The 205,889-nt window shown below is 42.4% G+C and overlaps 6 protein-coding genes and 1 long non-coding RNA gene across 18 annotated transcripts; 4 read left to right on the top strand and 3 right to left on the bottom strand.

The window, feature by feature from the left end:
* The first annotated feature begins 3,794 nt into the window (after nt 1–3,794).
* Nucleotides 3,795–34,596, top strand: LOC110487041 (ethanolamine-phosphate cytidylyltransferase). Its single transcript, XM_090197365.1, has 13 exons — nt 3,795–4,418; nt 13,413–13,501; nt 19,378–19,539; nt 21,252–21,318; nt 22,585–22,669; nt 22,888–22,929; nt 23,907–24,045; nt 26,096–26,178; nt 27,622–27,699; nt 27,901–27,966; nt 30,277–30,342; nt 31,170–31,258; nt 32,923–34,596. Exons 1-13 carry the CDS (start codon nt 4,297–4,299, stop codon nt 33,035–33,037), a joined length of 1,203 nt encoding a protein of 400 aa, XP_090053491.1. The 5' UTR covers nt 3,795–4,296; the 3' UTR covers nt 33,038–34,596.
* Nucleotides 34,597–38,327: 3,731 nt separating this feature from the next.
* LOC110487033 (guanine nucleotide-binding protein G(o) subunit alpha) lies at nt 38,328–71,734 on the top strand. Its single transcript, XM_090197367.1, has 10 exons — nt 38,328–38,428; nt 38,568–38,712; nt 41,930–42,021; nt 42,853–42,945; nt 45,290–45,450; nt 55,539–55,667; nt 60,102–60,231; nt 60,541–60,612; nt 64,601–64,688; nt 71,347–71,734. Exons 3-10 carry the CDS (start codon nt 41,956–41,958, stop codon nt 71,535–71,537), a joined length of 930 nt encoding a protein of 309 aa, XP_090053493.1. The 5' UTR covers nt 38,328–38,428; nt 38,568–38,712; nt 41,930–41,955; the 3' UTR covers nt 71,538–71,734.
* Nucleotides 71,735–71,899: 165 nt separating this feature from the next.
* On the bottom strand, nt 71,900–74,085 carry LOC110487048 (neuropeptide B-like). The gene is made up of 2 exons (XM_090197368.1): nt 72,695–74,085; nt 71,900–72,269 (listed from the first exon to the last, which is right to left on the bottom strand). The coding sequence occupies exons 1-2, from the start codon at nt 72,956–72,958 to the stop codon at nt 72,141–72,143; spliced, it is 393 nt and encodes a 130-aa protein (XP_090053494.1). The 5' UTR covers nt 72,959–74,085; the 3' UTR covers nt 71,900–72,140.
* A 2,730-nt stretch (nt 74,086–76,815) lies between these two features.
* Nucleotides 76,816–83,252, top strand: LOC110487040 (B-cell receptor CD22). 6 transcript variants are annotated; one of them, XM_021558941.3, is made up of 11 exons: nt 76,816–77,122; nt 78,922–79,284; nt 79,486–79,635; nt 79,720–79,986; nt 80,282–80,393; nt 80,493–80,538; nt 81,117–81,250; nt 81,346–81,390; nt 81,491–81,532; nt 81,783–81,842; nt 82,165–83,252. In XM_021558941.3, the coding sequence occupies exons 1-11, from the start codon at nt 77,059–77,061 to the stop codon at nt 82,169–82,171; spliced, it is 1,290 nt and encodes a 429-aa protein (XP_021414616.3). In that variant the 5' UTR covers nt 76,816–77,058; the 3' UTR covers nt 82,172–83,252. The 6 variants fall into 6 exon arrangements, with proteins under 6 accessions (XP_021414616.3, XP_036797703.2, XP_090053489.1 ...); XM_036941808.2 differs by having other exon boundaries at nt 79,390–79,635; XM_090197363.1 differs by lacking the exon at nt 82,165–83,252 and adding an exon at nt 81,952–82,016.
* Nucleotides 83,253–83,465: 213 nt separating this feature from the next.
* LOC149978990 (uncharacterized) lies at nt 83,466–88,726 on the bottom strand. 3 transcript variants are annotated; one of them, XR_016486071.1, is made up of 4 exons: nt 88,092–88,223; nt 87,238–87,322; nt 86,638–86,772; nt 83,466–83,833 (listed from the first exon to the last, which is right to left on the bottom strand). It is a non-coding gene; the product is annotated as an uncharacterized LOC149978990 (long non-coding RNA). The 3 variants fall into 3 exon arrangements; XR_016486070.1 differs by having other exon boundaries at nt 83,625–83,833; nt 86,638–86,775; nt 88,092–88,726; XR_016486069.1 differs by lacking the exon at nt 88,092–88,223 and having other exon boundaries at nt 86,638–86,775; nt 87,238–87,897.
* Nucleotides 87,880–150,914, top strand: LOC110485301 (E3 ubiquitin-protein ligase rnf213-alpha). 5 transcript variants are annotated; one of them, XM_090197357.1, is made up of 67 exons: nt 87,880–88,051; nt 89,218–89,339; nt 92,471–92,631; nt 92,926–93,978; nt 94,863–95,056; nt 96,752–96,922; nt 97,116–97,318; nt 97,538–97,827; nt 98,423–98,682; nt 99,067–99,276; nt 100,832–101,024; nt 102,195–102,250; nt 102,346–102,523; nt 103,198–103,365; nt 103,478–103,576; nt 103,666–103,788; nt 104,337–104,520; nt 108,430–108,603; nt 108,875–109,027; nt 109,204–109,823; nt 110,313–110,472; nt 110,704–110,921; nt 111,040–111,177; nt 111,420–111,584; nt 111,756–113,040; nt 113,165–113,346; nt 113,483–113,638; nt 113,740–117,357; nt 117,593–117,717; nt 117,820–117,933; nt 118,025–118,149; nt 118,293–118,415; nt 118,543–118,607; nt 119,278–119,431; nt 119,769–119,910; nt 120,120–120,311; nt 120,610–120,740; nt 121,320–121,477; nt 121,691–121,903; nt 122,496–122,683; nt 122,962–123,082; nt 125,536–125,636; nt 125,966–126,148; nt 126,906–127,075; nt 127,161–127,263; nt 127,374–127,488; nt 129,757–129,964; nt 130,513–130,709; nt 131,013–131,135; nt 131,914–132,024; nt 132,549–132,791; nt 133,329–133,404; nt 133,514–133,548; nt 133,667–133,767; nt 134,053–134,209; nt 135,541–135,715; nt 135,970–136,064; nt 136,421–136,672; nt 137,115–137,247; nt 137,568–137,651; nt 137,818–137,998; nt 138,625–138,826; nt 139,988–140,065; nt 140,239–140,436; nt 143,476–143,565; nt 143,864–144,042; nt 149,365–150,914. In XM_090197357.1, the coding sequence occupies exons 2-67, from the start codon at nt 89,237–89,239 to the stop codon at nt 149,516–149,518; spliced, it is 16,110 nt and encodes a 5,369-aa protein (XP_090053483.1). In that variant the 5' UTR covers nt 87,880–88,051; nt 89,218–89,236; the 3' UTR covers nt 149,519–150,914. The 5 variants fall into 5 exon arrangements, with proteins under 5 accessions (XP_090053483.1, XP_090053487.1, XP_090053486.1 ...); XM_090197359.1 differs by having other exon boundaries at nt 87,955–88,051; nt 89,199–89,339; XM_090197358.1 differs by lacking the exon at nt 87,880–88,051 and adding an exon at nt 88,260–88,855.
* Nucleotides 150,915–151,931: 1,017 nt separating this feature from the next.
* On the bottom strand, nt 151,932–163,044 carry LOC118938098 (uncharacterized). Its single transcript, XM_090194370.1, has 3 exons — nt 162,763–163,044; nt 156,019–156,178; nt 151,932–153,421 (listed from the first exon to the last, which is right to left on the bottom strand). Exons 1-3 carry the CDS (start codon nt 163,042–163,044, stop codon nt 152,370–152,372), a joined length of 1,494 nt encoding a protein of 497 aa, XP_090050496.1. The 3' UTR covers nt 151,932–152,369.
* Between the last annotated feature and the right edge of the window lie 42,845 nt (nt 163,045–205,889).

Raw genomic sequence — 205,889 nt, 5'->3', positions numbered from 1 at the left:
ATTCTGTATGTTCTATTCTATATGTGTATATTCTATTTTATATGTGTATATTCTATTTTATTCTATACGTGTATATTCTATTCTATATGTGTATATTCTATTTTATATGTGTATATTCTATTTTATTCTATACGTGTATATTCTATTCTAAATGTGTATATTCTATTTTATTCTATACGTGTATATTCTTTCTATATGTGCATATTATATTTTATTCTATATGTGTAAATTCTATTCTATACGTGTACAGTTGAAGTTGGAAGTTTGCATACACCTTTGCCAAATACATTTAAACTCAGTTTTTCACCATTCCTGACATTTAATCCAAGTAAAAATTCCATGATTTAGGTCAGTTAGGATCACCACTTTAAGAATGTGAAATGTCAGAATAATAGTAGAGAGTGATTTATTTCAGCTTTATTTCTTTCATCACATTCCCAGTGGGTCAGAAGTTTACATACACTCAATTCGTATTTGGTAGCATTGCCTTTAAAATGTTTAACTTGGGTCAAACGTTTCTGCTAGCCTTCCACAAGCTTCCCACAATAAATTGGGTGGATTTTGGCCCTTCCTCCTGACAGAACTGGTGTAACTGAGTCACGTTTGTAGGCCTCCTTGCTCGTACACACTTTTTCAATTCTACCCACAAATGTTCTATAGAATTGAGTTCAGGGCTTTGTGATGGCCGCTCCAATACCTTGACATTGTTGTCCTTAAGCCATTTTGCTTCAACTTTGGAAGTATGCTTGGGGTCATTGTCCATTTGCGGCCAAGCTTTAACTTCCTGACTGATGCCATCTATTTTGTGAAGTGCACCAGTCCCTCCTGCAGCAAATCAACCCCACAACATGACAAACAGTTCTATTTTTGTTTCATCAGACCAGAGGACATTTCTCCAAAAAGTACGATTTGTCCCCATGTGCAGTTGCAAACCGTAGTCTGGCTTTTTTATGGAGGTTTTGGAGCATTGGCTTCTTCCTTGCTGAGCGGCCTTTCAGGTTATGTCGATATAGGACTCGTTTTACTGTGGACATACATTCACCCGTTTCCTCCAGCATCTTCACAAGGTCCTTTGCTGTTGTTATGGGATTGATTTGCACTTTTGGCACCAAAGTACGTTCATCTCTAGGAGACAGAACACGTCTTCTTCCTGAGCGGTATGATGGCTGCGTGATCCCATGGTGTTTATACTTGCGTACTATTGTTTGTACAAATGAACGTGGTACCCTCAGGTGTTTTTGAGGTCTTGGCTGAATTCTTTTGATTTTCCCATGATGTCAAGCAAAGAGGCACTGAGTTTGAAGGTAGGCCTTGAAATACATCCACAGGTACACCTCTAATTGACTCAAATTATGTCAATTAGCCTATCAGAAGCTTCTAAAGCCATGACATAATTTTCTGAAATTTTCCAAGCTGTTTAAAGGCACAGTCAACTTAGTGTATGTAAACTTCTGACCCACTGGAATTGTTATACAGTGAACTACAGCTGTATATGTATATTCTATTTTATACTAGATGTGTATATTTGATTCTAAACGTGCATATTTTATTCTGAATGTGTATATTCTATTCTATATGTGTATATTCTATTCTATACGTGTATATTCTATTCTATATGTGTATATTCTATTCTATATGTGTATATTCTATTCTATATGTGTATATTCTATTCTATATGTGTATATTCTATTCTATACGTGTATATTCTATTCTATATGTGTATATTCTATTCTATATGTGTATATTCTATTCTATACGTGTATATTCTATTCTATATGTGTATATTCTATTCTATATGTGTATATTCTATTCTATATGTGTATATTCTATTCTATATGTGTATATTCTATTCTATATGTGTATATTCTATTCTATATGTGTATATTCTATTCTATACATGTATATTCTATTCTATATGTGTATATTCTATTCTATACGTGTATATTCTATTCTATATGTGTATATTCTATTCTATACGTGTATATTCTATTCTATATGTGTATATTCTATTCTATATGTGTATATTCTATTCTATACATGTATATTCTATTCTATATGTGTATATTCTATTCTATACATGTATATTCTATTCTATACGTGTATATTCTATTCTATACATGTATATTCTATTCTATATGTGTATATTCTATTCTATATGTGTATATTCTATTCTATATGTGTATATTCTATTCTATATGTGTATATTCTATTCTATATGTGTATATTCTATTCTATACGTGTATATTCTATTCTATACGTGTATATTCTATTCTATATGTGTATATTCTATTCTATATGTGTATATTCTATTCTATATGTGTATATTCTATTCTATATGTGTATATTCTATTCTATACGTGTATATTCTATTCTATACATGTATATTCTATTCTATATGTGTATATTCTATTCTATATGTGTATATTCTATTCTATATGTGTATATTCTATTCTATATGTGTATATTCTATTCTATACGTGTATATTCTATTCTATATGTGTATATTCTATTCTATATGTGTATATTCTATTCTATATGTGTATATTCTATTCTATATGTGTATATTCTATTCTATATGTGTATATTCTATTCTATATGTGTATATTCTATTCTATATGTGTATATTCTATTCTATACATGTATATTCTATTCTATATGTGTATATTCTATTCTATATGTGTATATTCTATTCTATACATGTATATTCTATTCTATATGTGTATATTCTATTCTATACATGTATATTCTATTCTATACGTGTATATTCTATTCTATACGTGTATATTCTATTCTATATGTGTATATTCTATTCTATATGTGTATATTCTATTCTATACATGTATATTCTATTCTATATGTGTATATTCTATTCTATATGTGTATATTCTATTCTATATGTGTATATTCTATTCTATACGTGTATATTCTATTCTATATGTGTATATTCTATTCTATACGTGTATCTTCTATTTTATTCTACATATGTATATTCTATTCTATATGTTTATTCTATTCTATACGTGAATATTCTATTTTATTCTACATGTGTATATTTTATTCTAAACGTGTATATTCTATTCTATATGTGTATATTCTATTCTGTATGTGTATATTCTATTTTATTCTATACATGTATATTCTATTCTATATGTGTATATTCTATTCTATATGTGTATATTCTATTCTATACATGTATATTCTATTCTATATGTATATATTCTATTCTATATGTGTATATTCTATTCTGAACGTGTATATTCTATTTTATTATTTACATATATATTTCCTTCTATTCTACAGGTATATGTGTAGATTCTAGTCTATTCTATATGTGTATATTCTATTCAATATATGTATATTCTATAGGTGTATATTATATTATATTCTACAGGTATATGTGTATGTTCTATTCTGTACTTATATATTCTATACGTATATATTAAATTGTATTCTATAAGTGTCTATTCTTTTCTATTCTATATGTATATATTCTATTCTATGTGTGTATTTTCAATTTTATTCCATATGTTTATATATTATTATACAGGTTTATATTCTATACTATATTCTACGGGTATATGTGTATTTTCTATTCTATATGTGTATATTCGATTCTATACTATACATGTATATTCTATTCTATTCTACAGGCATATGTGTACATTGTATTCTATTCTATAGGTGTATATTGTATTCTATTCTATACGTGTTTATTCTATTCTACAGGAATATGTGTATATTCTATTCTATAGGTGTATATTGTATTCTATTCTATACATGTATATTCTATTCTAAGGGACTTGCAGGCTCTGGGACCTGCTATTTGATGGATTATGGATGTAGCCTATTGTAGCCTATATGTTAAACAATGAATGTGAAGAACAGGGACCAGATGTCCTCTTCTATTTCATTTTAATTTCACACTGTAACTATATTCTTAATGTGGTTAGCCTTACATGTAAATCCAGATCTAATCACATGACAGTGGAGCATGCCTCTATTATGTAACAATATGTCCGCTATCCACTAGTAGTCATCGTACGATCCAATGCCATGTGACGCCACTTCCCCGGGATAGGAGGCGTTGTCCCACGGTTCTGCTGCTCAGGCGTCACTTCTATGCAGAAACCGGCTATCTTGCAAAGGGACATACACTAGACAAAGCCTATACATAAAATCGAACGGTGCAGGTATATTTGTGTCTTCGTTCGTGCTATTACTAGGGGTTGCTTGTCCAGGATATAGGCTACGTTGAAATATCATATATAATATCATCGTAGTCTTTTCGTGCAAAAAATGATCAAGAACGGACATCACCCAATGAACACAACAGGGAAAGATGCAGGGACGAACGTCGGCGCTACAGCTTGCAGTCCGGAGAAGAGAAGACGAACCATCCGGGTGTGGTGTGACGGGTGGTGAGTGATACAGAATAACAGTACAGTGACAGCTAGATATAAGGCCTGTGTGGCTACATTGTTGCCCTGGGCATGCATACAATTAAATGAGGCATGCCCACCTCTATGATACTTACACAAATATAGTATATTTCAAAGATTGTATATTTTAATGTGGGGAAAACGTAGCATTATTTCACCATGTATCTGATGTTCAGTGAACTGTCCATAGCCAATGCACTTCTTAGAAATACTGCCATAAACATGCTTGTTCCATTCCGTCGGCATCCCGCCTGTCAAAACAGAAAGGTGTTTCAATAGGCTGCCGCATCACATGCCAGGTATGTTTACCTACCAGTCTTACTCTCAGTAATGGCGACATGCCACCAGGGTATTCACTTTGCATCTTATTCGAGCGATCGGGTAGGCTAAGCACGGCGACCGTAGCCTAGGCAAACTGCATTCACGCATAGTGTGCATACAAGTGGAGAAGGGTGCAATTGTGCCCGGCAATTCGGGGTGTTCCTGCATGTGGACGTTCCTGCATCTGCAGGAACCCCTCTTTATACTTATATTGGTAAATGTTTAAGTTTGGGAGAAGCAGGAGGTAGGGAGCTCCAGTACAGTTGGTGGCGATAATGCACAATAACGTTGGATGCCAGCCACCGATAAACGCCACATAAGAAGGGGTGAGGTGACAACGGTAGCTAGTGTACTTCATCCCTTGCCTGACAGGCACTGTTTTCCCGCAGTTCAGGTAACGACGGCGAGGGCAGGTGTTCAGCAGGTGGGAGAGAAGTACACCGTGTGCTAGCTTAGCCAGCTAGTCCTAAGGAGGACTCCCTTACACAGCAGGAGGACTCTGTTACACAATCAGAATGATGAAACTGAGTACTGAGTACTCCTCAGTTTCATCAGCTGTCTGGGTGGCTGGTCTCAGATGATCCCGCAGGTGAAGAAGCCGGATGTGGAGGTCCTGGGCTGGCATGGTTACACGTGGTCTGTGGTGGTGAGGCCGGTTGGACATACTTCCAAATTCTCTAAAACCCCATTGGAGGCGGCTTATGGTAGAGAAATTGACATTAATTTCTCTGGCAACAACTCTGGTGGACATTCCTGCAGTCAGCATGCCAATTGCACGCTCCCTCAAACTTGATACATCTGTGGCATTGTGTTGTGTGACAAAGCTGCACATTTTAGAGTGGCCTTTTATTGTCCCCAGCATAAGGGGACTGTGTAATGATAGGGAACCAATAGGGTGCTCGAAGGGGGCCGTTCATGCAGGAATGAATGGGATGTTCGATGGGGGGATGTTCATGAAGGAACCAATGGGATGCTGTAGATTCATGTACACAGTGCAGGTAATACCACCTAAATACCACCAAAAGTCAGGTAATTCAAGACAGGAAGAGGGACCTCTGAGATAATACCCAGTGTCAACAGTCCACATTCCTTCCAACACACTTCAGAGTACAGTGTCAGCACTCTGAAGTCTTCTACATCTGTCCCTCTTTCCAGGAACAAGGGCGTTTGTTGCATGCTATATTTCTTTGCATGTTTGTATTTTGTTTCACGGAATTCATAGTTTTCACAAAATACAGCAGGTTACAAACAGCACCCCATAGACCTGCACTATAACTCACTCCACCTCCCTGACACCCACTGTGTTGTGCTGTAGGCGTGGAAACCACAGCACCCTCTTCCTCAGTGTTGTAACCTGCTTATGAAGCAGCCGAGCGCACGGGCAGCAGAAACACTAACAAGCCTGCCATTGTTCCGTGGTCAGAGTTTGTTTCAAAACGGAGTGGTAGTGTGTGGAAACTAAACACTGACAATGTCGAGTGTTTCTGCCATGAGAAACACCGCCACACACAATCTCCCCCTGGGGCAGAGTCTGCAGCTACAGGACATGAACCTGACCCACGTCAGGAAAGTAGGAAAGAAAACACGCGTTGAATTCCTGCGTGTGAAGTTCAGCATTACGGTGGCTTTCTCTGGGAGAATTCCCGTCATTTGGGTGCAGCCACCTAGCCGTGGTTAGATGGAATGTTGCAGAATGTTTTGGATGCCAGAATATTAATCGGTGGGGTGAGTTCCCAAAGCGTGCCTGTGTCAACAGAGCTCATTTCACTAACCCTTCTAACCCCTCGGCCCACACCTGCCATGTCCATGAAAGTTCATGCCCTGCGGACTCACTCGTCTGTCCTCACTAAATACAGCACATTGTTTGGCCATACATTGCAGCAGCATCACCATGTTCTTGTTGACATCTAGCACCATCAGCTGTAGCAGGCCCTAGGAGCGGCACTGGGCAGATTGACTCAGGAAAGGAAATATATATTTGTTTGTCAGTGAGACTTTAGGCTAGATTCTGTCAGATCTGCGCTAGCCAAGACCCACATGGCAGTTGTTTTGGCAGTGTTGGAAGTGAGAGCTGTCAAATCCACAAGCGGACATTGCCATTGGCTGCATGGATTCGCATTAAGATAAATCCTAACTGGTTTAGAAGTTTGAGCACTGGAATGTGAGCTGTCATCTGCCCCTCTATTAGGCTGATAGAAATCCTCTATTTTGTTTTGTGATTTTCAATTTGAGTGTAATTTTTTTCAGAAATTGCCTACATTTACTCATTCTGAACTTGTAACGCGAGTGGGAGGGGTGTGGCTGTGTTTACAATGACCACACGAGAAGACATTCTGCTTTGACGGCTCTAATGCAGTTACACCTCCGACACCACCAAAACATCAGCTGTGCCGTTAACTAGTTAACGCTTGATCTGATTGAATCCTGCCTTAAATCTGATAAACTATCAATTGTTGGAGTGTCACTTGTCAGTGTAAGTGAGACCTTGTCTGTTTGACTATCTATCCGGACTAGATATTGTAGGGTTGCAAAATTCTGTGAACTTTCAATAAATTCTCTGGTTTTCCCAGAATCCCTGTTGGAGGATTCATGGAATCAGGAGGGAATAAACAGGAAATCCAGAATTCAAACAGGGTTTCTGGAAAACCAGGGAGTTTATTTTGCAACCCTAATCTAGACACTGTCCTGCCTTTAGGGTTGAAGTTTGAGACATTCTGTTCTTAATTGGTTTCCAGTGACAGAAGGTAGCCAGGGTCCAAGTTAGCAACATCATCAACTGAGCTCTAAAGTCCACTGACACTCCTCACTCAGGCTTTCACATAGCTGCTGCCAGGCTGTGTTGTGTTCATTAGGCAACAATCAGAAGGAAAAAAACACATACTGAAACAGGAAGGGACTACCTGGATGCTCATTTTCATTTACCGTTGCAAAATGTTTGAAAACGTGTGTGCCCTAATGAAGACGACCCAGAACACAGCCTATAAACATTCAGTTTACAATCTCAGTCAGGTGAGGAGTCATTCTGAGGTGATGTCTGTCAGCATATCCCCAGTAGTAATAATCTCAGTCAGGGGAGGAGTCATTCTGAGGTGATGTCTGTCAGTAAATCCCCAGTAGTAATAATCTCAGTCAGAGGAGGAGTCATTCTGAGATGATGTCTGTCAGTATATCCCCAGTAGTAATAATCTCAGTCAGGGAAGAGTCATTCTGAGGTGATTTCTGTCAGTAGTAATAATCTCAGTCAGGGGAAGAGTCATTCTGAGATGATGTCTGTCAGTATATCCCCAATAGTAATCATCCTAACAGATGTAATGGCACCATAGATTATCTTTATGAGAGAGATAGCACAAGAAGCCTTTATTGGCCTGTGTCATGTATCTATGGTACATGGTATATATCATGTATAGATAGTATATCCAAGCACATTTTAATAACAGCATAGATTATCTTTCTGAGAGCGATATCATATGAAGTATTTGTGATAAATACAAGAAACCATTAGACACAGGCATCAAACAAAGATTTGAACAACAAGAAAAGTGAGAACAAATGTTTGGGCCGTCTTGCTGGAGGGTTGCTAGCCTGGCAGACGTGTAGACCCACGAGGAGGTGGGACTGGTATCAGCCAGACTCTGAAGTCAGGAGGACTGGTATCAGCCAGACTAGGGGTCTCAGCCAGTAATGGAAATTAGATGGTCTTGGGACTTTTTCGGGGGGGGGGCTTGTGCTCTTCTGTTGTCTGTCTACTTCCTCTGATAGTGCTCTCTGTTGTCTGTCTACTTCCTCTGATAGTGCTCTCTGTTGTCTGTCTACTTCCTCTGATAGTGCTCTCTGTTGTCTGTCTACTTCCTCTGATAGTGCTCTCTGTTGTCTGTCTTCTTCCTCTGATAGTGCTCTCTGTTGTCTGTCTACTTCCTCTGATAGTGCTCTCTGTTGTCTGTCTACTTCCTCTGATAGTGCTCTCTGTTGTCTGTCTACTTCCTCTGATAGTGCTCTTCTGTTGTCTGTCTACTTCCTCTGATAGTGCTCTCTGTTGTCTGTCTACTTCCTCTGATAGTGCTCTCTGTTGTCTGTCTACTTCCTCCGATAGCGCTCTCTGTTGTCTGTCTACTTCCTCTGATAGTGCTCTCTGTTGTCTGTCTACTTCCTCTGATAGTGCTCTCTGTTGTCTGTCTACTTCCTCCGATAGCGCTCTCTGTTGTCTGTCTACTTCCTCTGATAGTGCTCTCTGTTGTCTGTCTACTTCCTCTGATAGTGCTCTCTGTTGTCTGTCTACTTCCTCTGATAGTGCTCTCTGTTGTCTGTCTACTTCCTCTGATAGTGCTCTCTGTTGTCTGTCTACTTCCTCTGATAGTGCTCTCTGTTGTCTGTCTACTTCCTCTGATAGTGCTCTCTGTTGTCTGTCTACTTCCTCTGATAGTGCTCTCTGTTGTCTGTCTACTTCCTCTGATAGTGCTCTTTGTCAAAAAAACAGTTAAAGGATCCACATAACGACATGATTGCCCCAAAATGGAGTACATGATTGATTTTAGACATTGATGCTCAATCTATCAATTTAAATGTACAGTAAGTGCACAAACACTTAGAGATTGTATATTTGAAAATATGTCAGTTAAAAAAACACACAGTATGGTTACTTTGTAAACACATGTGACATGGTGTAGACTTAAAGATATCTTTACATTATTATAGTTATTCTATTTGACTGTTTTTACCACAGATTTGTTCCGTTTTATCCTGTTTACCTTATTATAGTGATTCTGTATATCTATCGTTTATCTCTTTAGTTGTGCACTCCTTGCTGTGCTATCTCAATACCACTGTGTCATTCTCTACTAGAACCTAGCTGGTGTTATTGTACCACTCTACCATTCTCTACTAGGACCTAGCTGGTGTTATTGTACCACTCTACCATTCTCTACTAGGACCTAGCTGGTGTTATTGTACCACTCTACCATTCTCTACTAGAACCTAGCTGGTGTTATTGTACCACTCTACCATTCTCTACTATAACCTAGCTGGTGTTATTGTACCACTCTACCATTCTCTACTAAGACCTAGCTGGCGTTATTGTCAAACAGCTCTGGTGCTATTTGGGTGTCTGTCTGCTAGCTGACCTTGCCACACTACTTAATATTTCATCACGTCCTGTGATCCTCTGGTGATTCCTACCCTGCTAAAAAAAACAACAGGAGCAGCATCACCCCAGGCCAGGCCACCTTTCAAGCCACCTAGCGTTCCTGGGTTACACTGTCCAAGGGCAGATATACAGGCAGGCAGAGAGACTTGGACACCAAGCCTAGGACTGCAGGGCCTCTCTCACAAGCATAGTCTCTTATGTAACCCTTAGTCCTTTGTCTCAGTCTCCTTACACACACACACACACACACACACAACACACACACACACACACAACACACACACACACACACACACACACACGCACACACACACACACACACACACACACACACACACACACACACACACACTCACACTTCACTTCACTTCACTTCTGGCCTGACCAGCCACACTCAGTAGTCACATTAAGCCCCCTATTTAGAACAAGCATGTGGATTCCATTCCTCTAACAGACAGTGTGACCGAAACATCTGAACGGTCAGGGACTGCTTATACTGTTCAGTCATCACACACAAAACAATGTCCTTTTGGTCGCGCCATGCAACGTGTTCAGTTAACATTCAATACCGTTGATAACTGACTTGCCTAGTTAAATAAAGGTTAAATAAATAAACAATAAAAAAATCCCTTTAAGAACAGCCACGTGGGAAAGAAAGCTGATAAAAAAGTGATAACATTAAGTGTTCCATCTTGAAAGTTCACTTAAGGGCAGTAGGAAGTAGGAACAAGAGCAGTCTGCAGTATATACGATCACATCACACCATGGTTCAGGGGTTCACTGTGTCATCACTACCCTACCCCTTAGACAGGCAGGCTACTTAGCAACGTGAGATTCTCTTACTGCTCTGGGCTGGACATCTCTAAATCGTGACAGCTCTATTCCGATGACATTTTATAGCAGCGATAGCAATCAGGTCATGTACAGTAGTTGTAAATGGTTCATGACTGATTTGATCCATTTTTACGATCAGTCAAATTACTACAGTTGATGTACCATTAACACACGTTGTATTGACACAATACACTGGTGATAAGAAATCTCCAGGTTTCAACTTTCTCTCTAATACTTTACTGTAGGCAATGTGCCTTTATGTCAAGTGCCTCTATAACACAGGTTACATGACTACCAATGTGCTATTCCAGTTTCGCTATAACATGCTACTGAAGAGACTATGATGTCATTTGCCACATAATGGAAGTTATAGCCCTGAAATTCAACTCAACTTGGAAGCCAGTTCCACTGCTTTTTTCCATTTCCCCCCTCTAGCCAGGGACTGATTTAGACCTGGGACACCAGGTGGGTGGAATAAGGATCAGGTAGAACAGAACCAGCAGGCTCCGGACCTCGTAGGGTCAGATGTAACCCTGGTGGGCCTGGGGAATGGAATGGGGAAAGTGATAAATCCAAAAGAGGTCACAGGACTAGAGGTCGACCGATTAGTCGGCATGTGCGATTAATTAGGGCCGATTTCAAGTTTTCATAACAATCGGTAATCAGCCTTTTTGGACGCCGATTATGGCCGATTACATTACACTCCACGAGGAAACGGCTTGGCAGGCTGACCACCTGTTACGCGAGTGCAGCGTCAAAATGACCTTGTGGCTGCAATGAGCCAAGGTAAGTTGCTGGCTAGCATTAAACTTATCTTGTAAAAAAACAATCAATCTTCACATAATCACTAGTTAACTACACATGGTTGATGATATTACTAGGTTAACTAGCTTGTCCTGCGTTGCATATAATCAATGTGGTGCCTGTTAATTTATCATCAAATCACAGCCTACCTTAACCTCGCCAAACGGCTGATGATTTAACAAAAGTGCATTGCCTAAAAAAGCACAATCTTTGCACAAATGTACCTAAACATAAACATCAACGCCTTTCTTAAAATCAATACACAGAAGTATATATTTTTAAACCTGCATATTTACTTAAAAGACATTCATGTTAGCAGGCAATATTATCTAGGGAAATTATGTTACTTCTCTTGCGTTCATTGCACGCAGAGTCAGGGTATATGCAACAGTTTGGGCCGCCCGGCTCGTTGCGAACTAATTTGCCAGAATTTTACATAATTATGAGATAACATTGAAGGTTGTACAATGTAACAAGAATATTTAGACTGATGGATGCCACCCGTTAGATAAAATACGGAACGGTTCCGTATTTCACTGAAAGAATAAATGTTTTGTTTTCGAGATGATAGTTTCCAGATTTGACCATATTAATGACCAAAGGCTCGTATTTCTGTGTTTATTATATTATAATTATGTCTATGATTTGATATTTGATAGAGCAGTCTGAGCGATGGTAGGCAGCAGCAGGCTTGTAAGCATTCATTCAAACAGCACTTTACTGCGTTTGCCAGCAGCTCTTAGTAATGCTTGAAACACAGCGCTGTTTATAACTTCATGCCTATCTACTCCCGAGATTAGGCTGGCAATACTAAAGTGCCTATAAGAACATCCAATAGTCAAAGGTATATGAAATACAAATGGCATAGAGAGAAATAATCAATGCTTCATAATTCCTAAAATAACTACAACCTAAAACTACTGGGAATATTGAACCACCAGCTTTCATATGTTCTGAGCAAGGAACTGAAACGTTAGCTTTTTTACATGGCACATATTGCACTTTTACTTTCTTCTCCAACACTTTGTTTTTGCATTATTTAAACCAAATTGAACGTGTCATTTTTTATTTGAGACTAAATAGATTTTATTTATGTATTATTTTAAGTTAAAAAATAAGTGTTCAGTGTTAATTGTCATTATTACAAATATATATATATATATATAAAAAATTGGACGAATAATCGGTATCAGCTTTTTTTGGTCCTCCAACAATCGGTATTGGTATCGGCGTTAAAAAATCATAATTGGTCGACCTCTACACGGGACAACAGCGTCCTGTCATCTATAGTACCCATTATGACAAGCTTCATTGTATATAATACCATGGTTCATCATGTTTATGACTGACTATGACAGATGGTATGTCTTATGTAGCTGTTATAAAGGCTTTATGAATCCATACATCAGGGGGCCTACAATATAACATTACCACTTGCTGTGCTAATTCTCACTGTACCTGTACCTCAACCACCACTGAGTGAGGAGCTGGAACAGACACCAAAACACTGCAGGGCCTGTCATGTCAGCAGTTTGAGTGATAGCAGGCTAATGCTAATGTCCACCTGTTAGTCATCACCGTGCTAGATTACTCTGTACCAACCTGAGTCCCAATCTGGGCTATAATCTAATCAGCTACAGATGGAGTGCTCAGTGCTCGTCTCCATGGCTACTCTGGATGTAGTGACTCTGTTTCTCTGACTGTTAGTTTGGTGGTACTAGATGTACATTATAGACAGGTTTCCCAGAACCAGATTAAGCCTACTCCTATTTTACAAAACATTCTCAGTCCAGGAATAGGCTTAATCTGTGTCTGTGTATGAATGCTCCCTAGTATTAACTGTATTATTAACTGCTTTGTTATCCTTCCTCTAGCTATGACATGGTCCATTATGGTCACTCCAACCAGCTGCGGCAGGCCAAGGCCATGGGAGATTACCTCATCGTTGGAGTACACACAGACGGTAAGAGCTTCAGGGTTGGGGTTCCAGTCCCAGCATGCAACAGGGGAGCCTCCATCACACCAGGGCTGGGGTTCAAGTCCCAGCATGCAACAGAGGAGCCTCCATCACACCAGGGCTGGGGTTCAAGTCCCAGCATGCAACAGGAGAGCCTCCATCACACCAGGGTTGGGGTTCAAGTCCCAGCATGCAACAGGAGAGCCTCCATCACACCAGGGTTGGGGTTCAAGTCCCAGCATGCAACAGGAGAGCCTCCATCACACCAGGGCTGGGTTCCAGTCCCAACGTGCAACAGGAGAGTCTCCATCATACCAGGGGTTGTATTCATTAAGAACAACGTAAGAAAATGGATGGAAACAGGGAGGAGTTACCTGGACCAATACCAGGCGTTACCTTGTCCAATAAGAATTGTTAATTTCCGTTGTGGGCCCTAATGAATGTGGCCCTGACCTCCATGGAATAACCACCACCTCCCAATCCCCTCAGATGCCCAGACCCAGCATAGTGACCTCATCTTTCAGTCCTCAACTGCCAATACTAGTCCCCCATTACATCTCCTACCCCAACCAAGACCCCAACCAGACCTGACCTGCATCACCTCAACGCAGAGCCAACACCCCCTAAACACACACACACACCAAAGCATCTCCCACCAGACCCCATCTCTCTCCTCCTTCTCTCCCAAACCCTTCAGCCTGACATGGGGAGGTGTCGTGCGGCCAGCCTCCCACTGCTTTAATAACTCATCACCATCAGACACCAGAGTTGTGTTCATTAGGCACTAAATTAAATAAAAACAGACTGAAACAAGGATGGACTACCTGGATGGACTACCTGTTTTTCATTGCGTTTCCTAATGAACACGAGCCACTTGTGTGCTGTAAGATCTTGTGACAGTAGTAACACAGGGGCCCAAACAGTGGCTGGGACACAACAACACATCACAGCCTCCCATGGCACACTAGGGCACTCTGACACTGGGACCGACAGACACACTGTGCGACGGGCGCCATGTCAGTGTTTACCATAACCCAGAACTACATGGCTTAACACAAACAATAGAGCCTCACACACTGTGGTCTGTCAGGGACAAAGGAGCACATATATAGTAGGCTATAACCTCTCTATCACAGAGAGAGAGGGGGGGGGGGGTGAGAGAGAGAGGCGAGAGGCGAGAGGCGTGATAATGGATTATCTCTGCTACAGTGTGGATAATGTACTGTACAGTCAGTGTAAAACTATTATACAGCTGGTCATGTATTTCTCTCTACCCCCTTAGGTTTATAACAGACAAGGTCATTGTCACATCCAGTTTTGATGACTTTGCTAAAATATATACACAGACTCTAAAGCCCTTGTCTTACCCACATTTATCATTTCTAGCCTGGGCCTAGATCTATTTGTGCTGTCTTGCCAACTTCTATGGCAAGGCATGCCGATGAACATGGGGGTTAATTTGGCAGACAACACAAACAGTTCTGGGACCTGGCTGGATTATTTCACTTTATTGAAATAAGTTCACAGTCAACCAAGTGTTGGCGGTCATTCAGTATATCCACCCCTATGTTGTTGTACACACTTTGTTATTGTTTGAGTCCATCACACTACCTACTGTAGCAGCCTGGTGGTCCATTCTTTTCATGCTCTAGCCTACTATTTTCTTTCTTCGTTGTCATGCCAATGGTTGACAACAACATGACAGTTGGCTACAGCGCATGCAGTATAGCAGGGTTTCCTAAACTCGGTCCTGGGTCCCCCCTGGGTGCACTTTTTTGCCCTAGCACTACACAGCTGATTCAGATAATAATGTGTGGGGGGGGGGGGGGGGTTGAGTACCTTATCCTGTCAAGACGTTCAGGACACTATCTGTTTATATTTCACCTTTATTTAACCAGGTAGGACAGTTGAGAACAAGTTCTCATTTACAACTGCGACCTGGCCAAGATAAAGCAAAGCAGTTCGACACAACCAACAACACAGAGTTACATATGGAATAAAACAAACATGCAGTCAATAATACAGTAGAAAAATAAGTATATATACAATGTGAGCAAATGAGGTGAGATAAGGGAGGTAAAGGCAATAAATAGGCCATGGTGGCGAAGTAAATACAATATAGCAATTAAAACACTAGAAGGGTATATTTCACAGTAGATGAGTGTGCAAAGTAGAAATACTGAGGTGCAAAGGAGCACAATAAAATAAAAAATACAGTAGGGGGAAGAAGTAGTTGTTTGGGCTATTTATAGATAGTCTATAGTAAACATGGTCATTATGACTTGTCTATAGTAAACATGGTCATTATGACTCGTCTATAGTAAACATGGTCATCATGACTCGTCTATAGTAAACATGGTCATCATGACTCGTCTATAGTAAACATGGTCATCATGACTCGTCTATAGTAAACATGGTCATTATGACTCGTCTATAGTAAACATGGTCATCATGACTCGTCTATAGTAAACATGGTCATCATGACTCGTCTATAGTAAACATGGTCATCATGACTCGTCTATAGTAAACATGGTCATCATGACTCGTCTATAGTAAACATGGTCATTATGACTCGTCTATAGTAAACATGGTCATCATGACTCGTCTATAGTAAACATGGTCATTATGACTCGTCTATAGTAAACATGGTCATTATGACTTGTCTATAGTAAACATGGTCATTATGACTCGTCTATAGTAAACATGGTCATCATGACTCGTCTATAGTAAACATGGTCATCATGACTCGTCTATAGTAAACATGGTCATCATGACTCGTCTATAGTAAACATGGTCATTATGACTCGTCTATAGTAAACATGGTCATCATGACTCGTCTATAGTAAACATGGTCATTATGACTCGTCTATAGTAAACATGGTCATTATGACTCGTCTATAGTAAACATGGTCATCATGACTCGTCTATAGTAAACATGGTCATCATGACTCGTCTATAGTAAACATGGTCATTATGACTCGTCTATAGTAAACATGGTCATTATGACTCGTCTATAGTAAACATGGTCATCATGACTCGTCTATAGTAAACATGGTCATCATGACTCGTCTATAGTAAACATGGTCATCATGACTCGTCTATAGTAAACATGGTCATTATGACTCGTCTATAGTAAACATGGTCATTATGACTCGTCTATAGTAAACATGGTCATCATGACTCGTCTATAGTAAACATGGTCATTATGACTCGTCTATAGTAAACATGGTCATCATGACTCGTCTATAGTAAACATGGTCATCATGACTCGTCTATAGTAAACATGGTCATCATGACTCGTCTATAGTAAACATGGTCATTATGACTCGTCTATAGTAAACATGGTCATCATGACTCGTCTATAGTAAACATGGTCATTATGACTCGTCTATAGTAAACATGGTCATTATGACTCGTCTATAGTAAACATGGTCATCATGACTCGTCTATAGTAAACATGGTCATCATGACTCGTCTATAGTAAACATGGTCATTATGACTCGTCTATAGTAAACATGGTCATTATGACTCGTCTATAGTAAACATGGTCATTATGACTCGTCTATAGTAAACATGGTCATCATGACTCGTCTATAGTAAACATGGTCATCATGACTCGTCTATAGTAAACATGGTCATCATGACTCGTCTATAGTAAACATGGTCATCATGACTCGTCTATAGTAAACATGGTCATCATGACTCGTCTATAGTAAACATGGTCATTATGACTCGTCTATAGTAAACATGGTCATTATGACTCGTCTATAGTAAACATGGTCATTATGACTCGTCTATAGTAAACATGGTCATCATGACTCGTCTATAGTAAACATGGTCATTATGACTCGTCTATAGTAAACATGGTCATCATGACTCGTCTATAGTAAACATGGTCATCATGACTCGTCTATAGTAAACATGGTCATCATGACTCGTCTATAGTAAACATGGTCATCATGACTCGTCTACAGTAAACATGGTCATCATGACTCGTCTATAGTAAACATGGTCATTATGACTCGTCTATAGTAAACATGGTCATTATGACTCGTCTATAGTAAACATGGTCATTATGACTCGTCTATAGTAAACATGGTCATCATGACTCGTCTATAGTAAACATGGTCATTATGACTCGTCTATAGTAAACATGGTCATCATGACTCGTCTATAGTAAACATGGTCATCATGACTCGTCTATAGTAAACATGGTCATCATGACTCGTCTATAGTAAACATGGTCATTATGACTCGTCTATAGTAAACATGGTCATTATGACTCGTCTATAGTAAACATGGTCATCATGACTCGTCTATAGTAAACATGGTCATTATGACTCGTCTATAGTAAACATGGTCATCATGACTCGTCTATAGTAAACATGGTCATTATGACTCGTCTATAGTAAATAAACATGGTCATCATGACTCGTCTATAGTAAACATGGTCATCATGACTCGTCTATAGTAAACATGGTCATTATGACTCGTCTATAGTAAACATGGTCATTATGACTCGTCTATAGTAAACATGGTCATCATGACTCGTCTATAGTAAACATGGTCATCATGACTCGTCTATAGTAAACATGGTCATTATGACTTGTCTATAGTAAACATGGTCATCATGACTCGTCTATAGTAAACATGGTCAACATGACTCGTCTATAGTAAACATGGTCATTATGACTCGTCTATAGTAAACATGGTCATCATGACTCGTCTATAGTAAACATGGTCATCATGACTCGTCTATAGTAAAAATGGTCATTATGACTCGTCTATAGTAAACATGGTCATCATGACTCGTCTATAGTAAACATGGTCATTATGACTCGTCTATAGTAAACATGGTCATCATGACTCGTCTATAGTAAACATGGTCATTATGACTCGTCTATAGTAAACATGGTCATCATGACTCGTCTATAGTAAACATGGTCATCATGACTCGTCTATAGTAAACATGGTCATCATGACTCGTCTATAGTAAACATGGTCATTATGACTCGTCTATAGTAAACATGGTCATCATGACTCGTCTATAGTAAACATGGTCATCATGACTCGTCTATAGTAAACATGGTCATCATGACTCGTCTATAGTAAACATGGTCATCATGACTCGTCTATAGTAAACATGGTCATCATGACTCGTCTATAGTAAACATGGTCATCATGACTCGTCTATAGTAAACATGGTCATCATGACTCGTCTATAGTAAACATGGTCATCATGACTCGTCTATAGTAAACATGGTCATTATGACTCATCTATAGTAAACATGGTCATTATGACTTGTCTATAGTAAACATGGTCATCATGACTCGTCTATAGTAAATAAACATGGTCATCATGACTCGTCTATAGTAAACATGGTCATTATGACTCGTCTATAGTAAATAAACATGGTCATCATGACTCGTCTATAGTAAACATGGTCATTATGACTCGTCTATAGTAAACATGGTCATCATGACTCGTCTATAGTAAACATGGTCATTATGACTCGTCTATAGTAAACATGGCCATAAAATGTGTCTCTTACCGTCAGCTGTGAATGTGCAGACATGGATCTAAATGTGGACCGGAACTGATCACAGGACACTTGTTATAAAGGGATAGTTCACTCAACTCATTTCATCATCATCACAACTTTTTCTCTGTACTGAAAGTGCTCTATCTTGAAAACTTAACTGCTGATATGGACACTTTTTGAGGGATCATGTTAACAGTGTTCTAATGAACAAAATACTAAAAGATGAAGTCTCCCTTTAATGCCAGGTGAAAACACTCTCTACAGCTATTAGCTTCTGGTGGTCGGTGTGTTTTGATGGATATCAGTGACCATTAGTAATAATACCTCCTCACCCTGTAGGTGAGATCTCACAGCACAAGGGTCCCCCGGTCTTCACCCAGGATGAACGATACAAGATGGTGAGAGCCATCAAGTGGGTGGATGAGATAGTGGAGGGAGCGCCCTACGTCACCACGCTGGAGACCCTGGACAAGTACACCAGTGACTTCTGTGTGCACGGAGGTGAGTTTGCTGAGATACTTGAATTTGTGGGCCGGTTCTGAATATTCAGTTCATCTTTATTTAACCAGGATAGGCCACTCAGCAACTGTTTGTGTAGAGAGAGAGAGGAACATCCCCCCCATGTCTTTGATAGGTTTGCTGAAAATCTGAAACAGAACATTTTAATTGACTGTAACACCACGTAGTGTAGACTCAAAAATAGTAGAGTAGAACTTATTTTCATTGTATTGTTTTAATGTGAACATAGTAACACAAAAACATAGTAACAGTAGTAACACAGTAACATAGTAACACAGTAACATAGTAACACAGTAACATAGTAACAGTAGTAACAGTAGTAACACAGTAACATAGTAACACAGTAACATAGTAACACAGTAACATAGTAACACAGTAACATAGTAACAGTAGTAACAGTAGTAACATAGTAACAGTAGTAACATAGTAACACAGTAACACATTAACATATTAGCACAGTGACACAGTAACATACTAACACAGTAACATAGTAACACAGTAACATAGTAACACAGTAACATAGTAACACAGTAACATAGTAACATATTAGCACAGTGACACAGTAACATACTAACACAGTAGCATAGTAACACAGTAACATAGTAACACAGTAACATAGTAACACAGTAACATATTAACACAGTGACACAGTAACATATTAACACAGTAACATAGTAACATACTAACACAGTAACATATTAGCACAGTAACATAGTAACATATTAGCACAGTGACATAGTAACATATTAACACAGTAACACAGTGACATAGTAACATATTAACACAGTAACATAGTAACACAGTAACATATTAACACAGTAACATAGTAACACAGTAACATAGTAACACAGTAACATATTAGCACAGTAACATAGTAACATATTAGCACAGTGACATAGTAACATATTAACACAGTAACACAGTGACATAGTAACATATTAACACAGTAACGCAGTGACATAGTAACATATTAACACAGTAACACAGTGACATAGTAACATATTAACACAGTAACACAGTGACATAGTAACATATTAACACAGTAACATAATAACACAGTAACATATTAACACAGTAACATAGTAACACAGTAACATGGTAACAGTAGTAACACAGTAACATACTAACACAGTGACATATTAACATAGTAACCCAATAACATACTAACACAGTAACATGGTAACAGTAGTAACACAGTAACATACTAACACAGTGACATATTAACATAGTAACCCAATAACATACTAACACAGTAACATAGTAACACAGTAACATATTAGCACGGTGACATAGTAACATACTAACACAGTAACACAGTAACATAGTAACACAGTAACAGAGTAACACAGTAACATATTAGCACAGTGACATAGTAACATAGTAACTTATTAACCCATTAACATATTATATTAACATAGTGGCATTATTAAACCATTAACATATTATATTAACATAGTAACACTGTGAGGAACTAGTAACACAAGCATTTCACTGCATCCGCTATAACATCTGCTAAACTGTTTACGTGACCAATACCCTTATTTGATTTAGTTTTTATATTTTTGGGGATAATATCCTGTTTTGTGTTTTCCCAGTATCTAATTGTTCTATCTTTCCCCTTGACCTCCTGTAAAGTATCTCATGTCTGTCAACTTGATCAGAATATAGCAGACATGTTGAATGTGTCATTTCAGATGACATCACACTAACAGTGGATGGGAAGGACACATACGAAGAGGTGAAGAGGTCAGGGAGGTACAGGTGAGAGTTACTCAAGCTGGAATGAACCTTGAACTAAAGCTGTCGTTAATAATATACACTGAACAAAAATATAAAGGCAACATGTAAAGTGTTGGTCCCATGTTTCATGAGCTGAAATAAAAGATCTCAGAAATGTTCCATATGCATAAAAAGCTTATTTCTCTCAAATCTTGAGCTCCAATTTGTTTATATCCTGTTAGTGAGCATTTCTCCTTTGCCAAGATAATCCATCCACCTGACAGGTATGGCATATGAAGAAGCTGATTACACAGCATGATCATTACACAGGTGCATTTGTGCTAGGGACAATAAAAGTCCACTCTAAAATGTGCAGTTTTGTCACACAACACAATGCCACAGATGCCTCAAGTTTAGAGGGAGTGTGCAATTGGCATGCTGACGGCAGGAATGTCCACCAGAGCTGTTGCCAGAGAATGGAATGTTCATTTCTATACCATAAGCCACGTCGTTTTAGAGAATTTGGCAGTGCGTCTGTGAACGGAGTGCCCCATGGTGGGGTTATGGTATGGGCAGGCATAAGCTGCAGACAATGAACACAATTGCATTTTATCGATGGCAATTTGAATGAACAGAGATACCGTGATGAGATCCTGAGGCCCATTGTCGTGCCATTCATCCGCCGCCATCACCTCATGTTTCAGCATGATAATGCACAGCGCCATGTTGCAAGGATCGGTTACACAATTCCTGGATGCTGAAAATGTCCCATTTCTTCCATGGCCTGCATACTCACCAGACATGTCACCCATTGAGCATGTTTGGGATGCTCTGGATCGACATATACGACGTGTTCTAGTTCCAGACAATCTCCAGCAACTTCACACAGCCATTGAAGAGGAGTGGGACAACATTCCACAGGCCACAATCAACAACCTAATTAACTCTATGTGAAGGAGATGTGTCGTGCTGCATGAGGCAAATGGTAGATACTGACTGACACACCAGATACTGACTGGTTTTCTGATTCACTACCCTACTTTTTTTTAAAGGTATCTGTGACCAACAGATGCATATCTGTATTCCCAGTCATGTCATATGCATAGATTAGGGCCTAATGAATGTATTTCAATTGACTGATTTCCTTATAGGAATTGTAACTGCAAAATCTTAGAAATTGTTGCATTTTGCGTTTATATTTTCTATAGTATATTTTATATTATTTTATATATTATCATATTATTATTGCTGTTGTTATGCTCTGTTTACAATTGTACAATTTTATATCATGGCCTGGTGTGGTTCCAGGGAGTGCAAGCGAACCCAGGGAGTTTCTACCACAGACCTGGTCGGTCGCATGCTACTGATGACCAAAGCCCACCACAGCAACATAGTGAGTATAGAAACCCCTCATAGGTTACCATGGTGAGTATAGAAACCCCTCATAGGTTAGGAGTTCTTCCACTTCAGTTGAATTTCCACTTAGTCTCCTGTTGACATCAAAAATGTAGAAGTCATGATATGCTCCTATCTGTCATGTCTCCGAGCTCCTATTGTTACAGTTGAATAATAGATCAACTGAAGCCTGTTTCCTCTCCTATGTCCCCTCAGGGCCATTCAGACTATCAACAGCACACAGACAACTTTGGCAAGGTAGGTCCCATGTCTACTCTCATACAAGTACAACTTTAAGAAAAGTTATTTTTTTAAATCCCACAAAGGCTCACTCTGTGAAATGCACAGCTGTCTGTTTTTGATCATTTAAATAAAGAAGTGCCCTTTAAAAGAGAGTACACTTGACCATAGCAACTGCTTTGTCATGGTCTACTATTTGTGTCCAAATCCTGGGTAGACTTTCTCTGCTACAGCTTTAGTACCCCCCCCAACTCTCGCCAACTCTCTCTCTGAAACAAAGAGTGTTATTGTGGTGCCCAGTTGATAATCAAAACTGTGGGCCTGGCCAGGTGGTAATGAATACCACCTCTGTTCCCTCTGAATGCAGAAACTGACCAGAGGATCTACATTTGAACAACGTTTAGATTCCAAATGGGGAAAGAGAACGGAATGATCACCGTTACGTAACAAATGTTCTCTTTTTCAAACGTTGAAAGAGAGAGAAAACATATATTTGGCCAGTGTTGAATAAATGTGTTGGGGGCTCTGACGGACATTGAGATATACCTCACAGTGCTGACGGACTGGCTACTGGATGTTCAAGAAGAGGGATCTCAGATGGTGTTTTACTCATTTGGCCACTGGGTGGCGCAGTGTGATCATTTTCTCCTATGAGAAAAGACCATAGTGAATATTGAATACCAACTTTGAACACCAAATGTTATAGGATTTTAATAAGTCAAGCTGCCACATACTGGCATGGTGTGTTGTTCCCCTTTCTGCCCAATGAACACATTTATGGACAATACTTCATTCCATTTAGGGGACTTTAAATCTTTTGGCACAATAACTCCCTCAGAGGTTCTACCTGTATAGCCTCTGTAAGGAATATCATACAGCATCATCTATTACTCAGTGTAATGATATCATTCCTTTGCTGGCTTGGAATGAACATTTAATCGTGGTTTGTCAAGTGCTACACTGTATTTATACTTTGTGCATTATGGGTGTTGCAGGGTCCTAAGGGCCACAGTCCGTGGACGGGGGTGTCCCAGTTCCTCCAGACGTCCCAGAAGATTATCCAGTTTGCCTCAGGACAGGAGCCTCAGCCTGGGGACACCATCATCTATGTGGCTGGAGCCTTCGACCTCTTCCGTATCCTCTGTCTGGTGGCTCCATGAACGCACTACTTTCAATTGCATGTGTTTGATACCATTCCATTCGTTGCATTCCAGCCAATACAATGGCTGGAATCCTGCATGGTGATGTCTCCCTCCACCAGCCTCCTCATATTTACCATGTCTGGTGCCAGGACATTTTCCTGACCATGTCTATAATATGAAGTGTGTTGATACAGGTAACTGACAAAATAAAGGAAACACTAACATAAAGTGTTTTAATAGGGTGTTGGGCCACCACGAGCCAGAACAGCTTAATTCCCCCTTGGCATGCATTCTACAAGTGTCTGGAACTCTATTTGAGGGATTAGACACCATTTTTCCACCAAAAATCCATCATTTGGTGTTTTGTTGATAGTGGTGGAAAACGCTGTCTCAGACGTCGCTCCAGAATATCCCATAAGTGTTCAATTGTGTTGAGATCTGGTGACTGAGACAGCCATGGCATATGGTTTACATCGTTTCCCTGCTCATTCAGCGACCACTTGTGCCCTGTAGATGGGGACATTGTCATCCTATGGTGGCATTGCCATGGTAGCCAAAAATAATGGCTTACCCAGCATTTTTTTCATCACCCTAGGCATGATGGGATGTTAATTGCTGAATGAACTCAGGAACCAAACCTTTGTGGAAGTACCTGCTTTCAATATACTTTGTATCCCTCATTTAGTCAAGTGTTTCCTTTATTTTGGCAGTTACATGTACATAAGAACGGTTTGACTTGTTACTAAGGCCTTCTCTGACAGCTTTGAAGGCCCTGATGGTAGGATACTTCAATGGCAGGTGACTCTATACAATCATACCTACCATGTTAGAGCAAAGAGTTGTTATTTTCTGACCATGTGACCTGACCAAGAAAAACTGGGCCATAGAAAGACAAACACCCCTCATGCTAGTGTAACTGATGTGAAATGGCTAGCTAGAACTGGGCCATAGAAAGAAAAACACCCCTCATGCTAGTGTAACTGATGTGAAATGGCTAGCTAGAACTGGGCCATAGAAAGACAAACACCCCTCATGCTAGTGTAACTGATGTGAAATGGCTAGCTAGAACTGGGCCATAGAAAGACAAACACCCCTCATGCTAGTGTAACTGATGTGAAATGGCTAGCTAGAACTGGGCCATAGAAAGACAAACACCCCTCATGCTAGTGTAACTGGTGTGAAATGGCTAGCTAGAACTGGGCCATAGAAAGACAAACACCCCTCATGCTAGTGTAAATGATGTGAAATGGCTAGCTAGAACTGGGCCATAGAAAGACAAACACCCCTCATGCTAGTGTAACTGATGTGAAATGGCTAGCTAGAACTGGGCCATAGAAAGACAAACACCCCTCATGCTAGTGTAACCGATGTGAAATGGCTAGCTAGAACTGGGCCATAGAAAGACAAACACCCCTCATGCTAGTGTAACCGATGTGAAATGGCTAGCTAGAACTGGGCCATAGAAAGACAAACACCCCTCATGCTAGTGTAACCGATGTGAAATGGCTAGCTAGAACTGGGACATAGAAAGACAAACACCCCTCATGCTAGTGTAACCGATGTGAAATGGCTAGCTAGAACTGGGCCATAGAAAGACAAACACCCCTCATGCTAGTGTAACCGATGTGAAATGGCTAGCTAGTTCGCGGGGTGCGCTCTAATAGCGTTTCAATCGGTGACGTCACTCGCTCTGAGACCTTGAAGTAGTTGTTCCCCTTGCTCTGCAAGGGCCGCGGCTTTTGTGGAGCGATGGGTAACGATGCTTTGTGAGAGGCAGTTGTTGATGTGTGCAGAGGGTCCCTGCTTCAAGCCCAGGTAGGGGTGAGGGACGGAAGCTATACTGTTACACTACCTAGCTGCACTACACTTATGTGACGTAGATGTTCTATATTTCTATAACTGGCTAGTCCTGTGGTCAGCCAAAACACCTGGGCCCAGTCATCTACAGTGTGTGGAGAGGTTTGAGATTATAGACTGGACTCAGAGGCCAAGTTTGTAGATACTATAGTTGTTTTTGTCGGCCTTGACCAATGTCTTCTCAGATATTGGCCATGTGGACTTCCTGGAGGCGGTTTCCAGGCTTTCAGACAAGCCATATGTTATAGTGGGGTTACACTTTGACCAGGTGAGTCTGACAAGCCATATGTTATAGTGGGGTTACACTTTGACCAGGTGAGTCTGACAAGCCATATGTTATAGTGGGGTTACACTTTGACCAGGTGAGTCTGACAAGTCATATGTAATAGTGGGGTTACTCTTTGACCAGGTGAGTCTGACAAGTCATATGTAATAGTGGGGTTACTCTTTGACCAGGTGAGACTGACAAGTCATATGTAATAGTGGGGTTACTCTTTGACCAGGTGAGTCTGACAAGTCATATGTAATAGTGGGGCTACACTTTGACCAGGTGAGTCTGACAAGCCATATGTTATAGTGGGGTTACACTTTGACCAGGTGAGTCTGACAAGTCATATGTTATAGTGGGGTTACACTTTGACCAGGTGAGTCTGACAAGCCATATGTTATAGTGGGGTTACACTTTGACCAGGTGAGTCTGACAAGCCATATGTTATAGTGGGGTTACACTTTGACCAGGTGAGTCTGACAAGTCATATGTAATAGTGGGGTTACTCTTTGACCAGGTGAGTCTGACAAGTCATATGTAATAGTGGGGTTACTCTTTGACCAGGTGAGTCTGACAAGTCATATGTAATAGTGGGGTTACTCTTTGACCAGGTGAGTCTGACAAGTCATATGTAATAGTGGGGTTACTTTTTGACCAGGTGAGTCTGACAAGTCATATGTAATAGTGGGGTTACACTTTGACCAGGTGAGTCTGACAAGCCATATGTTATAGTGGGGTTACACTTTGACCAGGTGAGTCTGACAAGTCATATGTTATAGTGGGGTTACACTTTGACCAGGTGAGTCTGACAAGCCATATGTTATAGTGGGGTTACACTTTGACCAGGTGAGTCTGACAAGCCATATGTTATAGTGGGGTTACACTTTGACCAGGTGAGTCTGACAAGCCATATGTTATAGTGGGGTTACACTTTGACACAATCTGGTCTATTGTCTCCTCAGTTGAGCTGTAAAACAGATAATTTAGACTGGGATTTGTAGGTCTAATACAGCCATTTATATATCAATAAGTATAAATTCTGGGTAACAATTACTGTAATAATTGTGCATTAAAATGGACAAAAATGGCTTTTTAGCAAAAAACTATTTCTCAAGCAAGAAGTTTGCAAGGACTGTCTAGGAGTGGTCTCAGTGGGGAGAGGATCATGTAAACGTAGCTGTTATTGACAGAGAGGTTTGGAACTCTTTGTTATTGGTCTATTGACCAATTTACCGCCTGGTGATGGCTTTCAGAGGCAATGTTCCCTCAAGGTTCTCGGTGATCCCATTCACGGTAAACGCTGCATATTTCAACTCAATCAGAAATGGCCTTTTAAAACCCACAATGCCTATAACCAACCCACTGTCAAATTACATCCTGACACTGATAGTGGACATTTGCATCATCTTATTCTTACTTTTGGGTTTTGTGTGAATTTTTCAGGAGGTGAACCGCTACAAAGGGAAGAATTACCCCATTATGAACGTCCATGAGAGAACACTCAGTGTGCTGGCCTGTCGGGTAAGTTCTCTCTCCTTCTCTTCCATAAAAGATACTGTACATCTCTTTTGTAAGAGTTATTTTGTAAATTGTGTGTATGCAGGGCTCCCTTGTGAAAGAGACCTTGGTCTCAATGGAACTGTTAAAATAAAGGTCAAGTAAAATAATGAGAAGTGATGAGTATATTAATCTAATGTGCTTCTGTTCTGTTTCTGTCTGCAGTATGTCTCTGAGGTGGTGATTGGTGCGCCTTATGCAGTCACGAGAGAGTTACTAGACCACTTCAAGGTAAGGGCTCAAGACACTACACTTGTTCTGCAGAGCCATTTGAACCAGGCTGAACATGCTAACATTTGTGGAAACTCCCAAGGTTAGTTTTGGGTCTCATCCTGCATGGTATCTACAGTTGGGTCTCATCCTGCATGGTATCTACAGTGGGTTAGTGTTGGGTCTCACCCTGCATGGTATCTACAGTGGGTTAGTGTTGGGTCTCACCCTGCATGGTATCTACAGTGGTTTAGTTTTGGGTCTCACCCTGCATGGTATCTACAGTGGGTTAGTTTTGGGTCTCATCCTGCATGGTATCTACTATCTACAGTGGGTTAGTTTTGGGTCTCACCCTGCAAGGTATCTACTATCTACAGTGGGTTAGTTTTGGGTCTCACCCTGCATGGTATCTACAGTGGGTTAGTGTTGGGTCTCAACCTGCATGGTATCTACTATCTACAGTGGGTTAGTTTTGGGTCTCACCCTGCATGGTATCTACAATGGGTTAGTGTTGGGTCTCACCCTGCATGGTATCTACAGTGGGATAGTGTTGGGTCTCATCCTGCATGGTATCTACAGTGGGTTAGTTTTGGGTCTCAACCTGCATGGTATCTACTATCTACAGTGGATTAGTTTTGGGTCTCATCCTGCATGGTATTTATTTATTTATCCCATATTTTACCAGGTAAGTTGACTGAGAACACATTCTCATTTGCAGCAACGACCTGGGGAATAGTTACAGGGGAGAGGAGGGGGATGAATGAGCCAATTGTAAACTGGGGTTTATTAGGTGACCGTGATGGTTTGAGGGCCAGGTTGGGAATTTAGCCAGGACACCAGGGTTAACACCCCTACTCTTACGATAAGTGCCATGGGATCTTTAATGACATCAGAGAGTCAGGACACCCGTTTAACGTCCCATCCGAAAGACGGCACCCTACACAGGGCAATGTCCCCAATCACTGCGCTGGGGCATTGAGATATTTTTTTTTAGACCAGAGGAAAGAGTGCCTCCTACTGGCCCTCCAACACCACTTCCAGCAGCATCTGGTCTCCCATCCAGGAACTGACCAGGACCAACCCTGCTTAGCTTCAGAAGCAAGCCAGCAGTGGTATGCAGGGTGGTATGCTGCTGGCTACAGTGGGTTAGTGTTGGGTCTCACCCTGCATGGTATCTACAGTGGGTTAGTGTTGGGTCTCACCCTGCATGGTATCTACAGTGGGTTAGCATTGGGTCTCACCCTCATGGTATCTACAATGGGTTAGCATTGGGTCTCACCCTCATGGTATCTACAGTGGGTTAGTGTTGGTTCTCACCCTGCATGGTATCTACAGTGGGTTCGTTTTTTGGTCTCACCCTGCATGGCATCTATAGTGGGTTAGTGTTGGGTCACCCTGCATGGTATCTACAGTGGGTTAGTGTTGGGTCTCACCCTGCATGCTATCTACAGTGGGTTAGTGTTGGGTCTCATCATGCATGGTATCTACAGTGGGTTAGTGTTGGGTCTCACCCTGCATGGTATCTACAATGGGTAAGTGTTGGGTCTCATCATGCATGGTATCTACTATCTACAGTGGATTAGTTTTGGGTCTCATCCTGCATGGTATTTACAGTGGGTTAGTGTTGAGGTCTCATCATGCATGGTATTTACAGTGGGTTAGTGTTGGGTCTCAACCTGCATGGTATTTACAGTGGGTTAGTGTTGGTTCCCATCATGCATGGTATCTACTGTGGGTTAGTGTTGGGTCTCATCATGCATGGTATCTACAGTGGGTTAGTGTTGGGTCTCATCATGCATGGCATCTACCGTGGGTTAGTGTTGAGGTCTCATCATGCATGGTATTTACAGTGGGTTAGTGTTGGGTCTCATCATGCATGGTATCTACAGTGGGTTAGTGTTGGGTCTCACCCTGCATGGTATCTACAGTGGGTTAGTTAGTGTTGGGTCTCATCATGCATGGTATCTACAGTGGGTTAGTGTTGGGTCTCATCATGCATGGTATCTACAGTGGGTTAGTTTTGGGTCTCATCATGCATGGTATCTACAGTGGGTTAGTGTTGGGTCTCATCATGCATGGCATCTACCGTGGGTTAGTGTTGAGGTCTCATCATGCATGGTATCTACAGTGGGTTAGTGTTGGGTCTCACCCTGCATGGTATCTACAGTGGGTTAGTTAGTGTTGGGTCTCATCATGCATGGTATCTACAGTGGGTTAGTGTTGGGTCTCATCCTGCATGGTATCTACAGTGGGTTAGTGTTGGGTCTCATCATGCATGGTATCTACAGTGGGTTAGTGTTGGGTCTCATCATGCATGGTCTACTTCTGCAGGTGGACCTTGTGTGCCATGGGAAGACAGAGGTGCATCCTGACAAAGACGGGTCGGACCCCTATGCTGTGAGTACCCTGTGCCTTTTTCTGACACAACTCTGTTACTAAAGAACAATGTGCTTGTGCACTCCAATTGATACAAACTACAAGGCCATGGGGACTTGGTATAAGGTGCTCTTTGAAAGGGTAGTCTATGACTGGCAGAAAACTACAAGGCCATGGGGACTTGGTATGTTTTACATTCACGTACAGTGGGGGGGAAAAGTATTTAGTCAGCCACCAATTGTGCAAGTTCTCCCACTTAAAAAGATGAGAGAGGCCTGTAATTTTCATCATAGGTACACTTCAACTATGACAGACAAAATTAGAAAAAAAATCCAGAAAATCACATTGTAGGATTTCTGATGAATTAATTAGCAAATTATCCAGAGCAATTAGGGTAAAGTGACTTGCTCAAAGGCACATCAACAGATTTTTCACCTAGTCAGCTCAGAGATTCGAACCAGCAACCTTTCGATTACTGGCCCATGCACTTCACCGCTAGACTACCTGCCACCGTATAAGATGCTTTTTGAAAGAGTAGTGTATGACTTTCAGAAAACCAAAGGGGATAATAGCCACCACTTTACTAAACGAGAACTGTTGAACAATTTATCATGGGGTTTACAGTACTTTTCCCATCAAGGCAATCTCACAGAAAAATGTAGGGATGAACTTCTCCATTTAAAAAGCCTTTGTTACTTGGTTACTAAGTGGTTACAATGTATTTGGAAGACTGATATAATATACAGTATTGTATATTATAACATATGCCGTTTTTTTGCAAACTTTTATCCTAAGCGTGCAATGTCTAAGTGCATGTTTAAGTGTGGACTGTGTTTCTCTAAATGCAGGAGCCCAGGAAGAAAGGAATACTGCACACTGTGGACAGTATGAACAGCCTCACCACTGATAGTATTGTTCAGAGGATCATCAAAAACAGGTGAGGGCAGGAAGGAGTGAGATAACCTGGTATGTCACATCATCATGATAATATCTCTGTAGTTTTAATGATGCTAAGGTCACGTCATTATGATAATATCTCTGTAGTTGTAAGGTCACGTCATCATGATAATATCTCTGTAGTTTAAATGATGCTAAGGTCACATCATCATGATAATATCTCTGCAGTTTTAATGACGCTAAGGTCACGTCATCATGATAATATCTCTGTAGTTGTAAGGTCACGTCATCATGATAATATCTCTGTAGTTTAAATGATGCTAAGGTCACATCATCATGATAATATCTCTGTAGTTGTAAGGTCACGTCATCATGATAATATCTCTGTAGTTTAAATGATGCTAAGGTCACATCATCATGATAATATCTCTGTAGTTTTAATGATGCTAAGGTCACATCATCATGATAATATCTCTGTAGTTTAAATGATGCTAAGGTCACATCATCATGATAATATCTCTGTAGTTTCAATGATGCTACGGTCACATCATCATGATAATATCTCTGTAGTTTTAATGATGCTAAGGTCACATCATCATGATAATATCTCTGTAGTTTAAATGATGCTAAGGTCACATCATCATGATAATATCTCTGTAGTTTCAATGATGCTACGGTCACATCATCATGATAATATCTCTGTAGTTTTAATGATGCTAAGGTCACATCATTATGATAATATCTCTGTAGTTTTAATGATGCTAAGGTCACATCATCATGATAATATCTCTGTAGTTTTAATGATGCTAAGGTCACATCATCATGATAATATCTCTGTAGTTTTAATGATGCTAAGGTCACGTCATTATGATAATATCTCTGTAGTTTTAATGATGCTAAGGTCACGTCATCATGATAATATCTCTGTAGTTGTAAGGTCACGTCATTATGATAATATCTCTGTAGTTTCAATGATGCTAAGGTCACGTCATCATGATAATATCTCTGTAGTTTTAATGATGCTAAGGTCACATCATCATGACAATATCTCTGTAGTTGTAAGGTCACGTCATTATGATAATATCTCTGTAGTTTCAATGATGCTAAGGTCACGTCATCATGATAATATCTCTGTAGTTTAAATGATGCTAAGGTCACATCATTATGATAATATCTCTGTAGTTTCAATGATGCTAAGGTCACGTCATCATGATAATATCTCTGTAGTTTCAATGATGCTAAGGTCACGTCATCATGATAATATCTCTGTAGTTTCAATGATGCCAAGGTCACATCATCATGATAATATTGGGGAAAAGTAAAGAAAGTCACCCACTATATTACTCCCAGTAACCTTTCTCTACTTTGTAAGTGTATGAACCATTTGTCTGAACCTGCACAGCATTTTGGGTATGCGTTTTCAGCTCCCACTATAAAATGATATAATAACACTATCTGCCATTTAGCAGATTGTTTTATCCAAAGCGAATTACAGTCATGCACGCATACATTTTACGTACAGGTAGTCCCGGGAATCGAACCCACTATCCTAGCGTTGCAAACATCATGCCCTACCAAGACATTCCAATGATACTATACTCTAAATCACAGAAGGGTAAATATTCCATGCGTTACCATGATGGTTTTAACCAATAGCCCTCTGCACACTATTGAAACCTCCCCTCTGTGTCCCCTGCGATGTAGGCTGCTGTTCGAGGCCAGGAACCAGAAGAAAGAGGCCAAAGAGATGGCTGTGATCCAGGCCATGAAGAGAAGAGAGGAGGAGAAGGGCAAGGAGAGAGCCCAGGCTGTGCTCTAGGACGACAGGCCCGAAGGAGCACTCCCACCACGAGGAACCATTGACCACCCTTAGGGTCAATCTGAGACGGACTAAACCCAATACATCTAACCCCCACCACCAATGCAGCGCAGTCAATCCACCTCATCTGGGTTCCAATTCCCAACCAACACCCTCCAGGTCACACAGTCTCCTTACCGACAGCCAGACAGCGAGCCTTTGTTTTCAACATGCAGTATTCTTACAGTGGGAGTTCTGTTGTAGGTTCGACATGGTAACATGTTAGGTGAGGCTGTTTTCTTTGTCTTAATATCTTAATACAGGCTGTATGCATTTACATGTTCTTTATTTCTTATGGTTTGACAAACCACCTTAACAGTATAGACCTCTCACTGTCTCCCTTCCTCACTGAGTTAGAACCAGACAAGGAACCAGAAGGCCCAACGTAGTTACTGAGTTATAACCAGACAGGGAACCAGAAGGCCCAACATAGTCACTGAGTAATAACCAATCAGGGAACCAGAAGGCCCAACATAGTTACTGAGTTATAACCAGACAGGGAACCAGAAGGCCCAACATAGTCGCTGAGTAATAACCAATCAGGGAACCAGAAGGCCCAACATAGTTACTGAGTTATAACCAGACAGGGAACCAGAAGGCCCAACATAGTTACTGAGTTATAACCAGACACGGAACCAGAAGGCCCAACATAGTCACTGAGTTATAACCAGACAGGGAACCAGAAGGGCCAACATAGTCGCTGAGTTATAACCAGACAAGGAACCAGAAGGCCCAACATAGTTACTGAGTTATAACCAGACAGGGAACCAGAAGGCCCAACATAGTCACTGAGTTATAACCAGACAGGGAACCAGAAGGCCCAACATAGTCACTGAGTTATAACCAGACAGGGAACCAGAAGGCCCAACATAGTCACTGAGTTATAACCAGACAAGGAACCAGAAGGCCCAACATAGTCACTGAGTTATAACCAGACAGGGAACCAGAAGTCACTGGGTTATAGCCAGCCAGACAGGGAACCAGAAGTCCCAGCCTAGTCTTGTGGAACCAGACAGGTGTGTCTCTAAATAAATCTGGCTGTGCAAGTTAACGCCAGGCTACTATTTTTTTTCTAAATAATTATCATAACGCAAGTTATTTTTCTTGGGGTTGATTGAGCTTTATTTAAACAGGAGAATTATGAATGATTCATTTCTGGGAGAAATAGTGTGGTTAGGTTGAAGTCTGTCAGGCGAGGCTTGGGCTTGTTGCTTTGGAGACCCATCAAACCACTGCTGCTCCTAGCACAGCGATTATTGAACAACCAACACATTGGATGCATCCAACATGGCACTGTTTTTCCTATATAGTGCACTATGTTTAACACGGACCTGATGGTCAACAGTAATGCATTAAATAGGGAATAGGGCTTCATTTCAGATGCAGCCGTTGTCATTCTCCAAGGGACTGTTGCTGCTGTCATCATGGCAATAGGCTGATCCCCTCACAACTTACAGTCCTATCTTATCTATCTCTGTATATATGTACTGTATGTATGTATTATAAATTAATATTAACCAGGAGAACTCTCTGGAAGATGTTGAAACCACTAGAGGTGTTCAGGGTGGGTTTGAAAATGTACCATCTCTGTGAGAGCCTATTGGTCGATTTTACCTTGGGAAAAGCTGAGGTCATTAATGATTCAAGCTTTCTATCAGAGACTACCCTCAACTTTCGGACAGTTTTAATCAGTTTCTAGAAGAGAAACGTAATTGAATATTACACTCTTAGAAAAAAAGGGTTCCAAAAGGCTTATTTGGCTGTGCCCATAGGAGAACCCTTTTGGGTTCCAGGTAGAACCCTTTTTGGTTCCATTTTGAATCCAGGTAGAACCGTTTTGGCAACCCAAAAAGTTTCTACCTGGAACCAAAAAGGGTACTTCAAAGGGTTATCCTATGGGGACAGCTGAAGAACCCTTTTCGGTTCTATATAGCACCTTTTGTGTAGATGGGCCAACCTATGGGACCTCATGTAGATAATACTACCAGAACATACTGACTGGAACTGTTCTATGTTATAGAATGAATCTATAATATAGATAGAACGGTTCTCCACTACAACAAATGCAAACTATTATTCCAGGACCCATTGTCCAACCTTTGAGCGCAGTTCTAGTTTTAACCACAGCAGGTCACTCTTCCTCTGTAAAAGACACGACTTATCCTTGTACATTCTGGTAGAGCACTGAACTGAGTTTTAACCACAGCAGGTCACTCTTCCTCTGTAAAAGACACAACTTATCCTTGTACATTCTGGTAGAGCACTGAACTGAGTTTTAACCAGATGCTTTTAATGGCAAGTTATTTTAAACGATAGGAGATTATGAAATATGTACGGTGCTGTTAACTTAGATAAACTAATGACCTTTTACTGTCATACGATCAAAAGTCTTAATCAAACCTCTGGAGAAGAAATCACCATTTCAAAACGTTAATCCGATTAAATACTATATTTTTCATAAATGTATATTTTTCAGTCAGACCACCTCGACATAAACTCTGGTTGGTTTCATATGTTTTAAAAGCATATAAAATATTGTCTGTCTATAAAGTTGGAATGTATTCAATGTACTGTATAGGCTACAGTGATCTCCTATGTATGTTATTGACAACTCTGATCTCCTAAATGACAAACGCTGTGGAATTTGGTACAGTATATTATCATTGTCAATAATAACAACTCCATCTAAAAAACTGTGTTGGTCATCTTGACCTTGTCTCCTTATTTTAAAAACGATTTTACTAATAGAATTTTCGCTGCCTAGTTGTTCTTAAAGGATCAATTTACCACAAAAAAATATATATTTTTTGTATTTTGTTAATTAGACCATGCATGTTAGCAGTTAACGTCTCTATTCAATCAGTATCACTGAAATTCAGTGTTACAGCGTGGTTGAAATTTAAAGGCAAAGTTCACCCGTTAGCAGAGACTGCATTCACGGTAAAAGCTGCATATGTTGGCTCAATCGGAAATTACCTGTGAATTTCGATCAGGCAATCTGTAACGCTTCTGCAATACAGATTGAATAGAGCCATACGTTTTCAAGATAGAGAACTTTAGATAAAAATAAAAGTGTGATGATGGTGTGATTTACATCATCACACTTTTAGCATTTTACTAAAGGTGCTCTATCTTGACAACTTAGGGTCTTGCACCATATCTAAAGTGGACTAATGAGCAAAATACTTGAAGATAGTTTGAGTAAAGCTATCTTTATAGGCAAAGGAATTATAAAGGTAATCATCATCATTCATTAAAGAGTATGAGGTCATGTGTTGGACAGATAAGTGAACCTTTGATCCGCCTAAATTAGGGTCAAATTGCATCTGTCAATCACTTCACACTACAAAGTCAGGAAATGTCAGTTCATTACTGTGACCATTTTTTATTAGCCAGAGCCTAATTAGTGTGCAGTATATCCTCATACAGAAAAGTGATATATTGAATATACAGTGGAGAATTAACACTTTCTATGAAGTAGGTCAACATTTGTACAATGCTTTATATTATAATATCCTTTATAATGTGTTATGACACTGACTATACACTGAGTGTACAAAACATTACCCTCTAATATTACCTACCCTAATATCTTGTTGCAACCCCTTTTGCCCTCAGAACAGCCTCAATTCGTTGGGGCATGGACTCTAGGTGTTGAAAGCGTTCCACAGGGATGCTGGCCCATGTTGACTCCAACGCTTCCCACAGTTGTGTCAAGTTGGCTGGATGTCCTTTGGGTGGTGGACCATTCTTGATGCACACGGAAAACTTGAGTGTGAAAAACCCAGCAGCATTGCAGTTCTTGACCCACTCAAACCGGTGTGCCTGGCACCTACTACCATACCCCGTTCCAAGTCACTTAAATATGTTGTCTTGCCCATTCACCCTCTGAATGGCACATATACACCATCCATGTCTCCATTGTCTCAAGGCGTACAAATCATTCTTTAACCCGTCTCCTCACCTTCAGCTACACTGACTGAAGTGGATTTAACAAGTGACATCAATAAGGGATCATAGCTTTCACCTGGATTCACCTGGTTAGTGTGTGTCATGGAAAGAGCAGGTGTTCCTAATGTTTTGTACACTCAGTGTAAGCATCTATAGTAGGGAAGGGAAAGGGAATAACTCAGAAGTGGTGATAAACTCTGTATGATGTTTTATTGATAATGAACTATAATGAGTTATAAGGCTATAATGTATTATTATAGCCATACTTGTTTGGAAACACAGACAATATAGTTTTTAGACACATTAGGCCTTGTTATACTGTAGCGATCCTGCTATATGAGCCACTTTACAATTCCCACCAATTCAGTTAACCCTATTGACGCAATGCATAGGGTTTCACGCCAGTCTGAGACCAATGTTTGCTACACTGGTGTCAGAAGTGGGATGGCGGCTGTGAGGTCATCGGAGCTCACGGGCCTGGACATGTGAGGGGTTGGAGTAGCGATCCTCGCTATATGAGTCAGGTTACAATTTACACCGTTTCTATTGGCACAATGCGTAGAGTGTTTGCCTTTACGCCTGGATCACACCTACTGTGAGTCGTTTTTAAACACCTCGATCACACCTACATCGGTGTTGCGCAAAATGGTACGCAGCATCATCTGCTACCATTTCAAACCGTCTACGCATACAATTTGATGCATATGTTCGACAAATCCAATGTATGCACCACACAGAAGACACTGCAACGCAATGCTGCAAGGTAAACACACAGTTCCATTGTAAATGAATGGTGTCCCAAAACACAAATATTATTTCCGTGTGGTCGAGGCGTTACAGTGGCAATCAGCAGTTAAAACCATAACAAAACACATCCCCGCCCCTGTTTTCGTAAAAAGCTGAGGAATGGGACTGGAGAAATGTTACCACTCAAATTCATAGACAGCTATGGATGCAAGGACTGACCATCTATGATGTAAACATTCTAGTTTTAACCATGATGAGGCTATATAGTGTTTGTTTACAAGAGCACGTAATATTATAAAGCACTATGCACGTGTTTGTTCAAATAAAGCGATCCATTTAGTTATAGAACACTGTAATAGATATTTGTAGGCTTTAAATAAATTCTGCTTCAGTCTCGCGCTCGTGATTTGTATCTTCATGATATGAGCACGGGTCTTCTCCACTAATAATCCACAGGTGTTATCTGTTAGGTCAGTTAGCGGCAAGATTTGACCAGTGAGTAGTATAATCTATAGAAAATGATTGGACATATTCAATGTTCTTGAGGTTTACCTAATTTATCTTTATCGCGTGTTGAATTTTCAGCCCCAGTTTGTAGCAAACGTTACCGCAAAGATGTTCCGCTTTTTCAATATTCTGCCAGCCCCTCTGCAGGTATATCAAAATGTTGTTTTTGTTTGTGTTAACGTGTACCCCTCATTTGTTTTTCAAGCAAACATCTCCGGACAGTCGTTATGCGACATTTTAATAGAACATACTGTATCTTCGACTAAAGTTTACTTTTCAAACCTAGATGTGCGTGAGATCAATTTGCTTTCACCCCGTACCCGACGTTACTGAGGATGAGAAAAGGGCGAAAATTCAAAGCTCTAATATAGAACGAGATTTGTTTGAACAAGCCTAGCTTGAGGTGAACGTGATCAAAATATTGCTACTTGGTAAGTTTGTGTGCGTGCGAGGTGTATGTGTTGCAACAACCATGTCTCACATAATTTCGTATTATTATGTATGGAAATCCGAGACCCCTAAGTATGATATGTTATCTTTGGCATGGTTACTTGAGACCGATGGTTACTTAATGCCAAATTGAAAGGAGTTTGGCTGGGTGGGTATAACACACATTTCTAGAAACACAGTGGATAATTATAATTTAGGCTACTTTTGAACTACTTTTATCCACTTTGCAACAACTTAGCGTGTTAGCTAACCCTTCCCAATTATGTAAAGTACTTAAGAAGATATACTTTCAAGTAGGCCCTACTGCTGTAGTTTGTGGTATCTGTACTTTACTATTTATATTTTTGACTACTTTTACTCCACTACATTCCTAAAGGAAATAATGTACTTTTTACTCCGTACATGTTCCCTGACACCCAAAAGTACTCGTTACGTTTCGAATGTTTAGCAGGACAAGAAAAGTGTCCAATTCACACAATTATCAAGAGAACATCCCTGGTCATCTCCTGCCTCAGATCTGGTGGACGCACTAAACACACATGCTTTATTTGTAAATGTATAAGTGTTGGTGCTGTGTTTGCTTAATATGAGGAATTTAAAATTATTTATACTTTTGATACTTAGTTACATTGCAGAAATCGCCCTGCCATTGGTTGCTAAAACTCTAATACACTGAACGAAAATATGAATGCGATATGCAACCATTTCAAAGATCTTACTGAGTTACAGTTCATATAAGGAAATCAGTCAATTTAAATAAATTCATTAGGCCCTAATCTATGGATTTCACATGACTGGGAATACAGATATGCTGTTGATCCAGAGCATCACGAACAAGCTCAATGGGTGACATTTCTGGTGAGTAAAGTCTGGTGAGTATGCAGGCCATGGAAGAACTGGGGCATTTTCAGCTTCCAGAAATTGTGTAAAGATCCTTGCTACATGGAGTACTGGAGTGCAGTATCATGTTGAAACATGAGGTGATGGCGGCGGATGAATGGTATGACAATGGGCCTCGGGATCTCTTCATATTCAAATTGCCATCGATATATTGCACTCGTGTATGTTGTCCATAGCTTATTACTGCCCATACCATAACCCCACCACCGGGGCACTCTGTTCCCAACGTTGACAACTGCAAACCGCTCACCCACACAACGCCATACACACTGTCTACCATCTGCCCGGTACAGTTGAAACTGGGACTCATCTGTGAAAAGCACACAATTCCATCGTGCCAGTGGCCATCGAAGGTGAGCATTTGCCCACTGAAGTAGGTTACGGTGCTGAACTGCAGTCAGGTCAAGACCCTGGTGAGGGCGATGAGCATGCTGATGAGCTTCCCTGAGACAGTTTCTGGCAGTTTGTGCAGAAATTCATAGATTGTGCAAACCTACAAATTAATCAGTTGTCCGGGTGTCTGGTCTCAGACGATCCCGCAGGTGAAGATGCTGGATGTGGAGGTCCTGGCCTGGCGTGGTTACACGTGGTCTGCAGTTGAGGCCAGGTGGACATACTGCCAAATTCTCTTAAAACAATGTAGGAGGCGGCTTATGGTAGAGAAATCACCATTACATTCTCTGGCAACAGCTCTGGTGGACATTCCTGCAGTCAGCATGCCAATTTCACACTCCCTCCCAATTGGATGGCTTGTGGTTAGAGCGTTGGGCCAGTAACCGGAAGGTTGCTGGATCGAGTCCACGAGCTGTCAAGGTAAAAATATGTCGTTCTGCCCCTGAGCAAGGCAGTTAACCCACTGTTCCCTGGGTGCCAAAGACGTTGACGGTTATGGCAGCCCCCCACACCTCTCTGATTCAGAGGGGTTGGGTTAAATGTGGAAGACACACCTCTCTGATTCAGAGGGGTTGGGTTAAATGCGGAAGACATATTTCAGTTGAATACATTGTTGGACAACTGACTAAATATCCCCCCTTTCCCCTCAACTTGTGACATCTGTGGCATTGTTGTGTGTCAAAACTGCAATTTTTTTTTTTAGTGGCATTGTATTGTCCCCAGCACAAGGGGAACCTGTGTAATGATGCTGTTTAATCAGCTTCTTGATATGCCACATCTGTCAGGTGGATGGATTATCTTGGCAAAGGAGACATGCTCATTAACAGGGATGTACTAAATTCGATAGAAATAAGCTTTTTGTGTATATGGAACATTTCTGGGGTCTTTTACTTCAGCTCATGAAACATGGCACCAACACTGTGTTTTTTTGTATTTGTGTAGTTTGCCTAATTTCAGTTTGTAACAAAATAAGCTGCTCTAGTGTAGAGAATCATTCAACCATCTAAACCCTTGTGAAATATATTTTCCATAATCTTTTGAAGACGCAAAAGAAATTGCGCACATAGAACAGATCTACCGCTTCTTAGACTTGCGTTCAAGTAGAGTAATAGAACTATAACTCATATTTCTACAGTGTGAATTTGGCCAGGTCACCCAAATAGTTACAGCAATTACATTTATTTTTTGATAATTAAGCCTATTTAAAACCAAATACTCTTGAGTCATTTTCTATTAAGGTATCTTTACTTTTACTCAAGTATGAACGTTGGGTATTTTTCCACCACTGACCCTGACCTTAACCATTTTAGCTACCCATTTGCCTAACCTTAAGCCTTTAACCGAACTCCTAAACTTAACCCTAACCTTATAATGCAAACGGTTGATAGATCATTTAGAATCTCAGCATGTACAACTTTAGCATTTTAGCTAATTGTCAACTTTTGAACTACTTGATACTTTGCAACTACTAGCATGTTAGCTAACCCTTCCCCTAACACTTCCCTTAACCCTTTAACCTAATTCCTAAACTTAACTCTAATGTTAGCGAGCTAGCTAACCTTAGCCACCTACTTGGAATTCATAACATATCAAATGTTTTGCAGATTCCTAACATAATGCATGCTTTTTATGAATTCATAACATGTAATAGAAATTGTCATTCTTAACATATCACCCATTTCGTATGATAGGCATCCACAAATGAATACATACCATACGAAACGCAACATATCATACTAAATGCGGTGTCTCGGATGTATGTACAGAAAAATACGAAATGCTCTGAGACCAGGTTGGTTGCAAATCACAAATATGGCCAACCATGTCACTGCAGAATATATTTAATGTGTTTTGTGATTTAAGTTCCCATTAGATTGCACTGATGTGATGACTACTTTGTTCCAGGTGCTACAGAGAGTGGTAAGAGTACCATGGTCAAGCAGATGAAGGTCATCCACAGTCATGGCTTCTCCAAGCCAGAGCTTATTAGCTTCAAGGTGCTGTACACTTTACCCTCCTTGGCAGAGATTCTCGAATGTGTTGTGACATGTTTTTTTCTTTAAAGGGGATTCTTGGCTTTGTTACACTACATTCTCACTATTCTAAAGAACCCAGACAGGTCCATAGCCTGTTATGTTGTTGGCTTAAAAAGGCTGTATTCAACAGTCACGATACCATGATCAATGCATACTGCCCTCCATTAATACTGTGTGCTTCCATTCTGTAAGAAAATGCTCTTACTGATGCTTAATCGAATAGTGTTTTGGCTGGACAGGGCACTGATGTAGCTGATAGTGACTCCACTTGGGAGATTAGGGAGGGAGTTGTTGCGTCTGGATGTATGGTATGGGAGCTGGGGTTTGGGAAAGGTGATTCTACCTCCTACCAATCAGACCATGGAGGTAGAAGAGCTTAGGTGTGGTTAATGGTAGCTGTATACTGTTCAAACCATGTTTTTTTTACTGTGTACAGTCCTTGGCTAGAGGTCTGTAAAGGTGGGTGTTACATTATTGAACATTTTACATTCACATAGAACAGGCATGAATATCTGTCTGGTAGAATAGAACAAAAATAATGATTCCCTATCTGCAGTGTTGTGAAGAATAGCCCAGTCCCAGTGTTCAATAGTCACCCCTCTCTCTCCCTCCCTCTCTGGCTCACCATCCAAAGTATTTAAACTGAGCCCTCCATGAGTGATTCCATCAGACTACTGAACTTTCTCGATTAGCGAACATTTATTGATTTACTTGTCTGTCTTGATGTATTCACACTTCATATTTTAGCTGCCATGTATACCGAAATAAAACTCAAACTCCCTCCCTTCACAGGCTGCAGTGCTGGATAACCTCCTGACCTCCATGAAGTTTGTGCTGCGCGGCATGGGACTGCTGAGGATTAATCTGGCCAACAAGAAGAACAAGGTGAGGGAGAAGAGCTAGTAGCTAGTCTTGGAGCATCATGTCATACTGACTGACCACCTTGTTAGGACCTTTTGATTTGACAATTTAAAATACGTAGTTACTCCAGGCAACCGATACATAAACCACAACTAGCAGAGGGTACTAGCCAGAAGACCATTTGTGGTCTTCTATCAAACAGATACAGCACACATGATGAAATATGGTCTCTATTCACACCCTCTGGTAATTATGCAACACATTCTGTACCCCCATTTAACACATGTTGACCTAACAGGATCATACAGTGTAACTAGTCAGCCCAGTTTTAGACCTACATCTCTTCCCATGGTCATAGCTTCCTCCTTTTGAAACTGTAGAGCTCAGATGTCACGTTAGATGTCAGCCTTGCTCTGGTATTCTCCTAGCTACGTCCCTAACACGATCACAAGCCATATCTTGAAGTTTAAAAGCCTCTTTGCCTCACATCTTTCTTGACCTCACTAATAACGACAAGTGGACACAGGGACTGGCATTTATCTTCTACATCTGTCATTATGATTTAGTTGGGTTTTTCATTAGGACCAAATGGAAGAAAAGACTGAAACCGAGAGGGACTACCTGGACTAGTCCAATAAGAAACACTAATTTTACATAGCAAAACACACACAAAAAAAGCATATGTCTTTCATTCCCTAATGAACAAGACCCGAGACAGCAAATGTTTATCATATTCCCAAACTGGAGCAATGCCGTCGGGGGTATGCCAAATAAAAATATGATTTACATTTATTTATTTTTTAAAACTTTTTTTTCACCTTTTCAAACAGTCCATTTATATTTTCCAACGGGGTCTATACATTTGGGTGAGTTTTTTTTTCTTCTCTCGCCTGATTAGCCTCGTTTCACTGCCAAAAATAAAATTAAACCATCTAGTGTTCAGCGAAATAACAACACAATGTCAAATACAGGTAGCCTAGTCAAATAATTAACATCCAATCACATTAACCGTTACACTCTCGCGGGAATTCCATTAACGGTCGTATGTAGCCAAACATAGCTGCTGCTCATGTTGGCATCTGTACTGATGGCACAAAAGCCATGACAGGGAGAAATAGTGGAGTGGTAACGCTCGTGCAAGCAGTTGCTCCCGACGCCACTTGGGTACACCGCAGCATCAACCGAGAGGCTCTTGCTGCCAAGGGAATGCCTGACAGCTTGAAAGGTGAAAATGGTTAATTTTGTTAAAGCAAGGCCCCTGAACTCCCGTATTTTCTGCACTATGGGCGACGGCCATGTAATGCTTTTACAACATACAGAAGTGCGCTGATTATCAAGAGGCAAAGTATTGACACTCTTGTTTTTTAAATTGAGAGACGAGCTTAAAGTTTTCTTTACTGACCATAATTTTCACTTGTCTGACCGCTTGCATGATGAGTTTCTTATACGACTGGCCTATCTGGGTGATGTTTTTTCTCGCCTGAATGATCTGAATCTAGGATTAAAGGGACACTCCGCAACTATATTCAAGGTGCGGGACAAAATTGAGGCTATGATTAAGAAGTTGGAGCTCTTCTCAGTTTGCATTAACAAGGACAACACACAGGTCTTTTCCATTATTGTATGATTTTTTGTGTGCAAATGAACTCAAGCTTACGGACATTATCAAATGTTATATAGCCTCCAGTCCACTTACTGATAAACTGAACAAGAGAGCCTCATTGAAATTACAACAAGCAGTTCTGTGAAAATTGATGGACAACACATGCCACTGCCAGATTTTTGGATAGGGCTGAGCTCAGAGTATCCTGCCTTGGCAAATCTCACTGTTAAGACACTGATGCCCTTTGCAACCATGCAACCATATATGAGAGTGAATTCTCGGCCCTCACTAGCATGAAAACTAAATACAGGCACAGACTGTGTGTGGAAAATGATTTATGACTGAGACTCTCCAATATAACCCAACAGTGCAGAGTTATGTGCATCCTTTCAAGCACACCCTTCTCATTAACCTGTGAGTTATTCAACATTTTTGATGAACAAATAAGGTTTTAAATGTAAGATGGTTAAATTTATTGATTATTATTTGTGCCCTGGTCCTATAAGAGCTGTTTGTCACTTTCCACGAGCCGGGTTGTGACAACTCCCACTCATTCTTATGTTTTAATGTATCATTTTGTGTTTGTGGGGGGCAGGCTTACAATGATGGCAAAAAAACATTTGAGGGTGCGCTGTCCCTGGTGCTAGACGGGGTATGCAGCTGGAGATGAATGTTTTGAAGGGGTACGGGACTATATAAAGTTTGGGAACCACTGCCCTGGAGTATCGGTGATCATGAAGCCCTCTTCCTGTTGTCCCCATGCAGGCCCATGCCCGCTCTGTGCTGTCCTGTGGCCAGTGTTTCGGGGAGGACGGGGAGCTGCTGCCGTTTGTGGCCCTGTCTTTCTGTGCTCTCTGGGCCGACCAGGGTGTGAAAGCTGCAGCTGCCAGGGGCTATGAGTTCCAACTCAACGACTCAGCGCTCTAGTGAGTACCTTACATGTAGTGTTGTCACTGTACTCAGTATCACAGTTCTCTGAAGTATGAGCATGGCAAGGAAACAACGTACGGAGCGCACTGAATTTCATGATGAAACAGTGGAAGTTGATAATGCTGCGTTTTGGTATCAATTTATATTTTAATCAACCTCTGTTGGAGAGCGAGGTAGGGGCAGTGTTGTCTTTTTCACTGTCGTCACTCGCATCCTATAATTGAAGGTATAGCAGAAAGCATATGACATAAAGCAGGTTCTTAAAGGCTCAAACAGTTTAATAGTCTGTCTCGTGGCTGCTTTTCTTTGCCATGGAAAATCAAGAATCGTGCTACTGGTGTCGTGACGCATGTTCTATCTGCGCCGTCCCACCTCATTCAGACTGACTGGACCGTGTGGATCCTCCCAGGTCTTACAAGGGAAGCCTTTGCTTACTTCCTCGTCGATATACACATAATGGGATTGTAGCGAAAAATACATCCGTCACAGGAAATGAGTCTCCTGACATTTTGCTGAATTGACATTTTTAATTGGTCCTTCATTATAATGTCATGCCTGTCATGTCTTTGTAAAGGTGGTTGGTTAAAAAAGGACATGGGGGAAAAAAAGACATGAGAATTACGTTTGAAATGCTTGTGTGTCTAATGAGCAAGTGAGGGGATGACAACCGGGGATTATGTACATACTACTATTTACAGTGGCGTGTTGTGATTGGGATAATTGGTTAAAAGACTCCTGACTGTCTGCATTATGAACTAAGCAGCGGCCAAGTGTTCTGCTTCACAGCTATTCAGCTTTACTTTACCCACCACCTGGGGGGCAGCTGTCGGTAAGGTGGCATCAGAGGGCTATGTATGGGTAAGGTGGCATTAGAGGGCTATGTATGGGTAAGGTGGCATTAGAGGGCTATGTATGGGTAAGGTGGCATTGGGGGGCTATGTATGGGTAAGGTGGCATTAGCGGGCTATGTATGGGTGAGGTGGCATCAGGGGGCTATGTATGGGTAAGGTGGCATCAGGGGGCTATGTATGGGTGAGGTGGCATCGGGGGGCTATGTATGGGCGAGGTGGCATCGGGGGGCTATGTATGGGCGAGGTGGCATCGGGGGGCTATGTATGGGCGAGGTGGCATCGGGGGGCTATGTATGGGCGAGGTGGCATCGGGGGGCTGTGTATGGGTGAGGTGGCATCGGGGGGCTGTGTATGGGTGAGGTGGCATCGGGGGGCTGTGTATGGGTGAGGTGGCATCGGGGGGCTATGTATGGGCGAGGTGGCATCGGGGGGCTATGTATGGGCGAGGTGGCATCGGGGGGCTATGTATGGGCGAGGTGGCATCGGGGGGCTATGTATGGGCGAGGTGGCATCGGGGGGCTATGTATGGGCGAGGTGGCATCGGGGGGCTATGTATGGGTTTGCCAGCCAGAGGGGTTGGCGGTGGATCCACATATTGCGGCGTTACCCAGCTCCAATTTAATCTGCACCAGTTTATTCTCCATTTGTCCTCTTTTTGAATATACTCCTGTATATTAGACTGCTTATGTAGATGGCTACTTAAACACCATGGCGTCATTCTCTGTAGTTGGAGGTATGTGTGCGTTTTACGTGTTCCTAAAACAGGCCCCTGCCCTGAACTGAGGTCATGCTCAGAATAGTTTTTTTATTGTTGTTCTGGTGTCATAGACACACATCCTCTCTTGTGGGGGTTGATCAGCGGTGTTTCTAAGCATGTGATGTGATGGGACATAGACACACATCCTCTCTTGTGGGGGTTGATCAGCGGTGTTTCTAAGTGATGTGATGGGACATAGACACACATCCTCTCTTGTGGGGGTTGATCAGCGGTGTTTCTAAGCATGTGATATGATGGGACATAGACACACATCCTCTCTTGTGGGGGTTGATCAGCGGTGTTTCTAAGCATGTGATGTGATGGGACATAGACACACATCCTCTCTTGTGGGGGTTGATCAGCGGTGTTTCTAAGCATGTGATATGATGAGACATAGACACACATCCTCTCTTGTGGGGGTTGATCAGCGGTGTTTCTAAGTGATATGATGGGACATAGACACACATCCTCTCTTGTGGGGGTTGATCAGCGGTGTTTCTAAGTGATATGATGGGACATAGACACACATCCTCTCTTGTGGGGGTTGATCAGCGGTGTTTCTAAGTGATGTGATGGGACATAGACACACATCCTCTCTTGTGGGGGTTGATCAGCGGTGTTTCTAAGTGATGTGATGGGACATAGACACACATCCTCTCTTGTGGGGGTTGATCAGTGGTGTTTCTAAGCATGTGATATGATGGGACATAGACACACATCCTCTCTTGTGGGGGTTGATCAGCGGTGTTTCTAAGCATGTGATATGATGGGACATAGACACACATCCTCTCTTGTGGGGGTTGATCAGCGGTGTTTCTAAGCATGTGATGTGATGGGACATAGACACACATCCTCTCTTGTGGGGGTTGATCAGCGGTGTTTCTAAGCATGTGATATGATGGGACATAGCACCACGTCCTCTCTTGTGGGGGTTGATCAGCGGTGTTTCTAAGCATGTGATGTGATGGGACATAGACACACATCCTCTCTTGTGGGGGTTGATCAGCGGTGTTTCTAAGCATGTGATATGATGGGACATAGCACCACGTCCTCTCTTGTGGGGGTTGATCAGCGGTGTTTCTAAGCATGTGATGTGATGGGACATAGACACACATCCTCTCTTGTGGGGGTTGATCAGCGGTGTTTCTAAGCATGTGATGTGATGGGACATAGACACACATCCTCTCTTGTGGGGGTTGATCAGCGGTGTTTCTAAGCATGTGATATGATGAGACATAGACACACATCCTCTCTTGTGGGGGTTGATCAGCTGTGTTTCTAAGCATGTGATATGATGGGACATAGACACACATCCTCTCTTGTGGGGGTTGATCGGCGGTGTTTCTAAGTGATATGATGGGACATAGACACACATCCTCTCTTGTGGGGGTTGATCAGCGGTGTTTCTAAGTGATGTGATGGGACATAGACACACATCCTCTCTTGTGGGGGTTGATCAGTGGTGTTTCTAAGCATGTGATATGATGGGACATAGACACACATCCTCTCTTGTGGGGGTTGATCAGCGGTGTTTCTAAGCATGTGATATGATGGGACATAGACACACATCCTCTCTTGTGGGGGTTGATCAGCGGTGTTTCTAAGCATGTGATGTGATGGGACATAGACACACATCCTCTCTTGTGGGGGTTGATCAGCGGTGTTTCTAAGCATGTGATATGATGGGACATAGCACCACGTCCTCTCTTGTGGGGGTTGATCAGCGGTGTTTCTAAGCATGTGATGTGATGGGACATAGACACACATCCTCTCTTGTGGGGGTTGATCAGCGGTGTTTCTAAGCATGTGATGTGATGGGACATAGACACACATCCTCTCTTGTGGGGGTTGATCAGCGGTGTTTCTAAGCATGTGAAATGATGGGACATAGACACACATCCTCTCTTGTGGGGGTTGATCAGCGGTGTTTCTAAGTGATGTGATGGGACATAGCACCACGTCCTTGGGGAGGACACTATTAGGCGCTTCATGTGAAGCGCGTCGGGTTTTTACGTCATTTTGTTTCAAGTGTCATCAAATCTCAATTTAGTGCCTCTTTATGCCTTGTTTTCAGGGACATTACCTTTGCTGAATGGGGTGTTGTTCAAGTGAAGTGTGGATTATGATGATGTGGGTTTGGGTTAACGGCAGTAGCATTCTGCTCTCTTTAGTTATGTTTCATACTGATGTTGTGAGTTTTATTTGATAAAAAAACAATTTAATATAATGTGCCCTTATTTTACCAGGTAAGTTGACTGAACATTCGCATTTACAGCAATGATCTGGGGAATAGTTACATGGGAGAGAAGGGGGGGAAATGAATTAGTCAATTGGAAGCTTGGGATGATTAGGTGACCATGATAGAATGAGGGCCAGATTGTAAATTTAGCCAGGACACCGCGGTTAACCCCCCCCCCCTACTCTTAACAATAAATGCCATGGGAATATTTAGTGAAGACAGAGTCAGGACACCCGTTTTAATATTCCATTCAAAAGACAGATCCCTACTCAGTGCAATGTCTCGGTCACTGCCTTGGGGCATTGATCTTTTTTAGACCAGAGGTAAGAGTGCCTCCTACTGGCCCTGCAACATCTGTTCTCCTAGCCCAATAATGGATTAAAGGAGCCTAACATTACTCCTCAGTCCAAGGACCTTACATGTTCTGTTTAAAGGGTGAATTGGCTCTAGAAGCCAAAACAGCCAAATATTCCATCTAAACGTGAATTGATTCTCAGTTGCGGCACAGTTCTAGAAACATAAATGCTTCCACTTTCACATCACAATAATAACACTTACTGTAGGGGGACAGTTGCAGGGGACATTTAAAAAAAAATAAAAAAATTGTGACATGTTAATCAAATCAAATCAAAGTTTATTTGTCATGTGCGCCGAATACAACAGGTGTAGACCTTACAGTGAAATGCTTACTTACAGACTCTAACCAATAGTGCCAAAAAGCAAAAAAAGTGTGTAGGTAAGTAAAGAAATAAAACAGTAAAAATACATTTGAAAAAAGAGTAGCAAGGCTATATACTATATATATATACTATACTAGGCTATATATACCTGTTAGGCTTATTGAGGTAGTATGTACATGTAGGTATCGTTAAAGTGACTGCAGGTCCCAGGATCCTTGTGGTCTTCTGTTTACAAACAGGTGTTCGGAGATGCAGAGAGCTAAATAGCACAGTTAGTCCACTCTGTTTTTTTCTGTAAACAAGCGCGGTAACATGAAAATATGGCCGTGTGGGAACCCTAACCATATAAAGGTGTGTATCAATTGAACCTTTTGATTTTGGAAAAATGATTTATTGCTAACATGAAAGAAGTTCCTTTTGCTTCCAAAGCCTTACTGCAAGCGACATGTTAATGTTCAGACCGAGTGTCGCAGATCTTAACACAACTCCCCCCTACAGAAGATGCCTTCATCTAATGACTTATGTGTAATGTAATAGAACTGAGTCATGATAAAGGGCTACTGGTCTCCCATCCAGGGACCAACCCTGCTTAGCTTCAGAGGCAAGCCAGCAGAGGAATGCAGGGTGGTACGCTGCCCTCACACTATACAATTGAGACACCAGACACACACACACACACACACACAGGGTGTACAAAACATTAGGAACACCTTCTTAATTTTGAGTTGCACCCCCTTTTGCCCACAGAACAGCCTCAAATTGTCAGGGCATGGACTCTACAAGGTGTCAAAAGCGTTCTGCAGGAATTCTGGCCCATGTTGACTCCAATGTTGTCAAGTTGGCTGATGTCCATCTGTGGTGGACCATTCTTGATAAACACAGGGAACTGTTGTGCGTGAAAAACCCAGTGGTGTTGCAGTTCTTGATGGACTCACATGTCAATAGAGAGTCTGTCTGCATCTGAAATGGTACTGTCGTGTCTTTACTATCATTAACTGAAGACTGATAGTTTTTATCAAAGAGTCTCTGTAATTAGTTACTGCGCGATCAAGTTCGTCTTTCGTTGAATTGTCAGTCTCTCGCTCGCTCTCTCTCTCCGTCTTGTTTAGAAGGGATAGTTCAGTGACATTCGTTATAGATGGATGTTTCGGCGGTTGTCGTTCTTCACGTTCAATGATACTGAATTCCTAGCTGCAGACTAGTAATTACTATCAAAGACTTGTTCTCATTCTATCGGTATTGATAGTCTAAGAGTTTAACCATGTGGTATGGTTAAGATTCAGCAATGGTCTACAACCTTTGTACTCCTGTGATTGAGAGAAACTGCGGATAATTTATCAAATTTGGGTTTTATTCGGAATGGCAGAAAAGGGCTGTCCCAGGATGTCTGACCCTAACTGGGCTCAGGGGCGGTCCTCTGATTTAGTTCAAATCAAAAGGGAATTGTATTTTTCTTCATTAAACAGTCCACAATCATATTACACAATTATACAAACAGTATCATACTCACTCATTCATCTTATACAACAATTAGATGTAAACCTCATATCTGAGACTATTATATAAACAGCGTTTTGGTAATGTGGCCACACCGTCTCCCATGAACTTCCCAAGTTGTGACAAACGGACCAGTTCGTAGCTGGATTCTTCACCGATCTTTTATACTTTCTCCGGTACATGAAATTTGTTCGTACCTCAAGTTCTGTGAGGTGGAAGGATTTCCTTTGTTCTCCATGAAAAACGACTCTCTAACTGTCCATGAGGTCTTCTCAGGAATTTACGACCTCTGACCACAGCAGCCTAGTTGAAGGAGGCAAGGGGGAGGCAGGGAGAGGGGGATGGAGTTGCTATACCCAAAGAGGCCAACGTCATGACAGTACCCTATTCCCTTTAGAGTGCACCACTTTTAGATCAGAACCCTGTAGTCACTAGGGTTTAGGGTTCCATTTCAGACACCCTTGGTATGACTAAGGATTACCTCTGTCCCAGCTCTCTCCCCTGTCCGTCCTCTGTCTGTTAGACCACCTGTTCTAATTGATCTCTTCCACATGAATTGGCAGATCAGACGGTCGTGACACACTTTGACTTCCTCTGGATGTGAAGGGAGGAAATTATGATTGACTGAACTGATGGACTCAAAGGCTCAGTTTTTTTTTCTGGTCTTCTCTCCTCTGCCAATCACTGATCTCACAGGTCATTTCAGGTGAAAGCAATATAATGGAAACCTTTCCTGTCCTTTCACTCACTGGTAGTCATGAAGGGAAGGTGATGAGGAGAGGAAGCCATTTGAAGTATTAAGACTGTCCAAGAGGTTATACATGACAGCTTACATGCCTACACACTTTTGTTACAGAAATGAGCAGGGAGGGAGGGAGGGGGTGGGTGTGTGTGAGGGCAAAAGGGAGGGAGGGGGTGGATGTGTGTGAGGGCAGAAGGGAGGGAGGGGGTGGGTGTGTGTGAGGGCAAAAGGGAGGGAGGGGGTGGATGTGTGTGAGGGCAGAAGGGAGGGAGGGGGTGGGTGTGTGTGAGGGCAAAAGGGAGGGAGGGAGGGGGTGGATGTGTGTGAGGGCAGAAGGGAGGGAGGGGGTGGGTGTGAGGGCAGAAGGGAGGGAGGGGGTGGGTGTGTGTGAGGGCAGAAGGGAGGGAGGGGGTGGGTGTGTGTGAGGGCAGAAGGGAGGGAGGGGGTGGGTGTGTGTGAGGGCAGAAGGGAGGGAGGGAGGGGGTGGGCGTGTGTGAGGGCAGAAGGGAGGGAGGGAGGGAGGGGGTGGATGTGTGTGAGGGCAGAAGGGAGGGAGGGAGGGGGTGGATGTGTGTGAGGGCAGAAGGGAGGGAGGGAGGGGGTGGATGTGTGTGAGGGCAGAAGGGAGGGAGGGAGGGGGTGGATGTGTGTGAGGGCAGAAGGGAGGGAGGGGGTGGGTGTGTGAGGGCAGAAGGGAGGGTGGGGGTGGGTGTGTGAGGGCAGAAGGGAGGGAGGGGGTGGGTGTGAGGGCAGAAGGGAGGGAGGGGGTGTGTGTGAGGGCAGAAGGGAGGGAGGGGGTGGGTGTGTGTGTGAGGGCAGAAGGGAAGGAGGGAGGGAGGGGGTGGGTGTGTGAGGGAGGGAGGGGGTGGGTGTGAGGGCAGAAGGAATGGAGGGAGGGAGGGAGGGGGTGGGTGTGAGGGCAGAAGGAATGGAGGGGGTGGGTGTGAGGGCAGAAGGGAGGGAGGGAGTGGGTGGGTGTGAGGGCAGAAGGGAGGGAGGGAGCGGGTGGGTGTGAGGGCAGAAGGGAGGGAGGGGGTGGGTGTGAGGGCAGAAGGAATGGAGGGAGGGAGGGAGGGGGTGTGCATACTTGGTGGATGACACAATGAGACTGGACCGGAATGTCTGGAATGCCTGGCTCGTGGCGGTGTAGTGCAGCGTGGGTGGGTAGGAAGGTGGTTGGCGGGAACCTCTCCGTCTCACCCTGGAGGTATCACTTTACAGCGCTTCGTGACATTCTCTACTGCGCCAGCTTGTGTGTTGCTTTGTGAAAAGTGCTAATTGCTGTGTGATCAAAAGGTCAGCTCCAATATGTCATGTTATTCCTCCCCCTTAGATCAACACTACTCATTTGGCCTTTCTCTTCTAATGGTTGTCTGTACCTGTTTTATTGTGGCATGAGAAGTGACTTGTTGTTTTGACGTGTTCTAATGATGAGTTCTCTCTTATGGACTTGGCTTTTAGAGCTCTGCTGAAACAGTCAGACTATGGTAACACAGCTATGACGTTATACCTTCAAAGTATTCCAGTAAGAAGCTAGCGTTGATATGTCTCATGAACCTGATTTGCATACAATGAGTGAAGGTGTGTTGACACGGAACATGCTTTATAATTACAAATTGTAAAGACGGGTCATTTCCCTAAGGCTTGGTGTGTTTTAACACCATCCACAGTTTTTTGATGTTTTTGACTGTCCCTTATCACTATGGACATCTTCTGACTCAAGTCCCTGTGGATCCTACGGATGACGTAAGTTTTCTATGAACACGTTCAACACAAAGCATCTCTCACGGAATTATTTTTTGTGTGGACGTTTGTCTGATCACCTAGATTAGAATGCTGGTCCTCTGGTGGTGGATCCCACCTAGCTAGCCACTTGGTGATCCCACCTAGCTAGCCACTTGGTGGACTGTCCAGTGGTGGTGGATCCCACCTAGCTAGCCACTTGGTGGACTGTCCTCTGGTGGTGGATCCCACCTAGCTAGCCACTTGGTGGACTGTCCTCTGGTGGTGGATCCCACCTAGCTAGCCACTTGGACTGTCCTCTGGTGGTGGATCCCACCTAGCTAGCCACTTGGTGGACTGTCCTCTGGTGGTGGATCCCACCTAGCTAGCCACTTGGTGGACTGTCCTCTGGTGGTGGATCCCACCTAGCTAGCCACTTGGACTGTCCTCTGGTGGTGGATCCCACCTAGCTAGCCACTTGGACTGTCCTCTGATCTCCCACACTCTCAAATGACTGCTTAATTTAGTTATATCTCTCCCATCTCTGTCTCTCTGTCGCTCAGTACAAGTTACTCATTAAACTGCCTCGGAGACCATATACTCATACAACTCATCACTTTTACATACACTACCGTTCAAAGGCTTGGGGTCACTTAGAAATGTCCTTGTTTTTGAAAGAAAGGTACTTTTTTTTTTTTTTTGTCCATTTTAAAACATCAAATTGATCAGAAATACAGTGTAGACATTTTTTTATGTTGTAAATGACTATTGTAGCTGGAAGCGGCAGATTTTTTAATGGAATATCTACATAGGCGTACAGAGGCCCATTATCAGCAACCATCACTGTGTTCCAATGGCACGTTGTGTTAATTAATCAGAGTTTCTAATTTTAAAAGGCTAATTGATCATTAGAAAACCCTTTTGCAATTATGTTAGCACAGGTGAAAACTGTTCTGATTTTAAAGAAGCAATTAAACTGGCCGCCTTTACACTAGAGTATCTGGAGCATCAGCATTTGTGGGTATGATTACAGGCTCAAAATGGCCAGAAACAAAGACTTACTTACTTGGGAACTCGTCAGTCTATTCTTGTTCTGAGAAATGAAGGCTATTCCATGCGAGAAACTGAAGATATTGTACAACGCTGTGTACTACTCCCTTCACAGAACAGCAAAAGAGGAGTGGGAGGCACCGGTGCACAAATGAGCAAGAGGACAAGTACATTAGTGTCTTGTTTGAGAAGGAACTTTGCCTAGAAGGCCAGCATCATGGAGTCACCTCTTCACTGTTGATGTTGAGACCGGTGTTTTGCGGGTACTATTTAATGAAGCTGCCAGTTGAGCTTTTCGATCATAAACAAGGACATTTCTAAGTGACTGCAAACATGTGGAGTGTAATCTCAATGTAGTAATTTTATTTTTACTCCGTTATGCACTGATTAATGCATCAATAAAATATAATTTTGAACATAATTCACCATGTTGGTATTTTTTTTAAATCAACATTGTCTGATTTATGTTCTTCAGTTAAACCATTTACAGTCTTAAAGCTGTTTTTGTTTCTTTTGACTGTCGTTTCCTCCGTCTGCCTTTCCCAGTTTCTTTGAGAACATAAGTCGGATCATCTCTCCCAGATACATTCCCACTGAGGCGGACGTCCTGCGGGTGAGAGTGCGAACCTCCGGAATCATCGAGACTCAGTTTCCAGCCAATCACATGGTTTTCAGGTAAGGAATGGTTTTCACTGGCTCATGTATGAATTGCCTTGTCTAAACCAGTCCATAATTCATCTACCCATGAATCTTGTTCAATACATTCATCGTGCTTTCTAAATGTTATTTTGCATATGTTCTTTATAACAAATGTACACCTTTGTCTTACTTCAGAGTATAACTAACAACTCTGTTATAATGACGCCATATGTCATAAGACAATGACACCCATTGATACCTTGAGAAAATATTCTGTGTGATCATACATTCTCAGTTCAGTGTCATAGTGTTATATCTGTGGGTGGTGTTGTGAATGGGTTTGTGGTATGGGTGTTTAGAGCAGGTCTGTGTCATACTGACAACACTACATGATTACAGGCGACGGGGTGATATTTCAAAAATAATTCTGCTTGCCAACTTCCTCTGGTGACCGTCATCTTATGGTTCCTTGAGTATGACCATTTTCAAATGAGCATTATGAATGTCCATAGTGCTTCATCTCAAACCAATATAATATTCTGTATTGGCTCATTCTAGTAAACTGTTGTACTATCAAGACGATGTCCCCTCTTCGCCTCACATATGTGTATAAGAAGCCTCTGTGTAAGTCTGGTGTTTCAGCTGTGTGTGATTGTAAAAATGGCTTCAGACAAGTTGTCACAGTTTTTCTGACTTCTTGGTCTCCTGATGCGTAGAGAGGAGAACTGTGCAGGAAGATTGTCGGTGAATCACTATCACGCCATAAGAGAATGTCATGTATTCTAGTTCTAACCGATGGGAACCACTTTCCCAACATGCAGTACTGTTTTCCAGAGGCTTGAATTCATAACTGCAAGCGTACCCAGACGTGCTCCACCCCAGCGTGACTACAAAAATGACCGTTGGGCACGACGGGACTATTCCTAGAAAAATAAAAGGATCACTCGGATGTCTACCGTGATTTTAATATGTACTACAGGGGCAAACAGAAATGAAGATATTTGGCTTGTCAGACACCTTCCTCAGAGCCATGAATTAATCTTTGTTCTTTTTTGGCTCGGCTCGGCTTGGCTCGGCTCGGCTCGGCTCGGCTCGGCTGGGCTTGGCTCGGCTCGGCTGGGCTCGGCTCGGCTCGGCTCGGCTGGGCTGGGCTGGGCTCGGCTCGGCTTGGCTTGGCTCGGCTCGGCTTGCTGTGACATGGAGGGGTGGGTGAAACTTAGTGAATCATACCGCAGCCATAGAACTTTGTTCCCACAATGTGATGCCATGGACAAAGGGCACAAAATTGCATAAATGGATGAAGGCAGCTAAGAAAATTAAGGAATTTTTGTACTCTATTGGTAATATTCTAGTTTATATGATGATAGAGGTTTAGTTTCGTGTTTCTATGGAACCATGTATTTCTTTTTACTTTTCCAAACCCCTAATTTCCAAACCCCTAATTTCCAAACCCCTAATTTCCAAACCCCCCTCGGTTTAATTTCTTCAATAATGAAATGTATGCGTTTTTAAATCAAATCCCCTTACATCTGCATGACCTTTCTTGAAATCTCCATGCAATATCAATGCCTCTAACTTCACAGTCAAATGTTTTTCTGTCTTATTCAATTGGTCTTATTGAATGATGAATGTGGCCAAATGTTTCACAATAGCCAGGGGATGCCAAACTACGTGGGCAGTGAAGGTGGAGTTTGCCATTGTAATGAGTACTGTAGAGCCGGGGGTGAAATATTATTCCCCGCTTGCAAAATGAGTGTGCCCATTGAAAAACAATTTTAAAAAAGTGGGGATGGATTTGTGCAGCTCAAGTTCCATCTATGAACTTGAGTGGTTACATTTCACCAGCTCTATCCTTCAGCTTTATAGCAAACCAAGAGCAGGGCTTCTGTTTGACTGAAAAACAAATGTAGTGTTTCAGTGTAGTAAACAGTTGAGTATGCCTTCTGATTATCAAAATCATTTGTTGGACTGCACTTTTCCCAAAGTGTCTTGGTACACAAAAGGAGCGTGCTGATCTCCAGGGTGGGAAGGGGTTGGGTTATAAACCAGCCCTGCTGATTTCCCTACTCTCTGGGTTCCAATGTCCCATGGTGGCCCCATCTGGCCCTTCTCACGACTTAGCAAGGGGTGCCTGAGGAGTGCTAGCAGACACCCCCTCACAGCTGCAAGGGAGGCGGCATACTGAGGAATGAATCAGACCTATGAGATATTGATGTCCCTCACTCATGCGCTCGCTCTCTCTGTGCTTCTGAGAGAGAAGGAATAGCAAGAGGTTTCCTCCTAATGGCCACGAAATCCCCTCCACACCCCTTCTCTCCTTGCTGATTCTCCTTGTGCTGATTCTCCTTGTGCTGATTCTCCTTGTGCTGATTCTCCTTGTGCTGATTCTCCTTGTATTGTGCTCCAGCCTGCTGAACACGTCATGGCATCATGCTTCAGCTCCACTCTTGTGTATTCCACGTAGAACCATGATCAATGACACTACCAGGTATTAGACGTGGATACAGTCGGTTGTGAAACAGAACTTCAGCAACATTAAATGTCAACTTTTATTTTTTCTCATCACGACAGAGACCCAGTCATGTAGCAGTCTTGTAATGGTTCCAAAAATACTCTACCTCAATGACTTATCTCAGGGATTGCTGCTGTAGCCTGGTAGTCCAGTAATTAGCTAACTCCTCTCTGTGTTGTGTGTTTGTTCATTGTATGACATGACACCAATGGAAGAGTTGTATGCCGTATGGGACCAGGCTATCTTTGCACTGCCCGGTTTTAAAACAAAATGTGACCCCAAAGACACAAAGTATCTGACAAGGGTAGTGTAATCACACTCCTGGCGACCATCAGATGCAGGTTGGTCACTATCACAATGACCTTTGTCACCAAGACCCTGAGTTTCATAGGGATTCAACATGGAATACTACTTTTCCAGTTCGAGAGTTTAAATGTTTTACCCAGAATGCTCTACTCCTACTCCATGTGCTTTAGACAATACTCAGTTGTTGGTTACAGCACGTACAATAAGGGACCAGACTGCTACTATCTTGTTGTTAATCCCTAGAGACTGGAGTACAGTAGGCCTATTCCTGTGCTTCAGTGTTTGCTGGTGGTGCTGGGTGTAATATAGTCTGAACAAAAATAGATCACAGAAATGTTCCATATGCACAAAAAGCTTATTTCTCATTGTGTGCACATATTTGTTTACATCCCTGTTAGTGAGTGTTTCTCCTTTGCCAAAAGAATCCATCCACCTGACAGGTGTGGTATATCAAGAAGCTGATTAAACAGAATGATCATTACACAGGTCCACCTTGTGCTGGGGACAATAAAAGGCCACTTTAAAATGTACAGTTTTGTCACAATTCAATGGCACTGATGTCTCAACATTTGAGGAAGGGTGCAATTGGCATGCTCACTGCAGGAATGTCCACCCAAAGCTGTTGCCAGAGAATTCAATGTTCAGAGAATTTGGCAGTACGTCCAGCCAGCCTCACAACCGCAGACCAAATGTATGGCGTCATGTGGGCGAGCGGTTTGCTGATGTCATCGTTGTGAATAGTGCCCTGTGGTGGTGGGTTCATGGTATGGACAGACGTAAGCTACGGATAACGAACACAATTGCATTTTATCGATGGCAATTTGAATGTACAGAGACACTGTGACGAGATCCTGATATTGTCTTGCCATAACTCCACCTCATGTTTCGCCATGATAATGCACAGCCCCATGTCACAAGTATCTGTACACAATTCCTGGAAGATGAGAAATGTCCCAGTTCTTCCATGGCCTGCGTACTCACCAGACATGTCATCCATTGAGCATGTTTGGGATGCTTTGGATTGACGTGTACGACAGCGTCTTCCAGAATCCCATTGATTTTGGAACTAATTTCCCTTGTGCCTGACACCTTGTGTGGACAGAAGGACAAATCAATGAAATGTGGAAGTTGGAAACATTTGTGATGGGCGGGTGTGAAGTAATTGTTTAGTTTTCCAGTCAATTATGTTCAACATTCTGAACTATTTTCATGCATTTGAATGGATCTGTAAGTTATTTTGCTTCATTGATGTTGATCACATTTCAAGATGACACAGGATATAATTAGTGACATTGAAGTTCTGTTAAACAACATTTATTTAATGTTGTTGTTTTCTTACCACATGTTGCATCTGGCCACTGCTGCCAATAACTCTCTCCCCAAGTGACTGTACCAATCTGTCAAATCTTTCTTCAGCTTTACATCACTTCATGAAGTCTGTCCATTGTTCATACACTATTTATGGTGTTTTGCTTCAGTGCTTTCAACCTTTTCAACCTCAAACTTACAATATCCCCCGTGGAGGGTGATGTACATATTTTACAAGTCTTTGGAAATGAAATGATTGACACCAGAAGCTGTAGCCTGTTAATTTGTGTTGTCACCTCATGTCTCTAAGTTGTGAGTAAAGTTGTCTGTCTGCCTACCTACAGGATGTATGATGTGGGCGGCCAGCGGACCAAGAGGAGGAAGTGGCTCAGCTACTTTGACTGTGTCCGGGCCGTGCTGTTTGTTGTGGCGCTCAGTGACTACGACATGACCCTGACGGAGGATCGCTCTATGGTAATAGATAGTAGATACCATTTAGCAGAAGGTAAGGGAGTTGGAGCTGTTCAGTCTCAGCTTTGATTAAAAAGTAGAGGGGGATGTTGTGTACCCTACAGTACCTTCTCTACGTCAGAACAATGTATCAAACCAGTAGAATGGCCTAAAGCTGTGTATGGTACCATCTAATATTTGAAGCTGACAGATTGAGTGAAACTTTGTTTAGATCTTTTATGTCCAGTATCATTGATTTTCTTCATCCCCCCCCCTTTTATCTGTCTCGCTCGCTCTGTTCAAATCTCTCTGTTCTCTCTTTCTCCCTCTTAGAACCGGCTACAAGAGAGCCTTGAACTCTTTACCTCCATCTGCACCAACATAGTTTTCAGAAGTACCTCATTGGTAAGTTTTCACATGGAGATTGTCTGACAACACCTACTTAACAAATGTCTGCCATAACACAGTCCTCTGAACAGATTGCCTTTCCCAAACATTGTCACTCTTAAGTAAAACCATTACACACTCAATCAAGGTGAGGGTTTCTCCTCTGGCCACTTCCAGTTACCCACATTCAGCTGCAGGTAGAAGTTGCCCTTGTTGACAGATCTAGCATCAGATTAGCCTACCACCCAATTCTTACCTTATTTCAATTATGGGGAGAAATGATGTGGTTTTAGAGGAAACATCTTCCTGTACTCCCAATGTCACGTGCTTGATGTTGGGGCTGTCTATGCGGTGTGGCAGAGCCCAGGGCCACGTTCAGGCATATCACATATGGAGCTGACATGATTCCTTATTCTACACGTCCGAGAGGCCTTTCTGTTCCACATGACACGGCTCCTTCTGAACTTTCCACAGCAGTTCAAACATGTCACCATCGCATCATGGTGTTTAATTGACTGAGCTGTATAAATAAAGGTTAAATAAAAGCACAACGCTGTGACCTGCTGAGGGCAACCCAGTGGATGTAATTAAAGCCCATGGAGTCCCCAGAGTGCCTCCTGCTAACCACCTCTGCCCAGCCAGCCGCAGGCGGCACAACTGCCTCTAATTGCCTCAGACACAGGCAATTACCACACAAGGGTCATAATTGAGGTGATCTCAGTTCAGCTCTGAGGCCGGGAGGACTGTTTATAAAAAGCGTGTAACGAGCTTGTTTTAATTTGTCTCGTTTAGACTGTAAAAGGTTTTAAAAGACGTTTGGACTGTGGATGTGTGAGTCATAATCAGTTTTCTGTCGTTAATTACACTCAACAAAAATATAAAGGCAACATGTAAAGTGTTGGTCCCAAGTTTCATGAACTGAAATAAAAAATCCCAGAAACGTTCCATGTGCACAAAAAGCTTTTCTCTCATGTTGTGTACAAATGTATTTACAGTGAGTATTTCTCCTTTACCGAGATAATCCATCTACGGGTGTGGCATATCCAAGAAGCTGATTAAACAGCATGATCTTTATACAGGTGCATCTTGTGCTGTGGACAATAAAAGGCCACTCTAAAAAGTGCAGTTTTGTCACACAACGTGATGCCACAGATGTCTCAAGTTTTGATCAAGTGTGCAATTGGCATGCTGACGGCAGGAATGTCCACCAGAGCTGTTGCCAGAGTATTGAATGTTCATTTTTCTACCACAAGCCAACGCCAACGTTATAGAGAATTTGGCAGTGCGTCCAACCAGCCTCACAACTGCAAACCACGTGTATGGCATTGTGTGGGCGAGCGTTTTGCTGATGTCAATGTTGTGAACAGTGCCCTATGGTGGTGGTGGGTTTATGGTATGAGCAGGCAAAAGCTATAGACAACAAAGAAAATAGCATTTTATCGATGGCAATTTGAATGCACAGATACCATGACGAGATCCTGAGGCCCATTGTCGTGCCATTCATCTGCCGCCATCACCTCATGTTTCACCTCATGTTTGCATGATGATGCGCGGCCCCATGTTGCAAGGATCTGTACAAAATTCCTGGAAGCTGAAAATGTCCCAGTTCTTCCATGGCCTGCATACTCAAACATGTCACCCATTAAGCATGTTTGGGATGCTGTGGATTGATGTGTACAACAGCGTGTTCCAGTTCCCGCCAATATCCAGCAACTTTACACAGCCATTGAAGAGGAGTGGGATAACATTCCACAAGCTGCAATCAACAGCCTGATCCACTCTATGTATAGGAGATTTGTAACTCTGCTTGAGGCAAATGGTGCTCACACCAGATACTGACTGGTTTTCTGATCCACGCCCACATTTTTTTATGGTATCTGTGACCAACAGATGCACATGTGAAATCCATAGATTTGGGCCTAATGAAGGCTTTTCAATTGACTGATTTCCTTATGAACTGTAACTCAGTAAAGTCTTATTTTTGGTGTCTGGCCATGCCCTACAACAGACAACCTCCCAACTAATTTCTCTTGTCTTTCACCTTTTTAGGTTATGTTACTGGTATCTCTTTCTCTCTTACAAGCTAATGATGTGCATTTGGAAAGTATTCAGTCCCCTTTTTCCACATTTTGATACATTACAGCCTTACTCTAAAATTGATTCAATTGTTGTTTTTCCCCCCACATCAATCAACACACACTACCCCATAATGAGAAAGCAAAAACTGTTTTTATAATTTTTTTCAAATGTATTAAAAATAAACTGAAATCACATTTACATAAGTATTCAGACCCTTTACTCAGGACTTTGTTTAAGCACCTTTGGCAGTGATCACAGCCTCCAATCTTCTTGTGTATGACTCTGCAAGCTTTACACACCTGCATTTGGGGAGTTTCTCCCATTTATTCTCTGCAGATCCTCTCAAGCTTTGTCAGGTTGGATGGGGAGCGTCGCTGCACAGCTATTTTCAGGTCTTTCCAGAGATGTTCAATCGGGTTCAAGTCCAGGCTCTGGCTGGGCCACTCAAGAACATTCAGACTTGTCCCGAAGCCACTCATGCGTTGTCTTGGCTGTGTGCTTAGGCTCGTTGTCCTGTTGAAAGGTGAACCTTGGCCCCAGTCTGAGAACCTGCTCCAGAGCGCTCAGGATTTGATCAAGGATCTCTGTACTTTGATCTGTTCATCTTTCCCTCGATCCTGACTAGTCTCCCAGTCCCTGCCACTGAAAAACATCCTCACAGCATGATTCTGCCACAACCATGATTCACGTAGGGATGGTGCTAGGTTTTCTCCAGACATGATGCTTGGTATTCAGGCCAAATAGTTCAATCTTGGTTCATCAGACCAGAGGATCTGTCACTGAGGAGTGGCTTCCGGCTGGCCACTCTACCATAAAGGCCTCATTGCGGAGTGGTGCAGAGATGATTGCTCTTCTGGAAGGTTCTCCCATCTCCACAAAGGAACTCTGGAGCTCTGTCAGAATGACCAACGGGTTCTCGGTCACCTCCCTGACCAAGGCCCTCCTCGCCTGATTGCTCAGTTTGGCCGGGCGGCCAGCTCTAGGAACAGTCTTGGTGGTTCCTAACTTCTTCCATTTAAGAATGATGGAGGCCACTGTTCTTGGGGACCTTCAATGCTGCAGAAATGTTTTGGTACCCTTCCCTAGATCTGTACCTCAACACAATTCTGTCTTCGACCTCATGGCTTGGCTTTTGCTCTGACTTGAACTGTCAACTGTGGTACCTTTTATAAAGACAGACAGTGTGCCTTTCTAAATCATGCCCAATCAATTGAATTTACCACAGGTGGACTCCAATCAAGTTGTAGAAACACCTCAAGGATGATCAATGGAAACAGGATGCACCTGAGCTCAATTTCGAGTCTCATAGCAAAGGCTCTGAATACTTTAACATATCTTGTTTTTCTTTTTATAAATATGTAAACATTTCTAAACCTGTTCAGTTTGTCATTATGGGGTAGTGTGTAGATGGAGGATAAAACCTTTTTCAAATCCTTTTAGAATAAGGCTTTAACGTAACGGTGGAAAAGGGGAAGAGGTCTGAATACTTTCTGAATGCACTGTTTATTTGTTACTGTGCTTTTCACAGGTTTGACACCAGCTGTGGACCCTGAATTGAAAAACTATATCAGTGTTTTTGGTTCTCTTCTAGGAAGATATTGTGTGTCATGTGAGTTGGTATAGGTCAGGAGTGACACAGTAGAAGGAATGTATGGGATAGTGTGAGTTGGTATAGGTCAGGAGTGACACAGTAGAAGGAATGTATGGGATAGTGTGAGTTGGTATAGGTCAGGAGTGACACAGTAGAAGGAATGTATGGGATAGTGTTAAAAGGTTTACTTTTAGAAATGCAGCTGTATTGATTTTATTATCTTTGTCCTCAGAAATTGTTCAAATGTTGACATTGATTTAGCTATTTATGCTTGTGCAATTAAGCTCTAGTCTATCAGAATGATATATTTTTGTATTGTCATCAAATCTTTTTCAGATTCTGTTAATGAACAAAAGTGACCTCTTCCAGGAGAAGATCTTAAACTCAGGAAGGCATTTGCGACTCTACTTCCCTAGTTACAAAGGTAAAATAATAATATTGGTATCAATTGTAGTTAGTTTTTGCTGTTGTCCAAGTCAGTCAATCCAAAAACATGTGGAAATGTACTTGTCAAAAATTATGCCTGATTATTTTAGGAATAATGCAAATCTGTTTTATTCCTCTGCTGATTTAGCGAACACCATTGCTTTTAGATAAAGCTGTGAAGAGAATAAAATTACCTCTCTTCACGTGTGTATTCTTCGGGTACAGTTGAAGTTTGCATACACCTTAGCCAAATACATTTAAACTCAGTTTTCACAATTCCTGACATTTAATCCTGGTAAAAATTCCCTGTCTTAGGTCAGTTAGGATTACCACTTTATTTTAAGAATGTGACATGTCAGAATAACAATATAATTATTTATTTCAGCTTTTTTTCTTATATCACATTCCCAGTGGGTCAGAAGATTACATACACTCAATTAGTATTTGGTAGCATTGCTACCAAACGTTTTGGGTAGCCTTCCACAAGCTTTCCATAATAAGTTGGGTGAATTTTGGCCCATTCCTCCTGACAGAGCTGGTGTAACTGAGTCAGGTTTGTAGGCCTCCTTGCTCGCACACACTTTTTCAGTTCTGCCCACACATTTTCTATGGGATTGAGGTCAGGGCTTTGTGATGGCCTCTCCAATACCTTGACTTTGTTGTCCTAAAGCCATTTTGCCACAACTTTGGAAGTATGCTTGGGGTCATTGTCCATTTGGAAGACCCATTTGCGACCAAGCTTTAACTTCCTGACTGATGTCTTGCTTCAATATATCCACATTTTTTCTTCGTCATGATGCCATCTATTTTGTGAAGTGCAAGAGTCCCTCCTGCAGCAAAGCACTCCCACAACATGATGCTGCCACCCCCATGCTTCACGGTTGGGATGGTGTTCTTCGGCTTGCAAGCCTCCCCCTTTTTCCTCCAAACATAACGAGGGTCATTATGGCCAAACAGTTCTATTTTTGTTTCATCAGACCAGAGGACATTTCTCCAAAAAGTACGATCTCTGTTCTCGTGTGCAGTTGCAAACCGTAGTCTGGCTTTTTTATGGCGGTTTTGGAGCAGTGGCTTCTTCCTTGCTGAGTGGCCTTCTAGGTTATGGTGATATAGGACTCATTTTACTGTGGATATAGATGCTTTTGTACCCATTTCCTCCAGCATCTTCACAAGGTCCTTTGCTGTTCTGGGATTAATTTGCACTTTTCGCACCAAAGAACGTTCATCTCTAGGAGACAGAACGCGTCGCCTTCCTGAGCGTTATGACGGCTGTGTGGTCCCATGGTGATTATACTTCCATACTATTGTTTGTACAAATGAACGTGGTACCTTCAGGTATTTTTGAGGTCTTGGCTGATTTCTTTTGATTTTCCCATGATGTCAAGCAAAGAGGCACTGAGTTTGAAGGTAGGCCTTGAAATACATCCACAGGTACACCTCCAATTGACTCAAATGATGTCAATTAGCCTGTCCGAAGCTTCTAAAGCCATGACATCATTTCGGGGAATTTTCCAAGCTGTTTAAAGGCACAGTCAACCTAGTGTGACCCACTTTAATTGTGACACAGCGAAATAATCTGTCTGTATACAATTGTTGGAAAAATTACTTGTCATGCATGAAGTAGATGTCCTAACCGACTTGCCAAAACTATAGTTTGTTAATTAACAAGAAATTTGTGGAGTGGTTGAAAAATGAGTTTTAATGACTTCAACCTAAGTGTATGTAAACTTCCGACTTCAACTGTATGGTCAATATGGATCCTGGTGGCTATTCAGTGCATTTGAAAGTAGACTTATTCCACATTTTATGTTACAGCCTTATTCTAAACTGGATTAAAATAAATATATTCCTCATCAATCCACACACAATACCCCATAATGACAAAGCAAAACAGATTTTTAGAAATGTTTGCACATTCTTTTAAAAATGAATATAACTATTTACACAAATGTTCAGATCCTTTACTATGAGACTTGAAATTGAGCTCAGGTCCATCCTGTTTCCATTGATCATCCTTGATGTTTCTACAACTTGATTGTAGACCAGTAAATTAAATTCATTGGACATGAGTTAAAGGCACACACCTGTCTATATAAGGTCCCACAGTTGACAGTTCATGTCAGAGCAAATCCTAGCCATGAGTTTGAAGGACTTGTTCGTAGAGCTCTAAGACAGGATTGCGTCGCGGCACAGATCTGGGGAAGGGAACCAAAAAATTTCTGCACCATTTAAAGGTCCCCAAGAGCACAGTGGTCTCCATTTTTTTTAAATGGAACATTTGAACCACCTCTTTCTAAAACTGACTGCCCAGCCAAACTGAGCAATCGGGAGAAGGGCCTTGGCCAGGGAGGTGACCAAGAACCCGATGGTTACACTGACAGAGCTCCAGAGTTGCTCCAGAGTTACTCTGTGGAGATGGGAGAAGATTCCAGAAGGACAACCACATCTGCAGAACTCCACCAATTAGGCCTTTATGGTAGTGGCCAGACGGCAGCCACTCCTCAGTAAAAATCACTTGGGAGTTAGCCAAAAGGCATGAGAAACAAGATTCTCTGGTCTGATGAAACAAATATTGAACTCTTTGGCCTGAATGCCAAGCGTCACGTCTGGAGGAAACCTGGCACTATCCCTACGGTGAAGCATGGTGGTGGCAGCGTCATACTGTGGGATTGTTTATCAGCGGCAGGGACTGGGAAACTAGTCAGGATCGAGGCATGGATGAACGGAGCAAAGTACAGAGATCCTTAATGAAATCCTTCTCCAGAGCGCTCAGGACCTCAGACTTGGGCCAAGGTTCACCTTCCAACGAGCCTAAGCACACAGCCAAGACAATGCAGTAATGGCTTCGAGACAAGTCTCAATGTCCTTGAGTTGCACAGCCAAAGCCCAGACTTGAATCCCATCGAACATCTCTGGAGAGATCTGAAAATAGCTGTGTAGCAAAGCTCCCCATCCAACCCGACAGAGCTGAAGAGGATCTGCAGAGAAGAGTGGGAGCAACATCCCAAATACAGGTGTGCCAAGCTTGTCGCGTCACACCTGTTACGAACTGGCTCGTACCCTGTAACAGAGGGAGACGATGGGGAGATAAAGAAATGTTGTGTCTTTGGCTATGCCGGATTAAGTGATATTGACATGCTATTCTTTAAAATAATTTCTCTGTAATTAATATTACCTGATTAAGCTAATCAGGTAAATGTAATTAACTAGAATGTTGGGGCACCAAGAAATAATGTTTAGAGCTGTTATCTTCCGAATAAACTCTTAAAGACCTGGTAATCTTTTACCTCAATAGCAGTCAATTTAATCATCACTTTATTTAGTTTAATCTGAAAGTTGTAAATGATTGGTTATCTTCACGAACCCTGGCTAACAAGTTGAATCAGCAATACAAAATGTGGTTTAATTATTTATTTACTAAATACCTAAATCACACAGAATTACATCTACACAGAATTGATCATACATTGATTGCAAATTATGTCAAGGAAAACGTCCCTAGCGGAAGGAACGGATACGACGGCTGGTTACACAAAGAAAGGGTGTTGGGTTTGAGTGAAAGAGCGGGAAGACTAAAGAACAAAGGGAGAAGCTATGTCTCTATCGGGCCGTAGGCAGCTATGCTATCGTAAATACAGTGTCTTATGCATTCTAAATAACCACCCATTTGAAAAAGGAAAATGCAATCAATATTTACTCTGAGCTGTGCTTCGGTAGATTGGTCGTAGATAGAAGGCGGGGTGGTCCAGCATGGTTCTCTGATCCTCTGAAGAATGTCTAGTGGTGAATGGATACTCTGTCCATCCTCTCCTAGCCCACGTTTAGCGGACGGAGAGGGTATCACTTCTCTAGTGAATAAGAGTTCAAAGTTCATACCAAGTTGCCATACTTTTAAGCTCATGCTATATTCTGGCTGGTATAGTCGAATTTCATCCTTTCGGTGTGTTGACCGTCATCTTCACGTTGAAATTCGATGCTAATTTCGTTATGTTCTTGTCGTTCAACCAGAGCTCACGCTGATGTTGGCTTAGTTCTGTAGGTGACCTTCTTTTTAACGCGGGGACCACAAGTCCACGTCCTTGGAACAGGAAGTTACATTTTCGTGAAGGGGCTTATATAGGGTTGGGGGAGAGGGCCGTGTTTCATAGTTTACAACCGATGTCTGTTCACATGGGCCACTGAGTTGGGCATAGTTCACTCATGAAAACCATTTCTCTCACTTAGGAGCTAAAATTACATTTCATATTTAAACATTTAAATTGCACAACAATTCCATGTGAATCTGATAACTAGAATGTGTAGACTTTCCAAGATAGGACGACAAACTATCATCAGTAATAATGTCTGACGCCAACTGATCTGACATCATATTCATTAAGTACCAACGCATATTTTCAACTGGTTAGTTTACCCAAATAGGGTTCCGTTTCCCACCATTTGATGTTCCCAGACTCTGTTAACAAAGGGATTTTCAATAGTCACATCGGTAGAGAGGGGAAAAAGGGGAAAGGTATTTATTGGGGTCATAAATCTCCCCCAACAGGCCAACTTTATGACAGAAATAACGAACATATTTATTAAATAAAGTAATATATATCTAAGTAACAATGGGATGTGTGTGTGTGTGTGAGTGGATGCTTGCATAGAAGGTGATAATGAGGAGTGTTCAGAGGTGCCAAAACCCTATTAAATAAAACAAGAGAAAAGAATTCGGCAGACAGTGGGAGTGTTAGCAAACATTTCTAAAATCCTGTTTTGGTTTGTCTGTGTGTGTTGATCAGGGGGAAAAACACTTGAATACATTTTTGAATAAAGATGTAACCTAGCAAAATGTGGAAAGTCAAGGGGTCTGAATACTTTCCGAAGGCACTGTATATGTCTGGTTTTATGATTCTATATTTTAGAGCTCAATGTACCCCCTGATTCGGTTTAAGCATTGTTTTAAGCAGTTCAGTGTTTTTGTATTAAAGTGTGAGAAGAAAACAAGGGGAAAACCAGGAAAAAATTGCGGAATTTGGAAAGACAAAAAAAAATCATAATTAGGCAAATTTGAAATGGTTTTAAAAAGCTTTACTAACATTTTCTGTGCATGACAGGACTTTAGAGCCTGTGTCATTTTGCGAAATGTCGAGGTCAATATCGGCTATGCACCGAAGAGGGAAAACGGTTGGGCCGTCCTAGAAGTGTTTTAGTGAAATATAATAATTTTGCCATTGAGACGTTTTTATCCAAAGGGACTTAGTCATGCGTGCATACATTTGAACATATGGCTGGTCCTGGGAATCAAACCCACTATCCTGACATTGCAATGCTCTACCAAGATGCATGACAATGTTATAAATGCTTTGTGAAGCCTCAATTGAATGATTTATTAAGCTGTGCTTATGCCACCCTTTTATAAAGCACAGGTTTGTAATATTTAACAGTGGGTTATGGTATATTTGACATTGGTGGTTGTCACACAGTTATGCCACTTGTATGAACCCTTTATAGAGCATGACATACGTTCTACATTTATATAGTGTTTAGAAAGGCTATAGGCTGCATGTCATTTTAAAGCTGGGACTGGTTTCTCCATATGGAGAATCCCTTCTTTGCAGGCATTCCTGTGTTACTGTGTTTTCTATGGGAATCCCCCTCCAACATACATCCAGAATCCACATTCCGGTTTACGCTGCCACATTCTTTAGACTGGAACTACTGCACTTTCCCCTGCAGCATGAGGGGACTCCTACTCATAGCATTCCCAATGGGAGTATCAAGGTACAAGACAATGGCTGGGGTTTAAAGTGCACCCTATTCTCTACATGGTGCACTACTTCTGAACAGAGGTCTATACGACACCATTTCAGACACAGCCACTCAGGAGCCAGAATGTCTTGCCTGGGGGGTTATCATGGCAGACCGATAACACCTCACTTATACACAGCCTCTCTGGTCCTAAGGGCTCTGTAACAGTCTTATATATTTCACTCTCATCCCTCAGAACTGGACGTGTGGTAATTAAAATGGAGGTGATTCAGTTGAGCTGCAGGGGTTGTTCTCTCTCTGTTTTTCCACTCTATAAAAACCAAGTTGTTTTGTGTGAACTTGTCACGGAACATAATTTCACTTGTTCACTGAGTTTCAGTTCATCATGCCTAAATGAGACATTTATCTCCAGACACTGGATTTTTTCAAACCTTTAAATTTGTCCATGATTCTGAAACATGTACACACCTAACTAATACTGTGAGTCCTTTATAAAAATACATCTAGGAGCAAGGCTCAGCAGACATTCACCGTTTTTCATTTTTAGGACGCATGATTGCTACTAAACATGTTTCCTTACAGCACTCTTGTACCAGAGTCAGTCTTTGTAATCGTGTGATGGAGTTGATGATGATATGGAATAAGCTACAAGCCTATGGAGATGGACAGGGGTGGACTGAGAAAATATATTTGCCAGAGAATTTGTAACACCAGCTTTTAATTTTTTTGAGGCCCCCTTCATTAGCCAAATGATCACAGCACAAAAAAACTAAATTCACTTAAACATGGGCCAGCCCATCAGGCAGTTGTGGGAGATTGAACTTGAAATTCAACTCGTATACTTAACTCAATTGGGTATATGTCACTCAACTGAGGGGACTTCTCTGCTACGTCCCCTTATACAGGAGCCGACAGGGACGTGGATGCTGCCTCGCGTCACATCACTGGCATGTTTGTGGCCTGCAACAGGACCCCCAACAAGCTTGTCTTCCACCACTACACCACCGCCACGGACACACACAACGTACGGGTGGTCTTCCACGTCGTCATGGACACCATCGTCAAGGAGAACTTGGAGGCGGTCTCGTTGCTATAAGACCTGACCTGGGTGCATTTGACTGCATCAGTGCCTTTAAAGACACTTTCTAGATTTTATTGATGGATATTTGTTTTTATATAATTTAATATAGGTAATATTTACTAATATAGATGGACATTCCTCATTTGGATTTTTTTTCAATAATCATGTTGGTGTTGACATTTTGTTTTAATTCAATAAAATAATGTACAGGCCTTACTTGTCTTTGGTAATTATTTTAAGATAGTGGCAGATGTATGCCAAGCTTGAGTGGTTTGCATTAAAAATGTCTTAAAACATTTACATACAAATAGGTGTCTGGGTGAGAATTGTACAAATGTGTGAAGCAGGATTAATTTAGACCTATAGGGCAAAATCATTTGAGTGCAATATAAGATGTATTTATTCATTCAACAAAGAAATGAATACATATGTACATTGCTATGCATGACATAATATGATTTAACAGACGGGTATTACCCGTTAGGGGAAGTAGTAGTCAGACTGCGCATGACAGTACGCTAAAACAGACATTCTCACAACATTTGTGCCATATTTGTGAAAATGAGAAACATTCGCTTCCATCGAACATTATCAGTCCATCCACGTTCGCGGTGCTGATCATGCTTCCACACAGTCCAATGAGTCGAGCGATACGAACACGTCTGCTTTACATTGAAATAACCTTGAGCCATCCTGAACAAGTTCGCAGCTCTGCAGATTCGGTGTGATATCTTTGATACAAATAGCCTGGGAAAAAAACAAGACATTTTAATCAACATAATGCAACATTAACGAGAAAGTTCGTTGATGTTCAAGACCTGTGGCTGTTTGAGATTAATTTCCCCAAAATGTGGATTTTGAAAATAACAATTTGACTTTAAACTGATTGTAATATGTCCTTTTCTAATCTAGTCCAAACTTGACTGTATAAAGAGGCTGTAGGCTACTTGGTGGTGCGCTGGTGCTGAATGGACAGCTCCTTCATGATGATCCAGTTTCAGGGTGTCAAAACAGTTGGAAATATAAAAGTAGTCTACCAAAAAAAACATAATTGAACTACTTTTATTCTTGTGCCCTGAGCAATGTTTAACTTTTACGCACCTTTAAGCACTTTTACCCATTGGTGCGCATTGCTCAATTGGACATAAGTAATGTAAAATATAGCCTCTTACCATAGATTTAAGGACCGAATTCAGTCGACTGCTCGGTTCCGAGAGGATGCTGTTCACCGTAGACTCTCCGCTGTCCGCCACCGAATCGGTCTCGGACCTCCTAACATATGGTGATCTCCGGATCCCGGACAGCAAACCCGATGCTCTGCCCACCGAGTAGTAGCTTGGGCCGGAAACTTGCTTGTACCATGCTTCGGTTGGGTTGCTAGAAACCAGCATGGAAATAGCTACAATTACTAAAGCAAGTTTAACGGACCTCTCCATGTCGAACACTGTGTGAAGTTCTCGTTCTTGCGCTCCTTTCTCCCTATAACTTCACCCCAATGACAACTTGGTATATGTTTTTTTCTTACTGTCCTCTCTTATATAGTGACCTCGTGATCGTATTTACATTTCGTCAACTAGGCTACGATAGAGTGGGTGATTCATATTCGCTTGATAGAATCTTGTGTGGATTGATCCGTTTTACGCGTTGGAGAGCCAGGGACGTAGGCTTGTGGAGTCTGAAGGGGGGTATGGTGTCAGACATGATCTGACGTTTAATTTAGATTAAGCGAATCTATTTGTTTATAAAACTGCTGAAGAGTAGTAACGTCAGGTTCTGCACACATCAAAACACTTTAACCACTTTAATTTTCTGACGATTTACAAGGTTTACAATTCACAATGCTGCTCAAGTTTCCTATATACACTGCTCAAAAAATAAAGGGAACACTAAAATAACACATCCTAGATATGAATGAATGAAATATTCTTATTAAATACGTTTTTCTTTACATAGTTGAATGTGCTGACAACAAAATCACACAAAAATTATCAATGGAAATCAAATGTATCAACCCATGGAGGTCTGGATTTGGAGTCACTCAAAATTAAAGTGGAAAACCACACTACAGGCTGATCCAACTTTGATGTAATGTCCTTAAAACAAGTCAAAATGAGGCTCAGTAGTGTGTGTGGCCTCCACGTGCCTGTATGACCTCCCTACAACGCCTGGGCATGCTCCTGATGAGGTGGCGTATAGTCTCCTGAGGGATCTCCTCCCAGACCTGGACTAAAGCATCCGCCAACTCGTGGACCGTCTGTGGTGCAACGTGGCATTGGTGGATGGAGCGAGACATGATGTCCCAGATGTGCTCAATTGGATTCAGGTCTGGGGAACGGGCGGGCAAGTCCATTTCATCAATGCCTTCCTCTTGCAGGAACTGCTGACACACTCCAGCCACATGAGGTCTAGCATTGTCTCGCATTAGGAGGAACCCAGGGCCAACCGCACCAGCATATGGTCTCACAAGGGGTCTGAGGATCTCATCTCGGTACCTAATGCAGTCAGGCTACCTCTGGCGAGCACATGGAAGGCTGTGCGGCCCCCCAAAGAAATGCCACCCCACACCATGACTGACCCACCGCCAAACCGGTCATGCTGGAGGATGTTGCAGGCAGCAGAACGTTCTCCACAGCGTCTCCAGACTGTCACATGTGCTCAGTGTGAACTTGCTTTCATCTGTGAAGAGCACAGGGCGCCAGTGGCGAATTAGCCAATCTTGGTGTTCTCTGGCAAATGCCAAATGTCCTGCATGGTGTTGGGCTGTAAGCACAATCCCCACCTGTGGACGTCGGGCCCTCATACCACCCCCATGGAGTCTGTTTCTGACCGTTTGAGCAGACACATGCACATTTGTGGCCTGCTGGAGTTCATTTTGCAGGGCTCTGGCAGTGCTCCTCCTCGCACAAAGGCGGAGGTAGCGGTCCTGCTGCTGGGTTGTTACCCTCCTACGGCCGCCTCCACGTCTCCTGATGTACTGGCCTGCTCTGGACACTACGCTGACAGACACAGGAAACCTTCTTGCCACATCTCACATTGATGTGCCATCCTGGATGAGCTGCACTACCTGAGCCACTTGTGTGGGTTGTAGACTATGTCTCATGCTACCACTAGAGTGAAAGCACCGCCAGCATTCAAAAGTGACCAAAACATCAGCCAGGAAGCATAGGAACTGAGAAGTGGTCTGTGGTCCCCACCTGCAGAACCACTCCTTTATTGGGGGTGTCTTGCTAAATGCCTATAATTTCCACCTGTTGTCTATTCCATTTGCACAACAGCATGTGAAATGTATTGTCAATCAGTCTTTGATTTCACAGAAGGGTGATTGACTTAGAGTTACGTTGTGTTGTTTAAGTGTTCCCTTTATTTTTTTGAGCAGTGTTTTTATTAATGTTATGTTTTTATTTTATTGGAAACCCACTGTGAAGTTTAGCATATAGCCTACCTAGCCTACAGTAAACCTTAAAAAAAAATAGATTTCTCAGTTTGAGTTTTTTCAATTGTAGTATAAACTATTCTCTGTTTTGACTAATATTAATTTTAGGTTTCACAAATGTATGGTGCATGTTCATATAGTTGGTTTATTCTATACATCTTCTGTGTGGAATAACGCATATATTTGGGAATAATTTACTTCTGGAAATGTGAGTCAAACACAGTAGTCTGCCACCATGTGGACAATGTACAACACCACACACAATCACTTCAGTGTAACAATATTCTCCTTATTTGGTCTGGACCGCAGCAGAAGTTGTGATTGGCAGGCCTACTTTTTTGCACTGAGCTGATGGTACAATCTGGGTCAACGCCCTCAACCTCCACAGGTCTCTCTGTTCATGGCTAACATATAGTATAAGTGGAAATGACTTACAGTGCCTTCAGAAAGTATTCACACCGCTTGACTTTTTCCACATCTTGTTGTGTTAAATTGACTGAGGTTTTGTGTCACTAGCCTACACACAATACCCCATCATGTCAAAGTTAATTACAAATGAATTACAAATTAAAAGCTCAAATGTCTTGTTTCAATAAGTATTCAACTCCTTTTGTATGGCAAGCCTTCTGTTGCATGGACTCACTCTGCAATAATAATGTTTAACGTTATTTATTTTATGACTGTACCCCACACATACAATTATCTGTAAGGTCCCTTAGTTGAGCAGTGAATTTCAAACAGATTCAACCACAAAGCAAGGTTTTCCAATGCCTCCCAGAGAAAGGCACACAAGGGCACAAAAAATAAGTAGACATTGAATATCCCTTTGAGTATGGTGAAGTTATTAATTACACTTTGGATGGTGTATCAATACACCCAGTCACTACAAAGATACAGGCATCCTTCCTAAATAAAAGTTACAGTTCAATGGCTGTGATCGGTGAAAACTGAGGATGGATCAACAACATTGTACTTCCTCCACAATACTCACATAAATGACAGAGTGAAAAGAAGGAAGTCTGTACATAATACAAATATTCCAAATCATGCATCCCGTTTGCAATAAGGCACTAAAGTACAACTGCAACAAATGTGCCGAAGAAATTAACGTTATGTCCTGCATACAAAATGTTATGTTTGGGACAAATCCAATACAACACATCACTGAGTAACACTCTTCATATTCGAGCATGGTGGTAGCTGCATCATGTTATGGATATGTTTGTCATCGGCAAGGACTAGGGATTTTGATAGGATAAAAAGAACCAGAATAGGCAAAATCCTAGAGGAAAACCTGGTTGAGTCTGCTTTCCAACAGACACTGGGAGACAAATTCACCTTTCAGCAGGACAACAACCTAAACACAAGGCCAAAGATACACCATTATTGCTTACCAAGACAACATTGAATGTTCCTGACTTAACTCGGCTTGAAAATCTGTGACAAGACTTGAAAACTGCTGTCTAGCAATGATCAACAACCAATTTGACAGAGCTTGAATAATTTTTAAAAGAATAATGTGCAAATGTTGTGCAATTCAGGTGTGCAAACTCTTAGAGACTTACCAGAAAGACTCACAGCTGTAGGTGATTCTAACATGTATTGACTATGGGGTGTGAATACTTATGTTAATTAGACATTTCTGTATTTAATTTACAATAAATGAGCAACAATTTCTAAATAAATGTTTTCACTTTGTCATTATAGGTTATTGTGTGTAGATGGGTGACTAAACAATCTAATTGAATCCATTTTGAATTCAAGCTGTAACAAAACAAAATGTGTAAGAAGTCAAGGGGTATGAATACTTTCCGTTGTGCCTGTGGTAAAATGACCTGATTTGGTTGCAGAGAGTGTCTCTGATGTCAACAGGACTCTCACTCAGCTCATTAGCTTGCTGATACACACAGACGTTTTGATGACACTTGCAAAGACAGTTGCAGGGCAGCTTCTGATGAGTAACTCCAAGCCCCAAAATGCATTGACACAAAACGTCTGTGTTTTAAACTAGATGACTGAGGTTCACTCTGCATTTCTGACTGCTATATTAAGAACTCCGGCTCAAGTGAAGGACCTTAGAGAGATTGCTGTTTGGCTACAGAGATGAGTGTTGGGCTGACACAACCCATCTGCATGGAAATAGCTCTGGCTCTACTCATTTTGCCAGGTAAGAACGACAAAGGAAATAAAAAAATAAACACTAGGAAGTCATGTATTATATGTATCATGTATAATTAGTGGTATACAATGTATTGTGTCATGTTGGAGTCACTTTTATTGTAAATAAGAATAGAATATGTTTCTAAACACGTTTACATTAATGTGGATGCTACCAGGATTACGGATAGTCCTGAAAGAATCGTGAATAATGATGAATGAGACAGTTACAGACGCATAAATATCATACCACTCCAAAAATGCTAACCTTCCCGGTTATTGTAAGGGTTAGCATGTCTTGGGGGTATGATATTTATTATCCGTAATCATGGTAGTATCCACATTTATGTAGAAGTGTTCAGAAACATAGTCTATTCTTATTTTCAATAAAAGTCTAGATAAGAAAAAGTGACTACAAAATTATACAATATTGCACTATAAGTTAATTTGTCCAAATACTTGACACCTTAAAACGGGGGGACTAGATACATGAAGTGCATTCATTTCTAAATGGTCAAATATATATAGGAAAATACCTTCAGATGAAAGGCGACATTCTGTATTGTCACCTCACATAAAACATTTGATCTCAAACCCAAATGCTGGTATAGAGCTTCACTGTCTAAATACAGTGCCTTGAAAAAGTATTCATACCCCTTGGATTGGTATTACAAAGCGGGATTAACATTTATTTTATTGAACCTTTTTTTGTCAACAATCTAAACAAAATAACATGTAATGTCAAAGTGGAATTTATTTTATTCATATAAATTAAATAACAAATATAGCTGTTGCATAAGTGTTAATCTCCTTGAGTCAATACATGTTATAAACACGTTTGACAGTAATTACAACTATGTGTCTTCTTGGGTCAGTCTCTCAGAGCTTTAGCCACCTGGATTGTGAAATATTAGCCAATTATTATTTTCCTAATTCTGCAAGTTCTGTAACTGTCACCAATGGGGCGGCAGGGTAGCCTATTGGTTAGAGCGTTGGACTAGTAACCAGAAGTTCAAATCCCCGAGCTGTTGTTCTGTCGTTCTGCCCTGAACAGGCAGTTAACCCACAGTTAACCCACTGTGCTAGGCCGTCATTGAAAATAAGAACTTGTTCTTAACTGACTTGCCTAGTTAAATAAAGGTAAAATAATAAATAAATACAAAATGGCCTCATGGTAACATCCCTGAAAAGTTTCCTTCCTGTCCTGCAGCTCAGTTCAGAAGGACGACTCTATCTTTGTTGTGTCTGGGTGGTTTATAACATCATCCACAGCATAATGATTAACTTGACCATGCTTAAAGATATATTCAATGTCTGATTTATTGTTACCAATCACTGCCATTCTGTATGAGGCTTTCCAAAGGCTCCCTGGTCTTTGTAGCTGAATCTGTGCTTGAAATTCAATACTTGCCTGAGGGACCTTACAGATGTTGTATGCATTGGGACAGAGGAAGGGTTAGTCATTCAAAAATCATGTCAACCCCTATTTTTTCACTCAGAGTGAGTCCATGTAACTTATTACGTGATTTGTTTAGCCAAATTTGACTCAATCTGAACTTGAACAAAGGGGCGGAATACTAATGCAACAATTATATTTTAGTTATGACATTTTTATTCATCTTTAAAAAATGATTGAATTTTTCTTCCATTTCTTTGAGTATATTGTTGACCAAAAAGTGACAATTAAATCAATTTTCATCCCACTTTGTAGCACAAAAAAAATGTGAAGCAATTCAAGGAGTATGAATAATTTGGCAAGATGCCATAAATACATAGTGTAAATCAATAAAACATAGATCTTTGTTTCAGGGGTTTTGTGCACCGACTGGCTTGTGGCATATCAACCGAAAGAGATCTGTGCAGTAAGAGGCTCTTCTGTTGTCATTTCATGCACATTTCACTATCCTGAGAAGCTTGATAACAAGAACCTAACAGTGGAAAAAGTCATGTGGAGTCAAGGGAGGAAACAGTTTTTTGATGGCCCTTTCATCACTGAGAGTAATAATAGAACTCAATCCAGCACCAAATTTGAGTACGTTGGTAACAAAGTTCATAATTGTTCTTTGCAAATCCACCAAGTAGAGCAGAGAGACAGTGGAGAATATGCATTCAGATTTGAAACTAACAACGGCAATTGGACGGGAAAGAACGCTACAAACGTGAATGTTTCTGGTAAGTCTGTTTTCCATCCTTTGCTTCAAAAGTGAAATGTTCTTAGGTCACCATTGCATTGTCAATAGATTAGGACATTTACAGTTGTTTTTTCTCCACTTTTAGAGTTGTTCATTTCGATGACAACACCCAAAGTAGGCGAACCAATAAAAGAAGGGGATTGTGTGAATCTGACCTGTATGTACAACTGTTCATCTGCAGTTATGTGGTTCAAGAACAGAAAACCCCTGCAAGAGGAGTCCTCAACTCTTTACCTCCGTGACATATCCTTTCAAGACTCTGGAAACTACTCATGTTCGCCAAAGCATTACAACAGACCACTTTCTGGGGTTATCAGGGTCAATGTTGAATGTGAGTAAAGGAAGGTTTTATCAACAAGTAACACTGTTTTCTAAAAAGTCACTGATGGAGGAATACCTGTCTGATCTCTTTCAGATGGCCCTAGGAATACCTCAGTCTCAGTCTGGCCGTCGTCTGAAGTTTTGGAGGGTAGTGATGTTACTTTGACCTGCAGCAGCAATGCTAACCCAACATTGAACTACACTTGGTTTAAAATAGATGGAGACAGTTGTCTGGAAATGGTATATCAGGCTGAGCTACAGTTTAATGTTACTCTCACTGGTAATAGTGGGAAATACTTCTGTGTCGTCAGCAATAAGCATGGAAGACAGAATTCCACTATTCTATCACTGAAAGTCAAAGGTAAGTACAATAACATGTTGTAACCACAACGGGTTACAAAGAGTAACAATTCCAACAATCAGAAATCTGAACAACTTAAATGCAAAAACAAATGCACTTGTCTTTTCCTAATAGCACTGACTTTTCTTATAACTTCTTTATTGAGGAAAAATGTGTTTACTATGACTGTGATATGTGGTTGTCTCACCTAGATATCTTAAGATGAATGCACTGATTGTAAATCACTTTGGACAAGAGCGTCTGCTAAATTATTTAAATGTATTTTAAATGATAATGCTTTTGTGTTCATATGCAGATCATGCAAAGGGGATGGTAGCTGTGACACTCACGGTACTTATTGCAGTTCTTGCTGTTGTGCCAATGATTATCATTGTGCCTATGGTTGCTTGGCATCTTGTTGCTCACAGGTACGTTTTACCCACTATTTCCTCCAATTCATATTTTTAGCTGATTTACTATGCATTCTAAATGAGTCAAAATCATGCTGCCTATTTGTGTGTCCCCAGGAAAAAGACTACAGCACCAAAACCACACACAGAAGAGAACACACAGGTGACAATATGTTTTAAACCGTTTGTTACCAACTATGTGTTCCCAGCCATGTGTTCCCAGCTATTTGTTCCCAGCTATTTGTTCCCAGCTATTTGTTCCAGCTATTTGTTTTGGGCTATGCACGTATGTCATATTTGTGCTTTTGTGTTGCAACCAAACAATAATTCTTACATCCTTATCCTCAAACTAATTGTGATGATAGTCATGCAGGGTCAATGTTTGAACCCAATGCAGTTGCAGCACAGTGTGCCACAGCTATCACATGTACAGAACAAAATGCAGGCAGTCACTATTTATGCAGTCTTCACCACAAAAACACCCACAATGTTCGTGGTGAGACACAAGCAGAAAATCCTGCAACCAGTATAGACTGTAATTGTATATGTCTGTGTGTGGGTAGGAGCAAGTGTACTGGCAGATTCACAGAGGAAATTGATGTGAAAGTGTGATCATTTACAATAAGGAAGTGGAAATATCGTAGCTGAACTTTGTTTTGCCCAGATATTTTTTAACTATTGTGCAGAAAGTTCTGCTGTTCACTGCCAGTATTTTCTCTGTCTCTATCTCACTGTGTCTAGACCACAGAAGTGCATGTAACCAGCCTCACATCAGACTGTAGTCTGACAGAAGAGTGGAGAGAGGAGGAACCATCGCAACAGGAAGATGTCAGCTATACAACAGTGCACACCAACACCAAGCAAAGGGCAAACATGTAAGTAAAGTGATAATTGATTAAACAATACACAAATCAATGGGTGATGTTACCTTAACCAACTGCACTGTGTTTGTGTTCACGTCCTCTGTTAGAGAACAGCAGAACGAGGAAACTACGGCCCTCTACAGCTCTATATGGTAAGACAGCTACTTTAAAGAAATACACTTAATATGAACATTTTATTTAGATTTTTTTGTGATAACCAATAACAATATGTTTCTGTTTCCACATGTTCAGGGAGCAACAAGCCAAGGAGGACCTCTACAGTGTAGTATCCAGGTACCAACCAGTTATATCCTCTCTGCAACAAGGACAATGACCGTCGCAATGACAGGCCTGCGTATAAAGGGAATGTAGTTTTACCAACGACACTTCTTCATATTCTAACGGTCTACAGCCATGTTTTTAGACCTAGTATAAACCAGTCTTTATCAACAATGATTTGAATAATAACAATTAGAATGTAAAAGATAATGGTAACAACAATAGAATTCCACAACCATGATAATGACTGTGTTCCTGTTTGTAGACCCACTCCTAGGGGGAAACAGGCCCAGGATGACCCAGTCATCTACAGCACTGTGTTCAGGTAACACATCTCAACTAAGACTTTGTGTCACTTTGGCTGCGTTTAGACAGGCAGCCCAAATTCTGATGTTTTTTTCTCTTCACAAATTTTTTTTTTTTTTACCAAGCAGATCAGATCAGCTCTGAAAAAGATCTGATGTGAAAAGATCAGAATTGGGCTGCCTGTGTAAGCATAGTCTTTGCCTTGGTGTTTTAAAATAAAACAAAACATTATGATCATGCAGTTCTATTACCATAAACGTAAGGCAGATATTTTCAGAAGTAAAAATCTAATCTGTGTTTTACAGTGTACATTGACCCAAAATACTTTATTTTGGTTTCAGGCAGTAGTTGAGATGTTGCCTGGCTAACCAAAGTCCTTGCTCCGGCCAACCGCTATGCCACGCCCACAGATGTTAGTGTCTTCCGAGTCTGGATCGGAGTACCTTCCTGACAATTTCTAGAATGCAAACACATTCTAACCACTCGGATTGGTCCCAGAAACTGATGGGTTGGGCCAGAGCCAGTACACACGTGGGTAAAGCGCATTGATAGAGGACTCATCTTTTTATCTGTGACATAGCGTCTGTGACAGCATGTGCAGCACCATTTAGGCTATCTTCATTTTGAAGTAGTTAATTTTCTTCTTCAGGTTGGCTGATCCCTCCTGATGACCCGGTTGGACATGACTCCAACATGGCCACCAGGAGGGATCAGCCAATAAATGTTGGAAGTCTCATCCAGTTGATTACATTAAAATGGTGGAAGCCCTCAAAGGCGCTTTTAAAATTCTTCATTGGCTTTGATACTCTGATTGGTTAGAGATTATCCAATTGCTGATGACCTAATTCTGACTTCAGCTGCGTCTGTCTGACTGAAGTACGTAGCAAACAGAACGGCTGAAGATTTCAGTTACCTTGTGTCGTCAGGCAAGTTGAGATGGTGAACCTCACACAATGGACCCTGAGGATCTATTAGACTCCACTAGAGGTCAGAACAGAGCCTTTGCATGATGAATGAACTCACAGCTGTGAACAGAGGAAGAGAGTACGATATCTGCAGTACACCTGAGACAATGCAGATGGCCACCTTGGATATCTGCAGTCCAATCATTTAAATATTCCATAAGAATAAAGACTCCAATATTTAGAGACATTGTTTCTTTTGGTTTACTTTTTCAATGTATTTCACCTAGTCATATGCATCTGGCAATGCATTTGACATTTATTTTGAAAACCCTTTCCTGCAGTCAAACGACCAAAAGCACCCTCATTGGTAGAATGAGAATGTAAATATTTTTTCTAATTTCATAATTTTAAACATTATATCCGGTGTTCTATTTAAAGACGATTTGGTTATATTTCAGTCTTCTATGATGTATATAAAGTGTCAACTTGGGATGCAAAATTGAATAAATTTAAACTCTATGTGACATGGTACAGGTGTCTTCTTTTTTTAAGCCCATAACCATGTGTGTGATGTATATACTTCTGTTTCAAAGTAGATTTGTTTAAGACTACCAAGAAACACTGTGGCCCTGATTTAGCCCACTGCAGAAAAAAGTACTTTAATTTCATTGTATGTACTTTATAGCTATCCTTAGCCATTATACTTTACAGTCTTAAGTAAAAATGTAAATAAATACATGAAGCGTATCAATCTAATTTATTTAGCTTGTATTTGTTTATGCAAATCCATCACCTCTCCATGTGCACTCCTTCTGTGACCTACAGGGGATGACATAGAAACTCTCCTCTGAAACCCTGTTCAATGACAGATTTCCTCATAGAAATAGATCCATCACAGAACATACGACTTGAATGGAATGTTCTTTCTAATAATTCCACTTCCAGGACTACTCTCCATTTTCTGAGCTGAAGCATCACCATGGCATAGCCCCTTGACCCATGACCTCATCATCTGAAGGTCATCCTGCTCTCCGGCTCCCTGAGCGAGACGGCCGGGTGCAGGGGATAGGAAAGCACCTTCTCGAAACTGCGGAAGACCCTGGCTCTGGACACAGAGAAGAAGGAGAGGTGACCCTGGTCACAGTCCATTTACAGCCCAATCTTACCAGGGTGCTACTGAGAGAGGTAGGGCTGAATGTTCCCATTGTGGCAGAGTCCTGAGTTCCCTTTCCTCAGCCTTGCAGTAGTGTTCTCCTGAGTGTCTGGCTCATCCCCTTTTTCTTGTTCTACCTCCCTCTTTACTTTTTGATACCTCTTTTCTTTCTCTATGTCTCTCTTTTCTGGACCTACTCTTGTCTTTTTCAACTCTTTTTTTGAACCACCTTGCTCTCTTCCTTCTGGCGTCAATAGAGACCACTCCCCACTTCCTGCTGTTCTATCCATTCCTTCTGAGGGCCTCGAATGTACCTCCTGCCTCTTACAGTCCACCTACTTCCTCTTGGCGAACGCTGCTGCAAAAGCCTTTCCAATCCCCCACTTTCCAATCCCCCACTTTCCAATCCCTCACTTTCCAATCCCTCACTTTCCAATCCCTCACTTTCCAATCCCTAACGTTCCAATCCCTCACTTTCCAATCCCTCACTTTCTAATCCCTCACTTTCCAATCCCTAACTTTCCAATCCCTAACGTTCCAATCCCTAACGTTCCAATCCCTCACTTTCCAATCCCTAACGTTCCAATCCCTAACTTTCCAATCCCTAACGTTCCAATCCCTCACTTTCCAATCCCTCACTTTCCAATCCCTAACGTTCCAATCCCTAACTTTCCAATCCCTAACGTTCCAATCCCTAATTTAGCAATGTAAAGAATGTTAGCTGACATGGGCTAATCGACTATCTGTGACTGACATAAGAGTAGAACTGCTGATGCACAAACACATTTTGTAATTGAGCCTTGTGTAGTCTACTATTCCAATTCGCAGAAATTTGCCAGTCTCACATTCTGAAAAAATATATAAAATGCAAATGTTTGGAATGGACTTGACTCAACATTATGAATCATGACATCATGCCTAACCAAGGAGAGGATATTTTCAATTGGGTACAAGACACTACCGTCTGTCACGTTCTGAATGTTGTGCTCTGTTGATTGTGCCCGTTTTCCCCTTGCATACATGAGTAATGGAGGTGGTTTGGTGAACTACGCTTGGTGAACTCGTGATGACCTTGCCTAAGACCAGGACCTGTATTCATAAAGCGCCTCAGAGGAGTGCTGATCTAGAAATCAGATCGCTCCCTGTCCATATACAGTGCCTTGCGAAAGTATTTGGTCCCCTTGAACTTTGCGACCTTTTGCCACATTTCAGGCTTCAAACATAAAGATATAAAACTGTATTTTTTTGTGAAGAATCAACAACAAGTGGGACACAATCATGAAGTGGAACGACATTTATTGGATATTTAAAACTTTTTTAACAAATCAAAAACTGAAAAATTCGGCGTGCAAAATTATTGGATGGAGAGCATTTGTGAACAGCAGTTTTCAGTTCTTTCCACAGATTCTCGATTGGATTCAGGTCTGGACTTTGACTTGGCCATTCTAACACCTGGATATGTTTATTTTTGAACCATTCCATTGTAGATTTTGCTTTATGTTTTGGATCATTGTCTTGTTGGAAGACAAATCTCCGTCCCAGTCTCAGGTCTTTTGCAGACTCCATCAGGTTTTCTTCCAGAATGGTCCTGTATTTGGCTCCATCCATCTTCCCATCAATTTGAACCATCTTCCCTGTCCCTGCTGAAGAAAAGCAGGCCCAAACCATGATGCTGCCACCTCCATGTTTGACAGTGGGGATGGTGTGTTCAGCTGTGTTGCTTTTACGCCAAACATAACATTTTGCATTGTTGCCAAAAAGTTCCATTTTGGTTTCATCTGACCAGAGCACCTTCTTCCACATGTTTGGTGTGTCTCCCAGGTGGCTTGTGGCAAACTTTAAACAACACTTTTTATGGATATCTTTAAGAAATGGCTTTCTTCTTGCCACTCTTCCATAAAGGCCAGATTTGTGCAATATACGACTGATTGTTGTCCTATGGACAGAGTCTCCCACCTCAGCTGTAGATCTCTGCAGTTCATCCAGAGTGATCATGGGCCTCTTGGCTTTATCTCTGATCAGTCTTCTCCTTGCATGAGCTGAAAGTTTAGAGGGACGGCCAGGTCTTGGTAGATTTGCAGTGGTCTGATACTCCTTCCATTTCAATATTATCGCTTGCACAGTGCTCCTTGGGATGTTTAAAGCTTGGGAAATCTTTTTGTATCCAAATCCGGCATTAAACTTCTTCACAACAGTATCTCGGACCTGCCTGGTGTGTTCCTTGTTCTTCATGATGCTCTCTGCGCTTTTAACGGACCTCTGAGACTATCACAGTGCAGGTGCATTTATACGGAGACTTGATTACACACAGGTGGATTGTATTTATCATCATTAGTCATTTAGGTCAACATTGGATCATTCAGAGATCCTCACTGAACTTCTGGAGAGTTTGCTGCACTGAAAGTAAAGGGGCTGAATAATTTTGCACGCCCAATTTTTCAGTTTTTGATTTGTTAAAAAAGTTTGAAATATCCAATAAATGTCGTTCCACTTCATGATTGTGTCCCACTTGTTGTTGATTCTTCACAAAAAAATACAGTTTTATATCTTTATGTTTGAAGCCTGAAATGTGGCAAAAGGTCGCAAAGTTCAAGGGGGCTGAATACTTTCGCAAGGCACTGTAGTCTTACTCATTATGATCCAAGATAAAACTGATCCTAGACCAGCACTATCACTCTGACATGCTTTATAAATACCGGCCCTGAAGATGAATGCCTAGGATATAGTTCGAACCCCAGTCAATAACACATGCTTACCTGTGTCCTCGTGACACTGCAGGATGGCGTCTAGCTGGACCACCAAACCTCCATTCAAGACGAGCAGATTGGACACCATCTTCTCCACGGCCCGGCTGTCCAGCTGAATGTCAGGGCAAAGAACCTGGTCAACCTCTTCTTTCGAAGAAAGAGGAACACAAAGCTAGATTAGTTCCCCCTTGTCTCCCACCCTCATCATTCTGGTACTCGAATGACAGTAAAAGAATGACAGCACAAACAGCAATTATGTTAGCAAACTTTGCATCTCCACTGTTCTTAAAGTAAATGTATTTTTGTAAAATATTCAGTGGAAATTGTTAAAAGTTGTCCTTGTGCATACAGTTGTACGGGTTGTTTAACTTTTCAATCATTAGTTTCTGCTTGACAAACATTTTAAGGGGAAAAATCGGCGTCTCAGCATCACTCTGTTATCATGGAATTGCCCACAATTAAGATGCAATGTTCAGTCACCGTTCAGATTTCCATACTAGTAATAGGTACATTAATAAATCAATGTCTATTCGTTGCAAAAACTCCTCTTCACGTCCCATCATTGCCAACCCTCAGTCGACGAGCAGCCAAGCTGTATTCTAGACTTACTGTAATATGATGCCAGCATTGTGTAACGTTCTCACTTTAGAGCCTGCTCTGGCCACTTGGCTGGAGGTACAGCAGTAGTAGTAGCCTATTAGGGTGGTGTAGAGACAGCTGAGTCACAGTGATTGTAGAGAAAACGTCTGGGGGAGCTGTACACAGAGTACCCCCATCCACGCAGGGTGTATGGGGAAATCCCTGGGCTAGAAACCTGATCTGTGAGATCCACTGTCATAAGTGGATGCTGCTCAGTGTTCACCCTCACCATTACAGTAGAGGAGGACTTGTGCCTAAAAAATACATTGTTATTATAATGTTCATGCAATTAAGTCAGATATCATATTACCTTGAATCTCATTCAAATTCTATGATTAAATAATTGCACAAAAAAGCAAATGTCAAAGGAGGTTAAAGCATTGCACATTTAACTTGGCATGCAAGTTGATGACAATAACCAGAAAAGTTTGCTTTAATTAATGGCCACGGGGCCCAAACATACAGCAACTGCTATCAGTTCTTGATTAATCAATGAACCTTTATTAATTCACTTGGGGGAAAGAAGAATGGCAAAACATTATATGACCTTTACAGTTGGACAGTTTAAGGGCAAGAACATGCCATGTCATTCGGAAAAACCCCCACCATGTAGCTGCCCTCGCTTGCCATGCATGTGATAAATTGGGAACTCACTGAATAAAATAGTTGGACAGTGGACACGGATTAGCTTGTTGACGCCCATTTCTCACTAAACGAAAGTGTAATTCTACTTCACCCATTTCGTGGAATGGTAAAACAACAGATCCTCGTGTGATTAACACAGGTAAATGTATACAGTAGCAGAGCGATTTTCAATTACCAACCGTTAGCCAACTTTAGCACTGAGGTAGCCTTTTCGCTCCGAGAGACCTGTCCACATTCCCGGAGCCAAGAGACTAGCACTGAGGTCAGATGGTGTGGACGGCTTTGCCGGGCAACTCAATATTGCTAGCTAGCTAGCTAGCTAGGTCACGGTGTACTACGTAGCTAACAACTGTGTAGGCTATTTACCAAACTAGTTAGATGGTAACTGCTTGAATCGAGGCAGTGAAGGGTTGGTGTCATGTCATAATAATGATCTACATGTCAGATAGCAATACAGAACAAACTGCTGTACGTTGTCATGTCGGTGACAGGGTTTTGGCATTAATTTGCAATCGTTTAACGTTATATGGGAGATAGCTATGTTATCCATCTGTGGCCGTGCTTTTTTAGCTAGTTAGCCGCTATCTGGGTACCAGTCGTTTCAGCTAACATTCCACTCTTTTCTCGAGTGGATTGTAGCAATAGCTGAACAGAGCCGCGCCAGGCTAGCTAGAAAGCTTGCTATTGATAATGTCAGTGCATTTCATCGTCATTTCCGAGGAGCTTTTGCATTCGTCAAATTGTAATACAGTTGGCTAGTTAATTATCCAGGCACTAGGCTGTTGTGTAGTTCTCTAGAAACGAAAGAGGAAGTGGCTATCGGCTGGGTAGCAGAGGATTCGTTTCGGACTGGATAATGTATCAATCGCTGGGTGGGCGTGGGCAGAGTTGAGCATTCAGGAACACCAACACTGTACTGACAACTTTCCGCTTTTCCCAAAAGGTAAACAGGAGCTAGCTCGGTTGCAATGTTATATATTATAATTACTTAGAAAAAATATTTAGGAAGGAAAAGCAATTTCTAGTTCACTTAGCTACATGAAAAAAATGTGTTTGGGGATAGAGCGTTAACAGAAGATATAGCCTGGACTGAAGATAACTTACTGTATGTATGGTTTTGGGGCAGTTATTATAGTCTGCCACAAAACAGATCCTAGAATATATTTGACTGGCTTTAGTTTAAGGAAGTGGCTATACCTTTAGCTGGCTAGTTGTTTCTCATATTTCATTGAACTTCAAGAACGTTTAAGTGAAAGATATATTTTGTCCCGAGCTCTGTCATACAGTGTTCCCTCTGAAATACAGACGCCATTGAAACTTCAAGATGAAGTGCACAGGTTGTGGCCATGTTGCGTTTGAGAAAACTGCTAGATTCTGCAGCCAGTGTGGCCATCAACTAGCTGCACCACCAGTCACCAAGGAGCCTGGTCAGTACTGCCCTGTAATGTTATGTTATATAAATACATGTTCTTACTGTTTTACTTGAAGAAAGTAAATGGGATTTTGTAAAAATGTCTGTGGAAATTGTAATCCTTGTGCATAGACTTGTATGGTTTGTTTAACTTTGCAATCATTGGTTTTTGTTTGACACATTTGAAAGTGAAACATCTGTCACTGTCACTCAGTTACCGTGGAATTGCCTGTATACAGTCGTCATTAAAAATAAGTAAAAATCTGACTCTGACCCTCCTGTCATGTAATCAAACTTGTCTGTACGTGAGTAAAATAACTACTAACTGTGTATCTTTATGAAGGCACATTTATTGCTAACTTGCAAGCCACATGAGAGAGAGATGCTTTCCTTATGAACCCCTACATTCCCACAGGCCCTCATTAACATATGGCCAATCAGGATGCAGTATACAAATAATACACACTTCTATCAACATATGATTTATTTTACAACTGTAATGGTGAATGAAGAAAGAGGGGGATATATTTTAAATTTAACTAGGCTAGTCAGTTAAGGTCTCCCAAGTGGCGCAGTGGTCTACGGAACTGCATCTCGGTGCAAGAGGTGTCACTACAGTCCCTGGTTCGACTCCAAGCCGTATCACATCCGGCTGTGATTGGGAGTCCCATAGGGCGTCGCACAATTGACCCAGCATCATTTGGGTTTGGCTGGGGTAGGCCGTCATTGTTAATAAGAATTTATATTTGCAAGATGGCAGCCAAACCGGCTGCCATCTTGTATGAATTGATTTTGTCCCCCCACACCAAACGCGATCACGGTTAAAATATCAAAACAAACTCTGAACCAACTATATGAATTTGGGGACAGGTTGAAAAGCATTAAACATTTATGGCAATTTAGCTAGCTAGCTTGCTGTTGCTAGCTAATTTGTCCTGGGATATAAACATTGGGTTGTTATTTTACCTGAAATGCACAAGGTCCTCTACTCCACCAATTAATCCACACACAAAACGGTCAACTGAATCGTTTCTAGTCATCCCTCCTCCTTCCAGGCCTTTTCTTCACTTGACTTTATATTGCGATTGGCAACTTTCATAAATTAGGTGCATTACCTCTACTGACCTCGTTCGTCTTTCAATCACCCACGTGGGTATAACCAATGAGGAGATGGCACATGGGTACCTGCTTCTATAAACCAATGAGGAGATGGGAGAGGCAGGACTTGCAGTGCGATCTGCGTCAGAAATAGAACCAACTTCTATTTTAGCCCTCGGCAATGCAGACACTCGTTGGCGTGCGCGAGTAGTGTGGGTGCAATAATTGAATAATATAGATTTCTACATTTATTTTGCAATGCTTGCGGACGCGACACAAGCGGTGTAGTCAGCCTGTTAGCCCTTGGCAACGCAGACGCTTGTTAGCGCTCGCACAATAATTGAATAATATAGATTTCTACATTTATTTTGCAATGCTTGCGGACGCGACACGAGCGGTGTAGTCAGCCTGTTAGCCCTTGGCAACGCAGACGCTTGTTAGCGCGCGCACAATAATTGAATAATATAGATTTCTACATTTATTTTGCAATGCTTGCGGATACGACACGAGCTGTGTAGTCAGCCTGTTAGCCCTTGGCAACGCAGACGCTTGTTAGCGCGCGCACAATAATTTAATAATATAGATTTCTAAATTTAATTTGCAACAAGCGGTGTAGTCAGCCTGTTATTAACTGACTTGCTTAGTTAAATAAATACAATTACACATTGTAAATAACAGTGACGGCCTACACTGGCCAAACCCGGACGAAGCTGGTCCAATTGTGCGCCGCCCTATGGGACTCCCAATCACGGCCGGATGTGATACAGCCTGCATTCGAACCAGGGTGTCTGTAGTGACGCCTCTAGCACTGTGATGCAGTGCCTTAGACCTCTGCGCCACTCGGGAGCCCCAATAGCCTACACCAATGTTCCTTCTAAGCTGTGCTCAGCTCCCCTCTTACTGCCATGCAGATGAAATACCAGTGCCCACAGAGAAGCATGAGATTGAACTTCACTCAACTTTCTAAAGAGTTTCCCTCTTTAGTTAACACTATCAACGCGTCACTCTGCTGTGGGACTTGTGCTCAAATCAACACTATATTAGACACTTTCAATGTAACACACCGAAACAAAATGAACTGTGCAAGAGTTAGTGCGAGAGATTTTCTTTTAGGCAGTGCACATTGGAGAAGGATTTGATTGCATTGACATGCAGAACTTAGGCCCTTACTCTACACAGACCAGTGTGTCATAACCAATCAGCGCTGTAGTAGGCCTAGATGCAAATAGCCATTGACATATATGGATCTGTGCAATTCACCCAGAACTGGACAACATCTGCTATCTTGAGTAGATATGCTTGTTTTGAAATCAAAGCGAGAGCTGCATGTAGCCAAATGTGCACATTTGTTCATATTCTTTTCTAGTTAGTGAGTTATTAGCCCAGTTATAGCTCATTTCTTGTCAACAATGGGGAGTGGTTGCTTCCTACAGGAGCACAAAATGTGTGCATTTCTAGCCATCTTTGAAAATCAAGTCATGTAAAGACCATTTTTTGATGTCTTAAAGGGGCAGTGTTGTATTTTGGTCTTGATTAAGCCAAGTAGGCAGAGTGTAGCACATTTTGTCTGAATCTCTGTAATAAATGGAATGGGAATAAAAATGAGTTTTATTTTAAGTGGTTTCTTGCATCAAACACCACAACATTTTCAGGCACCTCCTTGTCTGAAGGACAAGTGGATAAACAGGTTAATGTCAAGCCCTGCATGTTGTTTTTCAGTCTCATGTAATGTAGGTCTACATTGATCACCACACATTTGCTGCTTCTGTAGTCTGAATGATAGAACAGCTATTTCCATGTTAAAATGTTATGGGATGCATTTTTCTCAATTGTTAACTGTAACTTAAAGCAGTAAAGCCTCAGTGTTCACAGTAAACGTGCACCAATGTTCAAGTTTGTGCTCACTAGACCTGAAATTTGCTCAGTGCCGAAAATGTTTTGAGTGAACATTGGCCTACACCAGACAACTGAGGGAATTCTGATCAAGTTGACAATGTAATTCACAAGCACTAATGCAACTGATTTATTTATTTTTTTTTTCAAATGCAGACAACACTTCTGGAAGTTCACCTAAACCGTTAGATCCATCACTGGAGAGTGTGAATGAGAAGACGGAAATGGAGAGTGATGTGTCAACCCTGAATAACCGGGAAACTAACACTTCTCCGAAGCGGCCCAATGAAGAGCCCAACAGCAACCCTAAGAAAAAGGTGGATATTAAAACCAACATGTTTTTGAGAACTTCCTCGTTCTAATTTCTGATTTTTTAAATTTATTCTGTGTTTGAAAATATTTTTATCTGAAGATGTTGTTTTATCAGTCACTAAACTGTGTCAATAATACTGTCCAGGTATAGAAACTGATCACCTAGCTTGTAGGCCCCCTGCTGCTCCTGCAACAGCTAATAGGAATCCTAATAAGACACAAAATGTAAGTAATGTTGATTGACGGAAGAGTGGATATACTAAGGTTTGTTCTCTTTTTTCAACCTTTGGCTCAATCAGAGAAAAAAGAGGAAGAGGACCAAGAAGAAGAAGGACGGCAGCCCTGCGTCATTGGACTCTGACCAGTTGACCTCTGACCTGTCTGACATCTCCCTTATGGACAGCCATGGGAATAGCAGGAAACAGGACGTTGCAGAGTCCTCCGACAGCGATGCTAGCGCCATGGACGAGACACCCAACTCACTTCATGACACTTCTGCCTTAGTGGAGAAACCAGCCAGTGCATCATCAGCAGCACCCAGTACAATCAGTCCATCTGAGAACACGTCTGACAATAAAGATCCTCCAAGCACTACCTCGTCACAGCCTGAGGCCAGCGCAGAGAGCCATTCTGCCGAAGGGAAAGATCAACAGCGCAGTGAAGAGAAAGACCGATCTCAGTCACCTACAAAACAGACCTCCAAGTCGGCTCCGAATGACACTCCTGCCTCTCTCACCGACTCGGCTGGCAAATCCACCACCATCACCATCCCCCCTCTTCAGTCAGCCTCAGTGGTATCGGCGAAGACCACTGACCAGAAAGCTCCAAAGGATGCTGACTCAAAGACCGCTGAACAGAAATCTCCAAAGGATGCTGACGTAAAGACCGCTGACCAGAAATCTCCAAAGGATGCTGACGTAAAGACCGCTGACCAGAAAGCTCCAAAGGATGCTGACGTAAAGACCGCTGAACAGAAATCTCCAAAGGATGCTGACGTAAAGACCGCTGACCAGAAATCTCCAAAGGATGCTGACGTAAAGACCGCTGACCAGAAATCTCCAAAGGATGCTGACGTAAAGACCGCTGAACAGAAATCTCCAAAGGATGCTGACTCAAAGACCGCTGACCAGAAATCTCCAAAGGATGCTGACGTAAAGAGCACTAAGAACAAGAAAGACGTGGCCAACTCAAAGCAGACGAACCTGAACCAGAATGCGAACGTGAACCAGAATGCTAAGCAGAACCAGACCAGACGAGACAAACAGAAAGGGACAGATGATCAGCAGAACCAGGATTCGAAGCAAACCACCGCTGGTAATAAGATGGTGTTTGGCACTCAGAAGAAATCAGAGGTAATGTAGCTGCTTGACATTACAAAATACACTGAGGGTACAAAACATGCTCTTTCCATGACATAGACTAACCAGGTGAATCCATGTGAAAGCTATGATCCCTTATTGACTTCACTTGTTAAATCCACTTCAAGCCTTGAGACAATTGAGACATGGAGTGTGTATGTGTGCCGTTCAGAGGGTGAATGGGCAAGACAAAATATTGAAGTGCCTTTGAACTGGGTATAGTAGTAGGTGCCAGGAGCATCGGTTTTGACTGTGTCTAGAACTGCAATGCTGCTGGACATTTTAACACCTTGTGGAGTCCATGCCCCGACAAATTGAGGCTGTTCTAAGGGCACAATATAAGGTATTCCTAATGTTTTGTACACTGGTCCAATTGTGCGCCGTTCTATGGGACTCCAGTATGTTTCCTTCCCTGACGTGGTGTGTGTTTGAGATCAACTACATTGTCGTCAGACTGCGCAGAACCACTGATCTACAAATCACCTTTAATTTTAGTCTTGAGTAATTATATTCTGTGCTTCACCCTGCTGAAACTCATCCCCTCAAACACACTATTTACATTTTAACATTTGACTTACAATCAGCACATTCAATTAAGATTGGTATAACAAGCACATATCAGAGTCATTTCAAGTGAAACCTTCCTCATAAAAGCAGGTATCAGTGAAATCCGTGCTAGTAAGAAAATGTAAGTTCCAGTATGCACACGAGAAAGATGAGTAGAGTAGTAAGGTGTTCTGTTTTTTGCCCTAGGTGTAGGGTGCCAGGGAGGTCAACCAAGGTACTGAGAGACCATCTCTTTAAAGAGCACCTTGGTTGACCTCTGGCCAGGTGGAGAGCAGACTGATCCTCAAACTGTCTGTTTCCCCTCATGCCAGGTGGAGAGCAGAGGCTCCAGTGTGGACCCACAGGTGAAGGTGGAGAACATGGAGGTCCAGCAGCAGCCTTCCCGTGGGGGGGGAGATGCCTCCTCCCCTACACCACAGAGCCCAGGCGTCAAGAAAGAGAAACAGAAAGACAACAAAAGCGACGACTCTGAAACCAAGGGTCAGGATGTTCCACCGCCAAAAAGGTATTTACAAGTCTTGTGTTGTTCAAAACAGAAATCACACAATTATAACACAAAGAACCTAAAAGGCACACTTTTCTTGCATTGATCAACATCTATAGGTGCACAAAAGCACTTTCAAAAACACCCACAGACTCGCACAGCGCTACTATCCACTGTTGTCTGTGTACACAATGTTGTGTTTATTTCCAAACACGTTTCTGAGAGAGGAAATCCACTCTACAGGTACAGAAGCAAAGTAAGTATTCATACTCCTTGACTTATTCTACATGTTGTTGTCTTCCAGCCTGAATTCAAAATGGTTTAAATACATGTGTTTTCTCAACAATCTACAAACAATACCCCATAATGACGTAATAATGTTTTTAGAATTTTTGCAAATTGATTGAAAAGTAAATACAGAAATATTTCATTTACATAATTATTCACACCCCTAAGTTAATACTTTGTAGAAATCGCTGTTGGTGGCGATTTCAGCTGTGAATCTTTTTGGGTATGTCTCTAAGAGCATTTCACTCGTCAAGCTCTGTCGAGTTGGTCGTTACTTGCTAGACAGCCATTTTCAAGGCTTGCCATACATTGATGATGATTTAAGCGAACTGTAACAAGGTCACTCAGGAACATTCAATGGCGTCTTGGTAAGCAACTCCCAGTGTATATTTGGCCTTGTGTTTTAGGTTATTGTCTTGCTGAAAGGTGAATTTGTCTCTGAAAGATTTTCCTCTAGGATTTTGCCTGCACTTATATTCTGTTCCTTTAAAAAATATATAATGTTATTCCCCTTTTTTCACCCCAATTTCATGGTATCCAATTGGTAGTAGTTACAGTCTTGTCTCATCGCTGCAACTCCCGTACGGACTTGGGAGAGGCGAAGGTCGAGAGCCATGTCCTCCGAAACACAACCCAAGGACCCATGGACCTCCCGGTCGCGGTCGGCTGCGACAGAGCCTGTGCTCGAACGCAGAGTCTCTGGTGTCACAGCTAGCACTGCGATGCAGTGCCTTGGACCACGTCTTCTGTTTATTTTTATCCCAAAAAACTCCCTAGTACTTGCCGATGACAAGCATACCCATAACATGATGCTTCCACCACTGTGCATTGAAAAACCTCCCAAGTCTTTGTGGTTGAATCTGTGTTTGAAATTCAGTACTCAATTGTGTGGTACATAAATCATGATCACCACTATTATTGAACATGGAATGAGTACATGCAATTTAAGCATATTTTTTACTCCTGAATTTAATTAGGCTTTCCATAACAAAAGGTTTGAATACTTACTGACTCAAGACATTTCAGCTTTATATTTTTTATTATTTTCTACAAACAAAATTCCACTTTGACATTGTGTGTGTGTGGTGTGTGTGTGTGTGGTGTGTGTGTGTGTGGTGTGTGGTGTGTGGTGTGTGTGTGTGGATCAGTGACATAATCTCAATTGAATCCATTTTAAATTTGGGCTGTAACACAACCCAATGTGGAAAAGGTAGTGAATACTTTCTGAGTGCCCTGTATGAGGAAGGGTGGAGATGGGGATTGAACCCCAGTCTCCGGTGGGGGAGGTGCTTGTGCCCGGGAGTGTTACACATTCCACCATGGATCAGCACATTTGAAATCCCTTTTATCAGTACCGATCACGCCGCCACTTGGCTAATACAATACTCATGATTATACTCTGATTAATTTTGTTTGGTCCAATTTCAGGATTCCTCCAGGGAAAAAACAGCTCTCTGCAAGGGAGAGACTCACAATCTATTTCCACGCTGTCCTCTCCAAGGATTTCAAGCTGAACCCGGACGAGGATCGCATCTTCATCAGGGCTGGGGGGAACATTGGGAACTGGAAAACCAATTCCGTTGAGCTCACTGTGTCTAAGTAGGTTTTTATATACATGTATCAGCCGTCAAGACAGTTTAGCCAAATATGTTTAATATTTATTCAATAGGAACCTGCTTATAATGTTCAACGTTGTTCCCATCTATCTCACATAGAAAACAACCGACTCGTGGGGGGGGTTAAATGTATATGATGTGTAACAGAGGATAAACCAATGCATTACCTCCTACAGGGATCTTGGAGAGCATGGGTTCCTAGTCGAAGGGAGCTTGATCACAAGCAAATCTAATGCAACTGTGTCCATACCATACAAGTACCTTGTCTACAAGCTTAAAAAGCAAAAGTACGAGTATGAGTACATATACAAACTGGATTCTAACTACCCCACCACCAACAGATGTCTTTTTGTCAAATCCCATCTGCTTAATGAAGAAGGTGGGTGCAGTTGCTATAACAACTTCTATAGCAGTTCTTTATTGTAAGTCACTGATTTTAAAATGTTCCATTTTCTTCATGTAAGTTCAAAACCTTGTTGATGTTTATCATACATCTATTTGGTATTGCTCGTCTATTTATGCTCACACTGTCTTACATGTGAGGAAATTGTTTAAAATGTACTCAAATATATTAAGCAATGATTTTGTTTGGTTTCAGGGGACTGGCATCAGTATGATGACATCATCTGTGTGGAGCCGTCCAAGAACGTGCTCAAGCGGCTAAAAGACGCTTTATGGCCGGAACAAAGGAAAAGTGTCATCGAAGGCCGAGAAATAGCAGGGAAAGTTATGCTGGAAAGTATATTTGACCTCCTCAGGAGCTGGACTGACATTAACTTCAAGAGTTTCCTCAATCAGCTGAATCAGTTTTACCAGATCTACGGGAACCCGTTTGTCTATGAGGAGACACATAAGAAATGGTACTCCTTAGACTACGATGAAAAAGATGTAAGTGAAATTGTTAATGTCCCACCGGCTCTGGAGCTCTCTCCTTCCACCTATCCGAAACTCCGAATCCCTCTCCATCTTCCAGTGCTGCCTAAAGACCCACTGCTTCACCCTGGCCTAGATGTACCCCCACCCCCACCTACCTGAATGCTAATGCATGCACTGATGTTACCCCCCCGCCCCCTAGCTGTTTGGCTTTTGCTTGTTTTGCTGTCTCCTGCCCTGCCTCCCCTCTTCTGATTTATCCCAGTTATTTTGTTGCTGTTAGAAGTGAAATGAGAGCAAGCATTTCACTGTGTCTATTTGCTTGACTTGTAGAAAAGATGACACCCACTCATATGATTTTAACTCTGCCCAATAAACGTGCGGACGCTGCACAATGCTGTAAATGTATAGAGGTAATATTGTGTGTGGGAATGATCATTTCTATAATGATTGATGTTGTTTTTTCACATGTATTTTTCATTTGGTTGTCTTATTGTACGTTTCTTTTGTATGTGGAAGGGAAAAGCAAATGGATGAGTGTTGAGTTGCAGTGTGCAACCGTCCCCAAAACAAATCTGTTAACATTCACTGTTTGTTCTGCCTCCCCAAGGTCAGGAAGCTGCTGAAGCAGTTCATGCTGGATAACGTTGTTCCTCAGCTGCAGAAGGAGGGTGAGGGGAAGAGCTGCTTCATCCAGGACCCCATGAGGGCAGCTGTGGTCATGCTGTACGTGTGGAAGCAGTTCGGCCTCAAGCTGGACCACGGAGAGTCCACCCGGCTCTGCAGCGCCCTGTGCTTGCCCAAGCTGCCCAAAGACTCCTTTCTGCAGTACTGGACCGACTTCGCCCAAGCCGTCTCCGGTCTCAAAAAGTGGGTTTTGGCGTCAGGATTGCTGCTTATTTTTTGCCTATTGCAGACATTATGATTATTGTTTATTTTAATACAAGATGTAATCATTTGTATTAGTCAAACTGAGTAATATATTTTACACACATCTTCTCAAAACAGTTTCTAACAAAGTGCTTGTTAGTGGATGAGTTGATGCTGATTTAGTGGATGAGTTGATGGATGAGTTAGTGGATGAGTTGATGGATGAGTTGATGGATGAGTTAATGGATGAGTTAATGGATGAGTTGATGGATGAGTTAATGGATGAGTTGATGGATGAGTTAGTGGATGAGTTGATGGATGAGTTAATGCTGATGCATTTCTTTTTGTGTGGAAATCAACCTGTTGTATTTTTCTCTGCACTAGCCTGCCAGACATGTTGGTGGCTCTGATCAACAGTGTGAAGACTGAAGGGCCCCGGTGGATTTTGGTGCTCCCCCTGCTCCACCTCCTCAAGGGATCCTCCAAACCGTTCACACCCATATCTACCACAGTCACCCCCAAGTACGAGCAGTCCTGGGCGGGCCTCCAAGGCCTCAAAGCAGACTACATGACACACAACAGCCAGGACAGGAGGTACAGTCCTTCTATTCTCCCGGTGGTATTAGAAAATCATTCTTATTGTCTCACTAGATTACGCTAAAGGTTTGGCCTTTCGTAACTATGTCCTGTTCCTTTTTTGGTAAACAAACAAAGAAATTAAATACCCTGTAGAAATTCCCAAAAATTATATATATATATTATACATATTGCCGTCGGGTAAGTATTCAGACCCCTTCACTTTTTCCACATTTTGTTATGTTACAGCCTTACTCTAAAATTGATAAAATGTTTTTAAAAATCCTCCGAAATCTACACACAATACCCCATAATGGCAAAGCGAAAACAGGTTTTTAGAATTTTTGCAAATGTACAAATGCATATTGGTATATTTGGTAGCACTTATTTGTTTTTCCTTTGCCTCCAACCCCATTCGATGTGTGGAACGGATGTGGGTGGGGCCAAGTCTACATAAGGGTGCACATTTTTTATTTTTTTACAAAAGCTCGTGAGGCCGATGGGTAAGTTTATTAAATATCAGTGATACTACCAAGAGCAGTGTGTTTCCCTTTTCCTTCCTGTTGTTCAACTGTTGCCATGCACCTGCAAATTAGATTGCTCAGATGTGCGAGTGCCTTTTTGAATTTTGCAAATGTACAACACCAAAAAACACTACTGTTTAAAAGTTTGGGGTCACTTAGACATTTCCTTGTTTTTGAAAGAAAAACACTTTTTTTTGTCAGGTACTATTTAATTTTCATCTGTGCTAACATAATTGCAAAATGGTTTCCTAATGATCAATTAGCCTTTTAAAATGATAAACTTGGATTAGAACACAGGAGTGATGGTTGCTGATAATGTCCGTCTGTATGTAGATATTCTATTAAACATCTGCGGTTTCCAGCTACGATAGTCATTTACAACATTAACAATATCTACGCTGTATTTCTGATCAATTTGATGTTATTTTAATGGACAAAAATTGTGCTTTTCTTTCAAAAACAAGGCCATTTCTAAGTGACCACAAACTTTTGAACAGTAGTGTGTTTTTTAGTTGTACATTTGCAAAAATTCTAAAAACATGTTTTCGCTTTGCCATTATGGGGTATTGTGTGTAGATTGCTGAGGATTTAAACAAAACTCATGGCTTGGTTTTTGCTCTGACATGCACTGTCAACTGTGGGACCTTATATAGACAGGTGTGTGCCTTTCCAAATCATGTCCAATCAATTTAATTTACCACGTGGACTCCAATCAAGTTGTAGAAACATCTCAAGGATGATCAACAGAAACAGGATGCGCCTGAGCTCAATTTTCTGGTCTCATAGCAAAGGGTCTGAATACTTATATGAATAAGGTATTTCTGTTTTTTTATTTTTAATACATTTGTAAAAAGAATCTAAACCTGTTTTCGCTTTGTCATTATGGGTTATTGTGTGTTGATTGCTGAGTAGTTTTAATTTTTGAATAAAGCTGTAATGTAACAGAATGTGGAACTAGTGAAAGGGTCTGAATACTTTCTGAAGACACTGTATATAATTTAGATTTTTTATTGATGATATCCCATCTTTTTTCCCTCCTTTTTTTTTAGAGCGATGTTGAATCTCATGAAAAACAATGGCCATCTGGTTGAGATGGACAGACTAGTGTCTCGGTCCTGGATGTGTCTGCTGACCATAGAGGACTTGGTGGAATGCAGCATACTCATCAACGTGGAATTGCTGGACCTGCTCCAAGTCTTCACTCTGAAGGCCCCTCAAGATGTCACCTACAGCAACAAGCAGGTGAGCTGGACACTAGTTTCCCCCCTAACTACATTGCCTACAGAAAGTATTCACACCCCTTGATTTACTCCACATTTTGTTGTGTTGCGAAGTGGGATTAAAATGGATTTACTTTACTTGTTAACGATCTACACAAAATATTCTAACATTTTGTATAAAAAAATATATTAAAGTATTAAACCCCAAGAGTCAATACATGTTAGAATCACATTTGGCAGCAATAAAATCAATAAAATTTCTGGGAGTTTTTCACACCTGGATTGTGCAACATTTGCCCATTTATTATTTTCAAATCTCTTCAAGCTCTGTCAAATGTGTTGTTGATCATTGCTAGACGACCATTTTCTGGTCTTGCCATTGATTTTAAAGTAGATTTAAGTCAAAACTGTAACTTGGCCACTCCGGAACATTCACTGTCTTCTTGGTAAGCAACTCCAGTGTAGATTTGGCCTTGTGTTTTAGGTTGTTGTCCTGCTGAAAGGTGAATTCATCTACCAGTGTCTGGTGGAAAGTAGACTGAACAAGTTTTTAATCTAGAATGCTTACCTCCATTCCATTTTAGCTGATTATTTCAACTGATTGGTTATGTGTCTTGTTAAGCAAATTATTACTCTAATTTATTTAGGCTTGCCATAACAAAAAGGTTGTACTTATTGACTCAAGATATTTCAGCTTTGTATTTTTAATTAATTAGTGAAACATTTGTAAAACATAATTCCACTTTGATATTATGGGGTATTCTGTTTAGGCCAGTGACAATCTGAATGTAATCATAATTTAAATTCAGGCTTTAACACAACAAAACGTGGGAAAAGTCAAGTCAGGTGTGAATACTTTCTTAAGACACAGTATGTAAAGCGCATTGAGCTACTGGTAAGTGTGCCATATAGCTAAATCCAATCAGTTGTTTTTATAACTAGTTGAAGAAGTAATACCCTGTAGGAGTGGGCTATGGTAGTTTAGCGGTCTTAGCCGCTGCCTCCAGAACAGAGGAGTGTATATATCATATACTCCTGCAGCATGGGTTTGAATCCGGCCCACAGCTTTTTCAGCATACTCTCTCCTCTATCTCTATCCAATAAACCCAGAATGTTTTAAAAAGTGTTATAGAGCATTGAAAGTTTCAAATCAACTTGTTTTTTAACAATGTGTTTTTTTTCTGCCCTGCAGTATGTGTCGGACACTCTCTCACATATTCAAAGCAATCTCATCGAGGAGAAATACAGGTGACTGACTTACTGTAACTCATCTGGTTCACTCGTTTCCTTTTGATCTTTGATGATAGTTATTGTACAACGTCCACTGTTTTTTGTGGTTGCAGTTGTTTTAGTGAGGCGTATGGCAGAGAGTGCTTGGCAACGGCAGTGAAGCTTTTTGAGAAGATCTGCAAAGGAGTCCGATCCACTTCAACCTACACGCAGAACTTCACAGACATCCCTGTGGCATGCATGAACATGGTTGTCTCAATATCTGAGTTTGCCCGGGCCTTCGAGTCACAGGTATGTGGAGTTCAAATAGAAAATGTCTGATGACTCATTTAGACTTTGCCCAAGATAAGCGGTTGGCCAACAGTATGTATGTACTGACTCTCTAGATAACAAGGTTATTTATTAAACAGAAAATACATTAAGAAAGACGCCTTTGAATCTGACCACTATCTTGTATTTCAGGGAATTTTCAGCGATGTCACAATACTATATTATCATAATACATAGGTGCCGATACGATATGTATTGGGATTCTATATGTATCATGATTCTTTATTGCGATTCTATGTTACAAACATAGTGCTCACTATATGTCTGCTGCAGAGCGATAAGAGAGAGACATGAGAAAAACACGTTTTGATCAAGTCGGGGAAATAATAGTTTCAAAGCATGTTGGTTCACTATTTAAAAAGAAGATGGAGAACAAGCTCTAAAAGGAGAAACACCAGAGTTTTGGTGCAGGTACAGCTGACTAGTTCAGACCATAGAAAAATATTTACTAGAACGGACATTCCCATTTAAGTCAATTTTCTGTCATGGGTGGACCGGTGGCCATATTGAGTGTACCCATGAGTGTTCCAGACAAATTGCTGTGGTTTGAGGGTCTTTGTCCATTCTAGTAGTTGTATTTCTATGGTTGAGACATTTCCGAAAAAGGATGGAAATAACTTATCATTCCTTTCAAGGCAACTAAGGATGTGGAAAGAGAGCATATGCATGCCAAGGAGCTGGATCTACTATCCGAGGCGATGGTGATCGTCAGATCCTGGATCGGCACAACCTTCAGAGACCGGTTGCTAGCCAGGAGTGTGACCACCTTGTACCTCAGTGTAAATGTCACCACAGAGATAGAGGTGAGAAAATGATTCATTTTTGTTGTGCAAATCGTGACCTTGATTTTTATTTTTTCATGTGTAGTTCCGTATTGTTTGTTTTTTTACTGACTGCTCTTTTTTTATTTGCCAGATGTGGAACAACATAATCTCTCTCAAGTTCGCCAATGACGATTTCACAAAAGAATGGAGACAAACGTTCACTAGGGACTTGGAGGGCAAACTGAAACAGGTATGAAACTGCCACACATACAGTAGAATTGAGACCAGACTGAAATATCCATTGGTGAAATGACTGAAATACCTTTTCTGCACTTCTAGGAGTCTCCTCTGGATCAGATAGAGATCTACTGTTCCAAGATTGAGGTCCTGAATGAATCTCACCCTCACGTAGCCAAGACTATCGAGAAATGTGCCCTAGAAGCTGTCACCTCACTGTGCCAGGTAAGTAGACTGGTTACACTTGACTTAAATACAGATTCAATATACCGCACCAGTCAAGTTTGGACAAAACTTCTCATTCCAGGGTCTTTCTTTATTTGCACTATTTTCTACATTGTAGAATAATACTGAAGACATCAAAACTATGAAATAACACATGGAATCATGTAGTAACCAAAAAAGTGTCAAACAAATCAAAAAGCTGTCATCAAGGCAAAGGGTGGCTACTTTGAAGAATCTCTACTTTAAAATATATTTTGATTTGTTTAACACTTTTTTGGTTACTACATGATTCTTCTATATGTTATTTCATAGTTTTGATGTCTTCACTATTATTTTACAATGTAAGAAAAATGAATGAGTAGGTGTGTCCAAACTTTTGATATTTTATAAGTAGGTATGAGCCCATATTAAACTCATCCGCTTCTGAATGAAATGGAAAATAAACCTTGATGAAGAAGTTGGCTAAGACATAAACCTAATCTCTTATTTTAGTAATTCATATCCTGTACAAATCTCAATCTGTTCAATGTTTTTTTCTTCTCACACAGAGCAAGTCCGAGGGTAAACTCTTTGACCGGTTGAAGATCAACTATAAGTTTGGCAAACTCATCTCAACCATCATCCAGAAGTCCTGGCCGAGAGATGAGCGTGGTGATTACCACGAAGACGACGACGTGGTCTTTCAACACCTGCTCTCCTGGACAGCCGCCAAGAACATCTTCCAGCTACACGGTACTTCCATCAGTCTATTTACTGTTCTTCCATCAGTCTATTTACTGTTCTTCCATCAGTCTATTTACTGTTCTTCCATCAGTCTATTTACTGTACTTCCATCAGTCTATTTACTGTTCTTCCATCAGTCTATTTACTGTTCTTTAATCAGTCTATTTACTGTTCTTCCATCAGTCTATTTACTGTTCTTCCATCAGTCTATTCACTGTTCTTCCATCAGTCTATTTACTGTTCTTCCATCAGTCTATTTACTGTACTTCCATCAGCCTATTTACTGTACTTCCATCAGTCTATTTACTGTTCTTCCATCAGTCTATTTACTGTTCTTCCATCAGTCTATTTACTGTTCTTTAATCAGTCTATTTACTGTTCTTTAATCAGTCTATTTACTGTTCTTCCATCAGTCTATTTACTGTACTTCCATCAGTCTATTTACTGTTCTTCCATCAGTCTATTTACTGTTCTTCCATCAGTCTATTTACTGTTCTTCCATCAGTCTATTTACTGTTCTTTAATCAGTCTATTTACTGTTCTTCCATCAGTCTATTGACTGTTCTTCCATCAGTCTATTTACTGTTCTTTAATCAGTCTATTTACTGTTCTTCCATCAGTCTATTTACTGTACTTCCATCAGTCTATTTACTGTTCTTTAATCAGTCTATTTACTGTTCTTTAATCAGTCTATTTACTGTTCTTCAATCAGTCTATTGACTGTTCTTCCATCAGTCTATTTACTGTTCTTCCATCAGTCTATTTACTGTTCTTTAATCAGTCTATTTACTGTTCTTCCATCAGTCTATTGACTGTTCTTCCATCAGTCTATTTACTGTTCTTTAATCAGTCTATTTACTGTTCTTCCATCAGTCTATTTACTGTACTTCCATCAATCTATTTACTGTTCTTTAATCAGTCTATTTACTGTTCTTCAATCAGTCTATTGACTGTTCTTCCATCAGTCTATTTACTGTTCTTCCATCAGTCTATTTACTGTTCTTTAATCAGTCTATTTACTGTTCTTCCATCAGTCTATTTACTGTACTTCCATCAGTTTATTTACTGTTCTTCCATCAGTCTATTTACTGTTCTTCCATCAGTCTATTTACTGTTCTTCCATCAGTCTATTTACTGTTCTTCCATCAGTCTATTTACTGTTCTTCCATCAGTCTATTTACTGTTCTTCCATCAGTCTATTTACTGTTCTTCCATCAGTCTATTTACTGTTCTTTAATCAGTCTATTTACTGTACTTCCATCAGTCTATTTACTGTACTTCCATCAGTCTATTTACTGTTCTTCCATCAGTCTATTTACTGTTCTTCCATCAGTCTATTTACTGTTCTTTAATCAGTCTATTTACTGTTCTTCCATCAGTCTATTTACTGTTCTTCCATCAGTCTATTTACTGTTCTTCCATCAGTCTATTTACTGTTCTTTAATCAGTCTATTTACTGTACTTCCATCAGTTTATTTACTGTTCTTCCATCAGTCTATTTACTGTTCTTCCATCAGTCTATTTACTGTTCTTCCATCAGTCTATTTACTGTTCTTCCATCAGTCTATTTACTGTTCTTCCATCAGTCTATTTACTGTACTTCCATCAGTCTATTTACTGTACTTCCATCAGTCTATTTACTGTTCTTTAATCAGTCTATTTACTGTACTTCCATCAGTCTATTTACTGTTCTTCCATCAGTCTATTTACTGTTCTTTAATCAGTCTATTTACTGTTCTTCCATCAGTCTATTTACTGTTCTTTAATCAGTCTATTTACTGTTCTTTAATCAGTCTATTTACTGTTCTTCCATCAGTCTATTTACTGTTCTTCCATCAGTCTATTTACTGTTCTTTAATCAGTCTATTTACTGTTCTTCCATCAGTCTATTTACTGTTCTTCCATCAGTTTATTTACTGTTCTTCCATCAGTCTATTGACTGTTCTTCCATCAGTCTATTTACTGTTCTTCCATCAGTCTATTTACTGTTCTTTAATCAGTCTATTTACTGTTCTTTAATCAGTCTATTTACTGTTCTTCCATCAGTCTATTTACTGTTCTTCCATCAGTCTATTGACTGTTCTTCCATCAGTCTATTGACTGTTCTTCCATCAGTCTATTTACTGTTCTTCCATCAGTCTATTTACTGTTCTTCCATCAGTCTATTTACTGTTCTTCCATCAGTCTATTTACTGTTCTTCCATCAGTCTATTTACTGTTCTTCCATCAGTCTATTTACTGTTCTTCCATCAGTCTATTTACTGTTCTTCCATCAGTCTATTTACTGTTCTTCCATCAGTCTATTTACTGTACTTCCATCAGTCTATTTACTGTTCTTCCATCAGTCTATTGACTGTTCTTCCATCAGTCTATTTACTGTACTTCCATCAGTCTATTTACTGTACTTCCATCAGTCTATTTACTGTTCTTCCATCAGTCTATTTACTGTTCTTCCATCAGTCTATTTACTGTTCTTCCATCAGTCTATTTACTGTTCTTTAATCAGTCTATTTACTGTTCTTTAATCAGTCTATTTACTGTTCTTTAATCAGTCTATTTACTGTTCTTTAATCAGTCTATTTACTGTTCTTCCATCAGTCTATTTACTGTTCTTCCATCAGTCTATTTACTGTTCTTTAATCAGTCTATTTACTGTTCTTCCATCAGTCTATTTACTGTTCTTCCATCAGTTTATTTACTGTTCTTCCATCAGTCTATTGACTGTTCTTCCATCAGTCTATTTACTGTTCTTCCATCAGTCTATTTACTGTTCTTTAATCAGTCTATTTACTGTTCTTCCATCAGTCTATTTACTGTTCTTTAATCAGTCTATTTACTGTTCTTCAATCAGTCTATTTACTGTTCTTCAATCAGTCTATTTACTGTTCTTCCATCAGTCTATTTACTGTTCTTCCATCAGTCTATTTACTGTTCTTCCATCAGTCTATTTACTGTTCTTCCATCAGTCTATTTACTGTTCTTCCATCAGTCTATTTACTGTTCTTCCATCAGTCTATTTACTGTTCTTCCATCAGTCTATTTACTGTACTTCCATCAGTCTATTTACTGTTCTTCCATCAGTCTATTGACTGTTCTTCCATCAGTCTATTGACTGTACTTCCATCAGTCTATTTACTGTACTTCCATCAGTCTATTTACTGTACTTCCATCAGTCTATTTACTGTTCTTCCATCAGTCTATTTACTGTTCTTCCATCAGTCTATTTACTGTTCTTCCATCAGTCTATTTACTGTTCTTCCATCAGTCTATTTACTGTTCTTCCATCAGTCTATTTACTGTTCTTCCATCAGTCTATTTACTGTTCTTCAATCAGTCTATTTACTGTTCTTCCATCAGTCTATTTACTGTTCTTCCATCAGTCTATTGACTGTTCTTACATCAGTCTATTTACTGTTCTTCCATCAGTATATTTACTGTTCTTTAATCAGTCTATTTACTGTACTTCCATCAGTCTATTTACTGTTCTTCCATCAGTCTATTTACTGTTCTTCCATCAGTCTATTGACTGTTCTTCCATCAGTCTATTTACTGTTCTTCCATCAGTCTATTTACTGTTCTTCCATCAGTCTATTTACTGTACTTCCATCAGTCTATTTACTGTTCTTTAATCAGCCTATTTACCTGTTTTAGTGTATGGTCTGATTTCTTGATGATTTTGGCTGCCGTATGGTCCCGAAAGACTCTCTTCTGGCCGTCTTTGGCCATCACTGTGTCCCAACCCTGGTGATGTTTATGGAGTTCAATTGTATGTGGTGTTTAATCGTTTTTGTGATCTCAATGAGACTTTTCTGGTTTCACATTGAGAGTCCTGTAACTGTCTCAAGCATTTAACCCATCTTGTTTCAGTATCCAGCTGCTTTTACCCCGTATTGTAATTTAAATCATATGTGGTTTTAGGTGCAGATGAAAAGCTGATTGAGCAGCTCTCTGAAGAAGCCAGGGACAGGATGGCCATAGCTATCTCATCCTTCACTGCCATCTCCAACCAGCTGGTCCACGGAAACATCCGGATCAAACTGCTCAACTCCGTCTTGGAGAAGAGGGATACTTTCACAGAGCTGCTGAAAATAGGTAATGAAAGGTTGTGTTTTTTTAGGGTGGAAAATGTCCATTACATGTCCATCTTTTTCAGAAATCCTGGTTGGAAGATTCTTTCCTCTGAGAATTCCTCAACCGGGATTAAAAAATAAATAAAAAATAAACTTTTGGAACATTTCCATAATTTTGCAACCCAAGTTCTTTGTTCATATGAAAGGATTTCATAATGTTGATAAAGGCTGTCTTCTTTTATTAGTCTTAGTGCTGTTTGCTTATGAAATGTGTGTTTTGGATCTAAATGCAGACTGTCTTTCGGAGAATGAGCGCTACAAGGACAGCGCCCCCATGAAAAGGCTGCTAATGTGTAGGCAGGAGGAGGTGAAAGCTGTCTACCATGAGAAGGAGCTGGTGGAAGTCCTGCTTACCATGAGCCGCAAACTACAGGAACATGTCGTAGGTAGGTGTGTTTGTGTGTGTGTATTCAGTCAAAGGTCCACACAAAGCTGCTAAGCAGGTCTGTGTTTGTGAGAAGTCAAATGGGTGAATGAAAGTAAAATCATTCCAGGGAAGGTTGCGTTTGGCCAGTCTGATCAGTGGTCCTAATCGTTTTCATGCTTTATCCCTCTGTTGCAGTTCAATTTGAAGGCTTGGAAGCAAGACTACAGACCAACATTGAAGCAATGACCCTTGACCAATTCATGGAGGTCCATCCATTTGACCAACTCTCTTCTCCAACGGCCGGTGTAGTCACCTTCTTCGAACTTGAGGACGACGTGAGAGAGATGGCAGAGGTTCTGCACAGATTTAAAGACAGCTACATCTTCAAGTTGTGCTGGGAGAAACAGGCCCGAGACCTTGCCAGAAGAGATGCATATGATGAAGACTATGACCCTGAGGAATCGGTTGACTACTTTGTAGGACCAGTCGAGATACACAGCGATATTTTTCTTCCTTGCTACGCGAAGTACGATAAGATCTACAAATGCCTGAAGAACGGCAGCCTTCGGCTCGAAGAGGTCGATACTCTCTTCAAGGCCTACAGGGGCAAGTACGAAGAGCTGGCGCAGGACTTGGATATCATGTGCAGAAACGACAAGTCGGATAACAAACAGTGGATCCAGAGAAGGGTGCACCAGATTGAGCAGTACCACGAGCTTCACCTGGCTGTGGAGTCTGCTCAGGTCATCATGTTGGTCAAGCAGACGCTCAACCTTCAAGGCAACTTCCAAGTCCTGCAGACACTGCTAGAAGTTGTGAGTTGGTGTGAATTGCCATTTCATTTATTTATCACAGGTTTAAAACAAATGTCATCTTGTTTTGTGCACATTCACTGACGTTGCTAGCTAGCTAGTTACCTTGGTAATAAACTTATTCTAGCCAACCAACTGTCCTAAGCTACCGCTCAAACATAGAAAATGTTAGCAAGTTTGCTTTTGCCACTAGGCAACATTGTATCAGCTTTCTAGCCACCACTGTCCTGGCCACCACTGCTGAAAATGACAGTGCTCGTTAAAAGTTGGTTTTACAAATTAATGCGAGCTAGCTAATAAACTGCATCGAGCGGATGTCGCGCTACACTTGAATTTAAAAGGGTAATTTACATTTGAGCTGACACCCGTGGCGTTTTTCTGCATGGAACTAAACTGTGTATTAAACCTTTCAGCCAATCAGAAACAAGTATTCAGCCAAGTACTGGTAGAACAAACAATACTCAAACAAATTCTGTATTTCTCTGTTGTCAGACGCATGAGGACTTTAAGAGGGAGCACCTGGATCGTATTGACAATGACCTGATGCAGACAAAGCTGGTTCTGGTGGACATCACAGAGCCCCGCAGACTGTGTCTCCAGGAGCTCGGCCTCAGGAAAAACTTTGTCATCTGGGTTAAAGAGGCTCTTGAAGGTACACGGGGTGATCATCTTTACCTTCAAGAGAGTAACCTGTCAGTAATCAGTCACTAACTGTATCTATTGAAAATAGACAGTCATGTTTTGTGTAGTTATATTTCATGTGATTATCATGAGGTCTCATGTTATTTGTTATACTGTATCTGAACTGCTTGTCTGCACAATTACCCATTGTGGGATAAATGTAGTGCTATTGGATTAATCAGTCTGTTGTGCTCTATTCCAGATATCAACGAGCTTAAAGTGTTTGTTGACCTGGCTTCCATCTCTGCTGGAGAGAATGACCTCGACGTGGACCGCGTGGCCTGCTTCCATGATGCTGTCCTGGGTTACTCTCCGATGCTGTACGAATTGAAGCCAGACTCCGGTTTCCAGGCCTTCAAGGAGGTGCTGAAGAAGCTGTGGAGGGCATTGGACAATGACAACAACCTCCCAAAGAAGCTGGTGAGGACGTTTTATGATATTTAACTTACTTTCAACCTACCTTAAATAAGCCAAAACTTAAAGATAACTATCCCTTTAAAAGTGGAAAACTACCTGACTGTGAATGTCCTTATTGCAGCGTGACACAGCACGCCACCTGGAGTGGTTGAAGACTGTGAAGGACAGCCATGGATCTGTGGAACTATCCTCTCTCTCCTTAGCATCAGCCATCAACAGTAAAGGAATCTACATCATCAGTGCCCAGAACCAAAAGAAGGTAGGCCTGAACAACAATCCATAGAATATACAGTTGTTAGTTTCAACCATCTTTAGAATTATCAGCTGTTACTCATGTTCATTTTAGCCAGAACTTTGTTCCAACTGCTTACCGACACTTTGAAGTTCGGTTAAAACGTTTACCACTCCAGTGTGTAGAATGATACTTCAGTGGAGTATAATATTTGTCATAGTTCTACAGTGCCATGGTTCAGCATCATTTTTGTCTTTTTGTCCTTCCAGTTGAGCCTGGACACGGCCCTGAAACTGCAGATCCCAGAGGAGCACGACGAGGGCCATGAGATGCGCCGTTACTCCCTGGAGGACCTGAGGGAACTGCAGAACAAACTCATGCTCATGTCTGGGAAAGGGGACCAGGGCCAGTGTGAGGTGGACCAGTTTGCAGAGGTACTGTAGTCTTTTTCTTTCTTTAATTTAACCTTTTATTTAACCATGCATGTCAGTTAAGGTTAAAGCCTCTTCTTCAGGGTGAGCTTGGTAGTCATATAGTTATAGAAGAGAGGAGCATTTGGTATGGGATGTTCTAAACAAGGATTCACTTTGTGTTCTTTTCCTCAGGTTTTCGCCAGTGTCCAGAGGCTAGCTGTGGCATTCATTGCCCTGTTCACGGCAGGGAACCCCCTGTTCAGACACTGGGAGGCCAACATCAACTGTAGTTCCCTCAGCCAAGACGCCGGCATCATCATGGACTTCAACCTTGGCAGCGTTGTCAGTGTGATTATGGTGGAGGGCAGCATCGTGGAGCAGCTTCCTGAGCTGTGCAGGAAGATGGAGAAGTGTCTGAAGTACTGGAACGACTTCATGGACAAACAGAGATCCCACAATTACTACCTGAACTACTACACCGCCGAGCAGATTGTGTACCTGTGCTGTAAGCTGACTCAGCAGAATGTGTCGAATTTGGAGGACCAAGTTCTCATGATGCTCTCCTTTGTCAAACCCAACTGCACAGCTTCCGATCTTAGGCAAACCTGGCACACACTGCAATACGAGATCCTCACTAACCCACCTGTGCAAAATGAGGACATTGACTTCCAGACTTTTGTTGAGGTGCCGAGCGGTGTACAGGGAGGTCTGGATTTCATTGGAGAGTTGAATCTCTCTTCAGACAATCTTCCAAGTCTTGTGGAGCACATTAGCGGCTCAGGAAAGTTGGACTTGATGTGGAACGCCTACATGAGAGACATGAATTCTTTCCTCCCAGACACTCTCGACGTCCGAAACTTCGGAAAACTGCTAGAAATTCTGGCCAACATAGGTGATGAGAATGAAGGAGACATGACTGATGAGAAGAAATACAAAAGCATTGAAAGATTGATGCCCAAGGGCCTGGCTATCGGAAGTCCAAACCTCATAGTTTCCCCACACGACGAGATCCTGACGTCTTGCATCTCCATTTACATGAGCAGCAAACACGAGCCGCTGCCCACATACGATGAGGTCCTACTGTGCAACTCCTCCACGCCTTACGAGCAGGTGGAGCTGTTCCTCAGACGCTGCCTCACTGCCGGCTACAGAGGAGAGAAGATTTACACCATGCTCTACGGCGATCAGCTTAGCTACGAAGTCAGCTCCAAGGTGGAGAGCTTTTTCCAGCGAATTAAAATGCAGAGCAGGAAGGACTACAGGCTCGTGATCATCTGCAGCTCGGACAGAGAGCATGCCTACCTTCCCTCAGCCTTCAGCCAGTACAGGTTACACATGGTGCCCCAGGAACCCCTGAGCAGCATCCAGAGGTACCTCAACAAACACTACACGGTCCCGTCAGATCAGAGCAGTGCTGCTGCTGTGTTCAAGGACAGGATGTTTGTTGGAGTTGTGTCGTCCAGTAGAGCTGGAGTTGGTGAGTATATTTGGCCTTCAGTTTATGTAAACTCCTGTGCTGATCATTGAATTGGTGGTTTGATATATCCTACTTATCCGCTGGATTTATGCTTAAAATAATGACATGATCTTCACACTTTCAGGTAAGTCCCTTTACATCAAGAGGCTGTATGAAAAACTGAAACACTCCACCAAGAAGCCGTCACTGCTGAAATGCATCCGCTTGATCGAGCCAAGGGTTGATGAGAATGTTATTCTTCAGTCTCTGCTGAATACCCCCAAGTCGAAAGAGCTCATCATCTTCCACTTCGATGTCACATCTTCGGTAAATATACTGTAGCCTATTGGTCATTATAATTTGTTTAGTGATAGTTTAACTATTTTTTGATAGAATGTTTACCAATTAGATTCATTTAGTGATATTTTGCTGAAATTATTTTTTAAACATGTTTTATCAACAGGTGCGGAAAGGCCTCTATGAGTTTCTCTTTAAACTGTTGGTCTTGGGATATTTGATGGATTCTGAGGGAAGGATGTGGAAATGCAGCAACAAACAGCTTTATGTCATTGAGATCCTACAGTCAACAGTAAACTTGCCCAGAAATGGCCCAAGAACGGTAAATATTTAGTCTCTTGGTGTTAAATCCCATACATTTTCATTGTGATAAGAGAAAAATAACACTCACACTTTCGTTCCTCACACTTTATTTATATACAGAATGCACGTGCCAACTCCACATTCCTGGATGTGTTCCCAAATGTCTTCTGCCGCCCACCAAAAGAGGTTCTAGATCTGGAAATGAGGATGCGGGAGGACCCCTCCTTTGTAAAGCTTGAAGACCCATTCATGGATGACAAAGAGTTCAGGAGTGAAGCATACCAACGACCCTACCAGTATCTGACGCGTTTCCATAATCAAATCGACCTGGACACCTTCATGTACAATGGGGTGGAAGGCACTTATGTAGAATGTCTGCAGATGCTCTTTATGTTCTGTGGCATAATGGACCCATCGTGGGCAGAGTTAAGGAATTTCGCATGGTTCCTAAACCTTCAACTACGAGACTGTGAGACGTCAGTCTTTTGTGATGCCTCTTTCACCGGGGACACCCTCCAGGGATTCAAGAACTTTGTGGTGGACTTCATGATACTGATGGCCAAGGACTTTGCCACACCGTCCCTCAGCATCTCTGACCAGAGCCCCGGGAGGCAGCAAATGGACCTGACTGGGGTCAGCGATGAAGACTTGGCACCCTTCCGGATCAGGAAGAGATGGGAGTCAGAACCACATCCATACATCTTCTTCAACGATGACCATGTGTCCATGACCTTCATTGGCTTCCATCTTCAGCCCAACGAACAGAACTCTGTTGACGCCATCGATCCATCCACAAGAAGGGTGATCAAAAGAGACATCATGACCAGAGAGCTGTATGAGGGTCTAAAGCTACAGAGAGTCCCTTTCAATATCGACTTTGACCAACTGCCCAGAGGGGAGAAGATTGAACGCCTTTGCAATGTTTTGGGAATCCAGTGGCCTCTTGATCCTGATGAAACATATGAGCTCACCACTGACAATATACTGAAGATGCTGGCCATCCACATGCGTTTCAGGTGTGGCATCCCAGTCATCATCATGGGGGAGACAGGCTGTGGGAAGACAAGGCTCATTAAATTCCTATGTGAGCTTAGGAGGAGCGGAGTGGCCACGGAGAACATGAAGCTAGTCAAAGTTCATGGTGGGACCAGCTCAGACATGATCTACACCAAAATCCGGGAAGCAGAAGCCATTGCGTTCACCAACAAACAAGACTACAGCTTTGACTCTGTCCTCTTCTTTGACGAAGCCAACACCACGGAAGCCATCAGCAGTATCAAGGAAGTCCTCTGTGATAATACAGTGGAGGGAGAGTGTTTGGTGCCCCATTGCGGCTTGCAGATCATCGCCGCATGCAACCCTTACAGAAAACACACTGATGAGATGATTCAGAGGTTGGAATCTGCTGGACTGGGATATCGAGTCCGAGCTGAAGAGACTGATGAGAAGCTGGGCTCCATCCCTCTCCGCCAGTTGGTGTACAGAGTCCAGGCCTTGCCCCCCAGCATGATACCTCTGGTGTGGGACTTTGGCCAGCTCAATGATCACACTGAAAAAATGTACATCCAGCAGATTGTCCAGAGGGTGGTTGAGACCAACACAATTGATATAGTATACACCAGGTTGATCGCGGATGTCCTGTCTGCTTCGCAGAGGTACATGCGGACAAGGAAAGACGAATGTAGCTTCGTAAGTCTGAGGGATGTAGAACGTTGCATGCAAGCCTTTGTGTGGTTCTACAAAAACCATGCGATGCTGCTTGCTGAGCTAAATCAGTATCAGAGAAATCAAAACGCAGAGAGGAGTGAGAGGAACCAGAGGGAGCCAGAAGCAAGAGACCCAGTCTTGTGGTCTGTAGTGATGGCTCTGGGAATATGCTACCATGCCTGTTTGGAAAACAAGGACAAGTACAGACAGAGAATCTGCAAATACCTCACTGAAACCTACACCCCATTCAAAGTGATGCAAGAGATCTCCCTCATGCAGGATCTCCTTCTGAGCGGAGTGCCCTTGGGCGAAACTATTGCACGAAACAACGCTCTGAAAGAGAATGTCTTCATGATGGTGGTCTGTATAGAGCTGAGAATCCCCCTCTTCTTGGTGGGGAAACCTGGGAGTTCAAAATCTCTGTCTAAAACCTTGGTGGCAGACGCCATGCAGGGCCAAGCCGCACACTCTGACCTCTACAAAAGGCTTAAGCAGATTCACCTGGTGTCCTTCCAGTGCAGCCCTCACTCCACACCGGAGGGCATCATCAACACATTCAAGCAATGTGGTCGCTTCCAGGAGGGGAAGAACCTGAACGAGTATATATCTGTGGTGGTGCTGGATGAGATTGGCTTGGCTGAGGATTCTCCCAAAATGCCCCTGAAAACCCTCCATCCTCTGCTAGAAGAGGGATGCATCGATGATGAGCCGCTACCGCACAAAAAGGTTGGATTCATCGGCATATCCAACTGGGCTTTGGATCCTGCGAAGATGAATAGAGGCATTTTCGTCTCACGTTGCGACCCCGACGAGAAAGAGCTGATTGAGAGCGCTAAAGGTATATGCTCGTCTGACACAATGATTTTGGAGAAGGTCAGGGATTTCTTCCAACCCTTTGCCAGGGCCTACCTAAACATCTGCCGTAAACAAGGGAAAGGTTTCTTTGGTTTGCGTGACTACTACAGCTTGATCAAGATGGTTTTCGCAGTGACCAAGGCTTCCGAACAGAGGCCTAGTGCAGAGAAGATTGTGGAGGCGGTCCTCAGGAACTTCAGTGGCAGGGACGACGTGGATGCAGTCACAGTCTTCACCCAAAGGCTCCAGAAGATACAGATCAACTTGAATCTGGAGAGCATCAGCACCATCAATCTTGTCAGACAAAACATTTCTGCGATTGGCCAGGAGGATGAGTGCCGCTACTTGCTAGTTCTGACCAAGAACTATGCAGCACTACAGATCCTGCAGCAGACTTTCTTCTCTGAGAGCTGCCAGCCAGAGATTATCTTCGGGTCTAGCTTCCCCAAGGACCAAGAGTACACCCAGATCTGCCGCAACATCAACCGAGTCAAGATCTGCATGGAAACCGGTCGAACCGTCGTGCTCCTGAACTTGCAGAACCTCTACGAAAGTCTCTACGATGCTCTGAACCAGTATTACGTCTGCTTGGGAGGACAGAAGTACGTTGACCTGGGACTGGGGACACATCGTGTCAAATGCAGAGTTCACAAAGACTTCAGGCTCATTGTCATTGAGGAGAAAGAGGTGGTCTACAAACAGTTTCCAATCCCTCTCATCAACAGGCTTGAGAAGCACTATCTGGACATCCATACAGTTCTCAAGGAGGAACAAAGAGCAGTTGTTGTGGAGTTGGAGAAATGGGTTGGGCAGTTTGTGGCCCTCAATAACCAACACACCATGGCCCCCCAGACATACAAGTACCTACCTCCTGACGTTTTCATTGGCTACCATTCCGACACGTGTGCTTCAGTGGTCCTCCAAATGACAGAGAAACAAAGGGGAGAGACAGACATTTCCGACCCCCAAAGAAGAGTCCTGGACGAGGCCAAACTGATCCTTCTGAACTGTGCCACTCCAGACTCGGTGGTTCGGCTGGACTGCACTGTTCTCCCCAGGGTGGAGAGTGAACATCTGGCCAGGATCTATTTTGAGGACCAGAAGCACAGCTCTTTGGCCGACTTCATCTTCTCTCACACTCAACAGGACGAGCAGTGCCATTCCTCCTTCACAGAGGTAACAATTTGTTATATATATATTTTTTTAAATTACCACAATCAAATGTAGGCTTTCAATATTCCAATAATTCTTAGTTTTTTCAGAAATCTTGATTGGGGGATTCCCATAATCAGGAGGGAGTTCTCCAACCAGGATTTCTGAAAACCCTGGCAACTTTAGGACATGACATTATATAACTCTTATTAAACGTTTGTTTATATAGTCCTATTTTTATTTTTTTTTACTTTCCAAGGTGACTACCTTTTCCAGACTTTTAACAGCATCAGATGTTGGGCCACTGGAAGAGGTCGTGAACAATGTCGAGCTTCTCTCTCTTCAGCAGTTTGACACTGAGCACTCCTTCCTCAAGAAGATCAGGTTTGACACCTTTTAGTTCATCCTCATCATGCTTAACTGATTGTCCATTAGCCGTTGAGTTGAAACCTTTTGGTCAGGTTAAAAACATTGCTCTCTTCTTAGTCATTTCCTCACATCTGGAAATGGGAGAGAGAATACATCTGGCAACAAAATCCTGATCATTCAGTCAGATTTTGATGAAGCGTCGCACAGTGCAAATCTCATTGCCTCTGCCAAGTAAGTGAAGTCTGGAATACATGTCATTAAATAAATACATTTAAAAAAACGAAATCTGATTATATCTAATAATTTATCTAATTAATTTCAGATATTCTGCCATCAATGAAATCAACAAATCAAGACAAGTGGAGATGGGAGGCAAGGTCTTCGTCTACTTCATTACTAAATTGCCAAGAATGGAAGGAGGGACATCCTATGTCGGATTTCATGGAGGTGAAGTTATCATTGGTTCAAACATTTGACAACTTTAGAACATGTTGAAATGGGATACGTGCTCAAAAGATAATCCGAGATTGAAAACTTTTGTAAAAAAAAAAACGTTTATGAAGCTATTATTTTTTCCAAATCCAATATAGACCCCTGGAGGTCGGTTCATATTGATGACCTCAGAAGATCGAAAGATATTGTGTCAGATATCAAAGCCTTGAGAAACCTTACCATCAGTCAACTGTTTGAGGAGAAAAAGGATGAGCCTGAAGGTGAATGACCTTTAAGACTCGTGTTGATGATCATGACAAAATGTCATGAATGATACAAAATGATACACTTCTTCAGAAAAAATGACCTGTTGACATCGTTAAAAGAGCCTTGTATGTTTATGCACAGCGATGGAGGTAGATGACATGTACACCGAGACAGAGCAACAGGAATTGGAACATGAAGACCAAACAGTGAGTTTTACACCATTACTTACCCGCCAGTGTTGTGATTGGCTGTGATATTTGTCTATTGATTTCTCTTCGCCAGAGGGGCATCCGTTGTCAAAATGGGATTGCCGTTCTGACTTCGTGGCTGTGTTATTTAGTGCAAATGTAATTTCCTGGTTGCTAAAATTCCACACTCAATTTCAGTTTGTGACAAAACAAGCACTGAAATTGTACAAACAGTGTAGAAATCATCATAGTTTTGGTTGAAAGGTCCTATATGACAGGTCTACACTATTTAGCATTATAAACTGAGATACAATCTAATGCTTTAAAAGAGGATGCCCTTTTGGATGTTAGACTTTAACATTTTAATATTTAGGTGTTTATTATTTTCTACCATATTGTTTTTGCATTCTGTATGATGGACTTCCTCTTGTAAAAATTACAGTAATACTGCAAAAATTCCAAACAATCCTGTTTGTAGCACCATTTTAAATATCATGTGTACATAACCCATGTTGTTTTACTGTACATAAACCATGTTGTTTAACTGTACATAAACCATGTTGTTTAACTGTACATAAACCATGTTGTTTAACTGTACATAAACCATGTTGTTTAACTGTACATAAACCATGTTGTTTTGGAACACCTTCCTCGTGTTTCATGTGTCTTGACCATGTTCCTACTGCAGAGCTGGGGGAGTGTTGTGGACACCACGGCGCTGGTACGTAGCTGTGTGCAGAGCGCAGTGGGCATGCTCAGAGACCAGCTGGAGGGCGGAGTCCGTAGTACCAGGAGAGTGGAGATCCTGCTCACACTCCTGACTGACAACCAACAAATAAGAGGTAGGATAACTACTATAGTACTAATTGTTTATTTTTAGATTTTTAAAGCGACTTGGAGATTCTTCTTGTAGTAAGAAGTACTATATAAAATAAATATGTTATTATTGCTGTTTAGGCCAATTCTTAATAACTGTTTACCCATTGGCGTGCTAAATCTAAGCAGTAGTGCGTGCTAGCGCCGGAGAAGTTTGAAAATTGAGAGACTCTACAAGCGATCTCCATACTTCTCTGGCATTACCATATCCAATCTTGCATGGATACAGCACAACAATGGGTCATCATTTACATGCATTCCATTCTCAATGATAATACTCAGACTATGAATGTTCTTGAACAGCTGAATTTCTGAGGACCGTGAAGAGACGTCTTCACTCGTTGCTGTCGACCCATGATGACAACACGCTCAAACTGTCCTCAAATAACTGGGTCATCAAGGAGGCGTCCAACATTGACGCACTGCAGGAAGGAGGGACATTCAGGTGAGTGACCACTATGATTTCAAAACCTCTTATGCCAGTACAAATTCTCATTGTAAATTCAAAGGGACTTTAAAGATAACTTTTTTTTAACTAACTTTTTAAAACGGACGTAAGATATTTTTGATTGGCCAAATAACCATACATTTTGCCTTGTACCATATTGCCCATAAACGGCTCTGCTAAACTGATTTTCTACTTTTTTGTACCAGACACACCCTATGGAAAAGGGTGCAGACTGTGGTTATTCCCTTCTTGGCCCAGCTGGTCTCTGTCATCGACCGCGACCGCAACCTGGACATTCTGCTGGACTCCAACTCTGGAGAGGCGGTTAAGAAACTCTGGTTGGACATCTTTGGGAACGACAAACTACTCGAGGTTCCCTACACAAAACTGGACCGCAAGTAAGTACTGTACTGTCACAGCAATGTTTATGTTGTTGGACTAGAGAGCATAGAAATAAAATGACAAGAACAGCCATTTCTAATCAAGTTGTTGTTCTACAATGGGTGGACCGGCGGCCATATTGAGTATTACAGTCAAATTACCATGGTCTGAGGGGCTTTGTCCCTTCTAGTAATTATATTTCTGTGTTCAAGACTAGAGATGCTGTCTTCTGTCAGCTCTGATTCTAGAATGTCAGTGAATCAACAACTCCCTCTCTCTTGCCACTCTATATTAACCCCTCGCTTCCTGTCCCAGTTCAGAGTCAAAGACCATCCTGGTCCAGAACTACATTGGGCTGGACAAGAACATCGGCTGTATCATGCCCTTCAGCTGGAGGATCAGGGACTACCTGGATGAACTCTGGGTCCATGCTCTCCAGCATGAAGGTAGTGGGTTATGACAATACCTCATATGTCTAACTAATATGTCAGGGATCATCAGATTCAGCCGAGGGCCCATTTTCTTTTTTTGTTGGGGGGCCGGAACATAATTTCAAGTCATTTGTAGACTGCAAGAAGCCCAAACAGATATGTTTAACTAAAACAGAATCATTTCAAACCTTGATTACATTTGTATACAATCACGTCTCTCTCTGTTATGCGTGGGAATGCTTTGGAACAGATGTCTTACATTTAAATCACCTGGAGCTGATTTCCTGGTGTTTTTACTGTCTTATGTCCAACAACGAAAATAAAAAAGTATTCTATTTTTTTTATCAGAAAACCTTAAGGCCTCCAGTTTGGGAACCCTGTAATGTTGTAACCAGGGGTGATATTGGAGGATCGTTAATTTATTTAGTGAATAGGGCATTACGTTTTGACCAACGTTCAGCATTGTTTTACTGCTACATCCCTGGTTGTAGTCTATGTGTTGTCTTCAATAATTCTTCAGAACTAGGTCTCTATCTAGGAATGATGTTATTTTCTCTTCATTTAACCTAGTTATGGTGTTTCTGGGATGTTCAGGTCACACTCAGGGCCAGTTTGAGGAGTTCTTTAGGAAGACCCCACTGGGCCGCTACATCTCAGAGGCAGACCCGGAGATGCAGGCTGAGTTCTTCCACAGGTACCTGCAGGATTTCATCTCCATGACCATGAATGTGACCTGTCAAGAGGATCTGCAGGTAACGAGTTTCATTCTTTTACTGTCAACATTTATAAAATTATGTCATTAGTCTGTTTTTATGGATCCCAGCAATCATTGGAAAACATGGATGTCTGTTTCTGACTGGAGAGTCCTGCCTAAATAAAGATGAATTGAATTGTTATTTCAAGGTGTTAATTATTAGTTTGTGTGTGTGTGTGTACGCATCCATACATCCTAACCAACCATCCAGCTCCTTTGCGGTGCCTTGACCTGTTGTGTGAACGAGCTGCGGCTGCGTCACGATGACGTCATAGGGAAGGAAGTGACCTCGCTGCCCTGGGTCCACGCTGCCTACCATGAGTTTAAGAACCGCCTGCAGAACCTGTCCAGGATGATCAGCATGGAGCCCCAGTTGGCCCAGGTCCTCCGGGGGAACACACATGCCAGAGAGGGGGATGAACTGGTCAGTATTACTGGGAAGCTCCACTGGGGCGTTGGAAAAACACTATGTTCTATACCAGCTGCACTGGAGTCCGAACTGTGGGCCAGCGCAAGCAGAGCGCGAGGCTTCTAAGTGTGAACATCTTGAAATGAAAACCAGGAGCAACACACATTATTATGAGCCGTCCTCCACTCAGCAGCCTCCACTGAAGTCTAGTATAGCAGGCCAGTTCAGTGTTAAAGGGATTCTTCATTTTATTTCAAGCAATGATACATTTGTTTTCTTCCAGTCTTTTGAATGCTGGTAGAGATGAAATGGAAGGTAAATATTTGTGTTTTAGCTCAAGCGTAGGGGAGATGCTTGCTGTAATATCACTCCTTTATGCTGTGTGGCTTGTGTTGTATTGGCACGAATACTTGTGTTCATATAAACCATTTTCAGGAACAAGGATATCTTAAGTATATTCCTCTGCATTGTGTCATTTTACATTGACCATAGCCTTGTGTGCCTGGCATCTATGTTCTCCTCTGCCAGGATGCAGAGCCAATGTGATAATGCAATGTCTAGCTACATGAGACTGCGTTACCCCTCAAAGCATGTGTTAACTCCCCAGGTGCTGGACGTGTATGCGGCCGTGGCCTGTGTAGAGTACCTGGAGCCCCAGACTCTGGACACGGACGGCCAGCGGCTGGTCTGGCTCAGACAGGTCAAGAGGCTCCAGGTTCCCATCGAGCTGGTCTGCTCCGAGGAGAATCTGAGACACTATAAGGACAGGAGCATGGCCATGGTCCACAGAGTTCAGTGAGTTAACAGGGATTCAATCTCAATGACCTGGAACTTGAATGGCAAGGTTGACACAGTGACATTGACATGGCCAGTATATAAACTGACTCTATTTATCAACTGTTATTTTTTGTTTGTTGCATTGTCCCTTTATTGAATTTTGATTTAAAAGAAGTGTAAAGCTGTCCAGTCATCTGAAGGGCAGTTTTGTATTATTTGGTAGCTGCTAAAACTTTAGAACAACAGAATGCCAGTTGTATTTTTTTTGTGACTTGTTTTTTCTGTGGTTTCTGTAGGACTGGGTGGAACCGCGTCGTCACCCTGTCTCTGTTTGTGGAGCACATGTTACTGGGCATCGAGGCGGTGGAGAAGAAGCTGAACCCTCTGGTCTTGGAGCACACCAGAGGGTTGTGCCAGGTCAGTGTGGTCTGGGGTCATATCTATAGGAATAATGATGTCAATTGAGAATCTCCATCAAAAATAATTTAACTCCAGGATTGGGCTTAATCTGTGTCTGGGAAACCTCATTTTAGTGTATGTATAGTACTGTATAGTGGCACAGCGGTCAAAGGCACTGCATCTCCGTGCTAGAGGCTTCACTACACACACCCTGGTTTGAATCCAGGCTGTATCACAACCGGCCGTGATTGGGAGTCCCATAGGGCGGCGCACAATTGGCCCAGGTTTGACCAATGTAGGCCGTCATTGTAAATAAGAATTTGTTCTTAACTGACTTGCCTAGTTAAATAAAATGGTGGCCTTCAGTGGTCTATTTTAGTCAGTGTAACAGGTAACCACACCACTCCTAAATGCAATATGCAACAATTTCAAAGATTTTATTGAGTTTCAGTTCACATAAGGAAATCTGTCTATTGAAATAAATTAATTTCATCTATGGATTTCACATGACTGGGAATACAGATATGAATCTCTTGATCACAGACACTGTAAAAAGATCAGAAAACCAGTCAGTATCTGGTGTGACCACCATTTGCCTCATGCAGCGAGGCATCTTCTTTGCATAGAGTTGATCAGGCTGTTGATTGTGGAATGTTGTCCCACTCCTCTTCAATGACTGTGTGAAATTGCTGGATATTGGCGGGAACTTGAACACGCTGTCGTACCCGTTGATCCAGAGCATCTCAAACATGCTCAATGGGTGACATGTCTGGTGATTATGCAGGCCATGGAATAAATGGGACATTTTCAGCTTCCAGGAATTGTGTGCAGATCCTTATGACATGGGGCCATACATTATCATGCTGACACATGAGGTGATGGCGGCGGATGAATGGCATGACAATGGGCCTCAGGATCTCATCACGGTATCTCTGTACATTGAAATTGCCATTGATAAAATGCAATTGTGTACATTGTCCGTAGCTTATGCCTTTTTAAAGGGGTGGATCTGCTTAATATTGAGGAAAGAATATTGGTTCCATTAATGTAATTGTCTGCATCATTTCCAATCCCCCATATATTTTTGGGGTAAATATATACAGTGGAGAGAACAAATATTTGATACACTGCCGATTTTGCAGGTTTTCCTACTTACAAAGCATGTAGAGGTCTGTAATTTTTATCATAGGTACACTTCAATTGTGACAGACGGAATCTAAAACAAAAATCCAGAAAATCACATTGTATGATTTTTAAGTAAAGCCATCCCTAAAGCCAACACCTCATTTGGCAGCCTTTCCTTCCAGTTCTCTGCTGCCTGTGACTAGAACGAATTGCAAAAATTGCTGAAATTGGAGACTTTTATCTCCCTCCCCAACTTTAAACATCTGCTATCTGAGCAGCTAACCGATCGCTGCAGCTGTACATAGTCCATCGGTAAATAGCCCACCCAATTTACCTACCTCATCCCCATACTGTTTTTATTTATTTACTTTTCGGCTCTTTTGCACACCAGTATCTCTACCTGCGCATGATCATTTATCACTCCAGTGTTAATCTTCTAAATTATAATTATTCGCCTACCTCCTCATGCCTTTTGCACACAATGTATATAGACTCTTTTTAATTTTTTTCTACTGTGTTATTGACTTGTTTATTGTTTACTCCATGTGTAACTTTGTGTTGTTGTCTGTTCACACTGCTATGCTTTATCTTGGCCAGGTCGCAGTTGTAAATGAGAACTTGTTCTCAACTAGCCTACCTGGTTAAATAAAGGTGAAATAAAATAAAATAAAAAATTCAACCTGAACATTCAACCTCTCCCATCTATCTCTCAACGTCATCCTTTTTGGATTTCTATTTTCCAACTGTGCTGTGATGCTTCACAAACGAATTGGGCACTAATTCACAACGTTGACATCAGTAAACCGCTCACCCACACGATACCATACATGTGGTCTGCAGTTGTGAGGCCAATTTTGAATGTACTGCCAAATTCTCTAAAACAAGTTTGGAGGAGGCTTGTGGTAGAGAAATGAACATGACATTTTCTGGCAACAGCTCTGGTGGACATTCCTGCAATCAGCATGCCAATTGCACGCTCCCTCAAAATTGTAGACATATGTGCCATTGTGTTGTATGACAAAAGGCCGCTCTAAAATGTGCAGGTTTATTGTCCCCAGCACAAGGTGTAATGATCATGCTGTTTAATCAGCTTCTTGATATGCCACATCTGTCAGGTGGATGGATTATCTTGGTAAAGGATAAATGCTCACTAACAGGGATGCAAACAAATTTGTGCCCAAAATTTGAGAGACATACGCTTTTTGTGCATATGGGAAATGTCTGCAATCTTTTATTTGAGCTCATGAAACATAGGACCAACACTTTACATGTTGAGTTTATCTTTTTGCTCAGTGTCATTTTTCCTTTCCTTTCAAAATGGCATTTGTTGTCTTTGTTCTATCAAGATCCTGGAGAAGGACTCTGACCTGAAAATGAAGAAGCCGTTTGAGGCGGTGATCGGTATACTGAAAGCCTGCAAAGACGGAGCAATGGAGCGCATTTTCAGGTACGGATTCCCTTTCCTTCTGCATCTGTCTGGAAGTATATTTCTATTAGAATCCTGATCCAGCAAAGCAGAGATTGGCTGGTATTATACCACAAAGGAAGCATATGGCTGGATCATGATTAGACTCTGACCACTAAAACCTCAGTGCCTTACTTATAGTGGGTATATACAAGGACCTGGAGTTTTTCCTGGTCACATTCACATAACAAAGAAAAACTCAGGGCCTTCATTATAGTGTATAACTAGTGTCTAGCTCTATAATTTTAACAAACTTAACGCCCTGCATGCTGTATGCTTTACTTGCATACCAATATCTTGTCCGTGTCCAGGTTTGGCTTCCAGCCGTGCCCTGTGTGTATGAGCGACCCCCATGACCCCCTGAGCCTGCCGTGTGACCACATCTACTGCCTGGCCTGCATCAGACAGTGGCTGGTCCCAGGTCAGATGTTCTGTCCCCTCTGCATGCAGGCTGTGCCAGACGACTTCGCTCTCAGGCCCTCTGAAGACATAAGGTGAGGGCGGACCCTCTCATATTGATTAGTACATGACTAAGGTTATTAGACATACTGATGGCTCTGTTATCTGAAGAAGATAACCTCATGGAAATAACTCTGACTTTATTGTGATTTAATCTTATTTGAATGTTTTATTGTTATTTAAGCTTCAATTCATTCATTCATTTCCCTGCCATTCATTAGTTTCACTGCCATTCGTTAATTACCTAATACCGTTTTTGTGTATGCATTTTAGGCTCACCAGTTTTAAGTGCTTTCATACTGTTAGGTTCTAAATGAACCTTGTAAACACTCATGGAAGATTATTAAAGCTCAAACCAAGTTTACAGCTGCATAAGACAGACATATTTCCACCAGTGGTAGTATATATACCCCAGTTTGGGTGAAGTCTCCTCTTTCTCTGTATTGCTAGGCAGGAAGTTAAGTGATGCGGGCCATAAACTGTTCCTTCTCCCTAAATGTGACCTGACCTGACCTCGACCCCCTTCCTCACTAAACCACATCTCTCCACCGTCATGCAAACATGTGATTGCCTTCCATTTACTCAATACATTCCAAACTGAATTGCCTCCACCATATACATTCCTCCTACATATACCCATTAACTTCTGGTGTAGAAACCAGACTATTGCCCTCAATATTTCAATAGGATACCTGATAATTCACACCATTTCAAGTTTAGAGTCAGAACCCATCAATACTGTAACGGAATTGAATTGTTGGTCACGATTGTGTCAATCATATTATTATACAGAGTTCTCATCAACCAGAGCGCCCGCTTCAGGAAGCAGTGCAACGCCTTCTTCATAGACCTGGTCTCAACAGTGTGCTTCAAGGACAACTCTCCCCCCTGCAGGGCCATCATCCTCCACCTGCTCTCCTTCCTCATGGTGGAGGTCCACTCTGTGCCCATCATCAGAGGTGGTGAGTGGGTGGAGATGGGGGTGGGGGCCACTGTGTTTGTCTTGTTGTGTGTTGTTGTCCTCACAATCCTCTTCCTCTTTGCCAGCTCATCGTCAGATTCTGACCAAGGCCCTCTCTCCCTTTGACGATTCTGTTGACAAAAACCCAGTAGTTCGGTCGGTTGTTCTCAAACTCCTGCTCAAATACAGGTGATTATGTGACTAGTACTGCTAGACTACTCTTTCATTCATGATTTTAAATATATCAACATTTTTCAAATGCCCTCAATGTTTGATTAAATTCATGTTTGTTTTTGAAGCTTTGATGACGTGAAAGACTACCTGCAGCAGCACCTGACAGCAGTTGAACAGAGCAACATCTTGGAGGAATCAGACAAGAATGAACTGTATTCTCTGTATATCAACTGTCTGGAGGTAGGTGTACATATGGCCCATTGAATCATCTGTCTGGAGGTAGGTGTACATATGGCCCATTGAATGGAGGTAGGTGTACATATGGCCCATTGAACGGAGGTAGGTGTACATATGGCCCATTGAATGGAGGTAGGTGTACATATGGCCCATTGAATGGAGGTAGGTGTACATATGGCCCATTGAATGGAGGTAGATGTACATATGGCCCATTGAATCATCTGTCTGGAGGTAGGTGTGCATATGGCCCATTGACTCATCTGTCTGGAGGTAGGTGTACAAATGGCCCATTGAATCATCTGTCTGGAGGTAGGTGTACATATGGCCCATTGAATCATCTGTCTGGAGGTAGGTGTATATATGGCCCATTGAATCATCTGTCTGGAGGTAGGTGTACAAATGGCCCATTGAATCATCTGTCTGGAGGTAGGTGTACATATGGCCCATTGAATCATCTGTCTGGAGGTAGGTGTACATATGGCCCATTGAATCATCTGTCTGGAGGTAGGTGTATATATGGCCCATTGAATGGAGGTAGGTGTACATATGGCCCATTGAATGGAGGTAGATGTACATATGGCCCATTGAATGGAGGTATGTGTACATATGGGCCATTGAATGGAGGTAGATGTATATATGGTCCATTGAATCATCTGTCTGGAGGTAGGTGTGCATATGGCCCATTGACTCATCTGTCTGGAGGTAGGTGTACAAATGGCCCATTGAATCATCTGTCTGGAGGTAGGTGTACAAATGGCCCATTGAATCATCTGTCTGGAGGTAGATGTACATATGGTCCATTGAATCATCTGTCTGGAGGTAGGTGTACATATGGTCCATTGAATGGAGGTAGATGTACATATGGTCCATTGAATCATCTGTCTGGAGGTAGATGTACATATGGCCCATTGAATCATCTGTCTGGAGGTAGGTGTACATATGGCCCATTGAATCATCTGTCTGGAGGTAGGTGTACATATGGCCCATTGAATCATCTGTCTGGAGGTAGGTGTATATATGGCCCATTGAATGGAGGTAGGTGTATGTATGACCCATTTGAATCTACAGTAGCATGTATGTGGTTGGTGTATATAAAGAGTTATGCATCAGTAATTGTTGGTGTGAAGAGATATCGGCTAAGTACATTGATTTGACTGTTTGGAGTTGATGCAAAAGCCTAGCCTTAAAAGTAATACATAGTGTCATGCTTGAAACTCAGTCTTTACTGCTGTGGATTTAGTTATGTCAATGGCTGCATGTGCTATTTCAGTGAATAATGCTGTTTCAGTGACACGTGCTATTTCAGTGAAGTGTGCTATTTCAGTGAAGTGTGCTATTTCAGTGACGCGTGCGATTTCAGTGAATAATGCTATTTCAGTGACTCGTGCGATTTCAGTGAATAATGCTATTTCAGTGACGCGTGCGATTTCAGTGACGCGTGCGATTTCAGTGAATAATGCTATTTCAGTGACGCGTGCGATTTCAGTGACGCGTGCGATTTCAGTGAATAATGCTATTTCAGTGACTCGTGCGATTTCAGTGAATAATGCTATTTCAGTGACTCGTGCGATTTCAGTGAATAATGCTATTTCAAGCAACTACATGTAGAGTTTTTGCATTGTAATTTCAGAAAATTTCCATAATAATCTATCTGCAGTAATAGTGGAATGATAGTGTTTCACACATTTTTTTTTATTTTGGGCCAATACAAAATAGCATTCTAAAATGCAGACTTGCTATTTGACAATGAAAGCCAGATGGGAAAACTGCACCCTCCCTCTTACATCGACGTCACTAAAAGGCGTGGTCATCTCCTCATCGTGCACAACGGACAATGGCAGACTGAGACAAGCGGCCAATGTAGAAATCGCTTTGTCATTTCCTGGTTACTGAAATTCCATGCTCAATGTCAGTATGTGTGAGAAAACAAGCACTGAATAGTGTAGGGAATCACTGTAGCATCTACATCACTGTGAAATAGCTTTTCAATGACCAAAAATATTGTTTTTACGGCTGTTTTGAAGTTGATGGACGTAACTGAAAGTAAAATAGTCTTGCTATCAAGGATCCTTGGGAAGACAGATGGCACTAACCTCTCCACCGTGTTGCGGGGAAATGGCATGCGGGGGAGGGGAGGGAATTGTTTATATTGAGCCTAAGTGTAGTTGCAGTTCACCAAGCTTCTACATGGGTGACACATTCTACATGTAACATCTTTCAGTGACATGCTTTTTCAGTGACATCATTGTCACACCCTCCTCTCCATCCCAGGATTCCATGTTTGAGCGGATGCAGTGCCACACGGTGGCGGAGCAGCAGGCCTGCATGCAGGATGAGAGGGTCTTCCTGGGGGACTTCCTGCAGTTTGATGCCGGCCACGCAGCCACCGTAGAGTACCTGCAGCAGGTGGCCAGGGTGCGCATGGGGCTGGACAGGGCTGCAGACCTGCTGGTCCACATGCTGTCGGCTGCTGCCACAGGTACGTACGTCATCCTGGATCCTGTTCAGTTGGGTACAACTAGCATTGGGTCATTTCAAGTAGTCTGCCTGTATCACTCCATTTAATAACGTTTTTTTCTTCCGTTTTGTGCCTGTTGAACACAACCCTTGTGTTTCAAAATGATACTTGTGGGTGTAGGTCAACTGTCGTATAATATATATGATTGATTTGATAGACTATTCAATCATTTAATTAATACAGTAGGACGGCAGGTAGCCTAGCGGTTAGATTATTGGGTCAGTAACTGAAAGTTTGCTGGTTTGAATACCCGAGCCGACAAGGTGGAAAATCTGTCGATGTGCTCTTGAGCAAGGCACTTAACCTTCATTTGCTCAATGGGCGCCATACTACTATGGCTGACTCTGTAAAACAACATATCTAACTTCACCTACCCGGTGTATGTGACTATAAAACCTATCTATTTAAAAATAAAAAAATAGTATACGTTTGCCTAATTATCCTAGTCCTCCTCTCAATCAATCGTATGTGTTCATGTGACGCTTCCCTCTCCCATTATGGTCCAATAGGATCGCAGGAGGAGTCTCCTAACGGCGTTGCGGCCTTCCTGACCAGCGTGGTAGAACTGTGTAGACGCAGCGGGAACGACTGGTACCGGGTCTACCTCATCCGTAAGATCTGCAGCCAGCGCGGCGTGGAGTTTGTTCAGAAACTCCTGAAGGTGGCTGACATCCGGTGGTTGTTCCCTGCTGAAGTTCTGCAGCAGGTAATGGTGGCCATTTTGTCTTTCTTTACGGGAGAGTAATGTAGGGAGCAATACGATGTCCGTACCAAGCTGGAAGTGGGACAGGGATAGTCAACCTTTTAGCTTCGGGTGTTCTTATTTCATCCAAAATGTTTTTAAGTTTGTATTTGTTAAAAGGGTATTTAATATCTAGAATCTCATGGCTAGCATTTTTGGAGTATGTAGCGATTTTTTTTTTTACAAAGTATTCCTGTATTGATGTGATGATATAAACCATATTTCATACCATTTGAACCACTCTTTCTCTCTTCTGTTGTCCTTCAGAATGAAGATGGCAGCCAGATAGACCAATATCTTGTGTGTGGAGAGGATTACAAGACAATTCGAGATGCTGTTGCCAAGGCAATGATGGAAGGCAAAATCGAGGGATTGGACAACGCTTGTGAGGTATTGTTGTAGTTCTACTTTACTTCATAACTGAAACACCTGCAGAACATTTTACATAAGCTTGTGATTTGATTTTGCTTGTTCATGTGTATGTTCTTTCTATCAGATATTCTGTTTTTAAAGTGTTAAAGGCCCAGTGCAGTCAAAACATGATTTTTCCTGTGTTGTATGTATATTTCCACACTGAGGTTGGAATAATACTGTGAAAGTGATGATAAGGCCCTATTACTGTGAGAGCTGTTTTTCAGCCTGTTTTGGTGGGATGGAGTTTTGGCCTTCCATGGTGGTGACATCACCAGGCAGTAAATTAGTTAATGGACCAATAAGAAAGAGTTCCAAATCTCTGCCAATAACAGCACGTTTCCAGTTTTCCCATCCCCACTCAGTCCACTCCCAGACAGACCACTCCCAGACAGACCACTCCCAGACAGACCACTCCCAGACAGACCACTCCCAGACAGTCCACTCCCAGACAGTCCACTCCCAGACAGACCACTCCCAGACAGTCCACTCCCAGACAGTCCACTCCCAGACAGTCTACTCCCAGACAGTCCTAGCAAAACTCTTTCTTGAGAAATTGCTCTTTGTTAAGAAGCTATTGTTTCTGTTTAAAACAATCATAGTAAGGTACTTAATTATTACCAATAAATTATTTGATATTGGGGGAAAAACACTCCTTTGTGTGTGTGTGTGTGTGTGTGTGTGTGTGTGTGTGTGTGTGTGTGTGTGTGTGTGTGTGTGTGTGTGTGTGTGTGTGTGTGTGTGTGTGTGTGTGCAGGGCTGTAAATGTCCTCCACAGAAGAAAGCAGTCTACCTGCTCCTGGCCCTGTTCAGAGAAGTCACCTCTCTCTACAGATCAGCCAATGACAGCTTCCATCCTAAACCTGTGGTAAGAGTCCTTATACAAAGACAAGATACTGTGATGTAGTCCCAATTCTCTCCTTCCTACCCTTCACTGATTTGAAAGAAAATGACTGACATAAGACATATGGTGGAAACTCCTACTAGTCCATGTCACCACCAATCAAATGCTTTTAGATTTGCAGGAAGTAGTGAATGAGTACACGTCAAGAGAAAGGAATATTATTGTCAGTCTCTTCAGCTTCCATACTTCACCTGTCTTTACACCTAAAGCTAACACTGTGTATCAACTGTCTCCTCAGCTTCCATACTTCACCTGTCTTTACACCTAAAGCTAACACTGTGTATCAACTGTCTCCTCAGCTTCCATACTTCACCTGTCTTTACACCTAAAGCTAACACTGTGTATCAACTGTCTCCTCAGCTTCCATACTTCACCTGTCTTTACACCTAAAGCTAACACTGTGTATCAACTGTCTCCTCAGCTTCCATACTTCACCTGTCTCTTTAACATTGTCTTTACACCTAAAGCTAACACTGTATCCCCCCCAGCAATGCCAGGCCCTGTTGGCGTTCATCCAGGCCTCCAAGGTGTTGGTCAGCCCAGAGGTGAGGGCCTTCGCCCAGGCCCTGGTGGCCAACCGGCTGGGGCCCCTGGAAGTCCGTCCCGGGGCCTCTGGGGCCCAGTGTGTGGTGGTGGAGCTGAGCATCCACCTGGCTGCAGTGCTGCTCTGTGGGAACCAGGGTGTACTGACGCCCCTCCAGCAGCTGGCCCTACTGCCTGCCAACATGCAGGTGGGAACACTGTAGCTGCGTGCCCAATGGCACACTGTTTCCTATGTAGTGCACTACTTTAGTTTTGACCATGGCCCATAGGGTATGGACTAGTTAAGAACTCCCCTCACCTGGTTGCCTAGGTCTTCATTTGACATGAATAGAAAGGAAATAACAAAAAACATCTTCCACACGGCCCTCCAGGAATTTAGTTTGACACCCCTGGTCTGGAAGGAATCCAGGCTAAACCCTTTTCACACAACAAAGCCGAGCCAAGCTGTACTGGGCTGGCCTGGTAACCTGTGAAAATAAATATCAATGCCAGCGCAGTATGGTTTGGCTTTGCCCTGTAGTCTGAAAATGGTTGGTTGATGAATTATTGAAATACTTTAAAAGGCATATCCACCACATCAGTGAAGTATCAGTCAGTACAGTCCATGGAAAACAACAGCGTTCAACACATTAAAGCCAGTGACTTATCTCCAGGGTGGTCCTAGTATCCCGTTCTGTTCATGTATAGTCCAGCTAACGTTGATGTTTGTTCCTGTGTGTTTTTAGAGAGCCTTCCTCCCCACCATGCCAGAGGACATGCTAGCAGTGGCTCACAAAGCCATGGGGCAGCTGCAGTGGTACTGTAAGTATAGTAACAGCCACAACAAAGGATGTGTGAAATTTGAAAGATTTAGCAGATTTAACTGTCTAAAATGTGAAGTCATCCAAGCTTTTCTTCTGCTCTTACACAGTTTGTCCCAACAATCACCCGTGCACCATCGGTGAGGTACGTAACGTTTGAGTTTATTCTGAATAATCTTATCTTTGGTCCTAACTTTCAGTTAAGTACTGTTTCTCAGAATCTCTCTCTCTCCTACCCCTCTGTCTGACCCCTCTAACCACAGTGTGGCCAGCCCATGGAGAGGAGTCGCTGCCTGGACTGTGGCCTTGAGATTGGAGGGGACAACCACATAGCTGTCCCTGGCTTCCAAGCCGTTCAGATTCAGTGAGTGGGATTTTTATGGAATTTCTAAGACTGCTGATAATGACTTGAGCAGGTGCTGCACTGTACAGACTTCGGTTCAAACAGAATTTTATTTGATTTCAAATTGTTTAGCTGTGCTTGATTGAGCTGACATGGCACAATGGAACCAATGGAATAGCCCCCAAAGTACAAACCCTGGCCATCTGGCCATCCAAGCAGGCTCATACTATTTGAACCCAGGTCTGGTATCATGACGGCACCGGAGAATGGAGAAAAAAACACATGTTGTTTTTCCCTTCTTCACAGGGGTGACCGCACCCAGACCGGCCACATCCTGGGAGAGCCCAGACGGAGAGACAACCTGGACATGCAGGACACCAAGAACATGTCCCCAGTGCCCTTTAACCTGCTGCGCCTGGTCACACACATGGCCATGCTGCTAGGGGCCAGCAGTCACCCCCAGGTAAGTACACTAGAGCAGGGGTTTTCAAACATCTCCTCGTGATCACACACATGGCCATGCTGCTAGGGGCCAGCAGTCACCCCCAGGTAAGTACACTAGAGCAGGGGTTTTCAAACATCTCCTCGTGATCACACACATGGCCATGCTGCTAGGGGCCAGCAGTCACCCCCAGGTAAGTACACTAGAGCAGGGGTTTTCAAACATCTCCTCGTGATCACACAGCTGTTCCATGTGTTGGAACTATTCCAGAGTTAACACACCTGATTCAACTGATCAACGAATCATCAAGCATTTAGGGCTCTCGAGTGGCGCAGCTCTCTAAGGCACTGCATCTCAGTGCAAGAGGCGTCACTACCGTCCCTGGTTCGAATCCAGGCTGTGTCACATCTGACCGTGCGCACAATTGGCCCAGCGGCGTGGGTTTGTCTGGGGTAGGCCGTCATTGTAAATAACAATTTGTTCTTAACTGACTTGTCTAGTTAAATAAAGGTTAAATGTTTTACTGACTTTTACTTTTTTTGATAAGGTGAATTAGAATTAGTTCAGGGCCACAACAACTAGTGTTGAATGTCTGAGGAGCTTGAAAAGCACTGCACTAGAGGTACCTGCTGTACATGGATGGATGGGGTTATTGGTTTGACTGTTGTCCAGTGGTGACCGTTACATCTCTTGAAGGACACTTGCCTCAACGGAGTCTCTTGATCTCCCTCTTTCTCTCTCTGTCTCCGTCTCTCTCTCTGCTCACTCTCGCTCTCTTTCACCCCCCTCCCTCCCTTTCTCACTCCCTCTACCCTCCCCCTCTTTCTCTCTCTGTCTCCATCTCTCTCTCTGCTCACTCTCACTCTCGTTCACCCCCACTCCCTCCCTTTCTCACTCCCTCTACCCTCCCCCTCTTTCTCTCTGTCTCTGTCTCTCTCTCTGCTCACTCTCGCTCTCTTTCACCCCCACTCCCTCTACCCTCCCCCTCTTTCTCTCTGTCTCCGGCTCTCTCTCTGCTCACTCGCTCTTTCACCCCCACTCCCTCCCTTTCTCACTCCCTCTACCCTCCCCCTCTTTCTCTCTGTCTCCGTCTCTCTCTGCTCACTCTCGATCTCTTTCACCCCCCTCCCTCCCTTTCTCACTCCCTCTACCCTCCCCCTCTTTCTCTCTCTGTCTCCGGCTCTCTCTCTGCTCACTCTCGCTCTCTTTCACCCCCACTCCCTCCCTTTCTCACTCCCTCTACCCTCCCCCTCTTTCTCTCTGTCTCTCTCTCTGCTCACTCTCGCTCTCTTTCACCCCCACTCCCTCCCTTTCTCACTCCCTCTACCCTCCCCCTCTTTCTCTCTCTGTAGGTCATCGGTGCCATCATCAAGCCCCCAGTGCCCGACCCCGGTGCGTTCCTGTGGGCCCACCTGTTGAAGGACATGGAGCAGGTGACCAGGTCGCTGGGGAAGGGGTCTGACGACACGGTCAACACCGTCCACCTGGTCATCAGCAGCCTTCTGGGGCCCCACCAGCCTGGCCAGTGTAAGGGACCAGAAACACCTCCATGTCCTCAATAGGTTTACAATCACTAAAAACAAGCATCACCTTAGGCCACTAATGCTGTCTGATTACAAGCCAACTAAGCATGCTAATGGTGCTATTAAATGAGCCATTCCTTATTGAAGTTTTAGAATCATATGTACATTCTTTACCATTATATTGTTATTGAATCATTTGTCTATGAATGATATCAGACACTGAACGTTTCCTTGACTCTTGTCTGCTTCTCTCTCCAGGGCCTGTTCCCTATGACAACCTGCTCTCCACCAAGGAGGCCCGAAACGGCTGGGAGACCACCGTCAGCAATGACATCATCACACCTCAGCTGAAGGTATCAACTGATTACATCAGTCACCATTTGACTCAGTTCATCATCTCTAGATGAATAAATGACTTTAGTACCTTTTTTAATACAGTCAACAACATTTGTATTTGTTCGGTAGTCCATCTATAACTGTCGTGTTCATTAGAGCACCCAATGGAAAACGTTTTAAAATGTTTGCAATGGAAAATAAAAACATTTTGCGTTTTCTTATTGGACAAGTCTAGGTAGTCCCTATCTCTTTTGAATTAGTTTTCTTCTGTTTAGTGTTTAATGAACACCGCCCTGAATAACAGAAACATGATCTAAATTATACCCTTTCTTCCCCTCTGTCTCTCTCTCCCCTCGTCCCATCCCGTATCCAGCACCTGGACAGGCGGCTGAAGGAAGTGAACGCCTTTGTCCGGGCCGACTTGCGGGTCTCCTCCAACCCTGTGATGAGGCTGGTGTTCGGGGACCCGCGCCTCTTCCTTGCCTCTCTGCCCCGGGAGTCTCTGATCCACAGTTCGGCTGTGTGGAGCTGCAGGGAGCGGGTGTCTCTACTCAGCCTCACCCACATCGTGGAGCAGCACAATGGCAGGGACACCCTGCCCATGCTCTGGCGGTTCCTGCAGAGGGTATGAGCTGAGGCATCGCTGAACGGAAACCTTGGTCTTATTCATTAGTGCACAGCGTAGCAAAATGTTTTGCGATGGAAGCGAGCGATTCTTATTGGACAGGTTTTTGTAGTCAATCCTTGTTTCCGGTAATCATGGTAGCATCCACATTAATGTAAAAATGTTTAGAAACATATTCTATTCTTATTTACAATAAAAGTGACTCCAAAATGACACAATACATTATTTACCATTTGATTTCTATTGGGCACAGAATAATCTGAAACACAACCAAAAGATTCATTCTAATGTTAATAATAAACATGTTTACAGTCTCATTGACAGTCACAATGTTGGTCAGACCTTCGTTCTATGTGGTGTGATTGGCAGTTTGTTTGTTTTACCGTACCCTGTGATTGGTCGCGGTAACATCCCCCCCTCCCTCTGATTGGTCTGGTGACAGGAGGCAGAGCTGCGGTTGGTGAAGTTCCTTCCTGACATCCTGGCACTGCAGAGAGATTTGGTGAAGAGGTTCCAGAACGTGACTGACCTCACCTGCCATACCATCGCTGACTTCCTTCACAGCCAGAAAGCAGGTACTAGTTTAAACTATACTTCTGGGTTAGTCACAGTACTGTATGTCCAACTGAAAACAATCAGTGGTATTTTTTGTGTTATTGGCATGGTACAGCGAGCAGATATATCATTAGTTTCACTCTACTGAGGCCAGCCGAGCTAAGCTGTAGTGTACTGTACTGTAGTGTAGTGGCCTGGTGATGTTTCCACCATACAGGCTGGAAAATCAAATAGAATAGTCGGCTCAGTACATTTCAGGCCAGAACACTAGTGTCAAAAGGGTATTCCAGTTGGTTTACAATATAGGCTTCCATGTGGATTATTATGTTTGTTGTCACAGCCTCCCTCACAGCCTGGTACGAGAAACGGGTCAAAATCTTCCTGACAACATGGAATCAGCTCCGGGTCTCCCTGGCAACCAACGGTATGAGCACAGATGATCGTAGCACAACTCTAGGGCTCTATTAATTAAGGAATAATAGAAATATATACAATATTTTTTAAATATGCGCTTTGGAGGGGCACTCATGCATGATTTCTTAATCTGCTCTTTTGTGATTTATAATCTGTGTGTTTTGGCTCTGCTCCAGGTGAGATTAAAATCCCTGGCGAGTTCTGCCGGGAGGACCTGGACCTGACCAGTGACTTCCTGGTTCTGTTGCCACGGCGACAGGGTCCCGGCCTGTGTTCCACGGCGCTGGTCAGCTACCTCATCGCCCTGCACAACGAACTGGTCTACTGCGTGGACAAGCACACTGGAGAGGAGACCAGGTGAGGGTGCTGTTGTCCTATCTCAGAGTAGGAGTGCTGATTCAGGATAATTTTTCCTTTAGAATCACAATAAGATCACTTGGATGGGGGGGACCTGATCCGGGACCAGCGCTCCTACTCTGATACATATGGCCCCTGGTCTCATTAGGCTTGTTAGAAAAAATGCTGTATGCATGGTCGGTCTGAGAGGGGATACCTAGTCAGTTGTACAACTTAATGCATTCAACTGAAACGTGTCTTCTGCATTTAACCGAGAGAGGTGTGGGGGGCTGCCTTAATCAACGTCCAAGCCATTGGCGCCCGGGGAGCAGTTGTTGTTAGGGGTTAGGGGTTTTTCCACCTTGCCGGCTCGGGGATTCAAACCAGCGACATTTTGGTTATTGGTCCAACATTTTTAACTGCAAGGCCAGTGGTTCCCAACCTTTTTCGGTTACTATACCACCAACTGAATTTTACTCTGCCCAGAGTACCCCCTCGTGCATTTTACCAGTAGGACTATGGTCTCTTGAGTCTTCCCAAGTACCCCTGGTTGGGAACCCCTGAACCCCTGCTGAACTGATGGAAAGCAGAAGCAGACATGGTTGATATCACCAGATTAGTTCACTCTTCCCCTTTCTCTCCCCCAGCTACACGGTGAGCCCGGCGGACCTGAGCGACCTGCACGTGATCCGCTACGAGCCGGAGAGGGATCTGCTGCCCTTGGTTCTGTCCAACTGCCAGTACAGTGTGGAGCGTGGCCAGGAGGCCCTGCATGAGTACGACCTGCCCAAGATCCAGCAGCAGATCCTGGCCCGCTTCCTGCAGGGAAAGCCTCTCATCACTCTCAACGTGAGTCTGTCTGTCAGCACACGGTCAGTCAAATGTACAGTTTTCGGGCATCGACAAAGTTACTAAATGCCTGTGCTGCAGCAAGGTCAATCAATCATTCAAATGTATTTATAAAGCCCTTCGTACATCAGCTGATATCTCAAAGTGCTATACAGAAACCCAGCCTAAAACCCCAAACAGCAAGCAATGCAGATGTAGAAGCACTAGCACTGGCTAGGAAAAACTCTCTAGAAAGGCCAGAACCTAGGAAGAAACCTAGAGAGGAACCAGGCTATGAGGGGTGGCCAGTCCTCTTCTGGCTGTGCCGGGTGGAGATTATAACAGAACATGGCCAAAATGTTCAAACGTTCATAAATGACCAGCATGGTCAAATAATAATCACAGTGGTTGTAGAGGGTGCAACAGGTCAGCACCTTTGAGTAAATGTCTGTTGGCTTTTCATAGCCGATCATTCAGTTAGAGACAACAGGTGCGGTAGAGAGAGAGAGAGAGAGAGAGAGAGAGAGTCCAAAACAGCAGGTCCGGGACAAGGTAACACGTCCAGTGTCAGGGTTCCATAGCCGCAGGCAGAACAGTTAAAACTGGAGCAGCAGCATGACCAGGTGGACTAGGGACACGCAAGGAGTCATCAGGCCAGGTAGTCCTGAGGCATGGTCCTAGGGCTCAGGTCCTCCTCCGAGAGAGAGAATTAGAAGGAGCATGCTTAAATTCACACAGGGTACATTGTTAATGTGACAAACTCTCTCGTAGGGTAACACTAAGTTCATTAGCAATCGTCTAACAATAACAAATGCAATGAAATACATTTTTGAAATATGCTCTTAAATGGTGCAACTACGTTCACGTATAAACATATGTTTTACTGAAGTTAGTGTGGGGTAGAGGTTAGACCAGAACGGTCTAGATTTCCCTTTTTACAGAAACACTTAGCTGTCACAAGCTGCGTTTTCACATTCTGATCTTTTTTTCACAAATTGTTCTTTTGACCAGTCATATCAGCTCTGAAAAAGATCTAATGTGATTGGTCAAAAGACCAATTAGAGTAAAAAAGATCTGAATGTGTCTGCCTGTGTAAACGCAGCCAAATTGAGGTAAAGACAAGAGTTACTATATGACCGTGTATTAGACAGGTTTTGATGTGTTGCTTACCACCTCATACAGGGAATCCCAACCCTGGTGAACAGACACGACCGCAATTATGAAAACATCCTCAAGGATGTGAAAGGAAAGGTTCAACAGGTAAGTCACAATAACTCTGGTGACATGTTGTCACATGGTACAGTATGATATGAACGGGGAAATCTGGTATTGATACACTACATCCAATTTTGGAACACAACCCTGGCATGAGGTTGAGTTGACCCTGTTCTATGCCTTGTCCACGTCTCTGTCATTTGCCTTTGTGTCCCCAGGAGCCCCTGCCCATCCTGACCCTGTCGGCGCTGGCCGGGGAGCTGCAGTCATACAGCGAGGTGTGTGAGGCGCTCTCCACCGTGGAGGTGGCTCTGGGCTTCCTGGCCATGACGGGAGGCGAGCCCCAGCTGCAGTTGGAGAGCTACCTGGAGGAGGTTCTGCAGATGGGAGACCAGACTGGCCCACACATCCTAAAGGTCAGTCCCCTTCCTCCGTCCGGAGCCCACAGACTGTCCGGGTGCAGCAGTAACATACCTCTGTGCCCTACACTCTGTTTCTTCCTCTGGTTAAGCAGCTAGCTGAGAGCCTAAAGCCTGATTGTTTCACTGCTCTCTCCATCTAGCTGGCTCCTCATTGGCTTCCTTACAGGAACCAGTAAACAGATGGATACCCTTAAGAGAAACATAGTGACTTCATTTGATGTCTTATTGTCGTCAGCATTTTGTTGTATAATTGAAGTCGGAAGTTTACATACACCTTAGCCAAATACATTTAAACTCAGTTTTTCACAATTCCTGACATTTAATCCCAGTAAAAATTCCCTGTTTTAGGTCAGTTAGGATCATCACTTTATTTTAAGGATTTGAAATGTCAGAATAATAGTAGAGAATTATTTATTTCAGCTTTTATTTAATTCATCACATTTCCAGTGGGTCAGAAGTTTACATACACTCAATTAGTATTTCGTAGCATTGCCTTTAAATAGTTTAACTTGGGTCAAACGTTTCGGGTAGCCTTCCACAAGCTTCCCACAGTAAGTTGGGTGCATTTTTGCCCATTCCTCCTGACAGAGCTGGTGTTACGAAGTTAGGTTTGTAGGCCTCTTTGCTCGCACACGCTTTTTTCAGTTCTGCCCACAAATTTTCTATGGGATTGAGGTCAGGGTTTTGTGACGGCCACTCCAATAACTTGACTTTGTTGTCCTTTGGAAGTATGCTTGAGGTCATTGTCCATTTGGAAGACCCATTTGTGATCAAGCTTTAACTTCATGACTGATGTCTTGAGATGTTGCTTCAATATATCCATATAATTTTCCTATCTCATCATGCCATTTATTTTGTGAAGTGCACAAAACCGTGCTTCACCGTTGGGATGGTGTTCTTTGGCTTGCATGCCTCCCCCTTTTTCCTCCAAACATAAAGTTGGTCATTATGGCCAAACAGTTCTATTTTTGTTTCATCAGACCAGAGAACATTTCTCCAAAATGTAAGATATTTGTTTCCATGTGCAGTTTCAAACCGTAGTCTGGCTTTTTTATGGCGGTTTTGGAGCAGTGGCTTCTTCCTTGCTGAGCAGCCCTTCCGGTTATGTCGATATAGGACTCGTTTTACTGTGGATATAGATACTTCTGTACCTGTTTCCTCCAGCATCTTCACAAGGTCCTTTGCTGCTGTTCTGGGATTGATTTGCACTTTTCGCACCAAAGTACGCTCATCTCTAGCAGACAGAATGAGTCTCCTTCCTGAGCGGTATGACGGCTGCGTGGTTCCATGGTGTTTACACTTGCGTACTATTGTTTGTACAGATGAACGTGGTACCTTCAGGCATTTGGAAATGAACTAGGATGAACTAGACTTGTGGAGGTCCACAATTTTTTTCTGGCATTGAGTTTGAAGGTAGGCCTTGAAATACATCCATAGGTACACCTCTAATTGACTCAAATGATGTCAAGTCGGCTATCAGAAGCTTCTAAAGCCATTACATAATTTTCTGGAATTTTCCAAGCTGTTTAAAGGCACAGTCAACTTAGTGTATGTAAACTTCTGACCCACTGGAATTGTGATACAGTGAATTATAAGTGAAAAAATCTGTCAGGAAACAATTGTTGGTAAAATTACTTGTGTCATGCACAAAGTAGATGTCCTAACCAACTTGCCAAAACTATAGTTTGTTAACAATAAATTTGTGGAGTGGTTGAAAAACGAGATTTAATGACTCCAACCTAAGTGTATGTAACCTTCCGACTTCAACTGTAGCTAGCATATTATCAGTCAGTCTTGCCTAATTTGGTATTAATTGTAGCCGAAAGTTAATACAACACATCCCTCGGTAAGGTGAGCTCTTTCAAGAGAATTCATTAGCAGTGATTTCATGTTTTCTGATGTGATTAGAGGTTATATTAAACTAAGGTATAGTTCACCCAAATTACAAAAGGACATGTTGGTTTCCTGACCCTGTCTATTATAACGCAGTCTATTGACAAGGTAAGACAGGAATGCATTATTTGGTTTTGTTTACCTGGCCACTGTTTCAAATGCTAACCTTTTTAGCACAAATCCAGTGCAATGTTGCCCTGAGCAGGTGTAGTCTGAGTCACTGTGTTGTCCTGTTGTCCTCATGCAGGCCCTGAGCAGGTGTAGTCTGAGTCACTGTGTTGTCCTGTTGTCCTCATGCAGGCCCTGAGCAGGTGTAGTCTGAGTCACTGTGTTGTCCTGTTGTCCTCATGCAGGCCCTGAGCAGGTGTAGTCTGAGTCACTGTGTTGTCCTGTTGTCCTCATGCAGGCCCTGAGCAGGTGTAGTCTGAGTCACTGTGTTGTCCTGTTGTCCTCATGCAGGCCCTGAGCAGGTGTAGTCTGAGTCACTGTGTTGTCCTGTTGTCCTCATGCAGGCCCTGAGCAGGTGTAGTCTGAGTCACTGTGTTGTCCTGTTGTCCTCATGCAGGCCCTGAGCAGGTGTAGTCTGAGTCACTGTGTTGTCCTGTTGTCCTCATGCAGGCCCTGAGCAGGTGTAGTCTGAGTCACTGTGTTGTCCTGTTGTCCTCATGCAGGCCCTGAGCAGGTGTAGTCTGAAACACTGTGTTGTCCTGTTGTCCTCATGCAGGCCCTGAGCAGGTGTAGTCTGAGTCACTGTGTTGTCCTGTTGTCCTCATGCAGGCCCTGAGCAGGTGTAGTCTGAGTCACTCTGTTGTCCTCATGCAGGCCCTGAGCAGGTGTAGTCTGAGTCACTGTGTTGTCCTGTTGTCCTCATGCAGGCCCTGAGCAGGTGTAGTCTGAGTCACTGTGTTGTCCTGTTGTCCTCATGCAGGCCCTGAGCAGGTGTAGTCTGAGTCACTGTGTTGTCCTGTTGTCCTCATGCAGGCCCTGAGCAGGTGTAGTCTGAGTCACTGTGTTGTCCTGTTGTCCTCATGCAGGCCCTGAGCAGGTGTAGTCTGAGTCACTGTGTTGTCCTGTTGTCCTCATGCAGGCCCTGAGCAGGTGTAGTCTGAGTCACTGTGTTGTCCTGTTGTCCTCATGCAGGCCCTGAGCAGGTGTAGTCTGAAACACTGTGTGGCCCTGTGGCAGCTCCTTACCTCACTCAAGTCTGAGAACATGCTGCGCCTCAAGAGGGTAAGACGACGAGACACCACACATTCACCCAGACAAGTCTTCACATGACTTTGTTAGGGTCATGTTTTTATACTGGTTATGAAGTTTTGTCTGGATTACTGTTTGTATGGGTGAGATGTGCTTGTATTACTTACAACATAAGTTGTAACATTGTGACTTAAGTTGTACTAACTTACAACATTAATTGAAACTAACCTTAGTTACACTAACTTACATAATGTGATAAATAGAAAATGATCATAATGTCATGTTACACCCTAGTGTATATTAAAGCTTCTCTAACCCTCCCCATCCTCAGGACCCGTTTGTGGGGGTCTCAGAGGAATACAGGAATCCCCTGGGAGATGAAGACCGGAGGCTACTCACTACGTTCTTCACCAAGAGCAGCGCTGACTCGTTCCTGCTGGAGATGCACGAGTTTCTGCTGCTGGTCCTGAAGAGCCCCCGTGCCCCCGACACATACAGGCCTGACTGGGGGTAAGCCAAGGGGATAACAGCTAGCTGGCATGGTGTAGTCTCTCTTGACACTCTTAGCGGTTCCATTTTTGATATTGTAGTATTGTTTACGTCACATGAACATCATGTCTTAAGTACTAGTCAAAAGTTTGGACACACCTATTCATTCAAGGGTTTTTATTATTTTATTTTTTTTCTCCATTCTACAACACAACTATGAAATAACACATATGGAATCACGTAGTAACCAAAACAAAGTGTCAAACTAATTAAAATATTTTTTAGATTTTTCAAAGTATCCACCCTTTGCCTTGATGACTGGTTTGCACACTCTTGGTGTTCTCTCAACCATCTACATCTGGAATGCTTTTCCAACTGTCTTGAAGGAGTTTCCACATATGCTGAGCACTTGTTGGCTGCTTTTCCTTCAGTCAAATCAAATTTTGTTGGTCACATACACATGGTTAGCAGTGGTTAATGCGAGTGTAGCGAAATGCTTGTGCTTCTAGTTCCGACCGTGCAGTAATATCTATCAAGTAATCTAACAATTTCACATCAACTACCTTATACACACAAGTGTAAGGAATGAATAAGAATATGTACATATAAATATATGGATGAGCGATGGCCTCAACAGCATAGGCAAGATGCAGTAGATGGTATAGAGTACAGTATACATATGAGATGAGTAATGTAGGGTATGTAAACATTATATAAAGTAGCATTGTTTAAAGTGACTAGTGATACATTTCTTACATCCTATTTTTAATTACTAAAGTGGCTAGAGAGATGAATCAGTATGTTGGCAGCAGCCACTCACTGTTAGTGATGACTGTTTAACAGTCTGATGGCCTTGAGATAGAAGCTGTTTTTCAGTCTCTCGGTCCCAGCTTTGATGTACCTGTACTGACCTCGCCTTCTGGATGATAGCGGGGTGAACAGGCAGTGGCTCGGGTGGTTGTTGTCCTTGATGATCTTTTTGGCCTGCCTGTGACATCGGGTGGTGTAGGTGTCCTGGAGGGCAGGTAGTTTGCCCCCGGTGATGCGTTGTGCAGACCTCAGTACCCTCTGTAGAACATTACGGTTGTGGGCGGAGCAGTTGCCGTACCAGGCGGTGATACAGCCCGACAGGATGCTATCGATTGTGCATCTGTAAAAGTTTGTGAGTGTTTTTGGTGACAAGCCAAATTTCTTCAGCCTCCTGAGGTTGAAGAGGCACTGTTGCGCCTTCTTCACCACGCTGTCTGTGTGGGTGGACCATTTCAGTTTGTCCGTGATGTGTAAGCCGAGGAACTTAACTTTCCACCTTATCCACATCGTCAGGATAGTAATGGAGAAGGGGGTGCTCCCTCTGCTGTTTCCTGAAGTCCACGATCATCTCCTTTGTTTGGTTGACGTTGAGTGAGAGGTTATTTTCCTGACACCACACTCCGAGGGAACTCACCTCCTCCCTGTAGGCCGTCTCGTCATTGTTGGTAATCAAGCCTACCACTGTAGTGTTGTCTACAAACTTGATGATTGAGTTGGGGGTGTGCATGGCCACGCAGTCGTGGGTGAACAGGGAGTACAAGAGATGGCTGAGAACGCACCATTGTGGGGCCCGGGTGTTGAGGATCAGTGGGGTGGAGATGTTTCCTACCCTCATCACCTGGGGGCGGCCCGTCAGAAAGTCCAGGACCCAGTTGCACAGGGTAGGGTCGAGACCCAGGGTCTTAATGACGAGTATGGAGGGTACTATGGTGTTAAATGCTGAGCTGTAATCGATTAACAGCATTCTTACATAGGTATTCCTCTTGTTCCAATGGGTTAGGGCAGTGTGATTGCGATTGCGTCGTCTGTGGACCTATTGGGGCTGTAAGCAAATTGGAGTGGGTCTAGGGTATCAGTTAGGGTGGAAGTGATATAGTCTAGTCTCTCAAAGCACTTCATGATGACGGAAGTGAATGCTACCGGGCGTTAGTCATTTAGCTCAGATACCTTACCGTTCTTGGTAACAGGAACAATGGTGGCCTTCTTGAAGCATGTGGGAACAGCAGACTGGGATGGGGATTGATTGAATATGTCCGTAAACATATCAGCCAGCTGGTCTGTGCATTCTCTGAAGAAGCGGCTAGGGATGCCGTCTGGGCCTGCAGCCTTGCGAGGGTTAACACGTTTAAATGGTTTACTCACGATGGCTGCGGTGAAGGAGAGCCCGAAGGTTTTGGTAGTGGGCCGTGTCAGTGGCACTGTATTGTCCTCAAAGTTGTTTAATTTGTCTGGGAGCAAGACGTCGTTCTGCCCGACGGGGCTGGTTTTCTTTTTGTAATCTGTGATTGACTATAGACCCTGCCACATAGGTCTCGTGTCTGAGCCTATGAATTGCGACTCTACTTTCTCTATACTGACTCTTAGCTTGTTTGATTGCCTTGCGGAGGGAATAGCTACACTGTTTGTATTCGGTCATGTTTCCGGTAGCCTTGTCATGATTAAAAGCCGTGGTTTACGCTTTCAGTTTTGCGCGAATGCTGCCATCAATCCATGGTTTCTGGTTGGGGAAGGTTTTAATAGTCACCGAATCAGCGTATACATCAATGTTGTTGTCTGAGGCTATCCAGAACATATCCCAGTCCACAGGATCAAAGCAACCAGTGTTGAACAGACCTGAGCACGGGCGTTTCCTGCTTTTGTTTCTGGCTATAGGCTGGGAGCAACAAAATGAAGTCGTGGTCAGATTTGCCGAAAGAAGGGCGAGGTAGGGCTTTTCATGCGTTGCGGAAGTTAGAGTAGCAAGTTAGAGTAGCAATGATCCAGAATTTTGCCAGCCCAGGTCGCACATTCGATATGCTGATAAAATTTAGGGAGCCTTGTTTTCAGATTAACCTTGTTCAAATCCTCAGCTACAACAAATGCAGCCTCAGGATATGTGGTTTCCAGTTTACATAGAGTCCAATGACGTTATTTCAGGGCCGTCGAGGTGTCTGCTTAGGGGAGATATGCACAGGTGTGATTATAATCGAAGAGAATTCTCTTGGTAGATAATGCGGTCAGCATTTGATTGTAATTCTAGGTCAGGTGAACAAAAGGACTTGAGTTCCTGTATGTTGTTATGATCACACCACGATTCGTTAATCATAAGGCATACACCTCCGCCCTTCTTCTGACCAGAGAGATGTTTGTTTCTGTCGGCGTGATGCGTGAAGAAACCAGGTGGCTGTACCGACTCTAATAACGTATTCCGAGTGAGCCATGTTTCTGTGAAACAGAGAATGTTTCAATCTCTGATGTCCCTCTGGAAGGCAACCATTGCTCGGATTTTGTCTACCTTGAGACTGGACATTGGCGAGTAGTATACTCGGGAGCGGTGAGCGATGTGCCCGTCTACGGAGCCTGACCAGAAGACCGCTCCGTCTGCACTTCTGCGGCATCGTTGTTTTGGGTCGCCTACTAGGATCCGATCCATTGTCCTGGTGGTGGTCTAAACAGAGGATCTGCTTCGGGAAAGTTGTATTCCTGGCCGTAATGTTGGTAAGTTGACGTTGCTCTTATATCCAATAGTTATTCTCGGCTGTATGTAATAAGACTTAAGATTTCCTAGGTTACCAGTGTAAGAAATAATACATAAAAAGAGTCTGCTGTCCAACTCATCCCAAACCATCTCAATAAGGTTGAGGTTGGGTGATTGTTGAGGCCAGATCATCTGATGCAGCACTCCATCACTCTCCTCCTTGGTCAAATAGCCCTTACACAGCCTGGAGGTGTGTTGGGTCATTGTTCTGTTGAAAAACAAAATGATTGTCCCACTAAACGCAAACCAGATGGGATGGCGTATCGCTGCAGAATGCTGTGGTAGCCATGCTGGTTATGTGTGCCTTGAATTCTTAGTAAATCACAGACAGTGTCACCAGCAAAGCACCCCCACACCATCACATCTCCTCCTCCATGCTTCACGGTGGGAACCACACATGTGGAGATCATCTGTTCACCTACTCTGCGTCTCACAAAGACACAGCGATTGGAACCAAAAATCTCAAATTTGGACTCCTCAGACCAAAGGACAGATTTCCACTGGTCTAATTAATGTCCATTGCTTGTGTTTCTTGGCCCAAGCACAACAAGACAGTTGCGAAGAGGGCACGACATAACCTATTCCCCCTCAGGAGACTGAAAAGATTTTGCATGGGTCCTCAGATCATCAAAAGGTTCTACAGCTGCACCATCGAGAGCACCATCGGTTGCATCACTGCCTGGTATGGCAACTGCTCGGTCTCCGACCGCAAGACAGTACAGGGGGTAGTGCAAATGGCCCAGTACATCACTGGGGCCAAGCTTCCTGCCATCCAGGACCTCTATACCAGCCGGTGTCAGAGGAAGGCCCTAAAAATTGTCAAAGACACCAGCCACCCTAGTCATAGACTGTTCTCTCTTCTAAACAGCTTATACCCCCAAGCCATAAGACTCCCAAACATCTAATTAAGTGGCTACCCAGACAATCTGCATTCCCCCCCCGTCCCCTCTTCTACACTGCTGCTACCCCCCGTTGTTGTCATCTATACGTAATCACTTTAATAACTCTACCTACATATACATATTACCTCAACTAACCTGTGCCCCTGCACATTGACTCTGTACCGGTTCCCCCCCCTGTATATCCCTGTAAAAACATAGTCTCGCTATTGTTATTTTACTGCTGCTCTTTAATTACTTTTATTTCTTATTCTTATCCCTATTTTTTTTTAAAACTGCATTGTTGGTCAGGGGCTCATAAGTAAGCATTTCACTGTAATAAAATCTTTATTTGAAAGATGTTTCATAATATGGACTTGGTCTTTTACCAAATAGGGCTATCTTCTGTATACCACCCCTACCTTGTCACAACTGATTGGCTCAAACGCATTAAGAAGGAATTAAATTCCACAAATTAACTGTTAACAAGGCACACATGTTAATTGAAATTAATTCCAGTTGACTACCTCGTGAAGCTGGTTGAGAGAATGCCAAGAGTGTGCAAAGCTGTCATTGCAAAGGGTGGCTGCTATAAAATATATTTTGATTAGTTTAACACCTTTTATTGTTTACTGTATGATTCCATATGTGTTATTTCCTAATTTTGACGTCTACACTATTATTAAACAATGTAGAAATAGTAAAAATAAAGAAAAACCCTTGAAATTAGTAGGTGTACTAACACTTTTGACTGGTACTGTACGTGTTTCATAAGGGCCACAAACATCTCTTTTTGAGGCATGTTTGATGAAAGGAAAAATCACAAACACTGCAAAACTTACACACACACACACACACACACACACACACAGGAAAGTGGAACGTGTGTCCATTATCCTCTCCTCCATTGTCCTGCAGCCTGAAAGACACCCTGGTGTCCTACATGGAGCGGAAAGACCTTGACGTTCCCCACGACGTGGACGAGTTGTTCCCCGGAGAGATCAGTCTGGCTCAGTACATAGAAGCCTGGAAGTTCACCGTGGCCTTCAAACAGGAGCGCAGCCAGAGATAGCTCAACCACCGACAACTGATTCTACTCTGCCTTTGTTTGCATCCCACATTGCTCCCTATTCCCTACATAGTGCACTGCTTTTTCTTCCTGAAGAGTCGAACATCATTTCATACTTTTATTGGTTTTTAGACAGGACAGTATGAAGTCAGGGGGACAGACTATGTTGGAGGAATGACAAGTCGGAAGGGAGCATAGCCAAAGCTCCAACCCCCAGACTCCGCCAATGTAGTGCACTACTTTTGACCAACCAGTTTGGGGTGCCATTTCAGATGTAGACTTCGTACAGACTTTATAGTCCCTGTATAGTGTATGTAAGGGCCACAGATATGTTTACAATCAGGTTTATAGAATACACGTATGTGATATAGATGCATATGTTTTACACAGGGGAACATGAAATGAGTGCCTTTTTGGAAATGCACTTTCAAAGTGCCAGCAGACAGGTTCTACTCATGTACAATACCTATAAACTGTTTCATTCTGGTATCTAAAAAGTCAACTGTGATTTGTACTAAGAGTACAATGAGTGAAGGGGAGGAAGTTACGAAAGTTGTAGTTAGCAAATATTTGTTTTATTAGTTGATAAATATGCAAATCCAGTGGAGGCTGCTGAGGGGAGGAAGGCTCATAATGTCTGGAACGGAGCGAATGGAATGGCATCAAACACATGGAAACTATGTGTTTGATGTATTTGGTACCATTCCACCTATTCCTCTCCAGCCATTATTACAAGCCCTTCCTCCCCAATTCAGGTGCCACCAACCTCCTGTGATGCACAAAATGTTTGATTGCTGATGATCTTTTGTGCACTTTTCCAATGTGACTTTCTCGGTCACGTAGTGGTGGTAGTGGAGGGAAAGACTGAAGTCTAAATACCTAGACTTTTGGTCTTAGACTCAGGGATGCAACTAGGTGAGATGTTGGACTATAACTCTGGGGTCTGACATTTTTATCTCAACCAAACAGCAATCAAGAAAATAAAGATTTATCATAGGTGATGTTTTCTAATGAGGGAAATGAATTTGCACATTTCTGAAGCTACCTTGTTATGAATATCTACGGTGGCCCCAATGGAAAATTAGGTTTTATAATTCACTTTGTCCGTTAGGGCCACCGTAGATATCTATTTACATGGCTTTGCCTCAAGTGATATGTTTTGTCCTTTCATAACGGACTCATCTTCAATCATCTAGTCAGAAATGGCATGACAGTTTCCCCTTACAGAATCACTGCCTTACAGAATAAACCATGCTCATTGTATTTTGCACTTTAAGTTCCTCTTGTTGAACTTAAAGTTGGACCAAACGTTGTTTCTGTGTTTCATTTCATTGCTGAAGAGTGTGACATGCAGTGATTATTATGTTGAAACAAAATAAATTGTTTGCTTCTCAGCAAATCTTTTTTTGTTGACAATTTATTGGTCTTTCTTGCCGCCACTGAAGACTGTTAAAAATGACAGTAATTTGATCAAAGAACAGCGTTCGGTTCAGGACTGTGGGTGTAGCAAATTAACATTTAAAGTGACTGTCCCATATGAGAGTCATAATCAAATGTATCTGTTTGTGATGTGTAACACATAAGTGAAAAGAAGATAAAACAAGCATCATTATTTTACTGACCGGGTGGTCTCCATCAGCCCAAAGTCTAAATGCAGGCAACAAACTGTTCTATTTCTTTATTTAGCACACAAAGCAGTCACACATTTGGACAAATATAAATTATATTTATTAGATTATGATAGTTGAAGTCAAATCTAAAATCAAATATTATTTGTTATATGCACAGGATACATGGTGTGTACAAGGTACAATGAAATCCTTACTTGCAGGTTGACCTCAACATTACAACAAACATTAAAAAATAAGTAGAATATAATGGAAAAGGAAGAAATGGGAAACACAAAAAAGGAAATTAGAACTAAATCCATAAGCCTCATTATGAACAGGAGAAGGCAGTTTACTCTGATTATACGTACATTAGATCAGTGTTATTCAAACTTGTTAAGTAGGAACCCCACTTTAAAAAATCTGTAAATGTTCAATTTTACATCAACCAATATCAAATTCATTCCATTTAATTTCTTATAAAAAATGAAGAGAAGCAATAAATATTAGAACTTTTACGATTAATCCCCCCCCCTCCCAAAAAACAACAATGTAAATAACACAAAATACACTGTCAATTTAATCAACTAAATAAAGTGACACACATTCCTGTCAGGTCTGGCAATGTTGGACCTCTGTTTTAGAAACTGTGCTGCTACTGTACTAGAATTGGGATTGTTTGGGATTGTCCTGAGAACTACAACAAAAAGTACATGGAATGGAAGTCCTTTTCCGATTAAAGTCATTGTGGGAAATGAGTGTGTTGAAACTCTGCATTCAGCCATGACATGCTAACTAAATATTCTCATTTGGCTAGCTACCGATTTCAAAAGTTAAGTGTAAAAAAACATCTTGCAGTACTTTGAGTAGGCTATTTTGAGATTGAGATTTTCATATTGTCCCATACAATAATCTATATTCTTGTTTGTTATTTTATTTGTAGGTGGGGACCCCACTGTATTTCCCTCGCAACCCTGACTCCACTAGGCGTTGCGACCTTTATTTTGAATACCAACAAATTAGCTGAAACATTATGGGCTGGTTTCACAAGGCCACATTAAATCAATATCCAGTTCTAAAACGGCATAACAAAAATTCACATTCCTGCCAGAGAACCTGAGATGGTTAAGCTGGTCCTGTATCTCACAATTGAGTTTAGCATGACATGTCAAATGTTAATAAAATGACAAACATTAATTTCGTATTACTAAAGCACTTATATTTACTTATTGTAGCATCATCTCAGGTCACAGCTTCAGTGCCTGTTTGGCTTTGAGACAAATATCAGTTGCCCTCTGTCTGAAAACAGCCTGACCGATGCCCAGGTTTAAAGTGGTGCCGAACTTGTAGAGAGAGATTACTGTGTACAAGATATTATCGTCAAAGGATGTAGAAGAAAGAACCTTGCTTGAGTAATGAATGAAAATCCACAGTGCGGTAAAGAGGAAGAGAATTCCCTGCAGGATACCGGCGATGGTGACCCTCATCTGACTGTGCAGTCGGGGAGAGGAGAAGGGGCTGCCGCTCTCTTTCATGCTCTTCATGTGTCTGTGCAGGTAGCACACCGTGGCACAGCTTGACCCCACCATCACACAGAGGCAAAAAAAGACGTAGATAATTTTCAAACACTCACTTGCTGTCAGTGTGTGAAGCAGGACTGTTAGAGAGGCAGCATCAGTGGCGTTGACTAATGTGGTTGTGTTATTTATCGGCACCTTTTTGGGAGAGACATTAGCAGTGCCATTCGTTGATGTGAAACCTGTGCTATTAGAAGGTCCTTTTCCTGAGGAATAAAATTCTCCTGCAGCCCTCACAGCAAATTGAAACATAATGAACATCCCGTCTCCAAATAGGCCCCAGTAGATGATGCTTTTGATGTTCCTCTTCACCCAGGTGAAGAGAGCTCGCTGGGCAGGGACGATCTGGGTGTAGTAGAAGAAATTCAGCCATACAGATGTTGACATGCTGGTTGATGCCATGTACAACATTATTAGATTAGAAGCAGAGTAAAACTCAGAACTGGCAGAGACCATCCACAAGCATTGTGCAGCAATGAGAGAGACCAGGTAGACAGTGGTACAGAATACCATAGATCCCAGCAGTAACTTCATGGGCTGTTTGAGTCCCTCTCTGCCACGCGGTGGGCAGAGCATGCAGAAGATGAAAAATATGTTTGCAAAGATGTTGAGAAAGGTGAGCGGTCCGTTGACTATTGTGAATGACAAGTCGTCCATCATGATACGTGTCATTTTTGAAGAGGATTTTCTTTGCAGGGGTAGCCTATCTTCTCTGTCAGTGTCTGGTGTTCAAATACTGGACACCCAATCCCAGTCTGGTGTCTGAGACATCAGGAAAACAAACTCAAGCGTAACCTGTTTACATTGCAGATACATGCAAATGATTGAGGTGTAACGTCAACACAAAAAGTGACTATTGCATAAGTCACCTGCATCATTAGCATAATTTATCCTACCATTAGTGGTAGAGATGGATTCAACTTAACCTGGACTATAACAACAATTCGTAAATGCTTTGTCACGTACACATATTTTGTAGATGTTATTGGAAGCGCAGCAAAAATATGTTTCTAGCTCCAACCGTGCAGTAATACCTAACAATACACACAAATTCCCCAAAAATGTAAAGAAAGAAATGAAGGAATATCAGAACGAGTCAGTCGAGAATATAAATATATACAGAGTGGACAAAACATTAAGAACACCTGCTGACCAGGTGAATCCAGGTGAAAGATATGATCCCTTATTGATGTCACTTGTTAAATCCACTTCAATCAGTATAGATGAAGGGGAGGAGACAGGTTAAAGAAGGATTTTTAAGCCTTGAGAGAATTGAGACATAGATTGTGTATGTGTGCCATTCAAGGTGAATTTGCAAGACTAAATATTTAAGTGCCTTTGAACAGGGTATGGTAGTAGGTGCCAGGCACGCTGTTTTTTGTCAAGAACTGCAACGCTGGTGGGTTTTTCACACAACAGTTTCCAGTGTGTATCAAGAATTATACAACGGATGGGTCTAATCCTGGATGCTGATTGGTTAAAACCTCATTACCACTGTTGTCTATTCAACAAGTTACCACCGACTAAATCTATGACACCTATTTACTCTGTTCCATCAGACTGTGCAATCCACTGTCTCATCAGCCCAGACAAACAATTTATAAACTTGATATCCACTATAAAAAACATATAGACGTTATCTCACATTTCTTGTAGACTAACATTTAGTTTTCAACAGTGAAGATTTGTATAAACCTTGTTGTCTGTCTGTCTGACATTTGCAACGTTGTTTCAATATTAAAAGTTGATCTCCAGTTGTCACATAGACTTCGTCTTGGGCCTAACAACACCTAACAATGCAGCTGTGGGAAGCCTTGGAGTCAACTTGGACCAGCATCCCTGTGGAACTCTTTCGACACCTTGTAGATTCCATGCCCCAAAGAATTGAGGCTGTTCTGAGGGACAATATTTAAACTCAACATTATGAAGGTGTACTTAATTTGTTATATATACATGATATGTATATGATGGTGTGTATAGACAGTATGGACAGTATACAAACAGAAAAGGTGTGTACAGTAGTATTTATGTAGGATGAGCCTTGGTTAGAATACAGTGTATACATATGAAGTGGGTAAAACTGTATGTAAACATTATTAAAGTGACTATCTACATAGGGAAGCAGTCTTTAAGGTGCAGGGTAGAGTACCGAGTGGTAGTCGGCTAGTAATAGTGAGTAAGTTCAGGGCAGGGTACTGGGTGGAGGCTGTCTAGTGTTGACAATTTAACAGTCGGATGGCCTGGAAGATGTTAGAAGATGTTTCTCAGTCTCTCGGTCCCAACTTTGATGCACCTGTACTGTTTCCACCATAAAGATGGTAGTGGGGTGAACAGGCCATGGCTCGGGTGGATGAGGTCCTTGACAGTGGGTGCTGTAGATGTCCTGGAGGGCAGGCAGTGTGCACCTGTTGATACTTTGGGCTGATCGCACAACCCTCTGGAGAGCCCTGCGATTGCGGATGGTGCAATTGCCGTACCAGGTGGTGATACAGCCCGACAGGATGCTCTCAATGGTGCATTTGTAGAAGTTTGTATGGTGCATTTGTAGAGGTTTGTGACGGTCTTAGGGGCTAAGCCAAATTTATTCAGCTTCATGAGGTTGAGGAGGCAGCACACTGTCTGTGTGGATGGATCATTTCAGGTTGTCTGTGATATACATGCCAAGGAACTTGTAGCTTTTCACCCTCTCCACTGCGCCCCCGTCAATGTGGATGGGGGTGTGCTATCTCTGCTGTTTCTGCTTTTTTGTTGACGTTGAGGGAGAGGTTATTTTCCTGGCACCACTCCACCAGGGCCCTCACCTCCTCCATGTGGGCTCTCGTTGTTCTTGGTAATCAGGCCTACCACTAATGTGTCGTCTGCAAACTTCATGATTGAGTTGGAGATGTGCATGGACACAAAGTCATGGGTGAACAGGGAGTACAGGAGGGGGCTGAGCACACGTCCTTGTGGAGCCTCTGTGTTGAGGATCAGTGTAGCGTCGGTGTTGTTGCCTACCTTCACCACCTGGAGTCGGCCCGGAAGGAGGTACAGGATCCAGTTGCACAGGGGGTCTAGGGTGTTGGGTAAGGTGGAGGTGATCCTTAACTAGCCTCTCAAAGCACTTCATGATGACAGAAGTAATTTAGTTCTGTTACCTTTGCTTTCTTGGGTACAGAATCAATGGTGGACATCTTGAAGCAAGTGGGATAGGGAGAGATTGAGTATGTCATTAAACACTCTAGCCAGCTGGTCTGCGCATGCTCTGAGCTGTCAGCCGTGCGAGGGTTAACACGCTTGAATGTCTTACTCACGTCGGCCACGGAGAACGAGAGCTCACAATCATCGTGAGTGGCGGTGGCCTGCATTGGCGGCATTGTGTTTTCCTTGAAGCAGGCGAAGAAGGTGTTTAGCTTGTCCGGGAGCAAGGCATCGGTGGCATGGCCAGCTTTCCCTTTAGAATCCATGATTGTCGATGCCATATATGCCTCATGTCTGAGCTGTTGAATTGAGACTCCACTTTGTCCCTGTTCTGTCGTTTTGCTTGTTTGATTGCCTTACGGAGGGCATAGCTGGTCTGTTTGTACACGTCCATGTTCAAAGTCACCTTGCCATGGTTTAATGTATTTCAGTTTTGTATGAATGCTGCGCTCTATCCAAAGTTTTAATTGTCACAGTGGGAATAACATCTTCTATGAAGGCGATGTTATTCCCACAAGGGTAAGTTCATCGTTAGCACCATAGGATCCTATGGTTCTAAGATGAACTTAGCCTTAAAACCTCTTAAGGATCTTACCATTGGGGCCTAAAATGACATAACCAAATCTAACTGCCCGAGGCTCAGGACCTGAAGCAAGGATATGCATATTCTTGATACCATTTGAAAGGAAACACTTTGACGTTTGTGGAAATATGAAATTAATGTTGGAGAATATAACACATTAGATCTGGTAAAAGATAATGAAAACCGCAGAGAAAGGCCATATAATCAGAAAGGAATTTAGACACAATTTAGATTTTGTTAACCAGATGGCAGCAAACTGATTCAGTGAAGCATTATTTTACTACACTAGTCTGCCATTTCCAAATGAGACGTTTTTCCAAATGAACTTTTGAATTCACCAAAAGTGCTTTACAGTGGCTAATGATGGCAAAGTTGTTTTCTACAAATGATTTGCCTACTTTAGCACTGTGTAATTTAGATGAAACAGTCACTAGCAACCGTTCAGAATGACTGGGCATCAGTCATCAGTTGGACACAAATATGGCTGCAGCCTCTTTAGAAAGTTCATAACAATGTCAACGATGCAACCAAGCAGCCCATGAATACCTATTATAGTGTTTTATAATTAACTGAATCCCTTTATTTAAAGTAAAGAAAACACATTAAGTGTTTCATGGAGCTTCATAATTAATTATGAAAGTATGCTATAAGACACTTTATAATGTCGTCATGGCATAGTGCTTTTTAAGCATTATGCCACCTGTGACAGACCATTTTCTGATTAGTAGGGCTGTAATGCATTATATGTTTTACAATGGCTCAAGGATGCTATACAAGCAATTATCTTGTATAGTGAGTATTATAAGGCACTATAGCTGTATACACTTATAAGGCATTATATGTGTGCACATCAAAGTGTTACCGAACATTGCATAACATTCCTGCATGTGTAAAATTAGGTAATATTCTGTGGTTGGTGGCAGAGGGACTACATCAACATTTCTGAAAGGCTCTTGAAATCTCAGGTTGATTGCTTTTACGAGGCATCTATCTTCTAAAACGGAAATAGTCTGTATGCCAGTATGAAAATGGGTTCAAATGTTCCATAACCTGTTTGCATATCAAAAACAGATGGAAATACCAACCAGCTTCCAATTGCTGGCGTGCCTCTGAAGCTAAGCAGGGTTGGGCCAGGCCAATCCAGGGGTGTATTCATTCTGTAGTAGGTTTCTTAAACAGAAGCAAACATAATAAAATAGAGTGGGACCTACCTGAATTTAACCAATAGAAACTTTGGTTTTGCTCAGTTTGCTTCCATTTGGTTCTTAAGTGATAAACTGTTTCCGTAATTAATATACCCCAGGTAAAATGCTTATGGAAGTGGTGTTGGAGGGCCAGTAGGGGGCACTATTTGAAAGTCCCAATGCCCCGGGGTGGTGACTGGGAACCACTGCCCCGGGCTCGGTTTCAACAAAAGCATCCTAGCTAGCAGACTGGCTGCAGACTTTATAGAGCTGGATGCTAGCTAGCAGACTGGCTGCAGACTTGATAGAGTTGGGAGCTTCAGTAGCTAGAAGACTGGCTGAAGACTTGATAGTGCTCAGAGCTAGCTAGCAGATTGGCTGTAGACCTGGTAGAGCTCAGAGCTAGCTAAAAGATCGGCTAAAGACTTGTGGAACGGAATGTCATGGATGCAGGTGACCACCTAGCTTGCTAAACAGGCACTTTCCATGTACTTGACACTGTGAAATAAAATGTTACCAGGGTAGCTACGTGTGTGTTGTTGTGCATTGTTATATCCATTGTTGAAATTATTGCATTTTACTCCAGTGCTGCCAACTTTTGAAGAAAGCTTGGAGTGAGATTTGCTATGTGAATTTCATTTCCACCTGGCACACCCCCTAGACAATGGGTCTGGGTGTCCTCCCCCATGAATCTTTCACTGTTTTAAAGCTATTTTCCTGCAGTTCTACATATTTTGACATGAACCACAAGTCAGGCATATTCAGGATGCTTTGAATATTAAATTAACACTCAAAATGTGATAACTTTGTTACTTTTTGGGGGGATGAAATTTGAAGATTGCAAATATTTTGTTTACATATTTTTTTTAGGTGGTTTGACACTTTATTCAGACAGCAATGAAATGGGGAGACAGGCAAATGGGAGAAAGGTTAGAATCAGGGCTTGAACTCTGGTCTAAGGTAGAAAGCTGTATGCGACATGTGCCAGGGAGTGTTTGAACTACATCAAGGCTCTGCATAGGAAATACTAACCTCAGCAACAACAACAAAAAATCGTCCTGTCAGTATTTGTATGACCATAACAAGATTCAACAACTGAGACATAAACTGAACAAGTTCCACAGACATGAGAACAAGTTCCACAGAAATTGAATAATGTGTCCTTGGACAAAGGGGGGATCAAAATCAAAAGTAAGTCAGTATCTGGTGTGGCCACAGGTCCCAGACGTGCTCAATGGGATTGAGATCCGGGCTCTTTGTTGGCCATGGCAGAACACTGACAGTCCTGTCTTGCAGGAAATCACGCACAGAACGAGCAGTATGGCTGGTGGCATTGTCATGCTGGAGGGTCATGTCAGGATGAGCCTGCAGGAAGGGTACCACATGAGGGAGGAGGATGTCATCCCTGTAACGCACAGCGCTGAGATTGCCTGCAATGACAACAAGCTCAGTCTGATGATGCTTTGACACACTGCCCCAGACCATGATGGACCCTCCACCTCCAAATCGATCCTACCCCAGAGTACAGGCCTCGGTGTAACGCTCATTCCTTTGACAATAAACGTGAATCCGACCATCATCCCTGGTGAGACAAAACCGCGACTCGTCAGTGAAGAGCACTTTTTGCCAGTCCGTTCTGGTCCAGCGACGGTGGGTTTGTGACTGTAGGCGACATTGTTGCCGGTGATGTCTGGTGAGGACCTGCTTTACAACAGGCCTACAAGCCCTCAGTCCAGCCTATCTCAGCCTATTGCCGACAGTCTGAGCACTGATGGAGGGATTGTGCATTCCTGGTGTAACACGGGCAGTTGCTGTTGCCACCCTGTACCTGTCCCGCAGGTGTGATGTTCGGATGTACCGATCCTGTGCAGGTTGTTACACGTGGTCTGCCACTGCGAGGACAATCAGCTGTCCATCCTGTCTCCCTGTAGCGCTGTCTTATGCGTCTCACAGTACGGACATTGCAATTCATTGCCCTGGCAACATCTGCAGTCCTCATGCCTCCTTGCAGCATGCCTAAGGCACATTCACGTAGATGAGCAGGGACCCTGGGCATCTTTCTTTTGGTGTTTTTCAGAGTCAGTAGAAAGGCCTCTTTAGTGTCCTAAGCTTTCAGAATTAAAAATAATTATGTAAATACTTATGAGCATTTATTTTATTATAAGGCACAGTATAAGTGCATATAAGAAATAATTGTATTATATGTATTTTAAGGAATAGTAAATGCACTAAACTCAGCACCAAACTCACCAAGAACCCCCTGTTGGTCACATGTTTGTCTTGATTTTTTTCCTTAAATTTTTCCCCTCTTCCCAGCATAGGGCGCTAGTCGATTCTGGTGCAGCTGGGAACTTTATGGATCGCGGACTCGCCCTTAAGTTAGGTGTTCCGTTCATGCCGATAGATTCTCCCTTTCCCGTGCACTCCCTAGATAGCCGGCCATTAGGGTCAGGGATGGTCAGGGAGACCACGGTCCCACTGGACATGGTGACGCGGGGGAATCATAGGGAGCATATCAGTCTCTATATTATTGATTCGCCTGCGTTTCCAGTGGGGCTAGGGATTCCCTGGCTGGCCCGTCACAATCCTAAGATTTCGTGGAGACAGGGGGTTCTCCAGGGGTGGTCAGAGGAGTGTTCTGGAAGGTGTCTGGGAGTTTCCATCGGTGCCACGTCCGTGGAGAGTCCAGACCAGGGTTCCACGGTGTGCATTCCCCCCGAGTATGCCGATTTGGCAATCGCTTTCAGTAAAAAGAAAGCGACTAATTTACCACCTCATCGACCGGGAGGGGATTGTACGATAGATCTCCAGGTAAACGCTGCGCTTCCCAAGAGTCACGTGTACCCATTGTCCCAAGAGGAGACGTTGGCTATGGAGACACAGGTCTCTGACCTCCTCCCTATAGGCTGTTTCGTCGTTGTCGGTGATGTCTGGGGTCTGACATTTTTATCTCAACCAAACAGCATTCAAGAAAATCAAGATTTATCATAGGTGATGTTTTCTAATGAGGGAAATGAGTTTGCACATTTCTGAAGCTACCTTGTTATGAATATCTACGGTGGCCCCAATGGAAAATTAGGTTTTATAATTCACTTTGTCCGTTAGGGCCACCGTAGATATCTATTTACATGGCTTTGCCTCAAGTGATATGTTTTGTCCTTTCATAACGGACTCATCTTCAATCATCTAGTCAGAAATGGCATGACAGTTTCCCCTTACAGAATAAACCATGCTCATTGTATTTTGCACTTTAAGTTCCTCTTGTTGAACTTAAAGTTGGACCAAACGTTGTTTCTGTGTTTCATTTCATTGCTGAAGAGTGTGACATGCAGTGATTATTATGTTGAAACAAAATAAATTGTTTGCTTCTCAGCAAATCTTTTTTTGTTGACAATTTATTGGTCTTTCTTGCCGCCACTGAAGACTGTTAAAAATGACAGTAATTTGATCAAAGAACAGCGTTCGGTTCAGGACTGTGGGTGTAGCAAATTAACATTTAAAGTGACTGTCCCATATGAGAGTCATAATCAAATGTATCTGTTTGTGACGTGTAACACATAAGTGAAAAGAAGATAAAACAAGCATCATTATTTTACTGACCAGGTGGTTTCCATCAGCCCAAAGTCTAAATGCAGGCAACAAACTGTTCTGTTTCTTTACTTAGCACACAAAGCAGTCACCCATTTGGGCAAATATAAATTATATTTATTAGATTATGATAGTTGAAGTCAAATCTAAAATCAAAGATGATTTGTTATATGCACAGGATACATGGTGTATACACAGTACATGTAAGGGTTTTCTTGTGGTGAAGGAGAGGCGGACCAAAAAGCAGCGTGGTTATATTGATTCATGTTTAATAAAAAAGGATAAACACGAACACTACAAAACAATAAACGTGGGAAAACCAAAAACAGCCCTATCTGGAGCAAAACACAGAGACAGGAACAATCACCCACAAACACACAGTGCAACCCAGGCTACCTAAGTATGATTCTCAATCAGAGACAACTAATGCCACCTGCCTCTGATTGAGAACCATACTAGGCCGAAACATAGAAATACCCAAATCATAGAAAAACAAACATAGACTGCCCACCCCAACTCACGCCCTGACCATACTAAATAATGACAAAACAAAGGAAATAAAGGTCAGAACGTGACAGTACAATGAAATCCTTATTTGCAGGTTGACCTCAACATTACAACACAAATTTAAAATAAGTAGAATATAATGGAAAAGGAAGAAATGGGAAACACAAAAAAGGAAATTAGAACTAAATCCAGAAGCCTCATTATGAACAGGAGAAGGCAGTTTACTCTGGTTATACGTACATTAGATCAGTGTCATTCAAACTTGTTAAGTAGGAACCCCACTTAAAAAAATCTGTAAATGTTCAATTTTACATCAACCAATATTAAATTCATTCCATTAAATTTCTTATAAAAAATTAAGAGAACCAATAAATATTAGAACTTTTACGATTAATCCCCCTCCCCCCTCCCAAAAAACAACAATGTAAATAACACTAAATACACTGTCAATTTAATCAACTAAATAAAGTGACACACATTCCTGTCAGGTCTGGCGATGTTGGACCTCTGGTTTAGAAGCTGTGCTGCTACTGTACTAGAATTGGGATCGTTTGCTTAAATGTCCTGAGAACTACAACAAAAAGTACATGGAATGGAAGTCCTTTTCTGATTAAAGTCATTGTGGGAAATGAGTGTGTTGAAACTCTGCATTCAGCCATGACATGCTAACTAAACATTCTCATTTGGCTAGCTACCGATTTCAAAAGTTAAGTGTAACAAAACATCTTGCAGTACTTTGAGTAGGCTATTTTGAGATTGAGATTTTCATATTGTCCCATACAATAATCTATATTCTTGTTTGTTATTTTATTTGTAGGTGGGGACCACACTGTATTTCCCTCACAACCCTGACTCCACTAGGCGTTGCGACCTTTACTTTGAATACCAACAAATTCGATGAAACATTATGGGCTGGTTTCACAAGGCCACATTAAATCAATATCCAGTTCTAAAACGGCATAACAAGCATTCACATTCCTGCCAGAGAACCTGATATGGTTAAACTGGTCCTGCATCTCACAATTGAGTTTATGCCCAGGTTGAAAGTGGTGCCGAACTTGTAGAGAGAGATTACTGTGTACAAGATATTATCGTCAAAGGATGTAGAGGAAAAAACCTTGCTTGAGTAATGAATGAAAATCCACAGTGCGGTAAAGAGGAAGAGAATTCCCTGCAGGATACCGGCGATGGTGACCCTCATCTGACTGTGCAGTCGGGGAGAGGAGAAGGGGCTGCCTATCTCTTTCATGCTCTTCATGTGTCTGTGCAGGTAGCACACTGTGGCACAGCTTGACCCCACCATCACACAGAGGCCAAAAAGCACATAGATAATTTTCAACGACTGACTTGCTATCAGTGTGTGAAGCAGGAATGTTAGAGAGGCAGCATCAGTGTCGTTGGCTAATGTGGTTGTGTTATTAAGCAGCACCTTTTTGGGAGAGACATTAGCAGTGCCATTCGTTGATGTGAAACCTGTGGTATTAGAAGGCCCCTCTCCTGAGGAATAAAATTCTCCTGTAGCCCTCACAGCAAATTGAAACATAACAAACACCCTGTCGCCAAATAGGCCCCAGTAGATGATGCTTTTGATGTTCCTCTTCACCCGGGTGAAGAGAGCGCGCTGGGCAGGGACGATCTGGGTGTAGTAGAAGAAATTCAGCCATACAGATGTTGACATGCTGGTTGCTGCCATGTACATCATTATTAGATAAGAAGCAGAGTAAATCTCAGAACTGGCAGAGACCATCCACAAGCATTGTGCTGCAATGAGAGAGACCAGGTAGACAGTGGTACAGAATATCATAGATCCCAGCAGTAACTTCATGGGCTGTTTGAGTCCCTCTCTGCCGTGCGTTGGACAGAGCATGCAGAAGATGAAAAATATGTTTGCAAATATGTTGAGAAAGGTGAGCGGTCCGTTGACTATTGTGAATGACAAGTTGTCCATCATGATACGTGTAATTTTTGAAATGGTTTTTGTTTGCAGGGATAGCCTATCTTCTCTGTCAGTGTCTGGTGTTCAAATACTGAGACACAGTGTCTGAGACACGGTGAAAACAAACTCAAATGTAGCGTAACCTATTTACATTGCAGAGACATGCAAATGATTGAGGTGTAACGTCAACACAAAAAGTGACTATTGCATAAGTCACCTGGATCATTAGCATAATTTATCCTACCATTAGTGGTAGAGATGGATTCAACTTAACCTGGACTATAACAACAATTCATAAATGCTTTGTCACGTACATGTATTTTGTAGATGTTATTGGAAGCGCAGCAAAAATATTATGTTTCTAGCTCCAACCGTGCAGTAATACCTAACAATACACACAAATTCCCCAAAAATGTAAAGAAAGAAATGAAGAAATATCAGAACGAGTCAGTCGAGAATATAAATATATACAGAGTGGACAAAACATTAAGAACACCTGCTGACCAGGTGAATCCAGGTGAAAGTTTGGATCCCTTATTGATGTCACTTGTTAAATCCACTTCAATCAGTATAGATGAAGGGGAGGAGACAGGTTAAAGAAGGATTTTTAAGCCTTGAGAGAATTGAGACATAGATTATGTATGTGTGCCATTCAAGGTGAATGGGCAAGACTAAATATTTAAGTGCCTTTGAACAGGGTATGGTAGTAGGTGCCAGGCACACTGTTTTTTGTCAAGAACTGCAATGCTGGTGGGTTTTCAGTGTGAATCAAGAATTATACAACGGATGGGTCTAATCCTGGATGCTGATTGGTTAAAACCTCATTTCCACCGTTGTCTATTCCACAAGTTACCACCGACTAAATCTATGCCACCTATTTACTCTGTTCCATCTGACTGTGCAATCCACTGTCTCATCAGCCCAGACAAACAATTTATCAACTTGATATCCACTATAATAGGCATCTAGACATTATCTCACATTTCTTGTAGACTAACATTTAGTTTTCAACAGTGGAGATTTGTATAAACCTTGTCTGTCTCTCTGACATTTGCAACATTGTTTCAATATTAAAAGTTGATCTCCAGTTGTCACATAGACTTCGTCTTGGGCCTAACAACACCTAACAATGCAGCTGTGGGAAGCCTTGGAGTCAACTTGGACCAGCATCCCTGTGGAACTCTTTAGACACCTTGTAGATTCCATGCCCCAAAGAATTGAGGCTGTTCTGAGGGACAATATTTAAACTCAACATTATGAAGGTGTACTTAATTTGTTATATATACAGTACCTTGCGAAAGTATTCGGACCCCTTGAACTTTGCGACCTTTTGCCACATTTCAGGCTTCAAACATAAAGATATAAAACTGTATTTTTTTGTGAAGAATCAACAACAAGTGGGACACAATCATCAAGTGGAATGATATTTATTGGATATTTCAAACTCTTTTAACAAATCAAAACTGAAAAATTGGGCGTGCAAAATTATTCAGCTCCTTTACTTTCAGTGCAGCAAACTCTCTCCAGAAGTTCCGTGAGGATCTCTGAATGATCCAATGTTGACCTAAATGACTAATGATGATAAATACAATCCACCTGTGTGTAATCAAGTCTCCGTATAAATGCACCTGCACTGTGATAGTCTCAGAGGTCCGTTAAAAGCGCAGAGAGCATCATGAAGAACAAGGAACACACCAGACAGGTCCGAGATACTGTTGTGAAGAAGTTTAAAGCCGGATTTGGATACAAAAAGATTTCCCAAGCTTTAAACATCCCAAGGAGCACTGTGCAAGCGATAATATTGAAATGGAAGGAGTATCAGACCACTGCAAATCTACCAAGACCTGGCCGTCCCTCTAAACTTTCAGCTCATACAAGGAGAAGACTGATCAGAGATGCAACCAAGAGGCCCATGATCACTCTGGATGAACTGCTGAGATCTACAGCTGAGGTGGGAGACTCTGTCCATAGGACAACAATCAGTCGTATATTGCACAAATCTGGCCTTTATGGAAGAGCGGCAAGAAGAAAGCCATTTCTTAAAGATATCCATAAAATGTGTCGTTTAAAGTTTGCCACAAGCCACCTGGGAGACACACCAAACATGTGGAAGAAGGTGCTCTGGTCAGATGAAACCAAAATTGAACTTTTTGGCAACAATGCAAAACGTTATGTTTGGCGTAAAAGCAACACAGCTGAACACACCATCCCCACTGTCAAACATGGTGGTGGCAGCATCATGGTTTGGGCCTGCTTTTCTTCAGCAGGGACAGGGAAGATGGTTCAAATTGATGGGAAGTTGGATGGAGCCAAATACAGGACCATTCTGGAAGAAAACCTGATGGAGTCTGCAAAAGACCTGAGACTGGGACGGAGATTTGTCTTCCAACAAGACAATGATCCAAAACATAAAGCAAAATCTACAATGGAATGGTTCAAAAATAAACATATCCAGGTGTTAGAATGGCCAAGTCAAAGTCCAGACCTGAATCCAATCGAGAATCTGTGGAAAGAACTGAAAACTGCTGTTCACAAATGCTCTCCATCCAACCTCACTGAGCTCGAGCTGTTTTGCAAGGAGGAATGGGAAAAAATGTCAGTCTCTCGATGTGCAAAACTGATAGAGACATACCCCAAGCGACTTACAGCTGTAATCGCAGCAAAAGGTGGCGCTACAAAGTATTAACTTAAGGGGGCTGAATAATTTTGCACGCCCAATTTTTCAGTTTTTGATTTGTTAAAAAAGTTTGAAATATCCAATAAATGTCGTTGCACTTCATGATTGTGTCCCACTTGTTGTTGATTCTACACAAAAAAATACAGTTTTATATCTTTATGTTTGAAGCCTGAAATGTGGCAAAAGGTTGCAAAGTTCAAAGGGGCCGAATACTTTCGCAAGGCACTGTACATGATATGTATATGATGGTGTGTATAGACAGTATGGACAGTATACGAACAGAAAAGGTGTGTACAGCAGTAATTATGTAGGATGAGCCTTGGTTAGAATACAGTGTATACATATGAAGTGGGTAAAACTGTATGTAAACATTATTAAAGTGACTATCTACATAGGGGAGCAGTCGTTAAGGTGCAGGGTAGAGTACCGAGTGGTAGTCGGCTAGTAATAGTGAGTAAGTTCAGGGCAGGGTACTGGGCGGAGGCTGGCTAGTGTTGACTATTTAACAGTCTGATGGCCTGGAAGATGTTAGAAGATGTTTCTCAGTCTCTCGGTCCCAACTTTGATGCACCTGTACTGTTTCCGCCCTCTAGATGGTAGTGGGGTGAACAGGCCATGGCTCGGGTGGATGAGGTCCTTGACACTGGGTGCTGTAGATGTCCTGGAGGGCAGACAGTGTGCCTCTGGTGTGTTGGGTTGATCGCACAACCCTCTGGAGAGCCCTGCGGTTGCAGATGGTGCAATTACCACACCAGGCGGTGATACTGCCCGACAGGATGCTCTCAATGGTGCATTTGTAGAAGTTTGTATGGAGCATTTGTAGAGGTTTGTGACAGTCTTAGGGGCCAAGACACATTTATTCAGCTTCATGAGGTTGAGGAGGCAGCACACTGTCTGTGTGGATGGATCATTTCAGGTTGTCAGTGATATACATGCCAAGGAACTTGTAGCTTTTCACCCTCTCCACTGCGCCCCCGTCAATGTGGATGGGGGTGTGCTATCTCTGCTGTTTCTGCTTTTTTGTTGGCGTTGAGGGAGAGGTTATTTTCCTGGCACCACTCCACTAGGGCCCTCACCTCCTCCATGTGGGCTCTCGTTGTTCTTGGCAATCAGGTCTACCACTAATGTGTCATCTGCAAACTTCATGATTGAGTTGGAGATGTGCATGGCCACAAAGTCATGGGTGAACAGGGAGTACAGGAGGGGGCTGAGCACACACCCTTGCGGTGTTGTTGCCTACCTTCACCACCTGGAGTCGGCCCGGAAGGAGGTACAGGATCCAGTTGCACAGGGCAGGGCTCAAACCCAGGGCCCCAAGCTTAGTGATGAGCTTGGAGGGCACTATGGGGTTGAAGGCTGAGCTGTAGTCGATGAACAGCGTTCTTACATAGGTATTCCTCTATTCCAGATGAGATAGGGCAGTGTACAGTGCGAAGGCGATTGGGTCATCTGTGGATCTGTTTTCGGGCTGTATGCAAATTGTTGTGGGTCTAGGGTGTTGGGTAAGGTGGAGGTGATCCTTAACTAGCCTCTCAAAGCACTTCATGATGACAGAAGTAATTTAGTTATGTTACCTTTGCTTTCTTGGGTACAGAATCAATGGTGGACATATTGAAGCAAGTGGTATAGGGAGAGATTGAGTATGTCATTAAACACTCTAGCCAGCTGGTCTGCGCATGCTCTGAGCTGTCAGCCGTGCGAGGGTTAACACGCTTGAATGTCTTACTCACGTCGGCCACGGAGAACGAGAGCTCACAATCATCGTGAGTGGCGGTGGCCTGCATTGGCGGCATTGTGTTTTCCTTGAAGCTAGCGAAGAAGGTGTTTAGCTTGTCCGGGAGCAAGGCATCGGTGGCATGGCCAGCTTTTCCTTTATAATCCAAGATTGTCGCTGCTACATAAGCCTCATGTCTGAGCTGTTGAATTGCGACTCCACTTTGTCCCTGTTCTGTCGTTTTGCTTGTTTGATTGCCTTACATAGCTGTTCTGTTTGTACACGTCCATGTTCCCAGTGACCTTGCCATGGTTAAATGTCTTTCAGTTTTACGTGAATGCTGTGCTCTATCCAAAGTTTTTTGTTTGGATACATTTTAATCGTCACAGTGGGAACAACATCTTCTATGAACAGGATGTTGTTCCCACAAGGCTAAGTTCATCGTTAGCACCATAGGATTCTATTGTTCTAAGATGAACTTAGTCTGAAGATGCTTTTGGGAAACCGAGCCCAGGGCAGTGGTTCCCATTCACCGCCCTGGGGCATTGGAATTTTCGAATAGTGCCCCCTACTGGCCCTATAACACCACTTCCAGAAGTATTTTACCTGGGGTAAATTCATTACGGAAAGAGTTTATCGCTTAAGATCCAAATGGAAGCAAACCGAGCAAAACAAAAGTTTCTACTGGACAAATTCAGGTAGGTCTCGCTTGGTTTCATTACGTTTGCTTCTGTTTAAGAAGCCTTTTTACTACATAATGAATACCCCCCTGGATTGACCTGGCCCAACCCTGCTAAGCTTCAGAGGCACGCCAGCAATTGGAAGCTGGTTGGTATTTCCATCTGTTTTTGATATGCAAACAGGTTATGGAACATTTGAACCCATTTTCATACTGGCATACATACTATTTCCGTTTTAGAAGATAGATGCCTCGTAAAAGCAATCAACCTGAGATTTCAAGAGCCTTTCAGAAATGTTGATGTAGTCCTTCTGCCACCAACCACAGCATATTACCTAATTTTACACATGCAGGAATGTTATGTAATGTTCAGTAACACTTTTATGCATACACATATAATGCCTTATAAGTGTATACAGCTATAGTGCCTTACAATACTCACTATACAAGATTTTGTGACTGTAGGCGATATTGTTGCCGGTGATGTCTGGTGAGGACCTGCTTTACAACAGGCCTACAAGCCCTCAGTCCAGCCTCTCTCAGCCTATTGCCGACAGTCTGAGCACTGATGGAGGGATTGTGCGTTCCTGGTGTAACTCGGACAGTTGCTGTTGCCACCCTGTACCTGTCCCGCAGGTGTGATGTTCGGATGTACCGATCCTGTGCAGGTTGTTACACGTGGTCTGCCACTGCGAGGACGATCAGCTGTCCTTCCTGTCTCCCTGTAGTGCTGTCTTATGCGTCTCACAGTACGGACATTGCAAGGGGTTGGCCACCCCTGATCTATGTTTTCCAAGTGCTGGGTGTTTGAAAATGTTCTTGTTATAAGAATTAATTTCTCAAAATCACCCAACCTTCAAGAAAAACCTAAAGAATATCAATATTCAGGTGGTGTATGCCTACCAGTTGAAGATATTTGCCATCATCTTACTCTACATAGACAGAATATGTATTTATGAGTTTTGAGTCCCTCTACCATCTCTGCCTAGAATGTGCACAATACTAAAATGTCAAATATTATATTTGAGGCCTGTGACAGATCATTTTCTGATCAGGAAGGTTATAAAGCATTATGTTCTCCGGGAATATAATGCATTAGAGCAATGTATTATAAGAATTACGTAACTACTTATGAGCATTTATGTTATTATAAGGCACAGTATAAGTGCATTTAAGGAATAATACATGTATTTTAAGGAATAGTAAATGCACTTATAAGGCATCTACTGTATATCATTGCGTCATAGAAAGTGTCACCCAATGTTTTCCTTTTGGGTTGATATATACCTCAATCATTTACAGTGGGGCAAAAAAGTATTTAGTCAGCCACCAATTGTGCAAGTTCTCCCACTTAAAAAGATGAGAGAGGCCTGTAATTTTCATCATAGGTACACTTCAACTATGACAGAAATAATGAGGAAAAAAAATCCAGAAAATCACATTGTAGGATTTTTTATGAATTTATTTGCAAATTATGGTGGAAAATAAGTATTTGGTCAATAACAAAAGTTTGTTACTTTGTTATATACCCTTTGTTGGCAATGACAGAGGTCAAACGTTTTCTGTAATGCCCTTTTAGCATAAAAGCTGTTTGAAAAGACCGCCTTAAATGTCAGAATTTTTTTGGTGCGATGGAGTTTTGGCCTGCCTGTATTAAGTACACCAATAATAATAAGAGTTCCATGCCTCTCTGCCAATAACAGCTAGTTTTAAGATCCCCCTCTCCACTCAGACAACTCCCAGATGGTCCTAGTGAAAATGACTCTTTACTAAGAATCTATTTTTGTTTCTTTTGTACCATTTTCATTGAAAACAATCAAAGTAAGGTACTTAATTATTACCCAGAAATTATTTGATATTGAAATAAATTGTTGAATTGGACCTTTAATGAATAATATTTTTATTTTATTTAACCTTTTATATAGGCAGGGGAGTCCTGCATAACAAAACCAAGTAATTACACAGTGAAGGCAGGACCACAGGAAACACCAATGAAAAATCCAAAACTCATACTCTTAGATTAACTGCCTTCTCTTGCACTCAAGATGAGTCATAGGGTATGAGTTTCTTTCTTCCATTTTGTGGTTTCTGTTTGTTCCCTTTTTTTACCATCTGTCTGAGATGCAAACAGGTTGTGGTACATTTGACCATGTCTACATGCTCATTTCTGTTTTCCATATTTAAAATTCTTCAGTTAGACCTATGAGCACGGATATTTTACTTCAACAAAAGTAATGTAAATTCTATCTTTTAAACCTTCATCATATTGTTTTGCACTTTTTCTTGTGTGCAATTTTTTATAAATGTGACTAGACAATGTATTTACAGTGCCTTGCAAAAGTATTCGGCCCCCTTGAACTTTGCGACCTTTTGCCACATTTCAGGCTTCAAACATAAAGATATAAAACTGTATTTTTTTTGTGAAAAATCACCAACAAGTGGGACACAATCATGAAGTGGAACGACATTTATTGGATATTTCAAACTTTTTTAACAAATCAAAAACTGGAAAATTGGGCGTGCAAAATTATTCAGCCCCCTTAAGTTAATACTTTGTAGCGCCACCTTTTGCTGCGATTACAGCTGTAAGTCGCTTGGGGTATGTCTCTATCAGTTTTGCACATCGAGAGACTGAAATTTTTTCCCATTCCACCTTGCAAAACAGCTCGAGCTCAGTGAGGTTGGATGGAGAGCATTTGTGAACAGCAGTTTTCAGTTCTTTCCACAGATTCTCGATTGGATTCAGGTCTGGACTTTGACTTGGCCATTCTAACACCTGGATATGTTTATTTTTGAACCATTCCATTGTAGATTTTGCTTTATGTTTTGGATCATTGTCTTGTTGGAAGACAAATCTCCGTCCCAGTCTCAGGTCTTTTGCAGACTCCATCAGGTTTTCTTCCAGAATGGTCCTGTATTTGGCTCCATCCATATTCCCATCAATTTGAACCATCTTCCCTGTCCCTGCTGAAGAAAAGCAGGCCCAAACCATGATGCTGCCACCACCATGTTTGACAGTGGGGATGGTGTGTTCAGATGTGTTGCTTTTACGCCAAACATAACGTTTTGCATTGTTGCCAAAAAGTTCAATTTTGGTTTCATCTGACCAGAGCACCTTCTTCCACATGTTTGGTGTGTCTCCCAGGTGGCTTGTGGCAAACTTTAAACGACACTTTTTCTGGTTTTTAAGAAATAGCTTTCTTCTTGCCACTCTTCCATAAAGGCCATATTTGTGCAATATACGACTGATTGTTGTCCTATGGACAGAGTCTCCCACCTCAGCTGTAGATCTCTGCAGTTCATCCAGAGTGATCATGGGCCTCTTGGCTGCATCTCTGATCAGTCTTCTCCTTGTATGAGCTGAAAGTTTAGAGGGACGGCCAGGTCTTGGTAGATTTGCAGTGGTCTGATACTCCTTCCATTTCAATATTATCGCTTGCACAGTGCTCCTTGGGATGTTTAAAGCTTGGGAAATCTTTTTGTATCCAAATCCGGCTTTAAACTTCTTCACAACAGTATCTCGGACCTGCCTGGTGTGTTCCTTGTTCTTCATGATGCTCTCTGCGCTTTTAGCGGACCTCTGAGACTATCACAGTGCAGGTGCATTTATACGGAGACTTGATTACACACAGGTGGATTGTATTTATCATCATTAGTCATTTAGGTCAACATTGGATCATTCAGAGATCCTCACTGAACTTCTGGAGAGAGTTTGCTGCACTGAAAGTAAAGGGGCTGAATAATTTTGCACGCCCAATTTTTCAGTTTTTGATTTGTTAAAAAAGTTTGAAATATCCAATAAATGTCGTTCCACTTCATGATTGTTTCCCACTTGTTGTTGATTCTTCACAAAAAAATACAGTTTTATATCTTTATGATTGAAGCCTGAAATGTGGCAAAAGGTCGCAAAGTTCAAGGGGGCCGAATACTTTCGCAAGGCACTGTATAAGGTGCTATACAGAATGTGCATTATAAGGCATTATAAATGCACTTATAAGGCATTTATTGCATATTTGAAAGTGTCACCCAATGTTTTCCTTTTGGGTTGATGTACACCGTAATCATTTACATATGGGTATGTGCAATGTAAATAGGTTGTGCTATGTTTGAGATTGTTTTCCTGGTGTGTCAGACAACTGGCTGGGACGGGGTGTACAGCATTTGAACACCAGACGCTGAGAGAAGATAAGAAATCCCTGCACACTTAAACCTCTTCAAAAATGACACGTATAACGATGGACGACTTGTCTGTGAAAATAGTCAATGGACCACTCACCATACTAAACATCTTTGCAAACATATTTTTTGCTTTCTGCATGCTCTGTCCACCGCATGGCAGAGAGGGACTCAAACAGCCCATGAAGTTACTGCTGGGATCTATGGTATTCTGTACCACTGTCTACCTGGTCTCTCTCATTGCAGCACAATGCTTGTGGATGGTCTCTGCCAGTTCGGAGTGTTTCTATGCTGCTTATCTAACAATGGTGTACATGGCATCAACCAGCATGTCAACATCTGTATGGCTGAATTTCTTCTACTACACCCAGATCGTCCCTGCCCAGCGAGCTCTCTTCACCTGGGTGAAGAGGAACATCAAAAGAATAATCTACTGGGGCCTATTTGGAGACAGGATATTCTTTGTGTTTCAATTTGCTGTGAGGGCTACAGGAGAATTCTATTCCTCAGGAGAGGGGCCTACTAATAGCACAGGTTTCACATCAACTTATGCCACTCCAAAAGATGATGCTGCCTTTCTAAAAGATGTCCTGCTTGACACATCGACTGCAAGTCTGTTTTTGGAAATGATCTACGTCTTTTTTTGCCTCTGTGTGATGTTGGGGTCAAGCTGTGCCACGGTGTGCTACCTGCACAGACACATGAAGAGCATGAAAGAGATCGGCAGCCCCTTCTCCTCTCCCCGACTGCACAGTCAGATGAGGGTCACCATCGCCGGTATCCTGCAGGGAATTCTCTTCTTCTTTACAGCAGTGTGGATTTTCATTCATTACTTTAGCAACGTTCTTTCCTCAACATACTTTGACGATAAAACCTTGTACACAGTAATCTCTCTCTACATGTTCGGCACCACTTTAAACCTGGGCATCGGTCAGGTTATTTTCCGACAGAGGGCAGCTGATATTTGGCTCAAAGTCGATCAGGCTGTAAAATCATTGAAGCCATGAGGAATTATACTAAGTTAACAAAATATGAAACATAGCCATTAAAATACATTAAAGGGATAGTTCAACCAAATTACACAATTGCACAATGGTTTCTCCACCCTGTAAGCAGTCTATGGTTAAGGTAAGACAGTAATCCATTCTGTAACTTATTTACCTTGTATGTGTTTGTTTTTACCTGGCCTTCAGTCCAACAACCAATACAAGTCCTGGATATTAGCATTTTTCACAGTTTATGTCCAAATCATCTTAAAGTAACTTTAGTCAACTACACACACTACATTTTAGACTCTTGGGAAGATTTGGACTCAAAACACGTAACTATCTCTGCTATGGACTGGCATTGGTTTTTGGACTAAAATGCTAAACAGCATTTACAGACAGTTGCCAGGTAAGCAAAGTGTGGATTGCGGTCTTATCTTGTTCATTAATACAAGGGAAGGAAACCAAGTTTTTTGAACTATCCCTTCAGCGTTTATATTTTTGTAACATAGGGCATGTCGAGCTAAACTGAATTTTGAGGGAAGGGGCCAGTTCCACTATCACAGTTTAATTTAGCATTAATTTAATTTAGTAAAATTGTTGATTGAGAAGTTTTTTCTTTTTGATCATTTTATTTGAAAACCATCACGGTAAGGTACTTCATTATTAGCCAGAAATGATTTGATATTGAGATTTAAAAAACGGCTGCATTGGACCATTAAGGAATAATATTTTATTTGATTTAACCTTTTATTTAGACGGGGAGTCCCATTGAGGAGAAGAAGGTATATTTTTCAAGGGAGCCCCCTACATGACAAGAACAAGTAATTACACAGTGAAGGCAGGACCACAGGAAACACCAATGAAAAATCCAAAACTCATACTCTTAGATAAACTGCCTTCTCTTGCACTCAAGATGAGTCATAGGGTATGAGTTTCTTTCTTCCATTTTGTGGTTTCTGTTTGTTCCCTTTGTTTACCATCTGTCTGAGATGCAAACAGGTTGTGGTACATTTGACCATGTCTACATGCTCATTTCTGTTTTCCATATTTAAAATTCTTCAGTTCGACCTATGAGCACAGATATTTTACTTCAACAAATATGATGTAAATTAACATGACTAGATATAATGTATTTACTTGTAAAAATGTGTGACGGTGTTCAAAATAAATAAATAGAGAGTATGTTGCCTGTGTTTTGACTTGAGGCATATGGAAAATGTATGCTTAAGAGGAGCAATTTGAATCAAGTGACATCAATAAGAGATTGTACAAAACATCTTTCCATGGCATCGACTGATCAGGTGAATCCAGGTGAAAGCTATGATCTCTTATTGATGTCACTTGTTAAATCCACTTCAATCAGTGTCAATGAAGGGTATTAGATAGGTTAAAGAACGATTTTTACGTCTTGAGACAATTAAGACGTGGATTGTGTACAGTATGTGTGCCATTCAGAACCGGGTATGGTAGTGGGTGCAGGGCGCATGGGTTGGAGTGTGTCAAGAACTGCAACATTGCTGGGTTTTTCACGCTCAACAGTTTCCTGTGTGTATCAAGCATAAATCAATTGGATAATGATACTCAAACATAATTTTTACCACCAAACACCCCCTGGGAGCCTTTCACTTTAAACATAAGTTACAGTGTTCTAGATTAAATGACTGACACTTTTAAAGTGTTACATTTTCAACACCCACAGTCTTGGTTGGGTTAAGTATACATTTTCAACACCCACAGTCTTGGTTGGGTTAAGTGTACATTTTCAACACCCACAGTCTTGGTTGGGTTAAGTGTACATTTTCAACACCCACAGTCTTGGTTGGGTTAAGTGTACATTTTCAACACCCACAGTCTTGGTTGGGTTAAGTGTACATTTTCAACACCCACAGTCTTGGTTGGGTTAAGTGTACATTTTCAACACCCACAGTCTTGGTTGGGTTAAGTGTACATTTTCAACACCCACAGTCTTGGTTGGGTTAAGTGTACATTTTCAACACCCACAGTCTTGGTTGGGTTAAGTGTACATTTTCAACACCCACAGTCTTGGTTGGGTTAAGTGTACATTTTCAACACCCACGGTCTTGGTTGGGTTAAGTGTACATTTTCAACACCCACAGTCTTGGTTGGGTTAAGTGTACATTTTCAACACCCACAGTCTTGGTTGGGTTAAGTGTACATTTTCAACACCCACGGTCTTGGTTGGGTTAAGTGTACATTTTCAACACCCACGGTCTTGGTTGGGTTAAGTGTACATTTTCAACACCCACAGTCTTGGTTGGGTTAAGTGTACATGTTCAACACCCACAGTCTTGGTTGGGTTAAGTGTACATTTTCAACACCCACAGTCTTGGTTGGGTTAAGTGTACATGTTCAACACCCACAGTCTTGGTTGGGTTAAGTGTACATTTTCAACACCCACAGTCTTGGTTGGGTTAAGTGTACATTTTCAACACCCACAGTCTTGGTTGGGTTAAGTGTACATTTTCAACACCCACAGTCTTGGTTGGGTTAAGTGTACATTTTCAACACCAACAGTCTTGGTTGGGTTAAGTGTACATTTTCAACACCCACAGTCTTGGTTGGGTTAAGTGTACATTTTCAACACCCACAGTCTTGGTTGGGTTAAGTGTACATTTTCAACACCCACAGTCTTGGTTGGGTTAAGTGTACATGTTTTACTTTTTCAGATGGTTTCACTTTAAGGTGTTGAATTTAACACAGTGGGAGATAAACGTCACTAAAGAGGTTTTGCTGTGTAAATCATTGTAACAGTGGGGGTTAACATCACTATAGAGGTTTGGCTGTTTATATCATTGTAACAGTGGGGGTTAACATCACCATAGAGGTTTGGCTGTTTATATCATTGTAACAGTGGGGGTTAACATCACTATAGAGGTTTGTCTGTTTATATCATTGTAACAGTGGGGGTTAACATCACTATAGAGGTTTGGCTGTTTATATCATTGTAACAGTGGGGGTTAACATCACTATAGAGGTTTGGCTGTTTATATCATTGTAACAGTGGGGGTTAACATCACTATAGAGGTTTGGCTGTTTATATCATTGTAACAGTGGGGGTTAACATCACTATAGAGTTTTGGCTGTTTATATAATTGTAACAGTGGGGGTTAACATCACTATAGAGGTTTGGCTGTTTATATCATTGTAACAGTAGGGGTTAACATCACTATAGAGGTTTGGCTGTTTATATCATTGTAACAGTGGGGGTTAACATCACTATAGAGGTTTGGCTGTTTATATCATTGTAACAGTGGGGGTTAACATCACTATAGAGGTTTGGCTGTTTATATCATTGTAACAGTGGTGGTTAACATCACTATAGAGGTTTGGCTGTTTATATCATTGTAACAGTGGGGGTTAACATCACTATAGAGGTTTGGCTGTTTATATCATTGTAACAGTGGGGGTTAACATCACTATAGAGGTTTGGCTGTTTATATCATTGTAACAGTGAGGGTTAACATCACTATAGAGGTTTGGCTGTTTATATCATTGTAACAGTGGGGGTTAACATCACTATAGAGGTTTGGCTGTTTATATCATTGTAACAGTGGGGGTTAACATCACTATAGAGGTTTGGCTGTTTATATCATTGTAACAGTGGGGGTTAACATCACTATAGAGGTTTGGCTGTTTATATCATTGTAACAGTGGGGGTTAACATCACTATAGAGGTTTGGCTGTTTATATCATTGTAACAGTGGGGGTTAACATCACTATAGAGGTTTTGCTGTGTAAATCATTGTAACAGTGGGGGTTAACATCACTATAGAGGTTTGGCTGTTTATATCATTGTAACAGTGGGGGTTAACATCACTATAGAGGTTTGGCTGTTTATATCATTGTAACAGTGGGGGTTAACATCACTATAGAGGTTTGGCTGTTTATATCATTGTAACAGTGGGGGTTAACATCACTATAGAGGTTTGGCTGTTTATATCATTGTAACAGTGGGGGTTAACATCACTATAGAGGTTTGGCTGTTTATATCATTGTAACAGTGGGGGTTAACATCACTATAGAGGTTTGGCTGTTTATATCATTGTAACAGTGGGGGTTAACATCACTATAGAGGTTTGGCTGTTTATATCATTGTAACAGTGGGGGTTAACATCACTATAGAGGTTTGGCTGTTTATATCATTGTAACAGTGGGGGTTAACATCACTATAGAGGTTTGGCTGTTTATATCATTGTAACAGTGGTGGTTAACATCACTATAGAGGTTTGGCTGTTTATATCATTGTAACAGTGGGGGTTAACATCACTATAGAGGTTTGGCTGTTTATATCATTGTAACAGTGGGGGTTAACATCACTATAGAGGTTTGGCTGTTTATATCATTGTAACAGTGGGGGTTAACATCACTATAGAGGTTTGGCTGTTTATATCATTGTAACAGTGGGGGTTAACATCACTATAGAGGTTTGGCTGTTTATATCATTGTAACAGTGGGGGTTAACATCACTATAGAGGTTTGGCTGTTTATATCATTGTAACAGTGGGGGTTAACATCACTATAGAGGTTTGGCTGTTTATATCATTGTAACAGTGGGGGTTAACATCACTATAGAGGTTTGGCTGTTTATATCATTGTAACAGTGGGGGTTAACATCACTATAGAGGTTTGGCTGTTTATATCATTGTAACAGTGGGGGTTAACATCACTATAGAGGTTTGGCTGTTTATATCATTGTAACAGTGGGGGTTAACATCACTATAGAGGTTTGGCTGTTTATATCATTGTAACAGTGGGGGTTAACATCACTATAGAGGTTTGGCTGTTTATATCATTGTAACAGTGGGGGTTAACATCACTATAGAGGTTTGGCTGTTTATATCATTGTAACAGTGGGGGTTAACATCACTATAGAGGTTTGGCTGTTTATATCATTGTAACAGTGGGGGTTAACATCACTATAGAGGTTTGGCTGTTTATATCATTGTAACAGTGGGGGTTAACATCACTATAGAGGTTTGGCTGTTTATATCATTGTAACAGTGGGGGTTAACATCACTATAGAGGTTTGGCTGTTTATATCATTGTAACAGTGGGGGTTAACATCACTATAGAGGTTTGGCTGTTTATATCATTGTAACAGTGGGGGTTAACATCACTATAGAGGTTTGGCTGTTTATATCATTGTAACAGTGGGGGTTAACATCACTATAGAGGTTTGGCTGTTTATATCATTGTAACAGTGGTGGTTAACATCACTATAGAGGTTTGGCTGTTTATATCATTGTAACAGTGGGGGTTAACATCACTATAGAGGTTTGGCTGTTTATATCATTGTAACAGTGGGGGTTAACATCACTATAGATGTTTGGCTGTTTATATCATTGTAACAGTGGGGGTTAACATCACTATAGAGTTTTGGCTGTTTATATAATTGTAACAGTGGGGGTTAACATCACTATAGAGGTTTGGCTGTTTATATCATTGTAACAGTAGGGGTTAACATCACTATAGAGGTTTGGCTGTTTATATCATTGTAACAGTGGGGGTTAACATCACTATAGAGGTTTGGCTGTTTATATCATTGTAACAGTGGGGGTTAACATCACTATAGAGGTTTGGCTGTTTATATCATTGTAACAGTGGTGGTTAACATCACTATAGAGGTTTGGCTGTTTATATCATTGTAACAGTGGGGGTTAACATCACTATAGAGGTTTGGCTGTTTATATCATTGTAACAGTGGGGGTTAACATCACTATAGAGGTTTGGCTGTTTATATCATTGTAACAGTGGGGGTTAACATCACTATAGAGTTTTGGCTGTTTATATAATTGTAACAGTGGGGGTTAACATCACTATAGAGGTTTGGCTGTTTATATCATTGTAACAGTGGGGGTTAACATCACTATAGAGGTTTGTCTATATCATGGCAATTAAAAATAGGGTCAGGACTTTCCATGCCAGACGTTCTATAGTCTTATAGTCCATGCCAGGCTGTCTATAGTCTTATAGTCCATGCCAGGCTGTCTATAGTCTTATAGTCCATGCCAGGCCGTCTATAGTCTTATAGTCCATGCCAGGGGGTCTATAGTCTTATAGTCCATGCCAGGGGGTCTATAGTCTTATAGTCCATGCCAGGGGGTCTATAGTCTTATAGTCCATGCCAGGGGGTCTATAGTCATATAGTCCATGCCAGGGGGTCTATAGTCTTATAGTCCATGCCAGGCCGTCTATAGTCTTATAGTCCATGCCAGTGGGTCTATAGTCTTATAGTCCATGCCAGGGGGTCTATAGTCATATAGTCCATGCCAGGCCGTCTATAGTCTTATAGTCCATGCCAGGGGGTCTATAGTCATATAGTCCATGCCAGGCCGTCTATAGTCTTATAGTCCATGCCAGGGGGTCTATAGTCATATAGTCCATGCCAGGCCGTCTATAGTCTTATAGTCCATGCCAGGGTGTCTATAGTCTTATAGTCCATGCCAGGGGGTCTATAGTCTTATAGTCCATGCCAGGCCGTCTATAGTCTTATAGTCCATGCCAGGGGGTCTATAGTCTTATAGTCCATGCCAGGCCGTCTATAGTCTTATAGTCCATGCCAGGGGGTCTATAGTCTTATAGTCCATGCCAGGCCGTCTATAGTCTTATAGTCCATGCCAGGGGGTCTATAGTCTTATAGTCCATGCCAGGGGGTCTATAGTCTTATAGTCCATGCCAGGGGGTCTATAGTCTTATAGTCCATGCCAGGCCGTCTATAGTCTTATAGTCCATGCCAGGGGGTCTATAGTCTTATAGTCCATGCCAGGGGGTCTATAGTCTTATAGTCCTTGCCAGGCCGTCTATAGTCCTATAGTCCATGCCAGGGGGTCTATAGTCTTATAGTCCATGCCAGGCCGTCTATAGTCTTATAGTCCATGCCAGGGGGTCTATAGTCTTATAGTCCATGCCAGGGGGTCTATAGTCTTATAGTCCATGCCAGGCCGTCTATAGTCTTATAGTCCATGCCAGGGGGTCTATAGTCTTATAGTCCATGCCAGGGGGTCTATAGTCATATAGTCCATGCCAGGGGGTCTATAGTCTTATAGTCCATGCCAGGCCGTCTATAGTCTTATAGTCCATGCCAGGGGGTCTATAGTCTTATAGTCCATGCCAGGGGGTCTATAGTCATATAGTCCATGCCAGGCCGTCTATAGTCTTATAGTCCATGCCAGGGGGTCTATAGTCTTATAGTCCATGCCAGGGGGTCTATAGTCATATAGTCCATGCCAGGCCGTCTATAGTCTTATAGTCCATGCCAGGGGGTCTATAGTCATATAGTCCATGCCAGGGGGTCTATAGTCATATAGTCCATGCCAGGCCGTCTATAGTCTTATAGTCCATGCCAGGGGGTCTATAGTCATATAGTCCATGCCAGGCCGTCTATAGTCTTATAGTCCATGCCAGGGTGTCTATAGTCTTATAGTCCATGCCAGGGGGTCTATAGTCTTATAGTCCATGCCAGGCCGTCTATAGTCTTATAGTCCATGCCAGGGGGTCTATAGTCTTATAGTCCATGCCAGGGGGTCTATAGTCATATAGTCCATGCCAGGCCGTCTATAGTCTTATAGTCCATGCCAGGGGGTCTATAGTCTTATAGTCCATGCCAGGGGGTCTATAGTCTTATAGTCCATGCCAGGGGGTCTATAGTCTTATAGTCCATGCCAGGGGGTCTATAGTCTTATAGTCCATGCCAGGCCGTCTATAGTCTTATAGTCCATGCCAGGGGGTCTATAGTCATATAGTCCATGCCAGGGGGTCTATAGTCATATAGTCCATGCCAGGCCGTCTATAGTCTTATAGTCCATGCCAGGGGGTCTATAGTCATATAGTCCATGCCAGGCCGTCTATAGTCTTATAGTCCATGCCAGGGTGTCTATAGTCTTATAGTCCATGCCAGGGGGTCTATAGTCTTATAGTCCATGCCAGGCCGTCTATAGTCTTATAGTCCATGCCAGGGGGTCTATAGTCTTATAGTCCATGCCAGGGGGTCTATAGTCATATAGTCCATGCCAGGCCGTCTATAGTCCTATAGTCCATGCCAGGGGGTCTATAGTCTTATAGTCCATGCCAGGGGGTCTATAGTCTTATAGTCCATGCCAGGGGGTCTATAGTCTTATAGTCCATGCCAGGCCGTCTATAGTCTTATAGTCCATGCCAGGGGGTCTATAGTCATATAGTCCATGCCAGGGGGTCTATAGTCTTATAGTCCATGCCAGGGGGTCTATAGTCTTATAGTCCATGCCAGGGGGTCTATAGTCTTATAGTCCATGCCAGGGGGTCTATAGTCATATAGTCCATGCCAGGCCGTCTATAGTCTTATAGTCCATGCCAGGGGGTCTATAGTCTTATAGTCCATGCCAGGGGGTCTATAGTCTTATAGTCCATGCCAGGCCGTCTATAGTCTTATAGTCCATGCCAGGGGGTCTATAGTCATATAGTCCATGCCAGGCCGTCTATAGTCTTATAGTCCATGCCAGGGGGTCTATAGTCTTATAGTCCATGCCAGGGGGTCTATAGTCTTATAGTCCATGCCAGGCCGTCTATAGTCTTATAGTCCATGCCAGGGGGTCTATAGTCTTATAGTCCATGCCCGGGGGTTCTATAGTCTTATAGTCCATGCCAGGCCGTCTATAGTCTTATAGTCCATGCCAGGGGGTCTATAGTCTTATAGTCCATGCCAGGGGGTCTATAGTCTTATAGTCCATGCCAGGCCGTCTATAGTCTTATAGTCCATGCCAGGGGGTCTATAGTCATATAGTCCATGCCAGGCCGTCTATAGTCTTATAGTCCATGCCAGGGTGTCTATAGTCTTATAGTCCATGCCAGGGTGTCTATAGTCTTATAGTCCATGCCAGGGGGTCTATAGTCTTATAGTCCATGCCAGGGTGTCTATAGTCTTATAGTCCATGCCAGGGGGTCTATAGTCTTATAGTCCATGCCAGGGGGTCTATAGTCTTATAGTCCATGCCAGGGGGTCTATAGTCTTATAGTCCATGCCAGGCCGTCTATAGTCTGCCTACTATTCACAAAGTCGCCGTTATGAATATTCAGCTGTAAGGTTTTCTATATGACTTGTGGAATGACAGAGAGACAGTGCAGGATGTCCATGATGCCCCATGCAAAAGCATGCAGCCTTGCCCCGTTCAGTTCTTGTCAGTGTGCCAAACCTGTCAGTGAGTTCGGTCGACATCTTTCCCCGCCACCCTCGCCACCGCCCCCGCCCCCCCATGTTCATTAGCGAGCCCCGCTGAGGTAGCACATGGAACAAACACCCCCACAATGGTGTGTGAGGCGTGATCTACAGCGCTCAGGCCTTGATGACCAAGGCTCAGTGAACAAGCTCAATCCCTCTCCCTTCCACTTCTGTGGTCTTTAGAGCAGAGCGGCCGCACGGATCCTCACAAAAGGCCTGAAACAATTTGCAAACAAAGGAAACAAAATGGATGCCCTGCGCTTCATTGTCTTCGTCCCCTTGATGAGAATAAATGAGGGCTGAAAATGCAACACGGAATCGGGGGGCACCTAATGATATTGATGGAGCGGTTCTGTGTGACAACGGAGTATAGATTGATGCTTTGGTAAAAAAATGGACTGGCGTCATTGAGATACAGCTGGCGTGGGTGAAGGGACTCTGTCTCTATCTTGCCAATAGCCAGGACAGAACATTGAGCTGCCCACCATCACCAGCTCTTCTTTCATGGAAAAAGAACAACCCTCAATGAGTGTGTGGCAGTCATTTTTACATCCATGCATAGGTACTTTGTAAATCTCATGAAATCACATTACTCACAAACCTCCCAAGATGACATGATTTTTTCTATATCAAAAGGAAGACTGTTGTCCCTGTGAACTAACTGCAGGGTGAGTTGGGACCACTAGATGGCACTATTAGCCTTCTCTGAACAAAACAATCAGAGTAGTGTCCTTCAGCTTTGTCTGATGAGATGGGTTTGGCTTGGTTTATTGGGGTCACATCATCACAAGCATCACACGCTCAGAGAAAACAGACAGAAGCCAAGGACAATGACAACCCATCCCATTTACATTGTTTGTGAATAGAGATTTAACCGCTCCAAAAACAGCTTTAACAGCAAAGCTCACTCAGCTGACAGTACCCCCACCCAACAATAAGGATTGGTCAACATATGGATGTTAAAGTGATAGTGACCCCAAATGTCCTTACCCTGTAAGCAGTCTATGGACAGCGTATTACAGTAATTCATGCTTTGGTTTAGTTTCCCTACTACTTTCCCACATGCTAACATTTTAGCATTAGTGGCACAAATCCCATTCAAGTCATGGGACCGATATTGGCATTACATTTTCGCGCATCATGTCCAAATCATCCAAAAGTATCTGAAATTGATTGCGAAGCTCAACAAAGTCTCTTATACTGTAGATGCTATTATCCGTTCCACGGCTTGAATGGGATTTGTGCTACAAATGCTAAAATGTTAGCGTGTGGAAACAGTGCCAGGGAAACTAAACCAGAGCACGGATTGCTGCCATATCTCGTCCATAGACTGTGTACACGGTAAGGAAACCAATGTGTAATTTTGTAATTTGGGTTAACTATCCCTTTAAGTAGTGTCATGTACATGTCATCTGCTGCTTTTTGTGTTCCAGGGCAAATAAGAAATGACTTAAGTTGGTTACAAGCTTGGTCATCAGCCTGCCTTCGACATTGCTCCACTTTCATATCTATTAGAGGGTTATATGCCCATTAATCAGAGCCATCTCCTACCTGAAGCTAGTGGAGCTGCCGTTAGCTCACCCCTCGACAATGAAAACAAAAGACCACTTCTAAATCTTTAAAAGAACGGCCTGTAAAAAAAAATATATAATTCAACCTTACAAACACCAACCCATAGCCTACTTCGGGACTGAGTTCAGTGATCTGGGAAGTGCTTCCAACTTAACCCTTCGAATACCAATGTCCTTAGGGATCCAGTATCATCCACTGGGTGGTCGACGCCAGCCCTGCCAATGGGGAGTGAAAATGTGAATGATTACCGTATGAAATCCGTCCCCTGAAAAGGTCCGGAGCCCCCCAAAAACACACCGACATAAGCTACTGTATTCTCTATGGGGAATTACACACGCTTTACTGGCAGTCTGGATAAATGTTTCTTTAAAAACGCCCTCCAGGGTGCTTCTGTTATTACATTATTATCAAATGAGTATTTTAATTACGACATCATCAGAAATGTATCTAGGTCAGGGTGGGGTGAGGTAAGGAGACGGTAAGGGGAGAGGTTGCTTTTAGTTGCGGTGTCAAGATTCTCAGGTCTCCCAGCATGCATTATGTTCTAGCCTCTGAGCACTAAAACCACACCAAAAGCCAATACACCACATCTGTGAATTATATTAGCTTAAGGTTATGCACTTCTCCTTAGCGCTCAACACTTGGGCTGCCCTCTAAGCACAATGAAGAAATGAAGAGCCGCGTTGCCATGTTGTTCTATTAGATATAGGATGAGAAAATGCATTTACTAGTTAAGTGGGAACATACCATAATGGATTATGGGAGGCACAGCGTTTCAGAGTGAGTACATTTTTCATGGAAAAAAGAAAAACAATTCCAGCCCTGCATTGATTGCTTTAATTAATATTGCTTTGTAGATTGTCTTTTCTTTGCCATTGTTCCCTCGAAAAGTAAAAATGATTGGGAAGTCATGATTGTCGTTACAAAGGCCTGTATTACAAATACGTTGTGATGTATTGTGCTCTGTTGTCTCATCAAGTTATTGCCAACAGGACATGTACCTCTGAACTAACTCCTAGGCCATGAAGGGATCAAAATCAATGTTAAAATATTACATTTGACATATTGTTGAATTATTTCTTACTCCATAGCCATTTGTCAACACACAATGCTGCCCTGGCCTGGCCTGCCCTGCCCTGCGCACGGTAGAACACTGATAAGACTGAGGAGTGTAACACAACCATAAACAGTATATCAAAAACAGTTTGGTAGGCCTGGCCTGGCCTGCCCTGCCCTGCGCACGGTAGAACACTGATAAGACTGAGGAGGGTAACACAACCATAAACAGTATATCAAAAACAGTTTGGTAGGCCTGGCCTGGCCTGCCCTGCCCTGCGCACGGTAGAACACTGATAAGACTGAGGAGTGTAACACAACCATAAACAGTATATCAAAAACAGTTTGGTAGGCCTGGCCTGGCCTGCCCTGCCCTGCGCACGGTAGAACACTGATAAGACTGAGGAGGGTAACACAACCATAAACAGTATATCAAAAACAGTTTGGTAGGCCTGCCCTGCCCTGGCCTGCCCTGGCCTGGCCTGGCCTGCGCACGGTAGAACACTGATAAGACTGAGGAGTGTAACACAACCATAAACAGTATATCAAAAACAAATGACATCCTTCAGATCAAGGACTTTCTCCCATTTAGCCCTCTGCTCGCTGCTGTCTACGGTGGTTGTGTAATTACAAAACAGGCCAGTTGGAGGGGCTTGCTGCATAAACCCTGGCCAGCCCTGGCTATGAAACCTTAACCCCCACTTCACACCAGTTTCATTATGAACACCTGAATTTCAATACCAGACCGTCTGCAACCGGCAGACAGCTCTGGCCCTTGCCGCCCTGCACTCCACACGGCAATAATAGCACCATATTGAATTGGCCTTGTTATGGTAAGAGGAGAAGCTGCAGAAATATGTCTAGCATTTCCCAAATAACAATAAGAAGCATCCGAGCAGCGCAGGGTTGCTGTGTCAGGGGGTGTTACATTTTACAACGTTTGAGAAGCCGCCGCCTCTCTCGCTCTGTCTTGTTTTGTGAAAGAACCCCACAGTCACTGGATATAATTGTTGGGGCCAACATTCTTCCTCTGATTCTCCCCCCATTGCACATTCATCAGGATTGTATTTTGTTTGCGAAGGGGAAAAGTTTGGAACACTCTGTTTCAAGGCCGACGACTCAGAGTAATATTTTTATAAGGTGCTGAAACAGAAGTGGTTTCTGCTGGTCTCCCAAGCCACGGAATATAACCAGGGAAAATTAACAATCTGCTCTCTGCAACACAATTCACCCTGTGAGGTTTTAATGGGTTTAGATACCACATATCTCTGTCCAGCAGACATCACTTGTCTGTTATATTCTATTACATTCTATTATTAGCATTATATTCTCACTGCACAGAAATGATCTTATCTGCTATCACAAAACATGTATATGTTCCCCTCCTGAGTCCATCCTGATCCCCTGACCCTGTATCGTGTTATTACATCTAGATCCAGTCCTCTGTCTGCTCTACCTCAACACTCCCACCTCCATGACAGTAAGGCAGACAGGGAAGTACTGTAGAGAGAGAGAGAGACACGGAAGGAGGCAGGCAGAGACGCAGCGATGCAGTCGTTGAGGTAAGCATAGAAGCGGTGATGCTGTGAGGCACTGAGAGAGGTAGAGAGGCACTGAGAGAGGTAGTGAGGTACCGAGAGAGGTAGTGAGGCACTGAGAGAGGTAGTGAGGCACCGAGAGAGGTAGTGAGGCACCGAGAGAGGTAGTGAGGCACTGAGAGAGGCACCGAGAGAGGTAGTGAGGCACCGAGAGAGGTAGAGAGGCACCGAGAGAGGTAGTGAGGCACCGAGAGTGGTAGTGAGGCACCGAGAGAGGTAGTGAGGCACCGAGAGAGGTAGTGAGGCACCAAGAGAGGTAGTGAGGCACCGAGAGAGGTAGTGAGGCACTGAGAGAGGCACTGAGAGAGGTAGTGAGGCACTGAGAGAGGTAGAGAGGCACCGAGAGAGGTAGTGAGGCACCGAGAGTGGTAGTGAGGCAGCGAGAGAGGTAGTGAGGCACCAAGAGAGGTAGTGAGGCACCGAGAGAGGTAGTGAGGCACTGAGAGAGGCACTGAGAGAGGTAGTGAGGCACTGAGAGAGGCATCGAGAGAGGTAGTGAGGCACCGAGAGAGGTAGTGAGGCACCGAGAGAGGTAGTGAGGCACCGAGAGAGGTAGTGAGGCACTGAGAGAGGTAGTGAGGCACTGAGAGAGGTAGTGAGGCACCGAGAGAGGTAGTGAGGCACCGAGAGACGTAGTGAGGCACTGAGAGAGGTAGTGAGGCACAGCAGCTGCTCCTTATTCTTCAGCCCTCCAGTAGATCCTCAGCTGTTCCCACTTTCCCTTGAATTCCTGTGTGAGGGATTAGCACTTTGGTTCTGCTGGATCTGGGCTCTTATAACGGCAATCAGCAGTAGAAACAATATTAAAGTGTACTCCCCGCCCTTGTTGCCATAAAAAGCTGAGAGATGTGGCTGAAGAAATGTAACCACTCTCAAATTCATAGACACAGCTATGGATGCAAGGACGGACCATCCATGATATCAACATTCTAGTTTTAACCATGTTTTGAGGAAGTATAGTGTTTGTTTACATTTACTTTGTTTAAAAACAAGCTTATATTTTGGGTTCTGATTTGGTTATTTATAAATTATATTATTCAAGAATCAATTTGTACATATCATTCATTTATAAGTCCAAAAATTGATGTATCAATAGCAGATTTCCCCTTTAATAGGTCCTAGCACCACAGGCCACACAGAGCACCAGGAAGAGGGACAAAGGGTTGAAAAGAGATGCAGAAAGTCACACTTGTCTGGTGTCCATACTTCCATGTTAGTGTGACTGTCATAATACTGACAACGTACAGCAGCCACATCTACCTGTTAACAACTTCTCTAAAATGGTTGACGAAAGTTGACTGAAGAGGAGCAAAAAGACATCTCATAATCGTCTTTGGCTCTCCCTTTCTGTGATTGTGATTGTGGAGACTTAGGCGGTTCCCTTTGGATAGGGACTAAGGGTAACCTTTAAGGGTAATATCATCTTTAAATAATATTTTAAGGGTCACTTTGTTTAAATGGATCAGATCAGAGTCACTGAGATGGTAATCATCTGTGAAATGCTTACAGTTAGTCATAAACAGTGGCCAACAATCTCTTAGTTGTGTGGGATTTTACAGAAAGCAGACAACAGGTATATAGTTTTCATTTTGGAGTTCTATGAATAACATGAAAAATAAATAAAATAACAGAATAATATGAGTATCCATTTTTATAGGAATGAGAAATGTCAGAGGCGAAATAGGACTTTACTTTCACAAGAGAAAGATCTCGCTGCCTGAAGAGAAACACAGATGCTAGCCTGGCAAATAGAAACAATTGTTATATAATGCAATTCAAGTCTTGAAAAAGGTCCTGCTGCTCACTTTCTCTCTCTCTCTCCTCTCCCTCACGTTTTTTATTCCTTTATTTTTCTCACGATTCATTCTCTTGTCCTGAGATGCGTTGTTACCTGACAGCCTAGTAGCGGTGACTAGATAATGGCTACGGATGTGAGACAGATTCTGTTTACATGGCCGGTACCAGAGGATTAGAATGATTACCTTGGTGCCAGTGTCATAATAAGCCTGGAGAGCCTGTCACACAGTCAATAGAGGTGGTGAAAGACATCCTGTACCAGATTAGAGAGTGTAGATTATGGGGTTATGTTTTCCCTACCCCTCCGATGAAAGGCTAATTAGAAGGGAAAAAGAGATCAGAGAGAGAGAGGGAGAGGGAGAGGGAGAGGGAGAGGGAGAGGGAGAGAGAGAGAGAGAGAGAGAGATTACCTCATTATCCACAGAGACATTGGCTGGTCTGTTTGGTAACACTTTATTTAACTGCAGTTATAATACGCTGTAAAACTTGCCATGAGCATGTATGAACTACAAACCCTTACACTATCTTATAATCATCCAATGATGACACTGACTAAATACAAGCCTTTTGGAATCAGTTGAAACAGTGATACCTGAGAAACATAACTCGATATAAGTCTTATTAAAAGACATAAAAATGCATTTACATTTTACCTGCAGGCACTACAGGGGAATTTCAACCTGGTGGAATCTGGGCTTGTTTTCATCGTGTCCGAGGCATTTTTAGGTCAGTGAGATGTGTTTTACACAGAATAGCCCTGGAGGAAGGCATGTCTGGGATTCGTGCACTGAATGATACACCCTATGACAGCTTCCTGTGTATTGATGGGGGGTGGTGACATCTGCAAGTAAATGTAGTCCTGCTTTGTGGCTTTTCACAAAGGCTCTATGTGATACTGATCACACTATATTTATTTGTGGGTGTAGATATGGTTCTCCTTGTACAATAGAGCCATTGAACGTCTTTCAGCAATGTTCCTATCAGCGGATTCGTTACTAAATTTACCAGCTGACAAATTTTTTCCAATCTCTGAAAAACTACAACTCGTGTGTGGTGGTGATTTGTGCTCTGGCCCGACCCTCCCGCAAGGCAGGCTTTTATGAAAGGGAGGTGGACACTAACAACACAATCTGTTGGGCAAAACTGAAAGAACTGACCAGACTGCAATGGCTTCCAGTGATTCCTCTCATCAACATTAAGTTAGCTAGCTGGCTAGGTAGATCACTTTTGTTTATCTATTGAAGCCCATATTTTGTATTGCTGGCTAACATACTAATGTGATACAATGGGTGGCAATCAAATCATTTTTCTGTTTGCTAACTTACCTAGTCTAGCTAGCTAGCTAATTTAGCTAATCAATTACAGGTAGCCATATCTATGACTAAAAATAGATAAATTGTGTCTCAATTGTAGAACACATTCTCTTTTTAGTGGTAGATAGGGCTACTAAACAGCAAGCTACAACGTTACAACCACCCACCTAAAGCTAGGTTTACCAGAAGACGTTAGCACATGACTGGAGATGGCTAGGTAGTTAACCTTGCACCTGCTAAATTGTTATGTGCCGTGCCGTGCCTTGCGTTTTTAAATTATTAGCAAACATGTGTAACATCAGCAACTGTAAATAGGTTGACTAGCTAACCATGTAACATAATTGATGAGGATTGACATTGGTTATGATTATGACCATGGACACATTTCAACCCGGTAGGCCATCATTGTAAATAGGAATTTGTTCTTAACTGACTTGCCTTGTTAAATTAAAAAAAAATGATAAGCTGTAGACCACACTATCTACCAAGAGAGTTTATCTATTTTTGTTTGTAGCTGTCTATTTACCACCATGAAGTTCTGAGATGCTGGCACTAAGACCTCTCTCAACGAGCTGTATATTATTATTATTATTATTAATATTATATTATTATTATATATATATATATAGGCCATAAGCAAACAAGAAAATGCTCATCCAGAAGCGGCGCTCCTAGTGGCCGGGGACTTTAGTGCAGGAAAACTTACATCCGTTTGACCTAATTACTACCAGCATGTCACATGTGCAACCAGACACAAAAAAACTCTAGACCACCTTTAATCCACACACAGAGACACATGGGGCAGCAGCTAGCCCAGTGGTTGGAGTGTTGGACCTGTAACCAAAAGGTTGCTAGATCGAATCCCTGAGCTGACAAGGTAAAAATCTGTTATTCTGCCCCTGAACATGGCAGGTAACCCACTGTTCCTAGGCTGTCATTGTAAATAAGAATTTGTTCTTAACTAACTTGTCTAGTTCAATTTAAGAGACACATACAAAGCTTACCCTCCATTTGGCAAATCTGACCATGATTCTATCCTCCTGATTCCTGCTTACAAGTAAAAACTAAAGCAGGAAGTACCAGTGATTCGCTCAATATGGAAGTGGTCAGATGACAGGACAGGACTGTTTTTCTAGCACAGACTGGAATATGTTCTGGGATTCATCCAATGGCATTGAGGAATATACCACCTCAGTCCCTGGCTTCCTCAATAAGTGCATCGATGATGTCTTCCCCATAGTGACCGTACATACGTATATAGATGTTTACCAGATTGAGTTACTCTTATTTGCTAACGTTTGCTAGTTTACATTAGCTAATGTTAGTCAAAGATAGAATGAACAAACAAACACGTTTACTCTGCTGAAGGTACCAGGCTAGCAGTGACTACCATGGCATAGGCGAAATTGATTGACAGTGTGTATCCAAAAGATAGCTAGCTAGATATATGATTTAGCTGATGGCTTTCAGAGTTCAAAACAGTATTGTAACGTTAGCTAGCTAGCTGATTTATCTAGTCCAGCTAGGCTAGCATGCTAGCTAGCATTACGTTACCTCTAATCGAGAATTTTCGGTTTCGTTGCAAAGGGAAAAAAAAATATGGTATCGCATCACTTGTCAGCCTGGAAATCCCGTCGGGTAATCTTTGGTCACCGTAAGCATCGTTCTTGATTGGCTAGAAATGCCAGACTTTGTGGTTCACTATGAGCAGCCAAATACACAGGAAGTTGAAACTTCCCGATTCTACTAGTGAAATGAAAATGCACTCATTCTAGCTTGTGGTTTGGATAATTTGGATGTTTATGACAAAAACGTAATGTTGTTATTATAGTAAATTCTATATGGTCTGTTCCTTGTTCAAGTGGTTTATTTGCAGCTTTCATTCCCAGCTGGAGGTGTGGAGGAGGTGTCGGCAGCAGGCGGCATTGGCCTTGACCCCTTCACCCTCAGTATTCTATGGATACTAAAGGGAGACACCTGAGGTAGATGGTTCTTACTTCAGCCGCCTCTTCTCCCTCTGTTGTCGGGGGTCCGGTTACCCAACCCTCCCGTCTCAGCCCCAGCGTAAATACGCAAAGCCCTCTCCCATGGCACAGAATAATATTTGTGCTCAATTATAATTCTGCTGATCTGGACTCTTGACTAGTAGTACAGTGACAGAGGTGGGAGTAGTTGGGAGTAGGAGTGTGACCTTGAGGCGTTGGTTGAGGCCTTGCTGGGCTCGGCTACTCCTGAATCTGCACTAGGACTCACTGGGAGAAAAATAAGCAAAGTAGCCATTAAGCCATGTACAGTGCCTTGCGAAAGTATTCGGCCCCCTTGAACTTTGCGACCTTTTGCCACATTTCAGGCTTCAAACATAAAGATATAAAACTGTATTTTTTTGTGAAGAATCAACAACAAGTGGGACACAATCATGAAGTGGAACGACATTTATTATATATTTCAAACTTTTTTAACAAATCAAAAACTGAAAAATTGGGCGTGCAAAATTATTCAGCCCCTTTACTTTCAGTGCAGCAAACTCTCTCCAGAAGTTCAGTGAGGATCTCTGAATGATCCAATGTTGACCTAAATGACTAATGCTGATAAATACAATCCACCTGTGTGTAATCAAGTCTCCGTATAAATGCACCTGCACTGAGATAGTCTCAGAGGTCCGTTAAAAGCGCAGAGAGCATCATGAAGAACAAGGAACACACCAGGCAGGTCCGAGATACTGTTGTGAAGAAGTTTAAAGCCGGATTTGGATACAAAAAGATTTCCCAAGCTTTAAACATCCCAAGGAGCACTGTGCAAGCGATAATATTGAAATGGAAGGAGTATCAGACCACTGCAAATCTACCAAGACCTGGCCGTCCCTCTAAACTTTCAGCTCATACAAGGAGAAGACTGATCAGAGATGCAGCCAAGAGGCCCATGATCACTCTGGATGAACTGCAGAGATCTACAGCTGAGGTGGGAGACTCTGTCCATAGGACAACAATCAGTTGTATATTGCACAAATCTGGCCTTTATGGAAGAGTGGCAAGAAGAAAGCCATTTCTTAAAGATATCCATAAAAAGTGTCGGTTAATGTTTGCCACAAGCCACCTGGGAGACACACCAAACATGTGGAAGAAGGTGCTCTGGTCAGATGAAACCAAAATTGAACTTTTTGGCAACAATGCAAAACATTATGTTTGGCGTAAAAGCAACACAGCTGACTGTAAGGCACTGTATGAAGCACTTTGCTGTAGATTTATCCTTTAGCCATGATGGCTGTGTTGAGGAGTATTTACATGAAAACCACCAGCCATAGCTATAGTAGGTGGCCACATGCATGGTAGCCACAGTGTAAAGAGGTTCCGTTTTTTGCTGTTAAAGTACAAAAGAAATATCCGACTTACCTAGGGTTTTGTAAAAAAACTTAAATACAGTTTGGACACCGTAGATAAATCACAACTTGAAAAAAGTTCACTATCCCTTCAAATAAAAGGTGAATGCTCCTTCAGAGCAGGTCTCTAAGAGCCTCACGTTTCTGTTAACCCAATAACAGTGGGGTGTCAGAGATAAGTTTATTAATGACTTCAGTTGAATACAAAATCATAAACCGTGAAGCTGTAAATCGCTCAAACACGTGTCCCAAGGTAAATGAGAAATGTCTGTCGTTCCTGCAGTTTCTGCAGACTGAGACCTTGCTTAAAAGACTCTCTTGGCTAAACACTAGTTGAATGGAGAGCGGCTCACCTCGTTCTCAACCATAATCACAGTGAATAATGGCCTGTGAGGAAATAACGCTGTCAGATTGTCGGTTTTGTGTTGAGCTGAGTAGACTAGGGGTGCAAGGGGTGGATAGGAATCTCAATTGGAGTTCCGCTTGCTTGGAAAACAAGCTTTCAGCACTTTTCATTTCAGTCTGCGGTGAAAAGCTGTGCTGTTGTGAGCTGGGTAAGGAGGGTGTGTGTGTGTGTGTGTGTGTCTCTCTCTGTTGGGGTCTGTGTGTGTGTGTGTGTGTGTGTGTGTGTGTGTGAATGAAATGCAAACTTGCAGTGTATTTGAGGTTTAAAAAGACTCCTAAAGTGTGTTTAATTTGCCCTAAATAAAATTTTATCAACCCCTACAAAATGTCCTACAAAATACATCTTTATAATTCAATAATTATTCAAATTTCCTGTTGCTGTAAGTTTATTTTCCTGCTGTAAGAAACGGGTCAAATTTAGATCATATACCTGTAGGGCCCTCAGAACCTCCATCTCCAAATAGTCCTCCCCAACATAAAAGTCTGGCTCAGAGGGTTAAAGAGCTTATAAAGAAGATGCATGTCTCTTCCCTGTGGCTGAGGGATGTGTGTGATCAATGTATCTGTGTTGGTTTTGCCTGACAGATTGAACTGTAGTGAAACATAAAGTTTGTCTGAATCATAATGTATTGGGACATTGCTTAGTCTTCTACTGTATGAAGTGTTTATGAGACATATTGGACTGTACTGCATGTAGCCTATTGGGGTTAATAAAAAACATTTTGTTCTAGCTTTAGTATTTTATATGCATTGAATTCAATATTTAAGCCGGCCCCAACATGTCGGCTGCTGCCGTCCTCAAGGGATGCTGGCCTATTGGGGGAAGTCCCCTATTCACTCCACACACAGACCCACCTTTAATCAACTTGGTTCCCCCTTACTGTATATTTCAGAGTGCCCCAGTATGTGCCTACTTTCAAAGCATCCCATAATAGTCCTAATCATCCATCACATTTTACCTGGACAACCAACCTACAGTCTGGAACACATAACCATGGAGATCCAGGCTGTCTAGGTTGGCTGTCTAGGTTGGCTGTCTAGGTTGGCTGTCCAGGTTGGCTGTCCAGGTTGGCTCTCCAGGTTGGCTGTCCAGGTTGGCTGTCCAGGTTGGCTGTCCAGGTTGGCTGTCCAGGTTGGCTGTCCAGGCTGGTTGTCCAGGCTGGTTGTCCAGGTTGGCTGTCCAGGTTGGCTGTCCAGGTTGGCTGTCCAGGTTGGCTGTCCAGGTTGGCTGTCCAGGTTGGCTGTCCAGGTTGGCTGTCCAGGTTGGCTGTCCAGGTTGGACCATAGAACAGTGATTTGTTGGATGTCTTGACTATTAGTGATTGGCTGAGGATTTTTTAAGCGAGGAGGGAATAGATGGAAATAATGAGAGAAAGAAACTTCTGCCAACCTCCTCCTGCTCTTTAACCTGTGACACCCATAAGAAGATTCGTGTGCCTTTGTTGATCCTGGCAGGGTGCGTTTTGGGCATGTCATCGCCACCCTGTGATGTCCCGGAACGACACACGTGTCATTTCCTGCCCGGGCCAATCATTAAGGTTATTACTGCCGCTGCACTGGCAGGCCACTCATGTTCTGTACTCTGATTTCCCAAAATGAAACATGTATATTTTTCTTTTTGTCGACAGAGGCAATATTTCCATGGCAAATTACCATCCCCTTCCAAGTCTCTCGGTAAAAAAAAAATCTCTCTTTATAATGAAACGTCTCTGACTCTGAATCAATCCATTTATGAATACGCTCCGAAAGTACCGCCTGAGTTTGAGAAATAGCCTATTTATACATTCTAAGCTCTTAATGTGCCCCTTATGATGGATTTATAAACTGTATATAGAAACGTTACACAAACAATACTGGTTGATTGCAATGTATCTTAAATTTCATGTTGTTTAGCTTGTTTTAGGGTGGGCAATAACAGGAAGGTCACATGCAATTAAATGTTATTAATTACCTGAATGACAACATGTCATGGATTCTGTTTGACTGTTCACTATCTGTCTCTCTCTCTCTCTCTCTCCCTCTCTCCTTCTCTCTGTCTTCGTATCTCTCTTCCTCTCCCCACCCCAACCCCAACCCCCTCTCTCCCTTTCTCTCTGTCCCTCTCTCTCTCTCCCTCTCTCTCTCTCCCTCTCTTCCTCTCTCCTTCTCTCTGTCTTCGTATCTCTCTTCCTCTCCCCAACCTCAAACCCCTCTCTCCCTTTCTCTCTGTCCCTCTGTCTCTCTCTCTCCCTCTCTTCCTCTCCTTCTCTCTGTCTTCGTATCTCTCTTCCTCTTCCTCTCCCCAACCCCAACCCCAAACCCCTCTCTCCCTTTCTCTCTGTCCCTCTCTCTCTCTCTCTCCCTCTCTTCCTCTCCTTCTCTCTGTCTTCGTATCTCTCTTCCTCTTCCTCTCCCAAACCCCTCTCTCCCTTTCTCTCTGTCCCTCTCTCTCTCTCTCTCCCTCTCTTCCTCTCCTTCTCTCTGTCTTCGTATCTCTCTTCCTCTCCCCAACCCCAAACCCCTCTCTCCCTTTCTCTCTGTCCCTCTGTCTCTCTCTCCCTCCGTGTATATTACCTTATACTGTGAATGTTATGGTTCTCTGTCCAAGATTACTGGATCTCTTGTCAAAGTTTAGCATTCGTATCAATATGAGATTTTGGTATGTTGTAAAATATGAAGTCAGAAAATGACATTTAAGATATGATCCCTCAATGGTACTGCTGCTTAGATGTCCTGTAGCCCTTGGCTCTCATCAACCCACTATCACAATAGTAGATGATGGAAGCCTCGATAACATGGAGAAATTGATGATTACATCTATAACAAAACCAATGTAGCATATACACTACACAACTGAAATACATACAGGGACGAATTGAGATTGAATTCCACAGCAAATTCTCACTGGTCTTAGCATCATGCCACTGCAAAACAATGTAAAATACTAAGTTGGAACAGACCCCCTCTAAAGACAAATTTCACACTGCACACTCATTCCACTCTCATTTATTGGCAACTAGTTTTATTACCCGAAACCCCATCTGTATCCCTCCTTTCCCCCAGAAGAACAAAAGCAACAAACAAAACACAACAGCAAAGAGAGATGATGTAAAGACCTTGAAGTTTGTTGGAAAGGAAGAGCGTCTATATAACATAGGACCTCCACAGCTGAGAATCAGCATTCTGGAGACATCACATAGTTGGCTGGGCTGTCATCAAAGCCAGTACTGGGTGACAGTTGCCAAGAGACCGGCTAATGGCTGAATTGTGGCCTGCAATCATCTGGGCCTATCAACCAATGGGGGCAGATCTTTGACGGGGATCCATCTTTTTCACTCTCGATGGCTGGGGGTTAGGAGGAAGTTGGTGAATGTTAACATGGAGGTGTGTGAATGTGTGTGAGTGGCAGAGGAAGGGTGTGTGTGTGTGTGTGTGAGGGGCGGAGGAAGGGTGTGTGTGTGTGTGTGCGTGCACACGTATGAAATAGTGTGATTGTGTGCGTATGCATGTGTGTGTCTATATATGCATACATGTCCCCCCAGTTTGTGTGTGTGTGCCAATAACAGGTTCTAAGATCCCAGGCCACCACACAGGACAGGTTATGAAGGTTTCAAGGGTTTTTAATAAAACATGTATCTCGGAGTCACACCAGTCACACACACGTTCATACCAAACATACGTTCAGTCCCAGAGATAGTCCATGCTGCTGGGTAGTTCAAGGTAGTTAAGATGAGCGACCGCCACCCGTCAGTTTCATATTTTCCAATGGTACGTTTGCTAATTAGTTTGTTCATTTGTTCATTAGTTCGTTCGTTGGTAGTGGTTTGGCAGTCGTTCCTCATTTTCTGTTGCATCAAGCGTCTGTAGCACTCAGCCCATGATCCGGTCCAGTGCAGGCGACAGGAAAACATGCATGAGCAGGGAGCCGTTGTGAACAGACATATTCCCCCATACTCACACCTGTATGGTCCTCCTCTGGTTACAAGGTCATGGATGAGAGCACAGCAAACCAAGGTCAATTATGCAAAGTAAAAAGGCACACAATTTCCAAATGAAATGTCACTGCAAACTTTCAATACATATTAAAATACACACAAGAAGGGTTGGTCTCCAATTTGGGGAAAATACATGCGTATAGCGTTTGTGTGATGTGTGGGGAGTGGGGGAAGGCTGTAACATTGTCATGATGGACAGGCCTGTGTTGTAGCATGCACCTCTATAAGCCAGATCTCTCTATGGACTTTCTCTAAGAGGCCAGGTGACCTCAGAGTTTCCCAAACACAGTCCTGGGGCCTCCTTCAGTGCACATTCTGTTTTTTACCCTGGGACTACACAGCTGATTCAAATAACCAACTCATCATCAAGCTTTTATTATTTGAATCAGCTGTGCAAAACCCTGCACTAGCTGACCTCCTGGTCTCTATCCCAACTCTCCCTCCTTCCCAGCAGGCACTTGGAGAGGCTCAGTCTGTCAGGGATAATGAGGCTGAGATAACGACACAACAGGTGATGTCATAAAATGAGACAGACAGAGCAGCTTGAGATATTACTGTGCAGCACATGTTCTGATGATTTTTAGGGGCGTTGAACTCAACAACACGACTAATAGGATGGTTAGGGTGAGAGGGTTTGATCATGTCAAGTTCTGACCTTTATTTCCCTTGTTTTGTATTCATTATTTAGTATGGTCAGGGCGTGAGTTGGGGTGGGCAGTCTATGTTTGATTTTCTATGATTTGGGGATTTCTATGTTTCGGCCTAGTATGGTTCTCAATCAGAGGCAGGAGTCATTAGTTGTCTCTGATTGACAATCATACTTAGGTAGCCTGGGTTGCACTGTTTGTTTGTGGGTGATTGTCTATGTTGATTGCTTGTTTCAGTACAGTTCTCATTAGCGTCACAGTTGTTATTTCGGTTATTGTTTTTGTATAGTGTGTTTCAGTGTTCAGTGTTTTCTTTATTAAAATTCACTATGAACACATACCACGTCGCATTTTGGTCCTCCGATCCTTCTCGCCTCTCCTCTTCAGATGAAGAAGAGGACGACCGTGACAGATCATCTGTAAACAGCTATTGTTTTTGTCTTTCTGTTTAAAGGCGAGCCTCATGGGTCCTCTCCTCTCTCTGCCCATTGTCCCCACATAAAGCAATACGGTTAAGGGTTGTTCTTATGCATGACACAACCCGGAGTGCCTGGATACAGCCCTTATCCGTGGTATATTCACCATATACCACAAGTCCCAGAGTTGGTTTACTGCTATTATGAACTGGTTACCAATGTAATTAGAGCAGTAAAAATGTATGTTTGTCATAATTGTGGTTTACCATCCAGTTTATAATTCTCCACATTGGAGTATAATTCTCCACATTGGAGTATAATTCCTCACATTGGAGTATAATTCCCCACATTGGAGTATAATTCCCCACATTGGAGTATAATTCCCCACATTGGAGTTTAATTCCCCACATTGGAGTTTAATTCCCCACATTGGAGTATAATTCCCCACATTGGAGTATAATTCCCCACATTGGAGTTTAATTCCTCACATTGGAGTTTAATTCCTCACATTGGAGTTTAATTCCCCACATTGGAGTATAATTCCCCACATTGGAGTATAATTCTCCACATTGGAGTATAATTCTCCACATTGGAGTATAATTCCCCACATTGGAGTATAATTCCCCACATTGGAGTATAATTCCCCACATTGGAGTATAATTCCCCACATTGGAGTATAATTCCCCACATTGGAGTATAATTCCCCACATTGGAGTATAATTCCCCACATTGGAGTATAATTCCCCACATTGGAGTATAATTCCCCACATTGGAGTATAATTCTCCACATTGGAGTATAATTCCCCACATTGGAGTATAATTCCCCACATTGGAGTATAATTCCCCACATTGGAGTATAATTCCCCACATTGGAGTATAATTCCCCACATTGGAGTATAATTCCCCACATTGGAGTATAATTCCCCACATTGGAGTATAATTCTCCACATTGGAGTATAATTCCCCACATTGGAGTATAATTCCCCACATTGGAGTATAATTCTCCACATTGGAGTATAATTCCCCACATTGGAGTATAATTCCCCACATTGGAGTATAATTCCCCACATTGGAGTATAATTCTCCACATTGGAGTATAATTCCCCACATTGGAGTATAATTCCCCACATTGGAGTATAATTCCCCACATTGGAGTATAATTCTCCACATTGGAGTATAATTCCCCACATTGGAGTATAATTCCCCACATTGGAGTATAATTCCCCACATTGGAGTATAATTCCCCACATTGGAGTATAATTCCCCACATTGGAGTATAATTCCCCACATTGGAGTATAATTCTCCACATTGGAGTATAATTCCCCACATTGGAGTATAATTCTCCACATTGGAGTATAATTCCCCACATTGGAGTATAATTCCCCACATTGGAGTATAATTCCCCACATTGGAGTATAATTCCCCACATTGGAGTATAATTCCCCACATTGGAGTATAATTCCCCACATTGGAGTATAATTCCCCACATTGGAGTATAATTCCCCACATTGGAGTTTAATTCCCCACATTGGAGTATAATTCCCCACATTGGAGTATAATTCCCCACATTGGAGTATAATTCCCCACATTGGAGTTTAATTCCCCACATTGGAGTATAATTCCCCACATTGGAGTATAATTCCCCACATTGGAGTATAATTCCCCACATTGGAGTATAATTCCCCACATTGGAGTATAATTCCCCACATTGGAGTATAATTCTCCACATTGGAGTATAATTCCCCACATTGGAGTATAATTCCCCACATTGGAGTATATTTCCCCACATTGGAGTATATTTCCCCACATTGGAGTATAATTCCCCACATTGGAGTATAATTCCCCACATTGGAGTATAATTCTCCACATTGGAGTATAATTCCCCACATTGGAGTATAATTCCCCACATTGGAGTATAATTCTCCACATTGGAGTATAACTCCCCACATTGGAGTATAATTCCCCACATTGGAGTATAATTCCCCACATTGGAGTATAACTATCATACCAAAGGCCTGAATAAAACACTGAACCACACTGACAGATGTGAAACCCCAGTTTTGGTTGCCTGTCTACGAACCTGAACAGACTTACAAGACGTTATCAGAGTTGTGTATTATCTGCAAGCTCCCAGAAGGACAGACAGTGATAACACTGTAGTTTGTTCCCTCACACCCTAACTAATTGACCTCCCTTTGTCAGCAGCGGTGAGGCTCCCGGCTGCAGTCTGCACCCTCAGGGCTCTCCTCCCTCCTCCCCAAGCTGCAGCCCCAGAGCTCTCCTCCGTCTGAGACACTGTGGCCCTGAAACAATCCGGTCTGACGATAAGAACCTGGGATAGCTTCCAGTCCTGACTGATAGTACTGCTGGGTTCACTGTTCATTATGCACCAAACAGAAGAAAACAGACTGCTGGGTTCACTGTTCATCAGGCACCAAACAGAAGAAAACAGACTGCTGGGTTCACTGTTCATCAGGCACCAAACAGAAGAAAACAGACTGCTGGGTTCACTGTTCATTATGCACCAAACAGAAGAAAACAGACTGCTGGGTTCACTGTTCATCAGGCACCAAACAGAAGAAAACAGACGGCTGGGTTCACTGTTCATTATGCACCAAACAGAAGAAAACAGACTGCTGGGTTCACTGTTCATCAGGCACCAAACAGAAGAAAACAGACTGCTGGGTTCACTGTTCTTTGGGCACCAAACAGAAGAAAACAGACTGCTGGGTTCACTGTTCATCAGGCACCAAACAGAAGAAAACAAACTGCTGGGTTCACTGTTAATTAGGCACCAAACAGAAGAAAACAGACTGCTGGGTTCACTGTTCATTATGCACCAAACAGAAGAAAACAGACTGCTGGGTTCACTGTTCATCAGGCACCAAACAGAAGAAAACAGACTGCTGGGTTCACTGTTCATCAGGCACCAAACAGAAGAAAACAGACTGCTGGGTTCACTGTTAATTAGGCACCAAACAGAAGAAAACAGACTGCTGGGTTCACTGTTCATCAGGCACCAAACAGAAGAAAACAGACTGCTGTGTTCACTGTTCATCAGGCACCAAACAGAAGAAAACAGACTGCTGGGTTCACTGTTCAATGGGCACCAAACAGAAGAAAACAGACTGCTGGGTTCACTGTTCATCAGGCACCAAACAGAAGAAAACAAACTGCTGGGTTCACTGTTCATCAGGCACCAAACAGAAGAAAACAGACTGCTGGGTTCACTGTTCATCAGGCACCAAACAGAAGAAAACAGACTGCTGGGTTCACTGTTCATCAGGCACCAAACAGAAGAAAACAGACTGCTGGGTTCACTGTTCATTAGGCACCAAACAGAAGAAAACAGACTGCTGGGTTCACTGTTCATTAGGCACCAAACAGAAGAAAACAGACTGCTGGGTTCACTGTTCATCAGGCACCAAACAGAAGAAAACAGACTGCTGGGTTCACTGTTCATCAGGCACCAAACAGAAGAAAACAAACTGCTGGGTTCACTGTTCATCAGGCACCAAACAGAAGAAAACAGACTGCTGGGTTCACTGTTCATCAGGCACCAAACAGAAGAAAACAGACTGCTGGGTTCACTGTTCATTAGGCACCAAACAGAAGAAAACAGACTGCTGGGTTCACTGTTCATCAGGCACCAAACAGAAGAAAACAGACTGCTGGGTTCACTGTTCATCAGGCACCAAACAGAAGAAAACAGACTGCTGGGTTCACTGTTCATCAGGCACCAAACAGAAGAAAACAGACTGCTGGGTTCACTGTTCATCAGGCACCAAACAGAAGAAAACAGACTGCTGGGTTCACTGTTCATTGGGCACCAAACAGAAGAAAACAGACTGCTGGGTTCACCGTTCATCAGGCACCAAACAGAAGAAAACAGACTGCTGGGTTCACTGTTCATCAGGCACCAAACAGAAGAAAACAGACTGCTGGGTTCACTGTTCATTGGGCACCAAACAGAAGAAAACAAACTGCTGGGTTCACTGTTCATCGGGCACCAAACAGAAGAAAAAAGACTGCTGGGTTCACTGTTCATCACTCACCAAACAGAAGAAAACAGACTGCTGGGTTCACTGTTCATCAGGCACCAAACAGAAGAAAACAGACTGCTGGGATCACTGTTCATCAGGCACCAAACAGAAGAAAACAGACTGAAACAGGGAAGGACTAGCTGGACAATAAGACCTTTTCATTTACATTTTCAATTGTAAAACATTTTAAGACGTTTTTTGTTGTGTGTGGTGATTAGGTAGGACTACTTGGCATGATGACTCCTTGCTGTCCCCAGTACACCTGGCCATGCTGCTGCTCCAGTTTCAACTGTTCTGCCTGCGGCTATGGAATCCTGACCTGTTCAACGGACGTGCTACCTGTCCCAGACCTATTATTTGACCATGCTGGTCATTTGTGAACGTTTGAACATTTTGGCCATGTTCTGTTATAATCTCCACCCGGCACAGCCAGAAGAGGACTGGCCACCCCACATAGCCTGGTTCCTCTCTAGGTTTCTTCCTAGGTTTTGGCCTTTCTAGGGAGTTTTTCCTAGCCACCGTGCTTCTACACCTGCATTGCTTGCTGTTTGGGGTTTTAGGCTGGGTTTCTGTACAGCACTTTGAGATATCAGCTCATGTACGAAGGGCTATATAAATACATCTGATTTGATTTGATGAACCCAGCCTTGGTGTAGAGAGAGGCTCTAGCGGTGCTGGACTTGGACCATCAACCAGCTGTTTGTGATCTGACCCAAGGACAATCCTCCTTATGCCCAGAATGACACATCTGATTGTTGAAGTGCTATGCAGTAGAGAGCAAGAAACAAGAGTTATATTGAATTAAATTCCAATGTGGGTAAAATGAACACAGAGCGGACCCACAAGGCCCACATATAAGCAACTCAGGAAGACAAAACCATATCTGTTTGAAAATGATCAAACCCTCTCACCCTAAACATCCTATTAGTCGTGTTGTTGAGTTCAACGCCCCTAAAAATCATCAGAACATGTGCTGCACAGTAATATCTCAAGCTGCTCTGTCTGTCTCATTTTATGACATCAGCTGTTGTGTCGTTATCTCAGCCTCATTATCCCTGACATACTGAGCCTCTCCAAGTGCCTGCTGGGAAGGAGGGAGTGTTGGGATAGAGACCTAGAGGTCATCGGGGATTATTTGTCACACACATACACATGCATGAAAGCACACACACACATGCATGAAAGCACACACACACACACACACACACACACACACACACACACACACACACACACACACACACACACACTGCAACTAACCTTGTGGGGTAAAATGCTATTTTCCCTAACCCATAACCCTTACCCTAACCTTAACCTTAATCCTAACTCTAACCTTAACCTGAAAACGTATCCTTATCCTGACGCCAGTTGGTCAAATGTTTGGACTTCTTGTCCCCACAACACATACACACGAACGCGCACGCACGCACGCACACACCCACTTTCTTCACAAGCGAATGAAAACAAGTTTGAGATTCCACAGGTGCTATGGCAGTAGATCACTAAAGGGGGACACTTCTGCAGATCCTCCTTTATTCCTCAGGGTCTCTCTCTCTCTCCCCCCTCTCTCTCTCTCTCTCTCTCTCCCCTCTTTCTCCCCTCTCTCTCTCTACTCCCTCTCTCTCTACCCTCACTCTTTCTCTCCCCTCTCTCTCTACCCTCTCTCTCTCTCTCCCTTCTCTCTCTCCCCTCTTTCTCCCCTCTCTCTCTCTCTCTCTACCATCTCTCTCTCTCTACCATCTCTCTCCCCCCCCTCTCTCTCTCTCTCTCCCTCTCCCCCTCTCTCTCTCCCCCTCTCTCTCTCTCTCTCTCTCTCTCTCCCCCTCTCTCTCCCCTCTTTCTCCCCTCTCTCTCTCTACCCTCTCTCTCTCTCTCCCCTCTCTCTCTACCCTCTCTCTCTCTCCTCTCTCTCTCCCCTCTCTCTCTACCCTCTGTCTCTCTACCCTCTCCCTCTCTCCCTCTCTCTCTCTACCCTCTCTCTCTCTACCCTATCCCTCTCTCCCTCTCTCTCTCCCTCTCTCTCTCCCCCCCTCTATCTCTCACTGTGTCAAACTGTGACACCAGTCCAAAACGGGGAAGCCGTCGACCATGTAAATCTCATACATGTATTTAAAAGATGATTTTAAAAATAACACCCATAAGGATAAGGATAACACCCAGGAGGATAGGTAAAGAGGAGGGGGAGGAGGTGAGCTGCAAAAAAAGGCAACATTTAAATCAAATCAGTATTTAATTTCCTTTTAAACTGTCAGTGAGCGGGGCAAGTGATGTTGGCACTGAGCCCTGGTGTTACAGTGAGGCACGATCACTTTAACACACACACACACCAACACTGTCTCGAGTTTCCTCCGCTGGACTCATCCCTCTTGGTCACTCAGGTTCAGTGACCAGATAACTAGACATGGTATGGGTTCCCAATCAGAGGCAGCTGTTTATCGTTGTCTCTGATTGGGGATAATATTTAGGCAGCCATTTCCCCACTGTGTTTTGTGGGGTGTTGTTTATGTGTAGTTGCCTGTGAGCACTTCATTGACATCACGTTTCGTTTGTTCTTTAATGTTTTGT

This window comes from Oncorhynchus mykiss, chromosome 13 (genome assembly GCF_057628025.1).
Source record: "Oncorhynchus mykiss isolate SJ-2025 chromosome 13, ASM5762802v1, whole genome shotgun sequence".
NCBI classification, from domain to species: Eukaryota; Metazoa; Chordata; class Actinopteri; order Salmoniformes; family Salmonidae; genus Oncorhynchus; species Oncorhynchus mykiss.
The sequence above is the reverse complement of the archived record's forward strand: the minus strand, read 5'-3'. Positions and strand labels throughout refer to the sequence as shown.

What these genes read in the sequence shown, in the direction of transcription:
- LOC118938098 (XM_090194370.1), bottom strand. Translation starts at nt 163,044, where the DNA reads ATGGTGGGGTCAAGCTGTGCCACAGTGTGCTACCTGCACAGACACATG. An exon ending in ACCTGGGCATAAACTCAATT is followed by an intron (nt 156,179 to 162,762) that starts GTGAGATGCAGG and finishes TCAATTCAACAG; the next exon opens with CTCAGACATGAGGCATATAT. An exon ending in CACCGCCACTCACGATGATT is followed by an intron (nt 153,422 to 156,018) that starts GTGAGCTCTCGT and finishes TTTGAACACCAG; the next exon opens with ACACTGACAGAGAAGATAGG.
- LOC110485301 (XM_090197357.1), top strand. Translation starts at nt 89,237, where the DNA reads ATGAAGTGCACAGGTTGTGGCCATGTTGCGTTTGAGAAAACTGCTAGA. An exon ending in GGTTAAAGAGGCTCTTGAAG is followed by an intron (nt 110,473 to 110,703) that starts GTACACGGGGTG and finishes GCTCTATTCCAG; the next exon opens with ATATCAACGAGCTTAAAGTG. An exon ending in GTCCAGTAGAGCTGGAGTTG is followed by an intron (nt 113,041 to 113,164) that starts GTGAGTATATTT and finishes TCACACTTTCAG; the next exon opens with GTAAGTCCCTTTACATCAAG.
- LOC110487040 (XM_090197362.1), top strand. Translation starts at nt 77,059, where the DNA reads ATGAGTGTTGGGCTGACACAACCCATCTGCATGGAAATAGCTCTGGCT. An exon ending in TGGCATCTTGTTGCTCACAG is followed by an intron (nt 80,394 to 80,492) that starts GTACGTTTTACC and finishes GTGTGTCCCCAG; the next exon opens with GAAAAAGACTACAGCACCAA. An exon ending in ACCAAGCAAAGGGCAAACAT is followed by an intron (nt 81,251 to 81,345) that starts GTAAGTAAAGTG and finishes GTCCTCTGTTAG; the next exon opens with AGAACAGCAGAACGAGGAAA.
- LOC110487033 (XM_090197367.1), top strand. Translation starts at nt 41,956, where the DNA reads ATGGTCAAGCAGATGAAGGTCATCCACAGTCATGGCTTCTCCAAGCCA. An exon ending in GCCAATCACATGGTTTTCAG is followed by an intron (nt 55,668 to 60,101) that starts GTAAGGAATGGT and finishes GCCTACCTACAG; the next exon opens with GATGTATGATGTGGGCGGCC. An exon ending in TGACGGAGGATCGCTCTATG is followed by an intron (nt 60,232 to 60,540) that starts GTAATAGATAGT and finishes TCTCCCTCTTAG; the next exon opens with AACCGGCTACAAGAGAGCCT.
- LOC110487041 (XM_090197365.1), top strand. Translation starts at nt 4,297, where the DNA reads ATGATCAAGAACGGACATCACCCAATGAACACAACAGGGAAAGATGCA. An exon ending in CGGGTGTGGTGTGACGGGTG is followed by an intron (nt 4,419 to 13,412) that starts GTGAGTGATACA and finishes TCCTTCCTCTAG; the next exon opens with CTATGACATGGTCCATTATG. An exon ending in ACGGGTCGGACCCCTATGCT is followed by an intron (nt 30,343 to 31,169) that starts GTGAGTACCCTG and finishes CTCTAAATGCAG; the next exon opens with GAGCCCAGGAAGAAAGGAAT.
- LOC110487048 (XM_090197368.1), bottom strand. Translation starts at nt 72,958, where the DNA reads ATGGAGAGGTCCGTTAAACTTGCTTTAGTAATTGTAGCTATTTCCATG. An exon ending in ATTCGGTCCTTAAATCTATG is followed by an intron (nt 72,270 to 72,694) that starts GTAAGAGGCTAT and finishes TTTTTTTCCCAG; the next exon opens with GCTATTTGTATCAAAGATAT.